The 288,358-nt window shown below is 44.1% G+C and overlaps 4 protein-coding genes across 5 annotated transcripts in view; 3 read left to right on the forward strand and 1 right to left on the reverse strand.

Moving 5' to 3' along the window:
- Window positions 1-17,630: 17,630 nt before the first annotated feature.
- LOC137431386 (coagulation factor V) lies at window positions 17,631-220,832 on the reverse strand. Of its 2 annotated transcripts, none has more exons than XM_068122667.2 (24): window positions 220,361-220,832; window positions 220,179-220,252; window positions 219,913-220,035; window positions 199,702-199,914; window positions 199,202-199,330; window positions 191,432-191,653; window positions 173,538-173,721; window positions 149,271-149,442; window positions 148,980-149,076; window positions 127,598-127,794; window positions 119,151-119,298; window positions 118,824-119,042; window positions 116,385-118,611; window positions 111,560-111,704; window positions 108,390-108,581; window positions 68,566-68,743; window positions 65,622-65,810; window positions 63,740-63,859; window positions 57,098-57,169; window positions 54,700-54,788; window positions 51,455-51,755; window positions 34,436-34,587; window positions 24,523-24,705; window positions 17,631-18,288 (listed from the first exon to the last, which is right to left on the reverse strand). In XM_068122667.2, the coding sequence occupies exons 1-24, from the start codon at window positions 220,465-220,467 to the stop codon at window positions 18,139-18,141; spliced, it is 5,883 nt and encodes a 1,960-aa protein (XP_067978768.2). In that variant the 5' UTR covers window positions 220,468-220,832; the 3' UTR covers window positions 17,631-18,138. The 2 variants fall into 2 exon arrangements, with proteins under 2 accessions (XP_067978768.2, XP_067978759.2); XM_068122658.2 differs by having other exon boundaries at window positions 34,436-34,668.
- Window positions 185,220-238,212, forward strand: LOC144892646 (uncharacterized). Its single transcript, XM_078780397.1, has 3 exons — window positions 185,220-185,379; window positions 235,142-235,201; window positions 235,726-238,212. The coding sequence occupies exon 3, from the start codon at window positions 235,749-235,751 to the stop codon at window positions 237,393-237,395; it is 1,647 nt and encodes a 548-aa protein (XP_078636523.1). The 5' UTR covers window positions 185,220-185,379; window positions 235,142-235,201; window positions 235,726-235,748; the 3' UTR covers window positions 237,396-238,212.
- A 25,474-nt stretch (window positions 238,213-263,686) lies between these two features.
- Window positions 263,687-288,358, forward strand: part of WRAP53 (WD repeat containing antisense to TP53) — a 56,458-nt gene continuing 31,786 nt past the window's right edge. Inside the window, exons 1-7 of the mRNA XM_068122693.2 lie at window positions 263,687-264,748; window positions 265,766-265,861; window positions 268,914-269,025; window positions 275,689-275,777; window positions 275,860-275,950; window positions 276,054-276,186; window positions 276,390-276,601. Coding sequence (XP_067978794.2) covers window positions 263,925-264,748; window positions 265,766-265,861; window positions 268,914-269,025; window positions 275,689-275,777; window positions 275,860-275,950; window positions 276,054-276,186; window positions 276,390-276,601 — 1,557 coding nt within the window. The 5' untranslated portion in view covers window positions 263,687-263,924. The remainder of the gene's footprint in view (window positions 264,749-265,765; window positions 265,862-268,913; window positions 269,026-275,688; window positions 275,778-275,859; window positions 275,951-276,053; window positions 276,187-276,389; window positions 276,602-288,358) is intronic.
- LOC144889833 (uncharacterized) overlaps window positions 284,115-288,358 on the forward strand; it is a 191,209-nt gene continuing 186,965 nt past the window's right edge. Inside the window, exon 1 of the mRNA XM_078771038.1 lies at window positions 284,115-285,637. The gene's annotated coding sequence lies outside the window, so the exon portion shown is untranslated. The remainder of the gene's footprint in view (window positions 285,638-288,358) is intronic.

The following is a 288,358-nucleotide window of genomic DNA, read 5'->3' on the forward strand; positions in this document are numbered from 1 at the left end:
ATGCATTACTCCCTGGCGGGAGTAATTAAGCTCCACCACTTATTTAAGGAGTTTTAAGGTGCAACACATTGGGCAAACAACAAGGTAAACATGAAGACCAAGCAGCTTTCAAAGACGTCAGACATAAAGTGGTGGAGAAGCACCATTCAGGAGAGTATTATAAGAAGATTTCAAAATCACTCATTATCCCTTTGAGTACGGTGAAATCCATCATTAAGAAGTGGAAGACGTATCGTACTACCCCAGCTCTACACAGATCAGGTTGCCCATCCAAACGTAGCAGCCAGGCAAGCAGGAAATTGTTTTGGGATGTCACTGCAAATCCAATAATGACTTTGAAAGATCTCTAGTTATATTATGTACGAGATGAGGGTCAGACTTCATCAATCAACAATATCCCTTTCCCTTCACAAAGTGCCCTCTATGGACGGGTGGCAAGCAAGAAGCCATTACTGAAGAAGATGCATCTAAAAGCTCGTATGGTGGTTGTGAAAAAGCACCTCAATGATAACTAGCAAAGTACCCATCCATTAGATTCGAATATTACACCCTTCAGTGGGTAGAGTTTGTGCATTACTTGCTGAACGAAGTATAGACTGAGTTTCGCAAATAAAACTATAGATGCATGGTGTGTGCCGAAAAGGTAATAGATGGCCTAAACAGTACGTTCCAATAGTAGTTAGGGTCTAAGACGTTGAAAGGGTCTAATATCTCAAGCATGTAACAAGGGTATAAAAATGTCTATGTAGTCCAAAGCTCTAAATGGTCAAGGTCCAAGCTGTTTAACATGTCTGAAGGGTGTAAGCGACCTAAAAATGGTGTTAAGGTCTAATGGGTCTAAAGGGAGTCAAGTGACTAAAGAAGTGTAAAGATCTAAAGGGTCTGTGGGGTCTGAAGTTTTTAGGGGTCTAAAGGGTGAGGGATTTAAACTGCCAAAAGGGTCTTAAAGATAAAATGGGTCTTAGGTATGTATAGGGGTCTTAAGGTTATTAAGGGTTCTTTAATGGTATTAAGGATATTGGGGGTTTTGAGGGCCTTTAGGGTATTGAAGGTATTAAGAATATTCAGGATCTTGGGGGTCTTGAGGGTCACGGCATCATGGGGATTTGAAGGCTCTTGGTGGTCTCAAGGGCCTTGGTACTCTTAGGGGCCTCATAGGTATTGGGGGTCTTAAGGGCCAAAAAGCCTATTGGGGGTGTTAAGAGTCTTAGTGGTCTTGTGGGGTCTGAATGATTTTGAGGGGTCTTTGGGGTGTCAAGGGCTCTGAGGGTATATAGGAGACGAGAACTCGCATGCATGCACACATGGCTCCTTTTATATGTCGATTTATAGACACAATTCGAATGACAAACACGTCTCTCATCTCAATGTGGGCAGTCTATTGTATGCCCTGTGGTATGCACTGAAGATTTCTCTACAATCTGTTGCTTGCAATTCTACATTTTGTGAAGCCATTTATAAACCTGTGAAATGTATATTTTTCATTTTGTTTGCAATATTTTAAGAAAACCAACACTCGAGCTTTTCATAAACATATTCAGATTTCCACCTTCCAGCAAACTCTTTGAAAAGAAATACTTTACAATCACCTGAGAAAGGTTTATTTTTCATTTTGATTGCAAATCAGTTACCTAAAATAAGACTATTCATATCTGGTTTGATTAATCTTTTAAAAGATTTTAAAATTACATTTAAAAATTTTTTTATAAACTAATTTTTTTTTTTTTACCTTTTAAAATCTCCCTCTCACCCCTCCTCCTCAAAGCGTCCTCCCCGCTTCCTCTCCCTTCCAACTTTCACCTTCATCTCCCCCAACCTTCTGCCTCGCTCTTCCCCCTCCTCAAATAACACCTCACTGTGCCTCACCCAATCACCATCAAACCTTTTGTCCGCCCCATTCTTCCCTTTCTCCAAGCTATTCTGAAATCTCTGACACACCTTCAACAGCTCTCCCTACCACTTCCTCCCCTCCCCCCCCCCTGTTCTGTATCCGATGCTCCCCCTTCCTCTTCATTAACGGTATGGACCTCAAACATCCGGGGCCTTCGCTCAAATTTGACTGATCTCTCCATACAGGTTGCTTCTGACAAACCAGACGTGATCTGCTTAACAGAAACTTTCCTCCTTCATGATGTCTCTGATTCCTTGGTATCTCTCCCAGGTTACTCCCTCCTCCGGTATGACAGACCTGAGCCTCGTCCTGGAGGTGGGGTTGCTATCTTTATTTAAAAAAACTCTTTCTAACTCGCCCTGCACTGCCCTCTCTCCACCTCACCCCCAGGAATACCTTTGGCTACGGCTTCCCCTTCGCTCCCACCTTTTGTTCATATGTGTGTTGTACCGTCCACCAAACAGTGATGACCCCATCTACATCTCGCTGTCTGATAATATGGACCAACTTCTATCTACCCATCCCAACTCTCTCTTCCTCATATGTGGTAATTTCAATTGTCACTATGCCAGTTGGCTGGGTGTGGGTACCTCTCTCACCAGCCATGGCTCCTCAGCAAAGGACATCTGCGACTCACTGGGACTGACACAATCTTTAAATTTCCCAACCCGGATCTCAGTCAATGGAGCATCTTCTCTTCTGCATTTGGTTATGACGAACTTCCCTGAAAATGTCTGCTGCTCTTCTTCTGCTCCAATCGGCTCATCTGATCATGTGCTTGTTAAAGTGGACATCTCTCTGACCATTCTCAGAGAGCCTCCTCAGCATCGACGAGTCTGGCATTTCACTCAGGCCAACTGGCACGGTCCTCAAGCAGCCATCAATCATCTGGACTGGTCTCCCATCTCTACCGCCTCTGACATCAACTCATCCTGGGAATTCTTCCAAAGTAAATTGCTCTCTCTCATGCACAGATTTATCCCATCTCGTCTTCAGTAGTCATACCCTTCCTCCCATCCATGGTACACGGAATCTTGTGGTGAGGCTGTTGCCCAGAAACAACTTGCTTTCGTCTCCTGGAAAGCAAATCCAATGGAAGTAAATCTCATTTCCTTTCACAAAGCCCAAAACAAGTGTGTGTCCACTGTCCACCCTCAGGAGAGCCAGGAAACAATATCTCTCCATTCTCAAGACCGAACTCTCTTATCTGTCTCCCTCTTCCAAATCCTGGTGGTGTCTGGCCAAATCTGTTTCTGGTGTTTGTTCCCCTTCCATCCCCTCCCTCACCTCAAACGGCTACACGGCTGACTCTGCACGTGAAAAAGCTGAATGCCTCAACTCTGTGTTTGCCTCTAAATCTTGTGTCCCAAACCCATCCCTCTCTGTACCCACCGTATCCAGTCGTACCCAGCTGCTCCTGGACTCTGTGTCCTTTCCTCCTGACAAGGTGGAAAAGTTTCTGTCAACCCTCGACTCTGATTCTGCAACTGGACCTGACGGCATCAGCCCACGGGTCCTAAAATCCTGTACTTCCGCTCTTTCACTCCCTCTCTCTGTTCTCTTCACCCTCTCTTTTGTTCAAGGTCATCTGCCATCTGCTTGGAAATCAGCCAACCTCACCGCTTTGCACAAAAAAGGTGCAAAAACAGATCCCAGCAACCACAGACCAATCAGCCTTCTCCCAAATATCAGCAAAGTCATGGAATCCATCATTGCTTCGGATATGAAATCTTTCCTTTTCGCCAATGGCTTGATCTCTGATCATCAATTTGGTCTCAGACCTGGCCACTCTACTCTGGACATGCTGCTTCTGCTTTCTCAACAATGGATGGAGGTCCTCAATGCGAAACAGGAAATTAGAGCTGTCTCCCTTGACATATCACGTGCCTTCGATACAGTCTGGCACCCCGCTCTGCTCACCAAACTCTCCTCCTTTGGTATCCATGGAAATCTCCACGCATGGCTGGCGGACTTCCTCTCGAGTCGTAGTCAACGTGTGGACCTGAATGGGTTTCTCTCATCTCCTCTTCCTGTTCAGGCTGGAGTTCCCCAAGGCAGTGTTCTGGGCCCTGTGCTTTTTCTGGTCTTCATCAATGATCTCTCTGACTCTCTTGAAAATCCTCTTTATCTCTTTGCTGATGACTCTACTCTCTGTCGCTCCATTCCTCATCCCTCAGATCGGCAGTCTGCAGCCTCCTCACTCTCTGCAGACCTGGACAAAATCACAGACTGGGCAAACAAGTGGAACATGTCTTTCAATCCTGACAAATCTCACACTCTTACGATGTCTCTCCGAAAAGACCGACTGGACAACCTTCCCATCCACTTTCTGAATAATCCTCTCCAAGAAGTTCTGTCACTCAAGCTTTTGGGTCTCACTATCTGCCATGATCTTTCCTGGGAAAACCACATTTCAAATCTGGCCCCTAAAGCCAGTCGCCGCCTGGGCATCCTCCGTCGTGCGAAGTCCTTCCTTGGCACACCTGAGCTCCTCACCACATACAAGGCTTTCATCCGCAGCTCAATGGAATACTACTCTCCCCTCTGGGCTGGTGCTCCTGCCTCACACCTAGCTCGTCTTCACGCTGTTGAAACCAAAGCGTTCAGAATCACTGGAATCTCCCACCATGAAGCTAACTCCAAAGGCCTTTCACTCACTCACCGCAGGCAGGTTGGTGGTCTTTCCGTCTTCTACCGACTCCTCTCCGGCCTTGCCCCCCCCCCCCCCCAGCTCTCTCTGGGCTCTGTCCTCCAAATATTCCTACAGGTCGCACAACATCTGCCTGCAACCCTCTTATGGTTAAACTGCCAAAATCAAGACTCTCTGCTCACCTTCACTCCTTCATTCCTCTTTTCTCCCGCCTCTGGAACAAACTCCCTCACTCTCTTCAATCCAACTCCTCCCGCCAGGTCTTTAAAACAGCTGTTCACCACCATCTCTTATCTTCCCCCATCCAAAACCTTGATCTTTTCTACCCCTGATAATTTCACCCCAAATCCACTTTTTTGAAATACCAACTTCTGTCCTGGAAGTCCTTGGTGTCCTTGTGTTTTATACTTCTCCCACGCCCCCCCCCCCCCTTCCCACGCCTCCTCCCCCAAAGCCCTCTCCCTCCCACACATCTCCCGATGTCCCTGCTCTCAAATGTTATGTTTGTGTGCTTCCCCTTCTCTCCCCATCTTGTCTACCGCTCCCTCTTTTGATATATTTTGTTTGTCTGTTTGATTTGTTTGTGAAATAAATGTTAGCTCTTTCACGAGCCTCGATTCTGGAAACAAACAAAAAAATAAAACATACAGTGTATGTATGTTTATATATATATATATATAAATATATTGGTTCACGAGTTATCAGAATGACCACTATATTCGTCATGGGTGTGTGTCTGTCTGTCCGCAGCATAACTACCCGATGATATCATCTGATCTTGAGGAAACTTTGGTGGGAGGTTGATATCATGATCTAGTTGTGTCCTGCCTAGAGTGGGCGTATTGCGCCCATTGTGGGTGGAGCCACGCCCGAAAAAGATGTCTTTTTAGGGGGTAATCAATTTCAAGCTACATCTTCTCCGAGGGGTTTGGTGGAATCTGACGGGGGTTTCAGTATTTGGTTAGGCCAATGTCATGTGTCTATCTCCACGGAGCTTGATTTTTCATTTTCGCCCCAAGGTCACGAAATTTAGAAAAGGCGATTTTTGATGGTTTTATTACATTGTTCGCTTCCTGATAGGGTAAAATGTCGTACATGATCTTATATTATCACATACATCATGAAATACACGTTTTCTAACAAATTTCAGAATCTTCGACGTTTGACCTTTGAAGGTCACAAAGGTCAGATTTTCAAAGTTGTCGGAATCGAACCGAATTTTCGGTATTGTGTAGCTAACTAACCTCATAACTGATTATACATTATTTTCTATCTCATTTCAAGGTCAGTAACCTTCGTTTTGACATTTCCAGTCCAGCACCACACACAATTACGTACAGCTGGCTCTTAAAGGCCTGCGCACGCAGCGCCCTTTGTAAAGGGAGGGCCCATTGGGGCCCTTTGTAAATAGGCATGTACACTGCATGTCAGGGGCCGACACCTGCCACGTGGGCCCCCTTCCCCCCAGTCCGGGCCTGTTTCGGTTATAGTCCGTCCTTTGTCATTGAATACTGCTCGCTCGTGAACCATCGCCATCTCCTGACTTGTATATATATAATTTCAAAACACACCTGGTAACAAATGTGCCTCACTGACCGGGTCACTCAGTCGTGGTCCTCAGCATCATCCTGTTTCGGCCCTTCAACCTCGATATGGTCAGCCAAGGTGGGCCAGCAGGGGCACATACGGATGCGTACATACCCCCACACCCAACCAGTGAGACCACAGACTACAACAACAAAATCACCTCCAATCGCAAAATCCACAGCACCAAACAAGTAAACATGGTGGAGCACTCAAACACCCACCTTAACCACTCACCAACAAAACACACCAGATCTCACACACACACACACACACACACACACACACACACACACACACACACACACACACACACACACACACACACACACACACACACACACACACACACACACACACACACACCACAACCAAACACCTACCCTTACAACATACATCACTCAACATACAAAAACACACCCTCACCTACTCACACACAAAAAATATAATCACAAAAAACCACACCCAACAATGAAGCACCTACCCTTACACATGCACCATTTAAGCAAAAATACATTCATGCAAAACCATACCCACTCTAAAAGAATAATGAACTCATCACCTAGTTTAGGCATCATTTAGAAAACACAATTAAGCTGAAATAAATGCAAACCTATGTTATTTCAGATGAAGTTCTCTGATGTTTCATTTGGAGAATGGAGTGAATATAATTGTTTTATGGCTAGCTGCTCCTTTTGGATTTCTTCGCTACTTTGGTTGATAGGGATGAGAGGAGGTTAGGGAGGAGTTGTTTGGAGGTGAGGAGAGATTGTGTGTTGGTGAGAAGAGGAGAGGGGGGTAAAGGGTGTCAGTGCATACATTATAACAATGCTATACTACTAGTAATATATTAATGCACAAACTGTTGTACACAAGATATGCGTTTAACAGCCAAACAATCACTCACACACTTTGCAAAATAAAACGTTATCCTTCTTTTTTTTTTATTCGTCATATTTAATGGACTAGTGAGATACCCGTGCTAGTGCTACGCACGGGTGGGAGGCCAGAAGCAAACAGGCAATGCAGAAATGGCGAATGCTAAAGCATGAAATCAATAAATTCCACATTCCTGTAGCACCTTCAGTCGCACGTCAGACATGGACAGCAAGTTCGTGAAGGACTTCCATGAAAAATGTATCCGTTCGCAAACAAACGGGTATGTTCACGTATGGAAACATCGATCGTGGGACCGTGGCGAATCTGCATATGGCGATCCGCGAAGTTCACGTTTAGAAAGTAGAAACCATCACGGCGTGTCGTCATTCACTTGAACTCGATATCTCTTTTTTCATTCCAAACAACTTATCTCCAATCACAAATTAATCACAAAATAAACTTTTAACAACATTGTTAATGTTTACTTCATTGTAAAAACTATCAAATCAACAGTTAAAAAGATTTTGAGCCGATAGCTGTTACGGCCTATACTACTGTAACGAACTCAAGCAGACTCCATCGTGCCGGAAGCGGAAAACGCGTTTATTGACGCGGTGATGATTCACTCGTGTCTGACGAATAAGCGCGTCCGATAAACCACAACAACAATGCAAATACAAGTCAGAATAATACGTTACATCCTCCTTTCTTTCAAGGAAGCCACTTTAAAGGAAACCAGCAAAGCAAATAACTCTATAAAGTAAAACTTACACTGAATTAATTAACAAACAGCATCACATTCAGATCACGTGAATCAATTGATTTAAATTTAAAGATCCAGACGTCTGGGAGGGGTTAACCGCTCTGCCGCTCCTTGTGATGAACTTGGTATTTCTGGGAGATGCAGTGGCTCGAGGCGATGACACTGTTGGGAGACTTTGGGATTCAGATGCTTGCTCACTTGGACTTGGGGACTTGCAGCAGTTCCCCACTGGGGTGTCCTGTTGAGTGGTGGGATCAGGGAAGTCCCTCATGTCCTGGGAAGAGTAAAAGCGAGAGAGTGGCTGACTTCCCACCGGGCCAACATTGGCTGAATGAGGCACTCTGCGGAGATGGAGCCTGTTACGCCGGTACACATTGTTTGGGGTCCTCAGCAAATATGACCGGGGGCTGTTGTGGCGCGCCTCAACTACAGCCGGAATCCAATGCCTGGCCTCCGGGTTTGGCAACATCCTAACACTGTCTCCCGGCTGGAGCGGTGGCAAATCTGACATAGATGGCTTGTCATGATAGTATTTTTGTTTCTCCTTCTGTGTGTCAAGGCGTGATCTCACAAGGTGATGGTCATACCGTGCAGGCATGAGAAGAGTGCGGTTGCAAGGCAGTGTGTTTCTGGGGCGTCTTCCCATTAGGAGCTGAGCCGGGGACAAGTTTATTCCTTCAAGTGGAGTGGTGCGGTAGTCTAGCAGGGCTAAGTACTTATCTGCTGACTTCTTCCAGAGCCTTTTCACTGTCTGGATCGCTCTTTCTGCCTCTCCATTGGCACGTTGGTGCTTGGGGGACACAATGTCGTGAGTTATGCCATATTCTTTGCAAAACTGAGAAAATTCCTCTGACGTGTACTGACTTCCGGAATCGCTTCGCAGCTTCTCTGGAATACCATGTCGACAAAACTGCTGCTTGAGAGCTTCGATTACAGAGCGAGCTGTAATGTCCTTGAGGCAATCCACCTCCACAAACTTGGAGTAATAATCGACCGTGAGCAAATACTGCTTTGATTCGAAGTCAAAAACGTCGCTTCCAACTTCGATGAATGGAAGATCAGGCGTGTAAGTCGGCAAGAGAGGCTCCCGTTGCTGAGCGCTTTGATACTCTGCACACTTGCAACAATTCCGTACAGTTTCTTCGATGTCAGAGTTCATTGAGGGCCAATACATGACCTCGCGAGCACGCTGCTTACACTTGTTCACTCCGAGGTGCGATTCATGAATCAAGCTCAGCATTCTGGGTCTGAGGCTTGGCGGGATGACAAGGCGCATGCCTTTGTAGACAACACTGTCTGAGACTGCCAATTGCGTTCTGGAGTCAAAGTACGGACGGACCTGTGCTGGGACTTCCTTTCGGGAGTCAGGCCATCCACTTGCAATGACACCGCAGAGAAGGCTCATTTGACTCAGAGTAGCTTCCTGGATTTCGAGGTATTTCCCACTCGTGATCGCAAGGAACTGGAACATGTTCACAGGCTCAAGGTCTTTCCCAGCTTCTGAGTCGGTGTCCGGTAGAGGTGCACGGGACAATGTGTCGGGGAGCACCATCTCAGAACCACGGCAGTAGTTAACCTCCAAGTCATACCGTTGAAGCTTGAGCAACATACGCTGTAAACGCATGGGAGAAGATAGGAGAGGCTTCTTGAAGATTTCCTCAAGGGGTTTATGGTCATTATATACCACTACTGATTTTCCAAAGATATAGTAGTGAAATGCTTCTGTTGCATGGACGATTGAGAGCATTTCCTTCTCAATCATAGCGTAGCGACACTCAGTATCGGTCATACTGCGTGATGTGAACGCTATAGGGTTGCCATTCTGGAGCAAACAGGCTCCTACAGCGTTTTGGCTGGCATCGGCTTGTATTTCAACTGGCTGACTTACATCGTAGTACTGAAGGACCGGAGCCGAAATACATGCTTGCTTCAGCTTCTTGAAGGACAGCTCCTGAGCTGACTGCCAGGAGAACTCCACGTCCGCCTTGCAGAGATCACGGAGAGGCTTGCTTGTGTCACTTAGGTTGGGGATAAACTTCCCTAAATACTGAACGAATCCAAGGAAACGCTTGACGCCTTGTTTGTCTGTTGGACGTGGCATTTTCTCAACTGCCTTCGTCTTGAATGGATCTGGTAGCACTCCTTCTGCAGTAAGCAGGTGGCCTACATAAGGGACTGAGGTTCGCCGGATGAGGCATTTTCGGAAGTTTAGTTGCAGGTTATAACTTGTAGCTCGTTGCATAACTCGCTTCAGTACACAGTCGTGGTGGGTGATGTCACGACCAGCAACTAAAATGTCATCCATTACCGCTGTTGCCCATTCTATCCCTTCTAGCATCTGGTCCATGATTCGCTGGAATATCTCCGGCGAGCACCTCAATCGATAAGGGAGACGCAGCCAGCGGTATCTCCCTACAGGTGTATTGAACGTGGTCAAGAATGAAGAAGGCTCGTCAAGGCGAATTTGCATGAACCCACTGCGGGCGTCAAGCACAGAAAATACTTTGGCTCCAGGGATTTGAGCTAAAACTTCCTGAACAGTTCTCATTGGGTAGTGCTCACGTTTTGTGCACTTGTTTAAGTCTTTGGGGTCTATACAGATGCGGACTTTGCCGTTGCAAAGAGCTACTACCATGGAACTCACCCACTCAGTCGGTCGTTCTACCTTCGCGATGTGACCTTCGGTGACCATCTCTTGTAGCTTGTCAACTATTTGCTCTCTCAATGCTGCAGGCTGTCTGCGAGGAGCGTGAACTACTCCCTGTGACCCTTCTACAAGCTTGATCCGATAAGTTCCGGGAAGAGTTCCAGTTGTCTTGGCAACTTCTGGAAACTCAGAGATTACTGCTTCCTGAGACACATTGACTAGAGGCTGAACAAGAGACAACTTATCGAGCTTGACAATGAGGCCTAGGGCTTCCGAGGTAGCGCCTGACATTACATTCTCCTGATCGAGGTCAATGACCTCAAAACTGGCTCTAACGGTCTTGTTTTTGTGAGAGAGAGGGAGTGTCACGGTACCGACAGGATGGATAGTATGGTTCGAGTATGTTTTAAGAACTTTATGCGACGATTGTAGATCGCCTGCGAGGTGCTGGACTAACTGGTAGTCGTTGAGTGTTAGTGTGTTGCACCTTGCACCCGTGTCAATCCGGAACCGAGTCGGCTGACCCAGCAATGTGACGGTCTGTGCCCACTTGTCATGAGTAGCCGTATTGATGCTTGGTTGTAGAGCGGAGATCCTTAAAATTTCAGATTCCTTGACGAGTTCTTGAGGAAGATCTACATGATCTAGACTGGTCTCCTCATCAAGGGACTTTAGGTCGCGCAGTCTCTTCCGACACGCCGCAAACCAGTGACCAGGCTTCTTGCAGTAGGAGCAGCTAGAATTAATTGCTGGACACTTGGCTTGCCTGTGCACTGACTGGCCACATTTGCTGCAGGGACCGTCATTCCGAAACCGATTCTGAGCTTTGAACAGCTCGGTGGCTTGTGTATGCCTATCAGGCTTGCTCTTACAACGTTGAGTCTGGTGCTGAGTTCGTTCGTTTTCAGATCTGAGGGCTGAGATGAGAGCATCTTCATCTCGGACTATTCTCATATGTTTCTGCGAGAGCTCTAGCTGTTGGCCAATTTCTATAGCTTTAGCTAGTGAGAGCTCCTCACCCCTATCGAGTAATTTCTCTTGGACCCTCTTATCATGGCTGCCATCAATGATGCAATCGACGATTATGTCGTCTGGGTCTTGGTAATCGCAATCCATGAGAATTATCCTCAGATCTTTTATGAAATGATCAAAAGACTCACCACTCCGCTGGCGCCTTTGTTTCAGTCGGTGTCTGGCAACTCTTTTGTTCTTTCTGGGCTGCACATAGTTCTGGAATTTGTTCAGCACTTCCTGCGGGTCGTCTTTCTCTCCTTCCTCCCAAGATAGAGTTTGGTAGATTTGACGACCTTGTTCGCCGATCCACGTTCCGAGCCATCCTGCTTGACGAGGCTTCGTTATGTCTGCGAGCGGCCCTGACAAGACAAAACTGACGTGATTTCTGAACCGGCAAAACTCCTGGTAGAGATCCAGACTCTCCCAGTCGATCGAGGGATGATCAAAGTTCGGAGATGCCATATTTATGGAGACGAATGGCGGCTTATGGCGTGAATATCAACGAACTTCTGACACCATGTAACGAACTCAAGCAGACTCCATCGTGCCGGAAGCGGAAAACGCGTTTATTGACGCGGTGATGATTCACTCGTGTCTGACGAATAAGCGCGTCCGATAAACCACAACAACAATGCAAATACAAGTCAGAATAATACGTTACAACTACTACGGATCGATACGATACGGATCGATGGAGATAGCGATCTGTTACCGTATTCACCGCCCAAATAGCTATGTGGAATTCTCTCATGTAGAGATTAAATGTCGTTTGAACTTTGGCCGAGGTCATTATTTACTTTTAATGATGTTTATATAGAAATGATGTTTAATGATGTTTATATTGGTTTTGGGTCGTCCTTTCCGCATATCTCATGGGATTGTACGTTGGAGAGACGGCCGTGATGGCGGGGAGCGAGGGGTTGGAATTCTCTCAATCAGGGTGTGGTTAAATTGTATCCAAGTTGTGACCCAGGCGCCATTACCGCTTCTGTCCACTACGTGGCCACTATAAGAACTTGGCTCCAAAGTGTGAAGCGCAGTCCTGAGACATTTATCATGCTTTATCCACGTGGATGCTTAGAATGGTAAGGGAACTACTTTGCATATCGCTTGCTTGCGTGTTTGAATATGATACTCTTTCTTGCTCATATGTTTGCCATATATTGATCCTATGATTGCCAATTCTCTTTTAGATATTGCTGGAGTTCGATTCTGATTAAACTCACTTTCCAAGACACTGTTGTAGATCTGATTATTTACAACACTTAATCAGAATCGAATCTACTACCTTCATTCGAAGATCAACATGAATCACAAGCTCTTACAACTGCCCACGTTCGGAGCGGACCCACAAACTGGGGAAGCTCCAAGCCAGCTCAAGCATTGGCTCAGTCTGCTGACAAGCTACCTGCCAGGGCATACCGACATCACAGACAAGGTGAAGCGCGCGGTGCTTAACTCCCATGTAACCCACGTCGTCCACGACTACTTATCCCATTGCGAGACATTCGACCTCGCAGTGGCGGAGCTGCGCGCCATCTATATCAAGCCACGAAATGTCATTCATACGCGGCACCAGCTTGCCACGAGGAAGCAGGACGCTTCCGAATCTCTCACTCATTTCGCCCAAGAATTGTGCCGTCTTGGCAAAGAATGTGCTCAAGAGGTCAGAACCCACGAGCAAATGTGCGACGATTTAATGCGCGATGCATTCATTTCTGGACTCTACTCTTCAAGCATCCGGCAACGTCTGCTGGAAAAGCCTAACCTGACGCTGAAGCAGGCACTCGATCAAGCTCTTGTGCTTCACGAAGCTCAGGCGCAATCGGAAGTATACGGACGGCCCTACGTTACTGCAGGGCTCACTGAAGAGCGGCGCTCGGAGACCGAGGTTGCTGCGGAGTGCGCCGCTCCCGACTCGCTGCCCGAGACGGCGGAGGCACTCGGAGCCGAATGTACGAGCCTCGCCATGACTACCTCGACCGGGAGTAACACTAAGTGCTACTTATGTGGCAATATAAATCATCCCCGCACCGCGTGCCCGGCCCGCAAAGTGACTTGTCATACTTGTGCCCGGAGAGGCCATTTTGCAAAAGTATGTCGATCGGGGTGAGGGCGGTGTCCCCGACCAACAGTGGCCGGCATCAACTCGATGCGTATGGCACGCGCACCACCCCTGGCTACCCCGGCGCAGCCCGGACCTCATGGGTTGTCCAGAGCCGTTGTACCAGTCCTGATTGAAGGACAGACTGCTGGAGCCTTTGTTGACACGGGATCGACTGAAAGCTACATCGATCTGGGCCTCGTCCGCCGTCACTGATGGCCGATCCCGGGCGGATCGCGCCGGATCTTCATGGCATCGCAATCTTTATGGATGCACACTAAGGGTGAATGTCGCGTAAAGCTAGTGATTAATGGTACAATGTATAGTGTATACTGATGTTCGTTTAATGGTGTTGCCTACTCTTTGCGCCGAAGTCCTATTGAGGCACGATTTTTTTGAACGCCACAGCCGCTTAGAAATGACATTCGGGGGAGATGCCACGCTCTCGGTCTGTGCCCTAGCAGGGATGTCGATTGAACCGATGACCTTATTCCCGAACCTAACTACGGATTGTGCCCCGGTCGTGATCAGATCCCGGCACTACTCCCGGGCTGATGCACAATTCATTTCCGAAGAGACTGGTAGACTCCTCCCCGAAGGCATAATCGAGCCAAGCCGATCTCCTTGGCGTGCGCAGGTGTTGGTTGTCCAGTACGAAAATCATCGCAAGCGCATGGTAATCGATTATTCACAAACCATAAATAGATTTACGCATCTTGATGCCTACCCACTTCCGGGATTGGATTCTCTGGTTCAGCAGGTCGCCCAATATTCCGTGTATAGTACTCTCGATCTCCGAAGTGCGTATCATCAAATTCCAATAGCGGCAGCTGACAAAATCTATACAGCTTTTGAATCAGGTCTGAGGCTGTATCAATTCACGCATTTGCCCTTCGGCATTAAAAAAGGAGTCACTTGCTTTCAAAGGGCCATTGACGACAAAATTGCCAAAGAACGATTAACAGACATTTTCATTTATTTGGATAATCTGACAGTCTGCGGCTATGATCAGGCTCACCATAACGCTAATTTGCAGTGCTTTCTCCAGGTCGCGCGAAAGTACAGGCTGACTCTTAACGAGGACAAATGTCGATATTCCTCAAGGACGATAGATCTCCTGGGGGTATACGGTGACCCAAGGAACCATAACACCTGACAAGGAACGCCTGCGCCCTTTGCTCGACATGGCGCGGCCGCATGATCGTGCTTCTTTGAAGCGTGGCCTCGGGCTGTTTGCACATTATTCAAAGTGGGTCAAAAATTACTCTGAGAAGCTCCATCCCCTCATTGATTGTAAAACATTTCCTCTTCCTTCTGCTGCCAAGGTCGCCTTCCAGGGACTGAAGTCAGACATAGCTGGCGCTGCTGTGTCTACCATTGATGACAACATACCCTTTGTACTTGAAAGTGACGCGTCGGATCACCAGATCGCTGCCACGCTCTCTCAAGGGGGGAAGCCTGTGGCATTCTTCTCGAGGACGTTATCCTCTGCTGAGAGGCGTCTACACAATTGCCTACACTGTCGAGAAAGAAGCCTACACAATTGTTGAGTCGATCCGTCGGTGGAGACCTTATTTGCAAGGCAAACGTTTTGATGTCATCACCGATCAACAGAGTGTTGCGTTCATGTATGACACACGGCATGCCCAGCGCATTAAGAATGAGAAAATCACTCGCTGGCGCATAGAGCTCGCTGATTGCAGCTTCGGTATCACGTACCGCCCAGGGCGGGAGAATCACGCAGCAGACGCTTTATCCCGACCAGGTGTTTGTGTGAGTTTAACCTCCTCTGAGGGTTTGCGCATTCTTCATGAAACCTTGTGTCACCCCGGGGTGACTCGCCTGGCTCATTTTGTGTGTAGCCATAATTTGCCCTACTCTGTCGAAGACGTTCGTCGTCTGTGCCGCACTTGCCCTGTTTGCGCTGAACTCAAACCTCGCTTTTTTAAACCAGACATGGGGACGTTGATTCAGGCTACTAAACCGTGGGACAGGTTGGCGATGGACTTCAAAGGACCTCTACCAGCCTCCCGTACCTCTCGCGACCTCCTCACAATTGTGGACGAGTATTCCAGATTCCCTTTCGCCTTCCCGTGCAGCGATATGTCCATGGCTACGGTTATCCAATGTCTGCAATATCTGTTCTCAACGTTTGGGAATCCGGGATATGTGCATACCGACAGAGGTGCGGTGCTCTTGTCGCAAGATGTGAGGGCATTCCTGTTGCAGCATAATATAGCGTCCAGCTATACCACTCCGTACAGCCCGCAAGTTAATGGTTGCGTGGAGCGCTTTAATGGCACAATATGGAGGGCCATCTCTTTGGGCCTCAAGACTCATCGCCTGCGACCAGACCAATGGAGGGGGATGGTGCACGGGGCCCTACACTCGATCCGCTCGCTCCTATGCACCGCTACAAATGAAATTCCTCACGGTCGTTTATTTTGTTACCCGCGTCGCACGGGTTCTGTGCGCCCTCTGCCTGGGTGACTTGCCCAGCCTAGTCCGGCTTCTCTCAAACGGGCGGTGCGCACAAGTAAATACGACCCTCTCCTTGACAAAGTTCATATCCTCCAAACTAATCCTGATCACGCCCGGGTCCAGCTGCCAGACGGACGCGAGTCAACTGTGTCGGTCCATCAACTCGCGCCCTGCGGGGATCTCGTTGGGACAGAGCTCTGCTCGGGGAACCCGGTGTTGGGGAATTCGCCTCCGATTCCACCCTCTCGCTCGTCCGAGCCGCCAGGTATAATTGTTGCCACCCCCGTCTCCGGCGACAGAGTGCACTCCTGATGGAGTCGATCTAGACACTGCCACCGAGAGCCCCAATGTGTACCGAACACGCACGGGATGAGAGATCCGCCGCCCTGATCGTTTTGGCTGGTCGTGATGTGATGCCAGGATTCTGGGTACTCTTATGTAAACGGCTGCAAATCGTAGTTATACGCTTGATGCTAACGGGCTTGCTAGCGAGATTTTAAACCCAGGGAGAAATGTGGTGAAATTGTATCCAAGTTGCGACCCAGGCGCCATTACCGCTTCTGTCCACTATGTGGCCACTATAAGAACTTGGCTCCAAAGTGTGAAGCGCAGTCCTGAGACATTTATCATGCTTTATCCACGTGTATGCTTAAGCCTGGTGTTGGCTTAGCGGTTAGGGTGCCGGCTTGGGATCCTAGGATCCTGGGTTTGAATCCCGGCCGATCGCTGAATTAACGCCAGGGGGGTTGACTCAGCCTGTCATCCTTCCGAGGTCGGCAAATTGAGCACCAGCTTGCTGGGATGAATGATCACGGGGTGTACCCCGATTTAGAATAGGTACACCGTATCCATGCGCATCGTAAGAGCGTGACCAAGGGTTGGCGTCAGGAAGGGCATCCGGCCATAAAAACATTGCCTCAAACAGGGAACCATGATTGTCATGGCTAGCCCCCGCTAGCTAGCAAGGCTAGCCCCCGCTCTAGCGGGGAAAATGGCCTTAAAATGATCATTCATTCATATTTTATATCCACGTGTATGCTTAGAATGGTAAGGGAACTACTTTGCATATCGCTTGCTTGCATGCTTGAAAATGATACTCTTTCTTGCTCATACGTTTGCCATATATTGATCCTATGATTGCAAATTCTTTTTTAGATATTGCTGGAGTTCAATTCTGATTCAACTCACTTTCCGAGACACTGTTGTCGATCTGATTATTTACAACACAGGGATTCAACCCGTGTCCTTATAAAAGGTCTTTGTCCGAGGTCACCGAGTTCGATTGGTGCAGCCGTGCAGTGATCGGTGCAGCCGTTTGTGCGGCACCCGGGAAAAACAACATCGTCACAATGAATGTTAGGCGAACGCGAATGTTATGCGGGAGTCCAAACCTGAGAATGCTGGAGACTAAAGCTGAAATTTGGAAAACGAAATAGCCTATTTTACGCCTGGAGATCCCAGGATTATCCACCCAAAATATCGTTGCGATCGGTTCAGCACTTTTTACGGTACCTTCGAACGGACGGACGGACAGACAGATAGACAGACGGATGGACATGTGGTGAATTATAGTAAGATGAGATAAAAAATTAGGTTGAAGAAGGAAAGACTTAAACATCAGTTTTGGAGCAGGAAGTTTATGATAACTCTCAAGGCAACAATACAACAATCCGAATCACAGTCACAGATTCAAAGACTTTAACTACTTTTCAATTCAAGACTAAATTAAGACATTTCATTAGAAAAGTTTTAGAGTGGTCATGTAACCACAAAGCAAAGCATAAGATCAGTGACTTTTTTGGAAACGAATTAGACATTTTATTGGTTCAAAAGCAAAACAATTGTCAATTTATTGATAATTAATTATGTGGACCGTAATACTCTGAAGGATTGCTAATATTAATCAGTGTTATTAGTCTAGAGTGATATAGTGGCGATGCAAGGTTGATAGTGTTGAATTACATTGGTGGCACTTTTTAAAATGGTGTCTAGAAAAGAGTGATGCAATAAAAAGCTAAAATTTCCTTTTTGCCCTCTATTTTATGGGCACACTGTATTTCTGTCTTCTTTGCAAAAGAAGTGAATGATGAAGTAAGCTAAGGTTCAATTGAGCCATTAAACAGACTCATTGCTCTGTGAAACAGCCAATGAACTCAAGGCGGAGTGTCGGCCAGCCGTTCCATTGGAGGGGGTAGACACGTATGGCCTTGGCAGAGATTGGCGGATTCAACTTGTTTCTCACAATGCTGTCCGAATTCCTGTTACCTTGAAACACCTGGGGTAGGAAGAAAAGAGCATTAGGACATACTGTAATAGACATATTGTTGAACAGGAGTGAGCCCTGCAAAAATTAACCATTGCTGTCTCAACAAAACCTCATCACCTCCCCCACCCTACCACCTCAATTTCATAACACAGCTTTGCACTCCTCTTATACCTTATCTTCCTCGGTTTGGTTGGTGCCTCAATGGCCAATAAGCACAGAGTAGGCAGGGCTTGGGGACGTTACTGGGTGGGGCATCAGCCGAGGTGATAAGAGGCTGGAGGGCAGTTCAGTTCAGTCTACTTCGGCGTTCGGCTGGAGAGTACAGTTTCGTCAAGTTTGGAGTGCAGTACAGATAAGAGAAGGACTGACCGGATGAGGAGGTGCAGCAGTGCCCATCAACATGTGATACGCTCCTCTTCCGCTCCGGCTGTGCCCCTAGCATTGTACGACCATGGATCACGCCTGCGTCTCGCCACTCCAGCCACAAACACCCTGGTGGACTTGCGGTGACTGAACAGACCGCACCCAACTATCCCTTGTTTCATGACTCTCCCTGTTTCTGTGGAATACTTGAGGCCTTAACTTAGGATACCTAAGATCCTCCCATTTGGATAAAACCCCAGAGCACGTATTTTATTTGTAAATAAACCTGTTTATTTCGTATTACAATCATTTCCTTCCTGTTCTTTTCCATCCCATTTTAAATACACATTATAAGCTCACTGTGTCTCTTGTGTTATTCGGTCCACTATCGAGCGCTGCTGGGAATAGCCATTTTGGTTTTAAATCCTGTTAGAAGATATTCAGGTCTGGAGCGCATAACCCTCATTATTAAATTCACCTTCTCACCAGTTCAAACCACAGCTCAGGTGTGTTTTTATATAACCTGTTTTCACCTTTATTAGAAGGAGTGGTCTTCTATTCTTCATCTTTATTAGGACCCGGTGAGGCAAGGTGCCCAGTGCACTGCCTGATCGGTCGTGGGCGTTCCAAATTGGGCTTAGTAGGATAGGAAATAGGAGTGAATAGGCACCATATCTGGTTCGGATCATCTCGACCTTAATCTTTGATGATGTGGATTGTGAAGGAGTTTTATATATACTCAAAGGCAAAAGTTATTGTGACACACAAACAACAAACAGAATCAGTGTTAAACTTTTACTGCCGCGAATGAAATGTTATTACATGGAAAGACAAATGTTTCAAGGTATGGTAACGATCAACAGTCCAGAAGAACAGTGCACCTGGCATATGCAAATGAGCCACAACACAAGAGGGGGTTCACAAGCAAGTTCACACAGTCAGTAGCGAGTGTGTCCACCTTGTGCATTGATGCAGGCCTGGCACCTTCGCCTCATTGAGGCCACTAAACGTCGATGAAAGTCCTTGGGAAGATCATTCCATATCCGAGGAAGGATTTGGTGGAGTTCCTGCAGCGTTTTTGGAGGATTCGGATGACGTCGTAAACGTCGCTCCATTTCATCCCAGACGTGTTCAATGGGTGACAAATCAGGGGATCTTGCAGGCCAGGGTAACACATTAACATTGTTCTGATTAAAATACTGCTGTACAACTCGAGCAACGTGTGGTCTGGCATTATCGTGTTGAAACGTCACTCTAGGGCCGTTCTGTTGCAAAAACGGTAAAGCGGCCATTTGCAAAATCTCGTCTCAGTACCTCACAGCATTCAAGTTCCCCTCAATCACAATCATTGGCGTTCTTGCTGCAGCTGTTATCCCACCCCAGATCATAACGCCCCCACCTCCAAAACGATCCCCTTCCAGAACACATGGCCTGATGTAACGTTCACCTGTGCACCTGTAGACACGTGTCCTACCGTCAGCTCGGTGAAGCTGTGCCAAATGGTGTTTCTATGGACGTTGAATCGATGAGCAACATCACGCTGCGAGGTACCAGACTGAAGCATACCTATAGCTCTCCATCTGTCATTTTCCCCGAGGCGTGGCATGTCGAACTTATTCCAAAACGATGAATAGAGGTGTTTTTCTGACTTCTGCACTTCTTAAGACTGCATTGAGTGGAAATGATAAGCGTCTGGTTGTCTGGCCTTTTAAAGTGAACATTGCTGGCCATTTTTCTCGAATATGTCATGCTTCTTGCAAATTTCATGCAATTTGAACAACAACTGCTTGGTTGCGTTTCTTCGACCATTTTAACACACTTTTTCTCTGGTTCAAATCCAAAAATTCATTCACAAGATTACCAATGAAAAAATTCCATGTCACAATAACTTTTGCCTCTGAGTATATTTGGTAAAGTCGATTGTGCATGCATTCTGCAAGCAGATATATAGCTCAAGTAAATAAAAAAATTAGTGATTAAACTGAGATACTTATTTAAAGGTTTACAACTATAGTACTTTTTAATGTAAATACAGTAAAATATATATATAAAATAATAGGTGGAAGAGGAACAATGTTAGTGTTCTCTAGCAACCAGTTTCCAGTGTAAACTCCATTGTTTTAGGTCACTGGACCCGCCGTGATCAGAGTGATGCTGCACAGGCCAACTCTTATTTTTGGATATTTTCATTTCTGAACATATTCCAACGGTTTTTTTTTTTTTTTTTTTTTTTTTGGTCTATTGGCTTCAAGTTCAAGATAGAAGAGAGTGTGGAAGGTGGTTTCACAGGCTGGAAAAGAGAGGAATGAATGAGTGGAGTTGAGTAGTTCTGTATTCTTCTGGAGATGGTTCTGGATTTAGGCAGTGTCACTAGGAGAGGGTTGCTTGTAGACCCCATGCATCTTGAAGATACCTAGAGGGAGAGGGGCAAGCCACAGAGAGGGCAAAGGATGCAAGACCAGAAATGAGGCAGAAGAAGACAGCGAGACCACAGACCTGTTGGCAATGGTGATGCGATAGGCCCTTAGACCTGGCTTCATCGTGAGAGATTTCAATGATCTTGAAAACCTTGGTTTCTTTGGCATTAAGCTGAGTTAGATGTGAGGCAGGGGAACCAGCCCAGAGGGGAGAGCAGTACTCCATCCCCATTATATATATATATATATATATATATATATATATATATATATATATATATATTGCTATGGTATAGTCTGTGCATTTGTCTGTCTTCCGTTACGGCGGCCACTTCCTGCACTGCATTTGAAAAGCTGCTGAATGGTTGTTTTGCATTTTCATTTCACTTGAATTGATTCAATATAGTCAGTCACTTTTTTGGCCCTTCCAGTAATCTTTAGAATCAACAGTTAACATCTGGATTAAAGTAGATTGAATACAGATCTTCATGGAGAAATACACAAGAATGGAGAAAAGCATATCCTAACAGCTCGTTGTATTGTGGTGTCATTCCTACCTTGTTTGGTTGTTTTTTTGAAGTTTCATCTCTCTAAGTTTTAACTTTTTTTTCTTGGAAAAAAATAAATAAATATATATATATACTGTATATATGTTTTTTTTGTTTGTTTTTTTGTTTTTTACAAGAAAAAAAAGTTAAAACTTAGCTCATGAGCTGATCACAGTTCATAGTTAATTTGTGACAGTAAAAAAGTCCTAAAAGTAGTTTAAAGTGGTAAGGATCATGTAGTGTGTCAATGTAAACAAGCAGTCTGTCAAAGTCACAGCGACCGCCGGCGGCGCTATTGCCCCTTTCCGATCCCATGACGCATTGTGGTTCCGATTCGCGATAAGGTCTATGCGCTATCACCGACACTTTTTCACCTTTTTCATACCTTTTAATCAGATTTAACTTATCTTCCATCGTAACCACATTACGCTTGGAAACACTAGCATTATCCTTCTTAGGACCCATGGCTAACACAGACACAGTAAAGGAATACTGTACGTCGCCTCTGTTTTGAATAAGAACCAGCAGCTGCACATACGTACAGTATACTGTACGTACATTTTTATATATTTTTAATGTGCTTTTTATTGTATTTTAAATTGTTTTTTTAGCTTCTTTTATTGTTAATTTATGTACTATTTTATTTATTTTAAATATATTTTTGAGGAAAAAAAATGTTTTTCACGTCCGTAGGAGTGACGTAAAGTCGCACATAATGATGTTCGCTGAACTGAAATTTACTCTAGAAGAGTGGCGTAAAGTCGGATTTGACGTAGGTCAAAATGGCGTAAAACGGGGTATGACTGTAATGGAACACAACCCCAGGCCCCTATACAGTGCGTATCAAAAAAAAAAGGTAATCCGTAATTCAAGGGGTTAATATGCAAAGGTTATTTATTTTGACAATTTACATGTGGTTTACTAATTAAGAGGAGATCCTCAGCTTTCCATTGATACCTTCCATGCATCATTGCTGTCACACATGACCGAGTACATGTTCATTGAAAATGACAATTTGAAATCGCATTTTTACAAGTTTGGCAAATCGATGCAAGTCAGGATATTTGATGCAAAATGAACGTCAGATGTGAACTTTTCTCAGGAATGATTGGCTTTATGCACCCACACCTTCACCATGTCCACCTCCCCTTTCAACACAAAGCTCACAGCGGCGGAGCATGCCCTGAACTGCTCGTCTCACCATAGCTGGGTCATTGCGCAAAGCATCCACGTCATGTCGAATACGGCCCTGCAATTCGTCAAGATCACGGGGAGGAGTTACGAACACCTTGTTCTTTAAACGTCCCCAAAGGAAATAATCACATGGTGTGAGGTCAGGTGATCTTGGCGGCCATTCCACTGCATGGTTGAGGGTGATGACTCGGTCTCCAAAGAGTTCCCTCAGTCGATCTCGGACAGCGATAAGACGATGTGCTGGGGCGCCGTCTTGGGCCCACCAGAGATATCTGAAGACACCACGAACCTGTCGCTCAAAGTTCTCCTCCAGCTACGGTAAAACTTCATCATTGATCATCTGCAGATACCTGTTACCATTGACATTCCTTTGAAAGAAAAATGGTCCGATCACCTGACCACTTCCACAAAGTCCCAACCAAACAGTCCACTTTTGTCGATTCATGTTGGTGTCAAAATTAAATCCCGGGGGTTGTCCTGTCGGTGCATATTCAAGAACATTATGGGTATTGACCTTGCCGTCCATGGCGAAAGCAGCTTCGTCGCCGATAACGAGATACTGCAGGAAATTGACATCTGCTTCGCAACGTGCTATCAACCACCTGGCAAGCACCAGCCTCCTGGCAAAATCCCCTGGCGTAGGTTGATGCCGGATGTGAATCCGATATGGATGTTGGTGGAGGTCCATCTTGTGATTCGGTTGAATGTTGCCGAAAGCAATCCCGTCCCATTTTGTCTTGCGCTGGTATCCCTAGGATGCTCCAAAACTTGCTGCTTTACTGCTGCAATGTTCATTTCTGATCGCCCAGTGCGCCTCCTACCAGAATTCTCCTTGTTGCGGTTGAGGCTTGTGCCATGCTCTTGGTATTTTCTAACATTCGCCCAGATGGTTTTGTCTGCTGGAGGCTCCCGTTTTGGGAAACGTTCCCTGAACGCATCACGAGTTCGCTGCAAACTTCCAGTTTGGTGAAAGGTTATAACCACGAAGGTCCGCTGTTCAGTCGTAAGTTGAACCATCTTTTCAATGACTCAGACTGTCTCTAAACCCATACACTGTAGGCCCATCTTAAATACCCATCTTAAATACCCATCTTAAACAAAGGATGACGCAACCGACGATTACCAGACCAGCTTAACAATTTTACATAATTACATTATTTTACATTATTTTATTACATTACATTACATTACATTATTTATTATTACATTATTACATTATTTACATTACATTATTTACATTACATTATTATTACATTTCATTATTTACATTGTTACATTACATTACATTACATTATTTACATTATTATTATTACATTGCATTATTTTACATTAGCCAAACTTGTAAAAATACGATTTGAACTTGTCATTTTCAATGAACATGTACTCGGTCATGTGTGACAGCAATGATGCATGAAAGGCATCAATGGAAAGCTGAGGATCTCCTTATAATTGGTAAACCACATGTAAATTGTCAAACTAAATAACCTTTGCATATTAACCCCTTGAATTCGGATTACCTATTTTTTGATACGCACTGTATATATAAATTATACAGTATATGTACATATATCACACACACGTACTGATATATAAAATGGCCCAGTATGGTTAAGATATTTTCTAACATCAATGACAAATAGCATTGCAGTTTAGATTTTAACTATTCACGTATACAGTGAGAAATTACAATTGAACAAGAACACAAAAAGGGAATAACCAACCTTCTGCTTGCCCTCAGTTCCTTCTTGATAGTTCATCCAATCTTTATTATTCTTGTTAAAAGCAAGGACGAAGTGAGTGACAAACTTAGCTGAGCCCAGCACACTCGCTCCCTGAGTCACAACTTCAGTTACTTTGACTGGCCTCCAGAAGTCCACCTCGATCCACTCACCAATCCTTTTACTCTACAAGCAACAGTGAACAAGCGATTACATTTTTAAGTACCAGCGAATTTTTTGCCAACTCAGATGAGGTTAGTTGAGAAGAGGAAATGAAAACATCAATAAGTTGAAAGGCAAAATTGTAATATCAGCTTATGTATAGTTTGAATACAATGGGGCAAAAACACTCCAATAGAAACCAAACAAAGCTTTTCTTATCATGCACAAACTGTCTTGCTTCTTCCACTCTTGTCTTCCTTGTTAAAATATCCTGTTCACACTGCCGCATCTCATCATCTTTCAATATTTCCAAACACTCCCTTTATTACACCGTGTGCATAGGTCAAAGTGGGGTGAAGCAATCCATTCACCATGTCTGTCTGTCAGTCTATTTCTATGATCGAGGAACTACTTCATTAATTTGAATTGAATGATATATTTTTTATCGCTGTCGATCACGAATTGGAACATGAATCGGAGCACGAACCTGCAGTTTAACAGTACATTAGTTGTGAATTTGGCTAATTGTATGGCGTCTCATCCCAAGTGTGCATGTGCACAACGCAGTAAAGCAATTGCTCAAGTCTGGCTGGCAGGCAGTCCCATAAATTTAAAATCATTCCAAAGAGGAAACATACTGTTTTTAGGGACATCATAAAGGATAAGTCCAAAAGCCCCAAAAAAATAATGTCCCCTAGTTTCCAGCATTATGTAGTGCAAATAATCTCCAGTGACTGCCTGTCTCTGCTGCCAAGAGGGGGGCTCAGGCAGTAGCAGTATCGGTCCCTCCCAAGACCCATACCTTTTGAATCTACGTAACTCTTTTTCAATCTACCTGACTCGACATGACTCGTGACTCCCCTCCGAAACTCTCCCACGCACCTCCCCTCCAAGACTCCCCTCTCACCCCTCCTCCTCCTCAAAGCGTCCTCCCCACTTCTTCCCCCTTCCAACTCTCACCTCCATCTCCCCAAACCTCCTACTTCGCTCTTCCCCCCTCCTCAATTAACACCTCACTGTGCCTCACCCAATCACCATCAAACCTTTTGTCCGCCCCATTCTTCCCTTTCTCCAAGCCATTCTGAAATCTCTGACACACCTTCAACAGCTCTCCCTACCACTTCCTCCTCTTACACATCTTACCCTACCGCTCCCCCCACTGTTCTGTATCCGATGCTCCCCCTTCCTCTTCATTAACGGGATGGACCTCAAACATCTGGGGCCATCGCTCAAACTTGACTGATCTCTCCATACAGGTTGCTTCTGACAAACCAGACGTGATCTGCTTAACAGAAACTTTCCTCCTTCATGATGTCTCTGATTCCTTGGTATCTCTCCCAGGTTACTCCCTCCTTCGGTATGATAGACCTGAGCCTCGTCCTGGAGGTGTGGTTGCTATCTTTATGAAAAAAAAAACTCTCTTCCTCACTCGACCTGCACTGCCCTCTCTCCACATCACACCCAGGAATACCTATGGCTACGGCTTCACCTTCGCTCCCACTTTTTGTTCATATGTGTGTTGTACCATCCACCAAACAGTGATGACTCCATCTACATCTCGCTGTCTGATAATATGGACCAACTTCTATCTACCCATCCCAACTCTCTCTTCCTCATATGTGGTGATTTCAATTGTCACTATGCCAGTTGGCTGGGTGTGGGTACCTCTCTCACCAGCCATGGCTCCTCAGCAAAGGACTTCAGCGACTCACTGGGACTGACACAATCTGTCAATTTCCCGACCCGGATCTCAGTCAACGGAGCATCTTCTCTTCTGGACTTGGTTATGACTAACTTCCCTGAAAATGTCTGCTGCTCTTCTTCTGCTCCAATCGGCTCATCCGATCACGTGCTTGTTAAAGTGGACATCTCTCTGACCATTCTCAAAGAGCCTCCTCAACATCGACGAGTCTGGCATTTCACTCAGGCCAACTGGCATGGTCTTCAAGCAGCCATCAATCATCTGGACTGGTCTCCCATCTCTACCGCCTCTGACATCAACTCATCCTGGGAATTCTTCCAAAGTAAATTGCTCTCTCTCATGCACAGATTTATCCTATCTCGCCTTCAGTTGTCATACCCTTCCTCCCGAACATGGTACACGGAATCTTGTGGTGAGGCTGTTGCCCAGAAACAACTTGCCTTCGTCTCCTGGAAAGCAAATCCAACTAAGGAAATCTCATTTCCTTTCACAAAGCCCGAAACAAATGTGTGTCCACCCTCAGGAGAGCCAGGAAACAATATCTCTCCATTCTCAAGTCCGAACTCTCTTATCTGTCTCCCTCTTTCAAATCCTGGTGGTGTCTGGTCAAATCTGTTTCTGGTGTTTGTTCCCCCTCCATCCCCTCCCTCACCTCAAACGGCTACATGGCTGACTCCGCACGTGAAAAAGCTGAATGCCTCAACTCTGTGTTTGCCTCTAAATCTTGTGTCCCAAACCCATCCTTCTCGGTACCACTGTACCCAGTCGTACCCAGCTGCTCCTGGACTCTGTGTCCTTTCCTCCTGACAAGGTGGAAAAGTTTCTGTCAACGCTCGACGCCGATTCTGCAACTGGACCTGACGGCATCAGCCCACGGGTCCTAAAAGCCTGTTCTTCCACTCTTTCACTCCCTCTCTCTGTTCTCTTCACCTTCTCTTTTGCTCAAGGTCATCTGCCATATGCTTGGAAATCAGCCAACATCACCGCTTTGCACAAAAAATGTGCAAAAACAGATCCTAGCAACTACAGACCAATCAGCCTTCTCCCAATTATCAGCAAAGTCATGGAATCCATAATTGCTTCGGATATGAAATCTTTCCTCTTCTCCAATGGCTTGATCTCTGATCATCAATTTGGTTTCAGACCTGGTCACTCTACTCTGGACATGCTGCTTCTGCTTTCTCAAAAATGGATGGAGGTCCTCAATGCCAAACAGGAAATTAGAGCTGTCTCCCTTGACATATCACGTGCCTTCGATACGGTCTGGCACCCCGCTCTGCTCACCAAACTCTCCTCTTTTGGTATCCATGGAAATCTCCACGCATGGCTAGCGGACTTCCTCTCTAGTCATAGTCAACGTGTGGCCCTGAATGGGTTTCTCTCATCTCCTCTTCCTGTTCAGGCTGGAGTTCCCCAAGGCAATGTTCTGGGCCCTGTGCTTTTTCTGGTCTTCATCAATGATCTCTCTGACTCTCTTGAAAATCCTCTCTATCTCTTTGCTGATGACTCTACTCTCTGTCGCTCCATTCCTCATCCCTCAGATCGGCAGTCTGCAGCCTCCTCACTCTCTGCAGACCTGGACAAAATCACAGACTGGGCAAACAAGTGGAACATGTCTTTCAATCCTGACAAATCTCACACTTACGATGTCTCTCCGAAAAGACTGACTGGACAACCCTCCCATCTACTTTCTGAATAATCCTCTCCAAGAAGTTCTGTCACTCAAGCTTTTGGGTCTCACTATCTGACATGATCTTTCCTGGGAAAACCACATTTTAAATCTGGCCTCCAAAGCCAGTCGCCGACTGGGCATCCTCCGTCGTGCGAAGTCCTTCCTTGGAACACCTGAGCTCCTCACCACAAGGCTTTCATCCGCAGCTCAATGGAATAATGCTCTCCCCTCTGGGCTGGTGCTCCTGCCTCACACCTAGTTCGTCTTCACGCTGTTGAAACCAAAGCTTTCAGAATCATTGGAATCTCCCGCGATGAAGCTAACTCCAAGGGCCTTTCACTCACTCACCGCAGGCAGGTTGGTGGTATTTCCATCTTCTACCGACTCCTCTCCGGCCTTGCCCCCCCAGCTCTGTCTGGGCTCTGTCCCCTAAATATTCCTACAGGTCGCACAAGATCTGCCTGCAACCCTCTTATGGTTAAACTGCCAAAATCAAGACTCTCTGCTCACCTTCACTCCTTCATTCCTCTTTTCTCCCGCCTCTGGAACAAACTCCCTCACTCTCTTCAATCCTACTCCTCCCTCCAGGTCTTTAAAACAGCTGTTCACCACCATCTCATATCTTCCCCCATCCAAAACCTTGATCTTTTCTACCCCCGCTAATTTCACCCCAAATCCACTTTTTTGAATTACCAACTTCTGTCCTTGAAGTCCTTGGTGTCCTTGTGTTTTATACTTCTCGCATCCCCTCCCCCCCACCTTCCCATGCCTCCTCCCCCCAAGCCCTCTCCCTCCCACACATCTCCCGATGTCCCTGCTCTCAAATGTTGTGTTTGTGTGCTTCATCTTCTCTCCCCATCTTGTCTACCGCTCCCTCTCTTTATATATTTTGTTTGTCTGTTTTATTTGTTTGTGAAATAAATGTTAGCTCTTTCACGAGCCTCGATTCTGTATACAAAAAAAAAAAAAAAAAAATTAATTTCACAAACATTCATGATCTTTCTTCAAATCCTTCCCTGTTGAAAATCATCTAGCAAGTTCCTCTCCTGATATCTTGCTTCTCTCAGAGACCCAATTGTCACATGGCGTTCTTGCCAATACCTTTAACATTTCGAACTACAACCTTCTCTCACGAATCCGCTTCAAAGGAGAGGTCTGTATCTACTCCAACATCAACACACCTGCTGTAACACCTTGTGGACCTCGAATCTCCAAACTTTGATGTCATCTGGCTTAAGATTTGTCTCCCGACCATCACTGTTTTTCTCTGTTTCACTTACTTCTCTCCCAACTCTACAAACTTCATAGCCTTCTTTGACTCTCTTAATTCCTGCCATGAGACCAGGACATCCGAACACCCTCAAGCAGAATTCCTCTATTTAGGAGACTTCAATGTACACCACAGGGAGTGGTTGAAATCATCCCACACAGATGTTGGGGGAGTTGAAGCTCTTACATTTCCATTCTCAATGATTTGGAAGAAATTATCACCCACAGCTACACAATTTCACCTCCAATTGGTTCTTCTGACGACAATCTTGTGAACATCACTTTTACTTACCACCACTCCTTCTCCTCTGACTAAACACCAGTATTAGCATTCCAATAGCACTGACTGGACTGGTTTACAAAACTTCTTTTCTGACTTTCCCTGGAAAGACTACTGTCTCTCCTCGGCCGATGCCTCTATCTCTGCTGAATGTATAGCTGAGGTTATTGTTGCAGGAATGGAGGCTTATATCCCCCTTCTCTTTCAACTTTATCTCTCCTACCAACTCTTTGTTCAATACTTCCTGCTCTGCGGCCATTCGTGCAATGGATGTGGTATATCGGACATGGAAAAACTCTTCTCCCTCCAACTCACATTCAGCTTTCATATCTGCAAGAAATCATTGCAAATATGTTATTCGTGAGGAAAAACATTCCTTTATCCAAAATAAATGTGACAACCTCTCATCTTCTTCCACTAATAGATTATTTTCTGGTCCTTGGCTAAAAGTATCTCCAACAACTTCTGTTGCCCTACCTTTCCTTCACTTTTCCATTCCGATGATACTATCGCCGTTTCTCCATCTGGTAAGGCAACTCTTTTTGGTCCTCTTTTCTCCTCTAGTTCCACAATGGGTGACTCTAACATTCCATCTCCCTCTGATTCACCCCTTACCAACCCTATGCCCCTCCCTATAATCTATTTTCATGCAGTCAAAAAAGTACTCCTCTCTCTGGACACACAAGCAAGGCATACGGACAAGATGGCATTCCTCCTCGTGTCTTGAAGGAGTGTGCTTCAGAACTTGCTCCTGTGTTTGCTCGTTTGTTTCATTTTTGTTTAAAAACCCAAACTTTTCCTCTTTCCTGGAAACATGCCTTCGTGCAGCCTATTTTAAAGAAGGGTGATCGTTCAAACCCTTCCAACTACCGCCCTACTGCTCTGACTTCTACTATTTCCAAAGTCTTTGAATGTCTTCTCAATAACCATTTCCTCAAGCATCTTGAATCCCAAAGTCTTCTGTCTGACCATCAATATGGCTTTCGCAAGGCAAGATCTACCGGTGATATCCTTTCTTACATTACGAATGTCTGGGCCTCTTCTCCGAGAGATTTTGGGGAATCATTGGTTGTCGGCCTTGATATCTCAAAAGCCTTTGACAGAGTTTGGCATCGGTGTCTGATTTGGACAAGATTTCCCAATGAGGCAATCATAATCAGGTTAAGTTTAATGCTTCTGTAACTCAATTTGTTCCCATCTCTCTCTACAACTCTTCTCCACTCTACAATCTCCTTTGAAAGCTCCATAATTACAGCATGTGATACAATAAACCTACTAGGTATTCTACTCGTATTATCTAGAAGAACACCTCGTAGAAATTGAGGTCAGATTTGATCATCAATATGGCTTTTATTAGAAGGCTTGGTGTTTTTGACTTGGTGGAAGCACCGTTGATTACCCTCACATCAAATATATTCTGGAATCCACACATTAACCAAACAGCTAAGTCTGCTTCAAATAAACCAGGAGTCCTGTCCAGATGTCCAAGATTCTTCTCTTCTCAACAGTTGCTTCAACTTTGGTTTCAGACCAGGTCACTCTACTCTGGACATGCTGCTTCTGCTGTCTCAACAATGGATGGAGGTCCTCAATGCCAAACAGGAAATTAGAGCTGTCTCCCTCGACATATCACGTGCCTTCGACACGGTCTGGCACCCCGCTCTGCTCACCAAACTCTCCTCCTTTGGTATCCATGGAAATCTCCACGCATGGCTGGCGGACTTCCTCTCTAGTCGTCGTCAACGTGTGGCCCTGAATGGGTTTCTCTCATCTCCTCTTCCTGTTCAGGCTGGAGTTCCCCAAGGCAGTGTTCTGGGCCCCGTGCTTTTTCTGGTCTTCATCAATGATCTCTCTGACTCTCTCGAAAATCCTCTCTATCTCTTTGCTGATGACTCCACTCTCTGCCGCTCCATTCCTCTTCCCTCAGATCGGCAGTCTGCTGCCTCCTCACTCTCTGAAGACCTGGACAAAATCACAGACTGGTCAAACAAGTGGAACATGTCTTTCAATCCTGACAAATCTCACACTCTTACTATGTCTCTCCGAAAAGATCGACTGGACAACCCTCCCATCTACTTTCTCAACAATCCTCTCCAAGAAGTTCTGTCGCTCAAGATTTTGGGTCTCACTATCTGCCATGATCTTTCTTGGGAAAACCACATTTCCAAGCTGGCCTCCAAAGCCAGTCGCCGACTGGGCATCCTCCGTCGTGCGAAGTCCTTCCTCGGCACACCTGAGCTCCTCACCACATACAAGGCTTTCATCCGCAGCTCAATGGAATACTGTTCTCCCCTATGGGCCGGTGCTCCTGCCTCACACCTAGCTTGGCTTCACGCTGTTGAAACCAAAGCTTTCAGAATTATTGGAATCTCCCGCGATGAAGCTATCTCTGAGGGCCTTTCACTCACTCACCGCAGGCAGGCAGGTGGTCTTTCTGTCTTCTACCGACTCCTCTCCGGCCTTGCACCCCCAGCTCTCTCTGTGCTCTGTCCCCCAAATATTCCTACAGGTCGCACAAGATCTGCCAGCAACCCTCTGATGGTTAAACTGCCGAAATCTCGGCTCTCTGCTCACCTTCACTCTTTCATTCCTCTTTTCTCCCGCCTCTGGAACAAACTCCCTCACTCCCTTCAATCCCACTCCTCCCTCCAGGTCTTTAAAACAGCTGTTCACCACCATCTCTTATCTTCCCCCATCCAAAACCTTGATCTTTTCTACCCCCGCTAATTCACCCCAGATCCACCTTGTTTGAAATTCCAACTTCTTTCCTGGAAGTCCTGGCAGTGTCCATATGTTTTATACCTCTCCCACCGCCCCCTTCCCATGCCCCCTCCCCCCCCAAAGCCCTCGCCCTCTCTCAGATCTCTCGATGTCTCCATGTCTCTCGGTCCCTGCTCTCAAATGTTGTGTTTGTGTCCTTCCCCCTCTCTCCCCATCTTGTCTACCGCTCCCTATGTTATATGTTTTATGTGTCGGTTTGTCCTTCTGTGTGATTAATGTTCGCTCTTTCACGAGCCTCGATCTTGTATACAAAAAAAAAAAAAAAAAAAAAAAAAAAAACTATATAAAGGATTGATTCGTCCTTGTATAATAATAATAAATCTTTATGGTCCCATATTCAGGGAAATTATTCTATAGAGTGCTGCTCTCACATCTGGGGCGGTTGTAGCTCCACATACTCACTGGACAGAATTGAATCCAAAGTAAGTCGACTTATCAACTCTCCCAATCTGACCTCAAAACTCGACCAGCTCGAATTGCACAGTAAAGTTGGCTCTCTTTCTCTTTTCTACAGATATTACTTCGGTTTCTGCTTTGAAGAACTTGCTGCTTATGTACCTCCAACATTAGCGAGACCATGGAATACTCGACAAGCCACTACACACGATTATTGTGGCCAATGGCAACTCAAGGGTGGGCCATTATGATGTTTGTTTCTTCCCCATTACTGCCAAACTCTGGAACACTTTACCTTCCCATGTCTTTCCAAACACTTACAATTTTCCCCTTTTCAAAAATGTGATTTTTTTTTACTTCCTCAAAACTCTTGGACTATTCTCTGTTTCTTCACTTTTCTATCAATGCAGTTCTTTTATTTGAGGCCTGGCCTCGATGAGGCCTATATATTCCGTGACAGGAGCCTTAAACAAAAAAACAATGGGCATGAATAAGTAATTTAACTTGTTAAATAATGTCGTACAAAAGAGGATGCATCAGCAGTTGTAAACTTCCGATTCAATGCTTTTGTTTTTTTGTTTTTTTTCTACATCGTTTCAAATTTTTATTTTATTTTAATCGAATTATACATTTGGACACTGTATTTGTGTATCGAATTATACACAAATCGCCTGGTTTGCACCTCCAAAAACTTCCAGTTTAGCAGTACTTGGACAAAATTTTACACTGTCTCGACTAATCAAATTTGCCATGTGTTATGAGGTTATTATAGGTTATCTTCCATGTTATTATTTTGATTCCTCAAATTGGTTTAGTATTTTCCGAATTAAAATTTTAACTCGAAATTGGATATTGGGTCATTCCTAGTGGAACTTTTTGCCATCTTTAAACTTTACATTAGGAGGCAAGCATGGGGATTTGCGATGGTGCGCCATTGACTTCACTCGAGAGTCTAGTCTATCATTATTTATTTCCACCTGCTCCTATCTCTGCTGCTCTGATAGGTGAACACCAAGCATTTCCTACTGCTCTGATAGGCCCCATTTTGCAACCTTTCTTCCCTCAATTTTCTGGGGAAAAAACCTCTATCCCTTTCTTAATCACCTGTGCAAATCTCTCTGCACCTGACACGTTTAGGTTCTGCCCAAGCTTTGTCAAACACTGCTTTTGTTTCCGAAACATTTCCTACTCTTTGCTAAATGCAAAACCCTGTTGCATGCATCATCTTCCTCCCCTCAATGAACATGTATTGCTCTGCTCAAATTTTTTGTTAATTTTCCTATTCTGGGAAGAATTCCAGAAAACAAAACTGCACAACCTTGCCTTCAGTTTGCTACCTAGTCACCTACACCTATCTTCCACCTCCTCAGAGTAAACACCTGCTTTGTTCACCATGTGTGACTACTAATGTCCCACGGTTGCCTGTCACCAATTCATACACATTTTCTGTTTCATCAATCACTTAAGAATAACTCCAGAATCTCATGAGCTACTTGTTTTCGTCACATTTTAGCTTTATCAGTCACAAAATATGAGAGTCAAACATTTGCCACTCAAAGTAGCTACTGTGTCATAAAATAATGTGTGTAATTGTGAAATAAGAAAGAAAGAGAGACAAGCAAAAAAAATAAAATCTGAAGTGCTAATGTCTCACCGCAGGCTGCCAAGCATTGATACGACCTTGGTTGTGGAGTCGAGCCAGGTGAGGGTACCAGCGTCCACGAATCCAGCTGTTATGGAAGGATGAGGCACGGATCTGTTCATCATGAATCGCTCCACTCTCCAGACCCAACACCTGCGAGCAACCTGTTGGTGCGGGTCGTTCCGTTGCCTTTGGTTTCAGGTTCATTTGGAGCCCTGCTGATGAACCCTCCAAGGCCTCTGGGCCTGAGAGCAAGATCCCAAAGTAGCTCTTTGTTCCTATTGCTGCCATAGAGCACTAGTCCTCATGGTTTAAAATCACAACATATATTTTTGCATTAAAATGTAAAACTTCACCTTTCTTTTTCAATTTCAAACCACATCATTGATGGGCTGCTCTGCTCTTTTTATTACTTACATGTGATCTGGTGTTGTATGTGTGGGTGTGAGCATGTGTATGTGCTTGTTGTTGTTTTTGTGTAGGGGAAAAAGAAAGAAAATTGGCCATTTTGAACGTGGAGGTTCACCGTAAGCCTGATGGCTGAAAAAAGATGTCGGTTTACAGGAAACCGACCCACACGAACAGATTACTGGATTTTAATTCCTGCAACCCAATCACCCACAAACGCAGTGTAACACGGACTTTGGCAGCTTGGGCATGGACTGTGTCATCCTCCAAAGCCGATGTAATTTTTATAAGTAGATTACTTAGAGGAGTCCTGCTAAAAAAATGAAAATATAGCAAAGTAATACTTCCTACCCTGAAAGAACCAAAACTGGCAGAACGGAAGGAGCCAGCCACGCATGGACAATGTGTACTGCCGTAGTACCTGGGGCTTTCCAAAAGGATTGGCAAGATATAACACAGCACAAGGATTGGTGTAGCCTACAGGCCTCGACAGATCCATCCGTAATGTAATTTCAAAACTAAAGGACACAATATCAACTGCTGATAAATCCGGAGTAGTTCACCATTCATCGTGCAGAGACCAACTGTAATGTAACTGTAACTGTAACTGTAACTGACCAACTGTAATGCAGAGATTGTGTGTAAAACTGAAAGAAATTTGAACATGATAAAGCAGTTCGGCTTGGAAAGGTGACACAGTCAGCCATAACTTGTCACTGCCTGCAATCTGACCACAAATTTGACTTTGATGGAACTCGTGTCCGAGACACGATGTCAAACAAACGACACCGATCGATACTGGAAGCATGTCATGTCAAGAGCCGAGGGGGTGGTCTAACTGGGGAGACTTGGGACGTACCCAAACAATACACACCTCCGATACAAATGGCAAAAACTGGATGGTGCCAGCAACTGGATAAGGTGAGCTAGAAACAGCGCTCGATCCACAACACTTAATAAGAACTACAACAATCACACAACCTATACTTCATCACATCCAACCCAGACACAAAACCAGCCATGTTCGTGCCCTGTAAACACAAAAAGAACAGCAAGATTACGCACACACTCACCCGCACACATACAACACCAGATCACGTGTAAGTAAATGTAAAAAGCAGAGCAGCCCATCATTGATGCGATTTGACGTTTATTTGCTTGATGCTTGACAAAATAAAAACACTTCTCCATTTGCCTCCTGCATCAGCACGTGACTGCAAATGAGCGGTCGCATCAGGAATAAAAGACTCAACATGTGCTGAGGCTTGGGATCTATTGGCCTGAGAAAGCTCACTGGGAGCGGGTGAAATGTTGCCTGACGCAACGTCTGCTCTTACTTATTACTTAAATTAGCAGAGTACACCTAGTTTGCTTTTGGTTGAAAGCACCTTGCTTCTTCAAAAACAACAACAAAAAGAAAATATATATATATATATATATATATATATATATATATATATATATATATATATATATATATAAGAAAGTTTTTGTTTGTTTGTTTGTCTGCGCAAGCTAATCTCCTGAACAGTGAAAGATAGGAAGAAACCTCTAATACAAAAAATGTCGGGACGGACCCCGGGAGGGTTTTAGGCTAAGTGGCGAGACCGGTCGAGGCCCACCTCGGCCGGGCCGGGCCCATTTCGCAATTAAAAGCTGAGCTGAATTATCGTAGTCAATCTTCTACGGCCACGAGTAAAAGCTGAATTATAGTAGTAAATTCATTCCAAAACAACTAAAAATGTCAGGACGGGCCGGGAAGGTTATAGGGAAGGTTATATGAATGTATAACCGGGAAGGTTATAGGCCAGGTGCCGAGGCCGGTCGAGGCTGCCTCGGCCGGGCTGGGCCAATTTCGCAATTAAAAGCTGAGCTGAATTATAGTAGTCAATCTTCTACCGCCGCGATTTAAAGCTGAATTATAGTAGTAAATTCATTCAAAAAGAACACGGGCAACGTCGGGTGCTTTCGGCTAGTATATATATATATATATATATATATATATATATATATATATATATATATATATATATATACATACTATCTGAATGCACCGGCGTTGCTCGGGTTCTTTTTGAATGAATTTAATCTTCTGTACACAGGTCTGACGCGACCCCAGTATCAGTTAGTGCTCAACGATTCTTTGTTCTTTCTTCTGTCGGGCCCCGCGAGAGAGAATTTTGAAAGCATGTGTTGCAATCAGTCAGATATTCCTATTAAGTGCATAAGTTGTACTTCAACATAATTTTGAAAGAAGAAGAAAATTTAATGCGAAATGGGCCCAGCCTGGCCGAGGCGGCCTCGCCACCTAGTCTATAACCTTCCCGAGGCCCGTCCTGACATTTTTTGTTTCAGAGGTTTCCTCCTATCTTTCACCGTTCAGGAGATTAGCATGTGCAGACAAACAAACAAAAAACAAACAAACAAACAAAAACTTTCTTTTATATATATATAAATTATATATATATATATATATATATATATATATATATATATATATATATATATATATATATATACATATATATATATATATATATATATCCCCGCCACTCTCCTAGCCAATGAAAGCTACATAAAACAGGCAAGAAAAGCTACACAAGATAAGCCCGTCGCTGTTTCAAACCCTGCCTGGGTTCCTCTACAGCAGCATACATTCATAAGTAGCACATATATGAGAATCCCAACACGACACGTCCCTCCCACCAACCCACCAATCAGCCACCAGACCGATTTCAACACTTATTGGTGAGTCATCTGCGACAGTGTCGATAGAACTGCACACTAATGAGACTCCCAAACATGTTCCATGTGCAATGCCGATAGGAGTCGTCAAGTAATTATGAAGACCCAATCTCTGTTCCGTAATTGCAGGGAACAACCAATCAGCTCTCACCTAATCAATTATTCCCCAGTGGCTAGGTTCTTAATAGTTAACCCACTTGCTCTAGTCCATCCAAAGAAAGCTACATAAAGCAGTCAAAAAGAGTGCATACCGGTACTTCGGCGAGGCTAAACAGGTTACATTTTGTATCCCACTGATAGGCTGGATATGGATCCTGACTTGAACCAAAATCTAATCGGCTTGTTCTTGTTGCCTAACTAACTCATTCACCTAGTTTTGTCATAACTCATTCACACCTTTTTCAAATATCATACTATATATTGTTTTGGCCTCCACCTCTCAATGGTGAAGAATCACTTTTTAAATCCTCATGTCCGGATACAGATCTTCATCAAAATCAAATCGATTTGTCCTAGTCACACTCCCAACCTGTCCACCAGGTTTCGTCCGAATCCGTCCATAACTCTTTCAGTCATTGTGCTATATGTCATTTTTAGCCATATCAGTCAATGGTGAAGAATCACTCTAGAAATTAAGAGATTCTCAGATCCAGGTCCGGATTTAGATCTTCACGAAAATCAAATCATTTCGTCCTGGTCACACACACAACCTCTCCATCAATTTTTTTCCAAGTGCACCTACAACTTTTTGAGATATTCTGCTCACAGACAGACAGAAAAACAGACAGACAGGGATGAAAACAACCTCCGTCCACTGTTGGTGGTGGAGGGAAAAATCTACACAAGCTAACTTTGCTGTTTCAATACAAGGCGTTGGCATTCTCATGTCTGCTACTTAAGAATGGCTACAGCTGCAGAGGAACCCAGGTAACAGATAATATATAGTTATATTATATATATATAAATGTATCTTTGGATAATTTACATGCAAGTGTAAATAAGATTAATATCCACCTGAAATGGTCATTGGAATGGAACCCTTTCCCATTGGGAAAAGCAGGAGGCTTTCACACTTCACCACTGAGTTAGTTATTGTGACAGGTCTATTATCTCTTGATTTTGGCTGTGTGCTGCAGTGCAAAGGTCAAAATGTAGACCTGGAACACTTTTCTTTCCGTAAACACACTATTGTACGTATTATTTTAATATTCACCCTGTTGCTGTTTTGACTGTTGCAAAAGTGCAATCTTGCTCAAAGGCGAGTGCATTCCTAATGTACATGAATAAAGATTGTTAGTGGTGTGTGTGTGTGTGTGTGTGTGTGTGTGTGTGTGTGTGTGTGTGTGTGTGTGTGTGTCTGTGTGTGTGTCTGTGTGTGTGTGTCATTGGTTGCTATCACCAAATGCGGGTTTCAGAAGGTGGAACGGTGGGCTCGATGTATCCACCTTCATGTGCGTGTGCGTGTATGCGTCATATTTAACCATGTACTTCAGTCTTCAGGCTGAGATGTAAGTGTCGTTCGAGGTTTTTTTAACCTTTGCTATTATAAGAGTGGACCCCAGGTTATTTTATAACCGTGCATTCTGGCTCTTTGGATAAGAATGTGTGTGTTCGGTTGACTCTGTGGCCTGTGCTTCAGCCTTCGGGCCTAACTGCATGCATGCACTAGTTGGACAAGCTTTGTTGCACTGTGTACTTTGGCTATAGAGGTGAGATTCATCTCTGAAGTTCATTTTTAAAATGTAAACCCAGTTTTAAACCTTGTTTTGCTCAAAGGGTCACCCTAATTACTAAAAGGGTTGCTCAAAAGGTTTCTGAAAAAATTAAAAAGGCTCTCTCAGTGAGAGAAGGCCGGTGGTCTCCAACATCTATAGTATGACGATTAATTCTGGCCCTGTGGACTCGGATATATGTATTAGTGTGACCATGCATTCTGGCCCTGTGGACTCGGATATATGTATTAGTGTGACCATGCATTCTGGCCCTGTGGGCTAGGATGTATGTATTAGTGTGACCATGCATTCTGGCCCTGTGGGCTAGGATGTATGTATTAGTGTGACCATGCATTCTGGCCCTGTGGGCTCGGATGTATGTATTAGTGTGACCATGCATTCTGGCCCTGTGGGCTCGGATGTATGTATTAGTGTGACCATGCATTCTGGCCCTGTGGGCTCGGATGTATGTATTAGTGTGACCATGCATTCTGGCCCTGTGGGCTCGGATGTATGTATTAGTGTGACCATGCATTCTGGCCCTGTGGGCTCGGATGTATGTATTAGTGTGACCATGCATTCTGGCCCTGTGGGCTCGGATGTATGTATTAGTGTGACCATGCATTCTGGCCCTGTGGGCTCGGATGTATGTATTAGTGTGACCATGCATTCTGGCCCTGTGGGCTCGGATGTATGTATTAGTGTGACCATGCATTCTGGCCCTGTGGGCTCGGATATATGTATTAGTGTGACCATGCATTCTGGCCCTGTGGGCTCGGATATATGTATTAGTGTGACCATGCATTCTGACCCTGTGGGCTCGGATGTATGTATTAGTGTGACCATGCATTCTGGCCCTGTGGGCTCGGATGTATGTATTAGTGTGACCATGCATTCTGGCCCTGTGGGCTCGGATGTATGTATTAGTGTGACCATGCATTCTGGCCCTGTGGGCTCGGATGTATGTATTAGTGTGACCATGCATTCTGGCCCTGTGGGCTCGGATGTATGTATTAGTGTGACCATGCATTCTGGCCCTGTGGGCTCGGATGTATGTATTAGTGTGACCATGCATTCTGGCCCTGTGGGCTCGGATGTATGTATTAGTGTGACCATGCATTCTGGCCCTGTGGGCTCGGATGTATGTATTAGTGTGACCATGCATTCTGACCCTGTGGGCTCGGATGTATGTATTAGTGTGACCATGCATTCTGGCCCTGTGGGCTCGGATATATGTATTAGTGTGACCATGCATTCTGGCCCTGTGGGCTCGGATGTATGTATTAGTGTGACCATGCATTCTGGCCCTGTGGGCTCGGATGTATGTATTAGTGTGACCATGCATTCTGGCCCTGTGGGCTCGGATGTATGTATTAGTGTGACCATGCATTCTGGCCCTGTGGGCTATGATATATGTATTAGTGTGACCATGCATTCTGGCCCTGTGGGCTAGGATGTATGTATTAGTGTGACCATGCATTCTGGCCCTGTGGGCTCGGATATATGTATTAGTGTGACCATGCATTCTGGCCCTGTGGGCTCGGATGTATGTATTAGTGTGACCATGCATTCTGGCCCTGTGGGCTCGGATGTATGTATTAGTGTGACCATGCATTCTGGCCCTGTGGGCTCGGATGTATGTATTAGTGTGACCATGCATTCTGGCCCTGTGGGCTCGGATGTATGTATTAGTGTGACCATGCATTCTGGCCCTGTGGGCTATGATGTATGTATTAGTGTGACCATGCATTCTGGCCCTGTGGGCTATGATATATGTATTAGTGTGACCATGCATTCTGGCCCTGTGGGCTAGGATGTATGTATTAGTGTGACCATGCATTCTGGCCCTGTGGGCTCGGATATATGTATTAGTGTGACCATGCATTCTGGCCCTGTGGGCTAGGATGTATGTATTAGTGTGACCATGCATTCTGACCCTGTGGGCTCGGATGTATGTATTAGTGTGACCATGCATTCTGGCCCTGTGGGCTCGGATGTATGTATTAGTGTGACCATGCATTCTGGCCCTGTGGGCTAGGATGTATGTATTAGTGTGACCATGCATTCTGGCCCTGTGGGCTCGGATATATGTATTAGTGTGACCATGCATTCTGGCCCTGTGGGCTAGGATGTATGCATTAGTGTGACCATGCATTCTGGCCCTGTGGGCTAGGATGTATGTATTAGTGTGACCATGCATTCTGGCCCTGTGGGCTAGCATGTATGTATTAGTGTGACCATGCATTCTGGCCCTGTGGGCTCGGATGTATGTATTTGTGTGACCATGCATTCTGGCCCTGTGGGCTCGGATGTATGTATTAGTGTGACCATGCATTCTGGCCCTGTGGGCTAGGATGTATGTATTAGTGTGACCATGCATTCTGGCCCTGTGGGCTCGGATATATGTATTAGTGTGACCATGCATTCTGGCCCTGTGGGCTCGGATGTATGTATTAGTGTGACCATGCATTCTGGCCCTGTGGGCTAGGATGTATGTATTAGTGTGACCATGCATTCTGGCCCTGTGGGCTCGGATATATGTATTAGTGTGACCATGCATTCTGGCCCTGTGGGCTCGGATATATGTATTAGTGTGACCATGCATTCTGGCCCTGTGGGCTCGGATATATGTATTAGTGTGACCATGCATTCTGGCCCTGTGGGCCCGGATGTATGTATTAGTGTGACCATGCATTCTGGCCCTGTGGGCTAGGATGTATGTATTAGTGTGACCATGCATTCTGGCCCTGTGGGCTCGGATGTATGTATTAGTGTGACCATGCATTCTGGCCCTGTGGGCTAGGATGCTTGTATTAGTGCGACCATGCATTCTGGCCCTGTGGGCTAGGATGTATGTATTAGTGTGACCATGCATTCTGGCCCCGTGGGCTAGGATGTATGTATTAGTGTGACCATGCATTCTGGCCCTGTGGGCTAGGATGTATGTATTAGTGCGACCATGCATTCTGGCCCCGTGGGCTAGGATGTATGTATTAGTGTGACCATGCATTCTGGCCCTGTGGGCTAGGATGTATGTATTAGTGCGACCATGCATTCTGGCCCTGTGGGCTAGGATGTATGTATTAGTGTGACCATGCATTCTGGCCCTGTGGGCTAGGATGTATGTATTAGTGCGACCATGCATTCTGGCCCTGTGGGCTCGGATATATGTATTAGTGTGACCATGCATTCTGGCCCTGTGGGCTAGGATGTATGTATTAGTGTGACCATGCATTCTGGCCCTGTGGGCTAGGATGTATGTATTAGTGTGACCATGCATTCTGGCCCTGTGGGCTAGGATGTATGTATTAGTGCGACCATGCATTCTGGCCCTGTGGGCTAGGATGTATGTATTAGTGCGACCATGCATTCTGGCCCTGTGGGCTAGGATGTATGTATTAGTGTGACCATGCATTCTGGCCCCGTGGGCTAGGATGTATGTATTAGTGTGACCATGCATTCTGGCCCTGTGGGCTAGGATGTATGTATTAGTGCGACCATGCATTCTGGCCCTGTGGGCTCGGATATATGTATTAGTGTGACCATGCATTCTGGCCCTGTGGGCTAGGATGTATGCATTAGTGTGACCATGCATTCTGGCCCTGTGGGCTAGGATGTATGTATTAGTGTGACCATGCATTCTGGCCCTGTGGGCTAGGATGTATGTATTAGTGTGACCATGCATTCTGGCCCTGTGGGCCCGGATGTATGTATTAGTGTGACCATGCATTCTGGCCCTGTGGGCCCGGATGTATGTATTAGTGTGACCATGCATTCTGGCCCTGTGGGCTCGGATGTATGTATTAGTGTGACCATGCATTCTGGCCCTGTGGGCTAGGATGTTTGTATTAGTGCGACCATGCATTCTGGCCCTGTGGGCTAGGATGTATGTATTAGTGTGACCATGCATTCTGGCCCCGTGGGCTAGGATGTATGTATTAGTGTGACCATGCATTCTGGCCCTGTGGGCTAGGATGTATGTATTAGTGCGACCATGCATTCTGGCCCCGTGGGCTAGGATGTATGTATTAGTGTGACCATGCATTCTGGCCCTGTGGGCTAGGATGTATGTATTAGTGCGACCATGCATTCTGGCCCTGTGGGCTAGGATGTATGTATTAGTGTGACCATGCATTCTGGCCCTGTGGGCTAGGATGTATGTATTAGTGCGACCATGCATTCTGGCCCTATGGGCTCGGATATATGTATTAGTGTGACCATGCATTCTGGCCCTGTGGGCTAGGATGTATGTATTAGTGTGACCATGCATTCTGGCCCTGTGGGCTAGGATGTATGTATTAGTGCGACCATGCATTCTGGCCCTGTGGGCTAGGATGTATGTATTAGTGCGACCATGCATTCTGGCCCTGTGGGCTAGGATGTATGTATTAGTGTGACCATGCATTCTGGCCCCGTGGGCTAGGATGTATGTATTAGTGTGACCATGCATTCTGGCCCTGTGGGCTAGGATGTATGTATTAGTGCGACCATGCATTCTGGCCCTGTGGGCTCGGATATATGTATTAGTGTGACCATGCATTCTGGCCCTGTGGGCTAGGATGTATGCATTAGTGTGACCATGCATTCTGGCCCTGTGGGCTAGGATGTATGTATTAGTGTGACCATGCATTCTGGCCCTGTGGGCTAGCATGTATGTATTAGTGTGACCATGCATTCTGGCCCTGTGGGCTCGGATGTATGTATTTGTGTGACCATGCATTCTGGCCCTGTGGGCTCGGATGTATGTATTAGTGTGACCATGCATTCTGGCCCTGTGGGCTAGGATGTATGTATTAGTGTGACCATGCATTCTGGCCCTGTGGGCTCGGATATATGTATTAGTGTGACCATGCATTCTGGCCCTGTGGGCTCGGATGTATGTATTAGTGTGACCATGCATTCTGGCCCTGTGGGCTAGGATGTATGTATTAGTGTGACCATGCATTCTGGCCCTGTGGGCTCGGATATATGTATTAGTGTGACCATGCATTCTGGCCCTGTGGGCTCGGATATATGTATTAGTGTGACCATGCATTCTGGCCCTGTGGGCTCGGATATATGTATTAGTGTGACCATGCATTCTGGCCCTGTGGGCCCGGATGTATGTATTAGTGTGACCATGCATTCTGGCCCTGTGGGCTAGGATGTATGTATTAGTGTGACCATGCATTCTGGCCCTGTGGGCTCGGATGTATGTATTAGTGTGACCATGCATTCTGGCCCTGTGGGCTAGGATGTTTGTATTAGTGCGACCATGCATTCTGGCCCTGTGGGCTAGGATGTATGTATTAGTGTGACCATGCATTCTGGCCCCGTGGGCTAGGATGTATGTATTAGTGTGACCATGCATTCTGGCCCTGTGGGCTAGGATGTATGTATTAGTGCGACCATGCATTCTGGCCCCGTGGGCTAGGATGTATGTATTAGTGTGACCATGCATTCTGGCCCTGTGGGCTAGGATGTATGTATTAGTGCGACCATGCATTCTGGCCCTGTGGGCTAGGATGTATGTATTAGTGTGACCATGCATTCTGGCCCTGTGGGCTAGGATGTATGTATTAGTGCGACCATGCATTCTGGCCCTGTGGGCTCGGATATATGTATTAGTGTGACCATGCATTCTGGCCCTGTGGGCTAGGATGTATGTATTAGTGTGACCATGCATTCTGGCCCTGTGGGCTAGGATGTATGTATTAGTGTGACCATGCATTCTGGCCCTGTGGGCTAGGATGTATGTATTAGTGCGACCATGCATTCTGGCCCTGTGGGCTAGGATGTATGTATTAGTGCGACCATGCATTCTGGCCCTGTGGGCTAGGATGTATGTATTAGTGTGACCATGCATTCTGGCCCCGTGGGCTAGGATGTATGTATTAGTGTGACCATGCATTCTGGCCCTGTGGGCTAGGATGTATGTATTAGTGCGACCATGCATTCTGGCCCTGTGGGCTAGGATGTATGTATTAGTGTGACCATGCATTCTGGCCCTGTGGGCTCGGATGTATGTATTAGTGTGACCATGCATTCTGGCCCTGTGGGCTCGGATGTATGTATTAGTGTGACCATGCATTCTGGCCCTGTGGGCTCGGATGTATGTATTAGTGTGACCATGCATTCTGGCCCTGTGGGCTCGGATGTATGTATTAGTGTGACCATGCATTCTGGCCCTGTGGGCTCGGATGTATGTATTAGTGTGACCATGCATTCTGGCCCTGTGGGCTCGGATGTATGTATTAGTGTGACCATGCATTCTGGCCCTGTGGGCTCGGATATATGTATTAGTGTGACCATGCATTCTGGCCCTGTGGGCTCGGATATATGTATTAGTGTGACCATGCATTCTGGCCCTGTGGGCTCGGATGTATGTATTAGTGTGACCATGCATTCTGGCCCTGTGGGCTCGGATGTATGTATTAGTGTGACCATGCATTCTGGCCCTGTGGGCTAGGATGTATGTATTAGTGCGACCATGCATTCTGGCCTTGTGGGCTAGGATGTATGTATTAGTGTGACCATGCATTCTGGCCCTGTGGGCTCGGATGTATGTATTAGTGTGACCATGCATTCTGGCCCTGTGGGCTCGGATGTATGTATTAGTGCGACCATGCATTCTGGCCCTGTGGGCTAGGATGTATGTATTAGTGTGACCATGCATTCTGGCCCTGTGGGCTCGGATATATGTATTAGTGTGACCATGCATTCTGGCCCTGTGGGCTCGGATGTATGTATTAGTGTGACCATGCATTCTGGCCCTGTGGGCTAGGATATATGTATTAGTGTGACCATGCATTCTGGCCCTGTGGGCTCGGATATATGTATTAGTGCGACCATGCATTCTGGCCCTGTGGGCTCGGATATATGTATTAGTGTGACCATGCATTCTGGCCCTGTGGGCTAGGATATATGTATTAGTGTGACCATGCATTCTGGCCCTGTGGGCTCGGATGTATGTATTAGTGTGACCATGCATTCTGGCCCTGTGGGCTCGGATGTATGTATTAGTGTGACCATGCATTCTGGCCCTGTGGGCTAGGATGTATGTATTAGTGTAACCATGCATTCTGGCCCTGTGGGCTCGGATATATGTATTAGTGTGACCATGCATTCTGGCCCTGTGGGCTCGGATGTATGTATTAGTGCGACCATGCATTCTGGCCCTGTGGGCTAGGATGTATGTATTAGTGTGACCATGCATTCTGGCCCTGTGGGCTCGGATATATGTATTAGTGTGACCATGCATTCTGGCCCTGTGGGCTCAGATGTATGTATTAGTGTGACCATGCATTCTGGCCCTGTGGGCTAGGATATATGTATTAGTGTGACCATGCATTCTGGCCCTGTGGGCTCGGATATATGTATTAGTGTGACCATGCATTCTGGCCCTGTGGGCTCGGATATATGTATTAGTGTGACCATGCATTCTGGCCCTGTGGGCTCGGATGTATGTATTAGTGTGACCATGCATTCTGGCCCTGTGGGCTAGGATGTATGTATTAGTGTGACCATGCATTCTGGCCCTGTGGGCTCGGATGTATGTATTAGTGTGACCATGCATTCTGGCCCTGTGGGCTCGGATGTATGTATTGGTGTGACCATGCATTCTGGCCCTGTGGGCTCGGATGTATGTATTTGTGTAACCATGCATTCTGGCCCTGTGGGCTCGGATGTATGTATTAGTGTGACCATGCATTCTGGCCCTGTGGGCTCGGATATATGTATTAGTGTGACCATGCATTCTGGCCCTGTGGGCTAGGATATATGTATTAGTGTGACCATGCATTCTGGCCCTGTGGGCTCGGATATATGTATTAGTGTGACCATGCATTCTGGCCCTGTGGGCTCGGATGTATGTATTAGTGTGACCATGCATTCTGGCCCTGTGGGCTAGGATGTATGTATTAGTGTGACCATGCATTCTAGCCCTGTGGGCTCGGATATATGTATTAGTGTGACCATGCATTCTGGCCCTGTGGGCTAGGATGTATGTATTAGTGTGACCATGCATTCTGGCCCTGTGGGCTCGGATGTATGTATTAGTGTGACCATGCATTCTGGCCCTGTGGGCTAGGATGTATGTATTAGTGTGACCATGCATTCTGGCCCTGTGGGCTCGGATGTATGTATTCGTGTGACCATGCATTCTGGCCCTGTGGGCTAGGATGTATGTATTAGTGTGACCATGCATTCTGGCCCTGTGGGCTCGGATGTATGTATTAGTGTGACCATGCATTCTGGCCCTGTGGGCTCGGATGTATGTATTAGTGTGACCATGCATTCTGGCCCTGTGGGCTCGGATGTATGTATTAGTGTGACCATGCATTCTGGCCCTTTGTGCTTGAGTGTATGTATTTGTTTGATGATGTGCTTTGCTCTTTGGCCAAAGTGCATGCGTATATTAGTTTGACAAGCTTTGTTTGACTGTGTGATTTGGCCCTGATGCCCTCCTTAACTTTGTGTTCCATTTTTTTAACCATTTTATTAAAAAATGGAGTCTTATAAGGCCATTGAGCCAGAATCGCCACCATCAATCGATTCCCTTCCAAATGGTTGGGCTGGCATTTGTAAAACAAAAAAAGGTTGGCTGACATACTGTGGGTAGCAGTGTAGCTTCAATGCACTTTGTTCAACTATCAATCAACTGTTTTATCCCAGCAGAGAAGGTTTCCTTCTAAGTGTTCTTAGTGCGATGGATATAGCTTTACTGACCTCTTTAGTCGAGTTTTGCACAAGATCTACTTTTCCTCACTCCTACCTACCCCCGGCACCCCCCCCCCCCCACCCTCACTTGGAAAATCACCTATAACTTCAGAAAATATTCTGTGTCTGAGTTATAGGTTACACAGCCACGTCAACTGCGTCAATCATACCTTAGAAAGATCTTGAAGACCTCTTTATTGGAAACAAAACCCTGGTAGTATAGAGTATCCAAACAGGCAGCTGATTTTTGCATGAATGCTCGTCCCTTGAAGGCCATCTCAGGTCAGGACAGCTGACAGATGCAAGTATTCCATTCACTGCTGATCAGGTCAATGCATTGATGAGGGTGGAACATGTGTTAAAGATGTCAAAATATCCACAGAATTTTGAATTTCTCAAGAGGTTTTCACCAACATTCACAAACACTTGGGGTTGTTCAACATCCCAACAAGATGAGTCCCTGAAATCTCAGCAGACGTCATTGACAGCCAAGACTGACATCACTATTCTTGAACAGCTCAACGCAAATCCAGTCAAGTCAATCGTTCTTCTCGTACTTCATGTCAATGTTGACAACACATGACTTCACCAATGAGATCCTGAAACCAAAACGGATTCGATGCAATGGAACCACACGCGATCCCCGCTTCTCATTAAATTTCACACCAAACCTTCAGCAGGTGAAATCACAGCCTATACTTTCTGGTATCTATGACAGGATTCTTATGATTGGCTATATACCTGAAAACTGCAATCACATAGGCATACAGTGCCTTAAGAAAGTATTCATACCTATTGACTATTTTCACATTTTCTTGTGTTACGGCCTGAATTTAAAATGGATTAAATTGAGATTTTTTTTGTCACTGGTCTACAAATAAAATTGCATAATGACAAAGTGCAATTGTTTTTTCAATATTTACAAAATAATTAAAAGCAAAAAGCTGAAATGTCATGAGTCTATAAGTATTCAACCCCTTTGCAATGACACTCCAAATTGAGCTCAGGAGAATCCAATTTCCTTTCATCATCCTTGAGAGATCTCGACAACTTGAATGGAGTCCACATGTGACCAATTCAATTGATTGGAAATGATTTATAAAGAAACACACCTTTCTAAATGAGGTTCTGCAGAACAGAAACTCCACCATTAAAGTCTAAGGAACTGTCTATAGAACTCCGAGATAGAATTGTGAGGAGGCATAGATCTGGGAAAGGGTATACAACTATTTCTATCGTGTTGAAAGTTCCCGAGAGCACAGTGAGCTCCATCATTAGGAAATGGAAAGAATATGGAACTACCCAGACCATTTCTAGAGCTGGCCATCTGACAAAACTGAGCAACCGGGCAAGAAGGACCTTGGTCAGGGAGGTGACCAAGAACCCAATAACCACTGACAGAACTACAGACTACCTTGGCTGAGATAGGAGACCTGCTGGAAGGACAACAGTCTCTGCAGCACTTCACAAATCTAGGCTTTATGGTAGAATGGCCAGACGGAAACCAATCTTGAGAAAAAGGCAAATGACAGCACACCTGGAGGTTGCAAAAAGGCATATGAAAGACTCTGAGAGGATGAGGTAAAAGATTCTGTGGTCTGATGAGATGAAAATTGAACTGTTGGGCCTGAATGCAAAGCGCTACATCTGGTGGAAACTGAGCACAGCTCATCACCCATCTAACACCATCCCTGCCATGAAGCATGGTGGTGGCAGCATCAAGGTATGGGGATGCTTTTCAGCAGCAGGGACTGGGAGACTTGTAGGTCAATGAGTGATATGAATGAATGATAAAGGGAACAATGAGTGGAGCCAAATACAAGGAAATCCTTGACGAGAACCTGCTTCAGAGTGCAAAAGACCTCAGACTGTGGTGAAGATTTACGTTCCAACAGGACAATGACCCCAAGCATCCATCCAAAGCAACACTGGAATGGCTTCAGGACAAGAACATAAAAGCCCTTGAGTGGCACAGCCAAAGCCCAGACTTGAATCCCATTGAGAATCTGTGGAAATACTTGAAGATTGCTGTTCACTGACGCTCCCCATCGAACTTGACAGAGCTTGAGCAAATCTTCAAGGAAGAATGGGAGAAATTCCCGAAATTCAGATGTCCAAAGCGGATACAGACATACCCAATAAGTCTAAGCTGTAATAACTGCTAAAGGCGCTTTTACGAAATATTGACTCAGGGGATTGAATACTTATGTAAATTAGATATTTCTGTATTTCGTATTTAATGATTTTGTAAAAAAGTTCTAAAAAAAAATTCCACTGACAATATGTGTAGATCAGTGACAAAAGTAATCTCAATTTAATTCATGTTAAATTCAGGCTGCAACAACAAAATGTGAAAAAAGTCAAGGGGTGTGAATACTTTCTGAAGGCACTGCATGACACCAGCCTCATGCATAAATGATGGCAGGCTATCAAGGACAAAAGCCAAGGATCAAGGACAAAAGATGTTGAACAATGGTTTTGCTCTTCTTCCATGACAAGGCGACTGTGCACTGGCCGCCATTTATGAAAGTGGTTTTGAGCAGCTGAATAATCCAACCATTTCTTCCCCGCCCCCTAAACAGTCTGCACCGGGCCTACAGCGATTATTATATGTTTTGACATTTACAGTCCCATATGTGTAGCCATCAATTCTCCGATGAGAATTAAATGACTGAAAAAAAAACATATGGTTGATGACATCTATTTTGCTGGCATAGAGAGTTTGAAGAACAAATGGAGCAAGTGCATTGAAGTCAAGCGACATAATTTTGAAAAATAAGAAGGTTACCCTGTATTGGAATATAAATTTCTGAATTATCCTCATACACAAAAAACCAAACCACCTTTAGAGGCCATTTTAGAGAAATTAGGATAAATTAGGATAAATTAGGATTTTAGGATAAAGGTGGTTTTAGAGAAACCACCTTTATCCTCATACACACTTGCACACATATATGCATTTTATATGTGTTTGCATTGAAACAATTATGGAAATGAAACATGCAATTATCAATCGATGAAATAAAATTATAAAAGTTTTGTATCCTAAAAAGTGGCACTTATTTGTCAGTACCACATTGTATTCAAAATAGATATTTGGAACTAAATTCCTCAACAATTAATTCCTTAACATGTTTTTTTAGAGGTTTTTGCAAAGCATACAACTATTTTTTCAATTATTGCAAAACTATCCTCATTGTACCATTATTATTTTTATTTTTTTGCCATTTAATGTATTGCAATTGTTTATGTTGCCTGGGATCCATGTGACATTTGCTCTATGCTGCATACATGTTGGCACAACCGGAATTGTTATTTATATCCATCATTCACTTTGGTACTGTACATAAATAAATAATCTGCTTACTTTAAAAATATATATTCTCAACACTCGAGACAAAATTATGAGCAGAGAACTAGCATTAACCTTCAGCAAAGATATGATAAATAAATGATTTCATGTTCTTACTTTGATTATTGCAGCCCAGTATTTCAAGGCGCAGCGTTGGCCTTCCAATGTATCCAAGTGGATATATTCGAAACAGACGAGCAATGATGGGTATGTCCAGAAGGTTTTCTTGAATACTGTCGCTATCAGCAATCCCATGAAAAACTTTATCCATAGGTGATGATGCGATGCGATAACTCTCCCAGGATTTTCCATCACGGCTGTAGCTCAATCTGAATGAGGTAGTGGCTTGAGTACTTCCCAGCCAGCTTGCTCCCTGGGTCATGAGTCCTGTCACCACCATTGGCTGGTCCAAATCAACCTGGTAGAAGTGAGCCCAAGAAGAAATATAATTAACTTTTAGGCAAGAATGAGAGAATATAATCACTCATCAAGAATACTATTACTACTACTACATATTATTCTCACGTTCTTGTAGAGGCAGCCTGGGACATTATTGATCCACATCAACTGGCTAGCCTAAGGTGGCAGGAATTTGGAATTTGACCAGGGTAACTCACCTACTCTTCGTGAAATGCATGAAGGGATCTTTAAAGTCCAGCATTGAGCTGCGCTCAATCGATCGATCGATCGATTGATCTCGGTCGATCGCCGAATTAATGCCAGGGGGGTTGACTCAGCCTGTCATCCTTCCGAGGTCGGCTAATTGAGTACCAGTTCACTGGTAATTCCCTGTTTGTCGTTGAAGGCGGCAAAAAGGGTTGGCGTCAGGAAGGGCATCCGGCCGTAAAACATTGCTTCAAAAAGGGGACCAAAAAACAACAACTACCACGGTCCCCGAAAAGGCCAACCCCCGCTTTGCAGGGAAAAATGGCCTCTAAACGGTGGTTTTTTTGAGCTGCGCTGACAGACATATTTTCCGGATTTTGGTCTTTCCGATGGGTGGCGCACACACACATTGATGTGATCATATCACCCTGCCTGCGAAACACCAGGGTGACGTTTATAGCTGGGTGGACATTCAAACCTAGGCCAGGCAGCTCAAAGGTGCATACCTCTAAGCCAATGGTTCCTAACCTTTTTCCCAACAGGGACCTTTCTCTCAACTTTTTCTTAACCTTTCTCTCAAGTTTTTTTTCCAAATTCTCTCAACAGGCAAAGGTCAGTGATAAATGACCACGGACCGCCAATTGGGAACCATGTAATTAATGGTCTTTACTGTCTATACTTCAGCACGCCATACATCTATGTAATAAAGCAGGAGTGTCTGCCTGTCTGTCTGTCTGTAGGTATGTATGTATGTGCATCCCCGAACTACTTCCTCAGTTTTGGGGCTAGCCCCACCAAACTTTCTGTGGATTATTTTGGGGTCCCAGCGGGTGTCCTAAGGTGGGCGGGAGGTTTCATCAATTTCTCAATACAATTATGATTTCGAGTTTCCACCCGTACAAAGCTGCTCTCTCTCTCAGCATGTAAACTGATTCACGGGTTCGGCAATTGCAGTTTCGCCATTCACTGCATGTGAAACAATTCACTGGTTCAGTAATATCTCTGTGTGATATTACTGATTCACAATTGTGATTTTGACTTTCCTCCGAACGACGCCGCTTTTTCTCCATCCTAAGGTGGGCGCGGGGTTTCATAAATTTCTCAAATTAATTATAATTTTGAGTTTTGAGAATTCCAGATGGAATGACTTGAAAACTCATCATTGTACTCATTGCCGGTACCGGTAAATCAAAAAATTCCTGCCCATTAAACTGCCTGCCATGTGCCGTCATGGCGCCTAAAAACAGATTAAACCTTAGGCTTGATGGAGGCTCGAACGGGTTCTTCACAAGCATGTAAAATATATATATATATATACAGTACATGGAAAGTGTAACTAAAACCGCTCACCGTAAATTCACGAACACACACTATGAATAGGAACTGTTTCCAATTGCTACATAAGTACTAGGACTCGTTGAAGTTCCTGAACAAATTCAGGTACTACGATGAAATCACGACAATAAACATGTTTTGTTTGGGTTTAAATTACAAAAGGATTGTTGAGTAAGTGATGTCATTTATTAAGTTAACAAAGCTACAGGTTTCATCTTAATTATGTCAAAATTAATAACGAAAAGACAAATAAAATGTATTTTACAATCGAAACAAAGGATCTCCCCACCCCTCCCAACATGTAGCCAATGTGGTCAGCAGATGTTCAGAGTGCAACGGAGAACACCTAAAATCCCAAAGCTTCCGGGCCCCTTCAGTGAGCCCTGGACCCCATGCATTGATGGCTTCGCGCTCACAGCATCCAGATGAGTATGCACCCTGTTCCCTTCATTTCTTCCCACCCCGCTCCTTTCAAAAAATCCTGGATTCACCACTTGAGTAGATGATACATATTGCATACACTTGCTCCATTATATATAGACTTGTCGGGTGTCGCTCGTGGGTGAGTGAGTGGCAGCCAATTTTTTCTTCTGGAATTATTCCATGGACCGGTAGCTTTCCTTCCACGGACCAACAGTGGTCTCCGGAGAGGCGCTTAAGAATCTGTGCTACCAGCTATCCTTCAAACTCATAAGAAATGGATTACTCAACTTCCATAATTAAGTCTAGGGTAAGTCACAGTCAGTGCAACTGAAAAAAAATTGTCTTTAAACTGTCACGTCTCTTTCAGTTTGTTATTGCTATTTCCCTCTCCTGCTAGTAAGTGGCAATTTTTGGTCAAAATATAAATACTAAAATCCTATCCAAAATCCATAAGAATGAAATTAAATCCAAAATCCATTTCTCTTCACATGAACAAGTTAGTATAGAATGAGTCTATTTTTGTCTATCAACCATTGCTATGTTGAGGAATAATGTTGGAGGATTTTATCCTTTCTACTTAAAGTGTGGGACTGGAAGGGTAGCCAAGAGGTACACACACTCGCCCTTGAGCTCTATCCTGGGTTTGAATGTCAGCCCAGCTATAAACTTCCAACCTGGTGTTTTGTATGCAAGGTGATACATAAATACAATTGCCTTCCTTGGGAGGGACATTAAACTGGCCATCCCGTCTGCCAACATTAGTTGGTGGATGTTAAAGATCCCACGGTATCCTCTGCAAAGAGTGGGCGAACTATCCAAATTCCTGCACACTCAGTTAAGTATCCTGCATATTGGTGGGAAAATCCATCCAGGATTGCAACCCTACCCAAGAAATCACTTTGGCAGAACCAACGTTCTGTATAGAGCATGGTAGATGATGATTTTGATTATGATGATGGCGATGATGATGACTTATAGTGCACTATATAGTAATTTACCTGTAGCCATGATGCAGCAAAAGTATTTGAAGACCAAGCGTTGATAAAACCTGATTGGTCTAACCTTGCCAAGTGAGGTTGCCAGCTCCCTGTGAGCACAAACCAATGAAAATGTAGTATTTCAGTACAATAAACTATATATATATATATATATATATATATATATATATATATATATATATATGTACACACACACACACATACACACATACATACACATACAGTTCGGCCCTGTATAACATCGCTCCAGTTAACGTTGTTTCTCTTAAATGCCCTTGATGAAGTAGGAAACAAAGATTCGCTATAAGTCGCAATGTTTCGCTTTTAAGTCGCGATGTTGTGGTGTCCCATTTTGAGTCGTGCTCCAAGTGAACTCCTTGGAGTCACGGTGTAAACAGTTTCGCTCAGCGATTTCACTCCGTTGGTTTCAGTCAGCGACGTGTCGTGGAATGAACTTATGAATGAAGTTACGCAATCATGTATGAATGGCATTTGGAGGAATCTTTTACATGACTGTGTCAGTGACCTCAAGGGGTTTGAAGATGTCATCCCAAAGGTTCAACAGGATATCATCAACATTACAAAGACAGCAAAATAAATCTGTTCAGGCTGGAGTTCCCCAAGGCAGTGTTTTCGGCCCTGTGTTTTTTCTGGTCTTCATCAATGATCTCTCCGCCTCTCTTGAAAATCCTCTCTATCTCTTTGCTGATGACTCCACTCTGCCGCTCCATATCTCATCCCTCAGATGGGCAGTCTGCAGCCTCCTCACTCTCTGCAGACCTCGACAAAATCACAGACTGGTCAAACAAGTGGAACATGTCTTTCAATCCTGACAAATCTCCCACTCTTACAATGTCTCTCTAAAAATACCGAAAATCTCCGTAACTCTTGAAAATCCTCTCTATCTCTTTGCTGATGACTCTTTGCTGATGACTTGATGCGTAACTCTTGAAAATCCTCTCTATCTCTTTGCTGATGACTCCACTCTGCCGCTCCATATCTCATCCCTCAGATGGGCAGTCTGCAGCCTACTCACTCTCTGCAGACCTCGACAAAATCACAGACTGGTCAAACAAGTGGAACATGTCTTTCAATCCTGACAAATCTCCCACTCTTACAATGTCTCTCTAAAAATACCGATTGGACAACCCTCCCATCTACTTTCTCAACAATTCTCTCCAAGAAGTTCTGTCACTCAAGCTTTTGGGTCTCACTATCTGACATGATCTTTCTTGGGAAAACCACATTTCCAAGCTGTCCTCCAAAGCCAGTCGCCGACTGGGCATCCTCCGCCGTGCGAGGTCCTTCCTTGGCACACCTGAGCTCCTCATCACATACAAGGCTTTCATCCGCAGCTGAATGGAATACTGCTCTCCTCTCTGGGCTGGTGCTCCTGCCTCACACCAAGCTCGGCTTCACGCTGTTGAAATCAAAGCTTTCAGAATCATGGGAATCTCCCGCGATGAAGATAACTCCGAGGGCCTTTCACTCACTCACCGCAGCAGGTTGGTGGACTTTCTGTCTTCTACCGACTCCTCTCCGGCCTAGCTCCCCCAGCTCTGTCTGTGCTCTGTCCCCCAAATATTCCTACAGGTCGCACAACATCTGCCAGCAACCTTCTTTTGGTGAAACTGCTAAAATCAAGACTCTCTGCTCACCTTCACTCCTTCATTCCTCTTTTCTCCCGCCTCTGGAACAAACTCCCTCACTCTCTTCAATCCCACTCCACCCTCCAGGTCTTTAAAACAGCTGTTCAGCACCATCTCTTATCTTCCCCCATCTAACACCTTGATCTTTTCTACCCCTGTTAATTCACCCCTGATCCACTTTTATGAAATACCGACTTCTTTCCTTGAAGTCCTCGCAATGTCCATGTGTTTTATACCTCTCCCACCCCCCCCCCCCCACCCCCTTCCAATGCCTTCTCCCCTTCTCCCCTTGTTCCCTGAAGAAGGTCTTTTTTTTTTACAATATAACTGTGCAATTTACATTATTTTCCCGTTTTTGCTAACCCCTCTGGCACCTAAACTTTTTTTTTAACCTCGAGCAGTTTACTGCTTACCTTTGTACCCTTTCAGGTTATTCACTGGACTTGAATTGCTTAAATTTCAATAAAAACTGGAAAAATTGAGGTGTTCTAAATCTTTTGACCGGTAGTGTATGGGGATGCTTTTCAGCAGCAGGGACTGGGACTGGGAGATGAGATATAAGAAGAAGATATTTATATATACACTGCATATGGAATGCATGGAAAAAAAGGAAAGAAACATGCTGATGTGATGCAGAGCATGAGGTTGGTAGTAGAAAGTTAGGTTCATCAAAAGACTTTCAAAGCTTCTGTAAGTCAATATATGTACAGTATTCAAATTGTAGAATTTTTATTTTTGATAAAATTCACCATCTGACGATGACGCTGTAAGTTGGCTGTCCTTGATCAGTCCAGATTTTAGACCCAAGGGTCCCCGACACACTGCCACAGAGAGATCACATAACATTAAAGATGCTTTTATGTAGTGCCAAAATTACATTTTCTTAACAAATAAATATGTTGAGATAAATAGCTTAAAAATTCATTCACTACAATGTACAGAAATAACATATGAAGAAATAAAAAAAAGCACTGTCAGACATAATCATAAAGAGACAAAAAAACTTTTTCTTATATATTAGCTGAGCTATTATTTTATATGGATGAAGCAATTGCTAAATGATATACTGTAGAGACGGGCAAACAAATACTATTTTCATAACTTCCATGATTTTGATCTAAATCACTATCTGTTTACTCGCCCTATGGCTAAATAAAGAAAACAAATTTGAAGTGGAGTAGAATCTTCACTGAAGCTAAATAACTAGTGATGCAGCCGTAGTCTCTGGGTATAAATTAGATTGCCACTTGTAAGTGGCACCTGCTCCTGCCTCCACAGCAATAACTAGAACGGCACTCGGTGGAGCGCATACCTCCGCCAGGCTGAACAGTTTACGTTTTGTATCTCACTGATAGACCAGAGGTGCATTTGTACCTTAAACAAAATATAGTCAGCTTCTTCTTGTCACCTACCTAACTCGTCCAACAAATTTCATCCGAATCCATCTATAACTGTTCGCTTTATCATGATATACAGCATATCGTTTTTGACCGTATCTCTCAATGGCGAAGAATCACTTAAACATTCTCGTCTCCGGATCCACATCTTCACCAAAATCGAATCAATTCGTCCATGTCACACACCAGTTCTCATTAAGTGAGGTTTTAATATAAGGGACATAAGGGGAAGAAGAAGGGCATAGCTCCAACCTCACAGATTGTGATAAATGAATTATGACTAACTCCAGCACACTCTGGAACTTTGACAGACTTAATGAATATGGCCTTAATCCTTTCACTCGGGGAGGAACACAGGACAGAGAAGGAGAGGACGAGACAGAAAGAGAAAAACCTAAACTGTGCGGCACCAGTTTACACACAGTACAGGCGCACTCCCTTACGATATCTCCCAACCATCTTTTTGAGTTTCGTTCGGGTGTGCTCCTGCGGTCCTCAACACTGGGACTCATGAAACCATGAACCACCTTTACCATGAACCTGCCTGCCAATAACTCTTCACAGTACAAGCAGCACATGAACCCTGAACCAGAAACACAGTCAAAGAGTGGGATCGCCAGATACTAAGGAAGGAGTGAGAGCCAAGGAATGGCAGCAATCAAGGAGAGCCCCAAGCACGTGTTCACTTGCATTTTTTTGTAACCTTGCATGGGAAAAGGATGGGGGAGGGAGGAGGGAGGAATTGGGCCACCGGGTGACATACACTCATTAATTGCGGAGCAGGAAAATTCCACCTGCCCCTCTGGCAACCTTTGGCCCACTTATGCCACATTGTCGTGGGTCCCTGATGGCTGCGGATAGTGGAAAGTTTACACAGAGGACAGATGGATGATGGGGAAAGTTTAAGATTGTTGCGAGGGGGGAAGGGTTGGGGGAAATGGGGATTAGACACAAACACTGGGGCAGGAGAGGCGTGGGCTCTCAAAACATGTGCTCGACACATTTTTATCTCTCAATAATTATATCACACTTATTCTAATCTATCCCTCATTTTACCCACAAGCCCAGATCCGTAACAATATACATTCCACAGTCTCCACGGTTTGTTGGGTTCCTCTTGGTCTTCTCTATTTCCAGGTAATCCCATATGGCATTGATGGGACTCATGTCCACACTCTGGGGTGGCCATTCTAACACATGGAACACCCCAGCTGTAACCTTGTCCCCCAAATACATTTTTACTATATTGGAAGTGTGTTTTGGATCATCATGTTGTTGGAAACTTGATCCTCTTCAGATTGAACGATTTCCACTAGGAACTGCATGGTGCTGCAGTATCTGCTTGTACTTCCGTTTTGTTAGTGTCCCATTGATTTTAACACGTTTTCCTACACCAAAATCTGAGATGCCACCCTAGACAGTCACAAAGCCTCCCCTGCGCTCTCCAGGTTTTCAGCTTACAAATTAGCGTCTCTTGGACACAAAAAGTTCAAATTCGATTCATAAGTCCAGAGTATCCGTTTTCTTTGTTCAGTCACCGAATATCAATATGCTCAGTAGCATTGGCAGCAGGTGCAAGTGGCGGCATGATCAGGTGCTGGCGATGGTAGTGCAGATGGTGCAACAAGAGGTGCTGAGATCGGGAGAGAGAAGAGTGGAGAAGGAGATCGATGCGGGAGAGGTGTTGTTTGTCAAAGAGGGCCAAGTGGTAATAGGTGGAAAGAGGAGGAGGTGGAAAGAAAGAGGGCTGTCAGATGCTTCTGATTGGCAGGTGGTAGCAGACCTAAAGCCACAAATGGTATTCCCAGAAGTGATCTGTGTGACAAGGTTGCGGCTTGACATTGTCATTTGGTCAGGTGCAACAAGACAGGTCATCTTAGGGGAATTGTCTGTAACTTGGGAAGAGACCATGGAGGAGGTGCACGAGAGGAAGAGACCATGGAGGAGGTGCACGAGAGGCAGAGAGGGAAGTGCAGTGAGCTGGAGGCAGAGTGCCGGGAGAAGGGTTGGCGAGTTTAGTGTCAGCCATTTGAGGTGGGGTGTAGAGGGTATATTGGCAATTCCTTTTCTGCATTTCTTGATTGGCTTGGAGTGTGTGGGACAGAAAGAAGGAGGATGTGTGACAAGGTGGCCCAGGTTGCCTTGAAAGGCTCACTTAGGATATGGAGGAAGTTTATGGAGGCACGTTAAACGGTGTAGGTTGAGGTTGTGGGTGGTGGTTCATTTCAGCCTAATGGGGTAGGGACTGAGCACGGAAGAGAAATGGAGATGTGTGTGTGTGTGTGTGTGTGTGTGTGTGTGTGTGTGTGTGTGTGTGTGTGTGTGTGTGTGTGTGTGTGTGTGTGTGTGTGTTGCAGGAGTGGGTGTGGTTTGCATGAATATGTTTTTGTTTGAGTGGTGCATGTTGTAAGGGTAGGTGGTCGGTTGGTTAGGTGTGCGTTTTTTAAATGTGTGACTGAGTGGGTGAGGTGCTGTGGATTCTGGGAGTGGAGGTTGTAGTCTGTGTTCTCACTGGCTGTGGGTGGGGTTTGTACGTATCCAGGTGTAGCTGCTGCATGTGGAGGTGTACGTGCCCCTGCTGGCCCACCTTAGCTGACCGTATCGAGGTTGAAGGTCAGAAACGGGATAATGCTGAGGACCTTGTCTGTAGACCCGGTCAGTGAGGCACACTTGTGACCAGGTGTGTTTTGAAATTATGTTTGCTTTGCAAATTTCAGTCTTTTAACCTTATTTGTGGTCTCAGCAGTGGTTCCTTTGCAACAACTCTGTCATGGAGACCTGTTGAATTCTGTGCACAGTGCTGGAAGAGATATTCATTTTCAGGCCTGCTCTCATTTCATTTGTCAGCTACTGACTTGATTTTACTTCTTTTGCAGAAGCTGAGCAACTTCAAGTGCTTGGCTTGCCTCGGGAGGTTCTTCTTAACCTTCCTGGCCTTTTCTTGTCTTGTACCAAGCCAGTTTATTTCAGGCATTGCAAAGTGTACTTCACACCATTGTAGGGGATATTCAACTTCTCTGCTATTGTCTTCATAAGTCTTCTTCCCACAGAGTTTGGATCTTCACACACTGTCCTGCTGAAAGTTGCTTCCTTGGTGCCACTCTGAACCCACTCGGAGACGTTCAAGGAGCAAGCTGATGAAAACTCATTTCACATATTCACTCATTTGCAACTATTATTGTAGTTTCTTGTAAATCACATTAATGTAACTGGTGTTGATTATTATTTATTATTATTTACTGTACCAAAATCCACAAACTGTTTCCTGCATATTTTATTTGTGTTAAGTGGATATTACAAGCACATGATATAATCAATATAAATACTGTATTTTGAAGTGTTTCTTTGTGCGCTTATTTGTGTGTTTGTACGTTATACTTTCACGGCCAAACCATAGCACCGAAAGGCATCAAATTTTGAGTGTATGTACTTCAGAATCTGGGCAGGATTTTAAGCTACCAGACATTGGCCTTGGCGTCTGTTTTGAGACCACCAAAGGCTGCTATAAAGTGTATATTGGATGTGGGGTTAGGCAGCGCAGCTGCCAGCCCTCAGGCAAACGGTAACCACCATGAGGCCAATAACTCCATAGCTTTTCAATGTCTAACATGTCTCAAAACCACTGCCGTGAAATGCTCACCCAGCCGCGCGGTGCCTGGTATCCCTCCGCCCTCCCTTCACGGGCAGTGCCGGTAGCACCTGCTAGTATAATATATAGAGCAAGTAAAAACTTTTTCAATTCTTTAATATATTCTATATAATTAATTTTAACTGTAATATTAAATTGATTTTCACAGAAATTTTAATTATTTATCTACCTACATTGCACAAATGTTTAATGGAGAATAGCACCACAAAGTGAAAATAACCCAAACTTTTGCAGAATACTCTAAATATACACGAGCTTTTGATCCACCATAAGTGTGGGTACACAAAGTGGAATACAAACTTTGCTGAAGTTAAATAACTGACTGAATTGATACAACCATAATTTCAAGGTCTGAAGTGGTTTGCTGTATATGTGGCAAGAACACCTTCACAGAAATAAGTATACATTTAAACTGCATACTTAATAGACAAACTCACCGAGTATGTACTTAATAGACATACTCACCTAGTATGTACTTAATAGACATACTCACCTAGTATGTACTTAATAGACATACTCACCTAGTATGTACTTAATAGACATACTCACCTAGTATGTACTTAATAGACATACTCACCTAGTATGTACTTAATAGACATACTCACCTAGTATGTACTTAATAGACATACTCACCTAGTATGTACTTAATAGACATACTCACCTAGTATGTACTCAATAGACATACTCACCTAGTATGTACTTAATAGACATACTCACCTAGTATGTACTTAATAAACATACTCACCGAGTATGTACTTAATGGACATACTCACCTAGTATGTACTTAATAGACATACTCACCTAGTATGTACTTAATAGACATACTCACCTCGTATGTACTCAATAGACATACTCACCTCGTATGTACTCAATAGACATACTCACCTAGTATGTACTTACTAGACATACTCACCTAGTATGTACTTAATACACATATTCACATAGTATGTACTTAATAGACATACTCACCTAGTATGTACTTAATAGACATACTCACCTAGTATGTACTTACTAGACATACTCACCTAGTATGTACTTAATACACATATTCACATAGTATGTACTTAATAGAAATACTCACCTAGTATGTACTTAATAGACATAGTCACCTAGTATGTACTTAATAGACATACTAACTGACTGTGTACTTAATAGACATACTCACCTAGTATGTACTTAATAGACATACTCACCTAGTATGTACTTACTAGACATACTCACCTAGTATGTACTTAATAGACATATTCACATAGTATGTACTTAATAGACATACTCACCTAGTATGTACTTAATAGACATAGTCACCTAGTATGTACTTAATAGACATACTAACTGACTGTGTACTTAATAGACATACTCACCTAGTATGTACTTAATAGACATACTCACCTAGTATGTACTTAATACACATATTCACATCGTATGTACTTAATAGACATACTCACCTAGTATGTACTTAATAGACATAGTCACCTAGTATGTACTTAATAGACATACTAACTGACTGTATACTTAATAGACATACTCACCTAGTATGTACTTAATAGACATACTCACCTAGTATGTACTTAATAGACATACTCACCTAGGATGTACTTCATAGACATACTAACCTAGTATGTACCTAATAGACATACTCACCTAGGATGTACTTCATAGACATACTAACCTAGTATGTACTTAATAGACATACTCACCTAGTATGTACTTAATGGACATACTAACCTAGTATGTCCTGAAAAGACATACTAACGTAGTATGTACTTAATAGACATACTCACCTAGTATGTACTTAATGGACATACTAACCTAGTATGTCCTGAAAAGACATACTAACCTAGTATGTACTTAATAGACATACTCACATTGTAGTAAGTACTAGGTAGATGTACTCACATTCTAATAGTACATACTTAATATTTGCACTTACGTTTTAATAGTACTTACTTATAAACATACACTCTAATAGTATGTACAAGATGTAATAGACATGCTCATAGCCTGTTTGTGGCTTAACAGTTGAGGTGGATAGTTATAAGATCTTAAAGTTTTGAATTCAAGCCGTTGCTATTGTAAAATAACACTCAGTCTGTCGTCCTTCTGAGGTTGCTGAAATGCGTACCAGCTCTGGGAAAGTGAGCCATTCGGGTACTCTGCATCTAAGCGGAAACCCTTTCAGAATTGCGCATTGAAAAGCCAATGAAACCGCCTTGGCATCCTTATGTTGTTGTTGTTTTTGTAAAAGTACTGTATATGTTTTTCTCCTTGAATAATTTTTTTCTGTGATTGATGTACAAGCTTCTCCAACACCCTTCAATCACAACTTTAAAATGTATTAAAATCACCTTCGGGGTTGAGTACAAGGAAAGTAGCAAACATTCCAACTGAAAAATGGTCTCCATTTATGGAATGCACCAGCCAGCTCCCAGGAGTTATTGGAATCATGTAGGCAGTAACTCCGACCCCTGTAGAAAACAACAGCAAAATACAAAGTGATGTCATTGATAAAGTACATTAACCCACAGAGTTTGTCTAATTCAAGGAATTTTTGAACATGATACATTTTATCTAAATTATTGTTTTCAACCTCAGACATGAATTGAAATTTTCAAAATAAATATTGATTCTGAAAATACAATCATACTAAAGCAGTCATATTATACGCATTTCTATAAGTGTTTAACAAACATCACTTCCTAATCAGAAATCCAATATTTTTGCGAGATGCTCCGGATCCATGATTTTTTTAAAGTCCGAGATTCTTCATCATTGAGAGTTTGGGCAAAAAACAAGAAATTATCAAATTAGTTACAACAAGTGAGGCAAGGGGCTCAACTATTACTGATGACGCAATATTGGTCAAGTTCAAGCACTGGTGACGTCATTAAAATAAGTCTGTGGCACTTACCAACAAAATGAATGACACTTGTACAGAATCACTTGTACAAATTGTTCACTTGTACAATACAAAGTACTGGTATTATTTACAAGTAAATTGTACTTGTATATTAAATTAATTAATTATTAATTATTAATTTATTAATTATTTATTAATAAATTGTACTTGTACAATATTATTGTACAACAAATCACTTGTACACTTGTGCAAATCCAGGCAAATTTCAAATGTATTGACATAATTTCCTGTATTTTAGGTTTCTGTATTCAGAATCAAATTTCAAAATATACCAAATCCGTTTTTCTTTTCATGGTTTAGAAACAGACAACTGTACGAAAGTAAGCAACTTGCACCGAGTGGATGAGGCATCTATTAAACAGAAAGCCCTTGTAGATATTGTGGGAAATGAGGCGTGACATCAATAGCTCCTGGTAATTATTGGCCAGTTCATTCATCGAGTACAACAAAATCAGGCAAAATGTGTTCATCACAGGGGAAATCCCATGTGGCATACATGACTTGATTGTGAGGCAAAAACGCAATGTGAATCTTGGACAAACCCATCCACTCTGTGCAAATCCAAAACCATGATCTTTTCTACCCTCGTTAGCCACCTTCTCCCACCGCAGCCCAAGCCCTCCTACATTCACACATCCTGTTTTGCCCTCCTGAGAGTTCCCATCTGTATCCATCTTGTCCACCCCCATGCATCCTTTCCTGCTCCCCATCCCTCCCACACACTCATCGTTTATCCAAGTCTCTCTCTATCAGGTCCCTCAACTCTGCTGTTGGTGTTTCCCACCGCCTACCCCAGTCCCTCTCGACTGTTCCTTGTGTCCTGTTACATCCTGATCTGTTCGGTGTACTAACTCTTGCACGAGCCTTGACAATGTATACAAAAATAAACAATGACGACGAGAGAATCAGTTCACCTGCAGTGGACTGCCAATGGCCCAGTCTATCGAGTCCTGCCCTCCTTGCACCTCTACCATGCACTGTCATAATTTGCCTTCATTGGATTTGGGATCCTGCAAAGGTCACCTTCTTCAAACGTCACACCAAATTACGCCAAAAAATTTATTTTATTTATTATTTTAATATTAAATATTTTTATTATTTAAAAAAATATTTAAAACGCCAACGTTTTATAAAGTTATATAAATTATAAAACGCCAAAACGAACAAACGTCACACCAATACTAATATTATCTGTTCAAAAATCCAAAAAATCTAATTTTATTTTGTTTCGGCACAGGTCGGATAACTTATTTATGTTAAATATCATGAAGGATTTAACAACAGTGGAAGAGTTGGGCACGGCCTCAAACCTGGGTAGAGATGTAAAGACCCTCGACGATGAGTACTGCCACCACCAGTACGTAAGAGGAGAGTGTGACCATGGAAATGAATGTGATGAGGATCGTGATCTGATCCCAATGCTATTAAATGCCACGTGACTTCTTTTCCAGCAAATACGATCATTCCAGGCACAGAGCCATCAACTAGGCCATTCACACCTGCAAGAACATAGCCAGAGAGTATTACGTAGCTGCAAAACGTGATTACCTTTTAATTTAATAATATGATTCAATGAGAGTTACTATCAAAACATAAACTTTTTTTTATTGAATAGCAGCGTGTTCTGTGCTATGTGTGATGACAGTCTGATCTTCAGCAGATGGTTAAATAGCATATATATTCAAGGTAAGCTCAGTGGCAAGTTGATTTTATTGGCCATAAAAGAAGAATCTTTTCAAATGCAATATGTGACTATGCCCCACATACTGGAGATGAAGATGCAAATCAAGAGTTTTTATGACAACATGGAAGAAATTATCTAAAGCAGTTCAAGTAAAGAGAAGATCCTGATAAGAGCCGACGTAAATGAGGATGCTTGCTGCTTGGTAGGAGCTTCATCGGCACAATTAAAGATAAGGATAGGGTGACAAGAATGAAGAATGGAAATAAACATTACTGTTTGTTGAGGTAAAGTGGCATGGCGGTTATCAACACTTTATTTTGCAAAAAAGGAAGCTAACACTTGTTAACATATAAGACTGGTGTGCAACAAAGTCCAATTCACTACCTGCGCATAATAAGATCTGACTTAAAGCATTAAACATTATAAGGTTATAACAGAAGAAAGTCCAAACAAAACCCAGGATTGTAATAATAGACAATCAGCTAAAAATGTCCTCAGATGATAATAATAATAATAATAATAATAATAATAATAATAATAATAATAATAATAATAATGAAGCTTTATTGAAAATTTGATGACAATAGCTCAAATGGTAAAACATTTATGGCCGAGACAGACACACAGACAGACAGACAGACAGACAGACACGAAGAAGTGATTGCAAAACCCTTCTCTTGCTACGTGGGATGGGATAACCCGAAGAGTTCGACACTCGGTAGAGTATATACCATTATACCTCCACCAGGCTTAACAGTATTATGTTTTGTAATCCCAATGATAGGCTGGATCTGAATCCAGACCCCAACCAAAATTGAATCGGCTTGTTCTCCTCGTCCAAACAACTTATGCACCCACTTGTGTCATGAACCAACATAAGTTTTTGATTCATGTCGTTTTCTTGTTTTATATCGAATCAGGTTTTATATCGTTTTGGCCCAATCTTTCAATGGTTAAGATTCACTTAAAATGCTTGTATCCGTATCCAGATTCAGATCGGGATCTTCAACAAAATCGAATCGATTTGTCCTTGTCATACACCTATCCTGTCCACCAGATTTAGTTAGAATCCATCCATAAGTTTTTGAGATGTCCTGTTCACAGACAGACAGACAAACAGACAGACAGGGGTGAACATAACCTCCGTCCACCTTCGGTGAAATCCCAGAAAATTTTGACGATGCCAAGGTTAGGGGTGCAGGTGTGCAGGTGGGGAAGTCTTGAGGGCATTCGATGAACACAAAACACCACAGATGCAATTCAGTCTTGCATAAACAATTGAAAACCTTAAGGATGCCAAAGGCAGACAGGTTTGAGACAATTTGGTACAAATGGACCTGACAAAATGCATTAAAGTAGGTATACTGCAAGATTATGTTCTTTAGTTTGAAAAAGATAGAATACATGACTTGTGGATTAGAGTTGGAGGTAGATAGCTATGTTATTGTTGGAATTGGACTCTTAAGAAAAATTAATCGGTTCAAGTGTTTCGGATCAATGATACACAAGAATAGATCAATGATACCTCATGTAGTAGGGTGAGAGTAATGCACTCACATGAGCAATCCATCTGGTTGTAACAAGTTGTTGAGCTGCAAGACCATCACATTCTCATTATGTTTACAGTGAGGCTAAATGGCCACCTCTATGATCTGACATTGCGTTACTCTAAGCCAAGTAGATAAAGTCACGTCACATATTTATCAGCTATGGATTTGAATGGTTTTACTGGTTAATTGTCTTACTTTGAAGTTCGACATTAGCCGGTTGTATGGGAAATAAAAATAGAAAAGATTTATAGTTTTGTGGAAGAAACTAATACATATTATTAGTCCCCATTCGACTTAGTCTGAAACGGGGGCTTATGGATTGGGTCTCGTGCGTCCGTACGTGCGTCTATTCGTCCACAGCCATATCTCGGACAAGTATGGACCGATTTGGTTCAAACTTGGCACCAAGACAAAACATGATGGTATACATATCCACAAAATTTGGTTTTGTTATGCGATCAAAGATGGCCGACTGGCGGCCATTTAAGTTGTAAAAACCCGATGTTGAACACGTTCTCAACTATTTCCTGGACATGCATTTACCAATCCTGGTCAAACTTGGCATAGAGATCATGAATCATGGCTTACATATGCAAGTCGTTTTTTTTCCACGATCAGATCCAAGATGGTCGACTGGAGGCCATTTTGTTACTTAAACGTGTCCCGGTCCCCAACCATTTCTCAACATGCATGGACCGATGTTCTTCAAACTTAGCACAAAGACAATACATGAAAGTATACATGTGCAGAAGATTTTGTTTCGTAATTTTTCCAAAGATGGCCAACTGATGGCCTTTAACTCCAAACACCAAAATTACTAAAACCACGGGGTCTATGAATGTTTATGTCTTTTTATCCCAGTTGAATCAGGTGGTAGGTAAAGGAGAGAAGAGCGATATCATGTTGCATTGGCGAGCATTGGAATAGGTGAAGCCCTCCAGGATTTTAAGTAAATAAATGAATTTAGTCTGACCTGTCAGATTGGTTAACGGCTCATAAAACAATATTTTGCTTTCTCACCGTCTATCTGGGTTTGACTTTGCAGTGCCATCGACTTCCTATTTTCTTCCTGGAACCAACTCTGTGACTCATCAAAAGTGGTGAAAGCAAGAACAAAGCGGTGACCTGGCTGTTTGTCTAACACATCACGATGACAAGTTAGAACCACACCCATCAATCCTGAGTTTATGTCTCGGTCCTGCAAGGGAAAAAACGGAGGTAGAAAAAAAAATCCATAATGTCAAAGTACAACTAATATGGACAAAGTTGATAAAGGTGTAAAAATATAATATAAAGGAGAAAAAAAAGAGTAAAAACAAGAATTTGCTTTGGTTGGATCATCATTATGAATTCAACAACAACTAATTAATTCAATAACTAAGATCACCAATAATAATAAAAACACAAAGCAGCAGTCATAAATACTGCATTAGATTTTTACTGCGTAGCCCGTAGGGCAAAGCCATCTCAAACAGTGTTTCTCTGTCCGTATGTATGTATGTATTCAAGTATGTCCCTCATAAACGTACACCAATCAGAGCTGAAGATATGGTCAAATGACAGGGGTGATGTGATTACGTCTGTGATGTCATTACGGCGTACGACGACGTCTGACTCCACAAACAGCCATTTTGATTCCTGTGCTGTTCAGGCCGAACATATCGTCGAACCTGTCATATATCAAAAACTGCATGCTCTACCTTTATGCTTTTCATTCAGTGTAAAACACAAACAAACCGATTGTTAAAATGAACATCAAATATTGAAAGCACAGGCGTTACGGGTCTTCCAACAACACAGTACATACCAGTATAGGCCTTAGGCTTCAGGCCTTCATGCCTCATCTTCAGGCTGCTTCAGACAAATTAGCCCAGGTTTCTTAATACAGTAGTGTCGTTTTCGTAATAATAATATTAACGTTAATAAGGTGGGTCCAGAATGGCACCAAGGAAGCATCTTTTAACAGACCAGCATGTGAAGATCCAAACTATGCGAGAACGGCACACTATGAAGAAAATATTAGTCCGTGTGTCCAGACCTGAAATTTCACTTATCGGTACCACCTGGGGGGGGGGGGGGGGGGGGCAAATTCTAGTTATGATTTTTTAATTGGTATACAGTCACGTGAAAAAGTAAGTACACCCCATGTAAAGTTTTGACTTTTTCAACATATTTCAACATACAGCTATTTGATCTTTATTTCAACAATATTGATAGATAAAGGTGAAATAATATAACAAATGCAAATTTCGCATGTGGAAAAAGTAAGTACACCCCTACATTTATCACTACTTCAAATACCTAAAATTAGAATCAGGTGCACCAGCTCAAGTGCAAATGATTAGAACATCGTTAGAGAGGATCTTGGAGGAACCTGTCTTATTTAAACCTCAGACATTTAGTTTGGTTTGCTCTTTGTTGTTGAAGTGTGCAGCATCACCATGCCGAGATCAAAAGAGCTCTCTGAGGCCTTCAAAAAGAAGGTTAAAGATGCCTACGAGTCTGGGAAGGGATTTAAAAAGATCTCCAAACAATTTGAAATCAATCATTCGACTGTCCGGAAGATCATCTGCAAGTGGAGAAGATTCCAAACAACTGCCAACTTGTTCAGGCCAGGCCGCCCCAGCAAGTTCAGCCCGAAAGCAGACCGCAAGATGCTGAAAGAAGTCTCGAAGAACCCCAGAATGTCATCACGGGACCTACAGGTAGCTCTTGCCACTGTTGATGTCAAAGTGCACGAGTCTACCATTAGAAAGAGGCTGCACAAATTTGATCTACATGGGAGGTGTGCCAGGAGGAAACCTTTGCTGTTCAGAAAGAACATCAGGGCAAGACTGAAGTTTGCCAATGAACACCTAGGCAAAGACTAGCACTTCTGGAACAATGTGCTCTGGACAGATGAGTCAAAGGTAGAGCTATTTGGCCACAGTACCAGAAGACATGTTTGGCGAAAACCAAAGACAGCATTTGACCACAATAACCTGATACCAACTGTAAAGCATGGTGGTGGAAATATTATGGTTTGGGGCAGCTTTGCTGCATCAGGGCCTGGGCAGCTCACCATCATAGAATCCACTATGAATTCTTCATTGTACCAGATGGTGCTTGAGGATAATGTGAGGCCATCTGTCGGAAAGATGAAGCTCAACCGAAGGTGGACCTTGCAACATGACAATGACCCTAAACATACCAGTAAATCCACCAAGGAATGTCTGAAAATAAAGAAATGGGGGGTTCTGGAATAGCCAAGTCAAAGCCCGGATCTAAATCCCATTGAGATGTTGTGGGGGGATTTGAAAAGAGCTGTGCATGCAAGAAACCCCTCAAACATCGCACAGCTGAAAGAATTCTGCATGGAGAAGTGGGAAAAAATTTCTCCCAGTCGATGTCAGAGACAGGTAGACAGTTATAAGAAACGCCTACTTGAGGTTGTTTCTGCCAAAGGGGGCAATACCACCTATTAGAGCCAAGGGTGTATTTACTTTTTCCACATGCGAAATTTGCATTTATGTTTATTTAAATTATACAATGGACTACAAAATGTAAATGTTCCATGTTATTTGTTAGATTATATCACCATTATCTTTCAATATTGTTGAAATAAAGATCAAATAGCTGTATGTTGAAATATGTTCAAAAAGTCAAAACTTTACATGGGGTGTTCTTACTTTTTCACGTGACTGTATAACTATAGATCCTATTTTGATATGATAGCCATCCCAGAGTAGTAGCTTATTGGTAGATATCACCTCTTGAATGTATCAACCCTATGCACGTAAAACCCCCCAAAAACGCACTCTGTGAATTTCACTCATTATGCAAATATACCTCCAAGTGGACTAGTATAACATAATAAGCACACAATAATACATATAATACCTTGAGTCTCCTTTTCCACACTCAACCACTCACAATTTGTTGATATATTTTGCTATTAATGTGGAAATTATGCTAGAATTGCAATGCAAAATTTTGTTGATTGTTATAAATTATGTGTGTTATTCCCCTGAAATATATTTTGGTGCCATGCACAGGCCCCATTTGAACTCAGTTGCCTTAGACAATGTATCTAGGATACAAGAATGTATGAAAAGTGATTATTTTTCTTTCTCCAATAACCTAATAGATTGATATCTAAATTTTTCAGCAAACAAAGTTCAACAGATGTGTAATCATACTTCTGCGGGTTTTATACAAACTGCCAAATGATACTCACAACCATGTACTTGTAAAATCTGTAACAGATACAAAGTCAAACAGATACACAAGCCACAAATGAATATCCCTGTTATTGTGTTAAAGCTTTAATACCGTAACTGAATGCCAACACAGTACCCACAAATATGCAATGTTCTTGAAATTTCAATGATCATGGATCACCATCACGGAATATCAAGTTCATGATCCTCATCATCTGTATCAGAGTCCCCGAGTGTAAGGAATCTCGACAGACTACGATCGATTGTAGCACACGTGTCTTGACTCTCCCGATCCAGGCCCGATTCACCGCAGCGATCCGAGCTGGGCCGTAACTTCCGGAAAAACGGAAATAAAGCCGCGGTCACGGTGTAGGGATACAACGGTGAATATTTGCAGCTTCATACATGACATCCTCCCTTTTAAGTCCAAAATTACCAAGAGCAATACGTGCTGGACTTCCAAAATTGACATTTCAAAAGCAACATATCCAAAACATGTGAAAATATGTGTGCAAACGATTATGAGAATAATGAAAATACGTGAAAATAGAACATGTGTCACCGTGAGAATAGAACGTGTGTCACCGTGAGAATAGAACGTGTGTCATCGTGAAAATAGAACATGTGTCACCGTGAAAATAGAACATGTGTCACCGTGAGAATAGAACATGTGTCACCGTGAGAATAGAACATGTGTCACCGTGAGAATAGAACGTGTGTCACCGTGAGAATAGAACATGTGTCACCGTTAAAATAGAACATGTGTCACCGTGAGAATAGAACGTGTGTCACCGTGAGAATAGAACATGTGTCACCGTGAAAATAGAACATGCGTCACCGTGAAAATAGAACATGTGTCACCGTGAGAATAGAACATGTGTCATCGTGAAAATAGAACGTGTGTCATCGTGAAAATAGAACATGTGTCACCGTGAAAATAGAACATGTGTCACCGTGAAAATAGAACATGTGTCAACGTGAGAATAGAACGTGTGTCACCGTGAGAATAGAACATGTGTCACTGTGAGAATAGAACATGTGTCACCGTGAAAATAGAACGTGTGTCATTGTGAAAATAGAACATGTGTCAATGTGAAAATAGAACATATGTCAACGTGAAAATAGAACATATGTCACCGTGAAAATAGAACATGTGTCACCGTGAAAATAGAACATGTGTCAACATGAAAATAGAACATGTGTCAACGGGAAAATAGAACATGTGTCAACGTGAAAATAGAACATGTGTCAACGTGAAAAGAGAACATGTGTCAACGTGAAAATAGAACATGTGTCATCGTGAAAATATAACATGTGTCAACGTGAAAATATAACATATGTCAACGTGAAAATAGAACATGTGTCAACGTGAAAATAGAACATATGTCAACGTGAAAATAGAACATGTGTCAACGTGAAAATAGAACATGTGTCAACGTGAAAATAGAACATATGTCGACGTGAAAATAGAACATATGTCAACGTGAAAATAGAACATGTTCAAAGATTCAAACGGTCGGGTGCTTTTCTCTCACACATTGAGCGTCGCGTTGTACCAGTGGATACAGAGTCCGAGGTGATCCCTTTGGTCTCCACGAAAGGTGTAGCATTCACAGAGGTTTTCGGGGCATCCAGGCCGGCTGGAGCGGCCACGACGATCTCCGGTAGTGGCGGGTCGAACTGTTGTTCTGATTGACGATGCTGCAGACTCCATCGACTCACAGTGACGGTAGGTTATGTGGTCCTGATGTCGACGAATTTCATGGCCGTCCTGCAGGCGAATCACGCAGGACAGTGGATCTGGCTTCTCGATGATGTCCCCCGGTAGCCAAGTCGCACCTGCACCAAAATTTCAGGCAAACACTGGATCTCCTATGTTGATACAGCGATTGTTGGACGACTTATCGTGCACCAACTTTTGATTAAGCTGGCTCTGATAAACATTTGATGATATGTCTGGTTTGAGATTGTCAAGTGTCGATCTCAAGTGTCGTTTCATCAATAACTCAGACGGAGCTGCACCGGTTGTTGATTGTGGCGTGATGCGGTATTTGAACAGGAGACGAGAAAGCTTTGTTTCCAGGGTTCCCTCCTGAAGTTTCTGCAATCCGGATTTGATGATTCCCATGGATCGTTCGGCCAAGCCATTTGAAGCCTGGTGATGTGGGCTGACAAACTTATGTTTGATGCCGTTCCGACGTGTGAACTCGGCAAACTCGGACTGGAAAAACACGAACCGTTATCACTCACGATCATCCTGGGCAGACCATGAGTGGCGAAACAGCGTCTGAGTCTTTTGATGACAATGGCTGACGTAGTACCACGCGTCACATAGGCATCGATCCATTTTGTGTGCGCGTTCGTAATTATTAGAATCATGCTGCCGTTAATAGGCCCGGCATAATCGAGATGTAGGCGATGCCACGGTTCGCTGGGCCATTCCCAGGGATGCAGTGGCGCTTTCGCAGGTGTATTCCGGGTGCTCTGGCAGGGGTAACAATGTCGAACATGATGTTCGATATCAGCATCAAGATTCGGCCACCACACATAGTTTCTGGCGAGTCACTTCATCTTCACAATCCCAGGGTGACAGTCATCGATTTCATCCATGACCATGGAACGCAGATTTTCCGGGATCACGACACGACATCCCCAGAGTAGGCAACCATTTTCCACGCTGAGTTCGTTTTTACGTGCTTTAAAAGCCGCAAAAGCTGGGTCACCCTCAGGTAGCAAATGTCATCCAAGCTGTACAACCTGGACAGTTCTGGACAGAACGGGGTCTCGTCGAGTATGAGTGTGGATCTGGCCGGAATCGACAGCACAATCTTCCAGATGATCCATCAGTGCGATAATGGATCCTGTTGTAGGCGAATCATCAACGGATTCTGGAAGGGGTAACCGACTCATGGCATCTGCATTTGTGATAGACGAACCGGGCTTATAACATATGGTGTAGTCATAAGCAGCGAGAAACAGGGACCAGCGGATGATCCTGGGCAATAGTGTGTCAGATGTCGCCTTAGTTGGACCAAACAGACTGATCAGCGGCTTGTGATCAGTGCGAATCGTGAAATGATGTCCAAGAAGGTACTGGCGAAATTTGCTGATGCCGAAAACGATTCCCAATCCTTCCTGTGTCAAGTTGGGAATAGTTATTCTCTGCAGAGGACAACATTCTGGATGCAAATGCAACAGGTCTTTCCGTACCATCAGGCATCACGTGTGATAATACACTCCCCACTCCATACCAACAGGCATCGCATGTCAGCACAAGATCCTTCTCTGGATCAAAATGAACGAGAACATTGGACGATTTCAGCAGATCCTTAGAGGTCTGTAATGCTGATTGTTCAGTGGACCCCCAGCTCCAGGAGACTCCTTTCCTCAAAAGCCGATAAAGGGGGCCCAAAACATCGGTCACATTCAGGATGTAACGACCATAGAACTGAAGCAAACCGAGGTATGACTTCAATTCGGTTACGTCTCGTGGAGCCGGAGCATCCTTGATAGCTCGGACTTTCTCATCTGTCGGGTGTATACCCTTGGCATCAATCGTATGACCCAGGTACGTGACTAATGGCACCATAAACTTGCACTTGTCTCGACGCAAACGTAGGCCGGAGTCCGAAATCTTCTTCAGAACTCTATCCAGGTTTTGTAGATGTTCCGCGTCTGTACGACCAGTAACCAGAATATCATCCTGGTAACAAAAGACGTTGCGTTCGGCGCCAAACAAACTGTCCATGACACGCTGATAAATTCCAGGTACAGATTTCACTCCAAAACTGAGTCGGTGGTACCTGTACAACACACGATGAGTGTTGATGGTAAGATACTGTTTCGAATTCTCATCCAAGCGGAGCTGTAGATAGGCGGATTTGAGATCGAGTTTCGTAAAAGTCTTGCCTCCTGTGAGACGAGCATAGAGGTCTTCGATCCTCGGGATTGGATATTTATCCAATGAAGAACACTTGTTCACGGTCATTTTATAATCTCCACATATGCGGATGGACTCGTCCGATTTTATGACCGGAACTATGGGCACCGCCCATTCGGCATACTGGATTTGCTCGATGATGCCCAGATTTTCAAGATGATCCAGTTCCTTGTCAATCCGCTCCCGCAGGGCAAAAGGGACTGGGCGAGCTCTGCAAAATATAGGATTGGCATCCCGGTCAACACTGAGTTTAGCCGTATGTCCTTTCAAGGTTCCAAGCTCATCCTTGAAGACATCAGGGTACGTATCCAGCACATTTTTGAGTGTGTATGCTGCGGTAGGAGAAACGTTGGCTGCCCGGAGTTGATGAATGCTTTTCCACTTCAGTTGAATTATGCTCAACCAGTTCCTGCCGGGTAAGGAAGGGCCCTTTCCAGGAATGACGATCAGGGGTGGTGAAACTCACGGTTATCGTAGCCACCGTGATGTCACATGTACCGCAGGGAACAATCTTCTCACCTGTATAGGTGGAGAGTCTATAGGTAGTAGGTTTCAGATGGGGTCGGTCAGCATCACTCCACAGGTTTGTGAAAACAGCATGGCTGATGAGCGAGACGGCCGCACCAGTGTCGACCTCCATTTGCAATGGTCGATTGTTGACGACAACAGTGGCAAGAAGAGGGTCCCGCTTATGGTGAGCATCAATATGAAACAGGTCACACGACTGAGTTGTCGGAAACAAAGCTCACCTGGTCAAGCTCAGGTTCCTCCGAACCGATAAACTGATGAATCTTCTTGTCAGCAGCTTTCTCTTTTCCCGATTTGCGAGTGATGCAAGCTGGAGCAACATGGCCAGTTTTCGAACAGAAATGGCAGGTGGCATCTTTGAACCGACACATCTCCAGAGGGTGCTTTCTGTTGCACCAAAAACATTTGTTGTGTGTTTGAGACTGCACTGGCTTCTGATGAGGAGACTTGTTCCAACGTTTTGGCTGAACATGATCCAACCGATTCACAGCAGGGCTGGTACCAGACGAGCGAGTGGCACCGATGCTTGTAGCGTTGCGTTCAGCACTTTCCATGTAAATGGCGGTGTCTCTGGCATTTTGGAACGTCAGTCTTCTCTCAGCAAGCAGGCGTCTACGAGTGCGGTCATCGGACATGCCAACCACCAGCAAATCACGGACCATGTCATCAATCGTGTCCCCAAACTCACACAGATGTGACAGTTTTTTGAGGTGTGCAATGAAGTCTGCGATCGACTGACCTTGATGCTGTCTGCACATGTAAAAATTAAACCGACACAGGATGACTGAAGGAGATGGATTGCAATGTTCCTTCAAAGCGGCCTTGAGCTCTGCATACGTGAGCTCCTGGATTGTCCGAGGACGAATCAGGTTTTTAACGAGTGTGAACATCTCACCCCCGCAAACGGACAGGAAGACGGCCTTCATCCGGGCTTCGGTCGCGATGCCGTTCGCCTCGAAGTAGAAAGACAACCGCTCAGAATACGTATCAAATTCTCCCTCATGAGGGTCGAATTCATGGATATGGCCGAAAGAAGTCATTGTCTAGATGTCTAGATGTTTATCCTCGTCGCCATGTAAGGTATCTCGACAGACTACGATCGATTGTAGCACACGTTTATTGACTCTCCCGATCCAGGTCCGATTCACCGCAGCGCCATCAGAGCTGGCCCGTAACTTCCGGAAAAAACGGAAATAAACCCGCGGTCACGGTGTAAGGGATACAACAGTGAATATTTGCAGACCTAGATCCACAGAGACCTACATGACACCTAGATCCACAGAGACTTCTTCAACTGGATGATTGTTGCATGTCTGTAGCTTACACATATCTGTACACTTCAGTCCATTGGTAAGGCATGTGCAATCAGGTATTTTGCATGAGCGTGCACACTTGCAGGAGAGAAGCTGCAACACGGCATCTGGTGCTGGTGAACCTCGCATCCACTCAATGGCCAGCTTTCCATCAACATCCTTGAGGGCTTGACACAAAGGGTTTACTTTGAAGGCTGCGCCTCCAAATAAAAAAAAACAAACAAAAAAAAACCACCTTTAGAGGCCATTTTTCCCCGCAAGCAGGGGTTGGCCTTTTTCGGGAACCGTGGTTGTTGTTGTTTTTCGGTCCCCTTTTTGAAGCAATGTTTTATGGCCAGATGCCCTTCCTGACGCCAACCCTTTTTGCCGCCTTTAACGACAAGCAGGGAATTACCAGTGAACTGGTACTCAATTTGCCGACCTCGGAAGGATGACAGGCTGAGTCAACCCCCCTGGCGTTAATTCAGCGATTGACCGGGATTTGAACCCAGGATCCTAGGATCCTAAGCCGGCACCCTAGCCGCTAGCCCAACACCAGGGATCTCCAAATAGCAGCTTGGTAATTGGCACGAAGGACATGCAGGAACAGACAATCTTCACAGGGTGGAAGTTGGCTGGATTCCACCTCTCCTCGTTTGGCACAAAATATTTGATATCGCAACTCATTGACATTACAGGTGTTGGTAGAAGGTACATACATGTGACATGTGATCTCTTGTAGCTTTTGAAACAGTTCTGTGGATACCTCCCATGACTGTCCAAGCTGACTGAAGGCCTCCTGATATGTCTTATTTAACTTCATTTGTTTCAACGCGATCATTTTTCCTCTGCCTGCAAACGCACTAACAGTATCACAACCAGTAAATACATGAAGTCCAAATCAGAGCTTCACATACACTGCCTCCCATTGATTGGGCTAGTCTACTCATATCAATATAACGTGTCCGGTTTTTTGTTCCACACTTCTGATAAATAGGGGCTGGAATGTCTTTTTGTAGTCCAAGGCAAATTATGAGGACATCTGTATCTTCAGCAGTTACCACCACAACCTTGTATCCAGCTTCAGCTGCATGCAGGGCATGTTGAAGCATGCGGGTGTTGGCTTCTTCTTGTGTAGAACTGAGGTCTGTAACTTCTTCATAGTGCTCCTTAGTGAATCTGTAGCAAACCTCCTCACAGGTTACAAAGAGTACTTTGTCTTTTAGCTTTTCCCTATATTTGGGCAGTTTCCACTCCTCACCCAATAACTTTATTAGATTTGCTTTATTGGAAGAGCTGCAGAGTAGTTTCCTCCATTGCTGGATATTGTGACCTGGGGCAATGCTGCTAAACTGGATGGCCATGCTTGCACCTCTGTTGCACCTTTCTGCATCTTTGATGGATGTCTCTTGATAAACATCAAAGACCACATCAATCCGCTGACTCTGACCTCCTTCATGAAGAACCATTAACATTGCTGATTCAGCCAGCAGTGAAAATGTCTTGTCATCCCCTTTCATTTTCTGTACCAAGCTCATTCCATCAACTAGAACGCCACTCAGTAGAGCGCATACTCCCGCCGTGGGTCAAGTTGGAATAGTACGATTTCACAAAATTTTGAAGGAGTAGTTCAGTGACAACACAAGACAAGACAACACAAGACAGACACTGCACAGATATATATTTAGAATATATAGAAGATAATGTTAAAAAAAACCAAGGCAATTTCACTTACATTTTCGGATTCAGCGTTCAATTCTATATAGGTGAGTGTATTTTGAGGCATGTGCGACTTCAAATAAAATTGTAAGCCAGGAAAACGGTCGTTTCATTCCTTAGAGATACAACATGTAAATCTGGCCCAACGTGAAAACAAAACTCGCTCATTTTAAGTCGTACAAGCTAATGCGACCACTCATTCTTCTGGGAAGAATCCCGTGCACATGCTGGTCACACTTATAAGGCATCTAAGTCTTTATAAGTTCATCAAATACTGACACCGCGATTGACATTCGCTGAGGTAAATGTTGATACAGTATCTCTTCTGAGGTTAAACCCCGCCCAAAAAAACAGTATTAACGCATTATACGTATCAAACGATACATTTTATGAAACGGGGAAACCGAATACATACTTTGGTGGTTTTAAAATTACAGAATATGTCTTTATTAGGAAAAAAAAAAAAAGAACCTTGAAGACGACGCTGCTAACAAAATACACCGCTCTAACGCATAACAACGAGTTTAAAATACATTTGCAACAAATAGGAAAACTATTTTCATATCACAATGTTAAATATAGAATATATAGAAGATAATGTTTAAAAAAATGAGCCCTATCTTCCAATGGTAAACAATCCTTCAAAAAATTCATGGATCCGGAATAATATCCTGAGCTTCACCAAAAACTAATCAATTCTTCCTTATCCCAAGGGCAATCATCCCACCAACTTTCATCCAAATCCGTTCAGAACTTTTCCAGATATCTTGTTCACAAACACACGAACACACACACGCACACACACACACACACACACACACACACACACACACACACACACACACGGACACGATCGAATGCATTACTCCCTGGCGGGAGTAATGATAGTTGCTGATGGTTGTGGAATGCCCTCTGCTGGGGAAACATTTTTCTCCAGTTCTCTGGCAAGTGCTGCTTTGTTTGTTTTCCGTAGAGATCCATCCCCATTTGCAAGCACCCATGGCAGGGGACCCAGGGGTTGAGCCAAAACATCACTTAGGTGCAGTTCCCAACTCTGGGCAACAAGGATCATGTGTCCAAACAGATTCCTGTCTGCCTTTAGAACTACTTGTTTGGCCTGTGCTTGTCTACTGGGTTTCTTCCTGATGTTAGAGAATGTTTTCAAATTCTTTTTTGTCATATTGTCACAGAACATTGCAGTTGGTGGACTTGTCTCCAGGCGTGAAATCTTGAAGTCCTGGTATGCCTTCACACCTACCCTACCCTATGAGCATTGAGAAAATCATTTTCAATCTCTGGTGGGGCAACAGTAGCAGTTGACAAGCTGACAAATTATATATTTTCAGAACTCAGTGGATTTAACCAGCTAGATTCCATAATGTCAACCGAGGATTGGATGTCGGCCTCATCTTTCCGGATCCTTGGTAATTGCAGATCTGGATGGTTCAGATTGGATTTGCCTCGACCTATCATGTCTCTCAACTGCCTGAGATACATGCTGCGATACTCTGAAGTCAGGTAATACTTGGTTATAGCTCCTGGATTCAAGCTAAATCCTTTGGTTCCTCCTGGTGTCTGTGTGTCTTTGTTGACAGTCTCCTCTATTGTCTGATCCACAGGGATTCGACCAAATGGGTTTTTGCTGCCAAGCTGAACTGAGAAGCCACCCTTCATAAAGTGTGCATGTACTTCTGGATGGTCAATGTGCAGTTGAGACATCTGTGCATAGTAGTATGATAGGAACCGTGCATAGTTGAGCGTATCATATGCAAAGCACCATGGAATCATCTCCCGGATAGATGCTAGATGTAACATCCAGTTCCCTTCTCTGGATGCTCGGAGCAGTCCCAGCATGATCTCAACCATGTCAACATAGGACATCCAGAATGTAGAAAGACTTCCATTCTCATCTCTTAGGTGTTTCAGGTAGTTTTGAAATAGGTCCATAATGCAAGCACATGATGCATTCCCCATGACTTCCTTTAATCCTGCTTGACAGACCCCCTCGGAGAAGTTGTTGATGCTTCTCAGGGTTTCTTCTAGGTGTACTATATCTTCAAAGTGTTTGATTTCTAACCACGAGAGAAATCCCTTCCATGCTAGCCGCATCATTGCTTCATACATAAATTTGTGAAGCCTGATTGCTCAGTTGAACTTGCGTCCTTCCATCACCCCAGCTATGGAACCTTCTGCAATCACACCAGACTCCACACATAGGTCTCTTAATCCTGCATCTTGGAATCGCTTTCCAATGGTTCAGAATAGGTTACATAATGTATGAAAAACTCCTATAACTATAATTCTATAAAACTGAAAAACAAATCATATTCATAAATTCCCCAAATTCAATCAAATTTTACATGCAAATCAGCACTATTTTAACTACCAACTCAAAAATGTGTATGCTTAGCTCAATATACTTGATTGTAATACTAAAAGCAACTTGTTTTGGATACCTAAGGCATATTATTTGTTGATAATTGACTAATACGAATATGTTACATCATTTTGAATGATACTACCAATATACGAAATACCAGAGGGTACCGAAACAGTAAATTGCAAAATAAATAGACTAAGCTACTCTTCTGGAAAGGCTATGACATATTAATTCACTTATATGGACCCAACCAATAATGTAGTACCACTAAAGTTTTGCCGCCCAATATGGTACCGATATCTGGTCTGGCCCATGGACTATATCAGAAAAGCTGAAGATCTACAATGGTGTGAGTTACACTTTGCAACACCTGTGAGAAATTGGCTCGTTACAACACAAGAAAAGGTCAGGAAGACCCAGAAGAACCTCCCCAAGGCAAAACAAATAATTGAAGTTGCTCAGCTTGCACAAAAGAAGAAAATCAAGTCAGTAGGTGACAAATGAAATGAGCGGGCCTGAACATTAACATCTCGTGCAGGACTGTGCACAGATCAGCAAGTCTCCATGGCAGAGTTGAAGCAAATACATGACTGTGGAGACCACAGATTAGTATTGTTGCGGTTTTGGGAAACCGCTGAGAAGTAATGGCAACCACCATACAGGTCCCTTAGAATAGTTATTTCATAGCAGACCATTATCTTAGTCCCTTTCCTTTATATGGGTTATTATGTCATTATGCGTTGGTGGAGAGAAAGACAGGCCCTCCACTCATAAGGGATAATTTGCCAGGCAATGCACACAGGCTTAAAGGCACACCATCCAAGCACCAGGTAAACGTCCCTTCGAGAGGGTTGGTGGGGGCAGGGGAAGTGACACTCTACCAATCAAGGCCTGGGGAACTTCAGGGGAGCTTGTGGGGGCGAAGTGACAAACTTGACCAATCGCGAACCCGGAAAACACCCCTCCCCCCCACCGCCCCCTACCTCACCCTCGGCGAAGGCTGGACAAAAAGGCCTTGCACACGTTTTTTTCTCTCTCTCTGCCGGGTTCACTTAACACGTGCCTGCATGATTATGTTCTCTCTCTTTGCCGGTTTGACTCAGCACGTGTGTATCCGCTCATGGCCGGACCCTCTCACAGGCCTCTACATGTGTGATTCACTCTCTTGGCTTTTGGACTTTGTTGGTAGTACACGCGTGCTCTTTCTTGGTCGGACCCTCTCACAGGCCTCAGTACGTGCCTGCATTACTCTTCGCCTTGGATTCCATTGGCTGTACACAAGTTTTTGGACTCTCTCTTCGGCCTGGGACATTGTTCACCTTGCCTCTGCACGTGATTCACTCGCTTGGCCAGTTTCATTCTTGCACATGTGCACGACACTCACTTTACCTTGCATGAGATCATGACGTGCTTCCTCCACATGTCCCTGGCACTCACTCTGCACGGTTCCCAACGCCCTTGCTCTGCACAGTTCCCAACACTTCTCACCTGCTCATGCTCGTGCTGGGGCATGCCATTATCTGCTTGTGCTGCACGGTGGCGACACCAGGACCAAGGTCGTCACGTGGAGAAGCATCGGTAACCTTGTAACCATTTTGCAACATGTTCCCAACGTTCGTTTTCTCCTCCCCCGTGAATGTGTGCTGGCGCCTTGTCGTGTTTATTCGTAGTGATCGTAATAAAGCGTAGAATAAGCTAAGTTTCTGCCTCTTGTCCCTTTTTCTTTCCTATCAATAAGTTGCCCTGTAAATATTTGTAAGTAAATCAAATCGTTAAACGCTTCCTTTTAAAGAAAGAATAGAAAGTCCTCTTGTCCTCATTACACCTGATAAATTATTTGACACCAAGTCATGGACGATTTTGCTCACATGTAAGCGGGATTGCGGATTATGCATGACAACATTTTTCAAGCAGGTTAAGGTATATGTAATAAATCAGCTGTGAAGTCAATTCAATAAATCATTCAGCAAGGTGTTGATTTTAAAGCATTTTCTTCACAGCTTTTTTTAAGCAGCAAATTTAACTCAATTTTAAGATATCAACTGGTAGATAATTCCAGATGTTGGGACAGGAGTGTCTAATAAATTTGTGGCCCATTACAGTAACAGATTTGTGGGCCATTACAGTAACAGATTTGTGGCCCATTACAGTCACAGATTTGTGGACCATTACAGTAACAGATTTGTGGCCCATCAAAATGTGATATTTCTTGGACTGTCTTTTGGGATAGGAGTGAATGTCTTTGTTAAATTGGAACATGTAGGAAAAAGTGGTGGGAAAAAGTCCGTGAATGTCTTTTCTTCCAGTGGTCCGCCATTGCTCGCACCCAGAGTAGCGATCGGCCGTAACAAAATTAGCATCAGCCCGGTGGGTACCAACGGTTGCTCGGCCATCTAAATTTCCATCCAAGGACAAAAGAAAGTGGTACACCGCCAGAGGGTACTGGTGGTGCCAGAGGGTAATCGGTTCCCCGATTGAAACTGTCACGTGGTACAAGTAAGCGGAGTTAGACGATGGACCCTGCTATCACGCGATGGTCCAATTGGCATTCGTAGTTGCTGGTTCACAACCTGCCGAAGTACGAAGTTATTCGTGCGCGGCAGATGCAGGTCCGGTAATTTCGGGAGAAAATGGAGACTAACCCCCTCATAGTAAACCCAAACCCCGGGCCGTAACAATATGAAAAGACTGAAATTTGCTAGGCAACACCAAGATTGGGTCACTGAACAATGAAAACTGATACTCTGGACTGATGAAACTGAATCGAAGTTTGACCTTTTTGAATTTAAGAGACACCAGTTCTTCAGCAAATACCTGGAGAATGTTACTACATGCAACGCTTCCAGTCGACTGATAAACATGGTGAAGGCTCTCTGATTGTATGGGGTTGTATCTCAGCTTTTTTTTTTCCAAGAAACCTTGCTACAATTAATAGGACATTAACAAAATAGAAGTACAAGCAGATACTCCAGCACCTTGCAGTTCCGAGTGTAAATCGTTTGACAGGAAGAAGATTCATTTTCCAACAATATATTGATCCAAAATACACTTCCAACATATTAAAGCAGTATTTGAAGAACAAGGTTACAGCTGGCGTACTACAAGTGTGGTTACAGCTGGTGTGCTCCAATGTTACAAAATGTTTATTATGTGTGACTGTGTTGTTTGTTGAGTCTAATGTTGATTGAAAAGTCGAGTAGAATAAAAAGGTGACAAGTGTTAATATTAAAGTTAGATTTTACAGCCTGTGGAAGTATTGCGAGTGTTCAGGGAAGTTCCACATGCTTTTGAATATTAAACCATCTCATGGTATTGAGCAGTTTCTGGCTCAGTCTCAAATTTACGAGTGGTTGCTCAAGGTAGGTGCTTTCGAGAATGTTCATTAGTTTCAGTTTCAGCTTTGTATCTGTATGATTACAGTGGAGTGGAACTTGAACATTTGTATGAATAACCAGTTTATAATCACACAGAAGAGCTGTCAAAATAAGCTGTAGCTTGAAAGCCTGACAGCCCTTTTATAATAAATTTCACAATTACAACGACAAAAGCAGGATAGCAAAAAAGAAAATAAATAAAAGAAAGATTAGAAAGTCCTCTTGTCCTCATTACACCTGATAAATTATTTGACACCAAGTCATGGACGATTTTGCTCGTATGTAAGCAGGATTGCGGATTATGCATGACAACATTTTTCAAGCAGGAAAAGGAAGATGTAATAAATCAGCTGTGAAGTCGATTCAATAAATCATTCGGCAAGGTATTGATTTCAAAGCATTTTCTTCATAGGCTTTTTTAAGCAGTAAATTTAACTCAATTTTAAAATATCAACGGGTAGATAATTCCAGATGGTGGGACCTGAGTGTGTAATAAATTTGTGGCCCATTACAGTAACAGATTTGTGGCCCATTACAGTAACAGATTTGTGGCCTATTACAGTAACAGATTTGTGGGCCATCAAAATGTGATGTTTATTAAACTGTCTTGTGGGATAGGAGTGAATGTATTTGTTAAATCGGAACATGTCGGAAAAGGTGGTGGGCAGTGGAATTTTTTTGTAGAACATATATACGTAAATAAAAAAATGGTATTTTGTAAAAAAAAATATACATATATCTATATATACATATAGATATATTTGCATTTATATATATATATATATATATATATATATATATTACAGTCGTAAATATATATATACGTAAATATATATATATACGTAATATATATATATATATATATATATATATATATATATATATATATATATATATATATATATATGTATCTTTTATTTTCAGTGTAAACAGCTTAGCAAATAAAGGATTTGAATGGTCACGTTAACCAACAGCAGCACAGATGCAAATTTATTTATTTTGTAGTACCATAATAGTATTGGTATTGCGTTTAGAATTTGCCCAAATCATATTACAATAAGATATGTGGGGGTTATGTTATAGAATAATAAAATGTGAATAAAACATTAAGAAGCAAATAATATTCCAATTTACAGAGTGTGCCGATACTGCGTGAAATTGAAGCAGATATGTATTTACAGCATATATACATATATATTGAGTGTGGTCATTCCAGGTCAAATATTCATTTCTAATTATGCCGAGAGGTGATTGCCATAAATTTTTATATTGGGATTATGGCACATTATTTAGTCGTCTTGAACTCTTGAAATGAATAAAATTTGTCTTCTTTAGATTCAGAGATAGCATTCCTTCTAAACCATAGAGAAAGTTTTGGTAACTCAGTATTTAGGATTCTCATAAGTGTAAAAATTTGAGTCGGAACAAAAGACATTTGTATCGGTTATTGTAATGCAAGTAGAGTTATTGTAATAGAGTGGATGTGTTTGAGATATCATTTATGTAAATTAAAACAGATGGAACTTTTTATAAGTAATGTTTCAGAATCAGTGGCATCATAACAACATGTGTATTGTTTTCTATTGGACAGATCATTTTAAAACCAATTAAGAGCAATCCCCCTGACTCAATACGACTGTAATTTCCATAAAAGCATAGTGTGGTCAAGAGAATAAAAAGCTTTGCTAAGATCCATAAAAACACCAATGACATGTCTATGATCTGCCAAGGCACTCGTAACTCTGTCATACAATTGTGCAGGTGCTAAGTCTGTGGAGAGCAGCTTTTAAACCCATATTGCTCAAAATTTAGAAATTATTCTGAGCCAGAAAAGCATATAACCTATTGTATACAATTCTTTCTAGAATTTTAGATATACTAGGTAAAATTGATATTGGTCGATAGTTACAAATATTAGAGTCGTTTTTAGCTGCGACAAGCAGCTCTATGAGAGGACCGCGTTGTTGTTCTTGTTGTTGGGGTGCCTTTTTGAATAGCCCATGCGCATTGCGCATACACTCGGACGTGAGTTGGTATGAGGTAAGAACATCGCGATTTGTTTGAAGAAACCAGAATAAATTTAGCAACAAAGACAACATGAATGTTTTCATATCAATCTCGTTTCACAGAACTTGACACAAATTAGGTGTAATTATTGAATAGCGCATGCGCATACACTCGGACGTGCGTTGGTATGAGGTAAGAACATCGCGGACTAAAATCGCGATTTGTTTGAAGAAACCAGAATAAATTTAGCTGAAAGACAAAAAGACGCTAGTGCATGCGTATAATTTAATGACTGGTCGAATTTAGTAGCGCATATTGCAACGGATATCCTCATGATTCTACACGTCGCAGCTGGTGACCACACTGTGGTCATTTTTCTCTTGTTATTATATACTAGCAAAGGAACTCGGCGTTTCCGGGCAAGACCGAGTCCCGAGTCCCACCTCACCCCTCTAACCCCATCCCACCCCACTCCTTCCCCTCCCTCCGGGCTCCCACCTGACCCCTTCCCCTCCCTCCTCCCATCCTCCTTCCCTCCAACTCTTGCCCCACCCCTTCTCCTCCCTCCTCCCACCTCCACCCACTTCACTCCCTTCCCTCTGGACTGCCACAAATAAAACAATTTTACACCACGTAGCAGAATAGAAGTATTCAATTAAAGTCAATGACATCATACGCAGCGACACATCATAGAAAATTACTTTACACCACATATATTTTATGATTTTACACATTAGGCGACATACCTCACACGGAGGCAATCACAGCAGTTATAAGCTGCAACGGACCTGAAATGGGTGTCAAAATAGCGGAATAAAAGTATTTAATTAAAGTCAATGATATTATACACAGCGACGCCTTTTATAAAATTATTTTCCAATATTTTTTGCCCGTGAATTACCACTGTACCATAGCGTGGGACTGAACGAATCAAACGGAAGACCAAATACTGCATTGGAGTCATGAGGAGGAACCTGGATAGGATTCGTGCTTCAGCCGCTGATCGTCTACCCTCAAACCCATCCAGGCTCACCCACCCAATTGAGCCTTACAGAAAATGTTCTGCAAGAATTCACTTCTCCTAGACAGATAGATAAATGAAGAGACATAAAGAGTAAACGAGATAAAATGAAAGGAAAGCAACATTTCCAATGAATCATACTAAAATACGCCATTTGTGTCTGTCTGATGAATTTTTTACCGCAATACATTCTGTCGTTACTTATCCATTCTCAACCAAACTTGACAGGATGACGAAGGGTAGGTTGTAGCGCATTCATTTCCCGACCTCCCCAAGGGAGTTTTCTCCCCCCGAGAGAGTTTGCCCGCCATTGCTGTCAATGGGGTTGCACGTTGAGGTGTATATAAATGCTAAATTAGCTTTATCGTGGCGTATTTCCAAAGAAGATTTATTGTGGCGTTTTCCAAAGACGCTTTTAATAACAAAATTAATGGTAATCGCATATTGTTAATGCTATTACAAAACAATATTAATACTAATAATGTCCCACTTCCCCAAGGCATTTTTGCTGCAGTGATAACGTGCACAAATAAATAGCTTACCTTACTAGAATTCACCAAATGTCCATCTGTCCGTTCGTCCGTTCGAAGGTACCACAAAAACGGCTGAAGCGATCGCAACAAAATGTTGGGTGGGTAATCCTGGGACCCCCCTGGAGTAAAATAGACTATTGTGGGGGTTACCCCATTGGGACACAATCCACGGTCATGGGACCAGTGGGGCTATGGATGGTATAGGCGTGGCGTGTGCCCGGTGGTTGGAGCCACGCCCCCTTAAGAGTGTTTGGTTTGAGATATATGATGCATGAGTTCCGGTCGGTGTTTAGTCCATCGGAATAAACGAGCCTTGAACCTGCTACGTGTGTCTCGCCTCCCTGTTACCAGCAACTCCTACATTGGTGACCCGGACTGCTCCCGAATGTATTCGGGGGCCCCAAATGAACATGGCGACAAGCGCAGTTGCAATTAAGCTGCCGGAGTTTTGGGAACAACAAGCCGCCGTTTGGTTCGCGCAAGCCGAGGCCCAGTTTGCCATTAGGAACATTTCGGCTGACGACACGAAATATTATCATGTCGTGTCTGCGCTCAGCGGCTCCACGGCGACCAGGGTGGTGAGCCTGCTCCAGAATCCTCCGGAAGGCGGCAAGTACAAGACGCTAAAAGCGCTTCTACTTGACACCTTCGAGCTCACTGAGGCCCAGCGCGCCCACCAGCTCCTTTCTCTACCCGGGCTGGGCGACTCAAACCCGTCGGAGCTGATGGACCACATGTTGTCTATCCTGGGCAACCACCGGCCATGTTTCCTCTTCAAGGAGCTGTTCCTGCAGCAGCTGCCAGGACAGATACGGTCAGCCTTGGCCAACTCGCCCATTACGGATTTCCGCGCCCTGGCCAGGGAGGCAGACAAGTTTTTCTCCACTAGGCAGCAATGTAGTGCGGCTGCATTGGACCCCGGCCCCGTCGAGCAGGCGAACACTGTGGCAGCCGCCATTGTGGCCCAGCAGCGGAAGGCCCCAGGCTTGTGCTATTACCACGCAAGGTTTGGGCCCAAGGCCAAGTCATGCCGACCTCCCTGCAGCTGCAGCGAGTCGGGAAAAGGGGTGGCCGGCGCTCGATAACTGCCATGAGCATCGGCCGTTCGGGCAGGTTGTTGTTCATTTTGGACACCGACTCCGGACGTCGTTTCCTCTGCGACACAGGCGCCCAGGTGAGCATCCTACCCGCGTCAGCATTGGACCGGGAGGCCGGGAGGCATGGCCCCGCCCTGGAAGCCGCCAACGGCAGTGCTATTCAGACCTTTGGCAAACGGACTGTGGCACTGTGCTTTGGCGGGCAGCGGTTTAAATGGTATTTTATTACGGCGAAGGTGTCCACCCCCTTGCTGGGCGCTGATTTCCTCTGCGCCAACGGCCTACTGGTGGATGTGAAAAATCGGAGGCTCATTAACGCGGAGACATTCAGTTCTCTTCCATGCTCGCCGAGTGGGTCCGCCTCGACGCGGCTTGCGTGCACGCTCCCGACCTCTGATGAGTTCGCCGGCCTCCTCACCGAGTTACCGGCCCTTACACGGCCCACCTTTTCAGCCGTTGCCGTCAAGCACGGAGTGGAGCATCACATTCCGACCACCAGCCTGCCTGTCCATGCCCCGGCTCAACGTCTCGACCCGGCGAAACTCGCTATCGCAAAGGCGGAGTTCGACACATTGGAGCGTCTTTGCATCGTGCGACGGTCCGACAGCCCGTGGGCCTCGCCTCTCCACATTTCGCCGAAGCCGGGTGGCGGTTGGCGCCCATGCGGGGATTATCGCCGCCTCAACGACGCCACCACCCCCCACCGCTATCCAATCCCGCACATCCAGGATTTTTCTGCCCGCTTGGCCGGTAAAGTTTTTTTTTCTAAAGTGGACCTCGTTCGTGGTTACCACCAGGTTCCCGTCCGGCCACAGGACGTTCCTAAGACCGCGGTGATTACACCGTTCGGGCTTTTCGAATTCCTCCATATGCCTTTTGGGCTCAAGAACGTGGCCCAGGCCTTCCAGCGCCTGATGGACAGCGTGTTGCGGGATTTGCCGTTCCTGTTCGTCTACCTGGACGATATCCTCATCGCCAGCGCTTCCAGGTCAGAGCACATGCTTCACCTCCGAGCGCTCTTTGAATGCCTCAGTCAGCATGGCCTGATCATTAATCCAGCCAAGTGCTTGTTCAGGGTGGCCTCAATTGACTTTCTCGGCCACAGCATCACGAAGGAGGGGGCCGTCCCACTGCCGTCTAAAGTGAAGGCTGTGAAGGGTTTTCCGCGACCCCTCACCGTCAAGGCCTTGCAAGAGTTTTTGGGCATGGTGAACTTTTACCATCGTTTCGTGCCCCGGGCGGCCCAGCTGATGCGGCCCCTTTATGAGGCCCTCAAAGGCAAGCCTACCAAACGTGCCATTGACTGGACCGAGGAGATGGCCAAGGCCTTCACGGACGCTAAACTGGCCCTCGCCAGCGCAACCATGCTGGCACATCCGTCACCCGATGCACCGATTGCTCTCACCACGGACGCTTCAGACTACGCAGTTGGTGCCGTGCACGAGCAGTGGGTCAACGGGGCGTGGCAACCGCTTGCCTTTTTTAGCCGGCAGCTCCGCCCTAATGAACAAAAGTACAGTACCTTTGATCGTGAGCTCCTAGGTCTCTACCTAGCCGTCCGACACTTCCGATACCTGTTGGAAGCCTGCCCATTCACAGCGTTTGTGGACCACAAGCCCCTGGTTTTTGCCATGGCCAAGGTCTCGGAGCCGTGGTCTGCCTGTCAACAACGCCAGCTCTCCTTCGTTTCCGAGTTCACGACGGACATCCAACATGTTGCTGGGAAGGACAATACGGTCGCCAATTGTCTCTCCCGATCCATAGCTGGCGCGGTTCACCTTGGCATCGACTACGCCCGCATGGCAGCCGATCAGATCTCCGACCCGGATGTCCAGGCCTGCAGGACGGCGGCCATGTGGCTTCTACTGTCTGATGTGCCGTTCGAGGACACGAGCACCACGCTACTGTGCGACGTCTTTTTGGGACGGCCTCGCCCTGTCTTTCCCACCAGCTGGAGACGGCCGGTGTTCGAGGCCGTCTACGGTCTTTCTCACCCGGGCAGGAAGGCGTCGCAAAAGTTGGTGGTGGCGAAGTTCGTTTGGCACGGGCTCAAGAAGGACGTGCGCGACTGGGCCAACACCTACGTCGAGTGCCAAAGCTCGAAGGTGCATCGCCATACCCAGGCCCCATTGGCGCCATTCCCAGTGCCAGAGCGACGCTTTGACCATGTTCATGTGGACCTAGTAGGACCCCTCCCCCCCCCCTCACGGGGATTCACCCACCTCCTCACGATGATCGATAGGACCACCAGGTGGCCAAAGGCCGTCCCGCTCACATCTTCAACGTCCGCCGATGTGGCCCGAGCGTTCATCAGCACTTGGCTTGCCCATTTTGGCGCTCCCTCGGACATCTCTTCAGACAGGGGCCCCCAGTTCACTTCAGAACTCTGGGGTGCTGTGGCCCAGGGGCTTGGGGGTAAAGCTCCATCGCACCACTGCATATCATCCCCAGGCTAATGGTTTGTGTGAGACGTTCCATCGCTCTATGAAAGCTGCTCTCAGGGCCAGCCTCCGGGATGACAGTTGGGCCGACAGACTCCCGTGGGTCATGTTGGGCCTCAGGACAGCCCCTAAGGAAGACCTCCAGTCCTCAACCGCTGAGCTCGTCTATGGCCAGCCGCTACGGGTTCCCGGGGAGTTCATGCCTGACGCCACAAGCCCCTGGTCCGCTGCCCATCAGCGGTCGGTTCTCCGGGAGAATGCCAAGATGTTTGCACCAGTGCCCACATCTCAACATGGTTTGCCTCAGGCCCACGTCCCGCCGGATCTACATACAGCGGAGTACGTCTTTGTTCGTCAGGACGCACACCGGGTCCGCTTCGGCCACCTTATGATGGCGTTCTGGAGGCCGGGGACAAGTCCTTCGTGGTCGACATTGGCGGCAAACCGGACAACCTTTCGGTGGACCGTCTCAAGCCAGCTCACTTGGACCTCGACCAGCCCCCTCGGTTGGCTCAACCACCACGGCGAGGCCGTCCCCCGTCGGGTAAGCCCCCGGTTGGCCCGCCTACCGCCAGGGCCGCTAACAGTCCCTGCTCGGGTCCTCAGTCATTTCGGCTGGGTGGTTAAGGCCCCCCGAAAACTGACGTTGCCCGTGCGCGTGAATTCTGGGGGGGCGCATGTGGGGGTTACCCCATTGGGACACAATCCATGGTCACGGGACAAGTGGGGCTATGGATGGTATAGGCGTGGCGTGTGCCCGGTGGTTGGAGCCACGCCCACTTAAGAGGGTTGGGTTTGAGATATATGATGCATGAGTTCCGGTCAGTGTTCAGTCCGTCGGAATAAACGAGCCTTGAACCTGCTACGTGTGTCTCGCCTCCCTGTTACCAGCAACTCCTACACTATATTGTTTTTCCAATTTCAGCTTTGGTCTCCAGCATTTTCAGGTTTGGACTCCCGCATAACGTTATTTTCCCGGGTACTGCACAAACGGCTTCACCGATCACAACCTGACGAATGAAACCACAGTTAAAAATAATCCCTCGGACAAAGACCTTTTATAAGGACATGGGGTGAATCCATTCTTGAGGGAATGCCAACCCCCTCCCCACCATCACAGTCGTCTCTCCAACTCACAATCCCACGAGATATGCGGAAAGGACAACCCAAAACCAATTATCTTTTTTTTGATTCGTATATAAACATCATTAAAAGTAAATAATGACCTCGGCCAAAGTTCAAACGACGTGGGTTTAATCTCTACATGAGAGAATTCCACATAGTTATTTGGGCGGTGTATAAGCTAACAGATCGCTGTCTCCATCGATCTTGCCAAGGCCGTAACACCTATCGGCTCAAAATCCTTTTAACTGTTGACTTGGTAGTTTTTACAATGAAGGAAACATTAACAATGTTGTTAAATGTTTATTTTTTATATTAATGCTTTTTAATTTGTGATTGGAGTTATGCTGTTTGGAATGAAAAAATAGATATCGAGTTCAAGTGAATGACGAAATGCCGTGATGGTTTCTACTTTGTAAACGTGAAATTCGCGGATCGCCATATGCAGATTCGCCACGGTCCCACGATCGATGTTTCCATACGTGAACGTACCCATTTGTTTGCGTACGGGTACGTTTTTCATGGACGTCCTTCACGAACTTGCTGTCCATGTCTGACGTGTGACTGAAGGTGCCACAGGAATGTGGAATTTATTGGTTTCATGCTTTAGCATTTGCTGTTTCTGCATTGTCTGTTTGCTTCTGGCCTCCCACCCGAGCATTGCACGTGTACCTCACTAATATCTTTCTATAATTCACCAAATGTCCGTCTGTCCGTACGAAGGCACCGCAAAAACGGCTGAACCGATCGCAACGATATTTTGGGTGGGTATTCCTGGGACCCCCTTGGAGTAAAATAGACTATATTGTTTTTCCAATTTTTTCTCAATTTTCCAAGTTTTCCAATTTTCCCAAACACGATGGAATAATATTTACCGATATGAACAGTGATGTGGCTTTTGTTGAAATTATACGTACCAGGAGAGAGTAGATCGACTCCTGACGAACTCTTCAGATATAAACGTGTGGCTTTGAAGTAACATGGCAGCGTGTGCAACGCGACTGAGAAACAGGTGTAGCAGTCGCTTCCGTGTTACAGATTCGGCACGCACTCTTCACACATAAACGTGCGACTGAGAAAGACGTATAGCGGCCGCTTCCGTTTTGCAGAATCCAATCTTTTTTCAAAATGGGCACCAAGTACTGTTTAGATTTTGATGATTTGTGTGTGGTATGATTCAACGGATGTTTATATGAATCGTTTAAAATAAAAAAAAGCCTTCAATTTCTGATATTTTGCCTTTTTATTTGGGCTTCCCAATTGAAGCCCCACCCATAGGGCGGGTACAATTGGTAGTCTATAATAAAAGGTTTACTTACAGAACTGAGCGAAGATCTACTGTACTCTATATAACCCGCAAATGTTGGGTTAATAACATGGCTCTTTCTGCCGCTACCGTGGCATTTTTCGTAGCAAACTTTTTGAAACTCGCTCCTACTGTTTCATACAAAACTGAAAGGGAGAAGCTCGGGTTGTGCTCCTTTACCAAGCAGCCAGCGAGCACTTGCCAAGCCAGCCGTTCCTTAACGGTTTTGAATGGAGTGCTTGCTCAAATGCTTAAACCACTTGGCGATCTCTTCACAAGAAACTTGATAAATGAACACACACCCAATGTTCTTGAGACCCGCCCATAGATCGACTGTAATCTATATACCCCAAAGAGGAATGACCCTTCCTGCCCCTCCCGGAGTCTGCGGGTGTACTAGTAAAGAGAAATGTTAAAAGGTAGAAAGAAGTGTGAAAGGAACAAGGAATAAAGATGTCTGGAAGAACCCAGATAGATAGATTCCAGCAGTCCTCAAACGCAGCAACAGGTACTAATTATCAGAGGTGCATCAGCGAGGAAGCACAGTCCATACAGCTTCAGGATATGCTACAATAATAATTAAATTGAAGAACAAATACTGCATTTGAGTCATCAGAAGGAACTCGAATAAGTGAAGAGCAAAAAACGAACAAACAAAAAACACACACACACACACACACACACACACACACATATTCTCTTTTTTTGCTGCGAATTAACACTGTGATGTAACGTATGCGACTGAACTACATATATACTGTAATACCTCGTCATTCACGTTGCTCACTCGGCACTGCTGTATCGTAAAAAGACCTTTGTGGACAGCGTGGGGATGCACCGCTGGTCTCTCAAAATACCACTCGTCGCTTTGCTGAATATGGACAGGGAGGGACCCTCTTCTTCTTCTTTATAAGTTTTGTAGCGTTTTCAGACACGGGGCTCTTTGTACACCAGGCGCCCAGACACAAGAGCGGTGATGAAGGAGCCTTTAGGCAACTCAAGGGTCAACTCAAGGGTCAAGGATAAAGGGCAACCAACTCAAGGCCATTGGCAACTCAAGGGTAGGCTGTTATCATGTTCCCACACAATCTGTGTCGTTATATAGACGGAATTTTAAAAAAAGATGGTTCAAATCTTCAGGTTTTCTACAAGTATCACAGGTCTCACTGCACTTTATCCAATGGAGGTATGAATTAAGATGGCAGTGCAGAAGGAGTGATGACAGCCTTGCTTAAATAAATACACTTAGTTATAAGAATGACTGATTTCTTAAATTTTTCACGTTTCACTTCTGACTTCAACACTTATTTAGTCCACAAGATCCGATCCTCAACTCCAAAGCCAGATTTTGATTATATACTTTAATTAGTCTGTGAGTGGTCATTGTGGTTACAGGGCAAAGCATTTTTGAGCAGACCGAACAAAATAGCAGTTTAAGAACCCAGCGATGTGACAGAGGGCTGAGCAATATGGCATGCCACCATTTTGATAAGGCTTATTTAGGTTATTTTTGTGATGAGCACCTCCCTCATCACAGGTGTTTTGTGATGAGCACCTCCCAAAATTATCTTTTTTTTATTTACCCAAACACACACCGCACATTCATACACTCCATTGGAGTTCCCTCAGTATGCATGCTAAGGTTTGGGCTACTAAGTTTCATGGTTTTGGATTTATGGAGGAGACACACACACTGACTGGCATACACGCACATTCTCTTTCATTATTACAGATTGGGATAACTTTCGTGACTTTTAAGTGAGTTGGAAAAACACCTAAAGACAGTGAGAGGTTAAAAACCGACTACCAGTGTTCTGTTGTCGCTCTCCTGTGTGCATCCTCATGTGTGATCTAATGTGAGAGGATTGGATGAACGTTTTGCCACAAACCGATCACTTATGGGGGCACTTCTCCATATGAGATTTCATGTGCAATCTCACACCCCAGACGGGGTACTTGTGAGACTTTTTCTACCGGTGTGGTTTCTCAAACGAGTGCCCACGTGCGATTGAGTACGGATGGAGTAATGATGCAAGCGTCTTCCATTGCGGCGTCCCTCCATGTGCAGTTCCAACGCATTCTCGGATGAGAAACATCTGACTGCACTTTGAGCTGGCATACTCGGCTGGAGGGTTAACAGAAACTTCAAGTTCGTTATCAGCACCGCACAACTCTTGCTTGCTTCACTATATATTGCCCAAAGGCACTTCACAATATCAACTGCTGTAACTAATGCAATGCAATTCTGGCACAGTGGAATTCTCCCTATCCTCATGAGGATTGAGCCAATAAACCTGCTCATCAGTGTAAGTTATCACACACCGTGTATTAGTGTTCTTCATGAAACTCCTGCGGGTTGTAACAGTTAAATGACCTTGCCACCATGTTCCAAGATTGCTCATGTGGCATGCATCCTCATGTGGTATGCACCCTCATGTGCAATTTAACAGAATATGCTTAAGTAAAGCCTTCACACTGGAAGGGTCGAAGAGGTAAGAATGTTTGATTTGCTTTAATACACTTGTACTGATTTTATCAGGGCCAACGGAATGACTATTTCAGTGACCTTACTATGTCCAGTATTTCAAAGTAATCCGTTGATTTTACGAAAATTGATTTATATGCGTATGTAACACGTTGCTGTGTACTAACACGGGTCCATGCTGATCCGTACGGGAGCTCGTATTATTTAATGATATCAGTTTGAAAGGTTGAAGTGTTGTTTGAAATCAGTCCCATTATTGTAAATTTTAGAAGCCGGATTTGGCTGTTACAACTTGTAATTGGGCTGTTTCAACTTGTAATTTGGCTGTTTAAACTTGTAATTTGGCTGTTACAACTTGTAATTGGGCTGTTTCAACTTGTAATTTGGCTGCTTAAACTTGTAATTTGGCTGTTACAACTTGTAGTTTGGCTGTTACAACTTGTAATTTGGCTGTTACAACTTGTAATTTGGCTGTTACAACTTGTAATTGGGCTGTTTAAACTTGTAATTGGGCTGTTTAAACTTGTAATTTGGCTGTTACAACTTGTAATTTGGCTGTTACAACTTGTAATTTGGCTGTTTAAACTTGTAATTTGGCTGTTACAACTTGTAATTTGGCTGTTATAACTTGTAATTTGGCTGTTACAACTTGTAATTTGGCTGTTTCAACTTATAATTTGGCTGTTTCAATTGTAATTGGCTGTGTCAACTTGAAATTTCGCTGTTACAACTTGTAATTCGCCAAACTTGTAATTCGGCTGTTACAACTTGTAATTTGGCTGTTACAACTTGCAATTTCGCTGTTTAAACTTGTAATTTCGGCTGTTACAATGATGCGCATGCGCAAGATTGGAGGTCTCGTCTCTTCAAAGCTGTCCATGCACGCTCGCTTTCGAAGTTAAGTAACTTTTCTCAATTGTGTTTTTGTCGAAACTGGTCTTGTATGTACCTATTGGGGTGTCTTGAATAGTATTCTTGGCGTTGGTTTTTCATACCTGTGTACAGAATCGTCGGTCTCTCTTATTGCGTATTCTGAGGCCTAAGTGTAGTACTAGGCTACTGTGTCCAACCTTGGCTTGAGGCTTCGTTTTTGTCTCAGCGGTTCTCTGATCACGCTGCAATTATTTTCAGGTCTCTGTTTTTCACGGTCTTTTCATCCCATACTTCCTTATTTTAAAATCTCAAAAAAAAGAAAAAAACCCAAAAACATTTCCTTCTGTTCTTATTCGTTTATTCGTTCTTATTTGTTCGTTCGTTCGTTTTTCGACCACGTTGTTTCGTTTGTGATCACGTTGTTAAAAAATGTCTCATCTGACCCCTGAAGACCTGTATTCTGTCATATTCTATAACACCTTTTTCTTCTTCTTCTATAAAAGGATGCTTTAGACTTGCTCACCAAATCCATTCATTCCAAAAAAAAATTCCATCTCTTATAGTGCATCTTTCATTCATTCCCTAAACTCTCCAGCACTCCATCCTCCCTCCAGCGTCCTCAAACGTATTTTTGACTCGAATGTCTTAAGAAACTCATTTTGCAATAAATGTTCGTTTCCCATTAATCGTACCCAAAATCGTTTCCGATCGTTTCCACAAATTTTTTTTTTTTTTTACCCCCATTAATCGTACATTCTTCAAAATCCCATCACCCGAAAATCCCATTTCCCATCACCCCTCCCCTCTAAATCTACCCCCTTGCCCATCCCCTCCAAATCATCCCCATCACCCATCTCTTTCAAATCTTCCCCCTTGCCCCTCCCCTCCAAATCTTCCCAATCACCCATTCCTTTCAAATCTCCCCCCACACCCCTCCGCTCCGAGACTCTCCCTCGCTCCTCCCCTCCTAGACTCCCCTCTCACCCCTCCCCCTCAAAGCGTCCTCCCCGCTTCTTCCCCCTTCCAACTTTCACCTTCATCTCCCTCAACCTTCTGCCTCGCTCTTCCCCCTCGTCAAATAACACCTCACTGCGCCTCTCCCAATCACCATCAAACCTTTTGTCTGCCCCATTCTTCCCTTTCTCCAAGCTATTCTGTAATCTCCGACACACCTTCAACAGCTCTCCCTACCTCTTCCTCCTCTTCCACATCTTACCCTACCGCTCCCCCCCCCCCCCCCCTGTTCTGTATCCGATGCTCCCCCTTCCTCTTCCTTAACAGTATGGACCTCAAACATCCGGGGCCTTCGCTCAAACTTGTCTGATCTCTCCATACAGGTTGCTTCTGACAAACCAGACGTGATCTGCTTAACAGAAACTTTCCTCCTTCATGATGTCTCTGATTCCTTGGTATCTCTCCCAGGTTACTCCCTCCTCCGGTATGATAGACCTGAGCCTCGTCCTGGAGGTGGGGTTGCTATCTTTATAAAAAACTCTCTTCCTCACTCGCCCTGCACTGCCCTCTCTCCACCTCACCCCCAGGAATACCTTTGGCTACGGCTTCCCCTTCACTCCCACCTTTTGTTCATATGTGTGTTGTACCGTCCACCAAACAGTGATGACTCCATCTACATCTCGCTGTCTGAGAATATGGACCAACTTCTATCTACCCATCCCAACTCTCTCTTCCTCATATGTGGTGATTTCAACTGTCACCATGCCAGTTGGCTGGGTGTGGGTACCGCTCTCACCAGCCATGGCTCTTCAGCAAAGGACTTCTGTGACTCACTGGTACTGACACAATCTGTCAATTTCCCGACCCGGATTTCAGTCAACGGAGCATCTTCTCTTCTGGACTTGGTTATGACTAACTTCCCTGAAAATGTCTGCTGCTCTTCTTCTGCTCCAATCGGCTCTTCTGATCATGTGCTTGTTAAAGTGGACATCTCTCTGACCATTCTCAGAGAGCCTCCTCAGCGTCGACGAGTCTGGCATTTCACTCAGGCCAACTGGCACGGTCTTCAAGCAGCCATCAATCATCTGGACTGGTCTCCCATCTCTACTGCCTCTGACATAAATTCTTCCTGGGAATTCTTCCAAAGCAAACTGCTCTCTCTCATGCACAGATTTATCCCATCTCGTCTTCTGTTGTCTTACCCTTCCTCCCGTCCATGGTACACGGAATCTTGTGGTGAGGCTATTGCCCAGAAACAACTTGCTTTCGTCTCCTGGAAAGCAAATCCAACGGAAGGAAATCTCATTTCCTTTCACAAAGCCCGAAACAAGTGTGTGTCCACCCTCAGGAGAGCCAGGAAACAATATCTCTCCGTTCTCAGGACCGAACTCTCTTATCTGTCTCCCTCTTCCAAATCCTGGTGGCGTCTGGTCAAATCTGTTTCTGGTGTTTGTTCCCCCTCCATCCCCTCCCTCACCTCAAATGGCCACACGGCTGTCTCCGCGCGTGAAAAATCTGAATGCCTCAACTCTGTGTTTGCCTCTAAATCTTCTGTCCCAAACCCATCCCTCTCTGTACCCACCGTACCTAGTCGTACCCAGCTGCTCCTGGACTCTGTGTCCTTTCCTCCTGACAAGGTGGAAAAGTTTCTGTCAACCCTCGACTCGGATTCTGCAACTGGACCTGACGGCATCAGCCCACGGGTCCTAAAATCCTGTTCTTCCGCTCTTTCACTCCCTCTCTCTGTTCTCTTCACCCTCTCTTTTGCTCAAGGTCATCTTCCATCTGCTTGGAAATCTGCCAACATCACCGCTTTGCACAAAAAAGGTGCAAAAACAGATCCCAGCAACTACAGACCAATCAGCCTTCTCCCAATTATCAGCAAAGTCATGGAATCCATCATTGCTTCAGATATGAAATCTTTCCTCTTCTCCAATGGCTTGATCTCTGATCATCAATTTGGTTTCAGACCTGGACACTCTACTCTGGACATGCTTCTGCTTTCTCAACAATGGATGGAGGTCCTCAATGCCAAACAGGAAATTAGAGCAGTCTCCCTTGACATATCACGTGCCTTCGATACGGTCTGGCACCCCACTCTGCTCACCAAACTCTCCTCTTTTGGTATCAATGGAAATCTCCACGCATGGCTGGCGGACTTCCTCTCTAGTCGTAGTCAACGTGTGGCCCTGAATGGGTTTCTCTCATCTCCTCTTCCTGTTCAGGCTGGAGTTCCACAAGGCAGTGTTCTGGGCCCTGTGCTTTTTCTGGTCCTCATCAATGATCTCTCTGACTCTCTTGAAAATCCTCTGTATCTCTTTGCTGATGACTCCACTCTCTGTCGCTCCATTCTTCATCCCTCAGATCGGCAGTCTGCTGCCTCCTCACTCTCTGCAGACCTGGACAAAATCACAGACTGGGCAAACAAGTGGAACATGTCTTTCAATCCTGACAAATCTCACACTCTTACGATGTCTCTCCGAAAAGACCGACTGGACAACCCTCCCATCCACTTTCTGAATAATCCTCTCCAATAAGTTCTGTCACTCAAGCTTTTGGGTCTCACTATCTGCCATGATCTTTCCTGGGAAAACCACATTTCAAATCTGGCCTCCAAAGCCAGTCGCCGACTGGGCATCCTCCGTCGTGCAAAGTCCTTCCTTGGCACACCTGAGCTCCTCACCACATACAAGGCTTTCATTCGCAGCTCAATGGAATACTGCTCTCCCCTCTGGGCTGGTGCTCCTGCCTCACACCTAGCTCGTCTTCACGCTGTTGAAACCAAAGCATTCAGAATCATTGGAATCTCCCGCGATGAAGCTAACTCCAAGGGCCTCTCACTCACTCACCGCAGGCAGGTTGGTGGTCTTTCCATCTTCTACCGACTCCTCTCTGGCCTTGCCCCCCCCCAGCTCTCTCTGGGCTCTGTCCCGCAAATATTCCTACAGGTCGCACAAGATCTGCCTGCAACCCTCTTATGGTCAAACTGCCAAAATCAAGACTCTCTGCTCACCTTCACTCCTTCATTCCTCTCTTCTCCCGCCTCTGGAACAAACTCCCTCACTCTCTTCAATCCCACTCCTCCCTCCAGGTCTTTAAAACTGCTGTTCACCACCATCTCTTATCTTCCCCCATCCAAAACCTTGATCTTTTCTACCCCCGCGAATTTCACCCCAATTCCACTTTTTTGAAATACCAACTTCTGTCCTGGAAGTCCTTGGTGTCCTTGTGTTTTATACTTCTCCCTCCACCCCCCCCCCCTTCCCACGCCTCCTCCCCCCAAGCCCTCTCCCTTCCACACATCTCCCTGCTCTCAAATGTTGTGTTTGTGTGCTTCCCCTTCTCTCCCCATCTTGTTTTCCGCTCCCTCTTTTTGTGTGTTTTGTTTGTCTGGTTGATTTGTTTGTGAAGTAAATGTTAGCTCTTTCACGAGCCTCGATTCAGTATACAAAAAAAAAAAAAAAAAAACATTTGGCTGTTACAACTTGTAATTTAGCTGTTCCAACTTGCAATTTGGCTGTTTAAACTTGTAATTTGGCTGTTAAAACTTGTAATTTAGCTGTTCCAACTTGCAATTTGGCTGTTTAAACTTGTAATTTGGCTGTTACAACTTGTAATTTAGCTGTTCCAACTTGTAATTTGGCTGTTCAAACTTGTAATTTAGCTGTTCCAACTTGTAATTTGGCTGTTAAAACTTGTAATTTGGCTGTTACAACTTGTAATTTCACTGTTTCAACTTGTAATTTGGCTGTATAATTCTTTTTTTATTCCAGCAAAATCATGAGTGAAACAATTGGCTATATTTTTGAGCCTTCAAGAGTGTGCCCATTTGAAATAAAAAGCTGTAAATTCAGTGTTTTTTGCCATTATTCGGTGGATATATAAGTGGCAGAACAGACCTGAGATAGAGAGAGTGGAGTGAAGAGTGACCTTTTGCCTTGCTGTGTAAGTGCCGTGTTGTGACAGTAGTGATATGGGCATTGAGGAAGTTAGGAGTGGAGGAATGGTTGATTAGAGTAGTGATGGCAATGTACAAAAGATCGCGCACAGCTTTAAGGACGAAGGACGGGAACAGTGGTGAGTTTGAGGTGAAGGTGGGAGTGCATCAGGGGCCGGTACTAAGTCCACTACTATTTGTAGCTGTGATGGAGGTGCTGGCTCAGAACGTAAAGGAGGGTTTACCGTGGGAGTTGTTGTATGCAGATGATCTGGTGTTGATTGCAGAAAGTATGGATGGACTGAAGGAGAAGATGAACAAGTGGAAGGAATGTATGGAGACAAAATGTCTGAAGGTGAATATCGGAAAACGAAGGTGATGGCAAGTGGTAAAGCATGTGGTGAGGTGGAAAGAACTGGGAAGTGGCCGTGTCCTGTGTGCAGGAAGGGTGTCGGTGTGAACTCCATTCAATGTACAATGTGCACTGAGTGGGTTCATCAAAAATGTAGTGGTCTGCGAGGGTCATTAACCAGTGTGGCAGCTACATTAAAGTGTAAGGTGTGCACAGAGGGAGCTGCAGATGAAGGAAATGTTGAGTTGGATCTTGGAGATGGCGTGAAGCTGGAAGGTGTGAAAACACTTTTGTTACCTAGGAGAGATGCTGAATGGAGAAGGTGGATCAGACTCGGCAACGGTTGCTCGAGTGAGATGTGCATGGAAGAAGTTTCGGGAACTGAGTGGCGTGCTGACGAGTAGGGGAGTGTCGTTGAAGCTGAAGGGAAAGGTGTTTGCTGCATGTGTGAGAAGTGTTATGATTTATGGGAGTGAGACATGGGTAATGAACGTAGAGCAGCAACGAAGGCTGGAAAGGGTGGAAATGCGAATGGTTCGGTGGATATGCGGAGTATCGTTGAGAGAGAGGAAGACAAATGATGAATTGCGAAAGATGATGGGAATAGAGCCTGTGATGGATGCTGTGAAGAGAAACAGGTTGAGATGGTTTGGTCATGTGTTGAGGAAGGCTGAAAGTGAAGTGATGAAAGTTGAGAAGAGTGATGGAAATGAATGTAGAAGGAAGTAGAGGACGGGGAAGACCGAGAAAGACTTGGCTAAAGATGGTCGAAGAAGAAATGCGGGCAAGGGGGTTAACAAGGGGAGATGCAGAAAATAGGGCAAAATGGAGAACATTGTCATGGGGACCGCAAGGCTAACCCCAGCTCTAGCAGGGAAAATGGCCTTAAAATGCCTGTTGTTGTTGTTGTTGTTGTTGTTGTTGTTGTTGTTGTTGTTGTAAGTGCCGTGTTGGTGTGTTATAATAATAATAATAATAATAATAATAATTATTATTATTATTATTATACTTCCCCTACAAGGAACTTCAACACAGAAGAGGCCATTACCCCCTCATTAGTATCTTGAATGCCACAGGTAATATGTAACCCAGTGCTATCTACCACATGGTTGGGTAAGTCGGCAACTAAACCGACAACCCTTATTGGCTTGCAAGTGGGGAGGGTGACTGTGACACCCTGCAGGACTAAAAACAATACCTGTTAAAGGGTGGATGAGCTCCATTCGGGAGCCAACGGCCATCTAGTACGGAGATGGTGTCTCCTAAAAACACCTATCTAGTTGGACCGGTTTTTTAGGTAGTAGGTTGTAGACAGCAACCGCTCAGGGTAGTACTACCGTTCGGACTTAGGAGCGTTAAAGTGGTGCCCGGAACCATCGTACACTCTCCATGTTAGGATTGCTGGTCTTACTTTCTGTCTCACTGAAACTATAACTACAGGGCCAGCTTTAATCTCTCTTTCTTACAAACAAACATCAGACACCTTTCTTACTCATTTTCACTCCTCACCTTTACATTCTATCCCTTCTATTTCTCTTTCCTCACATTTATCAATGCAGCTCTTGAATTTAAGGCCTGGCCTCGATGAGGACTATAAGGTCCGTGACTGGAGCATAAAATCTTTCAACATAAGAAAAGAATCCTGCACGAGTGTTGCAAACTTATTGTTGTTTGTCTTTGCTCTATCCATTTTTTAAGTCTTTGGAATTACTCACTCTTTAAAGTCTTTGGACTTTGTCTTTGTCTTTGGATAAAGTCTGCAAAATGAATGACACTAAAATCATTACGCCATTGTGTCTGGTTGGTGTAATAGTTGGCACATCTGCTCCGAGTCTGGGAGGTCGGCAGTTCACTTGCATGTTATCTTTTAAATAAACACAAGGATGGACAATGCCAAAATGCTGGTTGTACATCAATCAAAGAACCTCAGGTTTTGTACAACTCAGTTGTGGTGCAAGGGCTTAAAATGTTATGCAAACGCAATTCGCTGTGGGCTGTGGCCACAGAAGCTGCACAGAATGACTTCGTTCCAATTTTATGATTGAAAAAAAATATGGAAAAAGCTCTTATGTACAGAGTATCGCTAATGTTTGTAGATTAGGTTATTTCTGACAATGATATATATATATATATGTGTGTGTGTGTGTCTGTGTGTGTGTGTACTCACTGACACAGACCAATTGCAATAGACAACTTCGTCAAACTGGGCCAAAGGGCGCCCACTCTGCTTGTATTAGCCTCACCCCTCCAGAAGTGGGTGAGGCTAATAAAACATGATAGGTAGACTAACCAGAATGAAATAAAGTCCAACTCAGCTGAAAGGCAAATTCCAATTGATTAACCCTTTTGATAATGACCCATGAACACACTGCCCTGCTCGAATATCAAAGTTTGTTTCACATGTATCAACACAAATGGTTACAGAAAGGTACAAAACTGAATGTCTTTCCATTGTCTTATGAATAAACACTCATTGAAAGTCAGTTAAAAGGAACTACACGTGCATGTGTTTTTTAATGCTATGATGTATTAAAGATTACATTTTTTAGTGTGTTTGGATTTTTAAACTGTGCAATATGTTATGCGTTTTATCACCAAAAAAAGGTTCAACACCACCCTCTCAGGATTACTTGCAATGAATGTTGAAATTATGTTTCGCAACGACTGACAAAGAATACAAGAAGACGTCATGCGTAGCACGATACTTGCAAAATCCGCCCTCCCCCGCCCTCCCCCCCCCCCCAAAGTTTTCCATTGATACAGCAAATTGTCCATTTCATGAAGATTAAAATTTACAATCTTGATCAAAGCTCGGGTCAACAGGATGAAAAGTGACGATTTTTCAGATGAAAAATGAGGATATTAGAAATTTGGCCTATGTTGACCCTTTGGCCTATGTTGACCTTTTGGCCTGTGTTCACCTAAAATATAATTTGTGGTTGAAATCAGTGACCAGATATGCAAGTCCTCTTCAAATTTCAAGTCAATCAGATGAAAATTGAGGATTTTAGAAATGTGACCCATGTTTACCTTTTGGCCTATGTTCACCTAAAATATAATTTGTGGTTGAATTCAGTGACCAGATATGCAAGTGGTCTTCAAATTTCAAGTCAATCAGACGAAAATTGAGGATTTTAGAAATTTAGCAAAGTTGGTGACCTTTGGCCTATGTTGACCTTTTGACCTATTGACCCCCAAACAATGGGCTTCTGGCATTTGACCAACTCTACCATTTGGGGAAGTTTGGTGAAGATCGGTTGAAAATTGTGACCTGTAGGCCGGTGACAAACAAACAAACAAACAGACAGACAGACAGACAGACAGAATCACAAACACAACCGACCAATATACATGAAAAATCTTTGATTTTGCAAGTAACAAGTAATAAACACTGTTTAAACTAGAACATACCTCCACCAGGCAGAACAGTTTACATATTGTATCTCACTGATAGCCCGGATCTGCATCCGGACCTCGACCAGAATCTAATCGGCTTGTTCTTGTCCTCTACCCAACTCATCCACCTAGCTTTGTCATAATCCGTCCACAACATTTTAAAATATCATGCTATGTGTCGTTTTGGGCCCCATTTCTCAATTGTGAAGAATCACATTTAAAAAAAACTCTCCTATCCTGTTATTTCCAGATCCAGATTCGGATCGTCACCAAAATTGAATCAATTCCTCCTTGTCACACACCTAACCTGTCCACCAAGTTTTGCCCGAATTAATTCACAACTTTTTGAGATATTGTGCTTTATGTCGTTTTTTGGCCCGATCTCTCAATGGTGAAGAAGCAATTTAAAAAATTCTCGGATCCGGATCCCGATATTCACCAAGATCTATTCATTTCATCCTTGTCACATACTCAACCTCTCCACCAAATTTCGTCTGAATCCGTCCATAACCTTTTGATATATCCTGTTCACAAACAGACAGAGAGACATACAGACAGGTGGCGGAGGTCATAATCGCATTACCACAATTCAAACTAAAGAGTTCATAGAACACGATACCCTGCGCAGTGTTGCTTCAGTTTTACATCAATTTTAATAAAATAATGATTTTAAAGATCGTTTAAAATCCGAAAGTTCAATGCTATTGAAGTAGTCCAGAAGCAGTCCCGAACAGCACCCTTATACACCACTCCAATGAACCTTTATTTAAAGTGAAGTATTGCAAAACTGGCGGTTCTTGAAAGTATTATGACAGGTGATTTGTGTACTAGTCTTCAGGTGTATAATTAAATTTATATAAAGTAAAGATGGTAAAAGTCGTATAAATAAGATAATCCTTTTAAGTACTGAGGTGTGTTCAGTTACCAAGAAGCTAGCTAGCGCTTGCCTAGCCAGCCCTTCCTTTTCAACAGTTTTGAATGGAGTGCTTGCTTGAGTGCTTAAGCCATTTGGCAAGCGATCTCCAACAAACGTGGTGACTGAACACATCCTTGCAAAACTGGCGGTTCTTGGAAGTATTATGAAGGTGATTTTTGTTATACAGTCTTAAAATATATAATTCAATTGAAATAAAGGTTTAAAGAGGTTTAAAGGCGTATAAATAAATAAAATTATGGGTTGTACCGCCATTTTCTCCAGCATCTTTTACACCACCCTATCCAACACATCACTAGTTATTCATGCCTGATATTTATGTCCTTTATATATAATGTTCTTAAAAACAGTAAGCTTACTGTTTGGAATGATTTTCAATTTTGTTTGACTGCCAGGCAGGCAGACGGAGTAAAATATCATCTCACTCCTCTCTGAGCATGTGTGATCACTGATCAGGAAGAATTCAGAGCCAAAGAACAGTAAAACTTGTCTTCCTATTCATGTTCAAAATATACCATTCAATTTGCATAAGTTGTTCCTAGATCATAAACTGATCATAAACTGATCATGAACTAATAAGACAGACAGACAGGACAGACATGAACCAATTGCTTAACCCCACTCTTCATTTTCTATGTGTGGGGTAATGAAGATGAAAAAAATTAATACTAAAAAAAAAAGAATAAATAAAAAAAATTAAAATTAATATTAATATTAATACTTTTATCAATTTTTTAATTAAAAAATTAATAAAATTAAAAAATTAAAAATTAAAATTAAATCAATAATATGTTATTATTATTAAAAACACATGATAGGAATATGAATGAAGCTGAAACAAAAATTTAACATGTTTAATATCTTTGCTGCTCCTCTCTGAGCTTAACTCTCTGGTAATCACGTAAATTATTATTTTTTAAATTTTATTCCAAGACAAATAGCTATCGGGCTCACCACGTCGACATTTGAGTAGTAAGGCCAAGTGAGGCAGTCCTCTCCACCTTGACGAGGGACCGCTGAATCTTCCACCACATAATCGTAAATCCGCATTTTTTGTGGTTCAACTGGGGAGATGTCCGTTGATTGGAGAGTCAGACCATGAGCATGGACTGCAAAGGGTCGAGATGCCATGTTTTTAAAGTGGACCTGCAACAGTAAATTGGTCAGAATAGGATATATTTTAATACAAAACGAGTTGTTGCGGCATTTTCATATATATATATATATATATGTTTTAAGGCAGCAGTTATATTTAGTTTACTAAAAAGTTGTTTTCAATCCAGAGAATGTGGAACCCTTTGATTTCCCTTTGATTCAACCATCTGCATGTTTGTATCCAGTTCTTTCACCACCAGATCCGCCAAGGTCAGTAGATTACCCTTCTTTCATCCATAATCTTGCTCTTCGACAACTCTGGCTAAGTCTTCCAACAAGTTTCATCAAAATAGTGTGTGTAGTTCCAGAGGAAAAAGCAAATTCCTATTTTGGGGGGTCAAACCTGGATCCCCTTTGACCCCCAGTAAACCCCCAGTGCCATAAAGAAGTAAACCCCCTTAGACCCCGATTTTTTAATGCCGTGAACAAACTTTAGTCACAACACAACAAATATCATTTGTGCCAAGTTTGGTCACAATCACATCAACTGTTTCGGAGGAGAAGTTGCAAGTGTTTACGAACGGACGGAATGACGGACGGATGGACGGACTGACTGACGGACGGACAGACGACACATCATCGCATAAGCTCCCCTGAACTTCGTTCCAAGTGAGCTAACCAGACGTTGGAACATTCTCCCTCCCCACAAACATCGGAATAACTGACACAAAGCAAAGAGGTAAGGTAGATAGCATAGAGAAGGGGCTGGGGGTTATCGGGTTCAGGAAAGTCTAGATACAGTACTTTAATAGATTGGGAAAAAGATTGGCAGATGTAGTTTCACATAAGGAAATGTAAGGTGATGGCGATGGATGAGACCAATAAAAATAGAGATTATCGTTTGTGTGTGTGTGTGTGTGTGTGTGTGTGTAATGTTACCGATAGACTCCTAAACGGAGAGGCTCACGTACTTGATATTTGGCACAGACATGGCCATTGAGCCTGGGAAGAACATGGCCGACCTAAAAAAAAATATTTCATAATATTTTTTTACCATATTTTTACCTCAGCGCATTTCAGCGAGGAATATTATGCACGGAATCTGACCGGTGGCAGAGCAGCGCGCTGATTCGCTCAGAGCGATCACGTGATGTTCCTTGCCGCCATTAACTCAGTTACGCGTTCGCACGTATTTCAGAGCGAAAAGCGATTGCGTTTTTTCACATTTCAGCGAGGAACATTGATTGCCATTCACACCACATAGGTTTTTTTTTCTTTCATCTTTAGATCCATATTTTTTTTCAGCGAGGAATATTATACACGGATTCTGAATCGGTGGCAGAGCAGCACGCTGATTCGCTCATTCGCGCTCATTGATGACGATCACGATCACGTGATGACGTGATCACGAATGATGTTCGTGACGCGATCACGTGATGTTCCTTGCCACAATAAACTCACAGCAAGTAGCATAGATTTTAGCATGATTAGCATTTAGCATGATTTAGCATGATTTAGCATAGATTGTAGCATGTTTCACATAGATTTTTTTTCAGCGAGGAATATTATACACGGATTCTGACCGGTGGCAGAGCAGCGCGCTGATTCGCTCAGAGCGATCACGTGATGTTCCATCCCCGCCGCCAGTTGGCTTCACTTTTCACGGAGTATGAGCGTTCTATATATTTTCAATTCAGTGCGCCCGACTCGCTCACGTACTTGATTTGTGGCATAGACATGGCCATTGGGCCTTCACGGTGTAATTTGTGCGAGGCTTTTGTCCGAGTGAGCTTGAGTCGAGAGGGCGAATGTACGGGTTGGGAATGTACGGGTCTCCCTTCCCCCACCCGGCAACGCCGGTACTGGAGGGCGTCACAGGATCGGTGAGTCTCCAAAAATCCGCTTCGTGCTGTTGCGAAGATTCAGGACAATGTCGCAATTGTTGTGCTGCTCTCCGACCATGAGAACTGCAACGTCATTGTTGACTGGCCCTCCCCTTCCCTCCCCCTTCTCCCCTCCCCCTCCCTTTTCCCCCTCCCCCTCCCTTTTCCCCCTCCCCCTCCCTTTTCCCCCTTCCCCTCTCCCCCCTCCCCTCCCCCCTTCCCCTCCCCCTCCCCCCTTCCCCCCCCTCCCCCTCCCCCTCGCCCCTCCCTCTACCCCTCCCCCCTCCCCCTCCTCCCCTCCCCCCTCCCCCTCCTCCCCTCCCCCCTCCCCATCCTCCCCTCCTGCCTCCCCCCTCCCACCCTCTCCTCCCCTCCCCCTCCCCCCTCTTCTCCCCTCCCCCCCTCTTCTCCCCTCCCCCCCCCCTCTCCTCCCCTCCCCCCCATTCCCCTCCCCTCCCCTTCCCCCTTCCCTCCCCTCCCCCGCCCGGCAATGCCGGGTACTTCTGCTAGTAGGCTATAATGTCAGGGGCAGTCTTGGAGCATGTCACACAGGAGAATGATCTGGGGGTGGCAATAGATACGGGGAGGAGGTTCAGGGTAAGCAGACAGCACAGTGCCAGGCAGCTGTCGGTAAAGGTAATATAGGGTCCTATGTTGTATTTGTAGGGGTATGAATTATAAATCGAAAGAGGTAGTGTGAACACCACAGGAACTTAGTGAGGCCTCATCTAGAATATTGTTTTCAGTTTTGGGCATCACATCTGCGAAAGGAGATAACTGTTCCTATGGTTCATCGTAGGGCTACTACATTGATTCCGGGCCTAGCTCGACTATTCTATGAGTGGATGAACGAAACAAGATTTCATACATGAAGAAAGGGGTAAGGGGATATTGACAAGGCTTGTAAGTAGCTTGTGTGTAGATGGATGATGGATACCGTGATTGGTACAACGCAGGCATGATGGGATGAATGCCCTCCTCCAGCGCCAACATTCCTTGTCTATAAGTAATCCTTATGTGTAATTATTGAGCACACTTTACCTTGACCACTCCTTGTGAATGGACAAAACGTGTACTAAATGAAGCAAGCTTTCAGCCAAATCTAAAACTCTGTTAACCTATCACAGAGATAAAACCTGTGCCTACCTTGACAATATCCTGCACTTCTGCCTTGATCAAGGGACCCAAGATGCCAAGGTGCTTCTCAATCTCGCCACGAGGTGCCGGAGTAGAGAATGAACCATCCGTGTAAGCTTGGTAAACAACTTTCTTAAAGGGTCTGGACACTTGGCTGATGGGAAAACAGAAACAAGAGAGAATGCAGCGACATCTTGGCATGTTCTTCTCAATTCAAGTTTTTGGAGCATGCAAAATGGTCTCAGAATAAGATGCAATAATCCAAGAAATGCCAGCACTTGTATTTCAAAATACTGGTATACCTTATATTACTAAAAGGAACAGCACCCGTCCATGTGTCCGTCAAGCTTTATTTCAAGGGTTCCTGCTGTCGTAGAATAATAGAAATGGTAGCTTTGGAAAGCCAACAATCGATTTATTTGGAACAAAAATTTGTGTCTGTTTAATCATAAAAAGAAAGACCGCACCGTGGTCACAACCTGTGACACAAAATATATATTTTTTCGCCACCTTTATCCACTCAACTCCCTCATCCTTGCTGTTGAAGGGATTATACAATTCATCTCTGAGTGTCTTCATTGTTTGGTTCAATATCATTTACGAATCCAACGAACAGCTGGGTCTAGTTTCAGGCAACGAGTGCACCCACTCCATACAGGACCAGCAAGAAGGGAGGGGTATGTTATCCTCTCTGGGGTATATAGATTACAGTACATCTTGGCTTGGGCCTCAACAACATCAGGGGTGTGCTCAGTTACCAAGTTTCTTGTAGAAAAATCGACAAGTGGCTTAAACATTCAAGGAAGCACTCAATTTGAAGACCTTCATAAGGAATGGCTGGCTTGGCAATAAGATGAGATAAGAACAAGTCAGGAGACGACGATGGTTCACGAGCGAGCGGTATTCAATGACAAAGGACGGACTATAACCGAAACAGGCCCGGAGATGCCAGGCCCGGAAATGTCAAACGAAGGTTACTGACCTTGAAATAAGACAGAAAATAATGTATAATCAGTTATGAGGTTAGTTAGCTGCACAATACCGAAAATTCGGTGAAAAATGAAATGCCCAAAAAAAAATCGAGCTCCGTGCGGCTAGACACATGACATTGCCCAAACCAAATATCCAAACCCCTGTCAGGTTCCGCCAAACCCCTCGGAGAAGATGAAGCTTGAAATCGATTACCCCCTAAAAAGACGTCTTTTTCGGGCGTGGCTCCGCCCACAATGGGCGCAATACGCCCACTCTAAGTAGGACACAACTAGATCATGATATCAACCTCCCACCCAAGTTTCATCAAGATCGGATGATATCATCGTGTAGTTATGCTGTGGACAGACAGACACACACACAGACAGATGCACACATGACGAATATAGTGGTCACTTGATAACTCGTGAACCAATAGAGCCATGTCCATCACGTGTTCCAATGTGAATGAATAAGATTAGATAGAGCCGTGTCTGTCCCGTGTTCCCATGTGAATGAATAAGATTAGATAGAGCCGTGTCTGTCCCGTGTTCCCATGTGAATGAATAAGATTAGATAGAGCCGTGTCTGTCCCGTGTTCCCAAGTGAATGAAGAAGATTATATAGAGCCGTGTCTGTCGCGTGTTCCCATGTGAATGAATAAGATTGGATAGAGCCGTGTCTGTCCCATGTTCCCATGTGAATGAATAAGATTGGATAGAGCTGTGTCTGTCCCGTGTTCCCAAGTGAATGAATAAAATTAGTTAGATCCGTGTCTGTCGCATGTTCCCATGTGAACGAATAAGATTAGATAGAGCTGTGTCTGTCCCATGTTCCCATGTGAACGAATAAGATTGGATAGAGCAGTGTCTGTCCCGTGTTCCCATGTGAATGAATAAGATTAGATAGAGCCGTGTCTGTGCCGTGTTCCCATGTGAATGAATAAGATTATATAGAGCCGTGTCTGTCGCATGTTCCCATGTGAATGAATAAGATTGGATAGAGCCGTGTCTGTCCCATGTTCCCATGTGAATGAATAAGATTGGATAGAGCCGTGTCTGTCCCGTGTTCCCATGTGAATGAATAAGATTAGACAGGGCCGTGTCTGTCCCGTGTTCCCATGTGAACGAATAAGATTAGATAGAGCCGCGTCTGTCCCATGTTCCAATGTGAATGAATACGATTAGATGGAGCTGTATATGTCCCGTGTTCCCATGTGAATGAATAAGATTCGATAGAGCCGTGTCTGTCCCGTGTTCCTATGTGAATGAATAAGATTAGATAGAGCCGTGTCTGTCCCGTGTTCCCATGTGAATGAATAAGATTATATAGAGCCGTGTCTGTCCCATGTTCCCATGTGAATGAATAAGATTGGATAGAGCCGTGTCTGTCCCGTGTTCCAATGTGAATGAATAAGATTAGATAGAGCCGTGTCTGTCCCGTGTTCCAATGTGAATGAATAAGATTAGATAGAGCCGTGTCTGTCCCGTGTTCCCATGTGAATGAATAAGATTAGATAGAGCCATGTCTGTCCCATGTTCCCATGTGAACGAATAAGATTAGATAGAGCCGTGTCTGTCCCGTGTTCCAATGTGAATGAATAAGATTAGATAGAGCCGTGTCTGTCTCGTGTTCCCATGTGAATGAATAAGATTAGATAGAGCCATGTCTGTCCCGTGTTCCCATGTGAACGAATAAGATTAGATAGAGCCGTGTCTGTCCCGTGTTCCAATGTGAATGAATAAGATTAGATAGAGCCGAATATGTCCCGTGTTCCAATGTGAATGAATAAGATTGGATAGAGTCGTATATGTCCCGTGTTCCAATGTGAATGAATAAGATTGGATAGAGCCGAATATGTCCCGACTGTCCCGTGTTCCAATATGAATGAATAAGATTAGATAGAGCCGTACATGTCCCGTGTTCCAATGTGAATGAATAAGATTAGATAGAGCCGTGTCTGTCCCGTGTTCCCATGTGAATGAATAAGATTAGATAGAGCCGTTTCTGTCCCGTGTTCCCATGTGAATTAATAGGATTATATGGAGCCGTATATGTCCCGTGTTCCCATGTGAATGAATAAGATTAGATAGAGCCGTATATGTCCCGTGTTCCCATGTGAATGAATAAGATTAGATAGAGCCGTATATGTCCCGTGTTCCCATGTGAGGAATAAGATTAGATAGTGCCGTATATGTCCGGTGTTCCCATGTGAATGAATAAGATTAGATAGAGCCGTATATGTCCCGTGTTCCCATGTGAATGAATAAGATTAGATAGAGCCGTGTCTGTCCCGTGTTCCCATGTGAATGAATAGGATTATATGGAGCCGTATATGTCCCGTGTTCCCATGTGAATGAATAAGATTAGATAGAGCCGTGTCTGTCCCGTGTTCCTATATGAATGAATAAGATTAGATAGAGCCGTATATGTCCCGTGTTCCCATGTGAATGAATAAGATTAGATAGAGCCGTATATGTCCCGTGTTCCCATGTGAATGAATAAGATTAGATAGAGCCGTGTCTGTCCCGTGTTCCCATGTGAATGAATAGGATTATATGGAGCCGTATATGTCCCGTGTTCCCATGTGAATGAATAAGATTAGATAGAGCCGTATATGTCCCGTGTTCCCATGTGAGGAATAAGATTAGATAGTGCCGTATATGTCCCGTGTTCCCATGTGAATGAATAAGATTAGATAGAGCCGTATATGTCCCGTGTTCCCATGTGAATGAATAGGATTATATAGAGCAGTATATGTCCCGTGTTCCCATGTGAATGAATAGGATTATATAGAGCCGTATATGTCCCATGTTCCCATGTGAATGAATAGGATTATATAGAGCCATATATGTCCCATGTTCCCATGTGAATGAATAGGATTATATAGAGCCGTATATGTCCCATGTTCCCATGTGAATGAATAGGATTATATAGAGCCGTATATGTCCTGTGTTCCCATGTGAATGAATAGGATTATATAGAGCCGTATATGTCCCGTGTTCCCATGTGAATGAATAAGATTAGATAGAGCCGTGTCGGTTCCGTGTTCCCATGTGAATGAATAGCATTAGATAGAGCCGTATATGTCCCGTGTTCCCATGTGAATGAATAAGATTAGATAGTGCCGTATGTGTCCCGTGTTCCCATGTGAATGAATGGGATTAGATAGAGCCGTGTCGGTTCCGTGTTCCCATGTGAATGAATAGCATTAGATAGAGCCGTATGTCCCGTGTTCCCATGTGAATGAATAAGATTAGATAGTGCCGTATGTGTCCCGTGTTCCCATGTGAATGAATGGGATTAGATAGAGCCGTGTCGGTTCCGTGTTCCCATGTGAATGAATAGCATTAGATAGAGCCGTATGTCCCGTGTTCCCATGTGAATGAATAAGATTAGATAGTGCCGTATGTGTCCCGTGTTCCCATGTGAATGAATGGGATTAGATAGAGCCGTGTCGGGTCCGTGTTCCTATGTGAATGAATAAGTTTAGATAAAGATTAGATCTCTCAAACTTCTGGGTCCCACCATTAGCTAGAACCTCACCTGTGCAGAGCACCGGATATCAAACCTGGCATCCAAAGCAAGCCGCAGACTGGGCCTGAAATTTTCACACCCAATAGAGAGTTTGTTTGTGTTCAGCCTTGTGTTAAGTAATAAATCTTTGGCTTCTAAGAAATATAGAATACTATAATTTAACATACCTTGACCGCAATATAACATTTGATTGACATTTCCTTTATTTAAAGAGTATTAGGTCATCTCGAAGTCAATAATGGCGACAATATTATTGCCAAATACTTTTTCTTATCATATCCCCTTCCATTGTTTTTGTGACATGTTAGAACCAAAAACTGTGTCATACCCAATTCCTCCACGAAAACCGTAGTCCCAGTCCATCTCAACCGCAGCGATGTAGTATCTGCGCACACTGTTGTCTGCTCGTCCTCGTGGATCAAGATGATACACTTTCAGACTGTCCCCGTGTTCCTTGTCATAAACCACAATCACCTTTTCTTCTTCCCCTTCTTCATCTTCATAATATTCATGCATATATGCCTCCTCATTCAAAACATATTCACCGCTATCCTCTGGTATGTTTGTTTTCCCATTCTCTTCACCCTCTCCCTTCTCCTCGTTGTACTGCGGAATCCCTATAGGATGTTCTTCTGCGTTAGTCGCCATACTCGGCTCCATTTCCCCTTTTCCGAATTGATTTGGTCTTTCTTCTTTCTCATCTTCTTCCTCTCCATCATATGTCAGATAAAGAAAAGTGTCGTAATCCCAAATAGGATCTGAGGGTGGGTGCGTTTGTTTTATTTCTGGTACTGTTGGTATCTCCCTCGGATCCCTCTTCGGCTGCTTCCTTACGTCTGGTCCCGTCTGTGTTAAAGGAATCTGAGTCGTACCTGAGCTCTCTGACGTGTTGTTGCTGGTCGAGTCATCGTTCTCTGGAGTGAGACTCGGTCCTTTCTCTTGTAATTCCAGTGATGTTGTCACTGTGTTCTCATCAACATACGAGTGTGTCGGATCACTATCTTCTCTTGTGTGTACAACACCAACATCACTTGAGTTTTCAAAAGATGAAGTGCTGTCTGAATAACTTGAAAGTGTTTGCTGGAGAACATGAGATTTCTTTGACAAATTCATTTTCCAGCTGCTTTTAGTATATCCTTGTCCAGTGGAATTTGCCATAAGTAGCATGGCTTCTGTTGTTGCTTTAGAATTCGTGGTTGATTGCTGTGCAGCATCACTTGTCACCTCACGTGCTCGGTTTCTGCCGCACTCAGATGGATTGCGATTGCAAAAATGTCTTAGAATTTCCAGGTCTCCACGTACATTTGAGAGATCTATTTGGGAGTTGTCGTCTTGATTTCTAGATGAAATATTTGATTTTGTGGGAGAAGTAGCAGGTGAGGGCTGTGGAGTTTGAGCTTGCGTGGGTTTGCTAGCATTTGATTCACTTGAATTGATAAAAGTATTTAATTCCGTGTAAGGTTTCATCTCCAAGCTTTCTAACATTCCAAGAATTGCTGTAACGTTATAAGGAGATGCACCATGTGGACCCTTACTTGCCGACCCTGTCATGTGATCCAAGGATAACATACCGATTGTGATGTTCACCTCGTTTGCATTATCCATCATCATTTTCCTTTTTGTTTCAGTGAAGCTTTCATTCGTGACATTCCAATTCAATGACATTCCAACATTGGTTATATTATTCAGGTGCTCATGTTTGATACCAATCGATGATGACTTAAGGAACCCTTTTGGAATTTGTTCAGTTGCAAATGTAGATTTCTCCATGTTCTTTTTCATCGGAGTCGTTGTGGTAAAGTTTGAAATGTCTCTTATCTTGGTTTGTGTCTCATTTTTGTGGTCATTGGTCTCTCCCTGGCTCAAAGACAAATTATTAGAAGGTGATAGGGTCTTAAGGCTAGTTGTTGTTAACTGTGAAGATTTACTTTTGATTGAAGTGGCTGATGTGGTAGTTTTTTCAATGGATGCTACAAAGTCTTCAGCACCTTCTGCTCCATAAGTTTGTGCACTTTGTGAATCAACTTTGATTTCCTTCCCCAATTTTTTGTCTCCTAGCTCCAATGGTCTTTCTGTCCTTTCCACACCAAGGACATCAAGAGGAACCTTTTCAAAGTCTAATTCATTCTTTTCTCGAGAAACCACATTCTCTCGATTGACAGATTCTGGTGATTTTTTGTAGTTTTTACGTGTAGCACCTAACTTTTCCCGCATCTGCTGCCACTGGTGCATGCCCAGCATAAGAACCTTCCGTGGTCCTCTTGGCACTACTGGACCTCGTTGCCCACGTGGCACCATTGCACCTCCCATTGCGGCTCGTGAGTCATCATCACAGAGTTCAGGGATAATCTCGCAACCATAATTTATTGAATTATCCTCTTCTTTATCAACGAACACTTCCACGCCAGGTTCTTCTGGATCCATTTGTATGATTTCATAGTCTCCTCCGATGTAGTCTGGATGGAGCTCTCTCTGATTTGGAGATTCTACAGAGAATTTGGCAGCCATTCCAGCTTCTCTCGGACTGCAGTTTTCACAGCCAAACTGAAAATTACCTATGAGTAAAAAAAAGAAAAGAGGAGAAAAACAGCATTACACCTAAATTTTATAACCTCAGAAAAAACATGGAAGCCTAAAATAAAGGTGAAATAACAAATACATGGATTCATAAAGATAAGGCTGATGCTAGAATCAATGTGATAAAGAAAATAAACTTAGAATGGCCAATCGAAAAAAACAGCAATGTATCCCAAAAAAACGTTCTCACCTTGTTTTGATAGTACCATCCGAACGGTCTCAAAAGAGAATGGTTGCAGTGAGACTGTATCTCTCACAGTGTCGTCATGGGTGATGATCTTATGCCCACTGAAGACCACCGAAGTTACATTTGTCTGTGCACCAATACTTGCAAGATGCCAAGAGACCAGCTGTATCTGGTTTGTAAAGATCACCCCAGGTAAGGTGCCATGCATGTAACCATTTATACCTGGCAAGGATGGAGCAAACCTAATTAGTCTGTCTCAACAAACTACTGAAATGACCAAAAAAAAACAAACATATAAAGCAAAGTGAGTTTGTATGGCATGTTACTAACTGGCCATGAGATTGGATTCCATAAATCCAGGGTCAAGAATATCGAGGGACGCTCTGTCAGCAATGTCGCGAATATTCTCTCCAAGGTACCAGCTTTGGTTCTCATCAAGGATAGAGAAAAGAAGAAAACGCGCATCGTCCACATTTACCTAGGGTGAGTCATGAATACAGCAAGGCATCAAGTAAGAATTTGATGTGCAACAAAGCTCAGACTTGAAAAAGTAAGGATTGCTAAATTTGATTTATTATTGACTTTAGATGTGTATATGAATCTATCTATAATTCCAGTAATCTCTGTGTGTATGTTTGTATGTTTGTATGTTTGTATGTTTGTATGTATGTATGTATGTATGTATGTATGTATGTATGTCTGTGACCGCTGTTTCTCGACAACCACGGGTCCGATATACTTTAAACTTGCCAGGTATATTGCTGGGGACCCAAGGATGTGCCTTTTCAAGGTTTCATATTAATCGGACAAGTAGTTACCGAGCTATGTCCAAAAAACGATTCAACCAATCAGAGAGCAGCGAGCTATCACGTGTGCCGAACGTGCCGAACAGACTCTGCCTCGGACGGCACATTTGAGAGCGTATTCATTTATTTCACGTTGGCAAACTATGTTGGCGTTAAACTATGTTTTAAAACTAATTAAAACTACTATCTATAATTCCACGGGTCCGATAAAAAACACCGTACTCGCAAGCCGTTCGCTTTGGACCAAACCATTTCATGTAAATAGAGGGGGGGGATTGTCACCGTACTCGCAAGCCGTTCGCTTTGGACCAAACCATTTCATGTAAATAGAGGGGGGGATATAATTTTAGATATAGATATAGTACGGGCATGCCCTAGTATGAATAAATGCAGTAACTACAATGACACACGGCAGAGAGTATACCTCAACCAGGGTGAACAATTTACGTTTTGTATCACACTGATTGGCCGGATCTGGATCCGGACCTGAACAAAAATTCATTTGGCTTGTTCTTGTCACCTACCCAACTCATCCATCAAGTTTTGTCATAACCCTTCCACAACCTTTTGAAATATCATGCTATATATAGTTTTGGCCCCCATCTCTCAATGGTGAAGAATCACTTTAAAATTCTCGTATTCAGATCCGGATCGTCACCAAAATCGAATGAATTCTTCCTTTCACACGCCCAACGTGTCCACCAAATTTTGTCTGAATCTGTCCATAACCTTTTGACAGACGTTTTTTAATCCTACTCACAGACAAATAGACAGACAGACAGTGGTGAAAACATAATCTCCATCCACCTTTGGTGGGAGAGGTAAAAAGTGATGAGGGGTGGGTTGAGGTGTAGGGGCAGAGGGATGGAGGCAAAAAAACATATAGGAGGGTGACATATGAATATTGTACTAAAAGTGGAAGGAGAAAGGATAAGAGTTGGAGGAAGTATAAAAAAGCGGAAGGAAAGCCATGTATACCACATTGGGGTGTGTGGGTACGTTGTGGTTAAAAAATACCCAGTTTGCACACAATAAATAGGTTTATTTTTATTTTTATGTGGAACGCTCCAGTCACGGCCTATATAGTCCTCATCGAGGCCAGGCCTTAAATAAAAGAGAAGGAAAGTGTATGATGAAAAGTGTATGATGTTTGTTTGTGAGAAAGAGAGATTAAAGCTGGCCTGGTAGCTGTAGTTTGAGTGAGACAGAAAGTAAGACAAGCAATCCTGACACGGAGAGTGTAAGATGGTTCTGGGTACCACTTTAACACACTAACTCCGAACGGTGGTACTACCCTGAGCGGTTGCCGTCTTCAACCTACTACCTAAATCTGAACAGCAAGCTGTGAAATTCAGGTCGTTCAGGTTGGCAGTTGCAAAAGATAGATTTTGTTCAGATGTTGTTCTTTATCCCATTAATGTACACATACCAATTCCCTAAAGTACCTGACTTATGATAGCACGTACCCCGGTCCTGCGCACCATGAGAAAGTGTGCTGCTTCCGGCCCATGCAATTGCAAGCACGAACAGTAGATCAGATTGTGCTTTGCATTTTCAAGAGTCGAGTTCAAAATCATTGCATCAAGTTAGCGTACATATTTCCGTTACATGAAATTATCAAAAACAATTGGTGCACAAATTTTGTACTTGCTTCTTTCCAGTCTTGCACGCTCTACATTTCCCATGCTGGGTCAACCCTTCCTCCCCCACTTTGTCAACCAACTCTCACCCCCACACCAACCACCCCTACCCACAACCACCATTCCCTCACTCCACCCCTACTCGGACAAACATGGCATCGAAGTAGTAATTCTCTGCTTTTGAAATCGAGTTTGGCTTTTGGTTTAATTCACTGTTGGGAATTTTTTATTTTTTGAGACCTTATAAGTTTGGGGGAAATAATTGTATTTAAAATAATTATATAATATTTTAAAGTATAATTGTAAATAAAATACTTTCGAAAACATTTTTAACAAGAAAGAGCAATCAGAGATTGCAAACCCTCGCCAGGATGTATTTTCAGCGGTTTTTAAGGCTTTTATGTTAAAACAAATATGGCGGCCGAACCACGTGACCGATGACGTCATCATTTTTTTTTCTTCACCAGTTTATGCCGACATGACACTCAAGAAATTTCATCTTGATCGGATGAAGTTTTGTACTTGTCGAATTATGACGTCATAATAGGTAACCATGACATCATCATTAACATATTTTATTCCCCAAGGAGAGTTCTTTACAATGAGCCTTGTCTCAATTTTTTCTATTCAGCCCTTTCGGAGATATAGAGGTGCAATTTTTTTCGGTTTTTCCAAAATGGCGGCCGAACCACGTGACCTATGACGTCATAATTATCATTTAAAAACTTCTTCAGGTGGAGTTGCACCTATGGTGAAAATTTCCTGTCAATCGGACCAACGGTTGCAGATAAAATCATATTTATTCTGTGCGGACAAACAAACAAACAGACAAACAGACAGACAAACAAACAAACAAACGGACTCAAATGCAATACTCTCTCCTCAGGCGAGGGTAATAAATGGGTCACATGTTGTGAAAGAGTTCACCAATGATGGATCTAAACTGGAGACAGAAAAAGCAACTGACAGACATAGTTTGGACAAACACTGACAAACAAAAGCCTTCAACAGTATAAAGTAACAAGGAGATGTATTGTTTCGAGGCAGGTGTAGGTGTTGGTTGCTTCACTGTTTAAAATGAATCGAAGGCTGTTTAAAAAGCTGGACATTGCATCGATGGAGAAAAAAGTGGAATGAAGGAATGTAAGTTGGCAGACGTTGGAGCTAGATCTCGAAACAAAGGAAAGATTAATCATGTAATAAATTCAATTCTGCCTCGTGGTTCTGGAGAAGGGTGAAAACGAAGGAATAATGGATATATCAGTGGAACCAGACGTGTTTAAAGGAAATATGAATGTGTTTGAAGGAAATTAATGAAATATGAGTCTCTGTGAAGGCTCGTGCCAGTCTGCATCGGTGGACAAGATAAATAATGGATTTTATCAAGTTGATTAATATGTTTACTGTCATGGGAAATGAATTGCAGCAGATATTTCGGTGTTAGCCCTTCACAAAACAATGATGAAGAGTTAACACTCGAAACATTAACACCAGCACCTTGTTTCCCACAATGGTAGACATCCTCTTATCAACGTTTTGGCTTATAAATCATTGGTAGGAATAGGGCAGGACAGGACCGGTTGCTACGAGCTTTTGATATAAAAGCAGAAATGACCTCCTCTGCCTCATCATAGATCGTGTCGACCTTGAACCTATCATGGAGTCTGACAGGGTGGTGTAGTGGGAGCATCGTCACCTTTGAGCTGTCTAGTCTGAGTTTGGTCCTCAACTTCACCATATATTGTCAGATTGGTGCTTTGCAGGCTGGGTATTGCGTCAATGAGTGTGCCATCCCTTGGATGGACAGTGTACGGGATCTGCAACATCATTTTGCGGATGTTAAAGGTCCCGACAGCATCTTTTGGTGGGAGAAGATGAGGCATCATCAGCACCCTCAACAAAGGCCAAATTCCTGCCATAACCTACAGGGGAGTCTGCATTTTCAGCACACCCGTAGCCATTAGAAAATGGTGCACACTTTTGAGCCAACCCATTAATCGATTCCCAGTCCGTTCCGCATCTGAATGGATGAAAGAAACTATCATAGGCAAGGGAAAGAACTGAGGACCAAGACATAAGCTACAAAGCTGACAAGGTGCCACCACGACTTCGATGAACAGGGGATTGTTGAAAGCTTTCTTCCGCTGCTGCCAATACTGAATCCTAGCATGTCTCACTGCAGAAAGATATTTGTTCTAGACTCCCTGGAGGGTTGAGAGGTTGCCATTTTTCCTTCCAGTAAAGGAAGGACAAGTGTTTGGTTATGATGGCCTCCTAGCATTTCCCAGAAAGCAATGGTATAAAATATGTGTATAACTGCTAGCAGGATGTATCAAATTGTTTGAAAAAAAAATTGGTGCTTGTTGAACCAATCCCACGGATACCATTGTCTGATATGGAGGAAATATTCAACCAGTCACTGGTAGAACAAGGTGACTGCAAACCAACACTTTCAGCGACAGTGTACTCACCAGACATTTCAGCAGCTTCTCTGAAATTGTGAAGCATAATGGAAACTGAAATCATCCGTTTTGAGGGTATGAAGGTCGTAGAGGTTAGGCAGGTGAATTTTGCCGGGATGTTGATCATTACAAAGCCAATGAGTGAACTCCTCTATTAGGTGACGCAGATTGGAAAACTCATCATTGAGTGTGTGACCTTACAGAAACGTCTCATGAGATCTTGTGAAATTCTGTATCAATTCTCATGAGAAATCATAGTAAGTATGTAATCATAGTAATCATAGTAATCATATAGTAATCATACAATCATAGTAATCATAGTAATCATACAAATTCTGTAAGTATGGCATGGCATCAGATGGCTCACAAAAGCATTTGGTTGCAGAACCACAGTTGGTTATTTTGTCTGAACGGTATAGAAACTTGACATGGTGGCATGTTAGCACTATAAATCAAAGCACAATATAAAAACAACTGGAGAGTTCATAGAACACCTTACCCCATGCAGTTTTGAGAATTAAAGACATGGGAAAGGTCTTAAATTAAAGATATGGGAAACTCTTGCTTAGTGTGTTTCTGAGCTGAGATATACATATATACTGTATAGTGTATATATATATGTGTATACTATTTCGTACGAACTGCCATTTTTTCTGAATCTCGATAATCCCTAACGCTGAGAGAGCGAGCGGTAAATTTGATTGGTCGAGATTACGTAAGGTGGCATAATACTTTGCCCAAGTACTGATATTTTGTCTAAGTACTGCTAAAATAAGGCGATTTCTGCTCTATAATGTTCAAGTATATAATTAAATTGAAACTAGAAAGAGCAATCAGAGATCCCAGACGCTCCCCAGGACTTGTTTTGTGTGGTGTATTTTGTGTGGCAAATAAATCGATGGATGCATGAAATTAAATGTCGTTGATTGCAAACGAAAGGTCTACATGGTCTAGTTGTAAAGGTGTAAAAGTCAAAATTCTGAAAAGGTGTAAAGGTCAAATGGGCTGCAGGTCTAAAAGTCTGAAAAGGTCCAAATAGGTCTAAAGGTTGTAACTGAAGGTTTAAAGGGTTGGAATTGTCTAAAGGGTCTTAAAATGTCTAAAAAGGGCCTGACGGTCAAAGGAGTTTAAAATGTATTAAAAGGTCTTCAAGGTATGAAAGCCTAAATGTCTAAAAGGGTCTGAAAGGTCAAACGGAGTCAAAGGGGACTTCAGGTTCTTAGAGGTTCTAAAGGGTCTAGTGGGGTATATAAGGTCATAGGGTCCTATATGATCTAACAGCATCTAAAGAGTCTTAGGGGGTCTAAGGCTAAAGTCTGTAACAGGGTCTATAGGGTGATAGAGGGTTAAGGGGGGTCTATAGGGTGCACATGGTCTTTAGTTTCTAAGGGTTCTAAAGGGTCTTATGTTTCTAAAGGGTCTTAGGGTTCTGGTGGGTCTTCGGGGTCTTACGGTTCTGGTGGGTCTTAGGGGTCTTACGGTTCTAGGGAGTCATGGTTCTAGAGGGTATTAGGGTTCTGGAGGGTCTTATGGTTCTAAAAGGTCTTAGGGTTCTGGAGGGTGTTCGAGTTCTGGAAGGTGTTAGGGGTCTTACAGTTCTAAAGGGGCTTCTCTCTCTGACGAAGCAAATAAAATATACCCTCTCCTCTGGTGAGTGTAATAAAATAAAGATTTTAAAGCCTGTATAATATTTTTCAGAAGTTTACTGTTTTTGATGCACCACCTTTTCCACGACCTTATTTAATACATTACATTAGTTCTTCATGCCATGTGTCCTTTATGATTTCCCTAAAAACAGCAAGTTTCATGTTTAGCATGTACATCAATTTTGTGTGATAGCCAGACAGGCAGACAGAATAAAAACTAGAACAATGCGACTGTGTTGCCAATATGCCTCCGCATAGTCCCACAACAGGTAGATGCTATCACTCTGCATATGTATGGGTAGGGGATCACGTTTGTGAAGTTTCGTGTTGATCGGATAAGGTTTGTTTTTCTATCCAAGATGGCTGCCAAACCACATGACCTATGACATCATCATTTTCAAACTATATGCAGCAGTGCTGTTAGATGATATTTGTAAAATTTTGCATCGATAGGGTTAGCGGTTTCAGAGATATAATTATTTAATATTTTACTTCAATTCAATATGGCTGCCAAACCATGTGACCTATGATGTCATAAATTTAGTATTTCAATACAAATGGGTCATAGATCATGTGCATGCAATTTCAGATTTTTAGGATAAGAAATTCGATTAAAACACTTTTGGCTGGTATACCACTTCACCTATGATGTCATCATTCACATGCTTTTGTTCCCCATTGGGAGTACTTGACAATGTGCCAAGTTTCAAATTTCTCCATTCAGCGGTTTCCAATAAATATTTTTTAATTAGTTGCTTTTAATCCAAGATGGCTGCCATACTACATGACCTATGACGTCACAATTATAAAAACATTCTGCATGAGTGTCACTCCTACCCTGAAAGTTTTGTCTCAATCGGGCATGTGGTTGCTGAGAAAAACGAGGTTTAGCCCGAACGGACCGACGGACGGACAACCCGAAAACATAATGCCTCCGGCGACTTTGTCTGCGGAGGCATAAAAAGAGAGCTGGTTAGAAGCTCTCCACAGGGAGGCGTGTGTGCCTGCGTGTTTGGTTGCATGCGTGCGGTGCGGGATGGAGCCTGCACCCGCAAGTGAATCACTTGTGTCCGAATCTGGTGCCGTGACATGGTTGTGTGCTCCCGACAGTGAACTGCCGGTGTGCAAAGGGCGCGCACCTCGGTGCCCACCAAGCTGCCGATGAGAGAGGTCGAGTTCGCATCACCCATGTGTGTTGGCCCAGGTAAGGACGAGGTCCTGCGCACAAGCCGTCCAAACTTACATCAGAGTCTGCGTGCGGATCGCTGTGGTGGAGGTTGCGTGGCTGGTTTGTGAACTGTGTGTTTCAGCAGGCAGCGAGCGGCCGTGCTGTGGAATTAAAACCACCTGATCTATCCAGGATGGCAAGCATGAGCATGTGTGAGAGTGCACGTGTGGTAAGCGACGTGGTTGAATGTGATGCCAAAGTGTGTGTGCACAGTTTGGACTTTGAGGCTGCCAGGGGCTGACAAATTTCAGGTCAATTGGGTAAAAATTGATGATTTTACGCAACCTTGACCTTTGACCTTTTGATCCAAGAAAACAATTGGCTTGTTGCTTTTAATTGCTGAACCAACCCAGTGACCCAATATGCAAATTCTTAAAATTTCAGGTCAATCGGATGAAAATTGATGATTTTAGGTGATTCTGCCCTTTAACCTTTTGACAAAATTATTAATTTGCCTTCCCCGTATAATCATAATAAAGGTTTGGTGAAAATTTCATGACAATGCCTCAAATGGTAAAAATGTTACGGCCCGGACAGACAGACACACAGACAGACACACAGACAAACATACAGAAGTGATTACAATATCCCGTCTCCTGCTGTGCCCGGTCCGGCTAATTAGAGGGTGTTCTTGAGCACTGGAGAGGTCATTTACGTAGATGAGGAGCAATATTGAGCCCAAGGCAATGCAGCCTCCACTGGGAGAAGGTGTTTCTTTGAGGGAAATGTATTGACTGCTCAAGTGGAGAAAGTCAGGTATAAAAGTGGCCTAGTATGCCACTGGCAGCGAGTTTGAAAAGCAATGAAGGATGCCTGACTGTGTTGAACACTAAAGTTATGTCAAGGGACAATCCTGACCTCGTTTAAGACTTAGGGCCTCCAACAATTCCTGAGAGAGAAACAGTATTAGTTCTATTACAATCTTATTTTGACAATCGTGTTACACAGTTCTTAATGACTGAACAAGCTGCGGCTTCCCGAGATGAGTTATTCACCTGTCTTGCGCTGTCATCCAATGAATGATGCTTGCAGATGAGTAATGGGCCCACAAGTCCAGCAGCAATGTCACGGGTAGGGGAGACTGTGCTGGCATAAACACGACTCAAACAAGGGGTGTCTAACGCAGCAGGCCCAGCATTCTCTAGAACATACCAGCTGTAGGTGAAACTTTCACCAGGATTCACGGAGTGTTCTAAAGAAGATGAAGTAGAATACGGTCATGAATGTGAAAAATACCATGTTCCATGACATACATTGAACTTATGTGGTAGAGTCCTATACTTTATGAACTACATCTCCTCAAAGAGATCAGCTATCGCAGCCAATTTTGCTCACATAATCCAATTCACAGCTAATGACAGTAATGCGCTAATGAGTGGTGTGAGAGGCACTGCCTTGCGGTTCATGGTGACAGCAACAGGATAATATTCAAGTGTAAATATATTGGGTGAGAGGCCAACTCAGTTCATTTTGGACACTGCAGCCTCTAAATAGCAAATCAATGCCAGATGCATTCAATCTGCTGTTTCTGCAATTGGATTCCCCTCAAAGTTAAAGCTGGCAAGCCACCCCAAGCAGGAATACTGCACTGTATTTCCAATTACAGCAAAACTTCACCAGTCGTGGAGGTTATGTTCCTGGAAAGTGCTGCGGACAATGAGTCCGTAGATGGTGAAGTAAAGGGCCTATGGAAGAAAGCGGGTTCAGGTCATGGCTAACAAGCTAACCCATCCCCCTAACTTATCCTATAACTTACTCTGCACGAAACAAAACCTGAAAAATGTGTTATAATGTAGGCAAAGATATAACGTAATTCTTGGCTGACAAAAATAAACATACATGCTGTATAACATGTGCAATAAATATGTTAGATTTTAAAAATAAATTAAAATCGAATTTCGTTTTTATTTATTTTACACCTGCTTATCATGATGACGTTGTTGTGATGAGGACGATGCCTTTGTATGTATCACAGGTGCACCCAGGTCCCCCTCCCACTTGGGTCCGCCAAATCTCAGGCCCCCCTTCCACTCGGGTCCGCCAAATCTCAGGTCCCCCTCCCACTTGGGTCCCCCAAATCTCAGCCCCCCTCCCCTTCCACTCGGGCCTGGCAAGTCTCAGCTCCCCCCCCCCCCTTCCACTCGGGTCTGCCAAATCTCAGCCCCAACCCCTCCTCCCCCTTCAACTCGGGTCTGCCAAATCTCAGGCCCCTACTTCCACTCGGGTGTGCTAAATCTCATGTGTGTGTGTGTGTGTGTGTGTGTATCGCCGTTTTTCCTCGAGATTGACAAACGGATATTTGTCAAACTTTCAGAGGTTCATCAGTGAGTGCAGGAACAGGTTTGACAAAAGAAATTTGATAGAAAAGTTGTATTTTGTTTTTTATCGCTCTATAGTGCCAAAGCCTTTGTATAGCAATATGAAACATAGTATTCAATGAACCTCGACCCCATTCCTTAGTGGGTTTAGGTAAGTGTTTTAGACCCCACAAAAAATAGAAAAAAAACATTTGATTTCTTCAAAATGCCAACAGAATTATAACAGCACTGGGTAACGCCGGTACCCTTGATAATACTACATATAACAAGTACAAAAAGTTTTAATTAAAACAAAAGCCGCGTCGATGTTACACAATGCCTAGATGCAGCTGTGCCTATAACGTCGATGTTATAGGCACAGGACATTCCTATTGTTACATATTTATGTGAATGTATGTGAATTACCATTCAGGTCTTTGCTTATCCATGTGTAATAGATTAAGGGTTGTTGTGGTTGGAGGGTCAGGAGCCCTTCTGAAAAGTGTCCGGAAACGGAAGTGACCGGAAACGGAAGAGGAAAAGACACGAGGAAGAAAGCGACGAGTAGTATTCTTCCTCTCCCCGCTCCGACGAAAGGTGGGATCGACCTTGCGCTGCGTGGAAAAGCGGCGTTCCGAAGCCCGTCTGGCGAGAGGAGTTACCAGGACGTGTACCTACCCGGTGGAGACGTCAAGTTGACGTGGGGCCGTACATCGACCCCGCGTCTGGCACCGTTCGCGGCACCGTCTAAACAGACGCGTACGGGTCGCACTTTGGGGCCTAACACGCCTTGCAAGCGGCGTGGGGCTGTTGGCTTGCTTTACCGTTCCCGCTTCGCGTGGCCACGAGGGGCTGCAGCCACGGTGCCTGGTACGATACCTGCCCGGTGGAAACACGTCCACCCGGGGTTCGTTCAACCGCCCGAGTGCGGCGACGCCGACCAGCATCTCGGTCAGGAGGGGCCCAGAGACATTGTGAGGGGCAGAGACCAAAAGGGGGTCGTGAGTACAGAAGTGGACACACATATATAAGATGGCCATCTTAATCATATAGGGAATTGATTGTGGATTGGGAATTGTTGATGGTTGTTTGTTGTTGATTGCTCAGGGAAAATCTCCGTGGTTGTATCATTGAAATTGTATGGTATCATTACCTTTGAAATATATCCTGGAACATCAGTTTTCTCTTGGGTGGAATTCATATGGATTGCGTGGCGAAAGCGCATATATAATACAACTTGCTGGCGAAGGTCCTCTCACGGTCCGGGGGTCACCGAGACCAGGTAGTCACCGAGGGGACCACGTAACAGAATTGGGGGCTCGTCCAAATTACGATTACGCAATTGGGTCTACGTCCGGGATCTAAAATTGTATAAAATAATAAAATAATATTTTTATTAATTAAAATTTATTAATTAAGTATTAATTGGAAAATTTTTGGGGAAATTGGGGTAAAGTCTTGGGTGAAGGTTAACAGGTGTTAACGATAGTCACCATGGCGTTTGTGGCACAGAACTTTGCGGTAACACCGAGTGAGGCACAGTTCCGAGCGTTACTAAAGTCGGACCTCTTGAAATTGGCCAAACATTTTAACTTGGAGGTCCGAACTAATTTGAGGAAGGCAGAGTTGCAGGCCACGGTGATACAATCTATGGTGGGATTAGGAACATGGGACGAGTTAGCCTGGGAGTGGCTACCCGAAGAACCAGAAGACGTTGAGCTCCGGAAACTGGAGTTGCAATTACGGAGCCAGGAACGGATCAAAGAAGAAGAAAGGAAAGCAGAAGAGAGGAGAGAAGAGAAACAAGCAGAGGAAAGGAGAGTGGAACGAGAACTCCAGGAAAGGTTAGCAGAAGAAGAAAGGAAAGCAGAAAAGGAAAGAGCAGAAGAAGAAAGGAGAGTGGAACGAGAACTCCAGGAAAGGTTAGAAAGGATGAAAACAGAGGAAAGGAAAGCAGAAGCAGAGGAGAGGAGAGCTGCAAGGGAACTCGAAGCAGAGGAGAGAAAAGCGGAAAGGGAATTAAAGGAACGTGACATGGAGCTTCAGCAAGAAATCAAATTCAAGGAGCTGGAGTTAATGAGAGAACGGGGAGAGGCACCACCCTTGCTGACGGGGTCGACACCTAACCAGAAAACCTGGGATGTGGGCAGACATGTGAGGCTGGTTCCACCGTTCAGTGAAAAGGAAGTCGCGAAATTTTTTCCACACTTTGAGAAAGTGGCTCGACAATTAAACTGGCCGGAGGAGGCCTGGACCATACTCGTGCAAAGTGTGCTGGTGGGGAAAGCTCAGGGAATTTATTCGGCGCTACCAATGGACCAATGTGCAGATTATGAGGTACTGAAGAAGCACATCCTCAAAGCCTATGAGTTGGTTCCGGAAGCTTACAGGAAAAAATTCAGGAATGCCAGGAAGAGGGAGAGTGAGACCCATGTGGGGTTTGCCAGAGTGAAAGAAAACATGTTTGATCGGTGGTGTGAGTCAAAAGGAGTCGGGAAAGACTTCGAAACATTGCGGGACTTGATACTGGTGGAGGAATTCCAGCAGTGTGTCCACGAGGACATCAAAGTGTACCTGCAGGAAAAGAAAGTACCAAAGTTGTGGGACGCAGCCACCATGGCAGATGATTATGCCTTAACCCACCGAATAGGGGTCCACGAACCTAACTCCTCGCCTAGATCTCCGCAGGGGAGGTGGGGAACAGCAGGTGCGGAGAACGACCATACATGGCGGCGGCCTCGAGATGATTATGGGGACAACTATGATACCCCACCTGTTCGAAATCAGAGGGATGCGGGCCCAAGACAAACTTATAGTTCGGGGGGCCCGAGGCAGACCACGAGTTTTTCCTCCGGGCCTACTTGCGCTTTTTGCAAGAAACCTGGACACTTGATGTCCAGTTGTTACCGCATGAAAAGCGAAGACCCAGAGCGGAGTCCGACTACTACGACTCCAAATGCAATGGCCATTGTGAGAAATCGCCATCAAAAGGGTTACCAACCATTTATTTCAGAGGGGTTTGTGTCACGGGATGGAGCCTCGACTAACCGGAAACCGGTTAGGATATTGAGGGACACAGGGGCACATCAATCTTTAATGCTTGAAGGCATTTTGCCATGGTCCGAGGAGACGGCAACGGGGGATAGCGTTCGTTTACAGGGGATCGGGGGCGGTGTTAGTGCTCCCCTTCATGTCATCCATTTGGAGTCCGATTTGGTGTCAGGACCGGTCACCGTCGGTTTACAAGCCACGCTTCCTGTAGAGGGTGTATCTGTGGTTATCGGGAATGATTTGGCCGGGGGTCAAGTTTATGGTAACCTGAGGGTTGGTAAAGAGCCCAGCAGGGAAAATAACACCACACCAGCTCGGGATGGCGACAAAAGTGCCAAGTTATTTGTAGGGGGACTGAACTTCAAAACAGAGGAAGAAGTTCTGACCTCTGTCTTCAACAGATATGGGCCGCTGGTGGAAGTGCGGTTGGTAAGAGACTGGGAAACGCAACAGTCAAGAGGGTTCGGCTTTGTCACGTTTGCCAGCACAAAAGACGCCAGAGAGGCAGAGAAGAATTGGAATGGCAAGGATTTGGAGGGTCGGACCATAACAGTAGGGAAGGCATTTCGTAGGCGTCGAGAGGTCTACAGGAGAGGACAACTGGGCGGTAGTTTTGGTGGTGGCCGCAATCAATATTATTATGGAGGCTCCCTGAGTTACGGCCGCTCCCGAAGGAAGGATTGGCAAAGTAGTGGCCGAGAAGGAGACCGCTATTCATGGGACTACAGGGACAAGTGGTCCCACCCTAATTATTAGGGAAGTTCTGAGAAGTTGAAGCACTGAATGCGGCGGAGCCGCCGAGCCAAGATTCCTACAGGAATTAACCGTGAACGCCGTTCCTAAAGGCGTCCAGGTAGTGAACTTTCATGCACGGACTAACCGTGAACTCCACGTTCCTCAAGGCATCCATGTAGTGAATACTCGGCTTGGCCTCCCGGAAAAAGTGCTATCGAGTTGCTTAACTTTGGATCTTTGATCAACCCCTTAACCTTCATTCACAAGAAACTGACGGTCAAAGTCAGAGGGTCATGAGATGGAGTTTGATTTGGCAGGGACAATGTCGTTGCTGGTGCTTAGTCCAGAGGGAGTAATCTGGAGGGGGTGTGGTGAAATGTTGGTTGCTTTATTTTTAAGTGATAACTGTGCCCGGGGGGGAACTGATAATGTGGGGGGGTTGAGTTATCTGGTTTGTTTCTCCAAATTGGCCGGCAAAGAAAGTTTTCACTGGGTTCAAACTTTCTTTCTTGAAGGGGGGGAGTGTTACATATTTATGTGAATGTATGTGAATTACCATTCAGGTCTTTGCTTATCCATGTGTAATAGATTAAGGGTTGTTGTGGTTGGAGGGTCAGGAGCCCTTCTGAAAAGTGTCCGGAAACGGAAGTGACCGGAAACGGAAGAGGAAAAGACACGAGGAAGAAAGCGACGAGTAGTATTCTTCCTCGCCCCGCTCCGACGAAAGGTGGGATCGACCTTGCGCTGCGTGGAAAAGCGGCGTTCCGAAGCCCGTCTGGCGAGAGGAGTTACCGGGACGTGTACCTACCCGGTGGAGACGTCAAGTTGACGTGGGGCCGTACATCGACCCCGCGTCTGGCACCGTTCGCGGCACCGTCTAAACAGACGCGTACGGGTCGCACTTTGGGGCCTAACATGCCTTGCAAGCGGCGTGGGGCTGTTGGCTTGCTTTACCGTTCCCGCTTCGCGTGGCCACGAGGGGCTGCAGCCACGGTGCCTGGTACGATACCTGCCCGGTGGAAACACGTCCACCCGGGGTTCGTTCAACCGCCCGAGTGCGGCGACGCCGACCAGCATCTCGGTCAGGAGGGGCCCAGAGACATTGTGAGGGGCAGAGACCAAAAGGGGGTCGTGAGTACAGAAGTGGACACACATATATAAGATGGCCATCTTAATCATATAGGGAATTGATTGTGGATTGGGAATTGTTGATGGTTGTTTGTTGTTGATTGCTCGGGGAAAATCTCCGTGGTTGTATCATTGAAATTGTATGGTATCATTACCTTTGAAATATATCCTGGAACATCAGTTTTCTCTTGGGTGGAATTCATATGGATTGCGTGGCGAAAGCGCATATATAATACAACTTGCTGGCGAAGGTCCTCTCACGGTCCGGGGGTCACCGAGACCAGGTAGTCACCGAGGGGACCACGTAACAGAATTGATTCGATTACTTGATGTTATTTTTGTGCAAAGTGAAAATATATCTCGGCAATTTCCCGTGTGTGGCAACGAATTTATAATATATCTCGGCATTTTCTCGTCTGTTATTTCAGGCGGTGTATGACTGACCATGCCGCGATTTAAAAAAAAAAAATCTCGGCAATTTCCCGTATGTGGCGACACGTGAACGAAGCTATGCTCCTCTCTCCACATTATTGTGACGACGTATAAATTAAATATTTCATCGTGACGATTGTCATCAAATGGACGAATTTTTAATATATCTCGGCATTTTCCCGTCTGTTATTTCAGGCGGTGTATGACTGACCATGCCGCGATTTAAAAAATATATATCTCGGCAATTTCCCGTATGTGGCGACACGTGAACGAAGCTATGCTCCTCTCTCCACATTATTGTGACGACGTATAAATTAACTATTTCATCATGACGAATGTCATCAAATGGACGAATTTTAAATATATCTCGGCATTTTCCCGTCTGTTATTTCGGGCGGTGTATGACTGACCATGCCGCGATTTAAACAAAATATATATATCTCGGCATTTTCCCGTCTGTTATTTCGGGCGGTGTATGACTGACCATGCCGCGATTTAAAATATATATATCTCAATGGACTTGAAGTTACAGGCCTTTGAGAATTAATTTCGTTCTATAAAGGGCAACTTCCATCGGATTTTCTTCCTGTTTTTTTTCAACCGAGTCTAAAACTATGTTAGCGACTGTGAAAAATGAAATGATATATCGAATTTGATTTGAAATAAAACTGTGTGAGAGAGGAAGACACCACGGGCCTACAAAACAGGCCTCAAAGCTATGCGAGTTAATACAATGGTGGATATTTGTTTATATGAAGCCTCTCCCAGAATGGGTGGAGCTTTGAGGTTTTGTCTTCTCTGCAAGAACAAGAAGAAGAAGAACAAGAAGAACAACAACAACAACAGCAGAGGGCACTCTATGACCAGCGTCTGCGACGTGGCTAAAAATAATAAAACGATAAAAATAATCACATTAATTCTAAAGTCAAGAATAAAAAAATCAATCTCCACATCGAGCCAACCCCCTCCTTCCTTTGTTCCATCAGATCCAGAATCCACAACTAGTTGCCTTCTGAAGCTTGGAGCACAGAAAGGCCAGACATATTGGGGAACCTGTTCACCATCACAAGAATCAAACTGCTTCAGTAAATAACAAGAACAGTGTAATTTTATCGTTTTGGTCAATACGTTGAGTGCCTGTCCTTTTATTCTTGAGTGCCATATGTCTTTTACCCATGCAGTACTTCCTGTATACGAATGAAACGCTCTCACAGGAATATTGTGCCAAATATTCTGTAGTACCCTCCACCGTTCTGTGAGGTTTGTTAGGTTCCTCTTATTCTTCTCTGTTTCCAGGTAATCGCATATGGCCTTGATGGGTCTCGCTTCCAAGCTCTGTGGTGGCCATTCTAACTGTAGGAGCACACCAGCTGGAACCTTGTTCCCCAAATACTGTTTTACTATTACAGTATTGGAAATATGTGTAGGATCATTATTTGTTACCTCTGCCATATATAACCTTTATGAAACCCCACAAATAAATAAATAATGATACTGGTGGACGGAGGTTATGTTTTCACCCATGTCTATCTGCGTGCTTGTTTGTCTGTGATCAGGATACATGAAAAAGTTATGGATGGATTTGGCCGAAATTTGGTGGGCCACCCTTGGGCAAGGTGTACTACCCCATTTTATCCTCCCAATCAGGGTTAGGTGAAGCCATGGGAGGCACACATTGCCTGTAATAGCTGCATGGCCTTGGTGGTGGGTAGGGGATTCTCTTATTGAGAACAATGGCTATTATGATCACCCATCTCACATAAACACTGCTTAGAAGGAGGAAATGACAAACCACTTGAAGCCAATTGAAACTACATACCAAGAAATCAATAATGATCAGAAATCTAAGAGATAAACCTCCGGTGTCGATGATGACCCTCCAGTTTTGAAAGCACCCAAATGGTTACTGGGTGGCAAAGTGTTTGTCGGGTTGGAAGAGCCACCTTGTTTTGATGTATTGGTATGCATAACCACACCTCCTGGTTGGTGGGGCAGTAAGGCCGAGGTAATGTGCTCATGTGGCAGATGGATATTACTGCTCATAGATCACACAGATCCAGCTGCTATGGGATGGGAAATGTGCCTTACTTCTCTATCAAGCTAGGAGGGTTAATACTACATAGATATCTCTGTATCGTACTTAATAATAAAAGAGTGTGTGACAGTCCGGCCGTCTCCTCCATAACTCCAAAAACATGAAAACGAGCAGCCCCAAACGCAGCAAGCATACATCTTGAACTCCAAATGAGTGCATGAATCAAAACTGGGTGTTTGGGTGTGTTAAAACACCCCTTTTGAAGATAATGTACCCTAAAATATACACTAAAACTAGAAACAGGCTCCCCCTTTCCCCTCCCCTCACGCTGCTTCCCCACAACTCTCCACCCTCCCCTACTCTCTCTCCCCTCCTTTCTCTACCCCCTTCCCCCCCGCCCCCATCTCTTCATATTCCCATCACGAAGTGACTCCGCGTTGCCCAGAAACGCCAGGTACCTTTGCTAGTGACTAATAGATACAATAATAAAAAAACATTCAATTAAACCTTCCAGTAAGATAGAAAAAACATATTTATTTGCATTTACCAGTGACTTTTGTCATAGCTTGCATCGCTATGTTTCTCTGTCTTGGCAATGGTGAGTGGCATTTGCTACTGGCTTGAAGGGCTGCCAGGATCCTGGGTTGACGGACTCACGATAGCAGAAGATTTCTTGCAACACAGCTCTCTTGACAGCGCTGCTACATTCTCATTGTGGATTATTTTCAGAGAAACCCTCCATTGCATTTATGATCTTTGCGAGATTCTCAGACAAAAAGTTTGTAGTTAGCACTTTTTCAGCTGGCTATATAGGTCGCAATTACCCGCTGATCCATTGGCTGAAGAGTGGATGTTGTGTTTGGAGGAAGGGGGACAATTTAAACTGGTTTGGGTTCTGTAGATTCCCAAGGTACTCAGGGTGACCTGGGGCGTTATTTAAATCAACAATGCTTTTGGTTTAAGCCCATTTTCTCTGCAATGACGCTCGATAGCTGGAAATAAATAGCTGATGAACCATTCACGAAAAAACATCTATTATTACCCCCAGCCTTTTTATTTGGCATCCAGATAACTCGACAATGAGGTTGTTAACAGCCCTTTCATTGCCATTGGCATCTGAGAATGGTGGAGGAGAAGAAGCTTTAATTTGAAATAACCGGACACATTGCCACCAAGCAAGAGGGTAAGGGATTCTTTTTAACTTAAGAAAATTTAAGCCAAAATAATGGGAGAACGACGGACCTCGTTATAAAGGAGTTTCATTGCCAAATAATTCGTTAACTGAGCTATATCTGTAATGGGATGTGGGATCAGGCAGTGCTGCCGCCGGCTCGCAGGCAAAAGGTAACCACCATGAGGCCAATAACTCCAAGCTTTTCAATGTCCAAAACATTCTGAAACCTCCACTCACCAGAAAAAGTTCACCCAGCCGGGCAGCACCGAGTATCCCCTTAAATATCCCATCATCATTATCATTCATCATCATATATATATATATATATATATATATATATATATATATATATATATATATATATATATATATATATATATATATATATATATACAGTGAAACCTTGACTTACGAGTGCACCAACTTACGAGTTTTCCGAGATACGAGCCGTCGCTCGGGCGGTTTATTGCTTTGAGATGCGAGCCGAGATCTGAGTTACGAGCTTACACCACCCGCCACCAGGTGGGTTCCGGTCACGTGGTTATCTTGCCGTGCAAGCATTTCTGCCGTATATCGCTGCTGTTTTGTTTTCGCATTTTGGTTATTTTGGAGCTGACGCCACCCGCCACCAGGTGGATTCCGGTCACGTGGTTATCTTGTCGTGCAAGCATTTCTGCCGTATATCGCTGCTGTTTTGTTTTCGCATTTTGGTTATTTTGGAGCTGACGCCACCCGCCACCAGGTGGGTTCCGGTCACGTGGTTATCTTGCCGTGCAAGCATTTCTGCCGTATATCGCTGCTGTTTTGTTTTCGCATTTTGGTTATTTTGGAGCTGACGCCACCCGCCACCAGGTGGGTTCCGGTCACGTGGTTATCTTGCCGTGCAAGCATCTCTGCCGTATATCGCTGCTGTTTTGTTTTCGCATTTTGGTTATTTTGGAGCTGACGCCACCCGCCACCAGGTGGGTTCCGGTCACGTGGTTATCTTGCCATGCAAGCATCTCTGCCGTATATCGCTGCTGTTTTGTTTTCGCATTTTGGTTATTTTGGAGCTGACGCCACCCGCCACCAGGTGGGTTCCGGTCACGTGGTTATCTTGCCGTGCAAGCATTTCTGCCGTATATCGCTGCTGTTTTGTTTTCGCATTTTGGTTATTTTGGAGCTGACGCCACCCGCCACCAGGTGGGTTCCGGTCACGTGGTTATCTTGCCGTGCAAGCATTTCTGCCGTATATCGCTGCTGTTTTGTTTTCGCATTTTGGTTATTTTCGAGCTGACGCCACCCGCCACCAGGTGGGTTCCGGTCACGTGGTTATCTTGCCGTGCAAGCATTTCTGCCGTATATCGCTGCTGTTTTGTTTTCGCATTTTGGTTATTTTGGAGCTGACGCCACCCACCACCAGGTGGGTTCCGGTCACGTGGTTATCTTGCCGTGCAAGCATCTCTGCCGTATATCGCTGCCGTTTTGTTTTCGCATTTTGGTTATTTTGGAAAATTTCTTAGTTTTAACCATGGGTCCTAAGAAATTGAGTGCCAAGGGCAGTACTGAGAAGAAGAGGAGGATGATGTGCTTGGATATAAAACACGCAATCGTCGAAAAACATGAGCGAGGTGTGCGTGTTGTCGACTTGGCGAGGCAGTACGATCGCAGTACTTCTACGATATGTACGATTTTGAAGCAGAAGGAGTCGATAAAGGCTATAACGCCAGCCAAGGGCGTTACGATTATTTCAAAGCTCCGGACCTCTATCCATGAAGAGATGGAGAAGTTGTTGTTTGTGTGGTTGACGGAGAAGCAGCTCGCAGGAGATACCGTGACCGAGAGCATCATGTGTGAGAAGGCCCGAGACATTTTATTATAACTTTTGCCGAACTGATAGAAGCCGAACGATACATCCCCCAGCAAATCTTCAACTGTGACGAGACAGGGCTCTTCTGGAAAAAGATGCCGAGGAGGACGTATATAACGGCAGAGGAGAAGAGCATGCCAGGCCACAACTTGTTCAGAGTGCCGGCGATAGCTCGCCTTCTCTTTGTGGAAGACACGGTGAGATCCTCAACATCCAACAACTAATGGGACGCAAACGGGGCGCCCAGTTTAGCGGTACACATATTGATGAATCACCCTGCCTGTGATTCACCCATAACAGGTTATAGCTGGGTCGGGATTCAAACCCAGGCTGGACAGTTTAGAGTCAAGTGTGCGTACCTCCAGTCCAGGCCATCCTGCCAACTTGTATGCTGCATACAGGTGAAATATAAAGCGCGAGATATTTTTATATATACTGTATATTTTAAAAAAAATTGGTGTGGTTTTTGGCGGGCTGGAACGGATTAATAGCATTTCAATGCATTTTAATGGGGAAATTTAATTTGAGAAACGAGCAAATTGAGTTACGAGCTCGGTCACAGAACGAATTAAACTCGTAAGTCAAGGTTTCACTGTATATATATATATATATATATATATATATATATATATATATATATATATATATATATACACGTGTGCTTATTTATACACTAAACATATACATATATAGACACAAACATATACATATTGTTACGTTTATGGGGGCAGGTAAGAGAATACAGTAGGAAAGGTAGCATTGTATAGAAATATTATGGACAGTGTGACGTGAAGGAGCATTTCGATGTACATAAGTGCAAGATGTACAAGAATGAGGAGAGCTTAAGGTTGTTTAAATGTTCATCATGCGAGGGGATGATGACATCTTAATTAGTAGTAGGGTTTAAGGTTAATTTCCCCTGTTCACGATACCCTCTGTAGTCATTCCTCACATTTTTTCCAGTACAGCCGGCCAAGACACCGCTGGCCAAGTTATGCACGCTCCATGGACACGGTGCAGTAAAGACCCGCCCAGGAGAGGCAGAGTAACATGGTACGGTGGGCGGGGGACAGGGCTGGCAGGCCATGCCACTCGAGTGACATGTGTGGATGACGTAGGGGGCGAGGAAGGAGAAGCGCGTGGTTCGTCCTGGTGAAGAAGCTTGGCCATTTTGTGTGCTTTTGAGGAGAGCATTGTTCTGCGGCGATCGTGAGGGAGCTTGGACTGCTTGGCTCTTTGAGGGAATGGAGGCCGCACTGTCCTTGCCAAATGGAGGAGTTGATCGTCAAGAAAAGAGGGAGAGAAGAAAGAAGGCCGTCTTCACGACTTGCCTCACACATGTTGTGCCTTCGGCACGCGGCGTTGCCACCATATTTTTGCCAGGTTTCCCACCTGGTGGCTGAGGGTTTCAACAGCCACCGACCTTAACAAAAGGGCCCATTTTGGGGCGACAGCTCAGCGCCGGCCAGTGAATTATTATTTTGTTCCTTTACCGATTGTGAGTGGTTGTAACTGTGTGGAGGTACCTCAACATAGGATTATACCTCAGCATTTATCATCATTAGTTTCCTCCGCGTTTATTTTCTGCTATATCTATATAATTGTCGTGCATTTTCTAATTGTCGTGTATATGGTTGGGTTTCGGATTAAAAACGTGTTTTTGCGTAGATAAACGCTTTGTGTCTCTTCCATCTCATGTGCGCAACAACTGCCATAATCGGAGGGTTGCATCGGGAGTTAAAGCTGGTTCGATTCATCCTGATGCGCTCGCTGATTGGTTGATCGGGTGACTGGGTGTGATTGGTTGATAGGGTGACTGGGTATGATTGGTTGATCGGGTGACTGGGTGTGATTGGTTGATCGGGTGACTACGCGCGCCACACTGTGTGACTGTACTGCCTCAGTCTCGCAGTAAGCATTGTCGTGTGCGAATCTGTGCTGTTGTGTGTGAAGGATACTCCAGTTATTATCCTGTTTATTGCACGTTGCTTTTACTGTGCTTGTCATCATGGCTTCCAAACGCAAGGGGACCTCTCTAACTTTGGAATTGCATAACATTGTGGAGGTGGGACGGAAAGTGGGTGGAGATGGCTTCGTCGACATGGAAGAGCCTGATGTGATGGAGTTGATTGATTCACATGATGACGAGCTTAATGTTGATGATCTCATGAACATGGCACAGCAATAAAATGAAGAAGATGATGAGGAGCAGGATGAAGTTCTTCAGGTGAAGGATTTGAGTATGACGAAATTGGCATCATTATTTGTACGGTTTGATAATCTTGCACAGGAGTTATTAAATGAAAATCCAGGTCTTGAGAGAAGCCTTCATTTTAAGTGAGGGCTTGACAACATTCTTATGCCTTAAAAGGAAATCTATGCTCAGAAACAGAAAATGGCAAGGCAGACCAGTATGATGCAGTTCCTCAGACCTCAGACCATATTCATATATACACATATATACACATTAAAAAAAAAAAAAAAAAAAAAAATATATATATACGTATGTCTATATATATATATATATATATATATATATATATATATATATATATATATATATATATATATATATATATATATATATATATATATATATATATATATATATATATATATATATATATATATATATGTATGTATATATATATATATATATATATATATATATATATAATATATATATATATATATATATATGTATATATATATATATATATATATATATATATATATATATATATATATATATATATATATATATATATATATATATATATATATATATACACATACATACAGTGCATTCAGAAAGTCTTCAGACCCATTCACTTTTTTCACATTTTGTTACGTTGCAGCCTCATGCTGAAATTATTTAAATTCATTTTTTCCCTCATCAATCTCCACTCAATACCCCATAATGACAAAGAGAAAACAGGATTTTAGAAAGTTTTGCAAATTTATTTAAAAGAAAAAACTGAAATATCACATTTACATAAGTATTCAGACCCTTTGCTATGACACTTGAAATTTAGGTCAGGTGCCTCCCATTTCTCTTGATCATCTTTGAGATGTTTCTACACCTTGATTGGAGTCCACCTGTGGTAAATTCAATTGATTGGACATGATTTGGAAAGGCACACACCTGTCTATATAAGGTCTCACAGCTGACAATGCATATCAGAGCAAAAACCAAGCCATGCGGTCGAAGGAATTGCCTGCAGAGCTCAGAGACAGGATTGTGTCGAGGCACAGATCTGGGGAAGCCTACAAAAAAATTTCTGCTGCATTGAAGGTTCCCAAGAGCACGGTGCAGTGGCCTCCATAATTCTTACATGGAAGAAGTTTGGAACAACCAGAACTCTTCCTAGAGCTGGCCGCCCGGCCAAACTCAGCAATCGGGGGAGAAGGGCCTTGGTAAGAGAGGTGACAAAGAATCCGATGGTCACTCTGGCTGAGTTCCAGAGATCCTGTGTGGAGATGGGAGAAACTTTCAGAAGGACAACCATCACTGCAACACTCCACCGATCTGGGCTTTATGGCAGAGTGGCCAGACGGAAGCCTCTACTCAGTGAAAGACACATGAAAGCCCGCTTGGAGCTTGCAAAAAAGCACCTAAAGGACTCTCAGACTGTGAGAAACAAGATTCTGTGGTCTGATGAAACCAAGATTGAACTGTTTGGCCTCAATTCAAAGCGTCATGTCTGGAGGAAACCAGGCACCACTCATCACCTGACCAATACCATCCCAACGGTGAAGCATGGTGGTGGCAGCATCATGATGTGGGGGTGTTTTTCAGCAGCAGGGACTGGGGGACTGGTCAGGGTTGAGGGCACAATGAACTGAGCAAAGTACAGAGATATCCTTAATGAAAACCTGAAACAGAGCGCTCAGGACCTCAGACTGGGCCGAAGGTTCACCTTCCAATAGGACAATGACCCGAAGCACACAGCCAAGACAACGCAGCAGTGGCTTAGGGACAACTCTGTGAAGGTCCTTGAGTGGCCCAGCCAGAGCCCTGACTTGAACCCAATCGAACATCTCTGGAGAGACCTGAAAATGGCTGTCCACTGACGGTCCCCATCCAATCTGACAGAGCATGAGAGGATCTGCAGAGAAGAATGGCAGAAAATCCCCAAATCCAGGTGTGCAAAGCTTGTCGCGTCATACCCAAGAAGACTCGAGGCTGTAATCGCGGCCAAAGGTGCTTCAACTAAGTACTGAGTTAAGGGTCTGAATACTTTTGTCAATGTGATATTTCAGTTTTTTCTTTTAAATAAATTTACAAAACTTTCTAAAATCCTGTTTTCTCTTTGTCATTATGGGGTATTGAGTGTAGATCGATGGGGGAAAAAATGAATTTAAACGATTTCAGCATAAGGCTGCAACATAACAAAATGTGAAAAAGTGAAGAAGTCTGAATACTTTCTGAATGCACTGTATATACACACATACATATGCACATACACATATATAGACATATACAAATATACATATACACACATATACATATACACACATGTGCATATACAGATATACATATACACACATATGCATATACAGATATACATTTATACACATATACATATACAGATATACATATTGTTACGTTTGTAGGGGGTAGGTAATGATTACCTTAGAGCAAGGTAGAATTGTATAAGGTTGTGTGCTCCGACTGTTGTGAGGAAGAAGAATTCCCAAGCCCATAAGTAGGAAATTTGTTTAGACCAGATGTCGTGTAAGCACGTATCTTCGGTCCCATCACGAGGGGTGGGGGTATGTTAATTAGTTAGGGATTATGGGTAATTAATCCCCTGTATGTTATGGACTCTTATTTTTCCTCTGTTCCTTATGACAATGCAGCATACACACACAGCAAGAAATCTGGCATTAATGACACTAAATAAAAGTGACCGGAACAAGACATTGAACAATACCGCTGCCAGCACGCACATCACCACATCAAGCAGGCAGGTCCAGGATGCCAGGCGTGCATGAAGAGACAGTCTCTACATGGTGGCAACTGGCTGGACTCGACTCCTCCCCTCTTTGCGCAGAAGAGCTGGTAGCGCAGTTCGTTGACCTCACCAGTCCTAGCAGCTGCACTATACATGCGACAGATGAACTGCTGTACCTTCTCAAATAGTTCTGGGTTGACATCCCATGACTGACCAAGCTGTCTAAACGTCTCCTGGTAGTTTTGACCTCCTGGTAGTGAGCAGCGATTGGTCAGGACACAAAGAGCGATGAGATGGCACCAGCTGATAGGAGCGGACACACAGACATCGTTGGACGACGTCAGAGCCTTGAGTACAAAGGAGTTGGAGGGCAGACATCTTCTCTCTCGTTTCCTGGGTTTGGTGGCGAACGGTCGTGTTCCCGATATTTTGTCTCTTTGGTTCGATCGCTCTCTCCGAACGGGCCTCCATAGCGAACGGTCACATATACGGTGCGCTCTTGAGCGAGGAACATTCATTGAGAACGGTCATGATTTTATATCCCTCTCTGCTTCGGGATTCCACAACGAACAGTCAACGTTCACGAGCCCTCTTGGCTTTCTCCCGGCTTGTGGACCAGAGGTGAACGGTCGTCGATAAGCTCTTGCGTTGGAACATTGGTGACGTGCAGCCACAGTTCATAGCACTCTTGCGTGGGGACATTGGAAGTCTGGACGATCGGTAGGACGAGCGCTGCTGAGTGAAAGAGGGCGTGCTGAGGCATACTTCCCGCCAGGGCCTGTGCCGCGCCTGGATTGCACGCTCAGGGCCTGGACGAATCCCGACGGGGTTCAGGAGACGCTCAGAGCTAAGTGCCACGAAACAAACACGCATTTATTTTTACCTTTATTTTTCCCTTTGTGTGTATAAGGGTCTGTCTGGGGAAGTTCCGTTGAGGTATCATAGTTTTTATCGTGTATTATTTGGTTACTGTCATTTCTTCAATAAAGACGGTATTTTTGTACATTTTAAATCCTGTGTCCGCTTTGAGTTAATTATCGCAGATGCAAAGATGTCTGGTGGAAGCCGTCCAGGTAAGTTCGTCATTCTCCTTTCCCTCGCATGTAAAGGTCCGCCATTGATTGAACGCCTCGGAGTTAAAACTCGTTTGGTCATCTGTCGCCCTGCTATACATACACATATATATATATACAGTCATGTGAAAAAGTAAGTACACCCCATGTAAAGTTTTGACTTTTTCAACATATTTCAACATACAGCTATTTGATCTTCATTTCAACAATATTGATAGATAAAGGTGATATAATATAACAAATATCATGAAACATTTACATTTTGTAGTCCATTGTATAATTTAAATAAACATAAATGCAAATTTCGCATGTGGAAAAAGTAAGTACACCCTTGGATCTAATAGGTGGTATTGCACCCTTTGGCCGAAACAACCTCAAGTAGGCGTTTCTTATAACTGTCTACCAGTCTCTGACATCGACTGGGAGAAATTTTGCCCACTCCTCCATGCAGAATTCTTTCAGCTGTGCGATGTTTGAGGGGTTTCTTGCATGCACAGCCGGTTTCAAATCCCCCCACAACATCTCGATGGGATTTAGATCCGGGCTTTGACTTGGCCATTCCAGAACCCTTAATTTCTTTCTTTTCAGCCATTCCTTGGTGGATTTACTGGTATGTTTAGTGTCATTGTCATGTTGCAAGGTCCACCTTCGGTTGAGCTTCAACCTTCCTACAGATGGCCTCACATTATCCTCAAGCACCCTCTGGTACAATGAAGAATTCATAGTGGATTCTATGATGGTGAGCTGCCTTGGCCCTGATGCAGCAAAGCTGCCCCAAACCATAATATTTCCACCACCATGCTTTTCAGTTGGTATCAGGTTCAAGTGGTCAAATGCTGTCTTTGGTTTTCGCCAAACATGTCTTCTGGTACTGTGGCCAAATAGCTCAACCTTTGACTCATAGGTCCAGAGCACATTGTTCCAGAAGTGCTGGTCTTTGCCTCGGTGTTCATTGGCAAACTTTAGTCTTGCCCCGATGTTCTTTCTGGACAGCAAAGGTTTCCTCCTGGCACACCTCCCATGCAGATCAAATTTGTGCAGCCTCTTTCTAATGGTAGACTCGTGCACTTTGACATCAACAGTGGCAAGAGCTACCTGTAGGTCCCGTGATGACATTCTGGGGTTCTTAGAGACTTCTTTCAGCATCTTGCGGTCTGCTCTCGGGCTGAACTTGCTGGGGTGGCCTGGCCTGAACAAGTTGGCAGTTGTTTGGAATCTTCTCCACTTGTAGATGATATTCCGGACAGTCGAATGATTGATTTCAAATTGTTTGGAGATATTTTTAAATCCCTTCCCAGACTCGAAGGCATCTATAACCTTCTTTCTGAAGGCCTCAGAGAGCTCTTTTGATCTAGGCATGGTGACGTCGCACACTTCAACAACAAAGAGCAAACCAAACTCAATGTCTGAGGTTTAAATAAGACAGGTTCCTCCAAGATCCTCTCTAACGATGTTCTAATCATTTGCACCTGAGCTTATGCACCTGATTCTAATTTTAGGTGTTTGAAGTAGTGATAAATGTAGGGGTGTATTTACTTTTTCCACATGCAAAATTTGCATTTATGTTTATTTAAATTATACAATGGACTACAAAATGTAAATGTTTCATGATATTTGTTATATTATATCACCTTTATCTATCAATATTGTTGAAATGAAGATCAATTAGCTGTATGTTGAAATATGTTGAAAAAGTCAAAACTTTACATGGGGTGTACTTACTTTTTCACGTGACTGTACATACAGATATACATATATACACATATACATGTACAGATATACATATATACACATAATACACATACATATACAGATGTACATACTCGTATATACACATATGCATGTATATATAAATATACACACACGTACAGTGCCTATAGAAAGCCTATACCCCTTTCAAAATGTTCACCTTTTGTTGCCTTACCACCTGGAATTAAGTTGCATTCAATCAGACTCTTCCCACCTTTATTTACACATCGTAACCCACAACTTCCAGGTGAAAAACAAATTCTACAAATTTCAGAAACTTAATTAAAAATGCAAAACCAGAATATCTTGGTTGGATAAGTGTCTGCCCCCTGAGTTAATACTTGGTGGAAGCACCTTTGACAGTAATTACAGCTGTGAGTATGTTGGGATAGGTCTCTACCAACTTTCCACACCTTGATTGGGCAATATTTGCCCATTCTTCTGAACAAAACTGTTCAAGATCAGTCAAATTGAGTGGAAAGTGTTCGTGAATAGCAATCTTCATGTCTTTCCACAGATGATGAATGGGATTTAAGTAAGGGCTTTTGCTGGGCCATTCAAGGACATTTATCGTTTTGTTCCTTAGTGGAGCCTTGGCTGTGTGATTCGGGTCATTGTCATGCTGAAAGATGAACTTCTGTCCCAATTTCAGCTTTCTTGCAAAGGGCAGCAGGCTTTCCTCTTGGATTTTTCTGTATTTTGCTCCATCCATTTTCCCTTCTATCCAGACAAGTGCCCCAGTCCCTGCTGATGAAAAACATCCCCATAACATGATGCTGCCACCATCATGCTTCGCAGTAGGGGATGGTGATCTTTGGGTGATGTGATGTGAAGTGTCGGGTTTGTGCCAAACGTAATATTTTTCATTTAGGCCAAAAAGTTTCATCTTGGTTTCGGCATACCACAAAACTTTTTGCCACATGGCTTCAGAATCTCTAGGAGTGTTTTTGCATACCTCAAACAGGACTCAAGGTGGACCTTTTGGAGTAATGGTTTCCTTCTTGCCACCCTACCGTACAGGCCAGACTTGTGGAGTGCTTGGGATATTGTTGTCTCATGCACACAGTGACCAGTCTTTGCCATAAAGGCAGGTAGCTCTTTCAAAGTTGCCATTGGCCTCTTGATGGCCTGTCTGATCAGTCTCCTCCTTGCTTGTTCATCCAGTTTGGAGGGACGGCCTGATCTAGGCAAGGTCTTGGTGGTACCATACGCCTTCCACTTCTTAATGATTGTATTGACTGTGCTCCAAGGGACATTCAAGGCCTTCAAATATTTTTATACCCATCCCCTGATCTGTGCCTTTCCACAACTTTATCTCGGAGATCTTTTGAAAGCTTCCTCGTGATCACGGTTGAGTCTTTGCTGTGAAATGCACTACCCAGCAGAGGAAACCTACAGGAACAGCTCATTTTATTCTGAAATAATCAGAATCACTACAATTTAACACACATGGAGGCCAATTAACTTGGTGTGTGATTTTGAAGGTGATTGGTTACTCCTGAGCTAATTTGCAATTACTATTATAAGGGGGGGTGGACACTTATCCAACCAAGATATTCAATTTTGTATTTTTAATTAAGTTTCTGAAATTTGTAGAATTTGTTTTTCACTTGGAAGTTGTGGGTTACGATGTGTAAATAAAGGTGGAAAAAGTCCATTTCATTTTAATGCAATTTCATTCCAGGATATAAGGCAACAAAAGATGAAAATTTTGAAAGGGGTTGTAGACTTTCTATAAGCACTGTATATATATATGTTGTGTGTGTGTGTGTGTGTGTGTGTGTGTGTGTGTGTGTGTGTGTGTGTGTGTGTGTGTGTTTTCTGTTTGGTATTTTATCCGCTTCCACCCTCAATCTCTTTTCAAGTGAAAATGAAAGTGTGTTGACAGAAACTTACTGCCTTGTCCACACTCCAGAACTGGTTTGTTCCTTGATGAGCTCAAGCCATATGGGTATATGCAGTATGGTCGTGTTGCCATGTTTTTAAATACGATCTGTAAATAAGCATTTCAAGAAAATTTCACAAGAAATATGGTTGTGATCTTGCAAGCAAGACATGAACAACGATAAAATTAAGTATTTTCCTTTTAATGAGAAAGGCATGTTCGACGGTTGGTCAAAAAATTTATCGGTACCATCATTCAGATATTTTGCAGAAATGTCTTTAGGTTTACTTTAAATCACTTACGGTGATATGATCCCCAATATTGGCCTTGATGACTGGACCCAAAAGACCAAGGTAGGGCTCTTTGGTGACTTCTGTTGTGAAGGAGTTATTGGTGTAACCCACAAACAAAGCTTTCTTGTATCGATGACCAATTCTTCTTGCCCCCTGCTTTACATATTGCCATTTCAGCTCCCTATGCAAGGATGACAATATGTGACAGCAAAACTAGAGTTATATTGATATACCATCAATATTTATATGATATTATTCAATAACATTTGGTTTGGATTTTTAAAAAAGATCCAGCCAAACATTTTAGCTCGTTCATATTGAGGATTACATCTCTAGACCTTGTATATGCATGTTTTTACTAAAATGGGCACTCATGTTGCAAACACAATCAGCGATGTGTACGTGCATTGCATGATAAGGCAGCAACCTAAAGCGACCAATATTTGAACACAGATTTGGTGAAAAGTAAAATACACTGAGTCGTTTTGTGCCGATATAAGTTTCAATAAACCATTAAAGACTCTGGATATGGAAAAGCCAAGTTTGCCTTTTGTTATAGTGCATGCTTGTCACAAACCAATTCACTATAGAAATAGTATTCATTACAAATTTGAAACCAGGCATGCTTCCCTTTTGTGTCAGAGTTGTGTTGAAACAAAAAATAGGGGTAATACCCCTGGGCACTCACTTGGTAGAATAAAGCAGTATACGACACTGGCTAAAGGTATTTTAAACAGGATCACAGTATTTTAAACCAATTTCAATGGTTGCTAGAAGACAGGGCAGTATGTACAATCATACTAACGTAATCATAAGACTTTAAACAAACAAACAAAAAAATACCTATTTTGGGGGCAATCCCCCACCCCCCTCCCCACCCCGTATATTTTCTCAGACCCAAATTTTTCTAATGCCTTGAACAAACATTGGTACATCACGGGTGATGAAGGTTGTGGTCAAGTTTCATTGGAATCGTGTGTGTAGTTTCTGAGAAGAAAGTAAACACCTATTTTGGGGGAAACCCCCCAATCCACCCCCTTAGGGCCCCATTTTTTAAATGCCATGGACAAACTTTGGTACAACACGGGTGGCGAAGGTTGTGGTCAACAAGTTTCATCGAAATTGTGTGTGGAGTCTCAGAAGGAAAAACAAATTTCTATTTTGGGGGTGGGGGGGGGGGTCAAAACTGGATCCACTTTGACCCCTGGTAGACCCCCTCAGAGCCCGATTCGTTTAATGCCGTGAACAAACTTTAGTGGCAACATACCCAATATAATTTGTGCCAAGTTTGGCACAAAAACCCTTTTCCCCCTCGGGCCTTCGAGTCCACGAGGCCGCTCCCCACTTTACACTCGTGGGTGGCGGATTGTTAATGCCTAAGTCACACATAGGCGGATATTTTGGCGACTACCGGCGACTGCCGGTGATCAAGATTTTTCGGCGACCACTGGCGATTTCGGGCGGTTAAATATGGTCAGGCGGCAGTATGGCGACTGCAGGCGGCCACATTGCGACTGCATTGCGACGACGCCCCGAGTGGGATGGCGACTGTTGAAGATCGACGACGACTGCATTGCGGATGCACGGCGGCAGCGTGGCGACAGTCTGGCGGCTAGATTACGACCGATGGCGGATCGCGGCGACTGCATTGGGGCCGGGTGGCGGTTTACTCCGACGTCCGCAAGACTGCAATAAGACCGCCGGCGATTGGAGACGATTCACACAACTTTTTAAATCTTTATTTCTCTATTTTACATTTCACTTTATTCATTTCAATGATGTATGACATGAAGCATAAAGATGTTTGATGTACAATAACAAAGTTAATAAAGATGTATCATTGTAATGTAATAATCAAACTTTTCTGCAGGGAGAGAGAATGGAAATAAAGTCCAACAAATTATTTCCACTGGTCCCAAGTCCCATAAATAAAGTTTCCAAAGGACCAAAGTCCCAAAAATAAAGTTCCCAAAAGTCCCAAGTCCAAACAATAAAGCCATATCCTTGTCGGCACCACAGGACCTCACTCCACGGAGACCCTCACACCATCCTGTCTTGCCATGGAATCGTGGTATGTCGTAATGCAGTCGCCAGGCAGTCGTATCTTTGTCGCCAATGGCCGTAACTCGGCCGCCACTAGTCCTACTGCTGTCGTCGTCAGTCTCCCATAGCCGCAGGGGAGACATGGTAGTTCTTCTGTAGTCGATATGCAGCCGCAACAGTGTCGGCCCGTAGTCGGGAAGATGCCGCAGGAAGGCCGTATGGCATTCGCATCTCTGCCGTGCTAGCTGGTGGGGCGATTGCAGAAGACTATGAGCGACTGGGTTGCGGCCGCTTTACGCTCTTATTACGGATACCGACGACAGCATGGCGGTTCCATCACGACAGCATGGCAGATTTTTTTCGAGTGCGACTGAGCGCGCCGTTTTTAAACATTTAAAAAAATATTTGGCCCCTTTGCGGCTCTTGCCGACTGCAGCCGACCTGGGGAGGATAACCACGACTACAGGCGACCGTCCATTACGGTTTCATTACGATTGTCGGCGGGTGGTGGCGATTTTTCCAGTCGCCAGTAGTCACCGACAAATCTGCCTATGTGTGACTTAGGCATAAACAATTCCAGCCACCACCGCCGTAGCGAGCGTGCAGAAGGGTTTCTGGTCGAATGCCCGAGTACCTTCGATACACACGCCGCCACGAAGACGGGGGCTGAACCTCACACGAGTCACGCTGGTCTGATACGCCCGAGCGGTTTGCGTGTCACGTGACTTGTGCCATTGATTATTATGAACCCGATTGAGCAGTTTTATCTCGTACAATGTGAGGCCAATGGTGGAAAAGACGTATACGGCCAAATGGAAGCAAAGAACACAGGTTTATATATAAATGTACAATGATCAGAGCAAATAAGAGACACAGGGTAGAAACCTAACGTCCTTAACTTGATTCTCCAGACAAGGGCCCTCTCACTCACGCGGGGAAAGGAAGGAAGAGAAGAGAGTGCGCTCCAGCGTGGTCATTTGTGCAGTTCGCCCCGGACAGCTCGTTGGGCGTTACCTTGAGGATGTTGGCGGCACGGGACGTCGGCCTCAGTCGTGCACGCACGGGAATCCGCCAGGCGTGTCCCGATGTTAGCGAGGCAAACACGCACGTGCAGGGATCCCAGGCGGGGAGATCGTTGGAGTCTCGGGTCCCGGGAGAGATCGTCCTGTGAAAGCGCTTATAACAGGGGCAGAGAGACGCAGACTACAAGGAGAGCGATGAAAGCTTCTTTCGTTCGGGGGCAGGGAGAGTTCGTGCTTCGACCTCGAGAGCTCAGAGACAGAGAGCGCGCTGGGAGCTTGGCCACGGAGAGAGAGTCGTGCTTCGGAATCCTGGGACAGAGAGCCAGTTCGGGGGCCCTGGGGCAGGGTTTTATAGCCCCCACCAGAGTCCCACCAGAATGTTCCAAGCACCTCCCCTGGCCACCGTTGCTGGCCACTCCCCTTTAGCTCCCATTGGCTGCTTGCCGCTTACCGGCCACTCCCCTTTAACTCCTCCCTCAGGCCTCCCAGACTTGTTCCAGGCCATAGCACATGGCATTCCAGCCCCAATGAGGCCTCCCCTTACTTACCTGTCTCAACACATACCAACACAGGAAAGGAGACGATGCTTAACATTCAATAAGAAATAACTGAACTAAGCGAGGCTACATGTTGTGGTGCAACTAACTAAAAGGGGGGGGTTTGCCTTTATTCCAAAAACTGCAACACGACCCCCCTCTCTCATCAGACTCGTCCCGAGTCAACCCCAGTCGGAACGACCGGTAGAGTCTGGCATTCAATTTTACTTTTTCTTTTAATGTGACACATAGGTGTAATCCCCCTAACATTTATTCGAACCCATGTGTGCGACATTTTTAACACTAGATATGTCCCTCCTAATGCGTTGAGCAGCTATTCTATCGGACTCACACCCACAACTATCCATGTATTTCCGGAATTTTCAAACTAAACACAGCCGGTGGGCGCATTCGTATATGTGCATGCAGAGAACTTGACCTTTATTAACAATACTACGACCCAGGACCTGTACTTTGGAAAATAATTGGAGGAAAGGAAACCAAGCACTCAATATGGCACTTGCTGCTTGCATCTTGCATCTTCTGTGTGCGGCTAACAAAACCGGCAGGTCCTATCCGGCATACAGGCCATGTGAACCATCAGGGCCATCTAATCTTCACGTCTTCATTCTTGGCACACAATTGCACACAATTTCCTTTTCATTGGCCAGCAGGGCCACTCTCCCGTGCTCCAACTGCGTGGCGTCAGTGCCACTCAAACACGTGGTCCGAAGGTGCAAGGTGAGTTGCAGCAAGGTGCTGCACAGCAGAGGTGCGGGCCACAAGGCTTGTGGTCCATAGATGCAGCAACATGACGTTGACAGCAAGGTGCTGCACAGTTCGGCCTCCAAACGGTCCTGGGGCGGGGAGGGAAGACAAGGCGCAACAAGCAAATGGAAAGGCACACGGTAGCAAGCGAAAAACAAGGTGACCAGGCACCACCATACCTGGTGCGGTGCGAGGGATGCGGTAGAGCGAGCAGAGCAAGCTCGTCCCTAGCCGTCCGTACCCCCCACCGTTGGCTACACTACCCTGGCCCTTCCCTATATTTACAAATTACAAATCCGTCTCTACGTCCTCTCTCCCATATCCCCCTATAAGCCAAATTCGTCTTCCAATCCCTCCCAGGAAGGAAGGGATGGAAAAAAACAACGTCTCACTCACGTCATGATGCGTCTTACTTCCAAACGGCTTACAGAGCCCTGGTGTGAAGATCGTCCTCCTCGGTGAATGGCTGTGGATGGTGTGAAGGGATATCTCACATCCGAACTACACAACTAACATTTACTTTTAAACGACGCAGGGTCGTACCCTGCCAATCAGCCTCTTTAAAATATGTGGTTCTAAGAACCCGAATTCCCATTGCCCACACTGTGGTGCCCTCCGAATTTGGGTCTCACCCAACGAATTTTCGCACTGTGCCCTCGCACAATTTCGGGGCTGGGTCGTGTGGCTCCACCAGCTGGTCTACCTACCTGCGCACATCCGTCACTGAAGCCGCCTCCCGAGCCTGCCTGCTCCTGACGACTACACTAACCGGGGAAGGCCCTCCCTGGAACTTACCCCTTTGATGCCCACCTCGGCATTGGGTAACCCGGGTCCTCCCCTGGGATCCTCGGGCCCCACTCACTCACTACAACTAACCGGCTCCCAGAGCCGACCTGCGGCCTCACCTGGCCGACAAGCTACCAGTGACGGAGTGCCCCAATAACCATACTCACCAATTAAGACACACGCCCAGCCATTCCACCATCTCCTGCACCCTACAAAACACTACTTGCTACTACCCGCACCACAGGTGTCAATATCCATTCAATTTACCTATGCCCTCTACCTGGCTTTACACTACCCACCCCCCCCCCCCCCCCGGGCTTTCACGAATGGGTCCACTCCCCCTCCATTCAATCCTTCGCACCATGCATTCCACACCAATTACTTCCATACCATTTATCTTGTACACCATTTATTTCCACACACCTCAAACACAATTCCATCCACACTACAACACAATTCCGTTTGTTCTCACACACAATGCATCATCAAACACACAGCATCATCTATCTAACTAATTTCCCCTACAACTCGTGCTTCCCTCGTCGTCCCTTTACACTATGCACACCCTTTTCTTCAACAACCACCTAAACTCTCTACGTCCCCTCTACAGTTCAGGTGTCACTACTTAATTCTTGTCCCTAAGGTCTTCTAAATCCCTATCATTATCCTAGCCCTCCCTCGGCAAGCTTCGGTGCCCCATGGAGGCAACCATTGCTGGCCCCTCCATGTGCCTAACACTGCCACCCCCCTAAACTAATGCTCATGGCCCCCCCTGTGGGAGGAATGGTCACACTACCATTCCCCCACGTGGGGTACACTACTCTCAGTCCTCTAAACTATGAGCCCCCGTCTATGGAGGTGCTTTGTTACAGCTCGGCCTCGAAGGGCCGAGCGTTCCATGCGGGTGGTTGGTCGCCTGTATGGGGTATCCGTCCAGCATTGACGATCCGTGGGGGGAGGGATTGATGGGCCAGGGTCCTGGGCTCCATCCCTGCGCGGGGCCTTGCAGTCCCACGCACGATGACCAAACCGGCCTTCACCCGACAAGGTGCGTGGCTCCGAAAATCAAAATCTCCCCTCGAACCCGGCCGACCGCCCCCGCCGCCATACAGCGCCAACCATACAGTGCGGGGGCCGGAGGCACGAATCGTGCACGCCGGTCCTTGTGAAACCGACGTAGCACCGATTCCCTCTGGTCTCCGTGGCACACAACTCACCGGGGCTCACGTACGCTACTCGTCCCGCTAAGCTCTACCCCAGTCGGTGCCGATGCCTGGGACGCATCCTCACCACGTGCGACCCACTCCACACTCACACACCCAGGCGCACACGCGCCCCCCACACACTTCGTTATCGCACAACCAGGCGCACACGCGCCCCCCAAACACTTCGTTATCACACAACCAGGCACACACGCGCCTTTCACACACTCCGGTGTGCACTCTTTCTCACACTCCGGTGCACACTCGGTCATCACACACTCTTTTTCCATGCACTCTGGTGCACACTTTTCTTTTACACTCTCGGCCATCGCACACGCCGGTGCACACTTTTCTTTTACACTCTCGGCCATCGCACACGCCGGTGCACCCTCTTCCCACACACACTCCTGTGTGCATTCTAGCTCACACTCCAGTGCACACTCTTCCTTTACACACTCAGGTGTGCACTCTCTCACACTCCGGTGCACACTCTTCCCACACACACTCCGGTGTGCACTCTCTCTCACCGCACTCCGGTACGAACTCTCTCTCACCGCACTCCTGTACGCACTCTCTCTCACACTCCGTACCATTACCACTCGTACACCGCACAATGGGCCCTTCACGAACACCCGGGTCTCGCCTCTCTCCCAAGCTCGCCGAGCACCCGTTTGCGCCAAACACAATCCCACCATTGTCACTCACCTCGGGGCCCTCCTTCCCCTGCTTCTCCGCCAGCACCTGCAAACTTTTTATGGGGTTAGCAAGCACGGCATCACGGTGTGAACACGAACCTTGCACGCATTCCATCACCTCCTCCCGTGATTCACTCCCTTTTTTTCTGTCTCTCCTGTCTCTTCAACCCCAATTGTTTCTTCTTCTAACTCGACGATCGTCAGCGCCCCTAAAATTTCCTTTTCCCACTCAGCCTTCGCCGGGGCCCCCAAAATTTTCTTTTCCAATTCGACGATCGTCAGCTTCTCTACACCCCGCGTCGCTACTCCCATAGCCCCAGTCAAAATTGGCTGTGCCCTGCTTCAACCCGCTCTCCACGCGTTCTCCGCACCTCTTCACCCAGTCGCGTACCACCGCGACCTCCTTGCTCATCTTACGCCCAATCTCCTCCCCCATATTTTCCGTGTCCCTCTTTAACGCTGCCCTCATCTTTTCCATGTCGCACCTGGATTCCTCCCTCTGAGTATCCATTTTGTTTTCCAACCCATCCTTCATTTCCTTCATGTCATCCCTCATCTTTTACGTGTCTTCACCCGACTTGACCATGTAGGCCCTCATTTGTGCCATAAATAGGCCCCAGTCCCCTGGCACCACGGGCTTGGCCTCCACCGCCACGTGCGAGGCACCGCCATTTTCTTCCCCAACTGCCGCACCCTCTTCAGCTTCCCCTTCGACCAACCCTTCCTGGGCCATTAGTTCTGCTAATGGTCCTCAGTCCTGCTAATGGTCCTCTGCTAATGGTCCTAAAGACGGAAGCCTCTCCTCAGTGAAAGACACATGAAAGCCCGCTTGGAGTTTGCAAAAAAGCACCTAAAGGACTCTCAGACTGTGAGAAACAAGATTCTGTGGTCTGATGAAACAAAGATTGAACTGTTTGGCTTCCGTCTGGCCACTCTGCCATGAAGCCCAGATCCGTGGGGTGTTGCAGTGATGGTTGTCCTTCTGGAAGTTTCTCCCATCTCCACACAGGATCTCTGTAGCTCAGCCAGAGTGACCATCGGGTTCTTGGTCACCTCTCTTACCAAGGCCCTTCTCCCCCGATTGCTCAGTTTGGCCGGGCGGCCAGCTCTAGGAAGAGTCCTGGTTGTTCCAAACTTCTTCCATTTAAGAATTACTAGGGCATGCCCGTACTATATATATATCTAAAATTATATCCCCCCCCTCTATTTACATGAAATGGTTTGGTCCAAAGCGAACGGCTTGCGAGTGGTGACAATCCCCCCCTCTATTTACATGAAATGGTTCGGTCCAAAGCGAACGGCTTCCGGAGTTTGGTAAAGAAATCGCCATCGCGTACACAAACGCGCAGGAAAGCGAATGAATCGCAAATTCGTTTTTATTAGTTGTAAAACATAGTTTAACGCCAACATAGTTTGCAAACGTGAAATAAATGAATACGCTCTCAAATGTGCCATCCGAGGCAGAGTGTGCCCGCCACGTTCGGCACACGCGATCGTTCGCTGCTCTCTGATTGGTTGAATCGTTTTTTGGACATAGCTCGGTAAGTAATTGTCCGATTAATATGAAACCTTGAAAAGGCACATCCTCGGGTCCCCAGCAATATACCTGGCAAGTTTCAAGTATATCGGACCCGTGGTTGTCGAGAAACAGCGGTCACAGACAAACAAACGTACAGACAGACAGACAGACAGAGATTACTGGAATTATAGATAGATGGAGGCCAATGTGCTCTTGGGAACCTTCAATGCAGCAGAAATTTTTTTGTAGGCTTCCCCAGATCTGTGCCTCGACACAATCCTGTCTCTGAGCTCTGCAGGCAGTTCCTTCGACCTCATGGCTTGGTTTTTGCTCTGATATGCATTGTCAGCTGTGAGACCTTATATCGACAGGTGTGTGCCTTTCCAAATCATGTCCAATCAATTGAATTTACCACAGGTGGACTCCAATCAAGGCGTGGAAACATCTCAAAGATGATCAAGAGAAATGGGAGGCACCTGAGCTACATTTCAAGTGTCATAGCAAAGGGTCTGAATACTTATGTCAATGTGATATTTCAGGTTTTTGTTTTTTTTAAATAAATTTGCAAAACTTTCTAAAATCCTGTTTTCTCTTTGTCATTATGGGGTATTGAGTGGAGATTGATTAGGGAAAAAATGAATTTAAACGATTTCAGCATAAGGCTTTAAAACGGCTGTTCACCACCATCTCTTATCTTCCCCAATCCAAAACCTTGATCTTTTCTACCCCCGCTAATTTCACCCCAAATCCACTTTTTTGAGGTGACTTTTGACTTCTTTCCTGGAAGTCCTTGGTGTCCTTGCGTTTTATACCTATCCTGCCTCCCCCCAGGCCCTCTGCCTCCAAAAATATCTCCCGATGTCCCTGCTCTCAAATGTTGTGTTTGTGTGCTTCCTCCCCTTCTCTCCCCATCTTGTCGACCGCTCCCCTTTTTATATACTTTGTTTGCTTGTTTGTTTGATTTGTTTGTTTGATAAATGTTAGCTCTTTCACGAGCCTCGACTCTGTATACAAAAAAAAAGAACAAAGAAAAAAAAAAAAGGCTGCAACATAACAAAATGTGAAAAAAGTGAAGGGGTCTAAATACTTTCTGAATGCAGTACATATATATATACACACAAGTTTCATCGAAATATATATATATATACACACTGTATTTATATACTCGTATATATATCGGCTGATAGGAGAGCCTAGAGGTATGCACACTCACTTATGAGTTGTTTAATCTGGGTTAGGGTCTCAACCCCAGCTATGCACGGTCATCCTGGTGTTTCACATACAGGACAATTCATCGATGTATGTGCTGTCCTTCAGATGGACGCTAAACTGGGCATCCTGTCTGCGGGCATTAGTCGGTGGACATTAAAGATCCCATAGTGCCCCTTATGAAAAGTAGGCGAGCCATCTCCGGCACCCTGGCTAAATTCCAAATTCCTGCTCCAACCTACAGGGGGAACTGCACTAGCGGCACAGCTGCACCCTCAGCAAAATGATGCTATGCACAGCCATGTGATGCATACAAAAAAGGACGAAGGGGAAGGGGTTCCTATGTCAAGTACAAAAGATGTCTCATGATGAGAGATGAATAATTTATTTCAGGTTAATGGATATCAATACTGAATCGGCAGAACTACATTAGACATTAAAATATTGTGAGGATATTTATTAATTTTAGCTGGTGGAGACAGGAAAATGGAATTAAGTGTGGAAATGCTCTGGTAGTTTGTGTTGTACAGAATAACAGAATGTAGGGGATTTGGGACAAAACGGGAGGTTAGGGGGAGGGAGAAGGGGGGATTAAAGGGAATTAACTCCTCTACCTTTGAAGGAAAAATGTACAAATTTCAAATCAATCAATTGTAACTTCTTTTAAAAATAATTTTCAGGTGTAATATCTCCAAGAATGATGAAAAGAGACACTTATCTACTGCTTTTTAGCCGCGTCGCAGACGCTGCTAATAGAGTGCCCTCTGCTGTTGTTGTTGTTCTTCTTGTTCTTCTTCTTCTTGTGGTTGTTCTTGCAGAGAAGACAAAACCTCAAAGCTCCACCCATTCTGGGAACCATAGCTCCACCCATTTTGGGAGAGGCCTCATATAAACAAATATCCACCATTTTATTAACTCGCATAGCTTTGAGGCCTGTTTTGTAGGTCCGTGGTGTCTTCCTCTCTCACACAGTTTTATTTCAAATCAAATTCGATATATCATTTCATTTTTCACAGTCGCTAACATAGTTTTAGACTCGGTTGAAAAAAAACGGGAAAAAAATCCGATGAAAGTTGCCCTTTATAGAACGAAATGAATTCTCAAAGGCCTGTAACTTCAAGTCCATTGAGATATATTTTTTTACCATCACGGCATGGTCAGTCATACACCGCCCGAAATAACAGACGGGAAAATGCCGAGATATATTAAAAATTCGTCCATTTGATGACAATCGTCACGATGAAATATTTAATTTATACGTCGTCACAATAATGTGGAGAGAGGAGCATAGCTTCGTTCACGTGTCGCCACACACGGGAAATTGCCGAGATATATTTTTTTACAATCACGGCATGGTCAGTCATACACCGCCTGAAATAACAGACGGGAAAATGCAGAGATCTATTACAAATTAGTCCATTTGATGACAATCGTCACGATGAAATATTTAATTTATACGTCGTCACAATAATGTGGAGAGAGGAGCATAGCTTCGTTCACGTGTCGCCACACACGGGAAATTGCCGAGATTTTTTTTTTTTAAATCGCGGCATGGTCAGTCATACACCGCCCGAAATAACAGACAGGAAAATGCCGATATATTAAAAATTCGTCCATTTGATAACAATCGTCACGATGAAATATTTAATTTATACGTCGTCACAATAATGTGGAGAGAGGAGCATAGCTTCGTTCACGTGTCGCTACACACGAGAAATTGCCGAGATATATTTTTTTACAATCACGGCATGGTCCGTCATACACCGCCTGAAATAACAGACGGGAAAATGCTGAGATCTATTACAAATTCGTCCATTTGATGACAATCGTCACGATGAAATATTTAATTTATACGTCGTCACAATAATGTGGAGAGAGGAGCATAGCTTCGTTCACGTGTCGCCACACACGGGAAATTGCCGAGATTTTTTTTTTTTAAATCGCGGCATGGTCAGTCATACACCGCCCGAAATAACAGACAGGAAAATGCCGAGATATATTAAAAATTCGTCCATTTGATGACAATCGTCACGATGAAATATTTAATTTATACGTCGTCACAATAATGTGGAGAGAGGAGCATAGCTTCGTTCACGTGTCGCCACACACGGGAAATTGCCGAGATATATATTTTTTAAATCGCGGCATGGTCAGTCATACACCGCCTGAAATAACAGACGGGAAAATGCCGAGATATATTAAAAATTCGACGCCACACACGGGAAATTGCCGAGATATATTTTCACTTTGCACAAAAATAACATCAAGTAATCGAATCAATAGGAATGTCCTATGCCTATAACATCGACGTTATAGGCACAGCTGCATCTCGGCATTGTGTAACATCGACGCGGCTTTTGTTTTAATTAAAACTTTTTGTACTTGTTTCGCTTGTTGAAGACATCAGTGCCATTTTTTAAATCCTGAACCTGCCGCTACTGAGTGGATTAAGGGTCTGGTCTACCCTGGATACAGAAGATCGGCCTACATTTCAGATCGCTGTCATTCAAATCGCAAATTCAAGTGTAGTGTAAACAGATCAAACTAGAACGTCACTCAGTATAGAGCAAACCTCCGCCTGGTGAACAGGTTACGTTTTGTATTCCAATGATAGGCCGGATCTGGATTCGGACCTGAACCAAAATCGAATCGGCTTGTTCTTGTTTCTTGTCACTTACCCAACTCATTCACCAAGTTTTGTCATAAGTCGTCAACAACTTTTTGAAATATTTTGCTATATATCATTTTTGGCCCTGTCACTCAATGGTGGAGAATCGCTTTAAAAATTATAAAATTCTCGTACCCGCATCCAGATCCAGATCTTCACCAAAATTGAATAACTTCTTCCTCGTCACACACACAACATGTCCACCAAGTTTTGTCCAATATCCATCCATAACGTTTTGAGATACCCTGCTCTCAGACAAAAAGACAGACAGACAGGGGTGAAAACATAACCTCCGTGCACCTTAGGTAGCGAAGGTACTAACATATACTGCACGAGCGGAAAGCCCATGCAGGCATTCCCCAGAACCTTTCAAGCACATCGACATAACTTCTTGCATTTAAAATTTTGTTGCTTAGAATTGAATGCGCTAAATATAAATGGGATTCCCTTCTTTTTATATTTACGAGTGGGATAACTTTACAAAACGTCCAATTTGGCAACATCCAGGGGGTATCCATTACCCATAAGACCTAACGCATAATGTGCAAAGGCTGAATGGAATGTCGAGTGCTGCTGGTAAATCCTGGGTTTCCCAACCTCCCTTCCCTCCACCACTCCTATGGTTCCTGCTTGCCCTTCTGCTGTTCACTCGACCCCCATTACCCAAGAAAGATGGAAATTGAATGCTCCAGCAAACACAATGCAGTTGGACAATTTTACATGCATTGCTGGGTAACCACAATATGTTGGGAAATCAACCACTCAAATGGTATATCACTGGTAATGACCGACCATAGAAGTAAAAAATTACATCCCTGCTCGAACATTATTTAAATCTATAAATAACCCATAATGCAGGTGTCTCTGGATGGTTTTAAGGCTTATGACTTATGTGATATGTTATGCATTGTCATTATAGATGTTGTGCCTTTATCATAAGGGTATGTACGTACGTAACTGGTTTACATAGCCTCTAATCTATATATATAAAACACAGTTTGTGTGTGTGTGTGTGTGTGTGTGTGTGTGTGTGTGTGTGTGTGTGTGTGTGTGTGTGTGTGTGTGTGTGTGTGTGTGTGTGTGTAATGTTACCGATAGACTCCTAAACGGAGAGGCTTACATGCTTGATATTTGGCATAGACATGGCCATTGAGCCTGGGACGAACATGGCCGAACTCAAAATATTTGACGATCCATATTTTTTATTCATATTTACCTCAGCGCATTTCAGCGAAGTACCCGCTAATCTCAGCCGGTTCCAGAGCAGCTCGCTGATTCGCTCAGAGCGATCACGTGATGTTCCATTACCGCCGCCAGACTGATTCGCTCAGAGCGATCACGTGATGTTCCATCCCGTCACACGTCACACGTTTTTTCACCTTTTATGCAATCGTGTTTTGTATCGATTTTGTGCGATATGAATTAAATGTCTTTGAAACAGCTGTGAAACGTCTTTCCACAACCCTTCCGTAACCGATTGGAGCAGTTTATTGCCGCATAAAACGAGATCGGCGAAGCGAGTTGGTCAAGTCGTGCTGACCAAGATGGCGACACGGCGGCTTCACTTTTCACGGAGTATGAGCGTTCTATATATTTTCAATTCAGTGCGCCCGTGATTTGTGGCATAGATATGACCATTGGGCCTTCACGGTGTAATTTGTGCGAGGCTTTTGTCCGAGTGAGCTTGAGTCGAGAGGGCGAATGTACGGGTTGGGAATGTACGGGTCTCCCTTCCTCCGCCCGGCAACGCCGGTACTGGAGGACGTCACAGGATCGGTGTCTCCAAAATCCGCTTCGTGCTGTTGCGAATATGCAGGACTATGTCCGATTGTTGTGCTGCTCTCCGACCATGAGAACTGCAACGTCATTGTTGACTGGCCATCCCCTTCCCTCCCCCTTCCCCCTCCCCCCTCCGTCCCCCCTTCCCTTCCCCCTCCACCCTACCCCCTCCCCTCCCTTTTCCCCCTCCCCTCCCCCACCCTTCTCCCCTCCCCCCCTCTTCTCCCCTCCCCCCCCCGTTCCCCTCCCCTCCCCTCCCCCCCTCCCCTCCCCTCCCCTCCCCTCCCCCTCCCCCCTCCACTCCCCCGCCCAGCAATGCGGGTACTTCTGCCGGGTCCCCCCTCCCCCCTTCCCTCCCCCTCCCCCTCCCCCCCCTCCTCCCACCCCTCCCCCCTCCCATCCCTCACCCTCCCCATCCCCCCCTCTTCCCTCCCCCCTCCCCCTCCCCTCCCCCCTCGGCCCCTCACCCCTTCCCCCTCCCTGCTCCCCTCCTCCCCTCCTCCCCTCCCACCCCCTCCCATCCCTCACCCGCCCCATCCCCCCCTCTTCTCCCCTCTCCCCTCCCCCTCCCACTCTTCTCCCCTCCCCCCGTTCCCCTCCCCTCCCCTCCCCCCCGTTCCCCCCCCCTCCCCTCCCCCGCCCGGCAATGCCGGGTACTTCTGCTAGTGACTTATAAACATCACATTTGAAGATTTGAACTTGACTTTTGACCCTGCAGTTCATATTTTGGTTACTAGTCATAACCAGTTATAAAAAATAATAAAAAATAGTTGTAAAAATTATTTAAAATATTACATAAAAAATAAATATAAATTAAAAAATTAAATATAAAAAAATTAAAAATAATAAATAAATGATAAATAAATAATAAATAAATAAATAAATATAAAAAATTAATAGTTATAAAAGAGTTAGGAGATTCACGAGCAATGTCTGTGTGTTCATTTTAACAACCAAATGCATACTTTAAACAGAAAACCAAAAATCAGTATTCTCAATCAATTTTAACCTGTTTACTTTAGAGATCAAATGTTTATCTCTTTGGGCAAATAAATAGACGATCGCATTTGGTCCATTTATCGATATAAATCGAACCACTCACACGTTTGCAAAATTTGATATTTACTTTTGTCACCGAATGTTGATGGAGGTTGTGTTTTCACCCGAGTTTGTCTGTTCGTCTATCTGTCTTTCTGTTTATCTGTGAGGACGATATCTCAAAAGGTTATGGACGGATTCGGTCGAAACTTGGTGGACAAGTTGGGTGTGGGACAAAGAAGAGTGGGTTCTATTTTGGTGAAGATCTCTATCCGGATTCGGAAACGATAATTTTTATAATTAATCGAAGTGAGACTTCTCCATCGATAAATAGAGCCAAAACGATATATGGCATGATATCTCAAAAGGTTGTGGATGGATTATGACAAAACTTGCTGGATGAGTTGGTTAGGCGACAAGAACAAGCCGATTAGATGTTGATTCAGGTCAGCAGATCCGGCCTATCAGTGATATACAAAATGCAAACCACTCAGCGTGGTGGAGGTATGCGCTCTACGAGAGCCGTTCTAGTTTAGACAGTGAATGTCATGAGAAATGTGTGAAATACCCAAGAATAATTGCCTGGGATATTAACAAGGAATCTCCATTAGGCTAAGGACTTAACTAATTAGCACTTTTATGTCTGGGCACCCACTTTTTTCCCCTGCTGTTTAATGCTATCAACTTCCAAATCATCAAAGAACACTTAGAAATTGAGACACTCTTCTCTTTCTTATATCAATTATCTGCAGTTGCACTGACAATCTCTTCACATAAATTTGCCGAGCTATTCAGGGCAAACATTTGGAATTTAACATGTATGCTCTTAGGAAAGATACCATGGATACTTTAATATCCATGAGCTATTGCTCTCAGAAGGACACTCAGCTTAAGACATCTATCCGATGGATGACACATTTTCTGACTCAACGCCTTGCCTGAGAATCAGCAATCCAACAGTTTATAGTCAGGCCGAGAATGGAACAGCTGACTGAGCAACTTTAGGTCACTTGTAAGGGACACCTACTTCGTTAGAGTGTCCATGCTAAGTACAATGGAAAAAGTAGACTTCATCGTGAAGGCGTTGAACGTTGATCAAAGTATCTCTTCCATGAGACTTGATTTTGTATTCAAGAAAGTATATCTAGAAAAACATTTTTCTTAAAATACTGTCATGTTCCTAGGGATTAAAATCCTCCAAAGAAACAGATAGCCGGACGAGCTTACACTCCGAGGAGTTCAGTCAAAAATGACGGTGTTCTTTACACGCGAGGGAAAGGAGAATGACGGACTTACCTTCACGGGTCCCACCGGACATCTTTGAACCTGCGATAATCAACCCAAACAGACACGGATTCAAAATGTACAAAAATACTGGCTTTATTGAAGAAATGCCGGTAACACAGAATGCACGATAAAATAAGATTCCTAAATGGGACGTCCCCACATAGACCCGTATACAGACAAAGGGAAAAATAAAGGTGAAAATAAGTGTGTGTGTTTCTCAACTAGGCACTTAGCTCTGAGCATCTCCTGAACCCCGTCGGGAATCGTCCAGGCCCTGAGCGTGCAATCCGGGCGCGGCACAGGCCCTGGCGGGAAGTAGGCCTCAGCACACCTTCGTTCACGGGAGACGCACTCCTCGGTCCGCAGTTCGCTCACTCCTGGCTCTGTGCGCGAAGCGAGCAGGCCCCGCCCGCTCGGTCGCTCCAGCCGCGCTTGACCTCACAATCGTTGAGACCTCCAATGTCCCTGCCGACAGAGCGCTATGAACTGTGACTCCTCGGTCCGCAGTTCGCTCACTCCTGGCTCTGTGCGCGAAGCGAGCAGGCCCCGCCCGCTCGGTCGCTCCAGCCGCGCTTGACCTCACAATCGTTGAGACCTCCAATGTCCCTGCCGACAGAGCGCTATGAACTGTGACTGCACGGCACCAATGTTCCAACGCAAGAGCTTATCGGCGACTGTTCACCTCTGGTCCACAAGCCGAGAGAAAGCCAAGAGAGAAAATGTTTGTCCGTTCCTTATGAAATCCCGAAGCAGAGAGAGAAAATCATCGGTGGTTGAATGTCCTGTTTCCGGTTAGCTTTTATTTAGTGTCTTTTAATGCGCTATTGCCTGTGTGTGTTGCATTGTCATAAGTAACAGAGGAAAAATAACAGAGGCAATTACATACAGGGGATTTACCATTAATCCCTAACTAATTAACATAACCCCACCCTTCCCATGGGGACACTTATACACTTACACGACATCCGGTCTAAACGGATCCCTACTTATGGTACATGGGGTTTCTTCTTCTTCATCGTGACATACGGAGCATGGTAATCCATACACTTCTACCTGGACTAAGGTAATCATTGCCTACCCCCCACAAACATAATACTTTTTAAACCTAATTTCCTGGACATCTTAATTCAATTATTTTCTGAAAATCAAGTTTTCAACTGTTATACATCCAGTTCATGTGTTAATCCTTTCATTCAGGTCTTACAAAAAAATGTTTAATTCAAACTTCAAAACTAATACGAGAACCACACTTGATAGAGCGCATACCTCTGCCAGGCTGAACAGTTTATGTTTTGTACCCCACTGATAGGTCATATCTGGATACGGACCTGAACCAAAACCTAATTGGCTTGTTTTTTTCGCCTAACCAACTAATCCATTAACTTTTATTATAATCCATCCACAACTTTGAGATATTGTGCTATATACAGTTGTGGCCTTATCTATCTATAATTCCAGTAATCTCTGTGTGTTTGTTTGTACGTTTGTACGTTTGTACGTTTGTACGTTTGTTTGTTTGTCTGTGACCGCTGTTTCTCGACAACCACGGGTCCGATATACTTTAAACTTGCCAGGTATATTGCTGGGGACCCGAGGATGTGCCTTTTCAAGGTTTGAAATTAATCGGACAAGTACTTACCGAGCTATGGCGATTTAGCCGTTCGCCGTTCGCTTTGGCGTTGCGAATGGACCAAACCATTGCATGTAAATAGAGGGGGGGGGGTTCTGTGGTCGTTGCGAATGGACCAAACCATTCATGTAAATAGAGGGGGGGGGGGTTCTGTGGTCGTTACTGCCACGTGGTTTCAAAGTTTTTTTTTGTTGTTGTTGTTTGCACGCATGTTTTTTTGCACCCACGTACGGGCACGCCCTAGGATGTTTACACACACACACCCCTACACAAATTTTTTTTTTTTTTTTTTTTTTGGCAAGGAACGGGCACCCACGTACGGGCACGTCCTAGCTTATATATAGTACGGGCATGCCCTAGTTACAATCAATGGCGAAGAATCACTTACAATTAAAAAATTCTCGTATCTGGATCTGTATCCGGATATTCACCAAAATCTAATCGCTTCGTTCTTGTCACACCCCCAACTCATTCACCAAGTTTCATCTGAATCCGTCCATTACTTTTTGAGATATGTTGCTGCTATATATCGGTTTTAGCCCGATCACTCAATGATGAAGAATCACCTAAAAACATTCTCTGATCTGGATCCGGATTCGAATGTTCTCCAAAATTGAATCATTTCTTCCTGGTCACACACCCAACCTGCCCACCAAATTCTATCCGAATCTGTCCAGAACTCTGAGATATCCTGCTATGTATCGTTTTTGTCCTTATCGCTCAATGGTGAAGAATCACTTTAAAATTCTACAAGCCGGATCGGGATCTGGATCTTCACCAAAATCGAATAATTTCGGCTCTGTCACATGCCCAACCAGACAGACAGACAGACATAGGTAAAAACATAAGCGTAGTGGCGTACGTAATAATTGATATTCATTCGACAGCCTCGGAAGAGGTCACCGGAGGCATTATGTTTTCTGGTTGTCCGTCGTTCGTATGTGATAGGTTTTCGTTACTGCGATAACTTGAGAATGGCTAAAAAGATCTTAGTCAAACTTGGCCCAGGTATGTATAATGGGGTAAAGATGAACTGATTAGATTTTGGGGTGACAAGGTCAAAGGGCAAAGGTCAGAGGTAATGTTTGGTTGAAAAAATATATACTGTTACCGCGATAACTTGTGAACCAGTGATGGGATTCTGACCAAATTTGGTACACCTATGTAGAATGATGTAAAGATAAAGTGATTAGATTTTGGGGGCAAGAGGTCAAAGGTCAAAGGTCAAATATGTAATGGGTCTATAACTTGGGAACGGCAGAAGTGATATAATTCAAACTTGGTACAGGTATGTATAATGTTGTAGAGATTAAGTGATTAGATTTTGGGATTATAGTTCAAAGGTCAAAGTCTGTAATATGTCTATAACTTTATAACGGCTGAAGTGATCCAATTCAAACTTGGTACAGGTATGTATAATGATGTAAAGATTAGTTTATTAGATTTTGGGGTCAAAGGTCAAAGGTGAAATCTGTAATAGGTATATAACTTGAAAAGGGCTGAAGTGATCTAATTCAAACATAGTACAGGTATGGATGATATTGAAAAGATTAAGTGATTAGATTTTGGGGTCAAAGGTCAAATGTGTAATAGTCTATAACTTGAGAATGGCTGAAGTGATCTAATTCAAACTTGGTGCAGGTATGTATAATGTTGTAAAGATTAAGTGATTCCATTTTGGGGTCAAAGGTCAAATCTGTAATCGGTCTATAACTTGAGAACGGCTGAAGTGATCTAATTCAAACTTGATACGGGTATGTATAATATTGTACAGATTAAGTGAATAGATTTTGGGGTCAAAGGTCAAATATGTAATAGGTGTATTACTTGAAAATGCCTGAAGTGATCCAATTCAAACTTGGTACAGGTTTGTATAATGATGTAAATATTAAATGATTAGAATTTCGGGTCAAGAGGTCAAAGGACAAAGTCTGTAATAGGTCTATAACTTGAGAACGGCTGAAGTGATCTAATTCAAACTTCGTACAGGTATGTATAATGTTGTAAAGATTAACTGAATAGATTTTGGGGTCAAAGGTCAAATTTGTAATAGGTGTATAACTTGAGAACGGCTGAAGTAATCCAATTCAAACTTGGTACAGGTTTGTATAATGTTTCAAAGATTAGGTGATTAGATTTTGGGGCCATAGGTCAAAGGTCAAAGTCTGTAATAGGTCTATAACTTGAGAATGGCTAAAGTGATCCAATTCAAACTTGGTACAGGTATGTATAATGATGTAAAGATTAACTGATTAGATTTTGGGTTCAAGAGGTCAAATGTTAAAGGTCAAAATCTGTAATAGGTCTATAACTTGAGAATGGCTAAAGGGATCTAATTCAAACTTGGTACAGATATGTATAAGGAAGTAAAGATTAACTGATTAGATTTTGGGGGTCCCACGGTCAAAGGCCAAAAGTCAGTGGTCATGTCAGGTATAAATGTGTGAACTTGTGAACAGCTGAAGGGATTTAAATTAAAACTTGATACAGGTATGTATAATGATGTAAACATTAACTGATTAAATTTTGGGGTCATGAGGTCAAAGGTCAGAGGTCATGTCAGGTAAAAATGTCCTAACTTGGGCACAGCTGAGTGGATTTAAATCAAACTTGATACAAGTATTATAATGATGTAATAATGTGGGCGGAGGCATATCAGTCGACGTTGTAACATCGAAGAGTGCCGTTCCAGTTTAAACAAATCCTTATTTCAGGAACTTCAGAAGAAGGTTAAAATCGATTGTATACTCAATGACCATAGCGAGATATTCTAAAACATGGAGTTTTGGATAACAGGAAAAAAATAACCTTATTGTCTTGGATGATTGTGTGAATGAGAAAAACCAATCAGTGATGTATTCTTACTCTACCCGAGGAGGACGTGCAAGTTGTGACTGCATCAATTGTTCACATTCATACTTTCAGTTACCTTACAATCCAATAAGATTATAGTTTGTCTGAAGGCAGGTTCAGTCGAGCTGAAGCAGTTTATTGGTGAGGGTTATATTGCTTTGCCTCTGCTTTCCCAAAAACTAATAAGAAATAACGCAAAATAATAAGTCAGGAGACGACGATGGTTCACGAGTGAGCGGTATTCAATGACAAAGGTCAAAACCGACATTGAAAATATATAAATAGGAATGTATTATCTGTTATGAGACTAGTTAGCTACACAATACCGAAAATTTGGTTTGGTTCCGACAACTTTGAAAATTTGACCTTTAGTGACCTTGAAATGTCAAAACGAAGGTTACTGACCTTGAAATGAGAGAGAAAATAATGTATAATCAGTTATGAGGTTAGTTAGCTACACAATACCGAAAATTCGGTTCGATTCCAAAAACTTTGAAACTTTGACCTTCGTGACCTTCAAAGGTCAAAGACTCTGAAATTTGTTGGAAAACTTGTATTTCATTATGTATGTGATAATATAAGATCATGTACGACATTTCACCCTATCAGGAAGCGAACAATGTAATAAAACCATCAAAAATCGACTTTTCTAAATTTTGTGACCTTGTGACCTTGACCTTGGGGCGAAAATGAAAAATCGAGCTCCGTGGGGCTAGACACATGACATTGGCCAAACCAAATATCGAAGCCCCTGTCAGATTCCGCCAAACCCCTCGGAGAAGATGTAGCTTGAACTCTATTACCCCCTAAAAAGACATCTTTTTCGGGCGTGGCTCTGCCCACAATGGGCGCAATACGCCCGCTCTAGGCAGGACACAACTAGATCATGATATCAACCTCCCTCCCAAGTTTCATCAAGATCGGATGATATCATCGGGTAGTTATGCTGCGGACAGACACACACACAGACAGACACACACAGACACACACACAGACAGACGCACACACATGACGAATATAGTGGTCGCTTGATAACTCGTGAACCAATTAAAACACCATTCTCCAAATATCTCTAATTTTATAACAACCTCTTGATTCTGTTTGTGGTTTATCACGTGCTATCCCCACCCACCTACAATGACGACATCTATTTCCCCTCTATATATATATATATATGATGACATCCAGGTCAGTGGCTTCTGTCTTCTACCACATCCTTTCTGTCCTTTTTCCCTGCTCCTTTCTCCTCACTCCCTTCCCTTTCCACATGTTCTGCACCCCCATCCAGGATTCCTTCGATACAAGTTTCTCCAGGGCAAATACAGTCTGCCAGTAACTCACTTCTGGTGAAACTCCAAAAATACTGGTTCACTGCTCACCTCCATTTATTTAATCTTCTTTTCTCTCACCTATGGAACAAATTTCCTTCATCTGTCCAACCTTATATTTTTCCTTCCAGGACTTTAAGCTATCTGTTCACCTCTTCCTCCAGTCACTCCTCCTCGCCCATCCACACCCATGTTTTTTTTTACCTTCACTCACTCTGCCCAAACCCACTTCTTCCTTTCCAGCTTATTGTATTTTCTCCACTCTCTCTCCACCTACCTTTCCTATTTTAGTCCGATTACTGTTTCATCTCCATATTTTCTGTTCCACTTCTCTCAGCCCTCTTCTCGCAGTGAGCTTGTATCCAGCTTGTTCATCCCCTATGTTCTCCTCCACCTCCACTTGCTCTTATTCTTCCTCTTCCTTATTCTTCCCCTCCATGTCCTCTTCAGTTGTATCCCTCTACCTTACTGTTTGCTGGTAAGTTTCCTTGCTTTGCAATGTATCTTGTCTTCTATGTTCTTCTCTGTCCCGTTCTGTTTTGTTTTCAAACTCGACTCTACACAAAAGAGTAGACAAAACTTTCACAAGGGCACGTTCAGAAGAGACAAGAGGACTGAAAGAGATGCCAGGCAGGTTTAAGGGGAAGTTTGACGTGACTAAATTTCCCAAAGACGACTGTCATTTGGAGAGATACGAGTAGTAAATGAAACAGCCAGTTGTTTTGCAAAAAGGCCTTGCATGCAACACCATCTACTGTTGTCGGACCCTGGGATGCATGACCCGAAGGCATTCTATGGGTAGCCTAGTCCATTGGACCCGAGTCATGCAACCTAGGTTGAAGGACTGACTACCAGCCAACTTGCATTGTCACAATTACAGTCTCCACAGATTAGAAATAAAGAAATGTGGTGGCTGGTGGGGGACAGCAGAGAACGCACATCTAAAGAAAGAGCAAAATAGATGTCGTCATTGGTAAACCACAAACAGAATCGAGGTTATTATAAAGTAAGACATGAAACCAGATTTTTTTTTTTTGGTGGGGGTAGGGGTAGGGTGGGAGGTGAGCAGTGACACCGAGGGGTGATGGTGGAAATAGTTATGAGTATATACAGCAACCCCACCTTTGGCATGGGAGCTGGGTGTGTCAAAATAGGGGTGAGTAGGCAGGGAGGGAGAAAGATGAGTCAGGAATATTCTGTGAGATAGAGGTGTCTGTCAGATAGATATTATCAGGAGATGCAAAGCCAACCTGGATATACCGACGTGAGAGATTTGTTTGATTCCCTCTGTTATTAGAGACCCGCGGAGCAAGAGATTGAGAATGAGCAAGGAATGAGTGATTGGAGCATTTCAGAGGAATGAGGAGGTGTTATTGATATAGACAGTTGGGGGCAGTGGGGGTGGAAGCAGTTTGAGAATGGGAGTAAGGAATGGAGGGCAACAGGGGTGGGGTGATGTATTTATTTTAAAGATGCCCAAGATTTGCAGGGTTTTGGTGTTGGCAAGGAATGCGAGGAAGAAAAATGAGCTGGAGAGTGGAATGAAGGGAAGAGAGTAGGAGGGAAATAGTGATGGGAAAAGCAGACGTAAAGAAAGAAAAAAACATTTGTAATTAATAATTACATCCTAATTACACAAATAAGCACAAAAATGATAATTACACAAAGCACACAAGAAATAGAAGAGAGAATAAATAACTGAGGGTTGGGTGAAGATAAAAAAAAGTTTTATTTATTGAAAAATGAATTTGTTTGGGGTAAGAGAGAAATTAGAGGGATGAAGGTGAGCAGAGCACAAAGATGGAGATAGGGACAAAGGACCATGTGGAACACAAAGCTTTAACACATGATGAACACATAGCTATGATTCCTTCCTCTGGGAGAAATATTTCAGCCTACAGCAGATTGCCAACCTGTTAGTAGGGAGTCTTCCAGGTCCGCCTGGTAGATAATCCCAGGTGACTTCTCGAGCTGCAATGAAATGGACCCAGTGCCTGGGAAACGTGGGCTCATGGTTCATGGTCCGAGATCGTAAAGGAATACCTTCTGGATCAATATTTGGACATTGGCGAATACTGAACACCATCCGTGGACCTCCTGTCAGCAGGGAATTGTTGGGTGAGATAGAAAATCAATTTGAGGACAATGCTGCGTTTCAATGTGATTTTTTTGGAGATGGTGAAATCTACATACTTTCTCAAATCTATGTATCATGACTAAAATCCATATATTGTTAATATATTAATGGATTTAAATGTTTGCTTGAGTTTTACATGTACTACAGACAGTTATAAAACCCTGAAGAAGAAAGCTGCTCAAAGCAAAATGCACCGATAGTATACCTTGATGTGCTCCACTGAATGCCTAAGGTTTCCTCCTACAACTAATAGCTTGGCAGGAGAGCTGCATCCCTCCGGAATAACGTAAACATTTATAGGGAGTGTGATACCAGGAAGTAGCATATTTCACGTTGTCTCTGGAAGAACTACAGTGCATTCAGAAAGTATTCAGACCCTTTCACTTTTTTCACATTTTGTTATGTTGCAGCCCTATGCTGAAATCGTTTAAATTCAATTTTTCCCTCATCAATCTCCACTCAATACCCCATAATGACAAAGAGAAAACAGGATTTTAGAAAGTTTTGCAAATTTATTAAAAAGAAAAAACTGAAATATCACATTGACCTAAGTATTCAGACCCTTTGCTATGACACTTGAAATTTAGCTCAGGTCCCTCCCATTTCTCTTGATCATCTTTGAGATGTTTCCACACCTTGATTGGAGTCCACCTGTGGTAAATTCAATTGATTGGACATGATTTGGAAAGCCCCACACCTGTCTATATAAGGTCTCACAGCTGACAATGCATATCAGAGGAAAAACCAAGCCATGAGGTCGAAGGAACTGTCCGCAGAGCTCAGAGACAGGATTGTGTCGAGGCACAGATCTGGGGAAGCCCACAAAAAAATCTCTGCTGCATTGAAGGTTCCCAAGAGCACAGTGGCCTCTATAATTCTTAAATGGAAGAAGTTTGGAACAAGCAGGACTCCTCCTAGAGCTGGCCGCCTGGCCAAACTGAGCAATCGGAGGAGAAAGGCCTTGGTAAGAGAGGTGACCAAGAACCCGATGGTCACTCTGGCTGAGCTCCAGAGATCCTGTGTGGAGATGGGAGAAACTTCCAGAAGGACAACCATCACTGCAACACTCCACCGATCTGGGCTTTATGGAAGAGTGGCCAGACAGAAGGCAAACAGTTCAATCTTGGTTCCATCAGACCACAGAATCTTGTTTATCACAGTCTGAGAGTCCTTTAGGTGCTTTTTTGCAAACTCCAAGCGGGCTTCCATGTGTCTTTCACTGACGAGAGGCTTCCGTCTGGCCACTCTGCCCTAAAGCCCAGATCGGTGGAGTGTTGCAGTGATGGTTGTCCTTCTGGAGGTTTCCCCCATTTCCACACAGGATCTCTGGAGCTCAGCCAGAGTGACCATCGGGTTCTTGGTCACCTCTCTTACCAAGGCCCTTCTCCCCCGATTCCTCAGTTTGGCCGGTGGGCAGCTCTAGGAAGAGTCCTGGTCGTTCCAAACTTCTTCCATTTAAGAATTATTGAGGCCACTGTGCTCTTGGGAACCTTCAATGCAGCAGAGATTTTTTTGTAGGCTTCCCCAGATCTGCACATCGACACAATCCTGTCTCTGAGCTCTGCAGGCAGTTCCTTCGACCTCACGGCTTGGTTTTTGCTCTGATACGCAGTCAGCTGTGAGACCTTATATAGACAGGTGTGTGCCTTTCCAAATCATGTCCAATCAATTGAATTTACCACAGGTGGACTCCAATCAAGGTGTGGAAACATCTCAAAGATGATCAAGAGAAATGGGAGGGACCTGAGCTAAATTTCAAGTGTCATAGCAAAGGGTATGAATACTTATATCAATGTGATATTTCAGTTTTTTCTTTTTAATAAATTTGCAAAACTTTCTAAAATCCTGTTTTCTCTTTGTCATTATGGGGTATTGAGTGTAGATTGATGAGGGAAAAAATGAATTTAAACGATTTCAGCATAAGGCTGCAACATAACAAAATGTTAAAAAAGTGAAGGGGTCTGAATACTTTCTGAATGCACTGTAAATGAGCCAATTTTCCTATCTTTTTATTTTCAATTCTCTGCAAGAACTTGAATTTCCTGAGCCAGACCTGACGTGAATAACAACGATCAGTTATATACAAGGTGGGCACAACGATCACTACAGGGTGGGTACAAAGTCCCTTTGCTTGAAGAATTTTTTTTTCAAATCTCATTTTTGTTCCATTTAGCAGGCCGTGCTTCAATATGACAGACACCAGTGAATTTACAACTGAAGAAAGACTTATTGCCAGTATATATATGTGGGTTCATGATCGTGAGAGAGAGAAAATAGGTTATGAAGACATAAGAGCACGATTTTCCAAAATGTTTATGAAGCCGGCTCCCTGACTTGAAGCATAACGGACATGGGCTTTCTCAACGGGGAGCGCTCTTGACACAAAGCGTTCTGGTCCTTTTTCTGGTCAAATAAATCAACAAAAAAACATTCTTCAAAATTAGGCATTCCCTGTCAAACATGGAGGAAAATAATGAAAAAGGATCCTGGGTTGAAGGCATTTAAGCCTGGACACATCAATGAACTCGGTTATAAGGACTTGGATACACTGGGGTTGCTTGCGAAGCACTCTTGGGGCATTTCCCCACTCATTAATCACAACGTTGGAGTAACTTCGTTTTTGCATTGATTTCTGTGGTGACTTTGTGCCCATCCTGTGCAATAGGACAACATATAGATAGATGTGCAGTCACTTCCCTGCAAGGGGACTTTGTACCCACCCTGTACAATACCGATTCAAACAGAATTGTGACTTAAATTGTAATTATTCACGCCAGAGGAGAGGTTATTGCATTTGAATCAGTTTGGTTATCCATCTTTGGTGGCGGATGTTATATTTTCACCCCTGTCTGTTTGTCTGTCTGTCTTTCTGTCTGTTTGTGAACAAGATATCTCAAAAAGTTGCAGATGGATTGGAATGAAATTTGGTGGAGACGTTGGGTATGTGACAAGGACGAAATGATTAAATTTAGGTGAAGATACGATAATTTTTTAAGTGATTCTTCACCATTGAGTGATAGAGCCAAAAATTATACACAGCATGATACTGTATTTCAAAAAGGTTGCGGACGGATTATGACAAAACTTGGTGGATGAGTTGGTTCGGTGACAAGAACTAGCCGATTAGATTCTGGTTCAGGTCCGGATGCAAAACGTTGAACTGTTCATCCTGGCAGAGGTATGTGTTTGTCTGCACATAATGTGCTAGCATAGGCCACAAACGCCACCTAGTGGTAGCCAGCAGTACAGGTTCTCTTTTTTTCAACTGGGTACCTCTAAACTCTAAAGTATGTACAATTAAAATGTCAATACATCTACTTATAATTAGAATGTGAGTACGTCTATAAAGTATGTACAATTAAAATGTCAATACATCTTCGTTTTAATTAGAATGTGAGTACGTCTATAAAGTATGTACAATTTAAATGTCAATACATCTACGTATAATTAGAATGTGAGTACGTCTATAAAGTATGTACAATTAAAATGTCAATACATCTACGTATAATTAGAATGTGAGTACGTCTATAAAGTATGTACAATTAAAATGTCAATACATCTTCGTATAATTAGAATGTGAGTACGTCTATAAAGTATGTACAATTAAAATGTCAATACATCTACGTATAATTAGAATGTGAGTACGTCTATAAAGTATGCACAATTAAAATGTCAATACATCTACGTATAATTAGAATGTGAGTACGTCTATAAAGTATGTACAATTAAAATGTCAATACATCTACGTATAATTAGAATGTGAGTACGTCTATAAAGTATGTACAATTAAAATGTCAATACATCTACGTATAATTAGAATGTGAGTACGTCTATAAAGTATGTACAATTAAAATGTCAATACATCTACGTATAATTAGAATGTGAGTACGTCTATAAAGTATGTACAATTAGAATGTCAATACATCTACGTATAATTAGAATGTGAGTACGTCTATAAAGTATGTACAATTAGAATGTGAGTACGTCTATAAAATATGTATCATAAAATCACACAAAAGAAGTCGGGGCAAGGGTAATCTTTGATTGCTCGTTCTAGTTTGGATTGCAATTGACCCCTGGTCGGTCTAACTTACATTTATGGGACTTGAGTTTGTCCACAAACTTTCTTGAGCTGGTCAAATTTCCGAACTGGATTCCAAAGTCAAGCTCAGACATGGCATTCTTAACTGAAACCAATTCCTTCCTTGGCTTTTCTGAAACCCATACAAGCTAAAAGTTGTTTGTACATTTAACAAATAAGTTGTGCACCATTGTACAGATAAGTTGTCTATTGCTTCTTGTGGAGCATGATCCTGAAAATCATGAAGCTGTGGAATTACAAATGGCTTTCTGCCTTGTGGAAAGTGCAGAAAAATTGGGAAAAGGAGTATAAAGGGAAAGCTTGATCAACCAATGTGTCTGCAAAAACGACATCTCGCGAGTGCACTGGTGAGGAAAATTAACACCCACCATTGGGATGACACATGGGTTCTGTGATCCCAGTCTTCATAATAAGAAATTTGTGTAGATTTTAAAATTTTTACCTCTTTGAATACTTGGAATGGTATTGAAGCTTACGTCGATGGACATTAATCCGTTAGTGAACATATTACTGTCATTTTTTTTCTCTTTTGCTCCATTCCTCATCCCTCAGATCGGCAGTCTGCAGCCTCCTCACTCTCTGCAGACCTGGACAAAATCACAGACTGGTCAAAGAGGTGGAACATGTCTTTCAATCCTGACAAATCCCACACTCTTACTATATCTCTCCGAAAAGACCGACTGGAAAACCCTCCCATCTACTTTCTCAACAATCCTCTCGAAGAAGTTCTGTCGCTCAAGCTTTTGGGTCTCACTATCTGCCATGATCTTTCCTGGGAGAACCACATTTCCAAGCTGGCCTCCAAAGCCAGTCGCCGACTGGGCATCCTCCATCGTGCGAAGTCCTTCCTTGGCACACCTGATGTCTTTCAATCCTGTCTTTCAATTATTCTTTCAATTATGATTAGACGAGAGATGTCAAGCATAAATTTGCATAAAGTAAATAGACCACACATTTTTTAACCCCAAAAGTGTTACATTGTTTTACCAAGTACATTTTTTTTACCTACAGCAAAACCATTCAAAAAATGTTTTTGGTGGAACTCTGAGTCCACACATAAAGGTTGCCAAAAGTATTGTTATGTTTGTGGGGGTAAAGAATGAAATCCCATAGTACAGATAGGATTGTATAGGGCTAGCATGGACCATGGACACAAAGGAGACATCTCAATGTATTTAAGTAGGGAAAACTGTGAGCTTACAATTGTTTACATGTCACCACACGGGGGGTGGTGTTGTGTTAAATTGGTAGTGTCTAAGGCTATGTATGTGATTGTGATTCAGTATGTGAATCACATACTGAAAAAAGATTGCCCCCTGTGACCTTTCCTTATGTCATTATTCACAACTACAACAAGGCTGGCCATAAAAACTCCGTTTAAACAAGAACAACCGACATAACGGCCGAAAGAAACATGAACATTCCCAAGCAGACTAAACCCCGCCTCCAAGGAATCGTAATCGGCAACTAAGCCCCGCCTCTAGAAAAAGCAGGGCCGTGAGGCCATGCCCTGAGGTTCATGATTGGTCGGGGTGACGTCAGGGAGCGAGAAGGTTCTAAAAGGAAGAGGAAGACTCTCTTTGTCTGTCTGTCTGTCTGTCTGTCTGTCTGTCTGTCAGTCTCTCTCTCTCTCTCTCTCTCTCTCTCTCTCTCTCTCTCTCTCTCTCTCTCTCTCTCTCTCTCTCTCTCTCTCTCTCTCTCACCCCCTGCTGGTCGTTGGTGAGTCGTGCGTGGGTGTGGCAATCATGGCTGCTGTGTGTGAGGAGCTGTGAGTACTGTGCTGTGTTGACGTCTTTCCCATCCTCCATTTCACTCCATTTGTGTCCTTGTACGTGTTTGTGAAGTTTTCCCCGTGTTTCCTTTCTTTGTTGAGACAGGAGAGAGAAAGAGAGCACACATGGTAAGTGATTAGCAGGCCTGTTCAGGACCCCATGGTTTGGGCCTGCTCTTCCATTTGCCGTGTTTATACGTTTAGCCTTTTCTTGGCTGAATACTTCATCCATATTATTACTTTTCCTTTTCCTCCACTTGCTAGTTTTGCTTGTGGCAGGTTTGTTTTTGATTTTTCAATTTACTTCATTTGTTAATTTTACACTATGGCAAACGTACATTTGCACAATAGTGTGTACGAGGCACTTACTCCAAAGAACGGGGTCATAGTTTGTCCGCCGGACGGAGTTAGTGTTGACGACGTTGTAATGGGTTTCGGAGAACAAATTGGGCTCGAAAACATTCTCGCAGCGTCGAAAATGAATCAGCATGTCGTGCTCTTCCTGTCCAAAGAGCGATACGTTGCTCAGACAGTCGAAACTGGCTTGTCTGTCGCACTGGATCTTTTTCTTACTGTGTGTCCTTTGGACACACCTGCCGTTAAAATTATTATTTCGAATTTACCACCTTTCTTTAAAAGCGAGGAGATTACCTGTGCTTTAAATCGTTTTGAGACGGTCGTGTCATGGATCTCAATGATCCCCTTGTGGCGGACACGAAAGCACTGACGTGGTGACATCACCCCGCACACCAAGTGGGGGTGGGCCACGCCCGGGAGAGAGGCGTGGCCTCACGATATACACGGGGCGCGCAGCTCTGAGCAGCTCAGTGCTGCAGTTTGAGTACTTTGAATAAAGACTCTTTTGTATGAACCGCGTTGTCCGCTTGCTCCTTTCGTAAGCATTAGCGTGCGCAGCATCACGCTTCATTTGGTGACCTCGACGTTGGATCTGCCGTAGCGATCCTTCCGAACACGACGCCATTGCAATGGCAAACAACGCGATGTCGGTCAAACTTCCCGAGTTTTGGGAGGCCCAGGCCGAAGTTTGGTTCGTCCAAGCTGAAGCCCAGTTTCAGCTGTGGCGCATCACCAGCGACGACATGCGCTACTGCCACGTCGTCGCCTCCCTCGGGCCCGGCACGGCCGCTCAAGTTGTGTCCGTCCTTCGCCACCCACCGGACGGCCACAAGTACGAGGCGCTCAAGCGGCTACTCCTAGCCACGTTCGGCCTCACGGAGGACGTACGGGCCGACCACCTCCTGGATCTCCCCGAGCTCGGCGACACGCGCCCGTCGGTCCGAATGGACCATATGCTGTCGCTGTTGGGCGAGGAAGCCCCTGGTTCTCTATTCCGGGCGCTTTTCCGTCGCCAACTTCCAGCACAGGTACGCCTCGCGTTGGCCAGGACCGTGATAACGGAACCCCGAGCACTGGCCGCCGTGGCAGACAGGTACTTCGCGGCTTCGGACACGCGGGCGAGAGTCAGCGTGGCCGCCGTGGATCTCGAGGCTGATGCTGCTGCACACCTCGTGGCCGCCGCGACGCCCTGCCCATCACCGCAGAGAAAACCGCCACCGCGGGGAAAACCGCCGGCTCCACCAGCCTGGAGGAGCCAGCCGCGCTCCACCAGCCTGGAGGAGCCAGCCGCGCTCCTCCAGCTCCACCACCTGGTGCCGGTTCCACGCCAGGTTCGGCCATGAGGCTCGACAGTGTCATCCGCCGTGCTCCTTCGACAGGTCGGGAAACACCCGGGCCGGCGCTCGATAGTGGCAATGAGCGCCGGCCGTTCGAACAGCCTACTGTTCATAACGGACACCTTATCCGGGCACCATTACCTGTGCGACACGGGAGCGCAGGTGAGTGTCGTTCCTGCCGATACGTCGGACAAGCACACCGCGGGCGGGCGCCCCATGCTGCTTGCCGCGAATGGGACGCCCATCCGTACGTACGGAAAACGCTGCCTCTCTCTGCGGTTCGGAGGGCGGGTTTTCCGATGGTCGTTCGTCACCGCCGACGTGCCCATGGCATTGCTTGGCGTGGACTTCCTGTGCGCAAATGGGCTCCTGGTCAACATAAAGCACACACGTCTTGTCCAGGCCGAGACGTTCAGCTCGCTCGCTTGTGCGCTGCCCAGCTCGTCGAGCGGCTCACTGAGCGGCTCGCCGAGCGGCTTGCCAAGCGGCTTGCCAAGCGGCTTGCTGAACGGTTCGGTTCCGGCCACGTTGATCTGTACGCTTCCGGCAGCGGATGAATTCACCCGCCTCCTCGCCAGCTTCCTGGCCCTCACGCGGCCCACCTTCTCGGTGGGGGCCGTCAAGCACGGGGTGGCCCATCACATCCCCACCGTCGGGCCACCGGTCTACGCCCGGGCACGCCGCCTCGAGCCGACGAAGCTGGCGGTAGCAAAAGCGGCGTTCGCTACCCTGGAGCGACTCGGCATCGTTTGGCGCTCGGAGAGTGCTTGGGCATCGCCGCTGCACATCGTGCCGAAGCCCGGCGGGGGATGGCGACCGTGCGGGGACAATCGCCGTCTCAATGATGCCACCACCCCCGACCGCTACCCCGTCCCCCACATTCAGGACTTTTCTGCCCGTTTGGCGGGCATGTCCTTCTTCTCGAAGGTGGACCTCATACGCGGCTACCATCAGGTCCCCGTCAGGCCGGAGGACATCCCGAAGACGGCGGTCATCACGCCGTTCGGACTCTTTGAATTCCTGCGGATGCCCTTCGGTTTGAAGAATGCGGCTCAGGCGTTCCAGCGGCTGATGGACAGCGTCCTGCGCGACTTGGATTTTGTATACGTCTACCTGGACGATATCCTCGTCGCCAGCGCGTCCCGCGGAGAGCACCTACACCACCTCCGCACGCTCTTCGAACATCTGGGCCAGCATGGCCTGATTGTGAACCCCGCAAAGTGCCGGTTCGGCGTCACCAAAATCGATTTTCTGGGGCACCGCGTCACCAGGCACGGAGCCATCCCCCTGCCGGCCAAGGTGGAGGCGGTGAAGGGGTTTCCGTGCCCCCGCACGATCAGGGGGCTGCAGGAGTTCCTGGGCATGGTGAACTTTTACCATCGGTTCCTGCCCCGTATCGCCCAGCTCCTGCGCCCCCTGCACGAAGCTCTCCGAGGTAAGCCGGGCAAAGGTGACGTTACCTGGACCGAGCAGATGGATGCGGCGTTCACGGGTGCGAAGCCCGCCTTGGCTAATGCCACCATGCTCGCGCACCCGGCGCCCGATGCACCGATCGCCCTCACCACCGACGCCTCGGACTACGCGGTGGGCGCGGTGCACGAGCAATGGGTGCGTGGAGCTTGGCAACCACTGGCGTTCTTTAGCTGGCAGCTTCGCCCGCCCGAACGCCGTTACAGTACCTTCGACCGCGAGTTGCTCGGGCTTCACTTGGCGGTCAGGCACTTCCGCCATCTGCTCGAGGGCCGTGCGTTCACGGCCTTCGTTGACCACAAGCCGCTGGTCTTCGCGATGGGCAAGGTCACCGAGCCGTGGTCGGCCCGGCAGCAGCGTCACCTCTCGGCCGTGTCCGAGTACACGACGGACATCCGGCACGTCGCGGGGAAGGACAACCCGGTGGCGGATTGCCTTTCCCGGGCCGTCGCCCACGCAGTCCACCTCGGCATTGACTATGCCCGGATGGCAGCGGACCAGGCCGCTGACCCCGACGTCCAGGCCTTGCGGACCGCCGTCACGGGCCTCCGCGTCACCGAGGTGCCGTTCGATGGCACGGGCGCGGCCCTCTTGTGCGACGTCTCCCTCGGGCGGCCTCGCCCCATCGTGCCCGCGGGCTGGCAGCGCCAGGTGTTTGACGCCATCCACGGCCTGTCCCACCCGGGCACGAGGGCCTCCCAGAGGTTGATCGCTGACAAATTCGTCTGGCATGGCCTCTGGAAGGCCGTCCGCGGCTGGGCCAGGACGTGCCTCGCGTGCCAGCGCACCAAGGTGCACCGGCACACCCAGGCCCCATTGGCCCCGTTTACGGTGCCGGAATGCCGGTTTGATCACATCCACGTGGACCTGGTGGGACCTCTGCCCCCCTCGCGGGGTTTCACCCATGTCCTCACCATGGTGGACCGCACCACCCGGTGGCCGGAGGCCGTGCCCTTGGCGTCGACGACGGCGGCGGACGTCGCGCAGGCGTTCATCGCCACCTGGGTCACCCGGTTCGGTGCCCCCTCAGACATCTCGTCCGACCGCGGCCCCCAGTTCACCTCGGAGCTCTGGGGGGCAGTCGCGTGGGGGCTCGGGGTCCGGCTGCACCGAACCACGGCCTACCACCCCCAGGCTAACGGCCTGTGCGAGCGATTTCACCGCTCATTGAAGGCCGCGCTCCGGGCCACCCTCCGCGACGGCGGCTGGGTCGACAGGCTCCCCTGGGTCCTGCTGGGCCTCCGGACGGCGCCCAAGGAGGACCTGCGCGCATCCGCGGCGGAGTTGTTCTTTGGGCAACCGCTGCGGGTGCTGGGCGAGTTCCTCCCCGACTCCACGGCACCATGGTCTGCGGCACAGCAGTGCTCCACTCTGCAGGAGACCGCCCAGAGGTTCGCCCCGGTGCCAACGGCACGCCACGGGCACCCACCGACGCACGTCGCCCCGGAACTTCGCACGGCGGAGTACGTCTTCGTCCGCCACGATGCCCACCGGACACCACTGCGGCCCCCGTACGACGGGCCTTTCCGCGTGCTGGAGACCGGGGTGAAGCACTTCACCCTGGACATCGGCGGTACTCCTGACCGCGTTTCTGTGGACCACCTCAAGCCGGCCCACCTCGACGTGGACCATCCACCGCCGGTGGCCCGACCCCCGCGTCGGGGCCGCCCCCCTGCGGGCGGACCCCCGGCACCGCCCAGCCCCGCCGCCACGCCGCCCCCCGGTCCTGCACCCATCCCAGGGGCAGCCGGTGGCATCCCAGATGGCATCCCTGCATCCCAGACGCCACCAGTCGCCAGGGGGCGCTTCGGCCGGGTCATCCGTTTGCCCCGCAAACTGACCCTTCAGGTGCGCGTGGATTCTGGGGGGGCGCGTGTGGCGGACACGAAAGCACTGACATGGTGACATCACCCCGCACACCAAGTGGGGGTGGGCCACGCCCGGGAGAGAGGCGTGGCCTCACGATATACACGGGGCGCGCAGCCCTGAGCAGCTCAGTGCTGCAGTTTGAGTACTTTGAATAAAGACTCTTTTGTATGAACCGCGTTGTCCGCTTGCTCCTTTCGTAAGCATTAGCGTGCGCAGCATCACGCTTCACCCTTACGTTTGCGTTCTGGCGCTTCGGTTAGACACATCATGTCTTTCCGGCGTCACTGTTATATTGTTTTAAAGAATAATGCACAATCGCTTAGTGCTGCTGTGACTTTGAAGCACAAAGATCGCAGCTACCAAATTTACATCGCTACTGAGGCAATGACGTGCTTTATTTGTGGCGAGCACGGACATTTAAAGAACGCTTGTCCGAAACCAAACATTCCCAATGGCGAATCTCAACGTGTGGAACCTAACCGGGAATCTCAACACCTGGAACCCAAACCAAGCACCAGTGGTACATCTAGAGTCGCGGAGCCCAAGCCAGACACGAGTGGCACATCTAGAGCGGAGTGTACAGACACCTCCCATAATCAGCCCCGCGGTGCGAGTGCAGAACTAAAGGGACCTCAAGCGGATGACGAGGGTTTTTATCACCGTTCAATCCCGGAGAAAGAAGCGCCCAAACGTCTATGGTCACGATGTAACGGTGAGCGTTCCGAAAAAACTGGCGGCGTCGGGCAAATTAAATGGCTCCCATTTAGATGCAGCTGCCCCGTTTGCTGCCGTGGAAACGGAAAACAGATTTGCCGTGTTAGCTACGGAGGATAATAATAACGCTCCTGATAACGAGCAAGACAAACACCCGCACGAACAAGAAGGTGGTGTCGTGCGCCAAGAGGTACAAGGAGGTGGTGTTGTGCCCCAAGAGGTACAAGGAGGTGGTGTTGTGCCCCAAGAGGTACAAGGAGGTAGTGTCGTGCTCGTGCCCCAAGAGGTACAAGGAGGTGGTGTTGTGCCCCAAGAGGTAGTGTCATGCCCCAAGAGGTACAAGGAGGTAGTGTTGTGCCCCAAGAGGTACAAGGAGGTAGCGTCGTGTTCCAAGAGGTAGCTGTGACGACCCCTGTGGTTGCTGATACTACAACCATGGACGTCAGTAATGAACCTGTTTTGGTCCCTCTCCCTGCTAAGGGTGAAGTGTCTGAGATGTCTGCGCCACAGACAACCCCGGACATGATGGAAGCAGAGAGTGTATGTTCTGCTTCGGAAATAGTTTTTCCCCTCCCGGCAGAAATGGAAATACCTGCTCCACCGGGGGAGCACGGTACTAATGTATATCCCCAATTAAACTACGACTCTGACGGCGCGTCGTCGCTTGCCTCTGGTGGTAGCACCGAGGTCTGGAATGATCCAGGCTTATCCCAGGAACCGGAGAGTGGTCCGACTGTGCCCCCCCAGGAGATCCTAAAGTTTTTACATCACACCTTCCGTAAGAGAAATGTTAAAATTCAGGATTCCTTCCCTGATCTGCACAGTTTTATCATCTCCGCAAAGCGACTGCTCCTTCAGTCCGAGCAGTTTGGTTTGACTGAACCACAAATGTTTCGTCTCAGGAAATGGGTTCTGAAAGCAAGGAAGCACCTGCAGGCATATCATGACCCAATTGACTGACACCTTTCCCCAAATTCCACACTATGGCTTTTTCTATAGCCACTTTAAACATAAACGGAGGACGCTCGTATTTACGAAAAGCTGAAGTTAAGGAGCTTGTTTTGCAGAACCACATTGATATCTTACTCTGACAAGAAACCAGATGTAGTTCCTCCTGTATGAGTGAATGGGAAAGAATAATTAAAGGAAGGTGGTTTTTCAGTAGCTTAGAGTGTCCTAGGGCTGGGATAGCCATTTATTTACATCCTTCTCTCTGTAATCTCATTGCTGATTTTAATGAAATAATTAAAGGGTACTTAATCTCTCTCACTTTCACTCTTAATGGTTTTAAACACACGATAGTCAACGTCTATGCACCCAGTGACAGCACGGATAGAATTGCTTTTTTCACACAGTTAGAAACTTCTCTTGCACATTTTGATTTTAATGGATTTGTTTGTTTAGGAGGGGATTTTAACTGTACGATGGACTCTACCATTGATCGCAATGGGAATGAGCCTCATCCAGCAAGTATTGTGCCTCTGACTCGGACTTTGATAACCTTCTCCCGTGTTGACATCTGGAGAACTCGAAATCCATCCACACGCCAGTATACATGGTGTCGGTGTTTAAATGGCCATCTGTCCCTCGCAAGGTTAGACCGGTTTTATATTAATAGTGATTTTTTAAATATTGTGACCCATACTGCTATTGTCCCGAGTGGTTTCTCAGATCACCACATGGTTGTGTTTCGCACTTTCTCCCCGATTTGTAATCGTGGTGCTGTTTATTGGACATTCAATGTTGGTCTTCTGGAAGACAAATGTTTTATTGATGCTTTTAAAATCTTCTGGGAGACCTTACTCCTGCGGAAAGCTTCCTTCCCTCTCTTCGGACAGTGGTGGGACAAGCAAAAGTCCAGATAAAAATGTTTTGCCAGCAGTACGGGTCCTTTCATACCAAGAATGATGTTGCTCTTCAATCCCTGCTTACCAAGGAGATTCTAATTTTACAATCCAACCTCTCAGCTTCTAATGCTGAACGGACTAATCTTTTGTTGGCTAAGAAAAAGGCCGTTCTTGCTGAATTGTGTGTAAAGCGAGCTGGAGGAGCTTTGGTCCGGCTCCGAATGGAAAATTTGTGTTTTCTAGATACCTCTTCCAAGTTCTTCTTTGGATTGGAAACCCGAACCAAACGAAGCCAGCAACTAACCTCACTTCGGACAAAAGAAGGGAGAGTGACATACGATCAAAAATGTATCGGAGGTTCCGCCAAGGAATATTTCTCTGACTTGTACCGTGCCAAGAACATTGATCATGGAATGATTGACTCTCTGGTTGCCTCTTTGCCCACCTTGTCCGAAATGGCATGCCAACAGTTGGATGTGGAAGTTACTTTGGAAGAACTTTTTTCCGCATTGCAAACTTTACCCACTGGCAAGGCGTCAGGCTTAGATGGGATCCCAATGGAACTCTACCGGGCCTTTTGGAACCTTTTGGGTCCTGAACTACTTGGTCTTTTAAACGACAGCTTGCGATCTGGCTCGCTACCCCTCAGTTGTCGCAGGGCTGTACTTGCCCTCATTCCCAAGAAAGGAGACCTTCAGAACTTGAAAAACTGGCGTCCAATCTCGTTACTTTGTACTGACTATAAAATATTTTCCAAAGCTCTTGCAAACCGCCTCAAGCTGGTGATTGGGGAGATTGTACACCCCGACCAATCCTACTGCATTCCCAAAAGGACTATACATGATAGTATTTTTATCGTTCGCGACATTATCAATATTTGTACCATTGAACAAAGGAATGTTGGTTTGGTTTTCCTCGACCAGGAAAAAGCTTTTGATGCAATTGATCATTTTTTTTATCTCTTTTCTGTTTTACGTGGCTTTGGTATTGGGGAAATTTTTTATCTCTTACACTAAATTATTGTATAATAATACTTTTAGTTTGTTAAAAGTAAATAATATTTTATGCCAGCCATTCTCTGTTTGTAGAGGAATTCGCCAAGGGTGCCCCTTGTCTGGTCTTTTGTACTCCCTTTCAGTTGAGCCTTTGCTTATTCGATTGCGTGCGCGCCTTCTTGGTTTCGCCCCCCTTCCAGCAGTAAACCCGGTCAAGACAATTGCCTATGCAGATGACCTGTGCGTAATTGTTCGCTCTGATGAAGATGTTTCTTCCTTGGTTCATTGTGTCCAGGAGTTTAGCTCGGCAAGCTCTGCAAAAATCAACTGGCTCAAGAGCAATGCTCTCTACTTGGGTCCGCCAAGTGACGCCCCTCCTCCAACCTTGCCCAGCCAGCTTGTGTGGGCACGAGACGGGATACACTATCTCGGGGTCTCTCTTGGCACTCCGGACTGCGTCTCGAAGAACTGGGAAACACTCATAACTAAAACTGAGCAGCGGCTTCTAAAATGGAAAGGTTTACTGAATCAGCTCTCTTATCGGGGTCGCACCCTGATAATAAACAATCTTGCGGCATCAATGCTGTGGCATAAGCTTAAGGCACTACAAGCCCCAGCTTTTATTCTTAAAAAACTCTCAAGTGTTTTCATTGACTTTTTTTGGGGGGGGGGGGGGAAACACTGGCTCCGGTCAGGCATGCTAAGCCTGCCCGTTGCTGAAGGTGGACAGGGGTTGGTCGATGTCAACAGTAAGGTGATGGCTTTTCGCCTCCTCTCACTACGGCTTTTGTACACGGATGTCCCGTGGAAAGCTTTTGCTCACTGCCTACTTAGGCAAGCCGGGAAACTTGGTTTTGACCAGCAACTCTTTCTCATCAACATCAAGAACATTGACTTAACTTTGGTCCCCCTATTCTACAGGAGCATGCTGGAAGCATGGCAGGCGATTCAGTTTCAGCGTGATACATGTGATTATTCCCTCCCAATGTTTTTAAATGAGCCAGTCTTTTTAACCCCAGTTTTTAAAGGGGTCTGTAGTGACCGATCTTTTATGCAAAAATTCATTGATATTGATTGCACTAAGGTCAAAAACTTTCGAGACCCTTTTCTCCATAAATGGAAGTCAGCAGCTGACGTTGCTGTGGCTACTGGTGTTCGTTCTATCAGAGTCATTGGGAGGATCTTCTCTCTGATTTTACGCCTTTTTAAACAAACCGGGCTAAAATGGGACCCACTGGTGGAAGCTAACCCTCCTTTGTCACAATGCCCCTTTCCAAAACTTTTAATTTCTTTCCAAGGTCTTATTCCTTTTAATACAATGGAGAAATCCTCTGTTTATTCCATGTGTGTTGGAATTCTTGTTCCCTGTAAACCGACAGAACCACAAACACACTGGAGACCTCTGCTCCAAATTGGCGCTGCCGCAACAATCAAATGGCTCACCATGTATAGGGCACCCATTGTCAAATGCACTGGGGACCTGCAATGGCGACTGGCACATTATATTTTATCTTCAAACGTTTTATCTCACCGCATATGCCCTGACAACTCGGAAATGTGTCCCTTCTGTGATGTCCCTGAAACTGTTTTTCATGCTTTTATTGAATGTATGAGGTTGGCTCCTCTTTTTTCAGTTTTATCACGTGTGATTGAAGGGCTAGGCTTGGTTTTCACACATTGTGTTTTTATATTTGGCTTTATTATTTCTTACCGGTGTAAAGAAGAATGTATTTTAGCCAGCTATCTGTTTGCGGAGGCAAAACTTGCTATTTATTTATCAAGAAAGTACAAAATGCAAACCATTCGTGCACTACTTTTATCTGATGATGATGTTTTTATGATTTTCAAAGGTCTAATTACGTCTCGTTTACATCTGGAGCTTGAATTCATTGAATGTACGCTCTTCTCACAGCGATGGTGCGTGAAGGAATCCCTTTGCAGCTTGGTTGATGGTGTCCTCCAAGTTCATTTGTAAATTCTAGTCCTTGCCCTCATGTAACCCCCATCCTTATTTATATGAAATGTGTCGTATGACTTTTCATCATGTACACTGACTTCCCAGTAATAAAGAGGAACGAAATGTCTGTGTCTCTGTCTGTCTGTCTCTGTCTCTGTCTCTCTCTCTCTCTCTCTCTCTCTCTCTCTCTCTCTCTCTCTCTCTCTCTCTCTCTCTCACTCTCTCTCTCTCTCTCTCTCTCTCACTCTCTCACTCTCTCACACTCTCTCTCTCTCTGTCTGTCTGTCTTTCGTTTTGGGCAGTCGCTTTGTCTTGGGTACGCTCGTGAGGACAACGTTTCGGAGCTCTGTGAACCTTTGCAACATTGGTGGAGGGGTGTTTTTGGATGGTGGTGCTTTTCGGGGGAGCTGGAGCCATGTTGCGTTCAGTGGTGGAAGCGAGGAAGGGCCATTTCACTGTTTGCTGTGCGCCTGGGCGTTCTCAACGTGGGGGTTCGGTGCCATTGTCGGAGCGCTTCTAGCACAAGTGGCTATACCAGCGGCGATGACCAACAAGCCCCTCAACACTTTTTGGACAATAGCTGAGTACTGGCCGACTCAACAAAATAATTTATTTTCTTTTATCATTTCCCTGTTGTGTATTTGTGTCTGAATGGAGACGTTTCAAATTAGACATTAGTTTTATCTCACCTTTCATTTTCATTGCATTACATTTACTTTCATAAAACCATTATTGTGGCATTTTTTATTTGTTGTGTCATGTTTCTCTGTTTGTGGGTCCGAGTATAAACCCGTGTGGCTTCCGTCTAAGGTAAGCGCTTTGGTTCCGTCACCCGTGCATGACGGACCAACCGCCAGGTTCGGTTACGCACCCCGGTATTAAGGACCGTTACGGCCATGCATCACCCTGCGGTGTTAACCGCCGGGACTGACACGGCAGTATTTATCAACAAAAACAATTTAAACTTTTTTTTTCAAATTAAAAAAACCTTGAAATTATAAACTATACTTGGCCCAAAAGCAAAACCTAATCCTAACTGTGACAATTTTTACACAAAGCTCAGCAATGACTGTGACATGTGTAGTTTATTATGATTGCTGTGATAAATAGCTTTGTTTGGTGTGTGTGTGTGTGTGTGTGTGTGTGTGTGTGTGTGTGTGTGTGTTGTAATGTCACTGTCATATTGTCATAACCTAACTGTAATCATAACCATCACCTCAATCTCTTCAATTTCCCTTCAACTAAACTTACTCTCCATGTGAGGCAGGAGCTGACTGGTCAGCTCCCAGTTTCCAACTCTCGCTGGTTCGATGAGCACAGTACGAGCAGCACCTGCTGGGAGCTCAATGGTAGCCAGTCTTTGACCACCCTCTAATGCCGGATGGCCACCCAAGTGCACCGTGAAGAGGGTGCCAGGTTTGCCAGTAGACAGCATATAAAATGCCACAAGAGCACCAGCGCAGGCCGAGAGTACTGAATGATGGAATCACAAGAACAGATATATATGCATGAAGCAAAATGTGTTCTCATACAACAACAACACCAACAACAACAACATGCATTTTAAGGCCATTTTCCCTGCAAGAGCGGGGGTTAGCCGTTGAGAGGTTATTTTAAGGCCATCATCATTATTATTATGAGTATTATTATCATTATTATAAGGTCACAATGTTTTGTCATTTAACATGTTTACAGGAACAATATCCTGTTCTCTATAGGCAAAGAGAAGAAGCAGCTCTCACAATGATATTGATGTGTGGTTTGTGTTTAACCATTTATACAAGAAAATACAATTGTACATTAGTGGGGCGGCTTAGCCCAAATATTCAAAAGAATTGTGCATTTTGTGAAACAAGCACCAAATTTGGCACAAATGTACATTAATATGTTGCGAACATTTTCAAATATTGGGCCACTTGAAATTCCGTAATTTTTTTTTTCAAATTTTTTCAAATTTCGTAATTTCAAATTTTTCGGGCGACACCGTCACAATTTCGGTCTTCGAGGCCGGCCGATAGGCAAAGTGTGACCGGAAGGGACGAGGTTCTCCTGACCACGTGGCCCTCGATCTGGGAAGCGAGAGGCGTTCCATTAGTGGACGCGCCCCTCACGCCCGACTTTTGGGCGGCCCCGGCAGGCCGTTTGTTTTGACGTTCCGTGACAGGCCCCACACCCCCACCTCCGGGCCGACCGGAAGCTTGTGCTGAGTACATCATACCTGAACAACTCAGTGAGGCAGAACACAGCAGTGCACACCAGGGTGACCCCTTCAGTGCATAAACCAATTAACCTGTCCACTGCAGGGCATATAGAAATGAAGTTATTTTCTGCATATAATAATAATATAAGTTCAGTTCTATATAACAATTTCTGTTATCACCACTACCACTACAACTACCACTACTACAAGCTTTGTCTGGAATTTTGTGGACTAACAGACAAACAGACATACAGACAAGCTGGGATCAAAACATTACCTCCTTCCACCATTGAGTGTAGAGGTAAACATCATGGAAATTATATCATGCCCTAGATTTAATTCATGCTTACCCGTGTATTTGCTTCACTGGTTCACAAGGTCTTTTGCATACATGTAATTCAGACTCTCGTCTTCATTGCTGACCACCCAATGTTCGCAACATATTAATGTACATTTGTGCCAAATTTGGTGCTTGTATCACAAAATGCACAATTCTTTTGAATATTTGGGCTAAGCCGCCCCACTATATCGGCCGGCCTCGAAGACCGAAATTGTGACGGTGTCACCCGAAAAATTTGAAATTACGAAATTTGAAAAAATTTGAAAAAAAAAATTACGGAATTTCAAGTGGCCCAATATCTGAAAATGTTCGCAACATATTAATGTACATTTGTGCCAAATTTGGTGCTTGTATCACAAAATGCACAACAGGTTTGCTATGCTGCTACACTACATTGCCATATACAGTACTGTATTTTGATACCTATTAACAGTAACTTCCTTTCACCTAATTCAGAATAAATGAAAAAGAGCAAATATTGTATCAATTTATCAGTTATTGATACTCTATAACATAAGGGATTAAATGTGACATTTTTCCACATTTTACACCACATATACTGCTGTATAATATGCATATTCCTGCGTGCGCCCATGGTCAGGACAATAATGCCATAAGACTTGGCATGGACAGGCATGACATGTTTACATGTGTGCATGTGTGTGACAAAATCCTATAAATAATCAACAGGTCTTAAAATCCATCAATCCAGGACGAAGTGTTTCACATCTGGGTGTGAAAGTTAGCACATAATGCCAGTGAGCAGTTCAAATGTGTAAGGAAATGGCATAACATTAAGTCTAATCATTTTGTTTAGCAGTTTGCATGTGGCTGTGGGAGGTTGTCAAGACAACCTTTTTTGAGGTTGTTAAGTCGATCAAGAAATGTCTTGTGCTGGTAGATAGACAATGCATGGCAAAGTAGATGGAAGATGTGGCAAATGCAATCGATAACATGTGTGGAGAAAAACAGTGTGCAGCTTCACATGGGAAAGAGGCTTTAAGTGAATTAACCAATGATGGTAGAAGACATGGCTTGAAGTCAACTAGAATGGGATTTGGACCAGGTGAAGGAATGCATGCAGTGAAGTAGGTGAAATAGTGCTTTGTGGTTGGTGTGGTGGGTGATTTGACTTGTTGAATTTGGAAAGGAGTGATTTAGTATTGTGAGAAATACAAATGTTAAAAGGAAGCATCATCCATTACATTGAAAGAAGCATAAGGTCGAGCTGAAGAGCAACTGAGCAGTGGCGTATCCCACAGTGCCTTCCCCAACCACCCATGTCCTGACGCACAACGTGCATGTCGATAAGAAAAACAGATTTTTTTTATTGGTTTGTAGTTTCGTCACTTTCAAAAAAGGCTAATTTGATTGGTCAAGATGGCGTTAATCGGTGCAATATTTTGTCCAAATATTGCTAAACTGGAGGCTTTGGAAGTGTCAACAAGGCGATTTGTGTTCTGCAGTCAGAGTTCAAGTATATATATATATATATGAGAAGAAGAAGAACCACCTTTAGAGGCCATTTTTCCACTTAGAGCGGGGGTTGGCCTTTTACGGGCACCATGGTCCTCTTTTTGAAGCAATGTTTTACGGCCAGATGCCCTTCCTGCCGCCAACCCTATTAGTCGCCTCTTGCGACACACAGGGAATTACCAGTGAGCTGGTACTCAATTTGCCGACCTCAGAAGGATGACAGGCTGAGTCAACCCCCCTGGCGTTAATTCAGCGATCGACCGCGATTTGAGCCCAGGATCCTCGGATCCCAAGTCAGCACCCTAACCACTAAGCCAATACCAGGCTTACTCAAGTATATAATTAAATTTAAATTTAAGCTTTTAAAGGCTGTAGAAAAAAACGTTTTCGGAGTTTTACCGCCATTGATGCACCATCTTTTACACCACGCTATTTAACACGTTAAATTAGTTCTTCGTGCCTGTTGTTTGTGTCCTTTATGACGTCCCTTTTCACAGTAAGTTCCCTGTTTGGAATGATTTTCAATTGTATTTGCCTGCCAGACATGCAAAGTAAAAAAACATTACCTCACTCCTTGCTGCATGTGTGTGATCAGGGCGAGATTCCGTACAAATTGCAAAACAAAAATCTAAAGTACTGTGAAACTGCAAGATCGTGTACTGATTCATATTCCGGTACAATGATCTACATTGATTTTTTGTATATAGTCAAAGCTCGAGGAGAGCTAAATAAAGAATGGAACAGGATGCAACAAAAAGAATAGCCGGATTAGGAGGAAATGCCAACATCAGGGCAGAGGGAGAAAAGAGATGGAGATGGACAATCATGGGATGAAGGTAACATTGAGGGGTAAGGGAGAACACAAGGGATGGACAAGATGTATGTGAAGCAAAATTTTGAGCTGGTGGGGATGGTTTAACAGGTGTAGGAAGTATCCTATGGTTTTGGATGGGGGATGACTTGAGATGGTGGTGAACCGCTGTCTTCAATACTTGAAGGTAAGAATGAGATTGAAGGGAGTCTGCAAGTTGGTTCCACAGGTGGGAAAAATAGGAATAAATGAGTGGAGGTGAGCAGTGGTTCTGGAGTTTGGCAGTTTCACTAGGAGGGAGTTGCTGGTGGACCGTATGCGTCCTGCAGATACCTGGGGGGGACAAAGCATGGAGAGAACAGAGGGTGCAAGACCAGAAAAGAGGTGGAAGAAGACAGAGACCACTGTTGTTGAAGATGTTGAAGTGATAGGCCCATAGGCTCGGCTTCATTGCTAGATTTCAATGACGTTGAAATCCTTGATTAAATACAACTTTGAAATATTGCTTGCCCAAGAGCAAGAGGGATCATGGCTGAGAATGAGACCCAAGAGTTTGAGTGACTGAACTTCTTCGAGAGAAATGAGAAAGTAGATTGGAGGGTTCGTTGTATGGTCCTTTCAGAGAAAGAGAGAGTGTGTGTGTGATTTCAAAAGGTTAAAATGCATAGTCCAAGTGTTAGATTATTTTCAAGGTCTGAAGAGAGCGAAGAGGCCTGTTTATCTGAAGGGCGGGGAATGACACAGAAGATGGAGAAGTCATCAGTAAAGAGATAGATGGGATTATCCAGAGAGTGAAAGAGATCCTTGATGAATAGTAGGAATAAGATAGGGACTAGAACACTGTGGTAACTGTAACCATGACATGGAGATGAGAATAAAGGGTTCCGTTGAGAGCCACACGTTGGCCACAAGAGTAAAGGAAGTTAGCAACCGAAGAGTGGTGTTTGACCTTGGATGCCATAGGCAGAGAGTGGAGATCGAGGCGGGATGCCAGGCTGTATCAAATACGTGAGATATGTCCAGAAAGACAGTCATGTTCTTGTGTTTGAGATTAAGGACCTCCATCTATTGTTGGACGAGTAGAAGCAGCATCTCCAAGGTAGAATGACCTGGTTTGAATCCACATTGGTGATCTGAGATTAGGTTGTTTGAGATGGATCAACTGCCCGGATGGATTCCCTGACCTTGCTGATGATCGGAAAGAAGCTGATCGGTTTGTCGTTAAGCGGCTCAATCTTTGCATCTTGTTTGTGTAATGTGTTGATGTTGGCTGATTTCCAAACAGGTGGAAAATGACATGAGCAAATGATCGACATAGTGAAAATGGCAAAGCGAATATGTGCAAGAGCAGCAGAGCAGGTTTTTAGGACATGTGAGCTGATGCCTTAGGTCCAGTTGCAGATTGTGAGTCAAGGGTTGCCACAATCATCTCCACATTCCCAGTTGCAAAAGACACAGAGTCCAGGAGTAGTTGGGTGCAACTGAGTATGGTAGGTACACAGAAGTGATTTGTTGGGGACACAAGATTTTGAAGGAAGCACAAAATTGAGGTATTATGCCTGTGGTGTCATTTTAAGTGAGGGAAGGGATTGAAGGGACAGACTTAGCATGGCACCCTCAGGTTTTAGAGGAGGAAGACAAGTTTGAAAGTTCTTCATATACAGCAACTTCAATCTGGCACCATGGCAATTGGCTGCGAGTTGGTAACCATCATCTGTCTCTCTCAAATTCAAGCATAAATGTCCACAAACTCTCAAATTCAATGATTGTAACATAGCAATACAAGACTTTCTCTCTGGCTTGGCTCTATATGTTGTTTATTGCAAGTTTGCAGGAATTGACGGTAATTGTGGCAAAAGTGTGCTGACTGTTTAAGTAAGTGTCAAAGCAAGAATTTGTATGAGATAATTACATGCCGTAAGACAAAGGAATTGCCTGGAAGGATAAAAGAAACAGAAAGAGAGGAAGGCATGAAAATGATGGAGACATGAAGGGGTGTGTGAACCATATGTGGTTTGGCCAAAGCATACTGCACCTCAGACACCGATGAATAAACAGGATGGGAAGAAACTCTTACATAATTAATTACACACTTGAGCAAGAAAAATGATAGAAAAAGAGACAACAGCTTGGCTTATAAAGACAAATCGTGTAGGAAATAACAACCTGTACCACAAATACAAATCGCAAACACTGGGTAGGAGGAGAGTGGTAATAACTCACACCCCTGGGAATAAAAAAGGGGGTTATCATGATTAAGAAGTGTGGAAACCAATATTCTTTCGCACTTTAAACCTCTTCAATAAATGCCATGGGGTTCCAAATCAACTCGTTTGACCGGAATGCATTCGGGATAGTTAGTGCTTCGTCATCACTCGACAGTCTTGATATGTCGTAGTGTGAACTTGGATTTTTATCACTTTGGATCCCTCAAGGGGCATCTGGGTGGCATCAAGTTTCAAACTGATGAGGATATGAAAACAGATCTAAAATAGCTGGGTGTCTGTCCTTAGAATTTCCATATTTCCAGCATTGAGGCATTGTGGCACCATTTGGAAAATACTTGTGTCATGGTGAATGGTGATTCGATTCATTATTTTCAAACTTTTAAAGCAAAATCGTTCCATATACGGTATATATATGGCCCTGTTTATGGAATAGTAAAAGGATGACCAATAATGTATGAATATGGCTCTATGGTGCACCAAACCCAGTGACACTGTGATTAGCATATCTGCTCTGAGGTACAGTAATTCCTCGCATAAAAAACTTTCATTTTACGCGATTTCATTATTAAGCGGCTGATGAATTTAGGACCATTTTTCATACAGCGCGTACATTTTCGTTATTACGCAGCTGCGGGCAAATCACCCGAACTAGTCTGAGATGGTCCATGGGATGCTGGGGGTGCACAGGCTGATACCAAACACGCAGCAACTTGAGGGTTCTTTGGCAGCCATCTTAGTGTGTGTGCGCATCAAATTTATTTTTCTGCTAAAATTATCACGTAATGCAGTATCTTGTGCATCCTTCGACACCATGACTGGAAAGGGTGAAATTAAAAGGAAGAAACAAAGGAAAGCCATTTCATGAAAGGTGAAATTAAAAATGATCGAGCGATGTGAGAAGGTGAACAAGCAGTGGACATTGGCCGAGCTCATTGGACTTAACAAATCCACTTTATGAACGATTCGTGCAGATGCCTATAAAATCAAAGCGAGTGCTCGGAGTGTTACATATTGTATGTGGCAACTCTTCCATGAGCCTTAGACCCTATAGAAAAAAGAAAAGAAAAAAAAGTAAGCAAGATCTTTGCCCTGACAATAATCATTCTCCATACTTCTCCACCACTTAATATTTTTACGTCTGGAACAGCATTTGTCTGCCGGCCCGGTGTATGTATATATGTATGTATGTATGTATGTATGTCCCTCACAAAATCCACCAACCAGAGCCAAGGATCTGGTCGCATGATGGGGGATAGCATTTAGTAACCATAACAGTTGCATATTTTACTAAAAGGAACTATAATAACGTTCTATGGAACGTTTTGGGGTCACAGCAGGTGTCGTAAAGTAAGTAGGAGGTTACAGAAATTCCTCAATACAATTATGATTTTGAAATGCGATCGACACGGACCTTGCTCCCGAATCAGGAAGTGAACACATGAGTCTTGATATGTCGCTGATTCGCTGATTTCATACTCTCTCAAAACAATCGTGATTTAACATATTTTGATGTATTAATACCAGAGTATTAATTTGTGATTGGAATGATGAATGATGCTGTTTGGAATTTATATATAGAGATATTGAGTTTAAAGCAGAATGAGGAAATGACATAAGGGTTTCCATCCGTGACATTCGTGGATTCCCCATTTGCAGTTTCGCCATTGACTGGATAGAGCAGCATTCAGACCGGGTACGTTTTTTGTCCAAGTCCTCCACAAACCTATTATTTTGTCATGCCTGACACTGAAGGTGGTACAGGAATATGGAATTTATTTATTTATTTAATACTTACATTATTTGCTAATTGCTAAGTGGTATCCCCGCCCAGGTCAAACCATCCTCTTCAACTAAAGTATCAAACAAGCCTGGCTACGCCATTGTTAGACTATCGGTCTTGTTACTATCTCCCTGACTGGGACCTTCTTTAATCAAAAATCATCTGAGTTTCTAGCTGAGTCCTTACTTGGCACACGTCCCTTTTGGAAGCCATTTATTGTAAAATCTGCAAGGTCTGAGACTCTGGGTGCTGGTGCAAAGAGCAGAGCAAACTCTCGGAAAGCCCCCCGTCTCAGCTCCATCTCGTTCAGCCATCCTGACAGACACCACAATCACACAGAGGAAATAATGTACAATACTCATTGTGTACATATAAGCACAAAATGATCGTGGATTTGTAAACAGAAATATGCAGCTGAGACACCAAACATAAATACACTAAAATCAACAAAATATGTAGGTGATTAAATGCATTTGTAATGAAAGCTTTCTTCAATGTTTATGCCTTGTACCAAGAAAAACAGTTTATTTTTGATGCAAAATCCAAGTTTTAAAGCTGGGGACAATCATTGTCAACTAAATCTAGATATGTACAGTATATTCTCTTGTGGTGTTTTCAAGAATAAAAAATACCATTTTTGTGAAAGAGATTTGAAAAATGCACTGCGTCGATGAGTTTTACCACACCTTTCCGGCAGACTAACAAGACTCCATAGAGCCCCTGTTCTTGGTCCTTGTGCATGTCCACGTGAGAGTAGTAGGGATGAGTTAGGCATGGTGGGTCCTGGTCTGAAGGAGCAACCTCTACTGGAATCTTCCAGGTGTATGTATAGTTCTGGCCAGGGAGGACAGCATCATCTCTTTGTTCGGCTGATGGGGTACCATCAGCATAGCTCGCTCCTACACAACAAAAATGATACAAAAATAATCAAGAAGGAGAATGACAATGGCAATCAAGGATCAACCCTTGGTGCTGGTAACTAAGCTAATGGAATAAGGTAATTTTGTTTAAAGAAAGGATTTTCGCAAAAATAAGTTGATAAGAGAATGTTGATTGGAGTTGGAATTGAGGTGTGTTGATGTTTCAAGCATTAGCCCTTTGTCAAAACAAGGAAAGACGACTCTTCTCTCTTTTGTCTGAGGAAGACCCAATACCTGAAGTGGCATTTGCGAGAAGTTTCCTTCTTTTTTTGTATACATAGTCGAGGCTCGAGGAAGAGCTAGTAGGAAGAGAAGGCAAGTTGTTTCAGAGCAACTCCGTCACCACAGAATTCAGCGTACCATGGGTGGGAAGAATGGTAGGATAATTGAAGACGAGATGGGATGAATCTCTGCTTGAGAGACAGCAGATTTCTGTGGAAGAATTCCCAGGCTGAGGTAACATCAGGGGCAGTAGATAAGAGAGATGGTTGCTTGCAGTCCCTGCCAATCTTGCCGGCATTGAGGCAGCTCTCCAAGAATAGCCATTGGTGGTAAATATACTGTTCTCAAATTTGAGTTGATACATTAGGACTTGAAAGATAACATGGAGGGGTGTGCTGTGTCATACCAAATCTGATATCCAGTTAAAGAGGGATAACTGAATGCTTCCTTATTTTAGAGACCCAAACGCCTTTTAGATATCTAAATGGAGGCCTTTGAGGTGCTTCGCCTGGGTTTGAATCTCGAATCATCTATAAACTGTCACCCAAGTGTTTCTGCAGAGCAATGCATCAATGCACCATCTATCAGAAAGATGCATAGTGGGATGGCCCGTTTGCTGGTGGAAGTTAAAACATCCCATAGTGTCATATGAAAGGATTATGGAAGTTATCACCGGCATTCTGGGCAATGACAATGAGTATAGACAATGGAATGCACTCAAAAGATGAACTATCGTAAGTGATTAAATATATATATATATATATATATATGTCGTGCTGACATTCATGATCAGATTTCTTCAACCATCCTATCCTGCACTGCTTCCCAAAGCTCTATTAGAGACAGATTGGTTGCAGCCTTCATCGCATCCTTCCAGCACATACAATGTCTGCCTCTTCCTCTTCTTCTGTCAAACATAACCAACATGGTTGATTTCTCCAGATTTTCGTTTTCTGCACAAGAGATGTGTCCAAAGTATGACAATTTCTGCTTTAGCATTAGCGCTTTTAATGCACATGGAGGGATAATTTCTTCAAGCACCGATTTCTTTTTCCTCTTGCAGTCAGTCCATGGAGTTTTAACATTCTTCTCTAACACAGCATTTCAACAAGAAAAAGAGCAATCAGAGATTGCACCCTTGCCAGGATATATTTTCAGTGGTTTTTAAGGCTTTTGTGTTAAAACAAATATGGCTGCCGAACCACGTGACCGATGACGTCATCATTTTTTTTGCTAAACTAATTTATTCCGACATTATGCTCAAGAAATTTCATCTTTATCGGATGAAGTTTTGTACTTGTCGAATTATGACGTCATAATGGAGGCACCTATGACATCATCATTAACATATTTTATTCCCCATGCAGAGTTATTTACAATGAGCCATGTCTCTATTTTTTCTATTCAGCGCTTTCGGAGATATAAAGGTGCAATTTTTTTCGGTTTTTCAAAGATGGCGGCCGAACCAGGTGACCTATGACGTCATAATTATCATTACAACATTCTACATGTGGAGTTTCACCTATGGTGAAAATTTCCTGTCGATCGGACCAACGGTTGCAGAGAAAATCATATTTATTCTGTGCGGACAAACAGACAAACAGACAAACAAACAAACTCAAATGCAATACCCTCTCCTCTGGTGAGGGTAAAAATCCCAATCTTCTTCCTATCTTTCTTTTACACTGTCAAATATGACTGTCATCCTTATATTGCAATTGGAAATGGCAGAGCATTCATCAGCCTCCTCTTGGTTTGTTTTGTCACATCTTTGTCTTTCCAGATATTTGTCAATCCTGACATTGCTGTTCTCCTCAATGTTAACCATGTATTAATTTCTCATCTCCATTCTCCACTCACTTCAATCTTAAAACCCAGAAAGATGAAATTTTCCAATACTTCCACGTGATCATCTCCAAATCTCAATACATCTATGTTCTCATTTGACAACTTCTCAGTAGGTTTAAATAAAGACCAGCTTTTCACTTTCCTTCTTCATTGACTGCAGCAGTTTCATCAAGTCCTCTCTACTTTCTGCCAAAGTGGTATCATCAGCATACCTTAGATTGTTGATATGTCTTCCTTCAATCCTGACTTCAGCCTCAATTTCATCCAAGTTTGATTTCCTCATGATGTACTCACTATACCGATTGAACAAGTAAGGGGAGAGAATAAACTCCTCTCTGACCCCTTTCCCCAATTCCAAACCATTATCAAAAAATGTTGTTATTGTATCTTATTGTTTAATGTATAGGCTTCTTATAAGACAAATCAGGTGCCAACAGCTGACATCCCCATTTCTCTCAAGATAATCCACATCAATTCAGTATCAACACAATTGAAGGCTCTACTATCTATATATAATGCGAACCATGGTGTCTGTCCATGTGATTGTCCGTTCGTCTGTCTCCCGTTTCTGGTGGTCACTTCCCGCTCTGCGTTTGAAAAGCTGCACATGCAGGCAAAGCTCAACATTCAACCAGAAGAAGAGCATGATATAAAACGAGATATATTTTTAACGTACAAGACTCTTTGCTCACCTTCACTCCTTCATTCCTCTTTCCTCCCGCCTCTGGAACAAACTCCCTCACTCTCTTCAATCCCACTCCTCCCTCTAGGTCTTTAAAACAGCTGTTCACCACCATCTCTTATCTTCCCCCATCAAAAACCTTGATCTTTTCTACCCCCGTTAATTCACCCCAAATCCACTTTTTTTCTTTTCTTTTTTTTAAATACCGACTTTTTTCTTTCCTGGAAGTTCCTTCCAGCAGTGTCCATGTGTTTTATACTTTCCCACCCTCCTCCCCACCCCCCAGCTTCCCATGCCTCCTCCCCCCAAGCCCTCTCCCTCCCACAGATCTGCTGTTGTACTTGTGTGCTTCCCTCTCTCTCCCAATATTGTCTCCCGCTCCCTTTTTTGTATGTTTTGTGTGTCCGTTTGTTGTTGTTTTTTGTGATTGATGTTAGCTCTTACACTAGGCGCTCAATCTTGTAAAAAACAAAAAAAACAAAAAAAAACATGGAATTCATTTGTTTAATCGTGCGTTAAGATACGACCTGAAGATTATTACAAAGGTAAACAAACCATGTCAGTGTTGTTAATAACAGTAGCCTATACTGAAAGTCTTTGAACAGAGGTTGCAATGTAAGGTGATCATTTAATTAAAGAATAACCTCCATTTAGCATTGTGACCTAAAATTAATGTTTAATAATTGTAAGGTATCTCGACAGACTACGATCGATTGTTGTACATTTATTGACTACAGATGCAGGCCCGATTCACCCCAGCGCCATCCGAGCTGAGCCGTAACTTCCGGAAACGGAAATAAATTCGCGGTCACGGTGTCGGAATAAAACGGGGAATATTTGCACCTTCATACATGACATCCTCCCCTTTAAGTCCAAAATGACCAAGAGCAATACGTGCTAGATTTCCAAAATTGACATTCCAAAAGCAACATTTCCAAAAACATGTGAAAATATGTGTGCAAACAAAAGCAAATGGACACAGGGATAATTCTTTTTCACGTGTCATTTCACGTGTCAACGTGAAAATAGAACATGTGTCAACGTGAAAAAACATCTTCAAAGATTCAAACTGTCGGGTGCTTTTCTCTCGCACATTGAGCGTCGCGGTGTACCAGTGGATAAAGAGTCCGAGGTGATTCCTTTGGATGGCGGTGTACCAGTGGATACAGGGTCCGAGGTGATTCCTTTGGGTGGCGGTGTACCAGTGGATACAGGGTCCGAGGTGATTCCTTTGGGTGGCGGTGTACCAGTGGATACAGGGTCCGAGGTGATTCCTTTGGGTGGCGGTGTACCAATGGATACAGAGTCCGAGGTGATTCCTTTGGGTGGCGGTGTACCAGTGGATACAGGGTCCGAGGTGATTCCTTTGGGTGGCGGTGTACCAGTGGATACAGGGTCCGAGGTGATTCCTTTGGGTGGCGGTGTACCAGTGGATACAGGGTCCGAGGTGATTCCTTTGGTCTCCACGAAGGGTGTAGCGTTCGCAGAGGTTTTCGGGGCATCCGAGCCGGCTGGAGCGGCCACGACGATCTCCGGCAGTGGCGGGTCAAACTGTTGTTCTGACTGTGACGATGCTGCAGGCTCTATCGACTGACAGTGACGGTAGGTTATGTGGTCCTGATGTCGACGAATTTCGCGGCCGTCCTGCAGGCGAATCACGGAGGTCGGTGGACCTGGCTTCTCGGTGATGTCCCCCGGTAGCCACGTCGCACCTGCACCAAAATTTCGGGCAAACACTGGATCTCCGATGTTGATACAGCGACTGTTGGACGACTTAACGTGCACTAACTTTTGATTAAGCTGGCTCTGATAAACATTTGATGATATGTCCGGTTTGAGATTGTCAAGTGTCGAACTCAAGTGTCGTTTCATCAACAACTCAGACGGAGCTGCACCGGTTGTTGATTGTGGCGTGATGCGGTATTTGAACAGGAGACGAGAAAGCTTTGTTTCAAGGGTTCCCTCCTGAAGTTTCTGCAATCCGGATTTGATGATTCCCACGGATCGTTCGACCAAGCCATTTGAAGCCTGGTGATGTGGGCTGACAAACTTATGTTTGATGCAGTTCCGACGTGTGAACTCGGAAAACTCGGAACTGGAAAAACACGAACCGTTATCACTCACGATCATCCCGGGCAGACCATGAGTGGCGAAACAGCGTCTGAGTCTTTCGATGACAATGGCTGACGTAGTACCACGCGTCACATAGGCATCGATCCATTTTGTATGCGCGTCCGTAATTATTAGAATCATGCTGCCGTTAATAGGCCCGGCATAATCGAGATGTAGGCGATGCCACGGTTCGCTGGGCCATTCCCAGGGATGCAGTGGCGCTTTCGCATGTGTATTCCGGGTGCTATGGCAGGGGTAACAATGTCGAAAATGATGTTCGATATCAGCATCAAGATTCGGCCACCACACATAGTTTCTAGTGAGTGACTTCATCTTAACAATCCTGGGGTGACAGTCATGGATTTAATCCATGACCCTGGAATGCAGATTTTCCAGGATCACGACACGACACCCCCAGATTAGGCAACCATTTTCCACGCTGAGTTCGTTTTTACGTGCTTTAAAAGCCACAAAAGCTGGGTCACCCTCAGGTAGCAAATGCCATCCAAGCTGCACAGCCTGGACAGTTCTGGACAGAACGGGGTCTCGTTGAGTATGGGTGCGGATCTGGCCGGCGTCGACAGCACAATCTTCCAGATGATCCATCAGTGCGATAATGGATCCTGGTGTAGGCGAATCATCAACGGATTCTGGAAGGGGTAACCGACTCATCGCATCTGCATTTGTGATAGACGAACCAGGCTTATAACATATGGTGTAGTCATAAGCAGCGAGAAACAGGGACCATCGGATGATCCTGGGCGGTCGTGTGTCAGACGTTGCCTTCATAGGACCAAACAGACTGATCAGCGGCTTGTGATCAGTGTGAATCGTGAAATGATGTCCAAGAAGGTACTGGCGAAATTTGATGACGCCGAAAACGATTCCCAATCCTTCCTTGTCAAGTTGGAAATAGTTCTCTGCCGGGGACAACGTTCTGGAAGCAAATGCAACAGGTCTTTCCATACCATCAGGCATCACGTGTGATAATACACTCCCCACTCCATACCGACAGGCATCGCAAGTCAGCACAAGATCCTTCTCTGGATCAAAATTAACGAGAATATTGGACGATTTGAGCAGATCCTTAGAGGTCTGGAATGCTGATTGTTCAGTGGACCCCCAGCTCCAGGATACTCCTTTCCTCAAAAGATGATAAAGGGGACCCAAAACGTCAGTCACATTCGGGATGTAATGACCATAGAACTGAACCAAACCGAGGTATGACTCTTACCGTTCCTTTACTAACCCGGTGAGATGGGAAGTGCGGGCCCCCTGGTCAGGGGATCCCGTGTTTCTGGTGCGAAGCCCAGGGGTCGGCCGTGCGAGGTGCGCGTATTAACGGGCGCGCGTCACGTCGGAAAGCGACCCGGGCGACCCGCTCCGGGGACAGTTCCAGGCGGGGAGTTTGACTGGGGCGGTACGCCTGTCAAACGGTAATGCAGGTGTCCTAAGGAGAGCTCAGGGAGAAAGGAAACCTCCCGTGGAGCAGAAGGGGGAAAGCTCACTTGATCTTGATTTTCAGTACGAATACATGACAATAATAAACCTCAACAAGGTCCAAAATAAACTTAAATCTAATATTCGTTGGACTTGATGATGTAATTCGTCAGAGTTAGAGTGTGCGCTCTGAGTTGAGGAGGGTGGCGTTTCAAACAAAGGCCAAGTCATTAGTTGTATCAAAGACTTTAGAAATGGTGCATGTTGCTTCCTTGCTTGGATAGAGCATGGACATATAGATAAAGAGAACAGAGAGAGGGACAGTATGTGAGACAATGAAAAACTGATACTTATAAAGACCTTTACTTAAAGCCAACAATTAAGCACAGAGGAGGTTGAATTCAATTTTGGGGGTGCATATCCTCTAGTTTTGTTGCAAAATTGCTGAACATTGATGGTATTGTTATGGCCCAGGGTTCGGGTCTACTATGAGGGAGTTAGCCTCCTTTCCCTCCTGAACTTACAGGACCTGAGGCTGCCGCGTACAAATAACTTCGTACTTCGGCAGGTTGCAAACCAGCAACTACGAACGCCAATTGGTCCGGCGAGCGATAGCAGGGTCCAATCGTCTTCTCTGACACCACTTACCTGTACCACGTGACGGTTCCAATTGGGGAACGTACCCTCCGGCGGTGTACCACTTTTGTTCCTGGGTGGAAATTTAGACGGCCGAGCAACCGTTGGTACCCGCCAGGCCGATGCTAATTTTGTTACGGCCGATCGCTACTCTGGGTGCAAGCAATGGCAGCCCAATGAAAGAAAGGACATTCACGGACAGAGGGAAAGGAAACGTTTAGCGATTTGATTTATTTACAAGTATTTACAGTGCAACTTATCGACAGGAAAGAAAAAGGGACAAGACGCAGAAATGTAGCTTAATCTATGCCTTATGACAATCACTATGAATAAACACAACAAGGACACCAAGCACACATTCACGGGGGAAGGGTAGGGGAAAACGAACGTTGCGATCGTGTCAGCAAAATGGTTAAGATGTTACCAGGACTTTGTCTTGATTCCCCAACGAGCACCACACCGGCAAAGGGGCAGTCCCCAGCACGAGCAGGAAGAGGCAGTCACCAGTTCAAACACTGACAGGCAGTCCCAGCACAAACACAGGCAGGCAAGCAGGCACGTGCAGTGAGTCCAAGTCAAGCACACGTGCAGAGTGCAGAGTATCTGATGACCATGTGCAAAGTGCAGAGAGTCTGATGAACACATGCAGAGTGCAGAGAGTCCAATGAACACGTGCAGCGAGAGGGAGCAAAGAGAGAGATGAATCAAGTACACGTGCTGAGGCCTTAGAGAGAGTGTTGTGCACACGTGCAGCAAGAAGGAGCAGCGAGAGACCGGCCAAGAGAGAGAATCAAGTGTGCAAGGCCTTTTCATCAGGCCCTGGCGAGGGTGGGGGTTGTTTGAGGATGTTTTCCGGGCTGCCAATTGGTGGAGTGTTGCTTCGCCTGCCCCCACAAGCCCTCTCCAAAGTTCCTCTGGTGTTGATTAGTGGCCCATTGTGTGTCACCCTGCCCACACAAGTCCTCTCAAAGGGACTTTTACCTGGTGCATTTGAAAAGTTCCCTGTCCACAAAATGTTGTTGCTGGCATCCACCCTTGAGGCCTTTGGCCTGTCTTCTGTCCTTCCAGACATTGAATCAATATCTGTGGATGCAATCTTTGTGCATCTGCCTGGCTTCCCCTTGTGATTGAAGGGCCTGTCTTTCCCTCCCCAATGCATAACGACATACTAACCCATATAAGGGGAAGGGACTAATATAATGTTCTGCTATGAAATAACTATTCTAAGGGACCTGTATGGTGGTTGACATTACTTCTTACTGGTTTCCCAAAACCGCAACAGTATATTGGATGCAGCAGGATACAATCTAATTTAAATCCACCATGCTATCCTCAGTGATAGCATGATGGTCCAAATTTAATCTTACAGCAGATCCAAAACACTCAGCTGGAATAATTAAAACTTATTTGCTAAAGAAAAGAGAAGCTGGAGTACTTTAATGCATGGAATGGTCCCCTCAAAGCCCAGATCTCAATGTCATTGAAGCTGTATGGGACTATGAAGAAGAAGAACCACCTTTAGTGGCCATTTCCCCCGCAGAGCAGGGGTTGGCCGTTTTCGGGCACTGTGGTCCCCTTTTTGAAACAATGTTTTATGGCCGGATGCCCTTCCTGCCACCAACCCTGTTGGTCACCTCTTGCGACACACAGGGTATTACCAGTGAACTGGTACTCAATTTGCCGACCTCGGAAGGATGACAGGCTGAGTCAACTCCCCTGGTGTTAATTCAGTGATCGACCGGGATTTGAACCCAGGATCCTCGGATCCCAAGCCGGCACCCTGACCGCTAAGCCAACACCAGGCTCTATGGACAAATAAAAAGTAAAAAAGAATCCCTGCAACTTTGATTATCTTTAGAAGGTCTTGTAAGAAGCATGGAACACCATTCCACCAGAGTAAAAAAAAAAAAAATTCAATGTGTTCCTGGAAGAACATCAATGCAGTTTTGAAAGAAAAGGCCAGTCATACTCACTATGGACTTTATATCAAGGTATATTGTGTATAAATTTCGTTATTTGATTAAGATTTTCTTCTTTAAGAAGGTGAATTTTCATTGAACACAAAGTTTTAGTTTCCTGCTGCATCAGGGGTAGAAAAAATGCAAAATGTCAAAGACTTTTGCACGGCAGTGTATATATGCACAAGATGTATGTATACGTGTGTATGGAGTCATTATCGCGAGGTGAGTAGTATGACAAGTAGACAATCATCAAGGGGTTGCAGAGAGGAATGCAACCAGAATTATTCTAGTTGGGCGGGGTTAGTGCAGAACTTGAGCTTTGGAGAATGGAGTTTTTGACGTAAACAGCCATGCTGCAACATTGGCAGAGTTCTGGCCTGTCATCACGGTCAAGAGAAAAGCCAGGGAGAGACAGAAAAGGCCGAGACATCCTGTGAGAGGAAACCTTCTGTTAAACACACAATGTTTGGAGATCCCTGAAGTTGGACCCCCATCCTCTTCTCTCATCACTCCCTGTATGAAGATTGCACTGCAACTTTTTTGCCACATGTTTTTACCACTCTACAAGACCAAGAGCATCTCCTGCAATTGCTAAAGCCAAGACCAAACTGAAAGGAGTGAATTTCGTTCCAAAACAGAGTAGAGCACTCCATTTGTTAAAAATTCAGTTTAATATACTTTATATGCAAAGTAAATAATTAATGAAGCAAGTTCAATCATCCATTGACATATCATTAATTTAACCACGTGTTGTATATTCTGTAAATGTTAGAATTGTACGAAATAGTAACAAACTTTTGAAATATGGAATATGAAGAAAAAAATACACAACACTGATACAAAGATTACTAAATTGCCCACTCCTCTCCACCAACAATGACCTCAACAGGAAGTTGAGGTTTTTAACTCCAAAATGTGCTTTGAAAATTTGATTTTGCTTATATCATCAAATCATTGTTAAAATGGAAACACGTATAAATTGAAACATGAGTTTTAATGCACGTTAAATATCGCCTTAAATTATCTACAGTATCATTGTCAATCCCTTATTGGGTGGTCACATGATGCAGAAGAGTTGTTTTTTTGCTCGGTGATGGTTGGTTTCTTTTGAACGCGCAGTTCACGCTTGACTTGGCACGGTTAATGTGAATATCACAATCCTATTGCTCTACTTTTTGTACACTGCTCCTTTCCTAATCCATCTCCAGGCACTGAATGACGTCATTGCCGGGCACTGAAGGGGGCCCAGCAATGACGCGTGCTAAAAGGGCGTACTCAGTTTTCACACCGGTTGTTTGTTACTTGCCGGAATAGATTCCGGCAAGGATGACATTTTGATCCAAAGTGGCCGATAAAAAAAAGTACATTCATGTAAGTCCTGACCGATTTTTCATTTTCTTGTTTGTTTTCTTGTTTTCTTGTTTGTTTGTTTTCTTGTTTTCTTGTTTGTTTGTTTGTTTGTTTTCCGGGCGATATCTCAGCCATCCTTTGAGCTAGGAACCTGAAATTTCGGTTTTGAGTGTCGGTGTTTTCTTGTTTTCTTGTTTGTTTGTTTTCTTGTTTTCTTGTTTTCTTGTTTGTTTGTTTGTTTGTTTGTTTTCCGGGCGATATCTCAGCCATCCTTTGAGCTAGGAACCTGAAATTTCGGCACAATAGTGAGAAAGTGCTTTGGCAAAAAAGTATTTTTTGTTTTTTGATTAATCAATTAATTGATTAATTACTTGCAGCGAGAGGGTACTTATTTAGCGAGAGGGTACTGCAGCGAGAGGGTATCAATTATTATAGATTAATCAAGTACTTATTTATTTCCTTTCTCCTCTGGGCAATAACTCAGGCATTTTTTGAGTTAGGAAGCTGATATTTGGACATGACAATGACCAAGTAATTTGACTGTAAAGGCTATTTCTTATTTTACTGATTAATCAACTAATTGATTAATCATTTAATTATATTCGATGAATGATTTCATTACTTAATTTTTTTTGAAGTTACAGATTCGGATGAAATGGTGGTGGTTTACGTATTCTATTAGCCAATTGATTAATAAATTAATGACTTTATGATTATTAATTTATTTTCATTATTAATCACTTATTTATTTCTTTTCTCATCTGGGCAACATCTCAGGCACTTTTTGAGCTAGAAAGCTGTTATTCGGACATGACAGTGACTAAGTGATGTGGCTATAAAGGATATTTTGATTTTTTTATGAATCAATTAATCGATTAATTATTTATTGATGAATCAATTTATCAGTTAATTGTTTCATTTTTCGATGAATAGCCTATTTAATTAGTTTTCAAAAAGTTACAGCTTCGGATGAAACACTGGTGGTTGAGGTATGCTATCAGCCAATTGATTAAGAAATTATTTTACCATCATTATTTTTTTATTTTAATTATGCAATTAATCAATCAATTATTGTACACCTCTCCCTCCCAATACCGTCTCGATGTGCTGCACGGCTGTACCACCCGGCACCGTTGGCACCCCGGCAATGCCGCACTGGAGGATGCTATTTATTTATTTTTCATGGGGGTGGTATACGTTTAATGTATCTGTACTTGTTCTTGATATTTCCTCTTGTCTATTGCCTATGATATATTTCCATGTGCCCAGAATAAATTGCAAAGCCAAGACTTCACTCTGAACTCCGAGCATATTTCTCTGGCTACACATAGCATTTACACTCCTATCCAAACCCCTGTCCCCTCCTCACCACTATTTTCATATGTGCATTTGTTTTTTGGAATGTACTTTGGAAAAACATTTACACTTTTAGATTGTGATTTAATTTTGACAACAATTTTGACATAAACACAAGGCCGCTCTAAAATTTGTCAAAATAATCTTAATCCAGATTCTTCCAATTAACCCTATAACCTTCTAACCATAAATCATGTTATGTGGAAGGAGATGAGGGGTCCATAGCGAGGATGTGCTAAGAATAGCTTGGTTTGTGTGCTTGAGTAGGGTTAGATATACTTCTTTGTCAAGGATCTGTCAGAAGTAAGCTGTGCTGTAATATGTTCAGAGAGGGCAATGACCATCCTGTAAAGAACAGAATATGGAACGGTTGTATCGTTTAGAACATCCAATACAAGCGAGGACATGTGGAGGACTCGAGACACAAAGGAACACAGAAAAAGCTCTTTGCGCATTTAAATGCAGACAACATTGGCTGTTTGGCCAGAAGACAGCGTGCCACGAAAGATGAGTGAGCTGTCGGGACTTGGAGAACGACAGAACAATTGTATGAGGAGCCACCCTGTAGGGTGGGATGGCCCAGAATATGGCACACCCACAGGCAGCCAACATATGAGACCAGCAGACCCAGAATGGATAAGGCAGTCTGAGAGGGGGTAAACGCTAAGTCTGAACGCCATGTCTGAACAACAGATTTTTTTTTTTGTCATGCAGACAAGACCGAGGCTCGTGTAAGAGCTAAAATCGATCACAAAAAAACCTAAAAAAAACCCGACACACAAAACATACAATAAAGGGAGTGGGAGACAAGATGGGAGAGAGAGCGAAGCACACAAGTACAACAACAGAGAACAGGGACATCGGGAGATCTGTGGGAGGGAGAGGGCTTGGGGGGAGCAGGGGAAGGGGGGTGGGAGAGGTAAAAAAAAACAAAAAAAAAACACATGGACACTGCTCGGACTTCCAGGACAGAAGTTGGTATTTCAGAAAAGTGGATCTGGGGTGAATTAACAGGGGTAGAAAAGATCAAGGTTTTGGATGGAGGAAGATAAGAGATGGTGGTGAACAGCTGTTTTAAAGACCTGGAGGGAGGAGTGGGATTGAAGAGAGTGAGGGAGTTTGTTCCAGAGGCGGGAGTAAAGAGGAATAAAAGAGTGAAGGTGAGCAGCAAGTCTTGATTTTGGCAATTTCACCAGAAGAGGGATGCTGGCAGATCTTGTGCGACCTGTAGCAATATTTGGGGGACATCACAGATAGATAGGAGTCGGTAGAAGACAGAAAGACCACCTACCTGCCTGCGGTGAGTGAGTGAAAGGCCCTCAATTAGCTTCATCGCGGGAGATTCCAATGATTCTGAAAGCTTTGGTTTCAACAGCGTGAAGCCGAGCGAGGTGTGAAGCAGGGGCACCAACCCAGAAGTGAGAGCAATATTCCATTGAGCTGCAGAGGAAAGCCTTGTATGTGGTGAGGAGTTCAGGTGTGCCAAGGAAAGACTTCGCACGATGGAGGATGCCCAGTCGGCGACTGGCTTTGGAGGCCAGATTTGAAATGTGGTTTTCCCAGGAAAGATCATGGCAGATAGTGAGACCAAAAAGCTTGAGTGACAGAACTTCTTGGAGAGGATTGTTCAGAAAGTAGATGGGAGGGTTGTCCAGTCAGTCTTTTCAGAGAGACATTGTAAGAGTGGGAGATTTGTCAGGATTGAAAGACATGTTCCACTTGTTTGACCAGTCTGATTTTCTCCAGGTCTGCAGAGAGTGAGGAGGCTGCAGACTGCCGATCTGAGGGATGAAGAATGGAGCGGCAGAGAGTGGAGTCATCAGCAAAGAGGTAGAGAGGATTTTCCAGAGAGTCAGAGAGATCATTGATGAAGACCAGAAAAAGCAAAGGGCCCAGAACACTACCTTGAGGAACTCCAGCCTGAACAGGAAGAGGAGATGAGAGAAACCCATTCAGGGCCACACGTTGACTATGACCAGAGAGAAAGTCCGCAAGCCATGCGTGATTTCCATGGATACCAAAATATGAGAGTTTGGTGAGCAGAGCGGTGTGCCAGGCCGTATCGAAGGCACGTGATATGTCAAGGAAGACAGCTCTGATTTCCTGTTTGGCATTAAGGACCTCCATCTATTGTTGAGACAGCAGAAGCAGCATGTCCAGAGTAGAGTGACCTGGCCTGAAACCAAATTGATGATCGGAGATCAAGCCATTGGAGAAGAGGAAGGATTTGATTTCAGAAGCATTGATGGATTCCATGACTTTGCTGATAATAGGGAGCAGGCTGATTGGTCTGTTGTTGCAAGGATCTGTTTTTGCACTTTTTTGTGTGAAGTGGTGATGTTGGCTGATTTCCAAGCTGATGGAAGATGACCTTGAGCAAAAGAGAGGATGAAGAGAACAGAGAGAGGGTGAGATAGAGCAGAAGAGCAGGATTTTAGGACCTGTGGGCTGATGCTGTCTGGCCCAGTTGCAGAATCAGAGTTGAGGTTTGACAGAAACTTCTCCACCTTGTCAGGAGAGAAGGACACAGATTCCAGGAGCAGCTGGGTTCAACTTGGTAAGGTGGGAACAGAGAGAGATGGGTTTGGGACACAAGATTTTGAGGCAAACACAGAGTTGAGACATTCGGCTTTGTCACGTGCGGTGTCAACTGTATAGCCATTTGAGGTAAGGGACGAGGCTCAAGTCTATCATACCGGAGGAGGGAGTAACCAGGAAGAGATATTTAGGAATCAGAGACATCTTGAAGGAGGAAAGTTTCTGTTAAGCAGATTATGTCTGGTTTGTCAGAAGCAACCTGTATGGAGAGATCAATCAGGTTACGATATATAATTGGATAATCACTCACGATTCCCGATCAAAAATATATGATAAAATAATTATGCAAGAAACCATTTTGCACCCACAAAACCGCGAATATGCAAAGCACAGGGCTGCAAATGTAGAAGCCGGTCGCATTTTATGAACCACGAATATGCGGGCAGGGCCTGCGAATGTCGAAGCCATGAATGTCAGGGTTTCATAGTCTTCAGTCAGTGTTTCACAGTGTTCCAGAACTAGCAGATATACTTGTCAAGGACAGATCATTGGATGGAATGGCATTTGATAGGATGTAATGCATGCTAACAACAACAAGAACAACTAGAGAGTCATGGAACACGATACCCCGTGCAGTGTTCAAGTATACACTTCAATTTTAATAACATAATGAGTTTAACACTTTGAATGCCAACTACGAGTATAATTGTACTGTTTGGGTGTACCAGACTCTACCACTATGAGTATTCTCATAGAAAAGATTACACTATTGTATTGTAAACAGAATATGCGCTGCCATGCCAAATAACGCAACAAACAATTTGCTGACAGTCCAGTGAATATAAATCAATGTAACAATCATGATCATTATTATCAGTCTCCATGAGAAGTTTTGCGACTTCATCTGTATCCATACGTGCCATTTTGAAGGGAAATGACAGTAGCAAAAAAGAAAACACACTTGGTACTCAGCACACGATCGACCATTAGCAATGACGTCATACCACCATCAATTCAGTGCGAGAAAATAGTCCTCCCAAATATCTCTACCTGGCATACAGAATTTCAAATCTTGTCCAAAAATGCAGACTCGGCTTGCAAATGAGAGTGGTGTATACTATAAGATTTGGCAGTCAACGTGTTAAAGATCTTTTTGAAAAATCCGGAAGATCAACGCTGCTGAAGCAGTCTCATGCATCTCCTTATACACTGCAATAAGACGACGTTGAGTCGCAGTTTCGGAGATGGAGGCTTTATTGATCACCATAGATGTATGTAGCCATATGGCAGCTTCTTCATCACTCTCAATACTATACTATCTCACATCCTAGGATCCTGGGTTGGCTTCGCGGTTAGGGTGCCAGCTTGGGATCCTAGGATCCTGGGTTGGCTTAGTGGTGAGGGTGCCAGCTTGGGATCCTGGGTTGGCTTAGTGGTTAGGGTGGCAGCTTGGGATCCTAGGATCCTGGGTTAGCTTTGCGGTGAGGGTGCCAGCTTGGGAACCTAGGATCCTGGGTTGGCTTAGCGGTGAGGGTGCCAGCTTGGGATCCTAGGATCCTGGGTTGGCTTAGCGGTGAGGGTGCCAGCTTGGGATCCTGGGTTGGCTTAGCGGTGAGGGTGTCAGCTTAGGATCCTAGGATCCTGGGTTGGCTTAGCGGTGAGGGTGCCAGCTTGGGATCCTGGGTTGGCTTAGCGGTGAGGGTGCCAGCTTGGGATCCTAGGATCCTGGGTTGGCTCAGCGGTGAGGGTGCCAGCTTGGGATCCTAGGATCCTGGGTTGGCTTAGCGGTGAGGGTGCCAGCTTGGGATCCTAGGATCCTGGGTTGGCTTAGCGGTGAGGATGCCAGCTTGGGATCCTAGGATCCTGGGTTGGCTTAGTGGTTAGGGTGGCAGCTTGGGATCCTAGGATCCTCGGTTGGCTTAGTGGTTAGGGTGCCAGCTTGGGATCCTAGGATCCTGGGTTGGCTTGGTGGTTAGGGTGCCAGCTTGGGATCCTAGGATCCTAGGTTGGCTTAGCAGTTAGGGTGCCGGCTTGGGATCCTAGAATCCTGAGTTCGAATCCCTGTCAATTGCTGAATTAATACCAGGGCGGTTGACTCAACCTGTCATTCCATCCGAGGTCGGCAAATTGAGTACCAGTTCGCTGGTAATTCCCTGTGTCACAAGAGGCGACTAACAGGGTTGGTGGCAGGAAGGGCATCCGGCCATAAAACATTGCTTCAAAAAGGGGATGGTGGTGCCCGAAAAAGGCCAACCCCTGCTCTGCAGGGAAAAATGGCCTCTAAAGGTGGATCATCATAAATAAAAACATTACGGGTTCTACCGCCATTTTCTCCAGTGTCCATCCATCACATTATCTAACAAATTACATTAGTTATTAGTGCCTGTTATAAAGTCATGTGAAAAAGTAAGTACACCCCATGTAAAGTTTTGACTTTTTCAACATATTTCAACATACAGCTATTTGATCTTCATTTCAACAATATCGATAGATAAAGGTGATATAACATAACAAATATCATGAAACATTTACATTTTGTAGTCCATTGTATAATTTAAATAAACATAAATGCAAATTCCGCATGTGGAAAAAGTAAGTACACCCTTGGCTCTAATAGGTGGTATTGCCCCCTTTGGCAGAAACAACCTCAAGTAGGCGTTTCTTATAACTGTCTACCAGTCTCTGACATCGACTGGGAGAAATTTTTGCCCACTCCTCCATGCAGAATTATTTCAGCTGTGCGATGTTTGAGGGGTTTCTTGCATGCACAGCTCGTTTCAAATCCCCCCACAACATCTCGATGGGATTTAGATCCGGGCTTTGACTTGGGCATTCCAGAACCCTCCATTTCTTTCTTTTCAGCCATTCCTTGGTGGATTTACTGGTATGTTTAGGGTCATTGTCATGTTGCAAGGTCCACCCTCGGTTGAGCTTCAACTTTCCGACAGATGGCCTCACATTATCCTCAAGCACCCGCTGGTACAATGAAGAATTCATAGTGGATTCTATGATGGTGAGCTGCCCAGGCCCTGATGCAGCAAAGCTGCCCCAAACCATAATATTTCCACCACCATGCTTTACAGTTGGTATCAGGTTCTTGTGGTCAAATGCTGTCTTTGGTTTTCTCCAAACATGTCTTCTGGTACTGTGACCAAATAGCTTTACCTTTGACTCATCTGTCCAGAGCACATTGTTCCAGAAGTGCTGGTCTTTGCCTAGGTGTTCATTGGCAAACTTTAGTCTTGCCCTGATGTTCTTTCTGGACAGCAAAGGTTTCCTCCTGGCACACCTCCCATGTAGATCAAATTTGTGCAGCCTCTTTCTCATGGTAGACTCGTGCGCTTTGACATCAACAGTGGCAAGAGCTACCTGTAGGTCCCGTGATGACATTCTGGGGTTCTTAGAGACTTCTTTCACCATCTTGCCGTCTGCTCTCGAGCTGAACTTGCTGGGGCGGCCTGGCCTGAACAAGTTGGCAGTTGTTTGGAATCTTCTCCACTTGTAGATGATCTTCTGGACAGTCGAATAATTGATTTCAAATTGTTTGGAGATCTTTTAAAATCCCTTCCCAGACTCGTAGGCATCTATAACCTTCTTTCTGAAGGCCTCAGAGAGCTCTTTTGATCTAGGCATGGTGATGCCACACACTTCAACAACAAAGAGCAAACCAAACTAAATGTCTGAGGTTTAAATAAGACAGGTTCCTCCAAGATCCTCTCTAACGATGTTCTAATCATTTGCACCTGAGCTGGTGCACCTGATTCTAATTTTAGGTATTTGAAGTAGTGATAAATGTAGGGGTGTACTTACTTTTTCCACATGCGAAATTTGCATTTATGTTTATTTAAATTATACAATGGACTACAAAATGTAAATGTTTCATGATATTTGTTATATTATATCACCTTTATCTATCAATATTGTTGAAATGAAGATCAAATAGCTGTATGTTGAAATATGTTGAAAAAGTCAAAACTTTACATGGGGTGTACTTACTTTTTCACGTGACTGTACGTATCCATTATGACCTCCTTAAAACAGTTAAGTTTCCTGTTTTGAATGATTTTCAATTTTGTTTAACTGCCAGGCAGGCAAAGTAAAAAATATTATTTCACTCCTCTCCGCGCATATGTGTGATCGGGACAAATTCAGAGACAAAGAACTGTTAAAAGGCAAACTTGTCTTCCTATTCATGTTCCGATTCATGTTTAAAATATAACATACGATTGAAATAAGTTGTTCCTCGATCATAAACTGACAAGACAGACAGACAGATATGAACGACTTGCCTAACCCCCCAAATTGCATTGTATAACCCCGGTAACAACAACCCGAAGAGAGCTGGACTTCGAACCAGCATCCCCTGGAATGCTGTTATGTCATCCTTTGAGAAAAGTCTACTTTTGACTGGGTGAATGAATGCTTTGAGTGAATGTAGAGAAAAGTCTACTTTTGACTGGGTGAATTAATGCTTTGAGTGAATGTAGAGAAAAATCTACTTTTGACTGGGTGAATGAATGCTTTGAGTGAATGAATTGAGAAACATCTACTTTTGACTGGGTGAATGAATGCTTTGAGTGAATGAATTGAGAAACATCTACTTTTGACTGGGTGAATGAATGCTTTGAGTGAATGAATTCAGAAAAATCTACTTTTGACTGAGTAATCAATGAATGCTTTGAGTGAATGAATTGAGAAACATTTAATTCTTACTGGGCCAAATAGCATAAAAGTATGAAGTAAATTTTCATACCTTAAGCAGAATTGTAAGACAAATACATTGTTAATCTTGGGTAAAATGCCAGGGGTGTAGAAAAGGCTCCTTTATATGGGATGTGCCATGTGGCAAAGTATAGAAAAGAAGGGACATTCCGTAGCTTGTAGAAAATGCCAAACAATACAAAATAAGGGGCATTCAAGAAATCTCATGTGCATGCTGGACTACCCTTGTGTTCTGAGGAGGAACCAAGTAATGCTCCAGAAAAGTTCATGTAAAGGGGTGCCCCACATCTGGTAAATAAAATACATTTACTTCTTCATGCAGATGTTTAAATCAAATTGGCGCCCCTTCATATAAACTTTTCTAGAGCATTACTTGGTTCCTCCTCAGAACACAAGGGTAGTCCAGCATGCACACGAGATTTCTTGAATGTCCCTTATTTTGTATTGTTTGGCATTTTCTACAAGCTGTGGAATGTCCCTTCTGTTCTATACTTTGCCACATGGCACATACCCTTATATAAAGGGGCCTTAAAAATGCTCCTGGCATTTTACCCAATAATTGTTTGTACAGATAGCCATTTTAGTTACCAAAGGAAGAAATACAGAAATGAATCAAGTAACAAATAGGTGAGCGCATTAACAACTAAATTATGTTTTATTTTTATTTCAATAATAAGTGAAAAAGGAACAACAATATTTGTATCTTGCAAGCAAGCACAGAGCAAACTATGCACCGTGCAATGCACATAAGATTGTAAAAGTTATTATTAAAGAAATAACATTAAGGTAACTGGTATGATAAGTAAAGATGGTTCATTAATTATAATTTTAAAAAATACATTGATCTTAGGCTCATGGAGGAGCCTGTACATCTATCACAGCAGCAGGAAAGTATAATTTTACAAATATTGAAAGGACAACTATATATATATAGATACTGTATGGGATTTCACTCTGGGTTTTCTGAATCATAAACAAAGGAATCAGAAGTTAAGCCTAATAGGGCAATTTCATTGGAATCCCATAATCCATATCTATATAATTCATTATCTATATAATTAATTGTCTATAGAATGAATTTCTTTGCTTAATTAATGTCATGCGTCTTACCCTCAGATGCTTTGCTGTATATCACACCATGTGCATGAAGACTGAGTGGCCTTGTTGCCTGGTTTAAAAACTGCAGACTCACTGAATCACCAACCTCTCCTTTTAGAATTGGGCCAAGCTTCCCTGCAGCACAAAAACCATCACCACTCGTGACTTCAACCGCCATTCAAGCCAATCCAACACCTCGAATAACTACCAAGGCAGTCAGCTTACCAAGTTAAAACTTCGTGTTAATACATGTTGCAGACATAATGGCTAATTCATACCTTGCCAGGGTGGTGGTGTCATTCGAGAGCGAAAGGCTGAATCTCTGTAGCGCACAAAAGAAAGATCTTGTGTCCTGTGAAACACACAGATAAAAATCTTCTTTATCGATCCTTTGTAAGTTATTTCATCCAACTCTTATATTTACATAATTCTGATATTGTTGCCCTCATCCTTGACTTACCTGCCGCTGTTTGTCTCCTCCGCTGTCAAGAAGTATTTGCGAACAGCACCATTGCTGTGCATCGATAAGCAAGTAAGGATCAAAAACACAACCAAAACTTTTGCCATTGTCTTGATGAGTCTCTGTGCTTCCAACAACTTCCAACAACTTGACTCGCACCGCAGATCTCACACTATTTTTTGTCTATTTATCTGTCTCTCTTTTTTTATTATTATCTTCCTGCTTGTATCTATTTCGCTCCTGTTTTGGATAAAATATTGACTTTCACATGTTAACTCTGGCATCGCATTTGACCTCCCAAATTGAGTTCACCCAGAACTGGCCTTGAATCATATTTTCTTACCGAGAGAGGAAGAAATAGAAAATGCTAATGACACAAAAACAAAGATACAATGATAGAGATAGTTCGGGAATATCCAACAAATAAAATCTGGAGGAGAGACTGCCTTGATTTTTATTTTTCTCAAAGCTGAGGGAGACGGGGAGGAAAGGGTTGTTAAAAGGCAGAACCACAGGATGGTAAACATCTCACAAGGATCGTGTGCTGGGCAAGGAGGCTGGCAGAGGGGTGAGGGGCTGGAAACTCCCAAGACACGTTGTTGATTCTGAAAGAGGAAACACCCGGTCAGCGTGGCTTCCTTTGGTGTTTCTCATTAGTCAACTGAGTGAGCAGAAAGTTGGGCAATTAGAGGTGACAAGAATGGGGGGTGAAGTAAATAGATCCTCAAGAATATGAATTATTTACAACAGAAACAATTCGTTTAATATTTTTAGTTAATTTTTTGAATTTCAGATAAATAAAATCTTCAAATATTAACCGTACTAGTAGTAATATAGGAGTAATAGTAGTCATCATCATAGTCGAAGTAGTAGTAGTAGTAGTAGTAGTAGTAGTAGTAATCATCATAGTAGTGCTAGTAGTAGTGGTAGTAGTCATAGTAATCATCATAGTCAAAGTAGTAGTAGTAGTAGTAGTAGTCATAGTAATCATCATAGTAGTGGTAGTAGTAGTGGTAGTAGTCATAGTAATCATCATAGTCAAAGTAGTAGTCGTAGTAGTAGTAGTAGTAGTAGTAGTAGTAATCATAGTAGCAGTAGCAGTAGTCGTAGTCGTAGTAGTAGTAGTAGTAATCATAGTAGCAGTAGTAGTAGTCATAGTAATCATCATAGTCAAAGTAGTAGTAGTAGTAGTAGTAGTAGTAGTAATCATCATAGTAGTGGTAGTAGTAGTAGTAGTAGTAGTTTTAGTAGTAGTAATCATCATAGTAGTGGTAGTAGTAGTCGTAGTAGTAGTAATCATCATAGTAGTGGTAGTAGTAGTCGTAGTAGTCATAGTAATCATCACAGTCAAAGTAGTTGTCGTAGTAGTAGTAGTAGTAGTAGTAGTAGTAGTAATAATCATAGTAGCAGTAGTAGTAGTCATAGTAATCATCATAGTCAAAGTAGTAGTCGTAGTAGTAGTAGTAGTAGTATTAGTAGTAGTAGTAGTGATAGTAATCATCATAGTAGAGGTAGTAGTAGTAGTAGTAGTAATCATCATAGTAGTGGTAGTAGTAGTAGTAGTAGTAGTAGTAGTAGTAGTAGTGGTATTAGTAGTAGTAGTAGTAGTAGTAGTAGTGATAGTAATCATCATAGTAGTGGTAGTAGTAGTAGTAGTAGTAGTAATCATCATAGTAGTGGTAGTAGTAGTAGTAGTAATCATCATAGTAGTGGTAGTAGTAGTAGTAATCATCATCATAGTAGTGGTAGTAGTGGTAGTAGTAGTATTAGTAGTAGTAGTAGTGATAGTAATCATCATAGTAGTGGTAGTAGTAGTAGTCATAGTAATCATCATAGTAGTGGTAGTAGTAGTAGTAGTAGTAGTAGTAGTAGTAGTAATCATCATAGTAGTGGTAGTAGTAGTAGTAATCATCATAGTAGTGGTAGTAGTAGTAGTAGTAGTAGTAGTATTAGTAGTAGTAGTAGTGATAGTAATCATCATAGTAGTGGTAGTAGTAGTAGTAGTAGTAGTAGTAGTAATCATCATAGTAGTGGTAGTAGTAGTATTAGTAGTAATCATCATAGTAGTGGTAGTAGTAGTAGTAGTAGTAGTAGTAGTAGTAGTAGTCATAGTAATCATCATAGTAGTGGTAGTAGTAGTAGTAGTAGTAGTAATCATCATAGTAGTGGTAGTAGTAGTAGTAGTAGTAGTAGTAGTAGTAGTAATCATCATAGTAGTGGTAGTAGTAGTAGTAGTAGTAGGAGTAGTAGTAGTAGTAGTAGTGGTATTAGTAGTAGTAGTAGTAGTCGTAGTAGTGATAGTAATCATCATAGTAGAGGTAGACTCCTACTTTCCGCTTCCTTCGACTCTTCTGGACATGGAGGAGCAGGTACTTCTTTGCTGATACCTTGAGTGATACTCTCATTTCCTTTTTTCTGGTCAAGGCTCCGAGGAGCAGACACTTTCTTTGAGACAGTGGGACAGTCTGCTCTCAAGTGATCCTTTGCCTTACAAATTTGACAACAAGGCTCATTAGTCATACTAGGGCATGCCCGTACTATATCTATATCTAAAATTATATCCCCCCCCCCGCCCCCTCTATTTACATGAAATGGTTTGGTCCAAAGCGAACGGCTTGCGAGTGGTGACAATCCCCCCCCCTCTATTTACATGCAATGGTTTGGTCCAAAGCGAACGGCTTCCGGAGTTTGGTAAAGAAATCGCCATCGCGTGCACAAACGCGCAGGAAAGCGAATGAAACGCAAATTCGTTTTTATTAGTTGTAAAACATAGTTTAACGCCAACATAGTTTGCAAACGTGAAATAAATGAATACGCTCTCAAATGTGCCATCCGAGGCAGAGTGTGCCCGCCACGTTCGGCACACGCGATCGTTCGCTGCTCTCTGATTGGTTGAATCGTTTTTTGGACATAGCTCGGTAAGTAATTGTCCGATTAATATGAAACCTTGAAAAGGCACATCCTCGGGTCCCCAGCAATATACCTGGCAAGTTAAAAGTATATCGGACCCGTGGTTGTCGAGAAACAGCGGTCACAGACAAACGTACAGACAGAGATTACTGGAATTATAGATAGATAAAATACCTTATAATTCTTGCCTTCAAACGGAATGACAAAGGATCCCTCCAACTCCGTGTCATTGTACAGTTCAATGGAAACTTGTCTTTTAAAAGACAAGATATGACGTAGTGCAGGCTCACGACATCTGAGAGGCACAGGCCTAATGTGTGATCTTAGCACCCCCAATCGCTCCAAGAATGGCACAGCCACATGATCAGCAATAAAGGGAGGCATGTTAGAGAGTATGATTGGTGTTCCAAGGCTCGAAAGTGGTTCTACTTGGACAAACAGCCCTCCTACAACAACGCCTTTCTCTATCACCTTATTCACTGCATCCTCGGATTTAAGGAAGAACACAGCTCTTCCGTACATATTAGAGGCTGAAACGATTACTGATGAACCAACCACAATGGCCAAACTCATCATGTTTCCTTGTCAAAGACTGAAACGGGTGTGCTGTTTTCCCCACACCTGCACCAGAAGTGGTCGCAGCAACATCAGCCAATTCATTATGCATCGGCATGATTCAAAAATAATTAATTGTCCCTCTTAGAACCAAGGCAACAAAAGCACGTTATTAATCAAATAACGCTCACTCACACACCCGCTCCCACAGTGTGCAAATTCAGCACAGCAGACGATGATTAAACCAGAGCAAAAAAGGATCACTAAGTACTTTAACGATAACGCCGCAATAAGGCATAACTAGTTCCACACGGGCGCGGCCGCACGCTAGGCCTGAAACCAAAATTACTAATTAAATCAAACGGAACGTCAAAAAAACAAGAAAATGAACCAACTCGGTTCAGATGACCAAAACAAAACAAAAATACAAACGAAAACGGAGGAGGATGAGGAGCAATGTGGAAAAGTAGCCCAGCTCGAGGAGCAGCAAAATGGCATAGTAGTAGGAATAACAGTAGTAGTAGTAGTAGTAGTAGTAGTAGTAGTAGTAGTATGAAAATGTAACCAAGTTGCGACCCAGACGCCATTACCGCTTCTCTCCCCTACGTGGCTATTATAGGAACTTAGCCCCGAGTCGCGAAGCGCAGTCCTGAGACATTTATCATGCTTTATCCACGTGTATGCTTAGAATGGTAAGGGAACCACTTTTCATGCAGCTTGCTTGCGTGCTTATCTGATACTCTTATTGCTTATATGCTTGGCATATATTGATCCTATGATTGCTAATTCTCTTTCAGATATTGCTCGTGTTTGATTCAGATTAAACTCACCTTCTGAGACCTGTTGTAGACCTGATTATTTTACAACACTTAATCTGAATCGAGCTATTACCATCATCCAAGATCAACATGACCCACAAACTTTTACAGCTGCCCACGTTTGGTGCGGATCCACAAACTGCGGAAGCTCCGAGCCAGCTCAAGCACTGGCTCAGTCTGCTGACCAGCTACCTGCAAGGGCATCCCGACATCAACAACGATGTGAAGCGCACAGTGCTGAACTCCCATGTGACCCACGTCGTCCACGACGACATATCTCATTGTGCGACATTCGATGATGCCGTGACTGAACTGCGCGCCATCAAAATCAAGCCGCGGAATGTTATTCACATGCAGTATCAGCTCGCCTCCAGGAAGCAGGACGCTTCGGAGTCCCTCACTCATTTTGCCCAAGAATTGCGGCGTCTTGGCAAAGAATGTGCTCATGAGACCCGAACCCACGAGCAAATGTGTGATGATTTAATGCGAGACGCTTTCATTTCTGGACTTTACTCTATGAGCATCCGGCGACGTCTGCTGGAAGAACCTAACCTGACGCTGAAACAGGTCCTCGATCAAGCTATTGTGCTTTTTGAAGCTCAGGCACAATCTGAGGTGTATGGACGGCCTTACATTACAGCGGGGCACACTGAAGAGCGGCGCTCGGAGACCGAAGCTGCTACGGATGTCGCTGCTCCCGACACACAGCCCGAAGCGGCTGAGGCACTCGGAGCCAAAGGTACGAGCCTCGCCGCGACTACCTTGGCCGGGAGCAACGCTAAGTGCTTCTTCTGCGGAAATATAAATCATCTCCGTGCTGCTTGCCCGGCGCGTGAAGTTTCTTGTCATTCTTGTGGCCGGAAGGATCACTTTGCCAAAGTATACCGATCGGGGCGCGCGCAGCACTCCCGACCAACATTGGCTGGCATCAACTCGACGCGCATGGCACGCGCATCACCCCAGGCCATTCCGGTGCAGCCCGAACCTCAGGGGCTGACCAGAGTCGTCGTTCCAGTCCTGATCGAAGGGACCACAGCTGGAGCTTTGGTCGACACGGGATCGACCGAGAGTTACGTCAATATGGGTCTCGTCCACCGTCACGGGTGGCCTATCCTCGGAGGATCGCGCAGAATCTACATGGCATCGCAAGCTTTATGGATGCGGACAAGGGGTGAATGTCGTGTTAAGTTAGTTATTAATGGTAAAATGTACACTGATGTTCGCCTAATGGTACTGCCCACCTTATGTGCCGAAGTTCTATTAGGGCACGATTTTCTCGAGCGCCACGGTCGCTTAGAAATGACCTTTGGGGGAGATGACACGCTCTCGGTATGCGCCCTGGCAGGAATGTCTATTGAACCGATGACTTTGTTTCCGAACCTGACTTCGGATTGCGCCCCAATTGCGATCAAATCCCGGCGCGACTCCCGGGCTGATACTCAATTCATTTCTGAGGAGACGAGCAAACTCCTCCGCGAAGGCATTATCGAGCCCAGCCGTTCTCCTTGGTGTGCACAAGTTTTGGTCATGCGATCTGAAAATCATCGCAAGTGCATGGTAATCGATTATTTGCAAACCATTAACAGATTTACGCTTCTGGATGCCGAGCCGCTACCAGGATTGGATTCTCTGGTTCGACAGGTCGCCCAATATGGCGTGTACAGCACTCTCGATCTCCGGTGCGCGTATCATCAAATCCCTATAGCGGCAGACGACAAAATTTATACAGCTTTTGAATCCGGACAGAGGTTGTATCAGTTTACGCGTCTTCCTTTCGGAATAACGAATGGGGTCTCGTGCTTCCAGAGAGCTATGGACGACATCGTTGCAAAAGAACAATTAACAGACGTTTTTGTGTATTTGGATAACCTAACGGTCTGCGGCTATGACCAGGCTCACCATGACACCAATTTGAAACGCTTCCTCCAGGTGGCGAGAAAGTATAGTCTGACGTTTATTGAGGACAAATGTCGCTACTCCTCTATGACGATTGATCTCCTGGGGTACACTGTGACCCAGGGAACCATAACACCTGACAAGGAACGTCTCCACCCTTTGCTCGACATGGCGCCGCCGCATGATCGTGCTTCTTTGAAGAGTGTCCTCCGGCTGTTTGCACATTGTTCAAAGTGGGTCGAAAGTTACTCCGAGAAGCTTCGTCCCCTCATTGATTGTAACACGTTCCCTCTCCCTCCCACTGCCAAGGTCGCCTTCCAGGCTCTGAAGTCGAACATAGCGGGCGTTGCTGTGTCTTCTATTGACGATAACGCTCCCTTTGTCCTTGAGAGTGACGCGTCGGATCACGCCATTGCTGCTACTCTCTCTCAAGGGGGGAAGCCTGTGGCGTTCTTCTCAAGGACGTTATCCTCCGCTGAGAAACGTCATTCTTCTGTGGAGAAGGAAGCGTATGCAATAGTTGAGGCGATACGTCGTTGGAGACCCCATTTGCTGGGTAAACGCTTCGATGTCATTACCGATCAGAAAAGTGTAGCTTTCTTGTATGACACAAGACATGCCCAGCGCATTAAAAACGAGAAAATCACTCGCTGGTGCATTGAGCTTGCCGATTATAGCTTTGGTATCAAGTATCACCCTGGGCGGGAGAATCACGCAGCAGACGCTTTATCCAGACCAGGTGTTTCTGCGAGTTTAAACTCCTCCGATGATTTATGCATTCTCCATGATACCTTGTGTCACCCTGGGGTGACCCGTCTGGTTCATTTTGTGCGAAGCCGCAATTTGCCCTACTCTGTCGAGGACGTTCGTCATTTATGTCGCTCTTGTCCTGTTTGCGGCGAACTCAAACCCCGCTTCTATGAACCCGACATGGGGACGCTGATTCAGGCTACTAAGCCCTGGGACTGATTGGTGATGGACTTCAAAGGGCCGCTACCTGCCTCCGGGGCATCTCGTTACCTCCTCACCATTGTGGACAAATACTCTAGATTCTCTTTTGCCTTCTCATACAGCGATATGTCTGCGGCTACGGTTATCCGATGTCTGCAATACCTGTTTTCGATGTTTGGGAATCCGGGGTATGTGCATACCAACCGAGGAGCGGTGCTCTTGTCACAGGAGGTGCGGGCCTTTCTGTTGCAGCGTAATATTGCATCTAGCTACACCACGCCGTACAGCCCTCTCGCTAATGGTTGCGTGGAGTGCTTTAATGGCACTATATGGAGGGCCATCTCTTTGGGCCTCAAGTCTCATGGCCTGTGACCGGACCAATGGACTGGTATGGTGCATGGGGCCCTTCATTCAATCCGCTCGCTCCTGTGCATGGCTACAAATGAAATTCCGCACGATCGTTTATTTTGTTACCAGCGTCGCACGGGATCTGTCCGCCCTCTGCCTGGGTGGCTCGCTCAGCCCGGTCCGGCCTTTCTCAAACGGGCGGTGCGCGCGAGCAAATATGACCCACTTGTTGACAAGGTTCAGATCCTTCAAACTAATCCTGATCATGCTCGAGTCCAACTGCCCGATGGACGCGAGTCCACTGTGTCGGTCCGTCAACTCGCACCCTGTGGGGATCCCGTTGGGACCGAGCTCTACTCAGGGAACCCGGTGTTAGGGAATTCGCCCTCGCGTCTACCCCTTCCCTCGCCCGAGCCGCCAGAGATAATTGCACCACCCCCATCACCGACGACTGAGAGTACTCCTGATGGAGTCGATCAAGATGCTGTTACCGAGGGCCCCGACGTGTACCGCATGCGCACGGGACGAGAGATTCACCACCCTGATCGTTTTGGCTGGTCGTGATGTAACTCTTATGTACTCAGCTGCGAACTGTAGTTATATGCTTGATGCTCACCGGCTTGCTAGCGAAGTTTTAAACCCAGGGAGAAATGTGATGAAAATGTATCCAAGTTGCGACCCAGGCGCCATTACCGCTTCTCTCCACTATGTGGCTATTATAAGAACTTAGCCCCGAGTCGCGAAGCGCAGTCCTGAGACATTTATCATGCTTTATCCACGTGTATGCTTAGAATGGTAAGGGAACCACTTTTCATGCAGCTTGCTTGCGTGCTTGACTATGATACTCTTATTGCTTATATGCTTGACATATATTGATCCTATGATTGCTAATTCTCTTTCAGATATTGCTGGTGTTCGATTCAGATTAAACTCACCTTCTGCGACCTGTTGTAGATCTGATTATTTTACAACACTTAATCTGAATCGAGCTATTGCCATCATCCAAGATCAACATGACCCACAAGCTTTTACAGCTGCCCACGTTTGGTGCGGACCCACAAACTGCGGAAGCTCCGAGCCAGCTCAAGCACTGGCTCAGTCTCCTGACCAGCTACCTGCAAGGGCATCCCGACATCACCGACGATGTGAAGCCGACGAATGTTATTCACACGCGCTACCAGCTCGCCTCCAGGAAGCAGGACGCTTCGGAGTCCCTCACTCATTTTGCCCAATAATTGCGGCGTCTTGGCAAAGAATGTGCTCATGAGACCCGAACGCTCTTTTTTATTATTATCCATTTTCTTCCTCTTCTTAATTGTCATGGGAAAAAACATTATATCTTTAGAACCATCTTGGGCCATTTTCTCTAAAATGAAAAACATTGGAATTATTTTTTAAGCCTGTCTATGTTTTTTTCTGATTTGGCACTTTTTACATAGGTCTGTGTAAGGATGGAATATTTTCCCGGTTAATAGAAATAACTTTCCTGTTTTTCATCTCAACATTTTGTACAAATAACTACATGGTGGTAGAGCCTCGTAAACCTAATGGCAGAGAATGGGGCACTTACAATAAGTCGGAATTGCATCAAAGGCAATAATTAATGTAGGGCAGGAATACATCAATCTTCCGTTGAGTTTTAGAAGAGGAGGGCAATGTAAACTGTTTTCTTGGCTCCTTACTTGGCTTTACCCACTCCACCACCAAGCTGCACGAGTGATTACATACTGTACAGCGATATTTCAGCCATATCCATGCCAATAAGCAGTTCCTGTCCTTTTGTTCCACTCATACTGTGCTCATGTACTTAAGTAAACATCCTGGAATGCAATCTCACAAGAAACAATGATAATTTTCAGAAGTTAGTCTCATTTACCGCAGTGCTAGCCACAGTTCCAGTTCACATCTCTGCATTGAGAAATCAGGCTGATTTTATAATTAATCAGCTCCTCTCACATCTGTCCCTGATCATTGGTATCGAATGCATCTTGAAACTTAAAATGAATGCGATTTAGGCTTGCAAAACTCATAATCTCGTTTATATTGCGGTATACACCTTTGAACATGGTGGTGAGAATTATGTTTTTGTTTGCAATGAAAAACTGGAACGGCACTCAGTAGAGTGCATACCTCCACCAGGCTGAAAAGTTTACATTTTGTATCCCACTGCTGGGTGGGATCTGCATCCGGACATTATAGTCCATGGGCCCGGACCCGAAATTTCACTAATTGGTACCACCCGAGGTGGCAAGTTCTAGTAATGATTTTTGGAAAGGTGCATGTATGTGGGATACATGCTGATGTGATAGCAATTCTGGACTGGTAGCTTAGTGGTAGTTATCAGCTATTTTATACCCGCACCCTGTGAAAAGGCGTTCGACGGTTCGGATTGATTTAGTCCATGTGTGAAATTTTGGGTACGGGCCCATGGACTAATTGGGCATATTAATCAGAAAGTACTGAGACAACGTAGATCCCAAAATTATCGCTTTATGTCTTATTTTAAACATACAATCTTCACATAGTGTAATTTTGGAATACAACAGCTACTATAATACACGTACGTGATTGTTATGGAAATTGTCACATAAACATGTCACAACATGAAAAGGTCACAACACATATTAATCAAACGGTTTTCTGAATCAAGGGAAAGAAAGTCCAGAGGCTGTACTGAGCTCATCTGCTGAGCCCATCTCAAGTACATGTATGCCACAATAGCTATAAACAGTACTAGTACTCAAATGTTATACAAAATGGTTGGAAATCACATACTAACAGAACTAACAGACTGTAGGCTATGTACCCGGTATGGTCAGGTAGTGCTTCACATAAAGATGAAATGACACAACACATTATCAAAATGTCTACATGTCTACATGTATTCTGAGGGTGTTTCCAGGGAAAGCACGTCCTGTGCTCTTCAGAATAATACTGAGTATGTCAATGTACCAAACTAGCGATATCATAGTCAGTCATCGAACTGCTCGTCTTCATCGGAGTCTCCGAGTTCGAAGGATTCTTCATCTTCCTGTTGTTTCTGGTTACTGCAGGTTTGTAGCTTGCACATGTCTGTGCATGACAGTCCATTGGTCAGGCATGTGCATTTTGGCAATTTGCAGGAACGCACACACTTGCAAGCTAAGAGTTCCAAGACCACATCTGGTGCTGGTGGTGAACGCATCCAGTGGATGGCGAGCTTGCCATCTTCATCCACTGTCCATCCATGCTCGGTAGGGTTTGGCACCGCTGGGCGAGCCTGCAGACAGCACTTCCATATTGCTGCCTGGTAGTTGGCTCGTAGGACGTGCATGAAGAGACAGTCTCTACATGGTGGCAACTGGCTGGACTCGACTCCTCCCCTCTTTGCGCAGAAGAGCTGGTAGCGCAGTTCGTTGACCTCACCAGTCCTAGCAGCTGCACTATACATGCGACAGATGAACTGCTGTACCTTCTCAAATAGTTCTGGGTTGACATCCCATGACTGACCAAGCTGTCTAAACGTCTCCTGGTAGTTACTGTCGTTCCTCACCAGCTTCAGTGCTATCAGCTTCCCACGGCCAGCGAATGCGCTCACAGTGTCACACCCTGTAAAGGCGTGTAGCCCAACCAGGCTGTCACACATGCTGTCTCCAATTGAGGTTGCCAGTTTGCTGATGTCGACAAACCGTGTGCGGTTCTGTGTGCCACATTTCTGGTAGAGGGGGCAGGGGATCTCCTTCTGGAAGGCTACACAGAGCACCATGACATCAGTGTCCTCAGCTGTGACTACGACTGCCTTTGAGCCAGCATTTGCAGCATGCAATGCATGCAGGAGCAGACGGGTATCCGCTTCTTCTTGTGTCGACTGCAGCTCTGACACTTCCACCCATTCATTTTCTGTTATCTTGTAGCATGTTTCCTCACAAGTCACATACAGTTCCTTGTCATGCAGCATCTCTTGGAACCTTGGGAGTTTCCACTGCTCCACCAGGAACTTGATGAGGCTGGTCTTGTTGCAGGCGCTACACAGGAACTTTCTCCATTGCTGGATGTTGTGCCCCCCTGCAAGGCTCTTGTACTGAAGGGCTGTGCTTGCACCACGGTTGAGCCTTTCAGCATCTTTGATCGAAGGCTGGCGGTAAACATCAAATACCATGTCAACCCTCTGACTCTGTCCACACTCATGCAGGACCCTAGACAAGGCCACCTCTGCTAGCTGTGCAAAGGTTTTGTTGTTTCCATTAATCTTTTGCACCAGACTCATCCCATCAATGATGCACGTCGAAGGTGTTGGGATAGTGTCTGCAGGAGATACATTCTTCTCAAGCTCCCTGGCAACTGCGGCCTTGTTCGTCTTTCGTAGGGATCCATCAGCATTTGCCAGTGCCCACGGTAACGGACCTAGTGGGTGGGCCAGGACATCCTTCATGTTCACCTTTCTGCTCTCAGCGACAAGGATCATATGGCTGAACAGTTTTCGATCTGCCTTCAGAACAACATCTTGTGCTTTCTTTCCACGGGATGTCTTTGTGGTGACATTGGCGAATGTCTTCAGGCTTTGCTTGGACATCTTGTCGTGGAATTTGACAGATGGTTGATCCTCATCTAACCTTGTCTTCTTGAATGTCTGGTACGCTTCTTCTCCTATTTCAAGCGCCTTCAGAAGGTCCCTGGCCACGTCGGGTGGAGCCATGGTGCCAGTGGACAGACCAATCAGGTCAGTGTTGTCAGGGAACATTGGATTCAGCCAGTTGTTTTCCATGAGATCTATGAGGGACTTGACAGCAGTTTCGTCTTTCCTGATCCTTGGAGCATGTATATCTGGATGAGACAGTTTGGAACTGCCCTGACCTATCATGTCCCTCAGTGCTCTCAGATACATGGTCCTGTACTCAGCTGTCAGGTAGTACTTGCTCACAGCCCCTGGTTTCAAGCTGAACCCCTTTGTCCCTCCTGCCGTCATGTATCTGAGATTTGCTAAGATATTTAAGCATGTTACATTGTCTATTCAGCTAAAAAAATGATTTGGAAGATGATACTAGTAACAACAGCGCGGAGTTGCGGTATCGCGATTAATGCAAAAACAGCTTTCCTGCAAGAAAAATGAAAAAGCTACCCATTTGGAATTGCTATCACATATTATTTTACTTATATGGGTGTAACAAATAAATTGGCACCATGGAACTTTTGCCACCTCGGGTGGTACCGATATCTGGTCTGGCCCATGGACTATTAATCAAAATCGAATCGGCTTGTTTTTATCACCTACCCAACTCGTCAAATAAGTTTTGTCACAATCCATCCACAACTTTTGGAAATATCATGCTACAGTCACGTGAAAAAGTAAGTACACCCCATGTAAAGTTTTGACTTTTTCAACATATTTCAACATACAGCGATTTGATCTTCTATTCAACAATATTGATAGATAAAGGTGATATAATATAACAAATATCATGTAACATTTACATTTTGTAGTCCATTGTATAATTTAAATAAACATAAATGCAAATTTCGCATGTGGAAAAAGTAAGTACACCCTTGGATCTAATAGGTGGTATTGCCCCCTTTGGCAGAAACAACCTCAAGTAGGCGTTTCTTATAACTGTCTACCTGTCTCTGACATCGACTGGGAGAAATTTTTGCCCACTTCTCCATGCAGAATTCTTTCAGCTGTGCGATGTTTGAGGGGTTTCTTGCATGCACAGCTCGTTTTAAATCCGCCCACAACATCTCGATGGGATTTAGATCCGGGCTTTGACTTGGCCATTCCAGAACCCTCCATTTCTTTCTTTTCAGCCATTCCTTGGTGGATTTACTGGTATGTATAGGGTCATTGTCATGTTGCATGGTCCACCTTCGGTTGAGCTTCAACCTTCCGACAGATGGCCTCACATTATCCTCAAGCACCCTCTGGTACAATGAAGAATTCATAGTGGATTCTATGATGGTGAGCTGCCCATGCCCTGATGCAGCAAAGCTGCCCCAAACCATAATATTTCCACCACCATGCTTTACAGTTGGTATCAGGTTCTTGTGGTCAAATGCTGTCTTTGGTTTTCGCCAAACATGTCTTCTGGTACTATGACCAAATAGCTCTAACTTTGTTCCAAAAGTTCCAAAAGTGCCCGCTTGAAAGCCCGCTTGGAGCCCGCTTGGAGTTTGCAAAAAAGCACATAAAGGACTCTCACACTGTGAGAAACAAGATGCTGTGGGCTTTCATGTGTCTTTCACTGTAGTGCGGGAGCCCAGAAACATTTGTTTCACATCTCGAGTACAAAAGGTTTGAGGCCTGGAATATATGCATCTATGATAGGAGACCCCAAAAAGGCAATTCTTAAGTTCTGCAATTCTGCACAGCAACCAGGGGGCGCCACCAAAGACCCCTAAATGTGACTCTTAATTCACAATTTGAGTACATCTTTCAAACTTGTCTTAAAATGTTCTCTATAGGAGTGGAAATCAGAATTCCCAATTCTTAAGTTTTCAATTTGTGTATTAGGTCGCTTAAGAACGACCTAATTAATGCTAATTAACGCTAATTAGCATTTTTAATTCACAATTTGAGTACATCCATGAAACATATGGCAATGTATTCCTTAGGTCATCCTAAATCAAGATCAGTCATTCTTAAGTATCCATTTCATGTATTAACCCACTTAAGAACGCAAAATGTACTCATTGACCCCGTCCCTGGCAAGGTGAGTGTTAATTCACAATTTGAGTACATCTTTCAAATTGGTCCCAAACTGTTCAGTAGATCATCGTGAATCAAGAACAGCAATTCTTATGTGTCCATTTCATGCATCAACCCACTTAAGAATGCAGTCAGTATTGTAACGGAATTTGGGTTGTCACTGGCTGCTATCCCCCCTCCACTCCCTGGCTGGCCCTCCCTTATATGCAAGGGAGGGGCTGGAGTGCTGACCTGAGGGCAGGCCCCAAGTAGACACCCACACCAGTGCTGAGCATGCACACACCTGTCTGGCTGGCCGGATCGAGGGTGTTCAGTTTTGGTTAAGGAAGGAGTTTTGGCCTCCCAGCCAATGGGGAGGCTTCTTCCCTAACTTGAGCCAATTACACCCTAAACAGGAAGTGCCTCTCTACAGAAATGACTGTCCTGCAGTGAATAACTGGGACCAATATACAACATTGTTTGGGGAATAATAACCAGTGACTTAAAGGGAAATATTAACACATTATCAATCCAGGTTTGTGACACTATCTTGAGGGACGAACTTTCTGGGACACCCTGTAGAGGGAGTTGTCGGTTTATCATAGGACCTAATCATGGGGAATCTCCTGCTCTTTCCCTCCATAGATTCTCTGAATCGGCTGCAGAATGTCTGATGTTGCCTGCAATGCCTAGATCACTGCTTAGGTAAGTCAACAAATAGGGTTAGGGTTTGGGGTTAGGTGGCAAAACCCCGGCAGAGGTTGTAGAAGGTGACGACTCCTTGGATGGACATAAATGTGGGGCATTGCTATGGTGAACATCACTGGCGGCTTTAACAGGTGGCGTTTGGGATGAGATGGCGGTAAAGTTCTTGTAACAAGAAACATGGTAACCCTAACCCTAACCCTAACCCTAACCCAACCCTAACCCTAACCCTAACCCAACCCTAACCCTAACCCAACAAACAATACTATGCTGTAGGCCTAATAAGCATTCGGGGCCGATACAGAATTATGTAGCCCTAGGCCTAGGTGGCGCGCAGGAAATGTCCAGGCAGATGAGGGTATCCAAAGTTCTGTATGCATACCGATTTCAGGTTCGAACCACAGCTGAGTAGAAAATAATGACTTATTGCCTCAAAATTTGAAATAACTTCTTTTGGATTTCACTGACCAAAACTGACTGACTCGCCATGCTCACTGACCACCCGCTGTGATTTTATTTTTCAGACAATGATTTGAAACATGCAACCATGGAATCGGCCACCAATACTACGCCTACTGTCCAGCCTACTGTCCAGCCTACTGTCCAGCCTACTGTTTCATCATTGGAACGCAGATGTATTCTTCACATCCAACGCAGTGCAGACAAGAAAGCTCGTCCAGACGTTCTACCTTTCAAGGATACGCAATGGGAAGCAGTAGAAACAGCAGCAGCTAATAGACGGCAAAAGCAACATTTCCAGGACTCTGTCTATTGTGGTGTAGTTCAGAGATTGCCTACGTCTCCTGCTGAAATGGATGGTTACCATGTTTCTTGTTACAAGAACTTTACCGCCATCTCATCCCAAACGCCGCCTGTTAAAGCCGCCAGTGATGTTCACCGTAGCAATGCCCCACATTTACGTCCATCCAAGGAGTCGGCACCTTCTACATCATCTGCCGGGATTTTGCCACCTGTTTGTCTATTCTGTGAGAAAAAGATAAAACGACTCAAAGGTGGAAGCGTCGAACTGTTGGGAAGATGTGAAACCATTGAAGCCGGTGTATCGATCCAAAATGCAGCAAAGACATTAAATGACAGTAAGGTTATTCCAAAAGTAGTTGATACGGATTTAATTGCCAAGGAGGCCCACTACCATCATTCATGTAAAAGTGGGTATTTGTTGTCAGCCAATCGAGTTTCCCAAAAGGACACACGTGAAACAAAAACGCCTTCTGAGACCAGTGTGTTGGACATTTTTGCATACATTGAGCAATCTGTAATAATAGACAACAGACCTGAACTTCTTAATTCTGTATATGAACGTTATCTTGATATTTGTTCGGCATCCGCAGAAACGCCCAGGGGAAGCGCCTTCAGCCTCTCTAGGACATTGATGAGTCACTTCAAAGCGCGCATAAAGATACAGAGTTCACTTGGGAAAAGGCTTGGAAACATCTTATATAATGCAGAAACCGCAGATGATGCAATTCGTGTTGTATATGATTACACATCTACTGATGAGAGAACAATCGCCAAAGCAGCATTGCTTTTGCGCAACCAGTTGCTCAAGGTTGAAAAGGTCGACCTTCCTGAATGTCCGACATTGGAGGATTTAAGAAACGGGGACTCGTCACCCCCAAAACTTGTAGTAGATTTTTTCAATATTTTGTACGGAGGGCTAAAACCAGAGCGATATACAGAGTCAGTAAAGCGCCGCGCAAATTCGTCTAGTCAGGATGCCTTGTTCATTGTACAACGGGGTCGCGCAAAACCTGCAAAACATGTAGCTCTTGGTATGAGTGTTAAGTCGGTCACTGGCAGTAAAAAAATGGTTCAAGTCCTGAACAGGTTTGGTCACTGTTTAAGCTACAACACATTGGAAGAAGTTGAAACTGCCACAGCTGAATCCATTCAAGAACAGAAGCTTGCTTGTCCAAAAGGAACAGTCGTAGGTAAACCAGTCGGATTAGCCTTCGACAATTTCGATGAGATGACTCAAACCATGTCTGGAGCCAATTCGCTGCACGATACCATGGGTATTCTGTACCAAAATGTGCCAGCACCTGATGAAGAACGTGAAGCATCTGCTGTCATGGCAGTTTCAACCTCAACTAGTGCTCGGCAAGTAAAGACAGGCAAAAGGAAGAGAACCCTTGAGAGTACAGATACTGCACTCCAGCCATATTGGAGCTGATGCCAGTAGTATTCCTCCATGCGAAAGAGAGGTTGCTGCCCACATAAAGCGTGTATCGCTTGTTTCAAGAATGTGGGCCAATGCTGACCAGCCAATCATCCAGCAACACCCATCAGAGGATGACGGATGGGAACTAGTGGGAGATCAATATAAACCCATCTGGTTTGAGGGAGACCAACTTCCGGAGTCGCTCGTTCCAGATGATGAAGAATTAGCTGATGCTGACGATGATGAGGTCCTAGCGCAGTCATCTTCTGATGAAGAGGACGTTGAAGGAGATGGTGATGATGGTGATGTGTAGGTTTACAATCGACCAAACCTGTTCATACGATTATATTCAGTACGGTACATATCCAAAGCATCCTGACAGGGAATTTGTAATGTTTTTGAAATTTTAAGCAAAATAATGTTAGGAATGTTGGATAAAACAACATATATACAATCATGTTGATGTTTGAGATAAATTCAATAATTTTTCGTTGATATAGTTAGTTGAGTTTTTACATACATTAAAATTTGTTTTTAGTTCAGGGTAATTAGCTTAAACATGTTAAATAGTTTATAAGCGATAGTCAGAGATAAAACAGCAATATCGCTAATAGAGTAAAAGTTAGACATTAGGTATTAATTTTTATAAAATTAACATTAAAAATTGTTTTTTGTTCCGAGATTTGAGATTTAATTGTTGATGGGCGGTAGAACCAGGACGCCAATTTACTACATGACTTACTATGATCTGATTTTGAAGCATAATTCATGCATACTAAGTACATTTTTGTGTAGTTTATAAAAAAATAAAACATTGTGTTTGTATACAATCTATGTTTCTCCTTTTTGTCAGTGTGCATTCTTAAGTGGGTTAATACATGAAATGGATACTTAAGAATGACTGATCTTGATTTAGGATGACCTAAGGAATACATTGCCATATGTTTCATGGATGTACTCAAATTGTGAATTAAAAATGCTAATTAGCGTTAATTAGCATTAATTAGGTCGTTCTTAAGCGACCTAATACACAAATTGAAAACTTAAGAATTGGGAATTCTGATTTCCACTCCTATAGAGAACATTTTAAGACAAGTTTGAAAGATGTACTCAAATTGTGAATTAAGAGTCACATTTAGGGGTCTTTGGTGGCGCCCCCTGGTTGCTGTGCAGAATTGCAGAACTTAAGAATTGCCTTTTTGGGGTCTCCTATCATAGATGCATATATTCCAGGCCTCAAACCTTTTGTACTCGAGATGTGAAACAAATGTTTCTGGGCTCCCGCACTACTGAGGAGAGTGAAAGGTTCCGTCTGGCCACTCTGCCATAAAGCTCCAAACGGTGGAGTGTTGCAGTGATGGTTGTCCTTCTGGAAGTTTCTCCCATCTCCACACAGGATCTCTGGAGCTCAGCCAGAGTGACCATCGGGTTCTTGGTCACCTCTCTTACCAAGGCCTTTCTCCCCCAATTGCTTAGTTTGGCCGGGCGGCCAGCTCTAGGAAGAGTCCTGGTTGTTCCAAACTTCTTCCGTTTAAGAATTATGGAGGCCACTGTACTCTTGGGAACCTTCAATGCAGCAGAATTTTTTTGTAGGCTTCCCCAGATCTGTGCCTCGACACAATCCTGTCTCTGAGCTCTGCAGGCAGTTCCTTCGACCTCATGGCTTGGTTTTTGCTCTGATATGCATTTTCAGCTGTGAGACCTCATATAGACAGGTGTGTGCCTTTCCAAATCATGTCCAATCAATTAAATTTACCACAGGTGGACTCCAATCAAGGTGTAGAAACATCTCAAAGATGATCAAGAGAAATGGGAGGCACCTGAGCGAAATTTATATTGTCATCGCAAAGGGTCTGAATACTTATGTCAATGTGATATTTCAGTTTTTTCTTTTTAATAAATTTGCAAAACTTTCTAAAATCCTGTTTTCTATTTGTCATTATGGTGTATTGAATGTAGATTGATGAGGGAAAAAATGAATTTAAACGATTTCAGCATCAGGCTGCAACATAACAAAATGTGAAAAAGTGAAGGGGTTTGAATACTTTCTGAATGCACTATAGTTTTGGCCCTGTCTCTCAATGGTGACGAATTACTCTTTAAAATTTCGTATCCGGATTCGAATCTGGATTTTCATCAACATCTAATCAATTCGTCCTTATCATATACCCAACGTCTCCACCAAATTTAATTTGAATCCGTCTACAACCTTTTGAGATATCCTTTTGAGACAGACAGTGGTGAAAACATATCCTCCATCCACCTTGAGTGGAGGAAGTAATCATTCAAGGAAGTTGGTGTTATCTTGAAACATGTTTCTTTCACTCATGGCCAACATTATGTTGCAATTTCTTGAGTTGGAAGTTGAAAAAAACTTGTCGATATTGGCTCCAAATAGCAGAACAAGAAATGTCGTTTCTCCAGAAATCCTGCAATAGCACTTTAGAAAGCTGAAGTTGACAATAGCACTTCAGAAAACTTAAGTTAAAAAAGTAAAATTGGTGCTATCACATTTAGTTTTAAAGTGCACTCCTGAATTTATATGCCGCGCAAATGGAAATGACAATCATCCAAAAGGACAACAAAGTTGTGATGCAAAGAAGGCAAAAGTCTTTAACATCGAAAATCATAGAAAAATACCAGCACATCCCAAAGTGTGCGCATGAAAACAAAAATGAGATTTAAACATTTCATCACTCAGTAAAGAGTCAAACATTGTCAACAGAAAGCTTTCAAATTTTCCATGTAAACATTTGAAGTTCCAGCTGGATAACAATCATCAAAATATTTTGAAGAAACCAGTTTGGTACAATAAATTAGGGCAATGACTGACTGGGGGTTGGACAAAATGTGTTTGCATTCTCATTTCACTTTTCTTGATGCAATTTAGAGTCAGTTACTTTATTGTCCTTTCCTGTAATCTATAAAATAACCATGAACATCTGGATTGAAGTACTCTTGTCCCGTCACTGTGGATGGATACTTTTGCTTGTTTTCAATAACATATTGTCGGACCTCGTCATTCGGTGTCCCAACATCCGTGGGTTCCGCGTATTCGCCGATGATAAAATGCGACCTGCTTCTACATTCGCGGCCCTGTGTCCCGCCTATTCGCGGTTTTTCGCGGGAGCAAAAAAAAACTTCCCACCCACCCACCTACTTACTTGGTACTGAGTTGATTATCCCTTTTCACCTGTGGGTAGGTTTCTCAGGTTAATATAATAATAGTCTTTTCTGTTTAAGGAAAAAGCCTGGTTCATAGAGACGATCGCAAACTCTCCGCATGAGGAGGATGAAGGAAGAAAGAAAATTATAGATGGCCAGATAAGATATCATGGGGAGTCGGATTGCTTGGTTTCTTACATAATTTTTTTTCATTTATTTTTGATCATAAACCACGAGTGATTACTTAATTATATATCTATTGTAAGTTTTAAGTCTCATGATTCCTTTCATCTGCACACAATTAATGTGTAATTCTCTCCCCTGTAATATGGTGTAAATCTTGCGCCAATTAGCAAGGTTGGTTCATGGAACGTAAGTAAAAAGGAACTTTTATTTTGAATCTAAAATAATCTGTGATACCAGTACTGTATGTTTAAAATTATGCAATTTAAACTCAACATCTATCTTCATAAGATCATACAAAATACTGTATCATTCTGTCACTCGAGCTTTTGAGTCTCACTATCTGCCTTGACCTTTCCTGGGAAAACCACATTTCCAAGCTGACCTCCAAAGCCAGTTTCCAACTGGGCAACCTCCGTCGTCCGAAGTTATTTCTTGGTACTACCGAGCTTCTCACCACCTACCAAGCTCTTATCCGCAGCTTGATGGAATACTGCTCTCCCCTCTGGGCTGGTGCTCCTGCCTCACACCGAGCTCGGCTTCATGCTGTAGAAACTAAAGCTTTCAGAATCATTGGAATCTCCTGCGATGAAGCTAAATCTGAGGGCATCTCACTCTCCCATCTCACTGCAGGTAGGTTGGTGGTCTTTCTGTCTTCTACTGACTCCTCATGCTGGATGTCATTGTTTGCTTCTCGAATTAGGGTGGAGGTATAAGGGTGGAGGTTTATGTGATGTTATATAGACATGCCAGATGTCATTGTTGGCTTGTATAAGGATGGAGGTTTATGTGATGTTATATAGACATGCTAGATATCATTGTTGGCTTGTATAAGGGTGGAGGTTTATGTGATGTTATATAGACATGCCAGATGTCATTGTTGGCTTGTATAAGGGTGGAGGTTTATGTGATGTTATATAGACATGCTCAATGTCATTCTTGGCTTGTATATGGGTGGAAGTTTATGTGATGTTATATAGACATGCCAGATGTCATTGTTGGCTTGTATAAGGGTGGAGGTTTATGTGATGTTATATAGACATGCTAGATGTCATTGTTGGCTTGTATAAGGGTGGAGGTTTATGTGATGTTATATAGGCATGCTGGATGTCATTGTTGGCTCGTATAAGGGTGAAGGTTTATGTGATGTTATATAGACATAATAGATGTCATTGTTGGCTTGTATAAGGGTGGAGGTTTATGTGATGTTATATAGACATGCTAGATGTCATTGTTGGCTTGTATAAGGGTGGAGGTTTATGTGATGTTATATAGACATGCTCGATGTCATTGTTGGCTTGTATAAGGGTGAAGGTTTATGTGATGTTATATAGACATGCTAGATGTTATTGTTGTCTCGTATCAGGGTGGAGGTATATGTGATGTTATATAGACATGCCAGATGTCATTGTTGGCTTGTATAAGGGTGGAGGTTTATGTGATGTTATATAGACGTGCTCCATGTCATTGTTGGCTTGTTTAAGGGTGGAGGTTTATGTGATGTTATATAGACATGCTATATGTCATTGTTGTCTCGTATCAGGGTGGAGGTTTATGTGATGTTATATAGACATGCTCTATGTCATTGTTGGCTTGTATAAGGGTGGAGGTTTATGTGATGTTATATAGACATGCTATATGTCATTGTTGGCTTGTATAAGGGTGGAGGTTTATGTGATGTTATACAGACATGCTATATGTCATTGTTGTCTCGTATCAGGGTGGAGGTTTATGTGATGTTATATAGACATGCCCGATGTCATTGTTGGCTTGTATAAGGGTGGAGGTTTATGTGATGTTATATAGACATGCTAGATGTTATTGTTGTCTCGTATCAGGGTGGAGGTATATGTGATGTTATATAGACATGCCAGATGTCATTGTTGGCTTGTATAAGGGTGGAGGTTTATGTGATGTTATATAGACATGCTATATGTCATTGTTGGCTTGTATAAGGGTGGAGGTTTATGTGATGTTATACAGACATGCTATATGTCATTGTTGTCTCGTATCAGGGTGGAGGTTTATGTGATGTTATATAGACATGCCCGATGTCATTGTTGGCTTGTATAAGGGTGGAGGTTGATGTGATGTTATATAGACATGCTCGATGTCATTGTTGTCTCGTATCAGGGTGGAGGTTTATGTGATGTTATTTCGACATGCTAGATGTCATTGTTGGCTTGTATAAGGGTGGAGGTTTATGTGATGTTATATAGACATGCTAGATGTCATTGTTGGCTTGTATAAGGGTGGAGGTTTATGTGATGTTATACAGACATGCTATATGTCATTGTTGTCTCGTATCAGGGTGGAGGTTTATGTGATGTTATATAGACATGCTAGATGTCATTGTTGGCTTGTATCAGGCTGGAGGTTTATGTGATGTTATATAGACATGCGATATGTCATTGTTGTCTCGTATCAAGGTGGAGGTTTATGTGATGTTATATAGACATGCTAGATGTCATTGTTGGCTTGTATAAGGGTGGAGGTTTATGTGATGTTATATAGACATGCTATATGTCATTGTTTGCTTGTATAAGGGTGGAGGTTTATGTGATGTTATATAGACATGCTAGATGTCATTGTTGGCTTGTATAAGGGTGGAGGTTTATGTGATGTTATATAGACATGCTAGATGTCATTGTTGGCTTGTATAAGGGTGGAGGTTTATGTGATGTTATATAGACATGCTATATGTCATTGTTGGCTTGTATAAGGGTGGAGGTTTATGTGATGTTATATAGACATGCTAGTTGTCATTGTTGGCTTGTTCCAGGGTGGAGGTTTATGTGATGTTATATAGACATGCTTTATGTCATTGTTCGCTTGTATAAGGGTGGAGGTTTCTGTGATGTTATATAGACATGCTCGATGTCATTGTTGGCTTGTATAAGGGTGGATGTTTATGTGATGTTATATAGACATGCTATATGTCATTGTTGTCCCGTATCAGGGTGGAGGTTTATGTGATGTTATATAGACATGCTAGATGTCATTGTTCGCTTGTATAAGGGTGGAGGTTTATGTGATGTTATATAGACATGCTATATGTCATTGTTTGCTTGTTTCAGGGTGGAGGTTTATGTGATGTTATATAGACATGCTATATGTCATTGTTCGCTTGTATAAGGGTAGAGGTTTATGTGATGTTATATAGACATGCTCGATGTCATTGTTGGCTTGTATTAGGGTGAGGTTTATGTGATGTTATATAGACATGCTATATGTCATTGTTCGCTTGTATAAGGTTGGAGGTTTATGTGATGTTATATAGACATGCTAGATGTCATTGTTGGCTTGTATAAGGGTGGACGTTTATGTGATGTTATATAGACATGCCAGATGTCATTGTTGGCTTGTATAAGCGTGGAGGTTTATGTGATATTATATCGACATGCTAGATGTCATTGTTGGCTTGTATAAGGGTGGAGGTTTATGTGATGTTATATAGACATGCTAGATGTCATTGTTCGCTTGTATAAGGGTAGAGGTTTATGTGATGTTATATAGACATGCTCGATGTCATTGTTGGCTTGTATTAGGGTGAGGTTTATGTGATGTTATATAGACATGCTATATGTCATTGTTGGCTTGTATAAGCGTGGAGGTTTATGTGATATTATATAGACATGCTAGATGTCATTGTTGGCTTGTATAAGGGTGGAGGTTTATGGGATGTTATATAGACATGCTAGATGTCATTGTTGGCTTGTATATGGGTGGAGGTTTATGGGATGTTATATAGACATGCTAGATGTCATTGTTCGCTTGTATATGGGTGAAGGTTTATGTGATGTTATATAGACATGCTATATGTCATTGTTCGCTTGTATATGGGTGGAGGTTTATGTGATGTTATATAGACATGGTAGATGTCGTTGTTGGCTTGTATAAGGGTGGAGGTTTATGTGATGTTATATAGGCATGCTGGATGTCATTGTTGGCTTGTATAAGGGTGAAGGTTTATGTGATGTTATATAGACATGCTAGATGTCATTGTTGGCTTGTATAAGGGTGGAGGTTTATGTGATGTTATATAGACATGCTAGATGTCATTGTTGGCTTGTATAAGGGTGGAGGTTTATGTGATGTTATATAGACATGCTAGATGTCATTGTTGGCTTGTATAAGGGTGAAGGTTTATGTGATGTTATATAGACATGCTAGATGTCATTGTTGTCTCGTATCAGGGTGGAGGTATATGTGATGTTATATAGACATGCTAGGTGTCATTGTTGGCTTGTATAAGGGTGGAGGTTTATGTGATGTTATATAGACATGCTAGATGTCATTGTTCGCTTGTATATGGGTGGAGGTTTACGTGATTTTATATAGACATGCTAGCTGTCATTGTTGGCTTGTATAAGGGTGGAGGTTTATGTGATGTTATATAGACATGCTATATGTCATTGTTGGCTTGTATAAGGGTGGAGGTTTATGTGATGTTATATAGACATGCTAGATGTCATTGTTCGCTTGTATATGGGTGGAGGTTTACGTGATGTTATATAGACATGCTAGCTGTCATTGTTGGCTTGTACTGTGTAAGCATGTCATTGTTGGCTTGTATGGTGTAAGCATGTCATTGTTGGCTTGTACTGTGTAAGCATATCATTGTTGGCTTGTACTGTGTAAGCATGTCATTGTTGGCTTGTATGGTGTAAGCATGTCATTGTTGGCTTGTACAGTGTAAGCATATCATTGTTGGCTTGTACTGTGTAAGCATGTCATTGTTGGCTTGTATGGTGTAAGCATGTCATTGTTGGCTTGTACTGTGTAAGCATGTCATTGTTGGCTTGTACTGTGTAAGCATGTCATTGTTGGCTTGTACTGTGTAAGCATATCATTGTTGGCTTGTACTGTGTAAGCATGTCATTGTTGGCTTGTACTGTGTAAGCATGTCATTGTTGGCTTGTACTGTGTAAGCATGTCATTGTTGGCTTGTACTGTGTAAGCATGCCATTGTTGGCTTGTACTGTGTAAGCATGTCATTGTTGGCTTGTACTGTGTAAGCATGTCATTGTTGGCTTGTACTGTGTAAGCATGTCATTGTTGGCTTGTACTGTGTTGGCATGCCATTGTTGGCTTGTACTGTGTAAGCATGTCATTGTTGGCTTGTACTGTGTAAGCATGTCATTGTTGGCTTGTACTGTGTAAGCATGTCATTGTTGGCTTGTACTGTGTAAGCATGTCATTGTTGGCTTGTACTGTGTAAGCATGTCATTGTTGGCTTGTACTGTGTAAGCAGGTCAATGTTGGCTTGTACTGTGTAAGCAGGTCATTGTTGGCTTGTACTGTGTAAGCATGTCATTGTTGGCTTGCACTGTGTAAGCATGGCATTGTTGGCTTGTATGGTGTAAGCATGTCAGTGTTGGCTTGTACTGTGTAAGCAAGTCATTGTTGGCTTGTATTGTGTAAGCATGTCATTGTTGGCTTGGACTGTGTAAGCATGCCATTGTTGGCTTGTACTGTGTAAGCATACAATTGTTGGCTTGTACTGTGTAAGCATATCATTGTTGGCTTGCACTGTGTAAGCATGGCATTGTTGGCTTGTATGGTGTAAGCATGTCAGTGTTGGCTTGTACTGTGTAAGCATGTCATTGTTGGCTTGTATGGTGTAAGCATGTCATTGTTGGCTTGTACTGTGTAAGCATGTCATTGTTGGCTTGTACTGTGTAAGCGTGCCATTGTTGGCTTGTACTGTGTAAGCATGCCATTGTTGGGTTGTACTGTGTAAGCATGCCATTGTTGGGTTGTACTGTGTAAGCATGTCATTGTTGGCTTGTACTGTGTAAGCATGGCATTGTTGGCTTGTACTGTGTTTGCATGGCATTGTTGGCTTGTACTGTGTAAGCATGTCATTGTTGGCTTGTACTGTGTAAGCATGACATTGTTGGCTTGTACTGTGTAAGCATGGCATTGTTGGCTTGTACTGTGTTAGCATGGCATTGTTGGCTTGTACTGTGTAAGCATGTCATTGTTGGCTTGTACTGTGTAAGCATGTCATTGTTGGCTTGTACTGTGTAAGCATGTCATTGTTGGCTTGTACTGTGTAAGCATGCCATTGTTGGCTTGTACTGTGTAAGCATGCCATTGTTGGCTTGTACTGTGTAAGCATGTCATTGTTGGCTTGTACTGTGTAAGCATGTCATTGTTGGCTTGTATGGTGTAAGCATGTCATTGTTGGCTTGTACTGTGTAAGCATGCCATTGTTGGCTTGTACTGTGTAAGCATGCCATTGTTGGCTTGTACTGTGTAAGCATGCCATTGTTGGCTTGTACTGTGTTAGCATGGCATTGTTGGCTTGTACTGTGTAAGCATGTCATTGTTGGCTTGTACTGTGTAAGCATGTCATTGTTGGCTTGTACTGTGTTAGCATGGCATTGTTGGCTTGCACTGTGTAAGCATGGCAGTGTTGGCTTGCACTGTGTAAGCATGGCAGTGTTGGCTTGTACTGTGTAAGCATGTCATTGTTGGCTTGTACTGTGTAAGCATGCCATTGTTGGCTTGTACTGTGTAAGCATGCCATTGTTGGCTTGTACTGTGTAAGCATGCCATTGTTGGCTTGTACTGTGCAAGCATGTCATTGTTGGCTTGTACTGTGTAAGCATGTCATTGTTGGCTTGTACTGTGTAAGCATGTCATTGTTGGCTTGTACTGTGTAAGCATGGCATTATTGACGCGGATTCAATTGTCGATTGTATTTTTGTAAGATTCAACTTGCAAGTCGACAAAAATCCTTCGTGTTCGACTTGGCACTCCTACCATTTGCTTTCCTTCAAATTGATTGCTTTGGTCTATTGTCGTTACACCCATAATTCGCTTCCAATTCTGTCAAACATCAAATAGCCAAATGTTTCTTTGGTTTCTGCAGATCTATTCAATACTCTCGCCATACGCCTACACAAAGCCAAACAATTCCTGCTCATATGTCTGTTCCTTTTTTTTTTTATTTCATCCTTCGCTGTGCTGTATTTGGAAAATACTTCTCCTTTGCATAGGAAAGCTCAATTTTATAAACAACAATAACAGCAACAACCGTTGCCATAATGGTTGCAATGTATCCATGGTACCCCTTAACTGCTCAATATACCACGGTCCTGTGGTATTTTGTGATGAGCACAAAAGACCAAGGACTCTCTTTTTGAAGTGTCTGTATTTCCGTTCACTTTCACCAGGGGGCGGCTCATGACAATACAATAGCATTTTATTTACCCATTTTATCCATTTGAGTGTCCTGCGTAGGAGTGGCGCCCCGACCAGGACTTTTTGTTTTTGTTTGTACAACATCGAGGCTCGTGTAAGAGCTAACATGAATCACAAAAAGACAAACTGACACATAAAACATATGAGAAAGGGAGTGGGAGACAAGATGGGGGAGAGAGAGGGAAACACATAAGTACAACATTTGAGAGCAGGGACATCGGGAGATCTGTGGGAGGGAGAGGGCTTGGGGGGGAGGCATGGTAAGGCGGGGAGGGGGGGGGGGGGGTGGGAGAGGTATAAAACACATGTACACTGCTAGGACTTCCAGGAAAGAATTTCGGAATATAAAAAAAGTGGATCTTTTTCTTTTTCTTTTTTTGTTTGTTTGTTTTTGTATACTGAATCGAGGCTCGTGAAAGAGCTGACATTTACTTCACAAACAAATCAACCAGACAAACAAAATATATAAAAAGAGGGAGCAGAAGACAAGAGAAGGGGAAGCACACAAACACTTGAGAACACACAACATTTAAGAGCAGGGAGATGTGTGGGAGGGAGAGGGCTTTGGGGGAGGAGGCGTGGGAAGGGGGGGGGGGGGGGTGGGAGAAGTATAAAACACAAGGACACCAAGGACTTCCAGGACAGAAGATGGTATTTCAAAAAAGTGGATTTGGGGTGAAATTAGCGGGGATAGAAAAGATCAAGGTTTTGGATGGGGGAGGATAAGAGATGGTGGTGAACAGCTGTTTTAAAGACCTGGAGGGTGGAGTGGGATTGAAGAGAGTGAGGGAGTTTGTTCCAGAGGCGGGAGAAAAGAGGAATGAAGGAGTGAAGGTGAGCAGAGAGTCTTGATTTTGGCAGTTTAACCATAAGAGGGTTGCAGGCAGATCTTGTGTGACCTGTAGGAATATTTGCGGGACAGAGCCCAGAGAGAGCTGGGGGGGGGGGGGTCAAGGTCAGAGAGGAGTCGGTAGAAGACGGAAAGACCACCAACCTGCCTGCGGTGAGTGAGTGAGTGGCCCTTGGAGTTAGCTTCATCGCGGGAGATTCCAATGATTCTGAATGCTTTGGTTTCAACAGCATGAAGACGAGCTAGGTGTGAGGCAGGAGCACCAGCCCAGAGGGGAGAGCAGTATTCCATCGAGCTGCGGATGAAAGCCTTGTATGTGGTGAGGAGCTCAGGTGTGCCAAGGAAGGACTTCGCATGACGGAGGATGCCCAGTCGGCGACTGGCTTTGGAGGCCAGATTTGAAATGTGGTTTGCCCAGGAAAGATCATCTGGGGTGAATTAACGGGTATAGAAGAGATCAAGGTTTTTGATGGGGGATTGGAGATTGGAGATAAGACCTGGAGGGAGGGGTGGGATTGGAGAGAGTGTGGGAGTTTGTTCCAGAGGCGGGAGAAAAGAGGAATGAAACGGTGAAGGTGAGCAGAGAGCCTAGATTTTGGCAGTTTAACCATAAGAGGGTTGCTGGCAGATCTTGTGCGACCTGAAGGAATATTGGGGGGGATAGAGCACAGAGAGAGCTGGGGGAGCAAGGCCGGAGAGGAGTCAGTAGAAGACAGAAAGACCACCAACCTGCCTGCGGTGAGTGAGTGAAAGGCCCTCGGAGTTAGCTTCAACGCGGGAGATTCAAATGATTCTGAAAGCTTTGGTTTCAAAAGCGTGAAGCCGAGCTTGGTGTGAGGCAGGAGCACTATAATTGTGCCCTATAGCCAAATAACTGCTTCGGCAGACATATGCATCTGAAGATGAAGGAGTGGTCATCATCGCCGCCTTATATTCCATTGGGATGAAGAGGGTAATTAGTAAGTAGTAATACATCTTCCCATTTTCCAAAGTGTAAAAAAAACTATTATAAAAATAATACAAGGAGTTTAATAACTTTCCAAGTGATCAATTTGTATTTCGATATTAGCTTAACATTAATAACATAAAACATGAATCATGATCATGCACTACAAAAATCTATCTAATAATAACAATCTATCTTATCTACCCAATCATAAATTTCTGAATAGCCAAATATTATAGAAGTTTGCCTGGCAAGCTCATAATAAACGTATTAAAGAAACGTCATGTCAATTTTACGAGTCGATACAACGAGTCTAACAATTTTCGTGGTAATTGATTGGAGAGTTGGAATATTGTGATTGCGAGTTGTGTTTTGACGCCCTGGTTGTCCGGCCGGATTGTATGCGACATCGTCATTTTGCAGATGGTGTCTGTGCATTCGGGCAGAGTTAGCCTGCTTCTTATTACCTGCACTGCTGCCTGGAATGGTCATTGTGGTTGTGACGGAATTGTTTGCCAGATGGCGTCTGATCGATGCACCTTCTTAGTAGGGCATGCTCATTAATGACCTGCCCTGAGATCCATTTATCATCTGTTGCTCCAAATCGACTGTCTGATCTGTCTGAAGTGCGACGAGCTGATTAGCACTTTTTGCATCTTTGCTGCCTGGCTGGCAGACCATCTAGCACCGTGGTTCCCAACCTGGGGGCCATGGTGTATTTCTCGGGGGGCCATGGGGTAATTTGAACCATACCAAAAATTAAATATTGTTTTTTGGTTTTTTAAATATTGTTTTGACTTTGATATTGTTTTGTTTCTTTCCTATTGCAGATTTGACTTTATGGCTTCTGGGAGTAAAAAAAGAAAGTATCTTGACGAATACATAAAGCTTGGATTCACGTCCATTACCGTGTCTGGCCAAGAGAAACCACAATGTGTGCTGTGTCACAAGGTTTTGAGTACTGAATGTATGAGGCCAATCAAGTTGAAGTTGCACCTCGAGACGAATCACGCACAACATGCAAAGCAGGATCCCGAATTTTTCAAGCGGCATGAAAGAAATTTAAAGCGACAGAAGTTGGATGAGGGAGGAGCTTTTCAACAACAAAATGTAGCAACTGTCCAGGCTTCTTATTAAGTTTCTCTTGAAATTGTAAAGACGAAAAAACCCCACTCGATTGGGGAGACACTCATCAAGCCATGGACACACCAATTGGTAGCTAAAATGCAATTTCAGCCATCCCACTGAGTTTTTAATTCACTTTTGCGGCGCATGCACCGCGTCCCTAGTTTTGATTACCTGAGTTGTTGTCGAATTGAGTTTCTTTTTGTGAGATTATAACATACTGCGTTAAATACAGACACAACGGAGGTTTTTGGTTTTCACATATTCTTGACTTGGAACCTTTTCATACTGTTTTCTTGTTTGACAGTTATATTTTATGCTGTCCATAGTGTTGCTACTGATAATATTAAAATCTCATATCAAACATGCATCATTCGAGCGACGTTGCTTTGTTTGCTTCTTCCAAAAACGATGTAGTTGGGAGCCAGTAAGGAACAGAAAAAAACTATGGAACTAAATGTTCATGTTGGCTACTTGGAATTCCTCATTTTCTGTGTAATAATTTACCAATTCTCATACAAAGAAAATAGCCAATTAAAGGGAAAAACACCTCAGAATGCACCAAAGAGCATCTAGAAATCTAAAAATTTCTGGGGGCATGCCCCCAGACCGCCCAGCCTGCTTACACGCATTCCGCCGCTCGACCCTCGCGAAAGGGAGGGAGGTGCTGGGGATGTGCTCTGGGAGCCAAGGGGGCCATAACACAAAAAAGGTTGGGAACCCCTGATCTAGCATGACTGGCACGACATGCGGTTTGAACAGTTTGACCGAGGTGGGAACTTTGCAATTTAGCAGATGGCTATTCAAAAACTCTATGGGGGCATAACCGTCTATACCATCAAAAAGGGATGTTGAGGTATTCCAATAGCGCACAGTATTGGTCTGTGGATTTCTTTCATTAGTGACTTCACTGTCTGCACGAACCATTCCGCCAACCCGTTACTCAGGGGAATTTGTGGGCTCAAGTGTCGTGGTCGAACTCCTATTCCTAGGCGATGTGATGGAAGTCTAGACACAGACACGTGAATTGGCAAGCATTGTCAGTGTCGATGACATCGGGCATTTGTGGTCATGCAAAAAATGGCTTTGACCTCATTGATCACCAAGTGTGTGGTGAGGTCAGCCAAGCACTCAACCTCGAGGAATTTGGAGTAGTAATCGAATACAACCAAAAATTGTTTCCAACCAAATAAAATATATCAGATGGGGCAGGAGAGGTTCTGCTGGCAGCGCTTTTCAATTTGGCTGACAAGTTTGGCACTTTGATATTGTATCTTCAATTTGGCCATTGCTTAAATTTGGCCACAACAAGATAGTGTGCGCCCTTTTTTATATACATATTTGAGGCTCATGGAAGAGCAAAGTACACTGAACAGATCAGGATGTAACAGACAAAAAAGGACGTAAAACAAGCATGCATTAGATGGACAAGATGCGTGGACACAGAGGATGCATGGGGTGGACAAGATGGATACAGAAGGAAACACCAAGGCGGGAAAACTGGAAAATTGAAAGCAGGAGGAATTTGGGTTGGTTAACGAGGGTATAAAATATCATGGTTTTAGATTGGGGATGATCTGAGATGGTGGTAAACAGCTGTCTTGAAGACCTCGAGGGAATAATTAGATTTAAGATTACTAGGGCATGCCCGTACTATATCTATATCTAAAATTATATCCCCCCCCCTCTATTTACATGAAATGGTTTGGTCCAAAGCGAACGGCTTGCGAGTGGTGACAATCCCCCCCCTCTATTTACATGCAATGGTTCGGTCCAAAGCGAACGGCTTCCGGAGTTTGGTAAAGAAATCGCCATCGCGTGCACAAACGCGCAGGAAAGCGAATGAATCGCAAATTCGTTTTTATTAGTTGTAAAACATAGTTTAACGCCAACATAGTTTGCAAACGTGAAATAAATGAATACGCTCTCAAATGTGCCATCCGAGGCAGAGTGTGCCCGCCACGTTCGGCACACGCGATCGTTCGCTGCTCTCTGATTGGTTGAATCGTTTTTTGGACATAGCTCGGTAAGTAATTGTCCGATTAATATGAAACCTTGAAAAGGCACATCCTCGGGTCCCCAGCAATATACCTGGCAAGTGAAAAGTATATCGGACCCGTGGTTGTCGAGAAACAGCGGTCACAGACAGACAAACGTACAAACGTACAGACAGAGATTACTGGAATTATAGATAGATGTGGAAGTTGATTCCACAGGCAGGAAAAAGAGGAACAAATGAGTGAAGATGAGCATTGATCCTGGATTTAGGTAGTTTCGCTAGAAGGCGGGTTGATTGTGATGAGCGTGTGGGGTTGATTGTGTGAGCCCTGCAGAAACCTGCGTGAGATAAAGCACGGAAAGAGCAGAGGGTGAAAGACAAGAAAGGACACAGTAGAAGACAGAGAAAGACCACCGATCTGTCTGCGATGGCGAAGTGATGAGCCCATAGACTCAGCTTCATCATGGGAGATACCAATAATCTTAAAGGTCTTGGTTTCCACAGTGTCAAGTTGAGCAAGATGAGGCAGGGGAGCCAGCCCAGAAGGGAAAGCAGTACTCCATGAAGCTGTAGATGAAGGCTTTGCAGGTGGATAAGAGTACAGGTGTGCCAAGTTAGGACATTGCACGACGGAGGATGCCCAGTTGGCATCTGGCTTTGGAGGTCAATTTGAAATGTGCTTTGCCCAAGAAAGATCATGGCTGATAGTGAGAACAAGGGGTTTCAATGACTGAACTGTTCCAACCTTGACAGAGAGAGGAGATGAGAGGATTCCGTTGAGTGCCACGCATTGGCTACGAGAGTAGAGGAAGTCAGTAAGACATGCGTAGAGTTGGCCTTGAATGCCATAGGCAGAGTGTTATGAGATTAAGGCAGGATGCCAGACTCTATCGAAAGCACAATATATGTTCTGAGAGACAGCCTTGATATCATGCCTGACATTGAGGGCCTTCATCTATTGTTGGGTGAGTGGAGGAGGGAGGGTTGGGATGTGGGAGGGGGTGGAGGGCAAATTAAGTCGCTACAACCTCCATTTTGTGACCCCTAGTCCTCCTGTCAAGTTTGGTTGAGATTGGACAAGTAACAACCAAATATATCGTTATGAAAAAAACAATCAGACCGACACCAAATTGTGGATTTTTGTATGATTTCAAATGATCCTGGGAAACGGCATGTTGAGACAATTTTTCAGAGATTTTCTTCCAATACTGCACACCTTTTTTGATGAATGAATCCTCAGCTTAGCCTGCTTCTGTGTGTAAGTGATGATAGTGAAAACAGAACACAGCATCGTGTTGTACAAAATATTCAACCCAAGAAAATTTGTTGTAGTCCAAAAATGAGATGATACTCTTTGGAAAATCAAACGGATGTGGTTGATGAGGCCCAAAGCTTCTTTTCACCAAGATCTGGAGGAACATTTATGCTTCTCACATCATCTTCAGATGTATGTGTTCTGAGAGAACCTGTATTGACTCAATCCAAAGATTCGAGATAGTCTTGCTGTACTTGTGATGATACAGCGTCAAGAGTCAAGGTAGGCGGTGGTGGTTTGGCATGATCTGGGGCAGTTATAAATCCTGCTGTGAATTATCCACCGGCAGTTCAACAGTTGCTTTCACAAAATACGTCAGAAAGTCCATTTTAGCTTTGTATAAGATCCCATTGTCTTTATATCTATTGATTTATTTATTGATCATTATAAGCATCCCATTGTCTTATCTTCCCCCATCAAAAACCTTGATCTTTTCTACCCCCGTTAATTAATTAACCCCAGATCCACTTTTTTGAAATACCAACTTCTTTCCTGAAAGTCCTTGCAGTGTCCTTGTGTTTTATACTTCTCCCACCCCCCTCCCCCTTCCCGTGCCTCCTCCCCCTTCCCGTGCCTCCTCCCCCCAAGCCCACTCCCTCCCACAGATCTCCCGATGTCCCTGCTCTCAAATGTTGTACTTGTGTGCTTCCCTCTCTCTCCCCATCTTGTCTCCCGCTCCCTTTATCTTATGTTTATGTGGCAGTTTGTCTTTTTCTGATTAATGTTGGCTCTTTCACGAGCCTTGATCTTGTATACAAGAAAAAAAAAAAGAAAAAAAGATAGGTATGTCTGTCTGTTCACTCTCATGCCATGTACTGTGGCTAACTGTCTATCAAGTTTGAAAAAGCATGCAGCCAGTCATGTCACTCTATGCAAATACTGTGATATCTGTCGTAACAGCAGGGAGGAAATCAGCACAATTGGGTTCTCTTTCACAGGTAGGTTTCGTTGGAGTGTATAATTTTTGGTTCACGAGTTATCAAACAGAGTGACAACTATATTCGTCATCGGTGTGTGTCTGTCTGTGCGTCTGTCTGTGTGTCTGTCTGTCTGCAGCATAACTACCCGATGATATCATCCGATCTTGATGAAACTTGGGTGGGAGGTTGATATCATGATCTAGTTGTGTCCTGCCTAGAGTGGGCGTATTGCGCCCATTGTGAGCGGAGCCACGCCCGAAAAAGATGTCTTTTTAGGGGGTAATCAATTTCAAGCTACATCTTCTCCGAGGGAGTTGGTGGAATCCGACAGGGGATTTCGGTATTTGGTTAGGCCAATGTCATGTGTCTAGCCCCACGGAGCTCGATTTTTCATTTTCGCCCCAAGGTCAAGGTCACGAAATTTAGAAAAGTCGATTTTGGATGGTTTTATTACATTGTTCACTTCCTGATAGGGTGAAATGTCGTACATGATCTTATATTATCACATACATCATGAAATACAAGTTTTCCAGCAAATTTAAGAATCTTCGACCTTTGACCGTTGAAGGTCACAAAGGTCAAATTTTCAAAATTGTCGGAATCAAACCGAATTTTCGGTATTGTGTAGCTAACTAACCTCATAACTGATTATACATTATTTTATATCTTATTTCAAGGTCAGTGACCTTCGTTTTGACATTTCAAGGTCACAAAGGTCAAATTTTCAAAGTTGTTGGAATCGAACCGAATTTTCGGTATTGTGTCGCTTACTAACCTCATAACATTGCTCATTGAACATTGTCATTGAATACTGCTCGCTCGTGAACCATCGTAGTCTCCTGACTTGTATGTTTATTTTTCACCTTGATTTGAGAAAGCATCCCAAAATCCAAAGCCCATCTGCGTCCACTTTGTACACGAACTAAACTTGCCGAAAACAACAACTAAAAAAATTGTAACATTTATTAATTAGTGTTCTCCATAATCTAATAATTGATGTTTGTTGAAAACTTTATGACAAAAGCTCAAATTGTTTAAAAAAAAGAAAAGAAAGTGGCACACACACACACACACACACACACACACACACACACACACACACACACACACACACACACACACACACACACACACAACATTTGCAAAACCCATGGGCAGACTAACTACTAAAAAAACAAGGAGCTCTGTTTGGGGAGGGGCATTGCACCCTCCCCCAAATCCCACTGTGGTGAGTGGGGTAATTTAGGCTTTCATTTGCTCGGCACTGAGTTGCAAAGCTCGACGCAGTTCTCCAACGTGAGCTTGTCCACTTGACGCACCTTTTCACAGACACGACAACACACAATTCGGTCCGTGATTCATGGCTTCTCCAACATGTCATATTCGCAGTCTTTCGCTAAACGGTGTAAGTCCATCAATAAACTATCAAAGGTCTCTCACTTTCTCAGGACACGAGAGTTGAACTGGTACCGAGAAACGGTAACGTTGTTTCTTGGCTCGTAGAAGGCCTGAAATGTATGCCCAAGCAAGCTCATCTAACCTTTGTCTTCTGAGGAAACGTCATCATCGTGTGCATTTCATGAGCGGCTGGACCTGCCACATATAAGAATGTGACACATTGAATGGCATCACTCTTGTTGCTATAATTACCATCACCAAATGTGTACAGTTTAATGTAGGTCCGAATGCACTGCTAGTTTTTTTGAGACGTTCCCCTGAAGGAATAAGTTTATAATCTAGACTTATTTTACCTGCAACATGTTGGTCTACAAGAGCTTTGAGTTGTTGTTGTTGTTGTTGTTGTTGTTGTTGTTGTTGTTATCGGGGTTCTGGTTGGGGGGGTCCAGTTTTCAAATGTGCACATATTGCACAGCTGTCAGACCACACCCACATGTGTCACTTAACTCCATCCACCAAGACAACATGATATAGACACCATCTTGGTTTTCTGGTGGGCCTAAGACATCAGGCCTGTAGGGCTTTGCTGATTATATACATTGCCCGGGTTTGTTGCGTCTGATTTCCATTGGCTTTGTTTGGGTCTAGTGTTATTCATGATGAGGGACCCAGAAAAATATAATAATTAAATACATCGAATAATAGTAAGGTTTAATCAAGTCCTTCAGAACGCATGGTACATCAGAACACACAATAATCAAGCGTTACATTACGTAATCAAGCGTTACGTTACACAAAATTACTAAAACAAAAAGCGTTACACGATTTATGAACGGCCCCATATTGGGTTTAAGCAATCCGTGTGACCGTGTGACGAATCAGCTTGTTTTGATATAACCGTGGCGGAGGTTGACATGGATGAGGTGTCGAGTTAATTTTTTAACAGCGCATTAAATGTGTCGTTTTCCCAATCGGCCCGTTACCGGAGTGTGTTGCAGGTCATTAGTGCCACAGTGCGGCCACAGTGCGGTCATTAGTGGGGGTTTTTTTCTGACACCATGTATTGTATCCAATTCCAACGTACCCCGTAAGGTACGTTCCTGGTGCTGTGGTATCTTGTGACGAGCACCAAAGGCAAGCAAGCACTCTCCAGGTCGAGGTCTCAGCACTGCACTCTTGATGTCTGTTCCCTCTCACCAGGGGGCATGTTTGTGACAATTACAGTACATTGAAATGGTTGGAGTTTGGAGCATTCGTTCTGAATCTGAGACACGCAGATCAAACCACGGCCAAATCATCGCAAAGTCTTGAAATGGGACATGATGTTTACGACGTTCCCCTGAAGGAATAAGTTTAGGAATAAGAGCTTTACGCTCAACATTTGAAGGATAGAGCACGAAATAAAATCCAAAAAATACCTTGTTGAAGCGGGTGCCGCTGAGCATACACAATCGCCTTACACCTGCTGATGACGCAACCAAGGAGCGATCACTGTACCGGGCTCGCCCAGGCCGCCCGGGCATGCCCAGATTCGCCTTTCCCGGGCTCGCCCAGGCCGCCCGGGCATGCCCAGACTCGCCTTTCCCGGGCAAACGCTCCGATCGGCATGCCGCGCCCGGCTTGGGAGGTGTGACTTCCGGCATGACGTGTTTGATTGTGCTTATATATATTGCTACCCGATAAACGGGCTTTTCAGTGTACCCGAGTTTTCGTTTTACCAATAAAGGAGCTCGGACGAATTCCCGTCTTTTGTCGCGTCAATCCTTTCGACTCGCGTAGGCGCACAGCTCCTCACTGGTGACCCCCGACATGGACACGGCAGTTACCCTTAAACTGCCTACCTTCTGGGAGGCTCACGCGGTGGTTTGGTTCGCCCAGGCAGACTCCCAGTTTGCCCTGCGAGGCATTACCGCAGACGACACCCGCTTCCACCATGTGGTAGCGGCACTCAGCTCCGCTACCGCGGCCCGCGCCCTGAGCCTCCTCCAGCACCCGCCAGCCACTGACAAATATGGCGCGATCAAGAGGCTCCTCCTCGACGCATTCGCCCTCTCACCGGCAGAACGCGCACGACGCCTGCTCGACCTGCCCGAGCTCGGCGACACGCGCCCGTCCGAGCGGATGGACTACATGCTCTCGCTGCTAGGTGAGCACTCCTCAGATTTTCTTTTCCGGGAGCTGTTCCTCCACCAGCTACCTAGCCAGGTACGCTTCGCCCTGGCAGGCATGCAGATCACGGATCCCCGCGCCCTCGCCAGGGAAGCCGACAAGATCTCCTCGGCAGGCCAGCACATCGGGGCAGCTACCTGGAGCCCGCCGCCGTCCGAGGCGACGCCCATGGCGCCCGAGCGCCCGGTGCGGTTGGAGGCCGAACTGCCAGTGCGACTGGCGGCCGCCACGCCGCGCCAACCGATTCCAACACGACGGCCGGGGCCTCCACCTGACCAGGCATGGTGTTATTACCACGCTGGGTTCGGACAAAAGGCTCGGACATGCCGACCCCCGTGCACTTTCGGCGAGTCGGGAAACGGCCGGGCCGGCGTTCATTACCAGCTATGAGCGCCGGCCACTCGGGCAACTTGCTTTTCATCAAGGACAAAGCGTCCGGGCGGCGTTTTCTTTGTGACACCGGCGCCCAACTGAGCGTCATACCCGCCTCCGAGCAGGACAGGCAGACCGCCGTTTGCGGCCCCTCCATGGTCGCTGCCAATGGATCGGCCATCCGCACCTTTGGCCCGCGCAACGTCACCCTCTGCTTCGGCAGCCAGCGCTTTAATTGGACCTTTGTGACGGCAAGCGTGCCCATGGCTTTGCTAAGCGCCGATTTCCTCTGCGCGCACGGGCTGCTAGTCGACGTATAACGGCGTCGCCTCGTCAACGCCGAGACTTTCAGCTCCCTGGCATGCACAATGAGCAGCTCCGCGCCGACCGAACTATCATGCACCCTCCCGGCGGCGAACGAGTTCGCTCGCCTGCTCGCAGAGTTCCCGGCCCTCACGCGGCCGACGTTTTCGGCTGTCGCAGTGAGACATGGTATCGAGCACCACATACCAACTACGGGCCCGCCGGTCTATGCCAGAGCCCGCCGCCTCGACCCGGTCAAGCTCGCCGTGGCAAAGGCCGAGTTCGACGCATTGGAGCACCTCGGCATCGTGCGGCGCTCCGATAGCGCGTGGGCCTCACATCTGCACATCGTGCCGAAGCAGGGGGGCGGCTGGCGCCCATGTGCCGACTACCGCCGCCTCAACGACGTTACCACCCCCGACAGGTATCCTGTCCCATATATCCAGGACTTTTCCACCCGTTTGGCGGGGCGGGTCATTTTCTCGAAAATTGACTTGATATGGGGATACCACCAGGTACCTGTCAGGCCGGCCGACATCCTAAAAACGGTCGACATCACACCTTTCGGTCTGTTCGAATTCCTGAGGATGCCGTTTGGCCTCAAGAACGCGGCCCAGGCGTTGCAGCGCTTGATGGATGGTGTGCTGCACGACCTGCCGTTCCTCTTCGTCTACCTGGACGACATCCTCGTCGCCAGCACGTCCCGGGCCGAGCACCTCCTCCACCTCCGAACACTGTTCGGACGCCTCAGCGAGCACGGCTTAATCGTCAACCCGGCCAAATGCCACTTCGGCACGACGGCCGTTGAATTTTTGGGCCACCACATCACCAAGAACGGGGCCGTGCCGCTGCCAACCAAGGTCGAGGCCATCACCAAGTTCCCGCGTCCCCGCTCCATCAAGGCCCTGCAGGAGTTCCTCGGCATGGTGAATTTTTATCACTGTTTCGTGCCCCGCGCTGCTCAGCTCATGCGGCCCCTTTACGAAGCCCTCCGGGGCAAGCCGGCCAAGCATGACGTCGTCTGGTCCGCAGACATGGACGCGGCATTCACAGGCGCAAAGCTGGCCCTCGCCGACGCAACGCTGCTTGCTCACCTGGTGCTCGACGCTCCCATCGCCCTCACTACGGACGCCTCCGACTACGCGGTGGGCGCCGTACATGAACAATGGGTGAACGGGGTTTGGCAGCGACTCGCTTTTTTTAGCCGGCAACTCCGGCCGAACGAGCTAAAATATAGCACATTTGACCGCGATCTCCTCGGTCTATACCTGGCTGTTCGCCATTTCCGCCACCTCCTGGAGGGCTGCCCGTTCACGGCTTTCGTCGACCACAAGCCGTTGGTTTACGCGATGGCCAAAGTCACGGAGCCGTGGTCGGCCCGCCAGCAGCGCCACCTCTCCGCCGTGTCGGAGTTTACCACGGACATCCGGCACGTCGCCGGAAAAGACAACGCCGTGGCCGACTGTCTTTCTCGGGCCAGCGCGAACGCGGTCCACCTGGGCATGGACTTCGCGCTTATGGCGGCCGACCAGACCGCCGACACCACGGTGCAAGCTCTCCGGGCGGCGGACACGGGCCTCCGCCTGGCCGACGTCCCCTTCGCGGACACTGTCCTGCTCTGCGACGTCTCCCAAGGCCAGCCTCGCCCCGTCGTGCCCGTTACCTGGCAGCGCCGCATTTTCGCCTCCCTCCACGGCCTTTCTCACCCAGGCCGGAAAGCTTCCCAGAAGCTGGTGTCGGCGCGTTTCGTCTGGCACGGACTTCGACGGGACGTCCGCGACTGGGCCAATGCCTGCACGGCCTGCCAGCGGGCCAAGGTCCACCGCCACACCCAGGCCCCACTGGCACCTTTCACCGTGCCCGAACGGCGTTTCGACCACGTCAACGTGGACCTGGTGGGCCCCTTCCCCCATCACGAGGTTTCACACACCTGCTCACCATGGTGGACAGGACCACCAGGTGGCCGGAGGCCGTTCCCCTCGCTTCCACCACAACCGCCGACGTGGCGCAGGCTTTCATCGCCACCTGGTCGCCCGTTTCGGCGCACCGGCAGATATCTCTTCGGACCGCGGTCCACAGTTCACCTCCGAGCTTTGGGGCGTGTTCGCCCGCAACCTGGGGGTCAAGCTCCACCGTACCACGGCCTACCACCCCCAAGCCAACGGGTTGTGCGAGCGTTTTCACCACTCCATGAAGGCCGCGCTCATGGCCGGCCTTCAGGACGGCGGTTGGGCCAACCGGCTGCCGTGGGTCCTTTTGGGCCTCCGCACGGCCCCCAAGGAGGACCTCCAGGCGTCCACCGCCGAGCTCGTCTACGGCCAGCCGCTACGCGTCCCGGGCGAGTTCGTGCCCGACGCTACCAGTCCCTGGTCCGCGGCTCGCCAGCGCTCGGACCTCCAGGAGGCCACCCGATGGTTTGCCCCCGTGCCAACGTCCCGCCACGGTGGCCCCCAGTCCTACGTCCCCCCAGCGCTTCGCACAGTGGAGTACGTTTTTGTGCGTCATGACGCACACCGGGGGCCACTCCGGCCGCCGTGCGACGGGCCCTTCCGGGTCCTGCGACGGGACGACAAGTCCTTCGCCGTCGACGTCGGCAGCAGGTCGGACCGGATTTCGGTGGACCGCCTCAAGCCGGCGCACTTGGACGTCGACCAACCACCACGGTTGGCCCTTCCTCCGCGGCGAGGCCGCCCCTCGTCCACGGTTCCCCCCGCTCGACCACCCACCACCACACCGGACCCCCCCCCCCACGACCCTCCAGAGGTCGCTTTGGCCGGGTCATCAGGACCCCCCTTAAATTGACTCTGCCGGTGCAAGTCGATTCTGGGGGGGCGCGTGTAGCGGTTGCCGCTGAGCATACACAATCGCCTTACATCTGCCGATGACGCAACCAGGGAGCGATCACTGTACCGGGCTCGCCCAGGCCGCCCGGGCATGCCCAGACTCGCCTTTCCCGGGCTCGCCCAGGCCGCCCGGGCATGCCCAGACTTGCCTTTCCCGGGCAAACGCTCCGATCGGCATGCCGCGCCCGGCTTGGGAGGCGTGGCTTCCGGCATGACGTGTTTGATTGTGCTTATATATATTGCTACCCGATAAATGGGCTTTTCAGAGTACCCGAGTTTTCGTTTTACCAATAAAGGAGCTCGGACGAATTCCCGTCTTTTGTCGCGTCAATCCTTTCGACTCGCGTAGGAGCACAGCTTGATGCACTCTTGATGTCTGTTCCCTCTCGGGGGCGTGTTTGTGACAATTACAGTACATTGAAATGGTTGGAGTTTGGAGCATTCGTTCTGAATCTGAGACACGCAGATCGAACCAGGGCCGAATCATCGCAAAGTCTTGAAATGAGACATGATGTTTACGACGTTCCCCTGAAGGAATAAGTTTAGGAATAAGAGCTTTACGCTCAACATTTGAAGGATAGAGCACGAAAAAAAATCCAAAAAATACATTGTGGTATTTTGTACTTGTTGCTACTACTTACATCCATGGGAAGGAGGAAATTCCTGTTTTTTCCCCTCACTGAGTGCGCAGAGAAGTGATGTCATAAAGATGACGTACACAGTCAGTTTTACTCTACTTTTCATCTGAATTCTTAAACAGTCACGAACATTCAAAAACCCCTCCACAAAATGTACAATGGTAGGGTGCATAGATAAGCTTGGCAGGGGGCTCCACCTTCTGACTCCCCATTTACTTATCTTTCTTTCCCTCCTCCTGCTCCTCCTCATACTCTGTCGATTTTTGTTTGGGGAACATAATAAATTTGTTTGGGGAGGTTGTCACACGAGGATCGAATAAAACTGAAAACGACGGCCCGACATCATTTGCGTATCACCATCGCAATGTTTCCATAGAAACCGCCATGTTGTTAAGCGGTGCCGAGCATTTCGTTCCGTTGGAGCGCTTGCTTGAGCGCTTTGAATCAAGCAAACAGCTTGACAAGCGATATCGGTCAGAATACACCGGTGTTGCAGCTACTCTGCGAGACTTTTGCATGTAAAAAAAAAAAAGAAGGGTACTTCCGGTAATTTTCCTGTTTTGCCAAATAATAATTAGATAACGTCATAAAATTTTCCTGTGTTTAAAATAATGAATAATAGCCTCCTAAATAACCTCCTGTGTTTAGACGTATAAACAACAATAACCTACTTGGACCAAAGATCGTTTTACGATCTTTGACTTGGACCAAAATAATAAACAACAATAACCTCCTGTGTTCAACCTTACCAGGACCAGGACTACCTTACATATACTTCCGTATAAAACGATAATGATGAAAAGAATGAACAATAATTTCCTAAATATTTCGAATTAACGCCCTGTGTTGATGTTACAACAACAACAACAACAACAACAACAACCTTGCGTTTCCGGGTAATCTTTCTCGTGGAGCCGCGTGTGTAGTTCCCTTGCTTTTCGGTTCGTTTAATACGGCTGTTGTCCAGTACTTCCACTCCCCTGTCGCTTCACTCTCCTCAGGTTGTATTTTACAAATTCGTTTGTTCGAGACTATCACAAAGGGATTGGTGTGAGGCTTCTCTGCAGAAAGCGCGCGAATGTGTGGTGCTGCTGGTAGTGGCCATGGAAACAGTGGATACTGTAGGGGAACAAGTGGAGTGGGGGAGTACACGTGATACAGTAGGAGAAGCTGGACGGGGGGATTCAATTGATACCGTCGAGGAAGAAGCGAAACAGGGGGATCCAGATGATAAACTGGGAGAAGAGAGTCGGGTAGAAGAAGCTGACATGAATGATGCAAAGGAAGAAGAAGTTGATATGAATGATGCGAAGGAAGAAGACGTTGACATGAATGATGCGAAGGAAGAAGAAGTTGACATGAATGATGCGAAGGAAGAAGACGTTGACATGAATGATGCGAAGGAAGAAGAAGTTGACATGAATGATGCGAAGGAAGAAGAATCTGATATTAATGATGCGAAGGAAGAGGAAATTGACATGAATGATGCGAAGGAAGAAGAAGTTGACATGAATGATGCGAAGGAAGAAGAGGCGAAATGTGAGGTAAATAAGGAAGCGAGATTGGCATTGGGGGTTGAGAGAGTGACAGAAACGACACAGACTGGAAGTCGAACTGAAACTGCACAATCAGAAGAACAAGGATGTAGGGAGGGAGTTGGGTCGTTCTTTTCCGAGTCACCAACAAGTCCTGATGGAACACAGGGCAATGGTAAAAGTGCAGTGTTCAACAGTGCTCAGACTGAACCCAACACCCAACGTCCATTTATTGACACCAGTGTTTTGGCCTGTGACGTTCAAGGTGAAACCATCAGTCATGGCTTTCGTGACGTCGAGGTTTCAATGGAGAACAGCCAGAATGATGATACAGAAAATGTCGATCATAAGTTGATGGAAAACGCAGAAGAACCGGAGCCTCAGCCTGCACAGTAAGTCACTTGGTTGGTATAAGTTTGTCATCCGAGAAATATTAAATTATTTTGCATCAGTCAAGGACTCAAATGGTGCGAAAAGAGGACTTTAGGAAATGGTGCTCTCCAAAATAGGAAGGTTTTGTTTGGTGGGGTTAATGGTGGTAGAAAACATTGCAACTGTCGACGAGATGGTGATGTGTTGCCTGCTTGAATTCCTGGGGGGGAAGAATGGGATTGAATCACCTCCAGAAGGCAGTTCCACAAACAGGGGAAAATAGGACAAATTAGTGGAGTTGGACACTAAGGTTGGATTTGGGGAGTTTAACCAGTAGGGGCTTACTGGAAGAACGTGTACCATTCTGGAGGAGCTGGGCAGGGTTAGAGGGCTGATGGAGCAGAGGGTGCTGGATCGGAGGAGAGAGAGTAAATATCAGAGATGCCACCCAACTGTTTGCAATGTGAGAGCAACAAGTAGATTGTCAATTTGTCATGGTACATATCCATAATATTGAATGCTTCATGTTTCATATAATCAAGGAGAGACAGATGTGATGCTTTGGTGCCACACCAGAGCGGATAGCGGTGCTCCATTGAGCTACACACGTAGGCCTTGGAGAACGATGAAGGATGCACAGTCTGCAGCTGGCTTAGGATACCAGATTTGCTACAAGGTCAGCCAAGGAAAGTTCATGGCTGATGGTGATGCTAATAAATATGTTCAAGGGATAATAAATATGTTCAACTTGGGATTTGCCAGTATTGAAAGGCGTTCCATTTGTCAGACTAATATTTGATCGATTCAACATCAGAAAAGCGTGATGCAGCTTCATGTGGTTTGGGGTTATTGTTCAACACAATTTTGATTTGTCTGCAAAAATGTGAGAGAGTTCCCTGAAGCATAAACCTTTGACTTTGAGACTTATTTATTATTGTAGTTGAAAAGCAAGTGTGTGAAATTGCCAATGTGTGAAATCACTGTAATTCACCCTATCCAGATATTCAAACTCTGATCTACCTTTTCATCCCCTGCAGTTGTTCATTCGACTTCAACTGGATTCCCTGGCTTGTGAGCGAGGCCTGTTCCGAGTTCAGCTTCCAAAAAGAAAACTTTCTCAAAGGATGCAAATGGTCATTCATTGTCTTCTGTCATTCAGGAATTTTTTAACCATTTATATATCGAATTATTAAACAATCTGCACATCTAATTATGAAACCATCTGCACATCTAATTATTAAACCATCTGCACATCTAATTATTAAACCATCTGCACATCTGATTATTAAACTATCTGCACATCTGATTATTAAACCATCTGCACATCCAATTATTAAACAATCTGCACATCTAATTATTAAACAATCTGCACATCGAATTATTAAACAATCTGCACATCTAATTATTAAACAATCTGCACATCTAATTATTAAACAATCTGCACATCTAATTATTAAACAATCTGCACATCTAATTATTAAACAATCTGCACATCTAATTATTAAACCATCTACACATCTAATTATTAAATTATCTACACATCTAATTATTAAACAATCTGCACATCTAATTATTAAACCATCTATATATCTAATTATTAAACCATCTACACATCTAATTATTAAATTATCTACACATCAAATTATTAAACCATGTATATATCTAATTATTAAACCATGTATATATCTAATTATTAAACCATCTACACATCTAATTATTAAATTATCTACACATCTAATTATTAAACAATCTGCACATCTAATTATTAAACAATCTGCACATCTAATTATTAAACAATCTACACATCTAATTATTAAACAATCTGCACATCTAATTATTAAACAATCTGCACATTTAATTATTAAACCATCTGCACATTTAATTATTAAACAATCTGCACATTTAATTATTAAACAATCTGCACATCTAATTATTAAACAATCTGCACATCTAATTATTAAACCATCTGCACATTTAATTATTAAACAATCTGCACATTTAATTATTAAACAATCTGCACATCTAATTATTAAACCATCTATACATCTCATTATTAAACCATCTGCACATTTAATTATTAAACAATCTGCACATCTAGTTATTAAACAATCTGCACATCTAATTATTAAATTATCTGCACATCGAATTATTAAACCATCTATACATCTAATTATTAAACCATGTATATATCTAATTATTAAACCATCTACACATCTAATTATTAAACCATCTATACATGTAATTATTAAACCATGTATATATCTAATTATTAAACCATCTACACATCTAATTATTAAATTATCTACACATCAAATTATTAAACCATGTATATATCTAATTATTAAACCATCTCTACATCTAATTATTAAACCATGTATATATCTAATTATTAAACCTTCTACACATCTAATTACTAAATTATCTACACATCAAATTATTAAACCATGTATATATCTAATTATTAAACCATCTATACATATAATTATTAAACCATGTATATATCTAATTATTAAACCATCTACACATCTAATTATTAAATTATCTACACATCTAATTATTAAACAATCTGCACATCTAATTATTAAACAATCTGCACATCTAATTATTAAACAATCTACACATCTAATTATTAAACAATCTGCACATCTAATTATTAAACAATCTGCACATCTAATTATTAAACCATCTGCACATTTAATTATTAAACAATCTGCACATTTAATTATTAAACAATCTGCACATCTAATTATTAAACCATCTATACATCTCATTATTAAACCATCTGCACATTTAATTATTAAACAATCTGCACATCTAGTTATTAAACAATCTGCACATCTAATTATTAAATTATCTGCACATCGAATTATTAAACCATCTATACATCTAATTATTAAACCATGTATATATCTAATTATTAAACCATCTACACATCTAATTATTAAACCATCTATACATGTAATTATTAAACCATGTATATATCTAATTATTAAACCATCTACACATCTAATTATTAAATTATCTACACATCTAATTATTAAACAATCTGCACATCTAATTATTAAACAATCTGCACATCTAATTATTAAACAATCTACACATCTAATTATTAAACAATCTGCACATCTAATTATTAAACAATCTGCACATCTAATTATTAAACCATCTGCACATTTAATTATTAAACAATCTGCACATTTAATTATTAAACAATCTGCACATCTAATTATTAAACCATCTATACATCTCATTATTAAACCATCTGCACATTTAATTATTAAACAATCTGCACATCTAGTTATTAAACAATCTGCACATCTAATTATTAAATTATCTGCACATCGAATTATTAAACCATCTATACATGTAATTATTAAACCATGTATATATCTAATTATTAAACCATCTGCACATCTAATTATTAAATTATCTACACATCTAATTATTAAACCATCTGCACATCTAATTATTAAACAATCTGCACATCTCGTTATTAAACCATCTACACATCTAATTATTAAATTATCTGCACATCTAATGATTAAACCATCTACACATCTAATGAATAAATTATCTACACATCTAATTATTAAATTATCTACACATCTAATGATTAAACCATCTACACATCTAATGATTAAACAATCTGCACATCTCGTTATTAAACCATATACACATCTAATTATTAAATTATCTGCACATCTAATGATTAAACCATCTACACATCTAATGATTAAACCATCTACACATCTAATTATTAAATTATCCACACATCTAATTATTATACCAGTATTTCTGGTTTATTTAGAGGACCTGGGTTCGATTCCTGGTCTGGGCATGTTATTTTCCCAAATGTATCAATTTAATTATTTAATCCTGTTCATTAATCTAATATTACATTTGTACAACCAGGAACATTGAAATTTGGCACAGCTTTAGTTCTAGTTTAGTTCTTTAGTTCCCCAAAAAAGAAACAAAGAAAAAAGCTTTAGTTCTAGTGTTTTCAACTTTTATTTTTGCATTGTCAGAAATAGCAAAAGCCTCTCTCTCTGTCCATGTTATTTTGCGTTTCCTTTTGTGCATTTCATAATTTGTATCCATTAATGCACAAACTGGATCTTTCCTTTCTTTTTAAAGATGAGTTGTTGTTTATATTTCTCTCTGTTCACATACGATGTCTTGCAGGGCTCCAGATGGCACTTGTTTGGCAACTACCAGTGAAGATAACATTATTCGAGTGTTCAACCTGCCAGCACAGCTCTGCCAGAGCAACACGACAGAACCTACTTCTGACATGGTAGATGGATTGATTATACAGGGTGTCTCAGAAGTCTGGACCCATAAGAAAAAAATGCACATTATAATATTAATGTATTAAGTATTAAAATTGATTCCCAATAACTTGCATCCACATATAATTATTGCACATACTGTATGTTTCTCTGAACGTTTTTTTTTTTTTTTAAGAAGGAAAGACTGATGTCAGCACATTCCTTCCGAATGTTTTACTTCAGCTCTGCTACACTTCGTTCTCTCGTGCAATAAACCATGCATTTCAGGTGTCCACATAGGAAAAAAAAGTCAAGTGGCTTTAGATATGGACTACGTGGGGCCCATTTTACCGGGCCTCGGCGTCATATCCACCTCAAAGGTATTTTTTCATCCAGCCAGTTTTGGACAGTCGTGGCATAATGTGGCAGTGCCCCATCTTGATGAAACCACACTTTTCTCAATCGTGCTAAAGGCATACCATCTAAATGATGAACCAAAACCCCTTGTAAATTTATAAGATGGCTTGCACTGTTGACATTATCTTCATTAAAGTAGGGGACCAACAGAACGTCACCAGGTACAAAAAGTAAGGGGGATAAAAATATTCAACCCAAAGGGGACTCAAACCCACAATCCCCAGCATGGGAGTCTGATGCCTTATCCATTAGGCCATTGTTAGGGTTGTTAGATTTTTTTTGTAATAATATTTTAAAGAGGTATAAAGTTTGTGTATATATATATATACACATACACAGTCGTGGCCAAAAATATTGGCACCCTTGAACGTTTTTCAAATAACTCACAATTTTCTCTAAAAATAAGTTGAAATTGACAAAAGTATTTGGTCTCCACAATTCATTATTCCACTGTTAATATTACAGAACCTTTGTTTTTGATTCAGAACTTGGTATATCCTTTTAAATCAGAAAATAAAAAGAAATGGCATTGACAAAATTATTGACACTCGAGACTTAATATTTGGTAGCACAGCCTTTGGACATAACTGCAGTCAAGCAATTCCTATAGCCATGAATTAGCTTCCTCCACCTCTCTACTGGCAGTTTGGCCCACTCTTCTTGTGAAAACTGCTCCATTTCTCCAAGATTTGAAGGGTGCCTTCTCCCAACTGCTGTTTTCAGATCTCCCCACAGGTGTTCAATTGAATTTAGATCTGGACTCATTGCTTGTCACTTCAGAACATTCCAGCGTTTTGTCTTGAACCATTCCTGGGTGCTTTTTGAAGTGTGTTTGGGGTCATTGTCCTGCTGCAAGACCCATGACCTTCGACGGAGACCCAGCTTTCTGACACTGGGATGAACATTGCGCTCCAAAATGCCTTGGTAATCTCCTGATTTCATGATGCCATGCACACATTCAAGGCACCCAGTGCCAGAGGCAGCACAGCAATGCCAAGACATCACTGAACCTCCTCCATGTTTGACTGTGGGGAAGGTGTTTTTTCTTTGGAGGCTTCATTTTGTTTTCTGTAAACATAGAGATGATGTGCTTTACCCAAAAGCTCTAATTTGGTCTCATCTATCCACAGAACATTCTCCCAGAAGTATTTTGGCTTATTCAGGTGATTTGGCAAACTCCATTCGGGCTTTCTTATGTCTCTCTCAGCAGTGGGGTCCTCCAGAGAACCCCCTTTCATTGAGTTGGTGGCGGATGCTGCGAGTTGAAACTGTCGTTCCTTGTGTCTGAAGGTCAGCTTGAATCTGTTTGGCAGTTGATTGAGGTGCTTTTTCAAATAACTCACAATAAATTTTCTCTAAAAACAAGTTGAAATTGACAAAAGGTACCAACAGAACCTCTGACAACAATCTCTGACACTGACAACAATCCTTCGACAACTCTGACACTGACAACAATCTGACGTCAGGAAACTCTGACAACAATCCTTCGTTGCAATATTCGATCAAGTTTTATCTTGCGGCCACGTCCAGGGAGGTTGGCCACATTGCCATGGGCCTTAAACTTCCTGATAACATTGCATACGGTAGACACAGGAACATCAAAGTTTCTGGAGATGGACTTGTAGCCTTGAGATTGTCCATGCTTGGCTTCAATCTTGTGTCTGACCTCCTCAGACAATTCCCTTGTTTTCTTTATTTTCTCCTGGCTCATTGCGGTACACACAGTGACAGCAGAATGACTCCTTTTCTTGATTCAAATTGGTTGAACGAGTGATTTTTATATTGCAGGCACCTGCATCTCACCACAGGTGAGTTCAATTCCAAAGTAAAGGAGAATCAACTGCTTGCGATCTAATTATTTCTAACAACTTCTAAAAGGTGCCAATGATATTGTCCAGGCCATTTTAGGATTTATGTGTGGAATAAGCTAAGATTTAGTACTTTTTCCAGCTTTTTTTGTTTTGTTCCACTGCAAACCAAAGATGTACAAATGTGGATAGCAAACGATTTTTTAAATTTCAACAATTTGCTGGAAGAAATGGTACATTATTTGAAAAAAGTACAAGGGTGCCAATATTTTTGGCCACGACTGTATTTAATTTTAAAACAAAAACTATGGTACTTACACGACCGATCAAAAGTTTTAGAACACCTCAATTTTTGCAGTTTTTATTGAAATTTACACAGTTTCATGTCCAGTGAATAACCTGAAATGGTACAAAGGTAAGCAGTAAACTGCTCGAGGTTAAAAAAAGTTTAGGTTAGCAAAAACGGGAAAATAATGTAAGTTGCACAGTTATATTGTAGAAAAATGCCTTCTTCAGGGAACAAGTAATGGGTTAACAACTTACAGCTGTTGTGCAGCAATGTAAGTTAATTAAGCCTTGAAAGTTGATGCAAACAATTCCTACAGGTGTCCCAACCTCTGCTGATTACTTGATTACAAACCCCCTGTCTGTATAAAAGCAGTATTGGAACAGAATCTTATTACACCCTCTGAAGCATTATTTGGCCAATATTGCACTGCAGGAAGTAGCACATTGGAAACTGGAGGAAACTCTGACAGGAAGAGGTCTGGCAGACCCAAAGCCACAACAGAATCAGAAGACAAGTTTCTGAGAGTCAACAGCTTGCATTATAGGCGGCTCACAGGACAACAGCTTCAAGCACAGCTTAACACTGGTCGAAGTAAGCAAGTCTCAGTTTCAACTGTGAAGAGAAGACTTTGAGCTGCAGGTTTGACAGGTCGAGTGGCAGTAAGAAAGCCATTGCTAAGATGGCAAAATAAGAAAAAGAGGCTTGCCTGGGCCATGAAGCACCGCCAGTGGACTACTGAAAACTGGAAGAAGGTCTTATGGACCGATGAATCAAAATTTGAAATCTTTGGTTCGTCAAGCAGGGTATTGTTCACCGTCGAGGAGGCGAAAGGATGGTTCCTCAGTGTGTGACACCAACTGTCAAACATGGAGGAGGAAGCGTGATGGTCTGGGGCTCTTTTGCTGGATCCAGAGTCAGCGACTTGCACAGAGTGACTGGCACCCTGAATCAAAAGGGCTACCACAGCATTTTGCAGCGCCATGCAATACCCTCTGGTATACGCCTAGTTGGTCAGGGGTTCATCCTACAGCAAGAAAATTACCTTCAACGCACCTCCAGGCTATGTCAAAACTACCTTCGAGGAAAAGAACAAGACGGTCGGCTTCAAATCATGGAATGGCTAGCACAGTATCCAGACTTAAACCCCATCGAGCTGGTTTGGGATGAACTGGACAGAAGGGTGAAAGCAATTCAACCTACAAGTGAAACACATTTGTAGGAACTCCTGCAACAGTGTTGGGAAGAACTTCCCGAACAATATTTGATTTCCATTGTAGAAAGAATGCCACGAGTGTGTTCGGCGGTTATATCTGCAAAAGGTGGATACTTTGCTGAGTCAAAAATTTAAATTAAATTTTGTTAAACAAAATGATTCTATGATTTCTTTTTATCTCCAATTGTTTATTTGTTCTATGCTTAATTTCAGAGTACATTGAGACTTTAAACTGCGTAAATTTTAATAAAAACTGGGAAAATTGAGGTGTTCTAAAACTTTTGACCGGTAGTGTAGGTGGAATTTGTTTTTCAAAAGCCATTCATTAGATGTATTGGCCGATGTATATTCCAGGTTTCAGCCAGTTTCAATGTTTCGCCTTTGAGATATGAGCGCCAACACATTTTGGGTGGACTATTATGTAGGTGTCTACGCGCCAACACAATTACGTAGGTGTCTGTCCTACAAAATTACGTAGGACAGACACCTACGTAATTTTGCGGGTTTTCTTAATAAAACTGAAGAATGCGGAAACAGACATTGCTGAAATTTGCAATATATTACCTCGATGTACAAAGCATTTCCTCCTAAATTTGCAGCCGATTTCGTCCAGTAGAAGCCGAGAAACAAATTTTCAGTCCCCATGTTAAAGTTGCATCCAGAGAAACTGTCCCATATAAAGGGAGGGGTGCTTTCCACCTCCCTTTATTTCCATACAAATTGCAATTTGATTATGGTACAATACTCATAATAACACTGAAAATCAGGTTTAAGAATAAATACATTTTAAATACGATCAAAATGCATTTGTTCATCGTTCAAGACTTTATTTAAGACTATATAAAAGACTTGAAAATGTAAGGGGAAAAAATTATTCAACCCAGATGGGACCTGAACCTACAATCCCCAGCTTGGGAGTCTGATGCTTTATCAATTAGGCCATTGAGCCAGCACGTTAGATCTTTTGTAATAATCTTTTAAAGGGGTATAAAGTTTGTATATATATAATTCTAAGGCAAAAACTATAGCACTTAGGTGGAATTTGTTTCGAAAGCCATTAATTAGACCTATTGGCCGATGTATATTCCAAGTTACAGCTAGTTTCAATGTATAGCCTTTGAGATATGATCGCCAACACATCTTGGGCTGATGGACGGATGGACAGATACCAACGTGAATTCGAGGGTTTTCTAAATACAACTCAAGAATGCGGAAACGGACATTGCTGAAATTTGGAACATGTTACCTCGATGCACAAAGCATTTATTTCTTAAATTTGCAGCCAATTTCATCGAGTAGAAGCCGAGAAACGAATTTTCAGTCCCTGTGTTAAAGTTGCATACAGAGAAACGATCCCATATAAAGGGAGGGCCGCTTTGCACCTACCTTGATGTAATGGTCCTTTTATTGGCAAATAAGATTTATCGAGTTTTTCACACTACAAACAACAAAGCCACCATTGCAGCTCCTATATTGGCGAGGTTTTACCTTTATCTGAAGTATAAGAAGATAAAATTAATTTTTTGTTGACAGTGGCCTACTTTGCAAACAAAGAACTCTATGCTTTTTGTTATGCACTTCACACGTTTGTTTGGTCAAGGCAGTGTATTTATATTCTCTGCACTCCCCATTTCACAAAGCATACACAGAGACCATCTTTAAAATGTATGCAAAAAGAGTGGCATCTTTGGATCCTATCCCCCGCCACACATTATTTATGCATTAATAGGTTGCCCCAAATGAAACAGCAACTCATTGTACTATTCTGTTGTTTTTTTTTGCATTTTCCCATTGTTGTGTCCATATTAAACTGCTCTGTATTTCATGGAAACCCCCAAATGACCTCTCCAGCACAAAAACTCCATAAAATATGTATCAACCCCTTTTGCCTAGTGATGGGAGATTTATTACTCTGTATGTGAAGCACAAAAGGGGTTGAGCAATTGGTTCACCCTGTCTGTCTGTCTGTCTGTCTATCTATCTATCTACAGACATCAGTCCATGATTGAGGAACTACTTACATGTAAATTCAATAGAATGGTATATTTTGAAGTTTGAACACTGTGGAGACTAATCAGTATGGGAACCTGCAATTTATCAGAACTTTGGCTCTGAATTTTGCAAATTGTACAGAATCTCATCCTGGGTGTGCATGCGTACAGAGTAAGATAAGTGCTTTAGTCTTTCTGTTTGTTGGGCAGTGAAACAAAATTGAAAATCATTCCAAATGGAAACTTACTGTTTTTAGTGGTGTCATGAAGGACACAAACAACAGGCACAAATAACTAATGTAACGTGTTAAATAGGGTGGTGTCAAAGACACTGCATCAACGGTGGCAAACTTCCAAATTCTTTTTTCCTACAACATTTAAAATCTTAATTTTATTTCAATTTAATTATATACTTGGACACTGTAGAACACACATCATCTTTTGGCACTTTCAAAGCCCTTTCGATTAGCAGTACTTGGACAAAATAATACAGCATTTTACATCATCTCGACCAATCAAATTTGCTGCTCGCAGACCCCACCAATGTTCTTTTTTCTCCAGACTGCATAGGGTAACGTGTTTTATGAACTCTCTAGTTCAGATGATGCATTCATGCTGATTTGTACTATTATGTGTTGTTCTTGTGTTCGTGCAAATGCACCCATTCACTTTGTCTACATCATCATCTTTTTGTTGTTCTGCTCAGTTGTGCATTGTATTCAGATTCATGAAAATGAACCCTTGCTTCTCAACACTCTCCCTCATTTATGAGCCTTAGATATTATAAAATTGCAATCTGCATTTTAGCGAAATTGATCATTCCACCAGAAATTGGATTAGTGGATGTCTTTCAATGCTCCAATTATGTTGATATGTTAGCATTAAAATAATTCCTTCCTTTCTTTAACTGGTAATGGATTGACGTTATGTAGGATATTTTTCTGTCTGCTATATGGTTGATTCCATTTCAGGTGCCAGCTTTGCGGATGAAGGAGGGTGGAACAATCTACGATTACTGCTGGTTCCCACTTATGTCTTCTGTTGACCCAAGCACTTGTTAGTAAGTATTTGATTTTTATTTTCTCTAACTTGACCATATACTCGCTTCAGATATCTATTTACAATTCCCCCACCTCTCACAGTGTCATAAGTTCCAGCAGGTGCAGCCCAGTGCATATGTGGGATGCTTTCACAGGGGAGCTGCGTGCCAGCTATCGTGGCTACAACCACCTAGTATGTCCTAACACTTCCCACTCTCATCCTGTAGTTGCTGTAATAATATCCTCTGTCATATTCATCAGCAATGCTGAGGTTTTGTCATCATATTGTGTGGCAGGATGAAGTCATAGCTGCATACAGCTTGTGCTTTTCCCCGGATGGTGAGCAGCTCTTTTGTGGGTTTCACAATCACCTGCAGGTATTTACTACAGAAAGACCAGGCAGAGAATCTCTCAAGTGGTCTACAAAATGTGAGAAGCAAAGAAATCCCTTCTTCCTGATGTCTCTATTTGAATTTCTGACATTGACCTCGGGCTTATAATTTAAATACATTTTATAAACGGACGTTCACATTTTGATATTATTTATTTGCTATTTCTTAACTCGCACTTACAATACTCTCCCCAGTTTCTCGTCATAATGCTAATTCACTCTTTCTTTTGCTTTCCCTCAGTGAATAATGGAAATGGGGTGCCTGGAATGATTTCTTGCATGGCATTTTCTCCATGTCAGCCAATTATTGCGGTTGCATCGTACAGTCGAATGATCGGGCTCTTTTCTACACAAGAGGGTTCCCAAATCGACCAAATGTCTGGGCATCAAGGCGGAGTCACCCATCTCGTTTTCAGTCCTGATGGGAAAATGCTGTTCAGCGGTGCACGTAAGGTGGGTGGCACTGGTGAACAAGTGTACGGAATAAAAGTCCAAAAATTCTCAAGAAAACCTTTTGTATGTGGTTTAAATGTGGGTAGGGGTGCATGATGCAGTTTAAATAATGATAGGAAGTTTGGAAGCAAAAGTGGGCAGTTAAGCTAACATACGTGAGGATAGTTACTTCATCGATGAGTTCAACGCAGGTTGTTAGTGCATCTTAAAAAGCATATGTAGAGAGGAATTAACTGCAAGGCATCAACAAGTGCATTAAACCTACTAGAAATGGTACCCGCCCTATGGGCGGGGCTTTAATTGGGAGGCCCAAATGAAAAGGCAAAATATCAGACATTGAAGGGTTTTTTTATTTTAAACGATTCATATAAACATCCGTTAAATCATATCACATGCAAATCATCAAAATCTAAACAGTATTTGTAGAATTTCAATAAAAGCAACGTCACTGTTCATATCGGTAAATATTATTCCATCGTGTTTGGAAAAACTGGAAAATTGGAAAATTGGAAAAACAATATACCTTATTTTACTCCAGGGGGTCCCAGGATTACCCACCCAAAATTTCGTTGTGATCGGTTCAGCCGTTTTTGCGGCACCTGGGAACAGACGGACAGACAGACTATGATTTATAGTAAGATGGCAAACTGATAGAAATTTAAAACTATGAATATGATTCCTCAAACTTGATACCAGAGATCTTTTCAAACAAAACATATGTCACTGTCTGTTCCTTCAAACTTGCCAAGACCTTGCACAGTGATAATCGCAGCGAGGGCTTTCATCAGCTCAAGCTCAACAGCATCACTATTCACTACTGATCTCATCTCATTTTCTAGATGTGTATCAAATGTTTCATTTTATCACAGGTATTCGGTTGAATGTAGTTTTCATCAAAATATTGAAATAGTTTGCTTTTGTGACCTATAACTAGTCCGTTTTGTTTTGTCGTATTTCATTGACGGTGCTCGATTATAAAGTGCCCAGGAAACCTGTTCACGGAATGTAGCTTGAATTGGCAAAGGCCTTACTGTGTCGTGTCATAATCAATACGTGATCTACGAATGCCAGACTCAACCTAACCCACTATACTCATGCCAGCGTTGTCTAACGAGACCCACTATCATTAGCTGATTAAATGAAGTTTCTCATTGGCTGAACAGCTATAACCCATTGCGAAAGTATCATCGGAGTGTGCTGCCAGCAAGGACATCCAGATGTGCCAGCATCGAGCTGCCATTGTCATGCTGATAGACAATTGTAAACATGCTTCAAAATGATGCAATGATCTGATTGAGTTGGCCATCCTATTCCCACTTTATACCCAAGCTCAGGGTGCCAGGTAACCTTGTATTAACTGTTAACTGCTACTGGGAAACTACAAGAACATGTATTACAAACACATATTCCACAATTTAATGCATATACAAGCAGACCTCAAATCCTGGAGGGAAGAGCTCGAGGTAACAGACTAAGGAAGACGGTTTTCTCAGCAAGAGGAGAGTGAGATGAATGAATGAAGAGTTGACCGTTAAGTTTAGACTTGTGGAAGGTAATAAAGAAAGGGTTTCTGGTACAATTCATGTTGGCATAGGTGAGAAGGCAGGAGGAACAAGAACAGAAGAAACAATAATTTGCAAAGCCACCAACCTGAGACATCCTCCGTCGCGGGATGCAATTGGGACAGAGGGCCGTAGGTTACATGTCTTCAAGTAGGAGTGGGGGGAGGTGGGGGGGGGGGGGGGTTGGGAAGGGGTGCGGAGGTAAATGGGAAGGACCACATAGGGATGCAGCCATATTTCATGACATCAAATAAAGACTTTGTATATTATTATAAGCTGAGGATTGCAAACTAAAGACTTGGCCTTGCAATGATATATGATGAACCTTGGTGGTTCTCTTAAGGCCTGAGAGATTAACACTTTCAAGAGTACATGATCTGAGAAGCCAGGTTAAAACTGAAGGTGTGGATTAGGAGCTCCAAATACCAGTAGGCTAGGAAATATCTATCACAATGCATCCTGTCATGTGAAAAATACCATTGCATCATCAAGTGAATGAAGGTAATATGTAAATCCGAATATGACTCGGCTATTGCATGGATGAACTCAAGAAGGATTTCAATATTAATATATGAGCTCCATTAGGCTTACGAGTGGGCACCTCAACCCTCCTGGTGTGAGTACCCTTATCGGCCCACCGACAGTGGGCAATGTGCTATGGCACATTCTTGGAAATGCACTTTATAATGTCATTTTTGAAAGAAAATTTATTGATCACAACAAATCATACTCATTATAATTTTGAGAAGGTTCCATTATATTATGAAAAAGGTAAAGTAAGATGATTTATAATACAAAAGGTGCCACCTGGGACTTGGCTGTTCAATTTATTCTCAAGTTCTACTTGTGGATATTTTGCAGCTGCAGAGGAACTCTGGGAAGGGTTTTAAAGAGCAAAGGGCTTACTTGAGTATCTTTTCAGGGTTGCTTTTTGTAGCTTTCTTTGGCTGGAAGAGCATGGGAGGAGTCAATTTATTTACAATCCCAGCCACCTGGACTAATTAATTAGGTGAGAGCTGATTGGTCGTTCCCTCCAATTACAGGTGAGAGATGTGATTGGGTCTTTTTTTCAGGTCCACCATATAAAACACAATGTCAGTTTGTGTGTTCAGATGTCGGTCCCCCTTTATAAGGGTAGGTTTTAAAGGCCAATCATTTAACACGAATGTGTGTTCACTGCAATCTATTTTTGAGGAGAAAACAAACTTGAAAACATTTTCCATAAAAGAGTAATTATGTCTCTTCTATTGGAATTGATTGTAGACGGTGGCTTGCAAACCGAGCCTCAAGGGTGGTGTACAGAAGTGTTTTTTTAATTTTAATAACAATAAATACATGGAACAGGTCGGTGAAATTTGCTGCACATGATGAATTGATTCTAGACGGTGGCTTGCAAACCGAGCCTCAAGGGCGGTGGACAGAAGCGTTTTTTTTAAATAACAATAAATACATGGCACAGGGAGGTGAAATTTGCTGCACATGATGTGCAATGCGTGCAGAATAAAACGAGTGTTAATTTACCTCCTTATGATGCCGAATAAATAAAGAAGAAATTAGCACACCTGACACTAGGCTAAGGCTTCAGACTGTGGCACGCTCACGAGGCTGCACCATTGAATAAACTGTTCCAAACCATCATATATGATGGGCCTTTTTACGAATATATATATATATATATATATATACACACACATATATACATATACAGTAATACCCTGGCCTACGTCATTAATTGGTTCCATAAGCCGTGACGTAACTCGGTTTTTGACGTAAACCGGGCGTAATGTCTTAAAAATGCCTTAAAATGAAGACAAACACCGTAAAACTAGAGTAAATAACTGGAGGAGGCTGCGGCTTCGCCCTGAATCTTTGCCGCTCCCCGTCGGGAGTCCCTCCGTTGTTTTCTATTGGTCGGGTCTTCTCCTCGAACGGGGTGACCGGCACGGACGTGTCGACCGTGAGCTGGCTTGTGTGCCGAGTGGCTCCGCGGCCCGCTTCCCCACGGCGTGCTTTACCCAACGTGTCCGAGCAGTTTCACCGGTGGTCGTGTCGTGTCGTCTGTGACGAACGAACGAGCTCAGGGTTCCGTGAACCCGGCCGCCCCGGGGATCGACGCTCGCCTCCGAGTCGTAGGCATACCCCGTCTTTCCTCAAGCGGCCGAAGTTGCTTGCTTCTTTATTTTTGGACGATGCGATATACGCAGAAACGACGACGTACAGGCAGGCATTTGCAAATCCATGCACATGTGCACATGCACACGTCGTTCGGATCGTCAATGCCGGCGAGGTGCCCGACGAGGCTCGAGGCATGACACGGTCGTTCGTTTCACATGGGCCATGGGCCATGGGGCCTGACCTCGTCGCGGACATTGCACACTCTGCACGGTGACATGACGTCTGCCACGGACGGTCGTCCGAGCCGGCATCGTCATGTTTCGCCATTGCCACATTACGTTGGTTGTTTTACACAGTAAAGGAACCTTTACACAGTAAAGGAATAATCTCAAAAATACCAGCGAAAGGCAAAGCAAGCACGCGACCGCAGCACAGGACAAAATGCATATGGCGTCGCCTTTGTTTTGAATGAGAACCAGCAGCTTGCATACATACAGTATACTGTACGTACATTTTAAAAATATTTTAAATGTGCTTTTTATTGTATTTTTAATTGTTTTTTAGCTTCTTTTATTGTTAATTTATGTACTATTTTATTTATTTTAAATATATTTTTAAGGAAAAATTTAATTTTTTTCACGTCCGTAGTAGTGATGTAAAGTCGCACATAATGACGTTCGTTGAACTGAAATTTACTCTCGAAGAGTGGCATAAAGTCGGATTTGACGTAGGTCGAAATGGCGTAAAACGGGGTATGACTGTATATATACATATACATATACAGTCACGTGAAAAAGTAAGTACACCCCATGTAAAGTTTTGACTTTTTCAACATATTTCAACATACAGCTATTTGATCTTCATCTATCTATAATTCCAGTAATCTCTGTGTGTCTGTGTGTCTGTGTGTTTGTGTGTTTGTGTGTTTGTCTGTGACCGCTGTTTCTCGACAACCACGGGTCCGATATACTTGAAACTTGCCAGGTATATTGCTGGGGACCCGAGGATGTGCCTTTTCAAGGTTTCATATTAATCGGACAAGTAGTTACCGAGCTATGGCGATTTCTTTACCAAACTCCGCAAGCCGTTCGCTTTGGACCAAACCATTTCATGTAAATAGAGGGGGGGGATTGTCACCGTACTCGCAAGCCGTTCGCTTTGGACCAAACCATTTCATGTAAATAGAGGGGTACGATTCAACCAATCAGAGAGCAGCGAGCTATCACGTGTGCCGAACGTGGCGAACAGACTCTGCCTCGGACGGCACATTTGAGAGCGTATTCATTTATTTCACGTTGGCAAACTATGTTGGCGTTAAACTATGTTTTAAAACTAATTAAAACGAATTTGCGATTCATCGTAACTGCGATATGCGACCTTCCGGACAGTCAAATGAGGACGTCACTTCCGGACTTACGGATAGTCATAGTGACGCTGAACGTGGCGAGCAGACGCTGCCTCGGACGGCACATTTGAGAGCGTATTCATTTATTTGACGTTGCAATCTGTGTTGATTGTTGTAAGGTACGATCGATTGTAGTACACGTTTATAATAACTCTGCCGATACAGGCCCGATTAACTGCAGCGCCATCCGAGCTGCGGTGTCGGGACGATACATTCATTGTACGGTCACATCACGCACTTACGGGCACGCCCATGGGCCCATGGGCACGCCCATGCATGCATGGGCGAAGACATTTTTTTTTTTTTTTGGCAAGGAACGGGCACCCACATACGGGCACGTCCTAGTTTCAATAATATCAATAGATAAAGGTGATATAATATAACAAATATCATGAAACATTTACATTTTGTAGTCCATTGTATAATTTAAATAAACATAAATGCAAATTTCGCATGTGGAAAAAGTAAGTACACCCCATGAAATGTTTATCTTTTTAACATATGTGGACATATCAATATTTGATCTTCATTTAAACAGTATCTATAGATAAAGGTGATCTAATTGAACAAAAAACAATGGTGAATTGACTTTGCAATAATTTATTCAACAAAAAATTGAGATGTTTGAGGGGTTTCTTGCATGCACAGCTCGTTTCAAATCCCCCCACAACATCTCGATGGGATTTAGATCCGGGCTTTGACTTTGCCATTCCAGAACACTCCATTTCTTTCTTTTCATCCATTCCTTGGTGGATTTACTGGTATGTTTAGGGTCATTGTCATGTTGCAAGGTCCACCTTCGGTTGAGCTTCAACTTTCCGACAGATGGCTTCAAATTATCCTCAAGCACCCTCTGGTACAATGAAGAATTCACAGTGGATTCTATGATGGTGAGCTGCCCAGGCCCTGATGCAGCAAAGCTGCCCCAAACCATAATATTTACAATACCATGCTTTACTGTTGGTTAGGGTGCATCAAACGCCCTTAGGTTCTTGGATTTTAATGTCTATTCTCTCAAATGTTACACTTGTTGGTAGAAGTATGTATGCAAAAAATAAATGAAATCAGAGGTGGTCCTGGGTGGCCACCGGCCACTTTTATATATTTAGGGCCATTTTCGGGGCCGCACTATGTAAAAATGTTTGATTTTGTTATTTTACACCCAAACCTAGTCATGTTTGGTATCAAATTGAAGGTCTTGATGAGAGGAATACAAATATAACAATTTTATGCAAAAAAACGATGGTTTGATAATTAGTTTGTATTTTTACATGAATGAAATCGGAGGTCTAATCGTGGGTCCCATACTAGTAGTCTAATAATATCCTTTATTTTCTTTCAGATGGCAGATAAGAAGACCAGATTAGCAAGTGCCATTTTTGGTCTTGGCAATGCTTTTACAGAAGCAGATGGTACATTGACAGGAGTCCGCCTCCCAACTTGCCGGCAGGTTCTTCGATGCGTGATGTGGTACATCCAGAAAGAAATATGTGAAGGCAAACAAACTCAGCTACTGAAATGGAAATCTGCCAGCATCGTCCTTATCCAGCTGAAAAAATTCTACACTAAAGCAAATATTCCTATGCTTTCAGACCATCAATGCTGCAAACTAATACTTGACCTTCTTAATGACAATAACAAATTGCGTCAAATACCTGTTTCTCGCCGAGAATCTCCAAGCACTTTGGCTAAGTTGCAAACCATGAATGAACGTCTTGATAAGACCTTTGGTGTATGGACAAAAGATGCAATGACAAACATTAAGAATGAGGAAGATAGAGTATTTTTAGAGTCAATGAAATCTGACAGAGTAGCCTCATTTGGTGGTGTTGACAAGAAGAAAGTTGATAAAGATCATAGAAAAGAAAAACGCCTCTTAGCGGAAGCTTCAAGACGAGAACGTCATGAATCATCCAGTGTACAAGAGATGACAATTAGTTCTGTATGCTCTGATGATAGTGACTCTGCAGATAGCTTGGAAGAAACTGAAGAAGAGGCGATTCCAGAGTTTCAAAGGAAGCGTAGTCACCACAGATCAACATATGCAGGTACATCTGCCTTTATTCCTCATGATATTCTGAAAAGACATTCAGTTGTGTCTGTTGCTACTCGACTAAACATAACTCCTGTTCAACAGGTTGTGCTCACCAAAGCTGTAATTCAAGAGGCAGGAGGTGATCCACGTCGTGTGGCCAAGTCGTACTCAACTGCTGATAAGGCTCAACGATCAATAACAAGTGCTATCGCCAAAGATATTCAAGAAAATTGGATCGCCCCAACAGCTGCAACACTTCACTGGGATGGCAAGCAGATACCAACGCTCACAAACAAGAATGTCAAGGAAGAAAGATTGCCAGTGTTGGTTGGGAATGCCACTGATGTAAAGCTACTGGGGGTGGCTAGATATCCTCCTGGAAGTGATAGGTCATCAGGTGACATCATTGCCGAGCACACTTACACGTATCTACATTCATGGAAGTGCAAACAATCAGTTGTCAACTTATGTTTTGACACAACAGCATCAAACACTGGACACGTTACAGCTGCCTGTGTTACCATTCAATCAAAACTGGACCGTGCTCTTCTGTGGTGTGCATGTCGCCATCATGTTGGAGAGGTAATCCTGGATCATGTGTTTGACGTTCTCAAAATTGAGGCATCAAAGTCTCCAGAAGTATCTTTGTTCCAAAAATTCCAGAAGAATTGGGAACGCATATCGCATGCAAAGAATGAAAGTTTAACCAAAATTGACATTTCCATGTACAATGACTATGCACAACAGCTGCTTTTATCCTGCAAAAACAAGGTTTTAAGCACAATCCGCACAAGCGCTTCATACTGTAGGGAAGACTACAAGGAAATGGCACAACTCTGCCAGGTAGTCCTCGATGATGATGTCACAAAACAAGGAACACTCCACAGACCAGGGGCCATGCATAAAGCAAGGTGGATGTCAAAGATTCTTTATTCCATCAAAATATGCCTACTTGAAGAGCAAATTTCTCTACTACCTCGAGGAACTGTAACAACACAACATCAACAGAAAAAACTGAAGGAGTTTGTTGTTTTTGTTGTTTATATTTATTGTGATTGGTGGCTCATATGTCAGTCTGCTTCAAATGCCCCATGGTTTGATTTGTGCTTTTACAAGACTCTGCTCAACTATAAAGCTGTCAACTCAACCATTTCAGTCAGCGCTGTGAAAGCCTTTGATAGACATTTGTGGTATTTAACCCCAGAACTGGTTGTTTTGGCACTGTTCAGCAATGCAATTCCTCAAAAGGATCGTCGTGCCCTTGCAGATGTGTTACTGGCCATACAACCAGATGAAATGCCAAGCACTCCAAAACACCGCTACGGTTCTGGATATGGCAAACCGTCATTTCCAAAAATTACAGAAGCGACAACCCTGGCTGATCTTGTGAACGAGGACTCGTGGTTTACAGTAAACCTTCTTCACCTAGATATGACCTTCCTAACAGAGGATGTTGACACTTGGCAGAACAATGAGCACTTCAAGGCAGCCAAGTCCATTGTGGATGGGCTTAATGTTGTGAATGACCCTGCGGAGAGAGCAGTAAAGCTCGCAACTGATTTTGTCTCAACTGCAAGAAGAGAAGACCACTTCCAAAATCTTCTTCAAGTGGTTGAATGTGACCGCAAAGCGAGGCCAAATTTGCGGAAACGAGCAAAGTTGGAGTAGTGACATTGGCGTTGTGCTTAATACATTTTCAAACTTTTAATCAATGAAAGTACAATACTACAACACTGTACTACAACTTTGTAATATGAAGAACGATTTTGGTTAATTTTACATTGACATGTAAGGTTGTTTTAACTGTTTGATATTAGGCATTTAGTAAAAGTAGGACTTTACTTTTGTATATAGGTATAATGGTTAATTTTACATTATCTTGTAGTTAATTTTACATTATCTTGTAAAGTAGTTTAGCTGTGGCCCTAAATGGCCCTAAATATATAAAAGTGGCCGGTGGCCACCCAGGACCACCTCTGATTTCATCTATTTTTTGCATACATACTTCTACCAACAAGTGTAACATTTGAGGGAATAGACATTAAAATACAACAACTTTTTGAAAATCATGGGGCGTTTGATGCACCCTACTGTTGGTATCAGGTTATTGTGGTCAAATGCTGTCTTTGGTTTTCGCCAAACATGTCTTCTGGTACTGTGGCCAAATAGCTCTACCTTTGACTCATCTGTCCAGAGCACATTGTTCCAGAAGTGCTGGTCTTTGCCTAGGTGTTCATTGGCAAACTTTAGTCTTGCCCTGATGTTCTTTCTGGACAGCAAAGGTTTCCTCCTGGCACACCTCCCATGTAGATCAAATTTGTGCAGCCTCTTTCTAATGGTAGACTCGTGCACTTTGACATCAACAGTGGCAAGAGCTACCTGTAGGTCCCGTGATGACATTCTGGGGTTCTTAGAGACTTCTTTCAGCATCTTGCGGTCTGCTCTCGGGCTGAACTTGCTGGGGCAGCCTGGCTTGAACAAGTTGGCAGTTGTTTGGAATCTTCTCCACTTGTAGATCTTCCGGACAGTCGAATGATTGACTTCAAATTGTTTGGAGATCTTTTTAAATCCCTTCCCAGACTTGTAGGCATCTATAACCTTCTTTCTGAAGGCCTCAGGGAGCTTTTTTGATCTAGGCATGGTGACGCCACACACTTCAACAACAAAGAGCAAACCAAACTAAATGTCTGAGGTTTAAATAAGACAGGTTCCTTCAAGATCCTCTCTTACGATGTTCTAATCATTTGCACCTGAGCTGGTGCACCTGATTCTAATTTTAGGTATTTGAAGTAGTGATAAATGTAGGGGTGTACTTACTTTTTCCAAATGCGAAATTTGCATTTATGTTTATTTAAATTATGCAATGGACTACAAAATGTAAATGTTTCATGATATTTGTTATCTTATATCACCTTTATCTATCAATATTGTTGAAATGAAGGTCAAATAGCTGTATGTTGAAATATGTTGAAAAAGTCAAAACTTTACATGGGGTGTACTTACGTCGTGTCGTTTAGGGTGCATTGCGTAGAAATGCCAGTTCAGCTGTGGATCCCCAAATAGGACCTTTTCGTATTTATTTTTCCTTTTTCTTAAAGTTTACCCCATATCCACTTCCTTTATGCCACGTGATTTTGACTATTGGTGGTGGTGCACAAAAACAGCTTTGGAAACGATTCAACCCTTTTTCTTTGAAGTAAGAAAGTGTGGGAAAAGGGTAGGAAGAAGAAGAAGTGTCTCTTGGCGGTGCGGTAAAAAGTGATCCTTGCTCGTCGCGTGAATGGCTTCTTTGAGCGTGTTTGTGTGATGTCTACGAACTTTCTGAAGGATTAATTGTGCATGAAGGAGGTGTACAAAAAGGAAAAGAGCGTATTCTGTGGAAAAAGGTGCTTCTTGGGTCTCTGTGGAAAACGCTATATGCTTCATGCTGTGATCGGGCTCGGCGAGTGCTACATGAAGGAGTCGACCTCGATGAATTTGCTGAGGGACTTGCTGTGTTGAAAGAAGGAGGTTGAGAAAAGGAAAAGGATCAAAAGAGAAAGGAATTGCAGAGCATGATGACTGGTCCATTCACGCTTGTTCCCACCAAGCCCCGCTCTGTCGAGCATCGATTAAACTGCCCTTCAAACAGGCCTGAACCACATTCCATTCCTATCCTCATATCCCGTTTAATTTCAATTCCCTGTGAATATTGTTTTTTTTATTTGCTTCCCTTTCCCTTCCCTTGGTTAGATAGAGGGTCTGTATGTGTGATGTTGTGTCGGCCTTTCGTATCGTCTGTATGTGGCCTGTGTTAATTCAGTCTGTCATTATTAATTAATTAAGTCCGTCATACTTATATGCGGTTTTCCGCTTCCGGTCCCTCGAGCGACGGGGCTTGCTTTGATCTCTCCACGACATCAAAGTTTGAGTGTTTTCCCGTTCGTTTCTTTGTCAAATTTCCGCTGCGTATTTTGTTGTGTATGTGTTATTGTGTGTTTCTATTTGGTTTTGGTTTTGTAGTTGTTGCAAATTTGTGTGTAATTAGTCGTTTCTTTGTCCGCGCCTCGTGCGGCCTGGTGTCTCGTGCGGCCTCCTCGTCTCGACTTGTGCCCCGCCCCCTATATTCTCGTTTGTTCTTTCACCTCTGCTCCTGCTTTCTCAAATCCACGTTCTCACTTAGAGACTTTTCCCAGATTGTTTTCATGGTTTTGTTTAAATATTTATTTAAATATGTTTAAAACGCAGCCGTGATCCCCCTCCCCCCCCCCCCCCCCCCCCAGGATTTCCATGTTTTAAATGTTTCCCAGTGTGTACCCTGGATAAGAATAGGTACGCCGTATCCCTGCATGTCGTAGGAGGTGACTAAGAGGGTTGGCGTCAGGAAGGGCATCCGGCCATAAAAAACATTGCCTCAAAAAGAGAACCATGACAATTACAACTACATGTGGGCAGGGTACAGCCCGAAGTGGAGATCGGTTTCTGAGGTTTGGGACATGGAATGTAGGGACCACAGGGAGATCAGGAGAAGTGGTGGAAGTATTGGTCAGAAGAAGAGTGGACATATGTTGTGTGCAAGAGACGAGATGGAAGGGAAGTGGTGTGAGAATGGTGAAGGGTAGGCAGGGACAGAAATACAAGTTTGTGTGGCAAGGGTGCCT

This window comes from Myxine glutinosa, chromosome 1 (assembly GCF_964187855.1).
Source record: "Myxine glutinosa chromosome 1, kmMyxGlut1.1, whole genome shotgun sequence".
NCBI classification, from domain to species: domain Eukaryota; kingdom Metazoa; phylum Chordata; class Myxini; order Myxiniformes; family Myxinidae; genus Myxine; species Myxine glutinosa.

What these genes read in the sequence shown, in the direction of transcription:
- LOC137431386 (XM_068122658.2), bottom strand. Translation starts at nt 220,467, where the DNA reads ATGGCAAAAGTTTTGGTTGTGTTTTTGATCCTTACTTGCTTATCGATG. An exon ending in ATACAGCAAAGCATCTGAGG is followed by an intron (nt 199,915 to 219,912) that starts GTAAGACGCATG and finishes TTTGTTGTGTAG; the next exon opens with GAGCGAGCTATGCTGATGGT. An exon ending in CTTGTTAGTCTGCCGGAAAG is followed by an intron (nt 199,331 to 199,701) that starts GTGTGGTAAAAC and finishes GGTGTCTGTCAG; the next exon opens with GATGGCTGAACGAGATGGAG.
- LOC144892646 (XM_078780397.1), top strand. Translation starts at nt 235,749, where the DNA reads ATGGAATCGGCCACCAATACTACGCCTACTGTCCAGCCTACTGTCCAG.